General features: G+C 45.9%; 1 protein-coding gene across 1 annotated transcript; it reads right to left on the reverse strand.

The window, feature by feature from the left end:
• Positions 1-51976: 51976 nt before the first annotated feature.
• On the reverse strand, positions 51977-221310 carry st3gal5 (ST3 beta-galactoside alpha-2,3-sialyltransferase 5). Its single transcript, XM_085975488.1, has 7 exons — positions 220964-221310; positions 149014-149141; positions 122834-122951; positions 86745-87088; positions 85763-85949; positions 75276-75434; positions 51977-56601 (listed from the first exon to the last, which is right to left on the reverse strand). Exons 2-7 carry the CDS (start codon positions 149049-149051, stop codon positions 56335-56337), a joined length of 1113 nt encoding a protein of 370 aa, XP_085831614.1. The 5' UTR covers positions 149052-149141; positions 220964-221310; the 3' UTR covers positions 51977-56334.
• Positions 221311-288358: the final 67048 nt, after the last annotated feature.

Below are 288358 nucleotides of genomic sequence, written 5' to 3' on the forward strand. Positions count from 1 at the left end.
ACAAGCCCCCCTCCTCGTCCTTTGTCTTTCCTGTGCACTCCCACCATAACTCTTGGCAAAAGTGTGTTCCTTTATTCCATTCCCCCTCCCTGTCAACTGTCCCAGGCTGAGCCAGACCATTCATAAACCCAGCATCCTAGTTGACCCTGAGCTGAGGTTCCCACCCCACATTCTCTCCACTATAAAGACCGCCTACTTAGATCTGCATAAAATTGCTCGTCTCCGCCCCATCCCACCTCAGTTTGTCTGCTGCTGAATTCCTCACCCATGCTTTTGCTACCTCCGGACTTGACTATTCCGATGCTTCTCCTGGCCGACCTCCCATCTTCCACCCTCCACAAACTTGAGCTCCTCGATTTGGCCCTGAGCTGAGTTTCCGACCCCATGTGCTCTCCATTACAAAGACCGCTTGCTACCACCTCTGGAATATCGCCCGTCACCACCCCTGCCTCGGCCTAGCGGAGATTCGTATGAGAAATACACTGTAAACTGCCTGAGGATGCCCATAAAATATGGAGTTTAGCTGTTGAACTGAGTGCTGGAAAGTGAAAAGTTAATACAAGCTTCCAAAACATTGCATGCAGGTTTTTAAGCAATTAAATCATAAATTCATTATCTCTGGCTCAGGTCCAGGGAAGAAGCACTTAGTAAGTAATATTTGTGTTGGACCCTTTGTTAAATGTAAGGCTGTAAGGTGAAGGGAGGTTACAAAAGTGGAGCCGACCTGTCTGGAGACCCATGCTTCAGCACTGACTTGTTGGGGTGATTTGGCACATAAAGCAGTGAACCCTTCTGACACACGGGTCACTCAGAAGCAGAATTTTCCTTTTCTCTTCGGTAGAAGTAGCAGTCTTTCTTAGTCTGTCTGTATTAATCAGAAGGTTTTTAATCCCTCTATTCTTGTTCTGTAAGAACTTTTACCTAGCAGGTATCCTTAATAGTACAGGGTACCGAATGTCAGAGGTAAGAAGCTAAATTGTGGCTCCACTAGCCCGTTATAGGCAGAGCAAAGTGTGTCACTTAATTGCGAGTAGTCTGAGATTGATGAGAAAGGTGGGTGGGAAGTCATCTCGGATATGGTCACTTGTATGTAAGGTAGGTTCAATTAGAACTGAAGATCCAAGTGAAACGAATAACCCCGTCACAAAGTGGTTAATCAACTCAACACTCCAGAAGGTGGATGCGGTGAGGATGTTTCCACTGATGGGTGAGACTAGAACTAGGGGGCATAATCTAAGAATAAGGGGCTGCCCTTTCAAAACTGAGATGAGGAGAAGCTTCTTCACTCAGAGGGTAGTAAATCTATGGAATTTGCTACCCTAGAGAGCTGTGGAAGCTGCGACATTAAATACACTTAAAATGGAGATAGACAGTTTCCTAGCAGATAAGGGAATTAGGTGTTACGGGGAGCGGGCAGGGAAGTGGACGTGAGTCTAGATTCGGATCAGCCATGATCCTATTGAATGGCGGAGCAGGCCCGAGGGGCCGTATGGCCTACTCCTGCTCCTACTTATGTTCTTATTAAGGGAAGGAAGGAGCTTGATCCAACCAGGCCACTCATGAGGATGTGGTCACGTAAGTTCTAAACTTTGTTAATCACAGACTTAGACTTTGAGTTAGTTGATTTGCTGGCTATTCTAAGCTGTTAACATGTCAGCCATTTCAAGAATTATTCTGAAAGCAATTTTACAAATTTATAACCTCAGGACTCTGGTTATCACTGATTTACAGCGATAGGCTGAATTGCCTGTTTAACCTTTGCTACTCATTTTGTTAACACTGTCCATTAATGATTTGCCTCTCAACAACAACTTGTATTTATAATGTAGCGAAACGTCCCAAGGAGTTCAACGGCTAGATAACTCTTAGTCTAAGGATAAGGGGTAAGCCATTTAGAACTGAAATGAGGAGGAATTTCTTCACCCAGAGAGTGGTGAACCTGTGGAATTCTCTGCCACAGAGGGCGGTGGAGGCCAGTTCATTAAATATATTCAAGAAAGAATTGGATATATTTCTTGAGGCTAAAGGGATCAAGGGATATGGGGAGAAGGCAGGGACAGGGTACTGAGTTTGGATGATCAGCCATGATCGCATTGAATGGCGGAGCAGGCTCGAAGGGCCGAATGGCCTACTCCTGCTCCTATCTTCTATGTTTCTATGCATGTCTGTTAAGCATTGGTGTACCCAACTTTAACTAAGTTGTGATTTGCAATCTGTAAATAGAATAAATAAATAGTGTTTAGTGCATGACCTGTAGTGTGGCCTCTTTTTTGATGATTTGGCTCGAAAGATTCATTCACTCAACAGCTTCAGGGTTAGTAAATTTAATTAATTTTCATCCGAACTGGATAGTGTAATGTGAACTGAGTCAGGCATCATTCATCTGTGGAGCTAAACTGGGAGGTAAAATCCCAGGCGATTCTTTAGTAAAGAGTTAAAAGGAGAGAATTAAGGATTTGTGTGGTTCCAACCCAGCTTTCTTACAAAATGCAGTGGATGTTGTGATATGGATTTTCACAAAGCCTTTGCCAAGGTACCACACAACAACAACAACAACAACTTAATGGCACAGTTTTAAAGAGTGTGCAGGGACGGAGAGACCTGGGAGTTAATGTGCATAGGTCCCTGAAGGTGGCAGGACATATTGAGAGAGTGGTTAGCAAAGCATATGGGATCTTGGGTTTCATAAATAGAGATATTGAGTACAAAAGCAGTGAAGTTATGCTGAATCTTTATAAAGCGCTGGTTAGGCCACAACTGGAGTATTGCATCCAGTTCTGGTCACCACACTTTAGGAAGGATGTGAAGGCCCTCGAGAGGGTGCAGAGGAGAGTTACCAGAAGGGTTCTGGGGATGGGGTATATTAGATACATGGACAGGTTGGAGAAGCTGGATTTGTTTTCATTAGAGCAAAGGAGGTTGAGGCGTGATTTGATAGAGGTGTACAAGATTATGACAGGTTTGGATAGGCTAGACGGGGAAAGGCTGTTCCCACTAGTTGATGGTACAAGGACTAGGGGACACAGATTTAAGGTTTTGGGCAAGGATTAGGGGACACAGATTTAAGGTTTTGGGCAAGAGATACCGGGGTGTATGTGAGGAAAAACATTTTTACACAGCGAGTGGTGATGACCTGGAACTCGCTGCTGACGGAAGTGGTGGAAACGCAGACACTCAATGTTTTCAAGGGGAGACTGGATAGGCACTTGAGGGAAATAAACTTGCAGGGCTACGGGGATAGAGCGGGGGAGTGGGACTGACTCGATTGCTCTGCAGAGAGCCGGCACGGACTCGATTGGCCGAATGGCCTCCTTCTGTGCCGTTATGACTTTATGACTCTATGACAACAACTTGTATTTATATAACACCTTTAACATAGTAAAACGTCCCAGGGCGCTGCACAGGAGTGTTAGAAGACAAAAACTCTGACACAAGGACAATTAGGGCAGGTGACCAAAAGCTTGGTCAAAGAGGTAGGTTTTAAGGAGCGTCTTAAAGGAGAAAAAGAGGTTGAGAGGCGGAGAGGTTTAGGGAGGGAATTCCAGAGCTTAGGGCCTAGGCAGCTGAAGGCACGGCCACCAATGGTTGAGCGATTAAAATCAGAGATGCTCAAGAAGGCAGAATTAGAGGAGCGCAGATATCTTGGGGGATTGTGCAGCTGGAGGAGATTACAGAAACAAGGAGGGGCGAGGCCATGGAGGGATTTGAAAACAAGGATGAGAATTTTAAAATCGAGGCATTGCTTAACTGAGAGCCAATGGAGGTCAGCGAGCACAGGTTTGATGGGTGAACGGGATTTGGTGCGAGTTAGGACGGGGTGGACGAGTTTTGGATGACCTCAAGTTCACATAGAGTCTTCTTCTTAGGCAGTCCCTCGGAACCGAGGATGACTTGCTTCCACATTAAAAATGAGTCCTCAGGTGACTGATAAGTCCAATTCGGGACCTACAGTCTCTGTCGCAGGTGGGGCAGATGGTAGTTGAAGGGGCGGGTGGGTGGGGTGCTTGGGTTGATGTGCACTCCTTGCGCTGCCTGCGCTTGGCTTCTGCTTGCTCCCAGCGAAGAGACTCGAGGTGTTCAGCGCCTTCCCGGATGCTTCTCCTCCACTTTGTGCGGTCTTGGGCCAGAGATTCCCAGGTGTCGGTGGGGATGTTACAATTTTTCAAGGAGGCTTTGAGGGTGTCCTTGAAGTGTTTCCTCTGCCCACCTGGGGCTCTCTTGCTGTGCCGGAGCTCTGAGTAGAGCGCTTGTTTTGGGAGTCTCGTATTGGGCATGCGGACAATGTGACCCGTCCATCGGAGCTGATTGAGCATGGTCAAAGCTTCGATGCTGGGGATGTTGGCCTGAGCAAGAACATTGACGTTGGTGTGCCTATCCTGCCAATGGATTTGCAGGATCTTGTAGAGGCAGTGTTGGTGGTACCTCTCCAGTGCTTTGAGGTGCCTGCTGTACATGGTCCATGTCTCTGAGGCATACAGCAGGGCGGGTGTAACTACTGTTCTGTAGACCATGAGCTTAGTGCCGGGTTTGAGGTCCTGGTGTAGAGTAGAGTAGAACGTGGGAGGTCAGCTAGGAGTGCGTTGGAATAGTCAAGTCTAGAGGTAACAAAGGCATGGATGAGGATTTCAGCAGCAGATGAGCTGAGGGAGGGGTGGAGACAGGTGACGTTACGGAGGTGGCATTAGGCAGTCTTAGTTATGGTTTGGATATGTGGTCGGAAGCTCATTTCAGGGCCAAATATGACACCAAGGTTGCAAACAGTCTGGTTCAGCCTCAGACAGATGCTAGGGAGAGGGATGGAGTTGGTGGCTAGGGAATAGTATTTGTGGTGGGGACTGAAGACAGTGGCTTCAGTCTTCCCAATGTTTAATTGGAGAAAATTTCACTTATCCAATACTCGATGTCGGATAAGCAGTCTGACAATTTAGAGACCGACCGCGGAGAGGTCGAGAGAAGTCTTGGTGAGGTAGGGCTGGGTGTCGTCAGCAAACATGTGGAAACTGACGCTGTGTTTTCGGATGATGTCGCCGAAGGGCAACATATAGATGAGAAATAGGAGGGGGTCAAGGATAGATTCTTGGGGAGCACCAGAAGTTATGATGTGGGAGTGGGAAGAGAAGCCATTGCAGGAGACTATTGGAGAAGATTAAGGAGTATGGAATTAGGGGGAGGTAACACAGAGTAAGAATTAGAGGAAAATTTCTCAGAGTGATTCATAGTAGGTAGCAGTGTCCCACAGGGTTCAGTTTTCGGACTGCTTCCATTCACCATATACATCAATAATTTGGATAGGAACATAGGAATAGGAGTAGGCCATTTAGCCTCTTGAGCCTGTTCTGCCATTCAATGGGATCATGTCTGATCTGTGACCATTATCCTTTAATACCCTTGGATAACCAAAATCTATGGGGGTGAAATTGGGTGTCTTTGCGCCGACTGTTAGCGCCCCAAAATGGTCGATACTGAATGTTTCCCCCTATCAATCTTAGATTTACATAGATTACATGGAATATACGGCACAGAGCCAGGCCATTCGGCCCAACCAGTCCATGCCGGCATTTATTGTCCACTCAAACCTCCTCCCAACATTCCTCATCTAACTCTATCGGCATAACCCTCTATTCCCATCTCCCTCATGTGCTTATCTAGCTTCCCCTTAAATGAATCTATACAATTCGCCTCAACCACTCCCTGTGGCAGCGAGTTCCACATTCTCACCACTCTCTGGCTAAAGAAGTTTCTTCTGAATTCACTATTGGATTTCTTGGCGACCATCTTATATTGACGGCCTCTAGTTTTGCTCTTCCCCACAAGTGGAAACACTCTCTCTGTATCCACTCTATCAAAACCTTTCAGAATTTATAATTAACAATTGATCCAACATCAACTGCCATTTGCAGAAGAGAGTTCCAAACTTCTACCACTCTTTGTGTGTAGAAGTGTTTACTAACTTCACTCTTGAAAGGCCTGGCTCTAACTTTTAGACTATGTCCCCTAGTCCTAGAATCCCCAACCAGTGGAACTAGTTTCTCTCTAACCTATCAGTTTTCCTTAATATCTCGAAAACTTCAATCAAATCATTCCTTAACCTTTTAAATTCTAAGGAATACAATCTTGGTTTGTGTAATCTCTCCTCCTAATTTAACCTTTGGAGTCTAGGTATCATTCTGGTAAACCTAAGCTGCGCTCCCTCCAAGGCTGATATACCCTTCCTAAGGTGTGGTACCCAGAACTGAACATAGTACCCCGGGTGTGGTCTAACTAGATTTGTATAGCTGTAGCATAACTTCTACCCCCTTGTATTCTAGTCCTCTAGACATAAAGGCTAGCATCCCATTAGCCTTTTTGATTATTTTCTGTACCTGTCCATGACATTTTAACAATCTATGTACATGAACCCCTAAGTCTCTTTGGATCTCCACTGTTTCTAGCTTTTCACCAATTAGAAAGTACCCTGTTCTATCCTTTTTAGTTCCAAAGTGGAAGACCTCACATTTGCCTACATTGAAATCCATTTGCCACAGTTTTGCCCATTCACTTAATCTATTACTATCCCTTTGTAATTTTATGCTTCCATCTACACTGCTTACAATGCTTACAATGCTGCCTATCTTTGTGTCATTGGCAAACTTAGATATCTCTCTACCCCATCAGCTAAGTCATTAATACGGTGACTAGTTGAGGCCCCAAAACAAAAGCAGTGGTCCTAGAACCGACCCCTGTATACTTCCCTCCAGTCTGAAAAACAACCGTTCACCACTACTCTCTGTTTCCTGTTACTTAGCCAATTTCATATCCATGCTGCCACTGTCCTTTTTATTCCATGGGCTTCAACTTTGCTGGCAAGCCTATTATGTGGCACTTTTTCAAATGCCTTGTGGAAGTCCATGTACACCACGTAAACCACATCGTCCTCATCAACCCTCTCTGTTACCGCATCAAAAAACTCAATCAAGTTAGGGTCATTAACATCCAGAGACATTCCCCTGTCTACTACTTTAGTCACCTCTTCAAAAAATTCAACCAGGTTCGTGAGGTATGAACTACCCTTTACAAATCCATGTCGGCTCTCTCTGATCCACTGAAAATTTTCAAGGTGTTCAGTCACTCTATCCCTAATTATATGTCAGCACCCTTTGGTAGTTGGTAGCACCCTTGCCTCTGAGTCCAAAGGTTGTGGGTTCAAGTCCCACTCCAAAGACTTGAGCACAAAATTCTAGGCTGACACTCCAGTACAGTACTGAGGGAGTGCTGCACTGTCGGACGTGCCGTCTTTCAGATGAGACGTTAAACCGAGGCTCCGTCTGCCCACTCAGGTGGACGTAAAAGAGACCATGACACTATTTCAAAGAAGAGCAGGGGAGTTATCCCCGGTGTCCTGGCCAATATGTTTCCCTCAATCAACATCACTAAAACAGATTATCTGGTCATTATCACATTGATGTTTGTGAGAGTTTGCTGTGCGCAAATTGGCTGCCGCGTTTCCTACATTACAACAGTGAATACACTTCAAACGTACTTCATTGGCTGTAAAGCGCTTTGGGATGTCCTGAGGTTGTGAAAGGTGCTATATAAATGCAAGTCTTTCTTTCTTTTTTAATTATAGACTCTAGCAATTTTCTGACAACAGATGTTAGGCTAACTGATCTATAATTCCCTGGTTTCCCTCTCTCACCTTTCTTAAATAGCAGAGTGACATGTGTAATTTTCCAATCTAAAGGAACAGTTCCTGAATCTAGAGAACTTTGGAAGATTATAGTTAGGGCATCTGCAATGTTCTCACCAACTTCGTTTAAAACCCTGCGATGGAAATCATCTGGCCTTGGGGATTTGTCACTCTTTAGTGCCATTATTTTCTTCAGTACTGTTATTTTGCTTACGTTAATTTTGGTGAGTTCCCGTCCCAGATTCAATATTAGTTTCATTGGCATATCCGGCATGCTCACCTCTCAGTCTACTGTAAATACTGATGCAAAATAATTAGTTAACATGTCCGATATTTTCTTATCTTTATTTATAATATCACTGTTATCAGTGTTCATATTGCTCCTGACCACCCCCTTTTTTGTACTATAATTGTAAAAAAATGTGTTGATTTTGATATCCCTTGCAAGTTTCTTTCCATACTCCCTTTTTGTAGCTCTTACTATGTTTTGTTACCTTTTGTTGTTCTTGGTATCTCTCTCAGTCACCAGGATCTGTGCTTCTTTTTGCATTTTTGTATGCTTTTTCTTTTAGTTTTATGTTGCCTCTTACCTCTTTGGTCGTCCATGGCTATTTTCTTGGCAAGTAGAGGTCTTGCCCCTTAGAGGTATAAACTGGTTCTGTATCATGCTAAATTATTTTTTGAACACCTCCCAATGATCTTTTCATTTTATCCATTAATAGATTTGCCCAATTTACTGTGGACAGTCTCTGTCTCATCCCGTTGAAGTCGGCCTCACCTAAATCATAGAATCATAGAATGGTTACAGCATGGAAGAAGGCCATTCGGCCTGTCAAGCCCGTGCCAGCTCTCGGTAAGAGCACTTCAGCTAGTCCCACTCCTCCGCCCTTTCCCCGTAGACCTGCAAACTCCCTTTTGAAAGCCGTGATTGAATCTGCCTCCACCACCCTTTCAGGCATTGCATTCCAGATCTTAACCACTCAATGCGTAAAAAAGTTTTTTCTTACGTCGCCTTTGGTTCTTTTGCCAATCACCTTAAATCTGTGTCCTCTGGTTCTCGGCCCTTCTGCCAATGGGAACAGTTTCCCTCTATCTACTTTGTCCAGACGACCTCATGATTTTGAACACCTCTATCAAATCTCCTCTCAATCTTCTCTGCTTCAAGGAGAACATAAGTACATAAGAACATAAGAAATAGGAGCAGGAATAGGTCACTTGGCCCCTCAAGCCTGCTCCGCCATTCAATAAGATCATGGCTGATCTTGGGCTCAAAGCCACTTCCCTGCCTGCTCCCCATAACCCTTGGACTACAGACCTGTTAGCCTCACATCAGTAGTTGGGAAAATGCCAGAATCTGTTATAAAGGATGCAATAACTGGGCACTTAGAAACTAATAGTAAGATTGGGCAGAGTCAACATGGATTTATGAAAGGGAAATCCTGTTTGACAAACCTATTGGAGTTCTTTGAGGATGTAACTAGTGGAGTAGACAAAGGGGAACTGGTAGATGTGGTGTATCTGGATTTTCAGAAGGCCTTCGATAAGGTCCCACACAAGAGGTTGGTGAACAAAATTAGGGCATATGGAGTTGGGGGTAATATACTAGCATGGTTTGAGAATTGGTTAACAGACAGAAAAAAAAGAGTAGGGATAAACGGGTCTTTTTCAGGATGGCAGGCTGTGACTAGTGGGGTGCCGCAGTAATCGGTGCTTGGACCCCAGCTATTCACAATCTATATCAATGATTTGGATGAGGGGACTAAATGTAACATTTCCAAATTTGCTGATGATACAAAGCTAGGTGGCAGTGTGAGTTGTGAAGAGGATGTGAAGAGGCTTCAAGGGGATCTCGACAGGCTCAGTGAGTGGGTGAGAACATGGCAGATGGAATATAATGTGGTTAAATGTGAAGTTATCCACTTTGGTAGAAAAAACAGAAAGGCAGAGTATTTCTTAAATGGTGAAAGATTGGGGAATGCAGATGCTCAAAGGGACCTGGGTGCCCTTGTACATGAGTCACTGAAAGTGAATGTGCAGGTGCAGCAAGCCATTAGGAAGGCAAATGGTATGCTGGCCTTCATTACAAGAGGATTTGAGTACAGGAGTAAGGAAGTCTTACTCCAATTACATAGGGCCTTGGTGAGACCACACCTGGAGTACTGTGTACAATTTTGGTCTCCTTACCCATAGAGGGAGTGCAACGAAGGTTCACAAGATTCAATCCTGGGATGGCGGGACTGTTGTATGAGAAGAGATTGAGTAAACTAGGCCTGTATTCTCATGAATTCAGAAGAATGAGAGGGGATCTCATTGAAGCATACAAAATTATTACAGGGCTTGATAGGCTTGGGCAGCAGTCATTGTAGCCATGGCCCATTCAAACAGCAGCAGAAAGGAGAAATGAGAGGCTGAGGCTACATGGGCCCGTTAAAAACAACTGCAGCAATGACGTCATTAGTGGAGAGCAACAGACATGCTCCCACTCATTGGACCGGGCAGCACGCACGGCGCGACTAATTAGGGCACTAAACTAAAATCGGAAATTGGGAGCAGCTGAAACCAGAAGCGGGACTGGAACCCGCCCACCAGGCAACCCAACTCCAACCCACCTGCTCTATTAAATTCGTGGCCTTAGTAGCTGTTTTGCATTTCTCCCTTTCAGATACAATGTTGATCATATTGTGATTGCTATTAGATAAATGTTCATGCACCGTTAAGCTGTTAACTAAATCTGGCTCGTTACTTATTACATCTAATTTGGCCTGCAACCTTGTTGGTTAATAAGGTTGGTGAGCTGCAGATGCAAATAGCCACATATGATGTAGTGACCATAACTGAGACCTGGCTCAAAAAAGGGGTGAATTGAATGCTTAATATTCCTGGGTACAAGGTATTCAGGAAAAATAGGAAAGAAAAAAAGAAGATGGGGTAGAAGTTTTGATTAAGGAAAATATTACGGTGCTGGAAAGAGAGAATGTCCTTTAGGAGTGAAAGACAGAATCTATTTAGAGTTGACAACCAATAAAGGAGCTATTCCGTCACTTAGTGTATTTTATAGGTCACCAAATAGTGGGAAAGAGATAGAGAAGCAGATTTGCAAAGAAATTACAGAGAGCTGCAAGAACTATAGAGTAGTGATAATGGGAGACTTTAACTACCTATTTTAGATCTTGTATTGTGTAATGAGACAGGGTTAATTAGCAATCTCATAGTAAAGAATCCTCTGGGGCAGAGTGATCACAATATGATAGAATTTCACATTAATTTTGAGAGTGACTTGCCTAAGTCCAAAATTAGAGTCTTAAATAAAGCCAATTACATAGGTATGAGGGGCGAGTTGGTTAAGGTAGATTGGAAAAATAGATTAAAAAGTTGTGACAGTAGATAAGCAGTGGCTAGCATTTAAAAATATATTTCATAATTCTCAACAAAAATACATTCCATTGAGAAACAAAAACTCCACGGGAAAAGTGATCCAACCGTGGCTAACTAAAGAAGTTAAGGATAGCATTACAGGAAACTTTCTGATATCCGGCACTGACGGGACCGAGCTGGTGCCGTACCATCAAAACTGCCGTACAAACCAGCGCTAATGTTAAAACATACGAGCTTTTCAGCTCCGTATGAATCAACAAACCCCGTTGCTTAGCAACAGCTTCAAAACAGTCCGTGCAGCTTAAAAGCGTCTCTGTAGCTAAGCAACAGCTTCAGCCAGATGCTTGCAGAGCCTGACTGGGAAAAAAAAGCAACGAGAAATAAAAAAACTTATAGGAAACGGCTCCTGAATTTTGCCGGTAGATAGAGCTTTCTGGACATTTAACCTCCGGTTAAACAAAAGTTTCCTGTAGATTGAAAGAAGAAGCTTATAATGTTGCAAAGAATAATAGTAAGCCTGAGGATTGGGTGAGTTTCAGATACGTGCAAAGGTTGGCCAAAAAATTGATAAAAAGGGGAAAAATAGAATATGAGAGAAAACTAGCAAGAAATATAAAAGCAGATTGTAAGAGTTTCTACAAGTATGTAAAAAGGAAAAGTGCAGCAAAAGTAAACGTAGATCCCTTAGAGGCTGAGACAGGAGAAATTATTATGGGGAATAAGGAAATGGCAGAAATGTTAAACAAATATTTTGTATCTGTCTCCACAGTAGAAGAAATAAAAAGCATACAAAAAATGGTGGGGAACCAAGGGTCTAATGAGGGTGAGGAACTTAAAGGTAATTAATATAAGTAGAGAAAAAGTACTAGAGAGACTAAAGGGACTAAAAGCCGACAAATCCCCTGGACCTGACGGCCTACATCCTAGGGTTCGAAAAGAGGTGGCTGAAGAGATAGTGGATGCATTGGTTTTGTTTTTCCAAAATTCCCTAGATTCTGGAATGGTCCCAGCGGATTGGAAGGTCGCAAATGTAACACCGCTATTCAAGAAAGGAGGGAAAGAAAAAAACGGGAACTACAGGCCAGTTAGCCTGACATCATTCATTGGGAAAATGCTGGAATCCATTGTTAAGGAAGTGGTATCAGGGCACTTAGAAAGTCATAACATGATTAGGCAAAGTCAACATGGTTTTATGAAAGGGAGATCGTGTTTGACAAATTTATTTGAGTTTTTTGAGGATGTAACTAGCAGGGTAGATAAAGGGGAACCAGTGGATGTAGTATATTTGGATTTCCAAAAGGCATTCGATAAGGTGCCACAGAAAAGGTTATTACACCAGATTAGGGTTCATGGGGTCCGGGGGTAATATAGTAGCATGGATAGAGGATTGGTTAATGGACAGAAAACAGAGAGTAGGGATAAATGGATCTTTTTCAGGTTGGCAGGCTGTAACTAGTGAGGTGCCGCAAGGATCAGTGTTGGGGCCTCAGCTACTTACAATCTATATTAATGACCTAGATGAAGGGACCGAGTGTAATGTATCTAAGTTTGCTGATGATACAAAGCTAGGTGGGACAATAAGCTGTGAGGAGAACACAAGGGCTCGATTTTCCCAGGCCTGGGGAGGCGGGATTGGAGGTGTGTGAGGTGTTAAAATCACCAAAACTGGCGGGCGGGCCCGATCCCGCCTCCATCCCGCCTCTGAGCAATTTTTCCAAATGCGTGTTTTCTGACCCGCTTTCCATTCCGCCTCCAAGAGGCGGGATAGGCCCTTAAGACCCTTAACAACCACTTAATTGCCTCTATAATCCCATTTTGAGAGGCCATTCTGATTTTAACACATTTCCCCCATCCTACACGCCTCCTCTGGAACACGCCAGGTAATGCTGGCGACCTCACAAGTGGATTGCTTACGAACAGCTGCAGCTCCACCATAACAAAGGAGTTTTCACCAATGATCATTTGCAGGTGGCAGATCTTTGTTGTTTCAGGTCTGGGGGAACTTTTAGCAGGCCTACTCATTGTTGTGGAAGTTTAGAGCCTGACACCCATCTCCAGTGTGACCTCCTGGGAAACCCCTCTTCCCACCTTGACTGAGCGCGTTCTCAACTGAGGCATATACCAGAAGCATGGCGACCATTTAATTCCTTTCCTCCTGGACATCAGATTCGGATGAAGACCAGCCGCAGCAGCATCAGAACCATGAACAATAGCAGCACCAACAGCAGGAGGATCAACAGGAGCGCCAAGCTGCTGGTGAAGAGAAAAAGATTGGTGAAGTCAAGCGTAGGTCCCTTACAGTCAGAATCAGGGGAATTTATAATGGGGAACAAAGAAATGGCAGACCAATTAAATACATATTTTGGTTCTGTCTTCACAAATGAGGACACAAATAACCTCCCAGAGATGTCGGGGAACATAGGGACTAATGAGAGGGAGGAACTGAAAGAAATCAGTATTTGTAGGGAAATGGTGTTGGGGAAGTTGACGGGATTGAAGGCCGATTAATCCCCAGGGCCTGATAATCTACATCCTAGGGTACTTAAGGAAGTGGCCCTGGAGATAGTAGATGCATTGCTGGTCATCTTCCAGAACTCGATAGACTCTGGAACAGTATCCATGGATTGGAGGATAGCTTATTGTTTGCCACCAACATCCCTCTCATGGGTCAGCCCCACTTCAGAGCTAGCAAGTGGCTGGACAGCACCTTTCTGCACTTCAGGGGGGCCATGAGGACCTGTTTCTGCACTGGAAGTCCTACTCCAGAGGACTTCCATGAAGGTCTGGTTTCTCTGCTCAATAGCTGACCATCGCTCCTCCAGAGATGTCAGTCTATTCTGAACAATGACCATGTTTTCACGGCCCTCCTCCTGTCCTCGCTCTTTCCCTCTTATTGTGGGGTCTCTTTTCCTGCAATGAGGGATACAAGTGGAGTTTGAGTGAGAATGAAGGAGTGAGTGTAGAGATTCCATAGCATAGGTGCTTAGAAGGGGACAAAGGGCCCTCCCTGTGTGTTGTAAGTTGTCATTGCACCACAGTGATAGAGAGTGTGAGGGCTGCATGGTTGAATAGTTAAGTGAATGTGACCATAGAGAGAGAGGGAATGGGTAAGGGTGCAGGGATGTAAGTGTCAAGTGGGATGTGGAGGAAGAGGTTGGCAAAGCAGAGTGCTGGTGAGGAGAGGCGATGGGGATCAGATTGAGGGTGATGGGAAAGTCATACTCACTTTTCCTGTGCGGAGAAGGTCATGAACCCTCTTCCTGCACTGCAGCCAGGTTCTGCGGCACATAGAGATGGAGTTGAACTCCTGGGCCACTTGCAGCCACACAACTTTAGTCTGCTGGGGTGGCTTTTTTCTCCCTGAGGCAGGGAAGAGCACCTCCTTATTAGATCTTGCTCCCTGCACCAGAGCTTGGAGGGAGGGCTCATCAAAGCGAGGTGCACACTTTTGCTTGCTGGTGGACATGGTCGGTAAATGAAGTCCTTCATACAATGTGCAAAGCGTTTCCAGTCTCCAGAAGAAGCCAGGCTACTTGCAGGCCTTAAATCCAGCAGCACTGATGATGTCATCAGAGGCGACTTTCTGTATGAAAAGACTCATTGGGCCAGGGGTTCCCACACGCTGGAAATCAAGTCCCCAATTAGGGGAAAATCGCACTTTTTTCCCACTTCACATCAGAGTCGGAGTCCTGACACGATTTCCACCTGACACACCCCAGCCCGCCCACTCTGACAAAATCCAGCCCAAAGAGCCTGCAAAGGGATATAGATAGACTAAGTGAGTGGGCAGTAAGGTGGCAGATGGAGTATAACGTGGGGAAATGTGAGGTTATTCACTTTGGTAGGAAGAATAGAAAAACAGGATATTTTTTAAATGGTGAGAACCTTTCAAATGTTGGTGTTCAGAGAGATTTAGGTGTCCTCGTGCAAGAAACACAGAAAGCTAGTATGCAGGTACAGCAAGCAATGAGGAAGGCAAATGGCATGTTGGCCTTTATTGCAAGGGGGTTGGAGTATAAGAGTAAGGAAGTCTTGCTACAATTGTACAGGGCCTTGGTGAGACCACACCTGGAGTACTGTGCACAGTTTTGGTCTCCTTATCTAAGGAAGGATATACTTGCCTTGGAGGCGGTGCAACGAAGGTTCACTAGATTGATTCCTGGGATGAGAGGGCTGTCCTATGATGAGAGACTGTGTGGAATGGGCCTATACTCTCTGGATTTTAGAAGAATGAGAGGTGATCTCATTGAAACATACAAGATTCTGAAGGGGATTGACAGGGTAGATGCTGAGAGGTTGTTTCCCCTGGCTGGAGTGTCTAGAACTAGGGGGCATAGTCTCAGGATAAGGGGTCGGCCATTTAAGACTGAGATGAGGAGGAATTTCTTCACTCAGAGGGTTGTAAATCTTTGGAATTCTGTGCCCCAGAGGGCTGTGCATGCTGAGTCTTTGCGTATATTCAAGGCTGAGATAGATAGATTTTTGGACTCTAGGGGAATCAAGGGATATGGAGATCAGGCGGGAAAGTGGAGTTGAGGTCGATGATCAGCCATGATATTATTGAATGGCAGAGCAGGCTCGAGGGGCCGTGTAGCCTACTCCTGCTCGTATTTCTTATGTTCTTACCCCAATATTGAATGGGGCTGCGATTATGTTAAGGGCAGAGAAGGGGAGAATTTCAGTTGTGCCTTCAGGAGAATTTTCTTAATCAGTATGTTTCCTGCCCAATGAGGAAGGAGGCATTGCTGGATTTAGTCCTGCGGAATGAAGTGGGTCACGTGAAGAATGCCACAGTCAGGGAGCATCTCGCAAGTAAGGTTTAGATTACTTATGGAGAAGGAAAAGTAGCAGTCTAGAATAAAATTGCTTAACTGGAGGAGGGCTAATTTCAACGAATTGAGGAGGGGATCTGGCCCAGCTAAATTGGAGTCAAAGACTAGCAGGTAGAAATGTAATGAAGCAACGGGCGGTCTTTAAAGAGGAGATGGTTCGGTATAGTTTTAGTACATTCCCACAAGAGGGAAAGGGAGGGCAATCGAAGCCAGAACTCCCTGGATGACGAAAGAGTTAGGGAGTAGGATGAAGCAGAAAAAGGGGGCGCATGACAGATGTCAGCTTGATAGTACAAGGGAGAATCAGGCTGAATATAAAAAGTACAGAGGAGAAGTGAAAAAGGAAATAAGAGGGACAAAGAGACAGTGAAGATATTAAGTGGAACTGATAGGGTAGGTGGAGAGAAATTATTGGGGAGTCTAGGACTAGGAGACATAGTCTACAAATTAGAGCCAGATCTTTCAGGAGTGAAGTTAGGAAACACTTCTACACGCAAAGGGTGGTAGAAGTTTGGAACTCTCTTCCGCAAACGGCAGTTGATGCTGGGTCAATTGTCAATTTTAAATCTGAGACTGATAGATTTTTTATTAACCAGGAGTATCAAGGGATATGGGCAAAGGCCGGTATATGGAGTTAGGTCACAGATCAGCCATGGGATCAGGCTCGAGGGGCTAAATGGCCTGCACCTGTTCCTATGTGCCTAGTACGAGAATAGATTGGCAGCTAACATAAAAGGGAATCCAAAGGTCTTCTATAGGCATATTAACAGTAAAACGGTTTGTCAGAGGAGCTGTGTGGCTGATTAGAGACCAAAATGGATATCTATTGGTGGAGGCAGAAGGCATGGCTGAGGTACTAAATGAATACTTTGCATCGGTGTTTACCAATGAAGAGGACTTTGCCAAAGCTATGGTAAATGAGGAGGTTGCCGAGATACTGGATGAGGTAAAAATAGATAAAGAGGAGGTACTAAAAAGGCTGGCAGTAATTAAAGTGGATAAGTCACCCGGTCCAGATGGGATGCATCTTAGGTTGCTGAGAAGTAAGGGTAGAAATTGCGGAGGTGCTGGCCACAATCTTCCAATCCTCATTAGAGGGGTGGTGCCAAAGTACTGGAGGATTGCAAATGTTACACCTTTGTTTAAAAAAGGGGTGGAGGATACACCTGGCAATTACAGGCCAGTCAGCTTAACGTCGGTGGAAGCTTTTAGAAACAATAATCCGGGAGAAAATTAACAACCACTTGGGCAAGAATGGACTAATAAAGAAGAGCCAGCACGGATTTGTTAAGGGCAAATCGTGTTTGACTAACTAAGTTTTTTGATGAGGTAACAGAGGGCAGTGCAGTTGATGTTGTGTATGTGGACTTTCAAAGGGCGTTTGATAATGTACCACATATTAGGCTTGTTAGCAAAACTGAAGCCCATGGGATAAAAGGGGCAGTAGCAGCACGGATACAAAATTGGCTAAGGGACAGAAAACAGAGTTGTGGTGAAGGCTGTTTTTCGGACTGGAGGGAGGTACTAGAACCACTGCTGGTTTTAATATATTTTAATGACTTGTGACTTGGGGGTATAGGGCACAGTTTCAAAATTTACAGATGACATGAAACTTGAAAGTGCAGTAAACAGTGAGGAAGATGGTAATAGACTTCAAGATGACATAGACAGACTGGTGGAATGGGCGGACACATAGCAGATGAAATTCAACGCAGTAAAGTGGGAGGTGATATATTTTGGTAGGAAGAATGAGGAGAGACAGTACAAGCTAAATGGTACAATTTTAAACGGGGTGCAAGAAGTGAGAGACCTGAGGGTGTACGTACACAAGACTTTGAAGGTGGCAAGACAGGTTAACAAAGCAGTTAATAAAGCATGTGGGATCCTGGGCTTTATAAATAGAGGTATAGGCCAGGATTTCGCTCACCTCGGCGGGTCCGTGGCGGGCGACGTCGGTGGCAGGTCCCAACCCCGCTGCTGGCTCCAGCCCGCTGTATAAAATGAATTTCCCTTAATTGGGCTTGTTTGAAGGGATAATTACTAGTCCGAGCCCTTTTCGGGCTACCCCAGATCAGACGTATTCCCCAGACGTTCACCTTCAACTAAAGTTAGAGACAGCCGTATTCTATAAGACGCTTAATTGGGTCTAAAGGTCCAGGCTATCTCTCCCTAAAGGAAAGGAATGACTGAATATGTTACCATCCTCCAGATAGCACTTTTAATAAGTTTAGCTAGACTGTATCCTTCCGGATATTATGAGGGTCTGGAAAAAACCCTAGAATTCTACAACTCCTCACAAAAGAGTGTACAGAAATTCAGTTTGCGAGTTTGATACAGAAATACTCTATGAGGCAATTCTAAAAATATATAGATTTATTTAAAAACCAACATACAGTTAACAACTTGTGAGTCAATTGCAACTTTAACAGTTCAAAATACAATTAGCTTACACAATCTTATTCTCAGAGATCCTTATTCTCAAACCTTAACTTCGTTACATTTATACATTTCTTATTGGCCCAGAAATTCGGGTCGGAGGCTTCCCGCGGGTGCAAGCCTCTGACCTGCACTTACCTTGCGCGCCGGCCGTTGAGCTGTGGGCCCCCGTGGAATATCGATCCTGGGCCATCTCCAACTGCCGGCGCGCAATGCTTGTGTATCCCAGGGGCGCAGTTAGTTCGATGCGTCCCCTGGGATCACGTGGGCCATGGAGAACCAAAGGTAGCAAGGAATGCTTCATTCTGTCAAACCTATAAATACTATAAGCCCCAAAACATCACCAAAACCTCAAATAATTTTTTTTTTTTATCACATTTTTAAAATAAACTATAAATTACATGAAATAACTATTTTAAACAATAATTTAAATTTTTGAAAAAATTAATTACATTTTCTAACAGGGCTAAAAATAAACTTACCTTTCTTTAAAGTATTTAAAAATAATAAACCTGTGGAAAAAATGTTTTAATTTTAATTAATTCACCACTTACCTTGTAAAAAGCAGGCCTTGCGACTGCTTTTTACATGTCTAACTTCTGGAGACTTAACCTCCTGGGAAAACCTGCAAAAAAAATGTAAGTTCGATGCGCACGCGCTGCCTCTCCTGCACATGCGTTCGACTTCTGTACCCCTTCTTTCAGGGGAACGGAAGTGCCGGTTTCCTGCGCATGCGCAGTGCTTCCACGAAACCGGCACTTCCATTGGGCTTACGGGTGAGTACCCCATGCGTACTCACCCGTGGAGACCCGAATTTCTGGGCCAATATTTCTAATCCAGAATATCCACCAAAATCAAATTAAAAGTACCTTTTTGATCCCCGAGACTCAAAGAATTAAAAACTTACAGAGATGCCTCTGAAGAGTGAGAGAATCACTTTGCCCCTTTCCAGCGACTTCTGACTGTCGATCCGAAAAGCTCTATTATTATACCTTTTTCTTAGTGGTATATTCTTTGAAGTTTTCTGCTGATGTAAGCTAATTATCTCTAGTCATCTTCCTGTTGACTTTTTTCTATTCTTACTGTCAATTTAGCTGCTGCATGCATAATTATGTCTCTACCTTTAGGTGTTCCAAAAACTTATCATAGAAACATAGAGATAGGAACAGGAGTAGGCCATTCGGCCCTTCGAGCCTGCTCCGCCATTCAATGAGATCATGGCTGATCTTCGTCTGAGATCATAGCTGATCTTACCAGTTCAGTACCCCGTCCCCGCCTTTTCTCCATAACCCTTAATCCCCTTAGCCTTCAGAAATATATCCAATTCTCTCTTGAAAATATTTATTGAATTAGCCTTCACAGCCCTCTGTGGCAGGGAATTCCACAGGCTCACCACTCTTTGAGTGAAGAAATTCTTCCTCATCTCTGTTTTAAATGATTTGCCCGCTATTTTTAGACTGTGGCCCCTGGTTCTGTGCTCCCCTGCCATTGGAAACATTCTCTCTGAATTCAGCCTGTCCAGGCCTGCCATAATTTTATATGTTTCGATGAGATCCCCTCTCAATCTTCTAAACTCCAGTGAGTACAAGCCCAAACTATTCAATCTCTCCTCGTAGGTCATTCCCGCCATTCCAGGTATCAGCCTGGTGAATCGCCGCTGCACTCTTTCCATGGCAAGAACATCCTTCCGCAGATGGGGCGACCAAAACTGTACACAATACTCCAGATGCGGTCTCACCAGCACCTTGTACAGCTGTAGTAAGGTATCCCTATTCCTATACTCGAACCCCCTTGATATGAAGGCCAACATACCATTTGCCTTCTTAATTGCCTGTTGCACCTGCATGCTCTCCTTCAGTGACTGGTGCACAAGAACACCCAGGTCCCTCTGCACTTCCCCATCTCCCAATCTATTGCCATTTAGATAATAATCCACCCTCCTGTTTTTACCCCCAAAGTGGATAACCTCGCATTTATTCACATTATAGTGCATCTGCCACGTATCCGCCCATTCCCCCAACCTGTCCAAATCGCACTGTAGCCTCCTGACATCCTCATCAGAGCCCACCCCTCCTCCTAGTTTAGTGTCGTCAGCGAATTTGGAAATATTGCATCCAATTCCCTGATCCAGATCATTTATATATATTGTGAACAGCTGGGGTCCCAGGACAGATCCTTGCGGCACCCCGCTGGTCACTGCCTGCCACTCCGAAAACGAGCCGTTTATTCCAACTCTCTGTTTTCTATCCGCCAGCCAGTTCTCTATCCACGTTAATACTTTGCCCCCAATCCCATGAGCCTTAATTTTGCATGATAATCTTTTGTGTGGAACCTTATCGAAGGCTTTCTGGAAGTCAAGGTACACCACATCCACTGGCTCTCCCCCATCTATTTTACCAGTTACTTCCTCAAAAAATTCCAGCAGATTAGTCAAACACGATTTACCCTTTGTAAATCCATGTTGACTCTGTCCGATCCTTTCCCCATTTGTCAAGTGCTCCGCTATTTTATCCTTAATAATGGACTCTAGCATTTTGCCCACAACCGATGTAAGGCTTACTGGTCTATAATTCCCTGCTTTCTCTCTACCCCCCTTTTTGAATATTGGGGTAACATTAGCTACCCTCCAATCCACGGGTACTGTTCCCGAGTCAATGGAGTTCCGGAAGATGATCCTTAGAGCATCTGCTATCTCCAGGGCCACCTCCTTAAGTACCCTAGGATGTAGTTTATCAGGCCCCGGGGATTTGTCGGCCTTCAGTCCCCTCAACTTACCCAACACCATATCCCTAGAGATACTAATTTCTGTCAGCTCCTCCCTCTCATTAGTCCCTATGTTTGTCGATATTCCTGGGAGGTTATTTGTGTCCTCCTTTGTGAATACAGAACCAAAGTATGAGTTTAATTGGTCTGCCATTTCCTTATTCTCCATTATATATTCTCCCGAATCGGACTGCAAGGGACCGACTTGGGATTTTACCAGTCTTTTCCTCCTGATATACCGATAAAAGCTTTTGCAGTCTGTCTTTATGTTTGCTGCAAGTTTATTTTCGTATTCTATTTTCCCCTTCCTGATTAATCCCTTTGTCCTCTTTTGCTGTATCCTGTACTGCCCCCAATCTTCCGGTCTGGTGCTTTTTTTTGCCAGTTGATATGCCCTTTTTTTTGATTTTATGCTGTCCCTAATTTCCCTCGTTATCCACGGTTGAGTCACCTTTTTAGGTTTATTTTTATGCCAAACCGGTATAAACATGTTCTGGAATTCTTCCATTCTATCTTTGAATGCTTGCCATTGTCTATCCACTGTCAATCCCCCCAGAAACACCACCCAATCAATCTTACCCAATTCCCGTCTCATACCCTCGTAATTCCCTTTATTTAAGTTCTGGACCTTAGTCTCTGATTCAATTTCCTCACTCTCCATCTCGACTGAGAGCTCGATCATATTATGATCGCTCTGACCCAAGGGGCCTCGTACAAGAAGATTGCTGATAAGTCCCTTCTCATTGCACAATACCCAGTCTAAAATGGCCTGATCTCGAGTCGGCTCCTCGACATATTGGTCCAGATAACCATCCCGAAAACATTCCAGGAATTCCTCCTCCTCAGAATTTTTACTAATTTGGGTAGTCCAATCAATATGTAAATTAAAGTCACCCATGATGACAGCTGTGCTCTTATCGCACGCTTCTCTAATTTCCCTTTTTATGCCTTCCCTCACCTCCATATTACTATTTGGAGGCCTATATATCACACCCACTAACGTTTTCCTCCCCTTGCTATTTCTCATTTCTACCCATACAGATTCCGTTTCATCCGAGTTAATATCCTTCCTTTCCATTGCATTAATCCCCTCCTTTACCAGCAATGCTACCCCACCTCCCCTACCTTTTTGCCGATCCTTCCTAAATATTGTATATCCCTGGATGTTAAGTTCCCAGCCTTGCCCACCCTGCAGCCACGTTTCTGTAATCCCAATCAAATCATACTTGTTTACCTCTATTTCCACAACTAATTCATCCACCTTGTTCCTAATGCTTCTAGCATTAAGATACAAAGCCTTCAGGCTTGCTTTTTTCACACTCTCATTATGAATTAGTTTGGCTCTTTGTGTTTCTCTCCTTTGCTTATTGCTTCTCACCTTTCTACCATCTATTTCTAACTTCATATGACTTCCCTCTTTTCCACTACCTAGGTTCCCATCCCCCTGCCAAATTAGTTTAAATCCTCCCGAACCGCCCTAGAAAATATTACCCCGAGGACATCGGCTCCCTCACAGTTCAGGTGTAGACCGTCCCCTTGGTACAGGTCACTCCTCCACAAGAACTGGTTCCAATGCCTCAAGAATTTAAATCCCTCTCCCTTGCACCACTGCTCAAGCCACGTATTTAGCTTATCTATCTTACTCTCTCTAAACTTATTAGCTCGTGGCACTGGTAGCAATCCAGAGATTACTACCTTTGAGGTCCTACTTTTCAATTTAGCTCCTAACTCCCTAAATTCAGCTTGTAGGACCTCCTCCCTCTTTTTACCTACATCGTTGGTACCTACATGTACCACGACAACTGGCTGATCCCCCTCCCCCTTCAGAATGCTCTGCACCCGCTCCGAGACATCCTTGACCCTTGCACCAGGGAGGCAACATACCATCTTGGAGTCTCGGTCTCGGCCACAGAAACTCCTATCTATCCCCCTTACAATTGAATCCCCTATCACTATAGCCCTATCCCTCTTTTTCCCGCCCTTCTGTGCAGCAGAGCCAGTCATGGTGCCCTGAACCTGGCTGCTGGTGCCTTCCCCTGATAAGTCATCTCCCCCAACAGTACCCAAAACGGTAAACCTGTTTTGGAGGGAGATGACCGCAGGTGACTCCTGCACTACCTTCCTGCCTTTACCCTGCCTTTTGGTCACCCATTTACTGTCTGAGCTAGCCTTTACCTGCGGTGTGACCAACTCACTGAATGTGCTATCCACAACATCCTCAGCATCGCGTATGCTCCAGAGTGAGTCCATTCGCAGCTCCAGCGCCGCCATGCGGTCTGCTAGGAGCTGCAGCTGGACACACTTCCTGCACACATAGTTGTCAGGGACAGTGTCCCTGATTTCCCACATGGCACAGGAGAAGCATGACACGGGTCCGAGCTGCCCTTCCATGACTTAACCCTTACAATACCCTTTTATTTACTACGATTTAGCTTAATTATTGAATTCTACTTAGAATAAGTTTGTGAAAGTACTCACCAACCAGTCACCTACCTGTTTTCTGGTGTTGTATTTTCACTGCCGCCTCCTGTCCTGGAACCTTTTCCACCTAGGTTAGGCTCCTGAAATAAAATAAATTGAACCTACCTTTTCAACTTCCCCTAACCCCTAAAAGGTTAGAGGAGGTGGAAGGGTGGGAGACACTACACTGTAGTGTTTCGGGTTTAGCAACAGCTCCACCTATATAAGAGTTACTGGCCTCCTGCTCTCCCGACTGCACCAGCTGTGAAAGAAAAAGCCCGCGAAAGGTGAGCTTTTAAACTCACCAGTTACTGGCCTCCTGCTCTCCCGACTGCCCCAGCAGTTACTGGCCTCCTGCTCTCCCGACTGCCCCAGCTGTGGTCTCGGGCCTCGCCTCTCTCCGGTTTTTATACCGGGCTCCGACTCACTGCTCCCGACTGGTCTCGGGCCTCGCTGGTCGCCGGGTTTTCTCCCGAGCTCCTCCTCGCTGCTCCCGCTGGTCCCGACTCCGCCTCCACCCGCTGCCGATGCCGCACTGGGGCCTACCTGAGCCTCTGGGGCCTCTTGTAGTCGCTCTGCCGCTCAGCAGATTAATCTCTTTGATGTCATTCTTACACAGACTCCTGTCTCCGTGGTGTTCCAAGTTCAATACAAACACCATGTGATTGCTTGGTGCACCTATTGATGTCATATTTTCAAAGTCTTCTGTAGGTATATTTTACAACATGTAAATTGAAAACACTTCAACCGAGTATTTACTTGTTTTCTAGCTATCTCAATGGTTATGCCACAGATGTCATGTCTGCTTGTTTCATTTGATGTGATATTATGGAGGCATATGGTTGTTTAATGTTCTAAGTTTCTGTTTCCCAGAGTGTTCGTTTTTAACACTTTAAACTGGGCATTGCTATTGTGTTGGTTCCAAACTGTAGACATTCTGGAAGCACCAATGGTTTGCTTGAATAGAGCCATTGTCTCAGTATTCACAACCAATTCCCATTTCAAAAGCTTATGGTGTTTACAGCTTTTGTGTTAACACTTGATCTTATCTCAAAAGCCTGTGTTCTGTTTGCAGCGTGTGTCATTGAGGCTTTTAGATTTTAAACCCAGTTTATCATGTATTAATTAAATCAGAATTCTGTTCATAGGATGGTGTACTTTTCTGAAATATGGCTTATTCCTTCACACCCCCTTCTTGACCAAAAAATGAGCTGGAACATCTAGACAGAGTTTGGTCAATATTCCTCATGAGGTTACAATAGCATATTAAGTTCACGAGATGCACAATCATGTGCTGCATGAAAATTCCTTTTAAGTCATCCTAGCACAATGTTTTGTCTTATTTTAAATTGAACACATTTTAAATGGATGATAAGTATATAGTCATGCTATGAGCAAAACAACATGTACTTAGAATGTCCAATCGGCAGATGAACGTTCCGTAGAGGTGAGTTATTCATACGAGTCAAGGAGACGTCTGTTGAAACTAGTTGAAGCTTGACACGCCGTTCGTTCGATCCGGCGTGTGTACAGATGCGTGTTGTCATAAAGGCCTTGCCAGGCACTCAGTTGATTCCTTCTTTATCCGTGGTGTCTTCCTCCTTCGCTGAAGTAACTCGTTGATCTTTCCTTGTTTCGGTTGTTGCTTTTTGCAAATCCAATTCCTGATGCGTTGCCAAGCAACGTGTGGAAGAGCCGGCGACACCGTCTGACTGACCCGTCATCAGTAATTCTATCACATCCATTTCTTGTGTCATGCTCCAAGCTGGGTCTTGAAAGATAGTTTACGACTGCACCTTGTATTGTTCCTCCTTTTTGGTATCCTTCAGGACATATTTTGATATTGTCTATGGCGACAGTTTTAAGAATATGCTTACCATTCAGCTGGTTAATATGTATTTGAACTGTTCTTTCGTTAATAACAGAATGTATTTGAACAGGTTTTTTCCACTTCGGTCTTAAACCAGGTTTTTGCTCGAACTTCTTTTCCTGTACCCATTCTCCTTCTATGGGTTGCCATACTTATTTGTCAATTTTTTCTGCCTATTTGCTTCCCTTATCCTCTGATCAATTCGATGAATCTCCACTGTTATTTCTTTTTTTTTCTAAAATGTAACTGTCGCTGTCGGGTCAAGGACTCAGAGTGTGTAGAGGCAATAAAAGAACTATGGGTAAGGGGTGTATGCATCTCAACCCTTATCTGAGGAAGGATGTTCTTGCCATGGAGGGAGTGCAGCGAAGATTCACCAGGCTGATACCTGGGATGGCAGGAATGACGTATGAGGAGAGATTGGGTCAATTGGGCTTATACTCACTGGAGTTTAGAAGAATGAGAGGGGATCTCATTGAAACTTATAAAATTCTGACAGGACTGGACAGACTAGATGCAGGAAGGATGTTCCCGATGGTCAGGGAGTCCAGAACCAGGGGTCACAGTCTAAGGATAAGGGGTAAGCCATTTAGGACAGAAATGAGGAGGAATTTCTTCACCCAGAGAGTGGTGAACCTATGGAATTCTCAACCACAGAAGGCAGTAGAGGCCAATTCATTAAATATGTTCAAGAAGGAGTTGGATATATTTCTTAAGGCTAAAGGGATCCAGGGGTATGGGGAGAAAGTGGGGACAGGGTACTGAGTTTGAATGATCAGCCATGATCGCATTGAATGGTGGAGCAGGCTCGAGGGGCCAAATGGCCTACTCCTGCTCCTATCTTCTATGTAACCCCATACATCAGATAATATGGAGTTTTTTAGGGGACACTGTCCCTGATGCAGATGTGGGCACATTATTGAGTGATAGCTGTACCTCCGCAATGATGGTGGTCCACTTATTCCCCCTGATTCTCAACAGTTTGACGAACAGCTTTATTACTTCCCGATTTTTATATTCCACCAGCCCCGCTGATTGCAGATGATGTGGCGTGCTGTGCTCTAAGCCAATCCCCCTTTGTTCGCAGTAGTTTTTGAAGATCTTAGATACAAAGACTCCAACTTAATCGGAGTGTAAGATTTTGGGTGCACCAGCTACAGTAATTATATCAGAAATAGCCCTGGCAAGTGCATTTTCCGAAACAGTTTTTGTGGGGACCAGCCAGCAGAAGGAAGTGCATCCATCTACACAAACGAGAACATGTCTATATCCCAAAGATGGGGGAAGTGGTCAAATAAAGTCAATAAAGAATTTTCCCATTGACTCATCAACTTTCACAGGAGCCAATGGTGGTGGCTTAATTGGTGATGACTTACTGGTTAAATAGCATAGGTTGCCAAGGCATAGGGGAATTCAAAAGGCCCTGGCTAAGTGCCAGGCCTTCAATCCTGGGATTGTTCATCCTCAGGATCCTGAGCTTCATTTGCTGCTTTATCTTTAATTATTTTAACTGATTTTTGTTCCTCCCTCTTGGGAATTTCATGTTTTCCAGATCCCTGAAGGGGTTTGTTGGACCGTTTACTTTCTTGACAATCCTCCTGTTGAGGTGGACGTTGGTTCTGCCGGGAATCTTTTTGATCCCAATTTCGGTTTTCTCAAAGATTTTTCTCATTTATTTCATCATGAGCTTGCCACCTTAACTGGAATCCATGGCCCCCAGGAGCATAGGCTGCTCCCGGTCCTGCTATTCAGCCATGGTTGCCACCACCTTGTTGGGCACCGTTCATTAGGCCTCCCAATTGTGCAGGTGTGCACCTTATCATTAAGGAATTTAGTGGATTTGGCATATTTGTTTGATTATCCCACTGGATATTCTGTATCCCCTGGTTCTGGTGATCAACATTAATCATGCCATGAGTTCTAACAGCTCCTTCAGCATCAAAGCCTTCTATTTCAAAAATCATCACTTGGTTTTGTGGAGGTGCAGGGATAGGATTATTTCCCCTAATAAAGCAATCGTTTGAATTTTCTAACAAAAAGACTTGGCCAATTCTGATAGGGTTTGCCATTTCATCAAGACCTAACCTCAGTTAGGGTTTAATATGAACTTTATAGGAAGCTTCTAGACCTCAATGGTATTTTGAGGGAGTTCTGATTTAAGTTCTACAAGGCCTGATCAGGGTCTTGTCATCTCTAGAAACTTAAATCTGGGTCTTAGTACTACTGTCAGTAAAACACTCCTTCTATACTTAACAATCTACAACATGGATATAGATATAAATATAAGTATAGGTTCTGTATCAACTCATTAACACACACGTTGGGCAGCAACTGAAGGGATAATTACGAGTCCTAGCCCTTTTCGGGCTATCCCAGATCAGACGTATTTCCCAGACGTTCACCTTCAACTAAAGTTAGAGATAGCCAAATTCTATAAGACGCTTAATTGGGTCTAAAGGTCCAGGCTATCTCTCCCTAAAGGAAAGGAATGACTGAAGATGTTACTGTCCTCCAGATAGCACTTTTAATAAGTTTAACTAGACTGTAATCTTCAGGATATTATGAGGGTCCGGAAAACACCCCAGAATCCTGCAACTCCTCACAAAAGAGTGTACAGAAATTGAATTCGTGAGTTTGATACAGAAATACTCTGTGAGACAATTCTAAAAATATAGAGATTTATTTAAGAGCCGACATACAGTTAACAGCTTGCGAGTCAATCACAACTTTAACAGTTCAAAATACAATTAGCTTACACAATCTTGTTCTCAGAGAACCTTATTCTCAAATCTTAACTTCGTTACATTTATACATTTCTTATTATTTCTAATCCAGAATATCCACCAAAATCAAATTAAAAGTACCTTTTAGATCCCCGAGACTCAAAGAATTAAAAACTTACAGAGATGCCTCTGAAGAGTGAGAGAATCACTTTGCCCCTTTCCAGCGACTTCTGACTGTCGATCCGAAAAGCTCTATTTTTATACCTTTTTTTTAGTGGTATATTCTTTGAAGTTTTCTGCTGATGTAAGTTAATTATCTCTCGTCATCTTCCTGTTTACTTTTTTCTATTCTGTCAATTTAGCTGCTGCATTCATAATTATGTCTCTACCTTTAGGTGTTCCAAAAACTTATCATAAAATGGCTATAACAGATTAATCTCTTTGATGTCATTCTTATCGAAGGTTTTCCATTCAATTCTAAAACCACCTTAACTGGTTACAACCACAGACTCCTGTCTCCGTGGTATTCCAAGTTCAATACAAAAACCATGTGATTGCTTGGTGCACCTATTGATGTCATATTTTCAAAGTCTTCTGTAGGTATATTTTACAACATGTAAATTGAAAACACTTCAACCGAGTATTTACTTATTTTCTAGCTATCTCAATGGTTATGCCACAGATGTCATGTCTGCTTGTTTCATTTGATGTGATATTATGAAGGCATATGGTTGTTTAATGTTCTAAGTTTCTGTTCCCGGAGTGTTCGTTTTTAACACTTTAAACTGGGCATTGCTATTGTGTTGGTTCCAAACTGCAGACATTCTGGAAGCACCAATGGTTTGCTTGAATAGGGCCATTATCTCAGTATTTACAACCAATTCCCATTTCAAAAGCTTATGGTGTTTTCAACTTTTGTGTTAACACTTGATCTTATCTCAAAGGCCTGTGTTCTGTTTGCAGCCTGTGTCGTTGAGGCTTTTAGATTTTTAAACCCAGTTTATCATGTATTAATTAAATCAGAATTCTGTTCATAGGATGGTGTACTTTTCTGAAATATGGCTTATTCCTTCATATGTTAAGCTCGCCCAGCGCATTTCCCAGCCAATTAGAGGAAGCGGGTCTGGTGATGTCATTTGATGACGCATCATCAGCCGGTTTCCTTAAAGGGGCCATGGACAAATTTGCACTGAGGTGCTGCAAACACTGACAATGACAATGGTGCACCGCTTCACCCAGGCTCTCCCACAACTCCCTCCATATGCTTATGGAGGGAGTCACAGCACACAAAGAGGTCCTCTCCCCTTCCCATGTGTGGAAGAGACCTCCCCAGGAGATTAACGCAGCCTGGTTGCACATTGCACAGGAGGGCACAAGCAAGGATGTCGTCAGGAGGACCTGGGTGCAGTGCCGCAGATGTTTCAATGATCTCAGTAGATCATGAAACGTTAGTACAAAGCCACACTCAACCTCATTCTGCTGTGCCTCTCATCACATCCCCATCACTCTGCCTTCCCTACCCAACTCCTGCACATCCTTACTCACACCAACTTACCTTGGACCTCCACCCATCCCTCTCTATCTATATTATCGCATCCCCATCTCACTAGCCACCCCTCACACTCACCCTCACCCTAGTGCAATCATACCAACTAACACCATTCAAGGGTAGGCACTTGGTTGTTTTATGCAATGTTCATGTAAAGTTTCAGTTAATGTGGTGTCAAACATTGAAATCTTTATTTTCAACACTTTGCGTTCTTGGACAGATTTGTGTGCACCTTTGGAAGTGGTTTAGTGAGTTGCAGTGAATGGTGAGACATAACGGTACCCCCCACAATGGTGATGAGTGTGAAAGGAAAGGCTTGGGCATTGTAGGGATGCATTATGCTGTTGGTGTGAGGTGGTGCCAACCTGGCACATTATGTGGCAGCCAGGGTGTAAATCTGGCCATGGTGAGGCCATTCCTGAAACTGTGCCCCCTAGTTCTAGATTCCCCCACGAGGGGAAACATCCTCTCTGCATCTACCCTGTCGAACCCCCTCAGAATCTTGTATGTTTCAATAAGATCACCTCTCATTCTTCTAAATTCCAATGAGTATAGGCCCAACCTGCTCAACCTTTCTTCATAAGACAACCCCTTCATCTCAGGAATTAACCTAGTGAACCTTCTCTGAACTATCTCCAAGTATATCCCTCTTTAAATAAGGAGACCAAAACTGCACGCAGTACTCCAGGAGTGGTCTCACCAGCGCCCTGTACACTTGTAGCAAGACTTCCCTACTTTTATACTCCATCCCCCTTGCAATCAAGGCCAACATTCCATTTGCCTTCCTAATTTGCCTTTAATTTCCTCGGAGTCCACATCACGGAAGACCTCTCCTGGTCACTCAATACCTCCTCTTTGGTGAAGAAGGCCCAGCAGTGCCTATATTTCCTAAGGAGGCTGAAGGGATGTAACCTGTCACCCCTGATCCTCTCTAACTTTTACCGCTGCACAATAGAGAGCATCCTGACGAACTGTATCACAGTATGGTATGGCAGCTGTAGCTCCTATGACCGGAAAGCCCTGCAGCAGGTAGTCAAAACTGCCCAACGCATTACCGGCACCCGGCTACTGACCATAGAGAACATCTACCAGAAACGTTGTTTACGGAGGTCACTGACCATCATCAAAGACCCTACCCACCCCAGCCACAGTTTGTTCGCCCCCCTGCCATCTGGGAGGCGCTACAGATGCATTCGCACCCGAACGACCAGATTTAGGAACAGCTTCTTTCCCAGGGCTGTCATCCTACTGAACTCGACAAATAAATTCTAAAGCCTGCACATCTGCCAATGCACTTTATTATGTTTATGTTTATGTATTACAAGCCAAATGAATGTTGAATGTTTAAATGTCTTAATCTAAATGTACACTCTCGGGAGCCGCAAGCCTACATTTCGTTGTACTGCACTTGTGCACTAACAATGACAATAAAGTTGATTATGATTATGATTAATTACATGCTGTACCTGCATGGGGCCGCGATAGTGTTAAGGGCAGAGAATATAGATTGTAAATAGTTGATGACTTGGATGAAGGGACTGTGTGTACTGTAGCCAAATTTGCTGATGATACATATCCAACATTGGGAAGGCGTGTGGCGGCAGGTTCACAGCGGGATCCCGACCCACTGGGGGAAAAAATAACACTTTCCCACCTAACCCACCACCGATCCTGCCCACTGACCCCCTGGAAAATTCCAGCCATAGAGTACAAAAGCCAGGAAGTGATGCTAAACCTTTATAAAACACTAGTTCAGCCCCAGCTGGAGTATTGTGTCCAATTTTGGGCTCCACACTTTAGGAAGAACATGAAGGCTTTGGAGAGGGTACAGAAGAGATTTACTAAAATGCTTCCAGGGATGAGGGATTACAGTTACATGGATGGACTGGAGAAGCTGGGGTTGTTCTCTGTTTCCTACATTACAACAGTGACTACACTTCAAAAAGTTCTTCATTGGCTGTAAAGCGCTTTGGGACGTCCGGTGGTCATGAAAGGCGCTATATAAATGCAAGTCTTTCTTTCTTTTCAGAGCAGAGAAGGCTAAGAGAAGATTTGATAGAGGTGTTTAAAGTCATGAAGGGTTTAGGTAGAGTAAATAAAGAGAAACTATTTCCAATGGGTGAAGGGTCTACAACCAAAGGGAGTTAAGGTGATTGGCAAAAGAACCAGAGGCAACATGTGGAAAAACCTTTTTACACAACGAGTGGTTAGGATTTGGAATGCACTGCCTGATGAGTTGGTGGATACAAATTCAATAGTGGCCTTCAAAAGGGAATTGGATAAATACTTGAAGGAAAAAAATTGCAGCGATATGGGGAAAGAGCGGGGAAGTGGGACTAACTGGGTTGCTCCTTAAAAGAGCTGGTGCAGAGTCAATGGACCAATTGGCCTCCTTTTGTATTGTACTATTCTGTGATTCCATGACATATTGTTGCAGAAAAGTATCCTGAACACACTCAAGAAATTCACCATCTTTCTGACACGAGCTAGTCTGCTTATCCCAATCTATATGAAAGTTAAAACCATCTATTAAAGCCACTCTGCCTTTACTACATGCTTGTCTAATCTCTGCATTTATGTATCCTGCCACTCAGGGGCCTATACACAACTCCCACTACAGTCTTAAATCCTTTTGTATTTCTTAATTCTACCCATAGAGTCCCCACTGCCTGCCTACCTCTTGTTATATCCTCTCGTATCATTGAAGTAATTTCATCCTTAATCACCAAGGCTACTCTTCCCCCTCTACCAGTTTCCTGTAGACCTTATAACCTGGTATATTTAGTTCCCAGTACTGACCATCTTGCAGTCATGTATCAGTAATACCCTCCAAGTTGAATTTCTGCCTGCAATTCATTCACTCTGGGCTAGAAATTCATTATAGCCAAGGAATAGGCAGTGTCAGTAGAAAAGTTGGAGAAATTCATGCTCACTGCTTAAAAAAATGATTGGCATCCTAATTCAAGTCTTAAAGCCCAAGCTCATTGGCGTTACACTCAAAGGGTGGACCAACATCAGCTGCAGTCTAATCGCAAGTCATTATTTCCACAGGTTTTTTCAGTACTTAAAGGGGAGGTTCAGTGATGCTGCAGAACCTAATTCTCAGCATTGCTGGCTGTGCAGCTGCCTCAGCAAGCAGAAGCAGGACAGGGAGAATGAGCTGGAGGCCTGAACCAGCTTTACTCATGGCAGACCTAAGCGCCAGGGAGAGAGCCTGTAGATTCTGCGATGAAGCATTGGAGGCGTTGGTTTTTGCTGTGGAGAGACGGAGGCTGGTGCTCTACCCGACAAGTGGCAGGAGGCCCTCGCCGCAAGTCTTCCACACCATGTGGAGGGAGATAGCGCAGCACGTCTCGGGCAGCACTATGGTCCCCAGGACCCACACACAATGCAGGAAGAAACTTAATGACCTCACTCGGGTGATCAGGGTGAGTGAATGCTTCAACAAATGCTACATGCCACCAAATGAACCACAGTCTTCACATGCTGCCCAAAGCACCACACTCCCAGCACTCACCCACCAACAATCTCTACCTACTAACGCTCATTCCCACATCTCACACCTTGCACACAATGACAGCTATTCAACTATGGGAGGCACATCATCCAAATACATTGCTCCACACTCACTCACACACTTTCCTTTGTCCTGCAGGCCAAGGTGGCTCACAACAGGAGGGAGCAGGAGCGCACAGGCAGGGGACAAGCCAACACCCAACCACTGTCTGCGTTGGAGAATAGAGTGCTGCAGATTATTGGCCGCCAGGTGGTGGGCACCATGGCCACCTGTGATGTTGACTCCCTTGGGACAATAACGGTATGTTCATCCCTACTCCTTCTTCTCACATCCCACATCCCCCTCACCTCACCCCACAAGTGTTTCGCAGTTTCCAGCTAATCATGCTGTAGGCATGCATTTCTCCCTTCCTGCCCCCTCCCTTCACCTTAACCCGACTCTTGTGCCTTTATGCTTTCAGATAATGAGCAAGTAACTGCAGCCTGTCCCTGAGGGCACCGTAGAGAGCGAGGCAGGAGAAGAGGAGGAGGAAGAACACACCGCGTCACTGCATGTCTCACCCGCAGGCACCAGCTCAGATACTGGCACTACACGTTCTTTAGAGGCTAGTAATGTAGCGGGAACTGCACACGGTGAGGCACCGGGGACGAGTGGGCTGCAGCAAGGCCAGGGGGAAAGGGTAGCTCAGGGGCCAGCTCCCGGGAGGGCAAGTTCGCACGCGAGTTCTGCTGCACAGGCCTCAGAGGAGGACTTCGATGGGGAGGCCTTTAGAAGAAGGGTGATGGGCATGCACACGGAGATGATAGGTGCAATGGCAAGGGTGCCTGAGAGCCTCTCGGCAATGGTAAGGAGCGTGGAGGAGTCCACCTCCAAATTAGCACAAGCCTCTGTGCACACCATGGAGACCATCATTTTCAGCCTGCAAAGGATGGTAGACTCCCAGAGATACTGTGGTGACCCAGAACTGATGCCGCGTGTGATGGGCAATCTGGCAACTTCCATTGCAGCACAGGTGAAAGCAATGCAACGTCTTTGTGCTGTAATGCAGTCTATGTTTGGTGGCATCCAATCTCAGACTGCTCTCATGCAGTCTCAGCTTGATGCCACGCAAGCTCTGACTGCTGCCATCGTGGCTAGGTCTACCACCGTCGACCAGGGCTTTCATGGCGTTGCAGCAGGCCAGCAATCTGTGCTCCAACAGATTGCTAGGGATGCTGAGGTACTGCCCCAGGAGAGTGGCAGTGGGTCAGTGGAGCAGGAACCTGCTGTCCTCTCTCAGGATGATAGCATTCCTGCTCCCACCACTGCCACTCCGCCATTACCCTTGTCGCTGCCTGTCATCCAGCCAACCCAGTCTGCTGCCGCCCATGCTGAAGTGGTGCAGTCTACAGCCAGTCGAGGGCGTCCTGCAAGGCCATCTGAAGTCTCCCGCATGGACACTCAGCAGCCTTCCACCAGCCCTGCTGCAGCCACTGGGCCAACACTTCATAGGAGCACCAGAGTAGGCAAAGGCACAGTAACGAAAGTCACTAAGGGATTGCACAAGGGTGAATAGTTAATATGGATTCCTTATAGAGGACCCCACAGTACAACCTGAAGGATCAAACCTTCCTCGCAAACAGTGGACAACCTCAGAATCGGTCATGGTAGATGCTGTCAACTTCTCCATAGATGGGAGATTAAAGCATCCCCATCATGCAACTGTGGAGCTCCTAATCAGACCCTGGAGCAGATCATTGAGCACTGCCCTCAGAGGAAATTCACAGGCAGCCTACAAGATATCCATACTGTTACACCGGAAGCTTTGGCCTGGATATCTGACTTAGATATTGACATTTGATTTGTTTTGCTGCTACCATATGAAAGAATAGTTAATGTTTTTGTTGTAAATATGTGTTCACTAATTTTTGATAAATTTATTAATTCACTTACCATTCTTTTGTTGCATTTGTCATTTCAGCTTTGCGGAGTGTAACGGGATGATGGGGATGGGGATGTGGTGAGCAAAGGGGATGTGGGCTTTAAGTCATCCTGGTGTGAGGCTGGAGGTCATAAAACTCATAGGGGGAAAAATTCAGTTGTTTGCACCTCCCGTTAGCGCCTTAAGAGGGCACTAATGGGGCGCAAAGCAACTAGCGCCCGGGCGCGTCGATGTTTGTGCCGCTCGCGAAATTAACTAGACATTTTGCGGCGGCACTAAACACTACCGCCACGATCTCCTGCGCCGGCAGGTTGTGACGTCAGTCGAGTGCGCAACGCCCCGTTAGCGCCCCGGACCGGATATTGAGTGGCGCCCCCTGCCTTACCGCCTGCCGCTAGCAACGACAGGTTGAGGGGAGCGTGATGCTGTCAGAAAGGGACTAGGGGAGCGCTATTTAAAGGCGACCGCTTCCTGCCTTTTTTTGTCGGTGACATTTTTGCACGACGCAGTCTGAGAGAGAGAGAGAGAGACTTCTGGAGAGATTCAACGCTGTGTGAAGGACTTTTGAGTACTGAGCCGCATTTTGCAGGTTTATTTTGATTCGCCCTTCCTTGCTTCACCAGCGCTCTGAGGTAACGCCTCGCTCCTCGGTCTTTGCCACTTAAGACAGGTGTGAAGTCCTGATTTAGCGCTGCAATCACCTCCAGGGGCGATAAAAGCCAAGTTTGCTGTCAGAGGCGATAATTAGCGGCAGGCGCTAAACTTTGCGCACGGCCGATAATGGCGCCCCAAATGGGGCGATACTGAATTTTTCCCCCATAAGAGTCATAACGGCACAGAAGGAGGCCATTCGGCCCATCAAGTTTGTGCCTCTGTAGAGCAATCCAGTCAGTCCCATTCCCCCGCTCTATCCCCGTAGCCCTGCAAGTTTATTTCCCTCAAGTGCCTATCCAGTCTCCCCTTGAAAACATTGAGGCCTAGAAATTCAGTATCATCCCGTTTGGGGCGCCAGCCTCGCCAGGGCGCTAAAAGTACCACCCCGGAAGCATTCGCGGCCGCCCGCCGGAAATTCAGTGGTAGCGCCCCAAAGTGAAGCACGGCGCTCCTGGAGGCGTCCCGCATCCCTCTTGGGGCGCTGCGACTGAATATCGTGGCGCAACGTGCCGCAGCGCCACACGCTGTGGCACGTCGCGCTGCGGTACTGCAGGCCTTCCTCCCCTGCGTAAAGGGGAGGGGCCTTGTTCAGCACGATCGAGGATTGCGAGTGCCGGCAAAAGAGCCCGGCACCGAGGAGAAGTGCCGGGCTCTTGGAACGCAGCTGACAGTCCGCCGGGGGGGGGGGGGGGGGGGGTTCAGGAGGCCGGGGATGGCAGCGCAGAGAGGTGCTGGCAGGCGGCCAGCAACATAAATAGCCACCCCGCACCTCTCCTTTAATTAGCGCCTGGTGGTAAATCAGGGGGCGCTTCCAAATATCGCGGCTGGGGCGTCAGCGGGGCGCTGCGCACACCGATGACATCATCGGTAGCGGCGCAGCGCTAACGGCTAGTGCCACCACTAGCGTCCTGCTGAATTTAGTGGGAGGCGTGGCCAGTGGCTTGCGACCCACTTAGCGCCCTCTGAAGGCGCTAACGGGTGGCGCAGCCCACTGAATTTCTCCCCGAGTGTCTCCGCTTCCACCACTTCCGGCAGCAAGTTCCAGGTCCGCACCACTCATAGAAACATAGAAGATAGGAGCAGGAGTAGGTCATTCGGCCCCTCGAGCCTGCTCCGCCATTCAATGCGATCATGGCTGCTGATATACCTATCAATTCCTCCAATAAAAGGCGAAGAGTTACGAAGGTGACTAAAGGTTTTTATTGACTAAATAACAGAGCCCACTCTCGTGGGTGATCCGATCCAAGCAGGAGGAATACCAGTCAGTCGCTCACCTTTATACCTGGCCTGGTGGGTGGAGCCAAGGCGGAGTCGGCGGTGGTCATCCCAGGTATAGCAGTGTGGCAAGAGGCGACCTCGTACCGTGATACAATAGTGGTCAGTGATACAGTTATAACGAACAGTGGTGAACAGTGCTAACTACTAACAGTGATACGATAGTGAACGTGGTTTACCACATTCACCCCTTGTTTAGAATTAAGTCCGGCGGGGTGAAGTGTACTACCAATTCTGGTAGGTCAGTCTGTCCGGAGGCTTCGTAAGCCTCTCCGATCGCCGCAGCGGTGGTGTTGCCTTATCCGGTGCTGGTGCCTTATCCGGTGTTGATGCTGGTGTTTGCGTGGTCGGCGAGGGCTCGTGGGGTTCCGGCATGCCGTCTACCTGGGCTGGGGTTGGGGGGGGTGGTGGCGGTGTTTCCGGATCGGCTGAGGGTGCGAGGTCTCGTAGGGAGACAGTGTCCTCCCGCCCGTCTGGGTACGCCACGTAGGCGTACTGGGGGTTGGCGTGCAGGAGGTTCACCCTCTCGACCAGGGGGTCCGTTTTATGGGCCCTCACGTGTTTCCGCAGCCAGACCGGCCCCGGGGCGGTCAGCCAGGTTGGTAGAGTGGTTCCCGTAGTCGACTTCCTGGGGAAAACGAACATTCGTTCATGGGGGGTGGTGTTAGTGGCCGTGCAAAGTAATGACCGGATGGAGTGCAGCGCTGTCGGGAGGACTTCTTGCCAGCGGGAGGTTGGGAGGCCCTTAGACTTTAAGGCTAAGAGGACGGCCTTCCATACCGTCGCGTTCTCTCTTTCCACCTGACCGTTACCTCTGGGGTTGTAGCTGGTGGTCCTGCTTGCTGCAATACCTCTCTCTAGGAGGAATTGCCGGAGTTCCTCGCTCATGAAGGAGGAGCCCCGGTCGCTGTGTATATAGTTCGGGAACCCGAACAAGGCGAAGAGGGCATTCAGGCACTTGATGACCGTGCTACTGGTCATGTCGGGGCAGGGGAAGGCAAAGGGGAAACGGGAGTACTCATCAACGATGTTGAGGAAGTACACATTACGGTCAGAGGACGGGAGGGGCCCCTTAAAGTCGATGCTCAGGCGCTCGAAGGGGCGGGTGGCCTTGATCAGGCTTGCTCGGTCCGGCCTATAGAAGTGCGGTTTGCACTCCGCACAGGTCTGGCAGTTCCTGGTCATGGTCCTGACCTCCTCGATGGAGTAGGTCAGGTTGCGGGCCTTAATGAAATGGTAGAGTCTGGTGACTCCGGGGTGGCAGAGCTGGTCGTGGAGGGTCTGAAGCCTATCGATATGCGCGCTGGCGCATGTCATTCGTGAAAGGGCATCAGGGGATTCGTTCAGCTTGCCTGGCCGGTACAAGATCTCATAATCGTAGGTGGAGAGCTCGATTCTCCATCTCAAAATCTTGTCATTCTTGATTTTGCCCTTCAGCTTGTTATTAAACATGAAAGCCACCGAACGCTGGTCGGTGAGGAGGGTAAATCGTTTGCCTGCCAGGTAGTGCCTCCAGCGCCGTACTGCCTCCACGATCGCCTGGGCCTCTTTCTCGACCGACGAATGTCGGATCTCGGGGCCCTGTAGGGTCCTTGAGAAGAAGGCCACTGGCCTCCCCTCCTGGTTTAGGGTGGCGGCTAAGGCGAAGTCGGATGCGTCGCTCTCCACCTGGAAGGGGATGGACTCGTCCACTGCGTGCATCGTGGCCTTGGCTATGTCTCCCTTAATGAGGGAGAAGGCCGCGCACGCCTCCTCCGTGAGGGGGAAGGAAGTGGCTTTCAGGAGGGGTCTGGCTTTGTCCGCGTAATTGGGTACCCATTGGGCATAGTAGGCGAAAAGCCCCAGGGTTCTCCTAAGTGCTTTAGGGCAGTGGGGGAGGGGTAGCTCCATGAGGGGGCGCATTCTTTCTGGGTCGGGGCCGATGATTCCGTTCTCCACTACGCAGCCGAGGATGGCAAGGCGTGTGGTGTTAAACACGCATTTCTCCTTATTGTAGGTGAGGTTCAGCCGTTGGGCCGTACGGAGGAATTTCTCCAGATTCGCGTCATGTTCCTGCCGGTCGCGGCCGCAGATAGTGACGTTATCTAGGTAGGGGAATGTAGCCTGCAGTTCGTTCTGGTCAACCATCTGGTCCATCTCCCTTTGGAAGACCGAGACCCCATTAGTGACACCGAAGGGGACCCTAAGGAAGTGGTATAGGCGCCCATTCGCCTCGAAGGCGGTATACTGGCGGTCCTCAGGGTGGATAGGGAGTTGGTGGTAGGCCGACTTCAGGTCGATGGTCGAGAATACTTTATACTGTGCAATCTGATTGACCATGTCAGATATGCGGGGGAGGGGGTATGCGTCCAGCTGGGTATATCTGTTTATGGTCTGGCTGTAGTCGATGACCAGGCGGTTTTTATCGCCGGTCTTTACGACTACGACCTGGGCACGCCAGGGGCTGCTGCTCCCCTCGATAATGCCCTCTTTCAGGAGGCGCCGCACCTCAGAGCTAATGAAGGCTCTGTCCCCGGCGCTATACCGCCTGCTCTTGGTAGCGACGGGTTTGCAGTCAGGGGTAAGGTTAGCAAACAGAGAGGGTGGCGGGACCTTGAGGGTGGAGAGGCTGCAGGTGTTACGCGGTGGGCGGTTTAACGTTTGCTGGTTGTTGACTGTGAGTGGGGGGAGGGGTCCACCGTATGCTAGGGTTACGCTTTGGAGGTGGGATTGGAAGTCCAGCCCTAGTAGGACGGCAGCGCAGAGATGGGGGAGGACGAGGAGTTTAAAGTTTTTATACTCCGTGCCCTTAACCGACAGGGTCACGACACAGTAGCCGCTGATGTCCGTGGCGTGGGACCTCGATGCCATCGAGATTCGGCTGCGCGTTGGTAGGACAGAGAGGGAGTAGTGGCTCACCGTGTCTGGGTGGATGAAGCTCTCCGTGCTTCCGCTGTCGAACAGGCAGGTCGTGGCGTGGCCGTTCACTTTGATGTCCATCATTGACTTGGACAGATGGTGCGGGCGGGCTTGGTCCAGGGTGACGGAAGCTAGTGTGTAGCTGAGCGAGTCGTTGTCATCTGCGGGCGAGGCGGTCGGGCGTGGTGAGTAAAATGGCGTCTCCCACGAGGTAGGGCAAAATGACGGAGAAGATGGCTGCCCCCGTAGCTCACATGAGGCACTATTGGGGTCGGTTGCCTTAATCAAAGATGGCCGCCCCCATGACTCATGTGTGGGGATGCTGGCCTCAGTTGCCCTAAACGAAGATGGCCGCCCCCATAGTTCGCATGCGGCACTGCTGGCCTCTGAGGATCCGCTCCTGCAGGCCTTGGAGAAGTGGCCTTTCTTCAGGCAGGTTCTGCATGTGGAGTTCTTGGCTGGGCAGCGCGACCTCGGGTGCTTCTCCTGGCCACAAAAAAAAACAGCCGGCGGCCCGATCGCGGATGCCCGATGTCGGGGCCGGTGCCGGGGGTGGCGGGGCCGGTCGGGTCCGGGACGCCGACGCAGAGGTAGGTCCCGGGGGCGGCGCTGGGAAGGGTGCTGTGGTAGGGGTCGGGCCCGAGTCCCAGGGTCGCGAGCAGTACCTGGTGAATGCTTCCTGATCTTGGTGGGCCACTTCCAGGGAGATAGCGAGGGCTTCAGCTTTTTCCATGCTGAGGTCTTTAGCTTCCAGCAGTCTTTGCCGTGAGTACTCGGACCGTAGGCCTTTCAGGAATGCGTCGCGGATATTATCTTCAGTATTTTCGGCTGCCGACACCGATTTAAAGTCACAGTTCCTGGCGAGTGCATATAGCGCCTGTGAGAATTCGGCTACTGATTCTCCTGGCTGTTGCGGCCGTGATCTTAGGAGGTGCCTAGCGTACATGTAGTTTACCGGGGTCCGGTACTTCTGTTTCAGCAGGTTGATGGCGGTCTCGTAGGTAGTCATGTCCTCGATGAGAGTGTATACTCTCGGGCTCAGTTGCGCCTGCAGGACACTTAGTTTGGATGCCTGAGGGACGCTGGATTCTCTCAGGTATGATTCGAAGCAGACCAGCCAGTGTTTAAAGTCTGCGGCTGAGTTTGCTGCTCGTGGGTTCAGGTCCAGGTACGGCGGTCTGAGGGCTCGCAGCCAAGCTGGCTGGTGTGGCTGTGCTCCTGGGAGCTGCGCTGGTGGCTCCTCCGCCGGTTGTGACTCGTTGTCGGACATCATTAAATTTAGTCAATAAAATTGATATACCTATCAATTCCTCCAATAAAAGGCGAAGAGTTACGAAGGTGACTAAAGGTTTTTATTGACTAAATAACAGAGCCCACTCTCGTGGGTGATCCGATCCAAGCAGGAGGAATACCAGTCAGTCGCTCACCTTTATACCTGGCCTGGTGGGTGGAGCCAAGGCGGAGTCGGCGGTGGTCATCCCAGGTATAGCAGTGTGGCAAGAGGCGACCTCGTACCGTGATACAATAGTGGTCAGTGATACAGTTATAACGAACAGTGGTGAACAGTGCTAACTACTAACAGTGATACGATAGTGAACGTGGTTTACCACAGCTGCTCATCCAAATTCAGTACACTGTCCCTGCTTTCTCCCCATATCCCTTGATCCCTTTAGCCTTAAGAAATATATCCAACTCCTTCTTGAATATATTTAATGAATTGGCCTCTACTGCCTTCTGTGGTAGAGAATTCCACAGGTTCACCACTCTCTGGGTGAAGAAATTCCTCCTCATCTCTGTCCTAAATGGCTTACCCCTTATCCTTAGACTGTGACCCCTGCTTCTGGACTCCCCGACCATCGGGAACATCCTTCCTGCATCTTGTCTGTCCAGTCCTGTCAGAATTTTATAAGTTTCAATGAGATCCCCTCTCATTCTACTAAACTCCAGTGAGTATAAGCCCAATCAACCCAATCGCTCCTCATACGTCATTCCTGCCATCCCAGGTATCAGCCTGGTGAATCTTCGCTGAACTCCTTCCATGGCAAGAACATCCTTCCTCAGATAAGGCGACCAAAACTGCACACAATACTCAAGATGTGGTCTCACCAAGGCCCTGTACAACTGCAGCAAGACATCCTTGTTCCTGTACTCAAACCCTCTCGCTACAAAGGTCAACATACTATTTGCCTTCTTAACCGTCTGCTGCACCTGCATGCTTACCTTCAGCGACTGGTGCACAAGGACGCCCAGGTCTCGTTGCACTTCCCCTTTTCCCAATCTATTGCCATTCAGATAATAATCTGCCTTCCTGTTTTTGCCACCAAAGTGGATAACCTCACATTTATCCACATTATATTGCATCTGCCATGTTTCTGCCCAATCACCCAACCTGTCCAAATCATCTTGGAGTTTCTCGGCATCCTCCTCACAGCACACACACCCACCCAGCTTTGTGTCATCTGCAAAGTTGGAGATATTACATCTAGTTCCCTTGTCTAGATCATTAATATATATTGTGAGTAGCTGGGGTCCTAGGACCGATCCCTGTGGTACCCCACTAGTCACTGCCTGCCACTCGGAAAAAGAGCCGTTTATTCCAACTCTTTGCTTTCTGTCTGCCAACCAGTTCTCTATCCAAGTCAGTACCTTGCCCCCAATCCCATGTGCCTTAACTTTACATGCTAATCTCTTATGCGGGACCTTATCGAAAGGTCCTCGCTGCATAAAAATGTTTTTCCTCACATCCCCCCGTATCTCTTGCCCTCTGTTTGGAGGAGGTGGCAGAGTTCTGTGACCACCTCCTTGGTGAGGCAGAGCTGTCTAATACACTGCTCCTTGCTTCATTGAAGGTAGGAGAAGTGCTTTCGGAATACCCTCAGAGGGTAAGGCCTCCTGGTGAGAGCCCTGATGTCCCTCCTCATCTCTCTGTGCACGTGTTCCCGTCATTCTTGCTGCCTATGCTCCCTCCACCGTAGATCCTGGAGGGCGAGGTCGACTGCCAGTACAACCCCCATTAATGTTACCGAGTGTAGCAGTTTTATTTTTTAAAGAATAATTGTAGCTACTTTTTAATTGCCACAACACTCCTGATACAAGAGAACCTTGAAATTACTGAATGAAAATCTTGGGAGTATGTGAAACAGACAAGAAACCATTGAAACTGCACTAACCTGACAGCTGCGAGTCATTACTGATGATCCTTTTAAATAACATCACTGGAGTCGGCTTCCTGGTGCTTCACGCCAGCTCACCCTGTCGGTGTTTACTCCAGGAACTAAGGTAGGTGGCAACAATCAATTTTGCAGATCAGGCAGACAGTGAGCATTGCACACTCACTGACGTCACGATTCACCTGGCGTTGATGCTCCCGGCGATAACTCTTAAACCAACGGCACTACGGGGGGCAGGATTTGGTGTGCAGCGCTAGATTTGCCTTGACGATACTGCTCTAGCGCCCCATTAGCACCATCTGCTGGTGTTAACAGGAGGCACTGAGGGGACGAATTTCCCCCCCTCTGTTCCTTATACTCCGTATGTTTGTATAAAGAATGCTTATTTGGGCCTCACGTCTGAACCTCTCCTTCTGCTCTAACGTTTTTCTCACACATTTCTTTTTCTCTCCTGATTTAATTACTTTACATCTTTTAGTTTTCCGTTTACCTGTAGCGCCTAAAGCAAAATTTCTGACTATTACTCTACTCTCTTCCCTGTTGTTTGTTTTAGAATAATTATTTATACTACCATTTCCACCTGAGCCCTCCCCGCGAACCCCTCCTCCCATTTACTAGTTTAAAGTCCTTGTGACCGTCCTATTCATCCTTTCCACTAGGACCCTGGTCTCAGCCTGGTTCACGTGCAGTTTGTCCCAACGGTATAGTTCCTTCCTGTCCCAGTGTCCATGAAATGGCACCCCTCTTTCCCACACCACTCCTTCAGCCACGTGTTCACCTCCCTAATCTGCTTACCTCTATGCCAATTTGCACATGGCTCGGTTAATAATCCAGAAATTATAACCCTTAAGATTCTGTTTTTCTTAATTTAGCTCCTAGCTCCTGGTACTCTCTGAACAGGACCTCTTGTCTACTTTTTCCTATGTTGTTGGTCCCAACATGGACCACAATGACTGGATCCTCCCCCTGCCTCTCCACTACTGGTTTGCGATGTCCCTCACCCTGGCACCAGGTAGGCAACATGCTACGTGGGACTCTCAATCCTGCTTACAGAGGATGCCATCTGTCCCCCTAATTATTGAATCCCCTACAACTACCACATTATGCCTCCCCTCCTCCTCCTTTTAGACAGCCTCCTGCTCCAAGCTGCCATGGTCAGCATTCTGGTTGTCTTTCTGACAGTCTTCACCCTTATCCTCACAGGTAGCAAGTACATAGGACCTGTTGGATAGGATCAGTTTCTGTGGATCTCACCGGGTTCCCCTGTACACTATTGGTCACACCAACCCCGAGATATGATTAGAGGGACTGGTGTCCAAATTTGCAGATGATACTAAAATAGGAGGCATAATAAATAAGTCTGATGACTAAAAGAAGCTGCAAGGGGATATTGATAAGTGGCAAATGGAATTAAATGTCAGTAGAAGAATGAGATGGGATCTTGAAACATATAAGATTCTGAAGGGACTTGACAGGGTCGATGCAGAGAGGATGTTTCCCCTCGTGGGGGAATCTAGAACTAGGGGGCATAATTTCAGAATAAGGGGACACCCATTTAAAACAGAAATGAGGAGGAATTTCTTCTCTCAGAGGGTCGTGAATCTTTGGAACTCTCTTCCGCAGAGAGCTGTGGAGGCTGGGTCATTGAATATATTTAAGGTGAAGATAGACAGATTTTGAATGGTAAGGGGGTCAAGGGTTATGGGGAGCAGGCAGGGAAGTGGAGTTGAGGCCAAGATCAAATCAGCCATGATCTTATTGAATTGTGGAGCAGGCTGGAGGGGCCAAATGATAATGACCTACTTCTGCTCCTAGGTCTTATGTTCCTATGAAGATACAATGCAGATTCAACAGGATGTTGCCTGGTATGAGGAAATATAAATATTAAAAATTGGAACTGCTGCCATTAAAACAAAAACAATTTGATAGAGGTGTTTCAAATTATGAAGGGATAGGGCGGAGTAGATATAAACAAATCATTTGCAGTGGTTGATGTTTCACTCTCCACAGATGCTGCCAGACCTGCTGAGTATTTTCAGCATTTTCTGTTTTTACTTCCTTTCTCCTGGTGACTCCTATAAGGTGGCCAATAAGGTGGAGTAGCAGAACACTTACTTTTTTTAGGTGAAGTCCTGAGAATTTGCTGAATAAATATTGCTCGAGTGTTGGTGAAGTCTTGACAGTGTCCCAGAAAGTCTCTCGATGTGTTTTAGAGCTCCTCTTCACAGCTCCCGCAGCAAGTAACATGAAATGGTGAGTATCCCTTTAATTAGCACATGAAATCGACATTATTGCCGTGTTTACTCCCAAACAGCTGGTCACTATAAGGAGAGGGTGTTAGAACAAGCGCTAGCCACCAAAATGCTATGCAGCCTCTTTAACGAGTGCTAGTAGGCATTTTACGCGGCAATCAGTACCTTATCAAGCCTCCGGGCGGCCGTTCCTAGTGCAAGCTCCAACTCCTTTACCAAGATGGTGTCTTGCACTAAACTGGTATTTCAGCTCAAGACCCTATCTTAGCCACGTCGGAGGATCATTCGTACCTGATCACACGGCCGAAAATCGACCCCAAAAGATTTAGGAGAGGAGAAACTTTTTTTTTTTTTTTTTTAAAGAGGGTTGTAAGGTTCTACTAGAGTTGGTGATTGAAGCAGAGACTGTCAACATTTAATAATAGGTTAGATAGATGGTTGAATGAAAGGGATATGGAAACAGAGCACGCTACCAGTTCATATGGTGGACAAACATCAACATGGACTGGTTGGGCAAACTGCCTGTTGCCGTGTTGTAATTTCTGTGCCATTCTACATTAAATTCCTTTGTCTTCCTCCGCTCACTGTATTGAAGGCAAGACTAATTAATGGCACAATATTATACTTAACATTTTTTTCCCAGGACCTCAAAACTGTAAAAAATCATTACATCTCTGTCTTTCTCTTTAGGTTTCTTAATGTACCATACTGTCTCTTTTATTCTATTTAACCTTGGTGGTGTTCTGAATAGATAGTAATTAATAATCAATGTTATTAGCTAAGTAATGAAACTTAGAGACTTGTATTTTATTGTTCTGGTTACGTTCTGTCTAGTTCAACATTCCATTGGCCTTGTTGATTGCTGCTCTACACTGCTTAGATATGTTGAATACTAAAGTTCCTAAGCCTCTTTCAATGGCATCTTTAGCTATTTTAGTACCATTCAATTGTGTCAGTTAGGGAATTCCAGGATATTAACCTTGCAACGATGAAGGAATGTCAATATATGTCCAAGTCAGGATGGTGAATGACTTGCAGGGCAGGGATACTTCTGAAATAACCTTGGTGAGTTGCTGGAGTGCATCTGTAGATAACATATGGTAGCCACAGTGCCGGTGGTAGAGATTGAGTTTAGTGGCAGGGACATCGATCAAGTGAACTGCTTTATCCTGAATGGTGTTGAATTTCTTGTGTTGTACCCATCTAGGTTGTTGGTTTCAGATCTTTACACTCTTCCGTTAGGGGAATGGTGTGAAGTAGTGGAGGTGTTCGCTGATTACAAGTCTGACAGGCCGCAACGTCAACACTCCTTCCATGGCTGTAACCATCACGCTAATCAGGTGGGAGGGTTTTATGGGCTCCAACAACCCATCCAGTAACGGGGGGAGGGGTGGCACACGTACACTCACCCAGACTTTAGAGCTGGAGCTCTGGTCTCCACTTGCCAGAACTGCCTGGAGAATGGTTTGAACCTGCATCTTCTGACTCAAGAGCTGGAAATGCTCCCACTAAGCCAACGACTTGCTCCTACTCATCTAGGTGAGTGGTTATTATTTCATCACATTCCTGACTTGAGCCTTGTAGATGGTGGATAGGCTTTAGTGTTAAGAGGTGAGCCACTTATTGCAGAGCAACCAACTTCTGATCTACCCAACAATTGCAGGAGCACCATGACTACAAGGACTCCATTGGTTCAAGGAAAAGGGCTACCATCACCTTCTCAGGGCAACTAGGGAGGGCAATAAGGCCTTGACAATGTCACCTACATCCCGACAACAAATACAAAAAGATTAATGGGTCTGTAGTTGCCTGTTCTGCCTTCCTTTTGGAATATTGACAACTTATTAGACTGTATCCAATCTACTTGTACTTTCCCAGTGTTCATTGACTACCTCAATGATTCTCACAGCCTCAAAAACCACCTCCCTAGTCTCTCTCAGTACTGTGATTCAAACCACCTAGTCCTGAGGAATAATTTATTCCAAATCATTTAAATTCAGTTAGGACTTTCATTTCATTTACAATGTATTAAATGTTAACCTTTTGTTTGGAAGGGCATGTTGCTAGTGTCTTACCTTGTGAACACATGTGCTCTTTAGCTTTAAGCCAATTTCATCTTTTAATGTTCTCACCTAGTCTCAGACAGCTTGCTTGATATTGTACTTTGCATCTGCAGTTATGCTTTTTCAGATCTTTATTTGCCTCTATGATCACCCTTTAGATGAGTATCTACATGATCCTATATTAATCCAGTGAACCCCTTCCCTTTCTTTCTGTAGGATTTGTAAAGATCATTTAACCTCTAGTTCACTTTTAAATTTGCTTGCTAATCCAGTTAAAGTCGAGCTGTTTAATCTGAGCTTGTTGATTTAAGTATGGTGTTCTGCGCTGAGGCCATTTCTAGATGGAAAGAATCCAGAGATTGGACTTTTGCTGGTGTGTGATATAGGTTGTTTTCATTGTTCAATTAAAAAAATGTTAAAACCCATTAATATTGAGATGAAATTGCTTCAAGTGATATTTGCAAAGAACAAGTTATCACATTCATTGGAACAGGAGTAGGCCATTGAGCCCCACGAGCCTGTTCTGCCATTCAATGAGATCATGGCTGATCTGCGACCTAACTCCATATACAGGAAACTTTGGTTTATCCGGAGGTTGTAAGTCCGGAATACTCTATCTAACGGCAAAAATCAGGAGCCGTTTTCTATAAGTTTTTTTTAGTTCTTGTACTTTTTTTTCCCCAGTCAAGCACGGCAAGGTCTGTAGCTATAGCAACAGCTTCAGCTACAGACACTTGCAGCTGCAGCCGACTCTTTAGAAGCTGTTGCTAAGCAACAGTGTTTGTTGTCAGATACGGAGATGAAAACCTCCGTATGCTTCAACATTAACTTTGTATGTCCGGTAGTTTTGATAGATCGGCAACACGCCGGTCCCAGATATCACAAAGTTTCCTGTATCTGCCTTTGGCCCATATCCCTTAATACCTTTGGTTAACAAAAATCTTATCAATCACAAATTTAAAATTAACAATTCATCTACTATCAATTGCCGTTTGCGGAAGAGAGTTCCAAACTTCTACCACCCTTTGTGTGTAGAAGTGTTTCCTAATTTCACTCCTGAAAGGTCTGGCTCTAATTTTTAGACTATGCCCCCTAGTCCTAGATTCCCCAACCAGCTGAAATAGTTTCTATCTACCCTATCTGTTCCCCTTACTGTCCTGAAAACTTCGATCAAATCACCCCTTAACCTTCTAAATTCCAGGGAATACAACTGTATTTTGTGTAATTTCTCCTCGTAATTTAACCCTTGGAGTCAATCATTTTGGTAAACCTACGCTGCACTCCCTCCAGGGCCAATATATCCTTCCTAAGGTGTGGTGCCCAGAACTGCTCACAGTACTCCAGGTGTTGTCTAACCAGGGCTTTGTATAGCTGTAGCATAACTTCTACCTCCTTATATTCTAGTCCTCTAGATACAAAGGCCAGCATTCCATTAGCCTTTCTGATTATTTTCTGTACTTGTCCATGACATTTTAATGATCTATGTACCTGAACCCCCAAGTTTCTTTGGAGCTCTACCGTTTTTAGCTTTTCACCATTTAGAAAGCATTCATATGAAATTCCTCGGTGTGTTATTTTTACCCATTTAAAGTTATCAAATGCATTAAAATATCACAAAGGAATTTCATATAAATAACACTGGTTAAAAATACTGCTGAGAGCAACTTCACCATCCTGTTTCTCACTCTGTCCATCATGATTCACCTTGTTGTTGACTTGAGCAGTTTATTGTTACATGTAAGATATTTTCCCCACATGTTTCAAAGCAGAGAAAAAAGTTGCACAACCACATTTAAATTACTGTTTTTGAACCCATCATAAAAAGTCTGTATCAGGTATTAGTCCAAAACAAATGATTATTCTCAATACTGCCCTTCTACAAATGGTCTACTGTATTAAGCCACAGGCACTGACTGTTTGGTAATGTTCACAATTGGAGATAATGCTCTCATTGCACTGACTCCTGCTCAGGTCAACATCCCAATGAATCGAAAGGCATTCTCCATGACTATGTACTTTCTTCTGTATTATGGAAGAAAATGCCATATATGCTCTGCTTCATCAGTCAATTCACGTGAAACTGGCAGGAAGCCAACTGTGATCTCAAAACCCTACTCAAACAGCCAACTAATAATTTGTATCATGGAATCATGACAGAACATATGTTGAGCATTTAATTACAAAACAAATCTCATACCATGGCCAGCAGAACTCACAAGTGATATTACATAATCAATTTCCTTGTTCAATATCCTCTATTGAAAACAGGTACAGATCAGCCATGGCATTGAATGGCAGAACAGACTCAAGGAGCGGAATGGCTGACTCCTGTTCCTATGTTATTACCCATTGAAGAACAATTATGTTTTACATGCTCATGCAAAGAATAACTAGCTAGGGAAGACTTTATTAATGCACAAATTTAGAGAAATGCTAAGTTTAAAACAGTAACATTTTTGCACGTGTGCTGTAGGTTACTTTAAAATACTATTTTTAGTGTATTTTTTGCAAATTCTATTTTTAAAGGCATTTTTCACTTAATATCTTATTTGCCAAGCAGCATATGTGTCAACCGTGGTTCAGTGGTAGCACTCTTGCCTCTGAGTCAGAAGGATGTGGGTTCAAGTACCACTCCAGAGACTTGAACACAAAATTTAAGCTGACACTCCAGTACAGTGCCGTCTTGCAAGGTGAGACATTAAACCCTGTCTGCCCTCTCAGTGCCATGACACAACTTCAAAGAGCAGGGGAGTTCTGACCAAATCTATCCCTCAACCAACATCACAGATGAAACATTATTTGGTCATTATCACATTTGCTGTTTGTGGGACCTTGTTTGCAAATTGGCTGCCACATTTCCTTCATTACAACAGTGACTGCACTTCAAAAGTACTTCATTGAGTGTAAAGCGCTTCGGATGTCCTGAAGTTGTGAAATGCAAGTCTTTATTTTAACATGCATGAATTATGTATTCCTACATATCAATGGGGTAGAACTTTGAACTCTACATCTGAATTTTGCAATATGCATTGATGGAGTTTAATATAACCAAAGCTATCAATGTTGCTAAACAGTGCTGAAGAAACAAAATGTTAAGTTTTCTGATTTCATTACACATACATTTAAAAAGCAAGACTCGAGAACAATTCTTGTGTTCAAACTAGAAAAAACAAACTAAGTGAAAACCTAAATTACAAACAAAAATACAATATACATAAATAAATGTAGGAGGATCTAACAGTTACTTACTAAATCACATCACAAACACTTTTGAAATTTTATTCTAATATAAAAGCAAAATACTGCAGATGCTGGAAATCTGAAATAAAAATAGAAAATGCTGGAAATACTCAGCAGGTCAGGCAGCATCTATGAAGAGAGAAACAGAGTTAACATTAACATTGACGCTGCCTGACCTGCTGAGTATTTCCAGCATTTTCTGTTTTTATATTTGAAATTTCATTGTTCAATTCCTGATTGCATGTACATTTTAACTAAGAGTGCAGCCAAAGTGATTAGCAGCATTTAATTCATCAGAAATCAAGACTCCTAGAAAAAGGACAATTGCACGCCTTAATCTTAATTGCATGTTACAATATCCTGTCTGGTCACCATGAGTCATTCTACAAGAAGGCATGAAGTCAATTAGTCCCTTGTAATAATCATCTGTGAATTTGGACAGTTGATATTTGTGCACAACTTTTGGGTTTTTCTTTATTAAATGCATTCATTTCAGGAAGGTATAATTGGAAAACAAAACTTTTAGGCAGTCTATGATTACAACAGAAGGATGAAAGTTTGGACAACTTGAAACATAGCAGGAAATAGTTATTTTCATTCAACTGCTGCAAATTAAAAAAAAAAAATCAGTGCTTTTTGGAATTTTGCCAGTCAATAAGGAGCATACCAAACTTTACAAATATTATTGTTACAAAATTTGAAGAAAAAATGATGCAACTCAGGCCTCAAAATTAACAAATAGATTAGTAATTTTACACTACGTTCTGATCTAGGGTTGCCACTTTATACCAAGTTGAAAACCAGACAGGGTCCAGTTGGGATTACAGCCTGCCTGAGTCCAGATATTTACCTGTTACTACTGAGAATCTATTGAAACTTGAGTAACTAATGCTTCCACATTGTAAGACACAAAAAGAAATGGAAAATTAACTATTTTAAAAATCAGACTTTTGGCGTTAGTTACACTTCAGAGATTTCTGGATAATCCATTTGAAAACTGGATGGTCCAGTCCAGAATTGGAGTGGGAATTCTAGTACATAATTAGAAATTTTTTTAGTACATAACATAATCCTAAAACTAGACATGAAAGTACAGCAGAAAGGTACATTACAACCTCAGTACTGTAAGTACACATACTCAGTAAATATAATATACACCATCCAACGGATACTTATTTATGTTTAAACATAATGAATGCACAAATATTCATTAGTCTAAGTTCAGTTTACTATCTAGAACAAATTCACATTTCATTGTAACATTAAATCTGTTTTATGTGAAAATCAAAAACGAGTTGAGAGTCAAAACAAATTTAGTTTCTGTAACCCATTTATTGCTATATACAGTCAAAACCTGATAAGCTCACATCACAAATTTTAAGTAATATTTTACTGCCTCCCCCAAACCATACAGGAGTAGATTTTACAAATTAGCTTCGCATAACAGGGGCACTTACCAGAAATCCTTACGTGGATTTCCATTGTAATAGGAGCTCCCATTGCAAGAAGCTCTGTGCCAGGAGCATTCATTTGTAAAATCTACCCCACATAGAAATAAAAGATTAAAAAGTCACTAAGAAGTTGGTTTCTTAAGTCTCCCTGAACAGCAATCTTAACTTGATTTGATTCTTCAGGTAACTCAGATGGTTTGCTCGTTGATGCAACCCTTACAGAGAAGTACTGCTTGTGATAGGTTATAAATGCACAGGCATGATGGGCCAAATGGCGGCCTCCTGTGCTGTAAGATTCTATGAAAAAATGCCTCATTAATCCTCCACAGCAGGTGATGTCAGATGTGAAATATAAATTTAAAAGTTGGCCATATTCTGATTAAAACCGCCTTTCAGAGTAAAAAGAAATTGCACTAATTCTAGTAGGAAGTATTATGAAGATGGAGGGGCTTTTAAAATTCTCCGTTATCATATACAAGTTAGCAATCTAATTTGTTCAGAGGCAGCTGGCCATCATCTAAAAAAACCTGCAAAAGGACATAGACAGGTTAAGTGAGTGGGCAGAGATTTGGCAGATGCAATATAATGTTGGAAAGTGTGAGGTTATGCACTTTGGCAGAAAAAATCAAAGAGCAAGTTATTATCTAAATGGAGAGAAACTGCAAAGTGCTACAGTACAAAGGGATCTGGGGGTCCTGGTGCATGAAACACAAAAAGTTAGTATGCAGGTGCAGCAGGTGATCAGGAAGGCCAATGGAATCTTGGCTTTTATTGCAAGGGGGGTGGAGTATAAAAACAGGGAAGTCTTGCTGCAGTTATACAGGGTATTGGTGAGGCCACACCTGGAATACTGCGTGCAGTTTTGGTTTCCATATTTAAGAAAAGATATACTTGCTCTCGAGGCAGTTCAGAGAAGGTTCACTCGGTTGATTCCGGAGATGAGGGGGTTGACGTATGAGGAAAGGTTGAGTAGGTTGGGACTCTACTCATTGGAATTCAGAAGAATGAGAGGCGATCTTATCGAAACATATAAGATTGTGAGGGGGCTTGATCGGGTGGATGCGGGGAGGATGTTTCCACTGATGGGTGAGACTAGAACTAGGGGGCATAATCTAAGAATAAGGGGCTGCCCTTTCAAAACTGAGATGAGGAGAAACTTCTTCACTCAGAGGGTAGTAAATCTATGGAATTTGCTACCCCAGAGAGCTGCGGAAGCTGCAACATTAAATAAATTTAAAATGGAGATAGACAGTTTCCCAGCAGATAAGGGAATTAGGGGTTACAGGGAGAGGGCAGGGAAGTGGACGTGAGTCTGGATTCGGATCAGCCATGATCCTATTGAATGGCGGAGCAGGCCCGAGGGGCCGTATGGCCTACTCCTGCTCCTACTTCTTATGTTAATATCCAAATGAGATCAAAATTAAGAGCCTTAAATATTTTTTTTTTTTTTTTACAAAGCTTGTTCAAAATTGTAGTCTTGCAACTTGGTTGCAAGGGGAGATATTTGTAAAATTTACCTAATGCTGGATGGTTTTAACCCCTTGGTTCATATTCAACAAGTGAGAGAAGCCTTCCCAGACTAAGTTTGTGGGCAGCATATTTAGAATAGTGGCAGTCTGAAAGTTAAGGAGATATATGGTATTGTGGGGACAAGGTAAAGGAAAGAGTTTCATTTTCAGAAAGTGTTAGTTGGATACATCATGGAAATATAAAAACCTTTCCAAGAATTTGGGGTAATTACTTGTTTTGTGATACAAGTATAGTATATGACACGATCAACATGAATTTAAAAATATGAAGTTGACCAGACAACTCACAAGCAATAAGGCAATTTAGAATTTATTCATCAATAACCAGCTTTTGTGCTGTATTACAATCAATAAGAACTGGCGTGCAAGTTGATTTCTCCATCTCAGCCTTACTGTCAGAGAGATATGCTAAGCAGGACCAGGCATTTCCAGTTATAAAGTAGTATTGGCAGACAACTGGGAGCAGTTTTCACTAGACTGGATAATACATGGTCTATGGAGGTATAAAGATGGACAACTGTGAGGTGGTAATGCTCTATAAACTATTAAAAAAGTAAAATGAACAGTGCAATATACAAGATTTATTTTAAATAGGAAGCACAGTGCAACACTGGGACAAAACTAGCAAGATCACACAGCTTTTGATCATTAGTTGTAAAGATGTAATCAATTCAGATTTTGCCTACATTGATTTTTTTCTTTAAATACACTTCTTCCAGTGGATGGACCCTATTTGTTTCTGCCCAAATTATAATCACCAAAGACCAATTATTTGCTGCTTTACAAAATATTTTGGTACAAAATTCATGACCGTTAGCTTTCCCATGTGTATTGATTACAGTTCCAGTAATAGCATCTCCAATAAAGTAGAAATTTGTAGATGTCATTGACAGTGCGCTCTTATTATAAACACATTGCGGTACATTTCCTTCATTTACTTGCATAAGCAAAAAAAGTGAATACAATAATGTTGCCTTTTTCGCTAACTTCAGGGAAAAGAGGAACATGTGCTCCACTGAGTGAAGCAGTATTCTTTTAGGGTCATACAGTGCCCAAATATTAGGTAAAGTTTCTCAAACTGACCAGAATTTCATTGTCCTAATGCTGATAAGTCATTTACAAAAAGCAGAACTGAAAAAAAGAAAAAGGAGTTTTGACAGTCGCCCGAAAGATTACATATTTTTCTCTGTAAACTAGAATATTTAAAATTTAATCACTAGCACCTTCCACCCAAAGTGCTACCATCAATTATCATCTCCGGGATAAAAACGTAAAAGAAAATGTCAAAAACAGTAAAACTCCATGCATTTAACATTAGCCAAGAAGCACATTCAACTGGCTACATATAAAATATACAAACACAGACAAGAATTATTTGATTTTACAGTGATAAATATACACTAACATAAAGTTAGAAAACATTTCTGCAACTAACTCCACACAAGATTCAATTGTCCGAGACTTCTGCAGGAAGCAGAATTTACCAAAAATTTAAAGTCACCTTATCTTCTACAGATGGAGTACCCACTGGCTTCCACTAGATGTCTTTAGTAAACTTTTAAAATTTCTCAGCAATATAACATTTTTAGGGGCCCTGGGTGAAATTGACTTCAGCGGTAGTGCAAAATGGGTGATAGTGAATCTGCAACCCGTTTTACATCTGATTTTCTTTAAAAGAAAATCAAACAGGGTGTAAAACGAGCTGCTGGTTTGCTATCGGCTGTTTTGCATTACCACCGAAGTCCACTCTCATCCCCATAGTATTCACATAACGAAATCAGCATCATTCCGGGGGACAAACATTTTATATTTCTGTGCATCAGCTTGTATGGTACTACAGGTATTAGCAAATAGTAAATTTAATTTTGATACCTCTAGACCACTAGAGTTGCCATCTGAAAAGCAGCAGGGAGTGGCTGCCAGACAAGCACAGTTAAGTCTAAAAACTTCTCTTTGGGCATTTTCGATATGACAAGATTGTGTCAGCTTACTTCCAGGCCTGACCTTGGTGCACTTTTTTTCAATACTAATTACGAGCTGATGTAGCTGCCAGATTATACCATCAGAATCAGATGGACATGTGCTGTTCCATAACATCACTAATAAAGAACATGTCTGCGGTGTAACAGCACAGAATTTAAATTGTCCTCTCCAAAGCATCGAGATGCCTTTCTCTAGATCCATTTACCTCTAAAATACCACGTTTTGCAAAATGCCAAACTTCATTTAGTGCCATTTAAATAAGGCATATATGCAAATTAATATTAAATTGGGCTTAAAGTCCACTAGTGACATCCAGGGACACAGAAAATAGTTTTAAAAATTCAGATGAATGATATGCAGTGGACATTGCAATCTCAATCTAGCACATCAGAAATGCTCTTGTCGAGTTGACAATATTATTATCTATCTCCAGTTTTAAGACATTGCAGCGAAAGCTGCAATAACATTACTGACTCCAATTTAGCTCAATACCTAAATTAACTCAGCTAGTGGCATACTTTCTTTCAAAGTTACAATTCCTGCATTTGATGAATGATTGAGAAAAATGAAAGTCCTCAGTAGGAACATGCAAGACTGCAATATTTCCTTAATGGCAGCACTGAAAGGGCCTTAGCTAATAGGCCTCAAATGATGCCTTCTCCTGGAAGAGCATTTCTTATTCTTAATATATATAAACTTTCAGAAGGTCATGCTTTCCTCTCATTGCAAAATTTGCAGTGAATCCCTCCACTGAGGTCTGTCACAACACCTGCTTTAATTAAATCTTCCAGGAAATTCCTCTCAGTTTCCACATTGTGCATAGTTTGGGCCTTCATAGCATCCATCGGGACATTTTCATAATAGTGCAATGGTGTTTGTGGTTGGCTAAGGTTGTATCCAAATCCTGCCAAGCTGACTTCATCGCATAAATGCGTAGCCAGAACAACAGCGCTGACTCCCAATGTAGGAATATTCTAAAATATAAATAGACAATATTCATGTTACTAATGCAAGGTTTATTTATTTTTATAAACAAAGTACAAGTCTAGCGTCGCATTAGGACATTAATAAAAATCTGAAATCATTGTTAGTTGCTTCAACTAACACAAGAAAGTGTAACAAACAAAACTGACAGACAGGAAAAGATCAACCGGTCCATCAGGCCTGTCCCATAGTCATGTCGCAAATAAGCATCATGACCCCCCAATGCTCCCCACCCACCAACAGCCATGTAATCTCCTTGGAGAGGCAAAAAAACCAGAGCAAGAAAAGGCCAGTAACCAAATAAGGATATAGTACAACAGCTGCTGCTTACCATATTGGAAAAAACAAGAGAGACACAGCACAAACATAATGGCCCGGAATTTGCAGTCGGAGGTGTACCTCTGGAGTACGCCTCTGACCCGATTTAAAAAAAAATCCACACCTACCTTCAGTCTCCCAGGCTTTGGAGACTTCAGGTCCTGGGCCTGTAGGCTTACGCCTGCATAAAGGCCCACCGAACCCAGGGACGCAGGTGGTTCGGAAGTGTCCCTGGGATCACGTGTGCCCAGTCCTCCAATCAGAAAGGAGGATTCCTAATATGCTTATGGGGATTCCATTTACGAGCAGAATCCCCATAAGCATTATCAGGAATCCCCAAATAATTAAATAATTTATACAACTGGAATAAAAATAAATGTTCCCATTTTCAAATTTAATTAAAAGTCCCTTCAATAAAGCAAAGACAATAAAAAGTTAATTTTTTGAAAAATAATTTTAAACATTTTAATCCAGGCCAATCTTTAGAAAAACTAATTTTAAATGTTTGTACATGATTTTTAATTTTTAATTTAAGATTTGTATTAACCTTTACGCTGGTGAAAACAGGCTCTATGCCTGCTTTTACCAGACATAAGGGTTTTGTGGGCATTTGCTGGGCAGTTAGCCCAACTCTGCGCCAGCAAAAGTGATTTTTGGGTCGATGTGGATGAGCCGTCAAGGCAAACCTTGTCAGGTTGCAAGTTCCAGGTTTTCGTGCATGCGCAGCGCATGTGCACACCCGGAACTTGCGGGGCCTTTCTGATGGCTTACAACACACATCGGGTGTGCAAAATCCAGGCCAATGCTTTCACTTTCTGCTCGTTTAAGTTCACACTGCTACTTCACTATTTTCTACAATTAAAATTTCACATATAGTATTTATGATCATTTAAGAACACCAAATAGATCTAGTTTAATAAAACTTCCAAGATTTTATACTTTTGAAAAATATAAACTAACATAAAATATGCAAATAAGAAACTGGTGATAACTCAGTATTAAGAATGTTTTCAGTAAATGCATAATGCTACTGAGGAGCTAGGAAAAAGCATGGAATACAAGAAAAATTATCTCAATAGCAAAAACACAGAAATAACCTACATTTGAGACATTAATGTCTCAATTGTCTGCTATAATATAAAGTAGTGGCTAATCAAGACTTTCCCTCCCCCCATTTGCCTGCTTCAGTCCTTTCTAGCAATATTCACTTGCTTTAGTTTACCAATAAGATCAGCTGATGCTGCACACAGTTCACCTCACATCTGCACACAACCCAAGCTGTCAGAGACCAGAGACGGCCAGCACAGGAACACATTTAAACAGGCCGGGTTCATATTGATTTTAAAGCCAATTTACAGAGACACTGTGGAGACTGTCAACGGAATTACTTAGAGGTAGCATATATTGCTTTCAGTGGATCTCCTCTGTAAGCTGGAAGTCTGTAGTTGGTTCAAGTGCTCATTTTTTAGCCAGTTCCCTCAGGTCATCTTGCTGGAATTGAGAGCAGGTGCATAGACCAGTGAGCCAGCCAGCAGATCGGTGAACTGATCAACTGGACAGTGTCAGATGACCTTACAGCAGGAGGCCCTTGTTCAAAAACAAAAAAGCTGCTAACAGCCATGGCTCTTGCTGGTCTCCCAGATGTTCTAGGTATCCACGCGGCAAGCAATATATTGGTGCTCAATATATTTTAAACTAAGAACATTCTTCTTAGATTTATGATTTGCTCAGAAACTTCTTTTTGAAACACACTGATTTCTATCTCCGGCAGACTTTTTGTTCTAGCTATGTAGGTGTCAAGAAAATTGGGCATAAAACCGTAATAAACTTCAGATTTCTGAAGAAGTTCAAAGCTATCATCTTGCAGTTATTTTCCAGTACTAGCAATGAAACTAACTTATCATTCATTTAATTTTGCTGGTGGTGGATCTTGCTGTGTACAATTAGCTGTTGCGTTTTCCTGCACAAGTGATTCAAAAGCAATCCATTAGTTGTTAAGCACCTTGTGACATCCCAAGGAAGTAATAAGTGCTATACAATTGCAAAATCTTTCTTTCTTTACCGAGTTCCAATTTGCATTGTCATACAGCTTGGACACTGATTTTGAAACTCTAGTTTTTTGTGAGGTAGATTCTCGTGAATTAAAAACAAGTTTTCAACATGTTTTAGGACATAAGAAAATATGACTCAGAAAAGGACATTTAGCCCATCAAGCTCACTCCATCTAGTCTATGTATGAATATGCATGAACTTCCTCCTATACCACATGCAAGAAACATCAAGGGCTTGATTTTAATGGGGGAGGCGGGATGGAGTCGGGTTCCGGTCCCGCTGCCGGTTTAATCTGCTCCAGCTTTGCAATTTTAATTCAATTGGCCTATTAAACCCCGGCAGGCGCGCTGGCTGCTGCAATGAGGTCATTGCTGCAGTGGTTCTTCAGGGGCCCAGTTAGCCCCATCCTCTCATTTCTCCTTTAGGCTGCAGTTTGGATGGTCCCTGGCTGCAGTAAGTGCTGGCAAATCAAAGGCTGCTTCCAGATTCGATGAGGACTCCCTCCAAGCTCTTGTGGAGGGAGTAAGAGGGCGCAGGGACATCCTGTTCCCTTGGGATGGCCGGAGGAAGCCTCCTCAGCAAACGAAGACAGCCTGTCTGCACATTGCTGAGGAGGTCAGCGCATGGTCCATATGTTCACGCACCTGGCTCCAGTGCCGGAAACGGTTTAATGATCTTCTGCGATCATCAAAAGTGAGTATCACATCACACTTACCTTCACTCTGCTTCCCTCCTCTTCTCATCACCAGCTCTCTGCTTTGTAAGCCTGCTCCTCCACATCCCAACTTACCCTTACTTCCCTTGCACCCTTACCTATCCATCGCTCTCTCTGTACTGAATCACTTCACCATCCTACTATGCAGCCCTCACACTCGCTCTCACTGTTATGCAATCACAACAACTAACAACGCACAGGGAGGCTCCTTTCTCTTGCCACTTCACTCCATCTTGGTCTCCCTCTAAGCTTCTATCTTCTGGATTCTTCGCACTCACTCCGTCACTCTCGCTGAAACTCCACTTGTGTCCCTCCTTGCAGGAAATGATAGCCCACAATGGGAAGTGTCGCCAGCTACAGCAACTCGAGCTCCGGGTTTCGGAGCTTGAGCAACGGCTGGAGTCACTGCGGTGCATCCACGAGGCTGAGAGTTACATGGATAGCACGTTTCTAGAGGTGGTCACCCCGTAGCTTAAGAGTATGCAGGTAGAGAGGGAATGGGTGACCGCCAGACAGAAGAGGAGGACCAGGCAGGTAGTGCAGGAGTCCCCGGAGTGCATCTCACTCTCCAACCAGTATTCTGTTCTGAGTACTGGTGAGGGTGATGGTTCCTCTAGGGAGTGCAGCCAGAGTCAAGTCCACGGCGCCACAGGTGGCTCAGCTGCACAGGGGGGGAGGAAAAAGAGTGGAAGAGCAAAAGTGGTAGGGGATTCGATCGTTAGGGGAGGAGACAGGCGTTTCTGCGGCCGTAGACGTGACTCCAGGATGGTATGTTGCCTCCCTGGCGTCAGGGTCAAGGGTATCACTGAGCGGCTGCAGGACACTCTGAGAGGGGAGGGTGAACAGCCAGAGGTCGTTGTCCATATCGGTACCAATGACATGGGCAGAAAGAGGGATGAGGTCCTGCAGGCAGAGTTTACGGAGCTAGGAGAGAGATTAAAAAACAGGAGCTCAAAGGTAGTAGGGGGAGAAATTCGGTGTTGCCCCGTTTGGGGTGCAATTATCGGCCGGGCGCAAAGTTTAGCGCCTGGCGCTAATTATCGCCTCCGACTGCAAACTTGGCTTTTATCGCCACTAGAGGTGATTGGAGCGCTAAATCAGGCACTACACACCTGTCTTAAGGCGCAAAGGGAGCGAGCTCAGCGCTTCAGCGACCGGGCCTTGGAGGCTCTGGTTGGCGCATTGGAGCGCAGAAGAGCTATACTGTACCCGGAGAGTGGCAGGAGGCCATTACCGCGTGACTACAGAAGAGTGTGGAGGGAGGTGGCGCAGCACGTCTCCTCCAGGAGCATGGTACTCAGGACCTGTGGTAAACCACTTTTATTGTTCACTATGGACAGTGGGGGGGGGGTAAAAGGTGGTGTCTCCGGAATGCCCGACGGTGCGAGGTCTCGCAAGGAGACTGTGTCCTCCCGCCCGTCCGGGTAAGCCACATAGGCGTACTGGGGGATGGCGTGCAGGAGGTTCACCTTCTCGACCAGGGGGTCCGTTTTATGGGCCCTCACGTGCTTTCGCAGCAGGACGGGCCCCGGGGAGGTCAGCCAGGTTGGTAGTGTGGTTCCCGTAGCCGACTTCCTGGGGAAAACAAACATTCGTTCATGGGGGGGTGGCGTTAATGGCAGTGCAAAGTAGTGACCGGATGGAGTGCAGGGCTGCCGGGAGGACTTCCTGCCAGCGGGAGGTTGGGAGGCCCTTAGACTTTAAGGCTAAGAGGACGGCCTTCCATACCGTCGCGTTCTCTCTTTCTACCTGGCCGTTCCCTCGGGGGTTGTAGCTGGTGGTCCTGCTTGCAGCAATACCTCTCGCTAGTAGGAACTGACGGAGTTCCTCGCTCATGAAGGAGGAGCCCCGGTCACTATGTATATAGTTTGGGAACCCGAACAAGGCAAAGAGGTCGTTCAGGCATTTGATGACCGTGGTACTGGTCATGTCTGGGCAGGGGAAGGCAAAGGGGAAACGGGAGTACTCATCAACGATGTTGAGGAAGTACACATTACGGTCAGAGGACGGGAGGGGCCCCTTAAAGTCGATGCTCAGGCGCTCGAAGGGGCGGGTGGCCTTGATCAGGCTTGCTCTGTCCGGCCTAAAGAAGTGCGGTTTGCACTCGGCACAGGTCTGGCAGTTCCTGGTCATGGTCCTGACCTCCTCGATGGAGTATGGCAGGTTGCGGGCCTTAATGAAGTGGTAAAGTCTGGTGACCCCGGGGTGGCAGAGGTCGTTGTGGAGGGTCTGAAGTCTATCACTTTGCGCGCTGGCGCATGTAATTCGTGACAGAGCATCAGGGGGATCGTTCAGCTTACCTGGCCGGTACAAGATATCATAATCATAGGTGGATAGTTCGATTCTCCACCTCAAGATCTTGTCATTCTTGATTTTGCCCCTCAGCTTGTTATTAAACATAAAAGCGACCGAACGCTGGTCGGTGAGGAGGGTAAATCGTTTGCCTGCCAGGTAATGCCTCCAGCGTCGTACCGCCTCCACAATCGCTTGGGCCTCCTTCTCGACCGACGAGTGTCGGATCTCAGGGCCCTGTAGGGTCCTTGAGAAGAAGGCCACTGGTCTCCCCTCCTGGTTAAGGGTAGCGGCTAGGGCGAAGTCGGATGCATCGCTCTCCACTTGGAAGGGGATGGACTCGTCCACTGCGTGCATTGTGGCCTTGGCGATGTCTCCCTTAATGAGGGAGAAGGCTGCGCACGCTTCCTCCGTAAGGGGGAAGGATGTGGACTTCATGAGGGGTCTGGCTTTGTCTGCATAATTGGGCACCCATTGGGCATAGTAGGCGAAGAGCCCCAGGGTTCTCTTCAGAGCCTTTGGACAGTGGGGGAGGGGTAGCTCCATGAGGGGACGCATTCTTTCGGGGTCGGGGCCGATGACTCCGTTCTCTACTACACAGCCGAGGATGGCAAGGCGCGAGGTGTTAAACACACATTTCTCCTTATTGTAGGTGAGGTTCAGCCGTTGGGCCGTACGGAGGAATCTCTCCAGATTAACGTCATGGTCCTGCCGGTCGCGGCCGCAGATGGTGACGTTATATAGGTAGGGGAACGTGGTGTGCAGCCCGTTCTGGTCAACCATCCGGTCCATCTCCCTTTGGAAGACCGAAACCCCGTTGGTGACGCCGAAGGGAACCCTAAGGAAGTGGTAGAGGCGGCCGTTCGCCTCGAAGGCTGTATACTGGCGGTCCTCAGGGCGGATAGGGAGTTGGTGATAGGCCGACTTAAGGTCGATGGTGGAGAATACCCGGTACTGCGCAATCTGATTGACCATATCAGATATGCGGGGAAGGGGGTATGCGTCCAGCTGGGTGTACCTGTTTATGGTCTGGCTGTAGTCGATGACCAGGCGGTTTTTATTGCCGGTCTTAACGACCATGACCTGGGCACGCCAGGGGCTGGTGCTCCCCTCGATGATGCCCTCCTTCAGGAGACGCTGCACCTCAGAGCTAATGAAAGCTCTGTCCCCGGCGCTGTACCGCCTGCTCTTGGTCGCGACGGGTTTGCAGTCGGGGGTGAGGTTAGCGAACAGGAAAGTGGCGGGACCTTGAGGGTGGATAGGCCGCAGGTGTTACGCGGTGGGCGGTTTAAAATCTGTTGGTTGTCGACTGTGAGTGGGGGGAGGGGTCCGCCGTATGCTAGCGTGACGCTTTGGAGGTGGGATTGGAAGTCTAGCCCTAGTAGGACGGCGGCGCATAGCTGGGGAAGGACGAGGAGTTTAACATTTTTATACTCCGTACCCTTAACCGATAGGGTCACAACACAGTAGCCGCTGATGTCTGTGGCGTGGGATCTCGATGCCATCGAGATCCGGTTGCGCGTTGGCAGGACGTAGTGGCTCACCGTGTCTGGGTGGATGAAACTCTCCGTGCTTCCGCTGTCGAACAGGCAGGTCGTGGCGTGGCCGTTTACTCTGATGTCCATCATTGACTTGGACAGGTGATGCGGGCGGGCTTGGTCCAGTGTGACGGAGGCTAGTGTATGGCTGAGCGAGTCGTTGTAGTCTGCGGGTGAGGCGGTAGTCGGGTCTAGAGGCACGGTGGCGGTCGAGCGTGGTGGGTAAAATGGCGTCTCCCATGAGGTTGGACAAAATGGCGGAGAAGATGGCTGCCCCCGTAACTCACATGAGGCACTGCTGGTGTCGGTTGCCTGTATCAAAGATGGCCGCCCCATGACTCACATGTGGGGATGCTGGCCTCTGTTGCCTTGAAGGAAGATGGCCGCCCCCACAGCTCGCATGAGGCACTGCTGGCCTCTGATGATCCACCTCTGCAGGCCTTAGCGAAGTGGCCTTTCTTCATACAGTTTGAGCAGGTAGAGTTCCTGGCTGGGCAGCGCGACCTCGGGTGTTTCGCCTGGTCGCAGAAGAAGCAGCCGGCGGCCCGATCGCGGGGGTCCGATGTCGGAGCCGGTACCGGGGGTGGCGGTCTCGATCGGGTCCGGGACGCCGACGCTGAGGTAGGTCCCGGGGGGGGTGCTGCGGGGGGTATCGCGGTCGGGGTCGGTCCCAAGTCCCAGGGTCGCGAGTTACAGTACCTTGAGTATGCCTTGAGGTCCCGATGGGCCACTTCTAGAGAGAGAGCGAGGGCTGCAGCTTTGTCCAGGTCGAGGTCCCTTGCTTCCAGTAGTCTTTGCCGTGAGTAGTCGGACCGCAGGCCTTTCACGAAGGCATCGCGGACATTGTCTTCAGTATTTTCTGCCGCCGTTACCGCTTTAAAGTTACAGTCTCTGCCGAGTGCTTGTAGCACCCGTAAAAATTCCTCCACGGGCTCTCCTGGCTGTTGCGGGCGGGATCTTAGGAGGTGTCTGGCATACATGGAATTTACCGGGGTTTGGTACTGTCTTTTCAGCCGGTTGATGGCGTCCTCGTATGTTTTGAGGTCCCGGATGAGTGCGAATACTTTAGGGCTCACTTGGGCGTTCAGAACTCTTAGCATGGATTTCTGAGGCACGCCGGATTCTCCCAGGTACGCTTCGAAGCAGCTCAGCCAGTGTTCAAAGTCGAGGGCTGAGTTTGCTGCCTGTGGATTTAGATCCAGGTACGGTGGTCTGAGGGCTCGCAGCCAGGCAGGCTGCTGTGGCTGTAGTAGCTGGGCGTCTGGCTGGTCGCTTGGCTGGTCGTTTGACTGTCCAGGTGTCGACATTTTATAATTTAGCCAATAAAATTGATATACCTATCAATTCATCCAATGAAAAGCGACGAGTTAAGAAAGTAACTATAGGTTTTTATTGGCTAAATAACAGAGCCCACCCTCGTGGGTGATCGGATCCAACAAGGAGGAATACCAGCCAGTCGACCACCTTTATACCTGGGCAGGTAGGTGGAGCCATGGGCGGAGTCAGCAGTGGTCAGCCCAGGTATAACAGCGTGACAAGAGGCGACCTCGTACAGTGATACAACAGTGTGAACAGTGATAACGATATAACAGTGATAACTATAGTGTAACGATAGTGAACGATAAAAGTGGTTTACCACAGGACCCATATACAGTACAATGTTGCAAAAAGTTGAACGACCTCACTCGGGTCGTCAGGGTGAGTGGCTGTTTTTCAATACCTCTCCATCCCTCCAACTCAACCTCACTCTATGGCCAGAGGGTCTTAAAACCCCAATGCCCAACACTCATCCAAGACCTATGGCCATTTCATAAAACACACACGCACATTCCACACCTTGCATACATTAAGGGCTATTCAACTATGGGAGGCACATCAGGCAAGACCATGGCTGCATACATTAAGGGCTATTCAAATATGGGAGGCACATCAGGCAAGACCATAGCTGCATACTGCGCTGGACGCAGAGGAGGAGTGGCTCATCGCTGAAATGAACACCCAGGCGGTGGACATGCACACTCAGGTGGAAAGCATTGATGCACTGGAAAGGAGTGTGGAGCACTCCGCTGCAGCACAGGCAGACGCCACGCAAATGCTTAGTGCTGCAATTCAGTCACTGGCTGCCGTGATCCAATCTCAGACTGCTCTCATGCAGTCTCAGATTGAGGCCACGCAAGCACTGGCTGCTGCCATCGTTGCTGGTTCGAACACATTTCCCTGGGGCTCTCACTGCGCCGCAGCAGGCCAGCAATCTGTGCTCCAGCAGATTGCTCTAGATGCTGAGGTGCTGCCCCGTGGGAGTGCCAGTGCGTCGGTCGAGCAGAGAGGTGCTGTCCTCTCTCAAGAGGACAGCATTCCTGCTGCCACCACTGTCACTTCCCCATTGCACTTGCCACCGCCTGCAGCTCAGACTGCTGCCGCCCATGCAGAGTTGGTGCAGTCTGCAGCCAGGCCCTCCAGGCCCAGAGCTGGTCGAGGGCATCCTTCATGGGTATCTGTAGTCTCAGGATCTGACATTCAACAGCCTTGCTGCAGCCACTGGGGCCCCATTATGGAGGAGCAGTAGGGTGGGAAGGGGGCAAGTAGGCAAGGGAAGGAGATCACCCTCGAAGGGCAAAAAGTAGGAGGTCTGACGAAATGTTGGGAATGTTTTTATTAAAGGCCGAGGTTCGTGTAATTACTTTTGTTTAGTGTTTTGGCCATTATCTCCAGGTTGTGAGAACCAGTTATGTTAATTAATGATTTTTTGTGTTTGTTTCTATTAGTTTGTCATGAATAAGTGACACACACACAGTTTGCAAAATAAAGAAGTTGTTGTACTCAAAATGTTTGGCCTTTGGAATCATTGCTGCCTTGGCTGGCTATAGGGGTTGCAGGTTGCTTTCCATCATGTTGTTCTCCATGCCAGAAGCCATTTCCTGAGTTAACAAGCTGCTAACTGCCTTAACTGCCTGTCCCGCCGTTTGCTGTCGGGTTAGCTTGGGAGCGGGTGACCCGACACTTGCGAAAATCGCGTGGAGGCGGGTTCGCATCCCACCGGTAGTTTTTCAGATTTTCGCGCCCAACCCGCCTCCAAACCCGCCCGTTCAGCTGAATTAAAATCAAGCCCCAAGTTTCCTTCCTCTACCTCCTGTGAGGAAAAAAAGTCAAGTAATCCTCAATACCGCTTCTCAACAGATATTGATCCAGCTTCTGTTTAAAAGGTGAAGACTGACCTCTCCTTGACTGACAAAACCATCAAGATATTCCACATATCTTCAAGCGGATCTTTTCAGAATAGCCACACTCGTAAGTCTCATGAACAATTGTGGTACAGTATATTTTGGACAGCAACTTATCAAATCTCAGAACACTCCACATACAGCTAATTACTTTAAAGGGCAGTTGTGTAGGCAAATTAAATGGCCATTTTGCAAACAGCAAGATCCCACAAAGAGATAAATGATGAATCTATTTCAGTGGTATTGGTTGAGGGAAGAATGTTGGTGAGGACACCAGGAGAACACACTGCTCTTCAAGTAGTATCACCTGAACAGACAGATGGGGCTTCACCTTGCCAATACAGCATAATGCTGCTGTTAAGCATCAACCTAGTTTGTGTTCAAGTCCTAAAAGACGCTCCTATTGCCCAGTTACAAAACACAGCACTGGCAACAGGCCACTTGCTAGTCCTCTCGGTCAGGGATCATTGTGCTCTCTAAGGAACTACTGAGCACAGGCTGGGGAGTAGGCCATTTGCCTGTCCTTTCAGTCAGGAAATGTTGTGCAATACCTGGAAACCTAGAGAACAAAAAAAAAATGGCAGGGGCAGAATGCTTATTATTAGAATTGTGACTATAATCAGCGTTTTAAAAAAACGGAGTGACTGCTGCCAACGAACCAGAAGCTGCGCAGGCGTGTACTGCGATAGCAAAATACTGCGGATACTGGAAATCCGAAACAACAACAGAAAACACTGGAAAAACTCAGCAGGCCAGGCAACATCCGTACAGAGAAAGAGAGTCAACGTTCATCTCAATGTCTCTTCTTTCATCCCCTCCTCCATTTCCCAGCCCCCAATCTGCCTTTTAATCTGTTTCATTTCCTGCCTTTTTTTCTCAGTTCTGAAGAAGGGTTTCGACCTGAAACGTTAACTCTATTTTCTCTCTACAGATGTTGCCTGGCCTGCTGAGTTTTTCCAGTGTTTTCTGTTGTTGTTTCAGACGTGTACTGCGCACTCCAACAACCGGAAGCATGATGTTTTGGCTTTTTTTTAAAAACGATCACGCTAAGGAGCCCGCTCCCTTTGTAGTCCTGTATTGCAGCTTCCCCAAGTTGGCACTGCATCTTTAGGTACGCCTGGTGTTGCTCCTGGCATGCTCTTCTACACTCCTTACTGAACCAGGGTTGGTCCCCTGGCTTGATGATAATGGTAGAGTGAGGGATATGCTAGGCCATGAGGTTACAGATTGTGGTGGAATACAATTCTGCTGCTGATGGCCCACAGCATCTCATGGATGCCCAGTTTTGAGCTCCCAGATCTGTTCTGAATCTATCCCATTTAGCACGGTGGTAGTGCCACACAACACGATGGCGGGTGTCCTCAGTGTGAAGACGGGACTTTGTCTCCACAACGACTGGTCACTGTTACCAATGCTGTCATGGACAGATGCATCTGCGACAGGTAGATTGGTAAGGATGAGGTCAAGTAGGTTTTTCCCTCGTGTTGGTTCTCTCACCACCTGTCACAGGTCCAGACTGGCAGCTATGTCCTTCAGGACTCGGCCAGCTCGATCAGTAGTGGTGCTACCGAGCCACTTTTAGTGATGGACATTTCTGTGCCCTTGCTACTCTCAGTGCTTCTTCCAAGTGGTGTTCAACATGGAGGAGTACTGATTCATCAGCTGAGGGAGGGCGGTAGGTGGTAATCAGCAGGAGGTTTCCTTGCCCATATGCTTGACCTGAAGCCATGAGACTTGAAAAAGCATGAAAAAATATTGGCAAGTAAAATCAAGGAAAACCCAAAGATGTTTTATAAATACATTAAGAGCAAGAGGATAACTAAAGTAAGAGTTGGGCCTATTAGGGACCATAAAGGTAACCTTTGTGTAGAAGCAGAAGACACGGGTATGGTTCTTAATGAATACTTTGCGTCTGTTTTCACAAAAGAGAGGGATGATGCAGACATTGCAATCAGGCAGGAGGAGTGTGAAATATTAGATGAAGTAAACAGTGAAAGAGGAAGTATTAAGGGGATTAGAATCTTTGAAAGTGGATAAATCTCCAGGCCCGGATGAAATGTATCCCAGACTGTTAAAAGAAGTAAGAGAGGAAATAGCAGAGGCTCTGACCATCATTTTCCAATCCTCTTTAGCTACAGGTTTGGTGCCAGAGGACTGGAGGACTGCTAACATGGTACCATTATTTAAAAAGGGAGAAAGGGATAGACCAAGTAATTACAGGCCAGTCAGCCTAACCTCGGTGGTGGGAAAATTATTGGAAAAAATTCTGAGGGACGGGATAAATCTTCATTTAGAAAGACACGGATTAATCAGGGACAGTCAACATGGATTTGTTAACGGAAGGTCATGTCTGACTAACTTGATTGAATTTTTTGAGGAGGTAACAAGGAGGGTCGATGAGGGTAGTGCGTTTGATGTAGGCTATATGGATTTTAGCAAGGCTTTTGATAAGGTCCCGCATTGCAGACTGGTCACGAAAGTAAAAGCCCATGGGATCCAAGGCAAAGTGGCAAGTTGGATCCAAAATTAGCTCAGAGGCAGGAAACAAAGGGTAATGGTCAAAGGGTGTTTTGTGACTGGATGGCTGTTTCCAGTGGGGTTCCACAGGACTCAGTACTGGGTCCTATGCTTTTTGTGGTATATATCAATGAGTCATAGAGTCAAAGTCATAGAAAGAATCACTGAAAGTTACAGCATGGAAGGAGGCCAATTGTGTCCGCGCCGGCCAACAAAGAGCTATCCAGCCTAATCCCACTTCCCAGCTCTTGGTCCGTAGCCCCACAGGTTAGAGCATCCCAAATGCACATCCAAGTACTTTTTAAATGTGGTTAGGGTTCCTGCCTCTACCACCCTTTCAGGCAGTGAGTTCCAGACCCCCACAACCCTCTGGGTGAAGAAATTTCCCCTCAAATCCCCTCTAAACCTTCCACCAATTATTTTAAATCTGTGCCCCTTGGTTTTTGACCCCTCTGCTAAGGGACAGCACAGAAGGAGGACATTCGGCCCATCGAGTCCATGCCGGCTCTCTGGGAAGCAATCCAGTCAGTCCCATTCCCCCGCTCTATCCCCGTAACCCTGCAAGTTTATTTCCCTCAAGTGCCTATCCAGTCTCCCCTTGAAAACATTGAGTGTCTGCGTTTCCACCACTTCTGTCAGCAGCGAGTTCCAGGTCCTCACCACTCACTGCATAATAAAGTTTTTCCTCACATCCCCCCTGTATCTCTTGCCCAAAACCTTAAATCTGTGTCCCCTAGTCCTTGTACCATCAACTAGTGGGAACAGCCTTTCCCCGTCTAGCCTACCCAAACCCGTCATAATCTTGTACACCTCTATCAAATCACCCCACAACCTCCTTTGCTCTAATGAAAACAAATCCAGCTTCTCCAACCTGTCCTTGTAGCTAAAATTCCCCCATCCCTGGAACCATTCTGGTAAATCTCCTCTGCACCCTCTCAAGGACCTTCACATCCTTCCTAAAGTGTGGTGACCAGAACTGGACGCAATACTCCAGTTGTGGCCTAAACCAGCGCTTTATAAAGGTTCAGCATAACTTCTCTACTTTTGTACTCAATGATTTGGACTTGAATGTAGGAAATATGATTATGAAGTTTGCAGATGATACAAAAATTGGCCAAGCGGTTGATAATGAAGAAGAAAGCTGCAGACTGCAGGAAGCTATCAATGGACTGGTCAGGTGGGCAGAACAGTGGCAAATGGAATTCAATCTGGTGAAGTATGAGGTAATGCATTTGGGGAGGGCTAACAAGACAAGGAAATACACTATAAATGGTAGGACACTGAGAAGTGCAGAAGATCAGAGGGATCAGAGTGTATGGCCACAGATCCCTGAAGGTAGCAGGACTGGTAGATAAGGTGGTTAAGAAGGCATACGGGTTACTTGCCTTTATTAGCAGAGGCATAGAATATAAGAGCAGAGAGGGTATGCTCGAACTGTATAAAACACTAGTTAGGCCGCAGCTAGAGTACTGCATGCAGTTCTGGTTACATTACAGGAAGGATGTGATTGCACTAGAGGGGGTGCAGAGGAGATTTACAAGGATGTTGCCTGGGCTGGGGAATTTTAGCTATGAGGATCGATTGGGTAGGCTGGGGTTATTTTCTTTGGAACAGAGGAGGCTGAGGGGAGACCTAATTGAGGTGTATAAAATTATGAAGGGCCTAGATAGAGTAGATAGGAAGGACCTATTTCCCTAAGCAGAGGGGTCAATAACCAGGGGGCATACATTTAAAGTAATTGGTCAGAGGTTTAGAGAGGATTTGAGGAGAAATGTTTTCACCCAGAGGATGGTGGGGGTCTAGAACTCACTGCTTGAAAGGGTGGTAGAGGCAGAGACCCTCATCACATTTAAAAAGTACTTGGATATGCACTTGAAGTGCCGTAACCTATGGCTACGGACCAAGTGCTAACAAGTGGGATTAGGGTGGATAGCTCTTTGTCGGCCGGCACGGACAAGATGGGCCAAATGGCCTCCTTCTGTGCTGCAAATTTCTATGATTCTATGACTTCATGGGGTCCAGAGTCAATGTTGAGGACTCCCAGGACCACTCCTTCCCGACTGTATACCACCCCTGGTGGGTCTGTCCTGCTGGTGGGACAGAACATACCCAGGGATGGTGATGGAGGAGTTTGGGACATTGGCTGAAAGGTATGATTCTGTGAGTATGACTATGTCAGGCTGTTGCTTGACTAGTCTGTGGGACAGCTCTCCCAATTTTGGCACAAGTCCCCAGATGTTGGTGAGGAGGACTTTGCAGGGTCGACTGGGTTGGGTGCCGAGGTTGCTGCCAGGTGGTCCACCCCAGTTTTATTCTTATTGTTTTTCATAGCGGTTTTTTTACAACTGAGTGGCTTGCTAGGCCATTTCAGAGGGCAGTTAAGAGTCACATACAAGTCAGACGAGGTAACAGCGGCAGATTTCCTTCCTTAGAGGGCATTAGTGAACCAGATGGGTTTTTACGACAATCCAGTAGTTTCATGGTCACCATTACTGATATTTTTTATTCCAGATTCATTTAATTAACTGAATTTAAATTCCCCAGCTGCTGTGGTGGGATTTGAATTCACGTCTCATTAGTCCAGGTCTCTGGATTACTAGCCCAGTAACAGAACCACTATGCTACCATTACACTAGCATCAGACACTGATTAGTGTATACAAAGACTCTCTGTGGCCACAGCATTGCAGAGCCAAGCTGCCGTTCTACTTGATGTAGAAGAATATTCCACAGAAAATCCTGCAGGAGCTCTCAGACTGAAAGGGAATTGAATTATTTGCGCAAGCCTCTATAAAAACATCACAATTGCAGAATACTCCTTCCATTTCCCAATCAGATTGGCCAGTTTCAGTCTCAATGACTGAGGTGTGTGCGCCTTTCTTTATCAGCGTGCCTTGCAGCAACCAGAAATCTACCATATATCAAGGAAATTCGGCAACGCTGCAGTTTTGAATGGGGCGGAGCTATTTTATTAACTTTCACCTGTTTCGGCAAGGCTGTCTGTGAAGCACCGCAAATGACCCAGGAAATTCTGATGTGGCATAAAAACTAATATAACTCACTTGCGTCACAATTTCCTGGAACTTCTGCACTAGAATAATGGTGTACGTGCAAATTTTCAAGAAATTCCAGACCATTATGATGTCTCTATAATAAAACTGCAATTCAATAAATGACCACTGAGTGGTGCCAAACATCCATTTAAAGTTTTCATACATACACAGTGCAAGTTATATTTTCCAAAGTAGTGGTTGCTAAATTTATTTTTGCAAACAAAAAAGGGATAAAAGGCTTATGAATGTGGTTTGGAAAGTGCACAAAGTGGTAATGAGTTATAACTGCTTTAATGAAATAGTCTAATAAGCTTTACTATTGCAAGGAATATTACTTGCGTGTAAGTGTTTATGATCTCGGAGACTGTAAAGTTGACTGATGTGGGAAATGTTCTATGCCTGACTTGAGAGTGCACAATGCTGAATACAGGTGCCAATGAAATTGGAGGAGGACTGTGTCCGAGGACTAGAGAAAAGAGAACATAATGCATTCTATTAAAAAGGCAAAGAGATAACCCAGGGAACTACAGAGTGGTTAGCCTGACATTGTAGGAAAGGTACTGGAGGGCATCCTGAAGAAACAAATAATGAAGCACCTGGAGAAATGCAGAACTATAGGAGAGGCTGCATAGCTCTACGGGAGGGCGATCATGCCCAACAAATCTCTACGGAGTTCTTTGAAGAGATAATAAACCTTGTGGCCAGGGGAAATCAAAAAATAACTTGGATTTATATAATTCCTTTCATGTCCCAAATCATTTCACAGCCAATGCAGCATTTTTGAAGTGTGATCACTGTTGTTACTTGGACAAATGTGGCAGCCAATTTGCACACAGCAAGGACCCAACGGAAAATAATTGTATCTGTTTACAGCGGCGTTGGTAGAGTAATAAATGTTGGTCAGCACACTGAAAAAACTAGCTGGTTCTTCTTTGAATAGTGCAATGGAATCTTTTGCATCTTCCTGAACATGCCGACTTGGCCTCACTTTAAAGGGCATGAATTTGCCGTCAAAATAACAGTGAGGCTAATGGTGTTCGCCGTTATGTATGTGTAAATAAATGGTACAGCAACTTCAGGCGAGGGGCAGATGTGCAGTTAAATGCGGTTCGCGCCACTCCCCCGTTAGCTTTGTGAAAACGGCATTTCGCTGTCTGCCTCACCTGCACTGAATGGCATGAAGTTGCTGTATTTGTGCAGTAGATATGAACTAAATCCACCTCAGATATTTAGGGCTAGTAATTAGTAGCGCAAGTACCCTTTTAACAACGTGATAATTGTTAATTACTGCCAATGAACTTCTCTGCCGCTGAAAATGTCAAATAGTAAATTTTATGTTTCTTTTTTCTTACATTTCATCTGTCTATTTTTTCTCTCTTTTAATGCAATTTTTTTCCCTTCTCTTTATTTCTCTTTCTGTACCTGATTTAACATTGAATTCACCCCCTTTAATTCTCAGTCCTCCAGCTGTTTATTTTCCAATCCTTAAATTTCATTGGTTAAGGAGATAGCCTGTTGGTTGCCCTGTTGGCTCAGGTCCCAGATGCCGTTTCCCTTACCAGCACCATTACCAGCTTGCACTTGCAGCAACTTTGTGGGCAAAATCTTTTGAGCTGAAAGGTGGAGAGTCAAGTCTAACTAATGGCAGATGCCATTAGATCTCCTACTCCCTCAGTACTGCACTGGATTATGTGGTCAAGCCCCTAGAGTGGGGCTTGAACCCAAGACCCTCTGACTCAGATGCAGGAGTGCTACCACTGAGCTGACACTCAGTAGATGCTGGTTATTTGGATTTCAGCAAAGCTTTTGAGAACGTGCCTAACGGATCAAAAACTGACTGAAGTAAAGAAAGCAAAGGGTGGTGAAGCTGGATCAACACGGAAAGTGGTATGCCACAAGGATCAGTGTTGGGGCCAACGCTGTTTACAATATAGGTAAAAGACTTGGAAATGAAGAGAGAAACAAAACTCTGACTTTAATGTGATCCCAAACTGGGAGGGACAGCAGATAAGTTACAAGAATGGCCTGTATAGTTTGGGGAGCCAGATGTCATTTAATGTGGAAATAAAGTAATGTCAAGAGATTCTGAAAGGGTAAAAAGCAATGGCACTACAAGCTGAATGGTACTGCTTTGCAGGACAACACAGCAGATCGATTTGGGGGTACTGTTGGATATATCGCACAGTGTGTGGCAGCAGTAAAAAGATCAAATAGGATCTTCAGCCAGAGGAATAGAGCACAAATTGCTGAGAGTGATTCTGAGTTTGTACAGAGTACAGGTCTGAACCTACCTGGAGTACTGCGCACAATTCTGGTCACACTACGAGAAAGACAACCAGACATTGGAAAGGATGCAATGAAGGGCAGCTAGATTGATGGATGGAATTAGACGCCTAATTTATGAGGAGAGGCTGTAGAAGCAGAGAATTGTTACACTGAAGAGAAGATTGGGGGATGAAAACTATGTTCTAGTCATTCAAGATCTTAAAGGGTATAGACAAGATACACAGAAATGGCGAATAGAGTAACACTGAAAAGGGACAGAAAAGTGGCCAGCTTGGAAATAATGCAGCGAGAACCAGGCACAAAAAGGGCATAAAACATACCTCTTTTCTTAGTCAATATTTAATTCTATCCATTTTTAAATTTTCATGAAGGTACCATCTAAAACAAGATTCCCCTATGTATCAAGCGCTCTGTTTATACAACATTCACCACAATGGATACAAAAGCGGACCACTAGTCCATATTGGATGCACAAAATAGGTTTCCAAAAATATTATAATATTCTGCAGTCAGAACTGCATTTTTGTTTCCAAACATTAAAAGGATATAGCTTACATACTCACAGCAGGGCAACCCTTTACCAAATATACATAATCATGTCACAAGGCCTTAAAACCATGTTTCTCCAAACTGTAATTTGCCCATAACCAAATAGCCCAAATTCAGCCCATACCTGGTCCCATCCCCACCATTTTGATCGAGGTTCAGGTAACTGCAGCAGATCAATAGCCGTCTCTCTTATAATCTCTGGGTTCAGAATTCGAAACTGTGCTGGTTCAATTGGTACTTCCTTTGCAACTTCCTGCCAGAACCAGAATTTTTCCCAAAATGACTAGAGTAGGTAATGGTAAAAAAAAGTTAATACTGGAAATTAACAAATGCCTTACGTACAGCTATGTCATTGTTACAGAATGTTTATGCTTATTAAGTTAATTCACCAACTTCTACACATCACTTCGGCCTAACTTCATTAAAACCAATACTGGGCTACAATTTTCCATTACAATGCAAGGCGTCAGTATTTGTGTGTCTTTTAAAAAAAATCAATTTACTACTAAATATATTTTCTATTTGAAAGTTTAGCACAAATACTTCAATAAAGAAATTTTACCCTTTTATTTGGCAGTGTGCTGTTCATATTGTGGTCATTTTTAGGCAAAGGCCTATCAAACCTACACGTACCATGCTGTGGCAACTGAAATAGCTGTTTTTACAATGAAAACCCCTCATTAGGATATTCATCGTGATGCTTTCATACACAACTATGTTTGTCATATTGAGTTTGCAGGACTAATACCGACTTCTAGCTGGTGCAAGTATGGAGTTATTTCATCCTCTCCCATCACTATGTGCAGGATAAAGGAGAGCACCTTAAAACTCAGCATGAATGCTGCAACCCATCCTCTGACAGTGATGTAGGTCACCTCTTATCGTGCCACTCTATGAGTGAAAGAGCAAACTGGATACGGAGTTCTTTACAATTAGAAGAAAACAAATTGCAGCACGGGAGTTTGTGCTTGTTTATATAACAGAGAAGTAAAGATTGGGTAAAGTTCTGGCTACAGTTACATTGTGCCTAGTACAGTACAAAGAAAAATCAGTTCCAGACCATGTCTTAGAGCTAACCTTCTTTACACTGGCAGTTAGGGTTTGGAGGAAGCTGCAGGTACTACTGCAGTAGGGAAGTGCTAAGAGAAGGTCAGGTACTTCCTACAAGGGAGGGAAGATCAGAGAGCGATCACCAGGTTGTTTTTGTACACCTCCTAGTGATCAGTTTAGAGTGGTAATGTTGTATACCTGCCCATAGGCAGGTTGCCATTTGTATCCTCAGCTAACTTTCACATGTTTCTCCGGAAGAAAATAACTTGAGAAATGAGTTCATCCTCTGACAAAGAAAAAACAAATGAAGGTACCTCTTAGGGCCATTTCCATCTTCAGGTCTATATAAAGACTGAAGAACCCAGTAAGTGATTTCCTCCTGATGATTCAATATGGTCTGAAATGAATGAATACCCCACCAGTAAGGCACCATTTGCCAAAGTGACAGAAGAACAGAATGAAACACAGGTTAGGTCATAATTATGATAGCAAAATACTGCGGATGCTGGAAATCTGAAATAACAACAGAAAATGCTGGAAATACTCAGCAGGCCAGGCAGCATCCATGGAGAGAGAAACAGAGTTAACGTTTCAGGTCTGGGACCCTTCATCAGAACTGGAAAAAGCTGGAGATGTAGCAGATATTAAGCAGGTGCAGAGACGGGGGGGGGGGGGGGGGGGAGGAATTGAAAGAACATACTGTGCTTATGTAAGAGGCAGGAAAGGTAAAATGTTGCAAATGGGAATGGCAAAATAATACAGCATGAAAAATGGGGGCAGGGGTTATTGTCTGAAATTGTTAAACTCAATGTTGAGCCCGGAAGACTGTAAAGTGCCTAATCGAAAGATGAGGTGCTGTTCCTCGAGCTTATGTTGAGCTTCATTGGAACAATGTAATAGCCCGAGGACAGAGAGATCAGAGTGGGAGTGAAGCGGTGAATTAAAGTGACAGGCGACCGGAAGCTCAGGGTCACCCTTACGGACGGAACGGAGGTGTTCTGCAAAGCGGTCGCCCAATCTGCGTTTGGTCTCCCCAATGTAGAGGAGAGCGCATCGTGAGCAGCGAATACAGTATATTAAATTGCAAGAAGTACAAGTAAATCGCTGTTTCACCTGGAAGGGGTGTTTGGGACCCTGGACGGTGGGAAGGGAGGAGGTAAAAGGGCATGTGTTGCATCTCCTGCGTTTGCACGGGAAGGTGCCAGGCGAAGGAGAAGGGCTGTTAGGGGCGATTGAGGAGTGGACCAGGGTGTCGCGGAGAGAGCGGTCTCTTCGGAATGCTGAAAGGGGAGGTGAGGGGAAGATGTGTTTGGTGGTGGGATCACGTTGGAGGTGGCGGAGGATGATCCGTTGAATGCGGAGGCTGGTGGGGTGAAAGGTGAGGACAAGGGGAACCCTATCGTGGTTCTGGGAGGGAGGGGAAGGGGTGAGAGCAGAAGTGCGGGAAATGGAACGGACACAGTCAAGGGCCGTGTCAGCCACAGTAGAGGGGAATCATTATATGGTCATAATTATGGTTTGTACATCAAAAGAGCAACTATTGATGAACCACAGAGGTTATGTTACTGTGAAGAAGTAATGAATGATCTTGGGCATCTAAAGACTCATCTTAACAAGTCCCTTTTAACTAAATATTTAGTGTATATGGGAAAATAAAGTAAAATACTGAATAGATTCACTGACCGTGCTTTGTAGCTGATACTCTTATCAAATATATATCTGGGCAAAGGAGGACACAATTAAACTTCCAGAGATGTCGGGGAACACAGTGTCTAATGAGAGGGAGGAATTGAATTAAATCAGTATTTGTAGGGAAATGGGGTTAGGGAAATTTATGTAATTGAAGGCCGATAAATCCCCAGGGCCTGATAATCTACATCCTAGGGTACTTAAGGAAGTGGCCCTAGAAATAGTAGATGCGTTGCTGGTCATCTTCCAAAATTCTATAGACTCTGGAACAGTTCCCATGGATTGGAGGGTAGCTAATGTAACCCCACTATTTAAAAAAGGTGGTAGAGAGAAAACGTGGAATTATAGACCGGTAAGCCTGACATCGGTAGTGGGGGAAATGCTAGAGTTCATTATAAAAGATGTAATAGCAGAGCACTTGGAAAACAGTGACAGGATCGGACAAAGTCAACATGGATTTACAAAAGGTAAATCATGCTTGACTAATCTACTGGAATTTTTTGAGGATGTAACTGGTAGAATAGATAAGGAAGAACCAGTGGATGTGATGTATTTGGACTTTCAGAAGGCTTTCGATAAGGTCCCGCATAAGAGATTGGCGTGCAAAGTTAAAGCACATGGGATTGGGAGTAAGGTACTGACTTGGATAGAGAACTGGTTGGCAGACAGGAAGCAAAGAGTTGGAATAAACGGGTCTTTTTCCAAGTGGCAGGAAGTGACTAGTGGGGTACCGCAGGGATCGGTGCTAGGACCCCAGCTATTCACAATATATATTAATGATCTAGACGAGGGAACTAGATGTAATATCTCCAAGTTTGCAGACGACACAAAGCTGGGTGGGCGTGTGTGCTGTGGAGGATGCAGAGAAACTCCAGTATGATTGGGACAGGTTGGGTGATTGGGCAGATGCATTATAATGTGGCTAAATGCGAGGTTATCCACCTTGGTGGCAAAAACAGGAAGATAATTATCCGAATGGCAATAGATTGGAAAAAGGGGAAGTGCAACGAGACCTGGGTGTCCTTGTGCACCAGTCGCTGAAGGTAAGCATGCAGGTGCAGCAGGCGGTTAAGAAGGCAAATGGTATGTTGGCCTTCATAGCGACAGGATTCAAGTACAGGAGCAAGGATGTCTTGCTGCAGTTCTACAGGGCCTTGGTGAGACCACACCTTGAGTAGTGTGTGCAGTTTTGGTCGCCTTATCTGAGGAAGGATGTTCTTGCTGTGGAGGGAGTGCAGCGAAGATTCAACAGACTGAAATCTGGGATGGCAGGAATGACGTATGAAGAGAGATTGGGTCGATTAAGCTTATATTCGCTAGAGTTTAGAAGAATGAGAGGGGATCTCATTGAAACTTATAAAATTCTAACAGGACTAGACAGACTAGATGCAGGAAGGATGTTCCCGATGGCCGGGGAGTCCAGAACCAGGGGTCACAGTCTAAGGATAAGGGGTAAGCCATTTCGGACTGAGATGAGGAGGAATTTCTTCACCCAGAGAGTGGTGAACCTGTGGAATTCTCTACCACAGAAAGCAGTTGAGGCCAACTTATTAAATAATATTCAAGAAGGAGTTAGATATATTTCTTAAGGCTAAAGGGATCAAGGGATATGGGGAGAAAGCAAGGACAGGGTACTGAATTTGGATGATCAGCCATGATCTCATTAAATGGCGGAACAGGCTCGAGGGGCCGAATGTTTCTATGTTTCTACATAATTTTTACTTACAAGGTTTTTTAAAAATTCATTCCTGGGATGTGAGCGTCGCCGGCAAGGCCAGCATTTATTGCCCATCCTGAATTGCCCTTGAGGTGATGGTGAGCCGCCTTCTTCAACTGCTGCAGTCCGTGTGATGAAGGTACTCCCACAGTGCTGTTAGGGAGGGAGTTCCAGGGTTTTGACCCAGCGACGATGAAGAAACGGCGATATACTTCCAAGTCAGGATGGTGTGTCACTTGAAGGGGAACTTGGAGGTGATGGTGTTCCCATGTGCCTGTTGCCCTTATCCTTCTAGGTGGTAGAGACCGCAGGTTTGGGAGGTGCTGTTGAAGAAGCCGTGGCGCGTTGCTGCAATGCATCCTGTAGATGGTACAGTGCAGCTACGGTGGTGAAGGGGGTGAGTGAATATTTAAGGTGGTAGATGGGGTGCCAATCAAGCGGGCTGTTTTGTCTTGGATGGTGTCAGTATTTATGTGGCTAGTCCAGTTAAGATTCTCGTCAATGGTAACCCCCCCCCCAAGATGTTGATGGTGAAGGTTTCGACGATGGTAAAGCCGTTGAATGTCAAGGGTGGTGGTTAAGACTCTCTCTTGTTGGAGATAGTCATTGCCTGGCACTTATGTGGCGCAAAAGTTACTTGCCACTTATCAGCCCAAGCCTGAATGTCGTCCAGGTCATACTGCATGCGGGCACGGACTGCTTCATTATCCGAGGAGTTGCGAATGGAACTGAATACTGTGCAATCAATAGCGAACGTACCAACATGTGAACTTATGATGGAGGGAAGGTCATTGATGAAGCAGCTGGAGATGGCTGGGCCTAGGACACTGCCCTGAGGAACTCTTGCAGCGATTTCCTGGGGGGGGGGTTAAATGATTGGCCTCCAACAATCATCTTCCTTTCTGCTAGGTATGACTCTAGCCAGTGGAGAGTTTACCCGATTTCCATTGACTCCAATTTTACTAGGGCTCCTTGATGCCACAATCAATCAGTCAAATACTGCCTTGATGTCAAGGACAGTCATTCTCACCTCACCTCTGGAATTCAGCTCTTTTTTCCCATGTTTGGACCAAGGCTGTAATGAGGTCTGGAGCCGAATGGTCCTGGCAGAACCCAGGCTGAGCATTGGTGAGCAGGTTTTTGGTGAGTAAATGCCGCTTGATAGCACTTTCAACGACACCTTCCATCACTTTGCTAATGATTGAGAGTGGACTGATGGGGCGGTAATTGGCCGGATTGGATTTGTCCTGCTTTTTGTAGACAGGACATACCTAGGCAGTCTTCCACATTGTCGGGTAGTGTCAGTGTTGTAGCTGTACTGGAACAGCTTGGCTAGATGCGCAGCTAGTTCTGGAGCACAAGTCTTCAGCACGACAGCCAGGATGTTGTCGGGGCCCACAGCCATTGCTGTATCCAGTGCGCTCAGCTGTTTCTTGATATCACGTGGAGTGAATCAAATTGGCTGAAGACTGGCTTCTGTGATGGTGGGGACTGCAGGAGAAGGCCGTGATGGATCATCCACTCGGCACTTCTGGCTGAAAATGGTTGCAAATGCTTCAGCCTTAGATTTTGCTTGGTTATCATCTTCCAAAATTCTATAGATTCTGGAACGGTTCCTGCAGATTGGAGGATAGCAAATGTAACCCCGCTATTTAAGAAAGGAGGGAGAGAGAAAAAAGGGAACTACAGATCTGTTAGCCTCACATCAGTAGTTGGGAAAATGCCGGAATCTATTATAAAGGATGCAATAACTGGGCACTTAGAAACTAATAGTAAGATTGGGCAGAGTCAACATGGATTTACGAAAGGGAAATCCTGTTTTACAAACCTATTGGAGTTCTTTGAGGATGTAACTAGTGGAGTAGACAAAGGTGAACTGGTAGATGTGAATTTTCAGAAGGCCTTCGATAAGGTCCCAAACAAGAGGTTGGTGAACGAAATTAGGGCACATGGAATTGGGGGTAATATACTAGCATGGATTGAGAATTGGTTAACAGACAGAAAACAAAGAGTAGGGACAAACGGGTCTTTTTCAGGATGGCAGGCTGTGACTAGTGGGGTACATAGAAACATAGAAGATAGGAGCAGGAGTAGGCCATTTGGCCCCTCGAGCCTTCTCCGCCATTCAATGAGATCATGGCTAATCATCCAAATTCAGTACCCTGTCCCTGCCTTCTCTCCATATCCCTTGATCCCTTTAGCCTTAATATATCCAACTCCTTCTTGAATATATTTAATGAATTGGCCTCCACTGCCTTCTGTGGTAGAGAATTCCACAGGTTCACCATTCCTCCTCATCTCTATCCTAAATGGCTTACCCCTTATCCTTAGACTGTGACCCCTGGTTCTGGACTCCCCGGCCATCGGGAACATCCTTCCTGCATCCAGTCTGTCCAGTCCTGATAGAATTTTATAAGTTTCAATGAGATCCCCTCTCATTCTTCTAAACTCTAGCGAGTATAAGCCCAATCGACCCAATCTCTCCTCATACGTCATTCCTGCCATCCCAGGTATCAGTCTGGTGAATCTTCGCTGCACTCCCTCCATGGCAAGAACATCCTTCCTCAGATAAGGTGACCAAAACTGCACACAATACTCAAGGTGTGGTCTCACCAAGGCCCTGTACAACTGCAGCAAGACATCCTTGCTCCTGTACTCGAATCCTCTCGCTATGAAGGCCAACATACCATTTGCCTTCTTAACCGCCTGCTGCACCTGCATGCTTACCTTCAGCGACTGGTGCACAAGGACACCCAGGTATCGTTGCACTTCCCTTTTTCCCCAATCTATTGCCGTTCAGATAATAATCTGTCTTCCTGTTTTTGCCACCAACCTCACATTTATCCACATTATACTGCATCTGCCCAGCATCTGCCCAATCACCCAACCTGTTCAAATCATACTGGAGTTTCTCTGCATCCTCCTCACAGCACACACGCCCACCCAGCTTTGTGTTGTCTGCAAACTTGAAGGTATTACATCTAGTTCCCTCGTCTAGATCATTAATATATATTGTGAATAGCTGCCTGAAAGGCATGATTCTGTGTGTATGACTATGTCACGCTGTTCCTTGACTCGTCTGTGGAACGGCTCTCCCAACTGTGGCACAAGTCCCCAGATGTTAGTGAGCAGGACTTTGCATGGTCGATTGGGCTGGGTGTGCCTTTGTCGTGTCCGTAGCCGGTGCCTCAGTTGATGCCGTGTGGTCCGTCCGGTTTTATTCTTATTATTGTTTTTCGTAGCGATTTGGTACAACTGAGTGGCTTGCTAGGCCATTTCAAAGGGCAGTTAAGAGTTAACCACATTGCTGTGGGTCTGGAGTGACATATAGGCCAGACCAGGTAAGGAAGGCAGATTTCCTTCCCTAAAGGCCATTAGTGAACCAGGTGGGTTTTTCCGACAATCCGGCAGTTTCGTGGTCACTATTACGGATACTAGATTTTTATTCCAGGTTTATTTAATTAATTGAATTTAAATTCCCCAGCTGCCGTGGTGGGATTTGAATTCACGTCTCCGGATCATTCTAGGCCAGTAACAAAATCACTATGCTACTGTACCCTTATACTGTTAGTTACACAGTTATACTGAGTAAATACTGCTTCAGCACTCACAAGAATGCTTTATTCACTTACAAGTCTTAACAGTTGTCACACATGTTGCCGATTATGATGTGCTCTCATTTGGCTATATATCAACAAATAATTCCCATCACATTTGAAAGAGTATCAGTCACATTTTTGGGGGTTTTAGGTCACCAAGTCAATCCTGCAAGCGTACCATGTGCCCTCTATGATCCAGAATGCACGATACTACCCACTATATAGCTGAAGGGCAGCATGATGAGGAGAAATAACAGAGAACCCTTATTACATACACATCAGCTACTAGAATGAATCACGTGCTGCCATGTGAATTCTCCTCTCTTATCCAGCCAACTGGATAAACACGATTACCAATTCGAGACACAGGGTTGGACCAATAAGTGGTGTTTATTTACAGAAGGCAGGTGAATGAAGAAAACAGTTTCACAGCGAGATATATTTTACCTACAATTCTCAATGAATAAAACAATAAAGACCCAACTCAGTTTTTCTCTATAGTCACTAACCATATGTTTACTTACTATTACCTTAGACTAGCCTGATCTTGCTTGTCAGGCTGGTAGAAAACTTTAAACCACTCTGTATTACAACCGTTGGCTGTGAAAATTACAAACACACCGATTCATTGCTGTAATGTAGGGAAGCACAGCCGCCAATGTGTGCACAGCAAGGTACAGTTGGATATTGACTATTGATTACTTGTTGAAACTGCTGGAATTGTATAACTAATTACTGCTGTTAACAAAATGCAAAATAATGTTCATAGGTACAGAATGGTGGATTACACCCCAGAGTATTAAAAGAAATAGTTGAGGAAACTACAAATGTATTCGCCATAATTTCCTAAAGCTCTCTAAATTCAGGAATTGTCGCTGTGGATTGGAAAATTACAAATGGCGCTCCATTATTTGGCCAAAACAAACTTGTACCTCAAGGAAAATCTAATAGACAAACAGATGAGTATGATGGTGTTCCCATGTGTAGCATTGGGAGTTAACCCCTTACAACTGTTTAAAAATTCAAGACAGGCAAAAGTCCATTTTACCACTGTCCCATTCCCCATACCACTTAAAAGTTTTCTTTTCAAATATTGAAAAGCAGTTAATGATACCTAGACTCACCAAACTGTCTTACATCAACCAGTTCAGAATATATTAGCGTTTACACTACTAATCTCCCCATCAGGATCCGTACCAACTACTGAGTGAATGAATTAACACTTTCTTGCCAATTATCAAAGAAGTCAGACAACAGAGTCATATAATCTTGCAGCAGCAGGCCATTCAGCCCATCATGTTTGTGCTGACTTGAACACCTCAATTAAATCTCCCCTAACCTTCTCTGCTCCAAGGAGAACAATCCCTTCTCTGACGAAAGGTCGTCGACCTGAAACGTTAACTCTTTTTCTCTCTCCACAGATGCTGCCTGGCCTGCTGAGTATTTCCAGCATTTTCTGTTTTTAATCCCTTCTCTAGTCTCTCCACATAGCTGAAGACCCTCATCCCTGGTATTATTCTAGTAAATCTCTACACCCTAAATCTCTACTTTGCTCTCTGGTTCACCCTTGCTTCTTGTTCCATCTACTTTCTGCTGGGACAAAGGTTAATTAAATCCCTATCCTTCCTGCCCCTTCAAAGATTTAACTGTCTCAGAATGCAAAGTTTGCCCTAGCAAGTGTACATGACATGTTTCTGATGGGAGGCACATACCACTGAAGCGAAAAGTATAGATACTTTTAAGGGGAGACTAGACAAGCATATGAGGGAGAAGGGAATAGAGGGTTATGCTGATAGATTTAGATGAGGAAAGATGGGAGGAGGCTCGAGTGGAGCATAAACACCGGCATGGGCTGGTTGGGCCGAATGGCCTGTTTCTGTGCCATATATCCTATGTAATGTAATTTCATGTTGGTGGAATAATCACCCTTCCTGTTTAAGTATGACTTAGGATTATTGGTTGGTGCACAATGGCTAAGTGCATACAAACAGCAATGTCCTGTACCTTGGAAATGCCTTGATATTGGAAAATATATCAGCTGTTTATGCTGCTAATGATCATCACTGCTGGGTGAATGGTGGAGCAGTGGATAGCACAACTGATTTCTGTGATGACCTCTGTGGGCAGTGGATGGAGCTTGTGGCATAAAGATTGGGTGGCAGCAGTGAGCATCACTGCCACTGTTAATGGCTGTCCATGCAGATCTTATGGACCATTGAAAAACCTCAGTCACAGCCTCTCTACTGAGCCCATGCCTCAAGAGACCCAGATAGTTGGTTCTTTTGCTGTAGATTTTTTCTGTATGCATTTCCTGTATCCTCTGCATTCTCAGGCCGTTCCCTCCTGTTCCACAACAGATACCCAGCAAAGGCAACTGCACCCATAGTCTAGGCTTAAAACTCCTCTGTACTGTTCACTTTTGCCAATACTGGAGTGATAGTTTAACATCTTGAGGTTACTGAAGCAATAAGGATGCAATATATTCAAGGAGATCTGCTGTTTCAAATAATAAAGTGCATCAGTAGGAAATGTTGACATTTTAGTAAATCTACTCACCACTTGTTCTTTTTTGATCATGGCCTTCAGCCAGCTGAAATCTACTCCCTTGTACATGACAGCAACAAACAGCATGTAAGGATCATAGTCAAGTAGAGATTTTGGTGCTCCCTCTGGATAGCTCATTCTTATAGTGGTTTTGTTACCAACATCTTGAGTGAATCCTTGGATTGGTGCATTGTTCAGCCTAAGTGAGAAGAATATAAATTTCTTGATAGGCAAAATTAGAACAATTTGAATGACATTAGTGAGTTTCTAACACTGAATATTTCAATTGGGATGGCTTGTCAGAACTACAGCTTCATACAATCAGATATAGTGAAGTTATCAACTGCACAGAAGATAAAGCTTTTCAAAATGATCGCAATTTAACAGTTTTGTGCAAGTCTTAGAGCAAGTCATGAGACACAGATCTGTTCCGGTGATATCACATGATCTCAAGATATGCTAAATCTCATTTGTCAAAGCATCCTGATATGTAATTTGCCATTAGACCTTCTTACCTGTATTGTATGCATTCAAATCAAAAACATTTCAATCATCCTGAAGCTGAAATTGTAAATACCTTCCTCGATGATCTGAAATACACATCTCTAGCTGGTACTTGAAGCTGAAAGGCAACCTCACGTAGCCTACCTAGTTGATAGCTATATCGTAAACTCATTAGATGCTTAATTTTACCTGCAGAGAACTCCCTAGTACCATCAGCGGGAACTCCCTAGTACCATCTTGGGGTGACAGTGCTTATATTTTAGAATCACATGATCGCACAGGAACAGATCTGTGCTGCATTTAGTTATCTTTATTAAAGATCTTTGAATTACACTTTTTAATCTTCATTACATTGAGAAAAGCTAGTGATGTTACAGTTAAACAGACATTAAAACAAAAGCAAAAATGTTTTTAAAGCATCACAAGTCATTTGAGCAATGCTCTCTTGTGGAAATGTGACTGGTATACACAAATATGTAATATTCTGTACCTGATGACAACATCAAATTTATCCAAATATGGTCCAAGACCCAACCCCCGTAGTATTCCACCACTTCCTAAGACAATACAGCGTTTGCAGGGCTTTCCTTCTAGTTCTTCTGGCAATGATACCATGGGCATGAGATCAATGAGTTGGTTAAAACTATTCTGGTGCGTGTTAAAACCAAATGGGGTGTTATACTTGAATACAGTGTCACGTAAAATGGAATTTCTCTCCAGGAAAGGACGCATTTTGAGATCATATTTGTGAGGAAACAAAATAGCCATTTGTTGCTGAACAAAAGACGGTCGACATTTTTGCCCTAACACTTTTTCAGCATATCTCTGGGCATTCTGTAAAAGAACAAAAACACATAATTAATATATCTATACAAGTGTCCACAGTAGCTTTTAAATGACAAAAATTATTTTCAAGACTGGTTTTCTTTATGACATTTCCATTATTTTCTCTAGACAAATAAAGACACATTTAATTTACGATAAGAGATTTAAATTTATGATAAATTGGTCTTAAAGCATCTGTGTAACCGAGTTTTGTGCTGCCAATACAAGTTTGATTCAATAAAGGAACACAATCACTGGGCTTCTCCTGCTCTGCCGCCGTAACTTGGCGGAAACCTTGTTAACACGTCCAGCTCCAGGGAACTATCCCATCATACTTCAATCCTTACCTTGCCGAACATTTACAGCATTGGCATTGATTCCCTCCCTGGCATCATCACCTCAGAGTCCAAGAATCTATCCCTGTCCCCCACCTCTTCCTTATTTGTACACTGCCACAGTCAATATCACAGCAGACGCAGGGTCAGCTTTCACATGTACACTGACGATACCTAGCTCTACCTCTCTTAACCCCTACACTGCCTCTGATCTGTCAGACTTCTCTGACAAAATCTTGGAATAGTCACAATTTTCTTGTAGTAAAAGCGCCCTAAAAATTGAGTTTTCAGCAGAAAGAGTTCATGTTAAGAATCATGAGTATTTCAAGACAACAAAGGACCTTCACACCCCAGGTTGCCAAGGCAACAAAAGTAGAGACAAAGCATGCTGGGAGTGACTTAGAAAAATGCCACATTTATCTGGCGCTAGCCTTCAATAACAATAAAACGAAACAAGAAATTATGGCAAGTCATCAGTCAGCTAACAAGTCTGGTTTTTGTTTTGACATTACATTTGGCTCATTATAACTCAACAGGTATCTTGTTTATGGCTTTTTTTTTAAATTCGTTCACAGGATGTGGGCATCTCTGTCAAGTCCAGTATGTATTGCCCATCCCTAATTGCCCTTGAGAAGATGGTGGTGAGCCGCCTTCTTGAAACGTTGCAGTCCGTGTGGTGAAGGTACTCCCACAGTGCCGTTAGGGAGGGGGTTCTAGGATTTTGACCCAGCGACGATGAAGGAACAGCAATATATTGCCAAGTCAAGATGGTGCGTGACTTGGAGGGGAACTTGGAGGTGATGGTGTTACCATGCGCCTGCCGCCCTTGTCCTTCTAGGTGGTAGAGGCTGCAGAATACCCAGCCTCTGATCTGCTCTTGTAGCCACAGTATTTATGTGGCTGGTCCAGTTAAGTTTCTGGTCAACAGTCCAGGATGTTGATGGCGGTGGATTCGACATTGGTAATGCCAGTGAATGACATGGGGAGGTGGTTAGACTTTCTCTTGTTGGAGATGGTCATTGTCTGGCACTTGTGTGATGCAAAAGTTACTTGCCACTTATCAGCCCAAGCATGAATGTTGTCCAGGTCTTACAGCATGCAGGCACGGACTGCTTCATTATCTGAGGAGTCACAACTGAACACTGCAATCATCAGCGAACATCCCCACTTCTGATCTTATGATGGAGGGACAGTCATTGATGAAGCAGCTGGAGATGGTTGTGCCTAGGCACTGCCCTGAGGAACACCTGCAGCGATGTCCTTGGGCTGAGATGATTGGCTTCCAATAACCACAACCATCTTCCTTTGTGCTAGGTATGATTCGAGCCAGTGGATTTACGCCCCCCGATTCCCATTGGCTTCAATTTTACTAGAGCTGCTTGATGCCACACTCGGTCAAATGCCGCATTGATGTCAATGGCAGTCACGCTCACCTCACCTTAGGGTGATTGACAGGAGGCATTTGCTTAAGATCCAAGAATAATTACTGAAGCTGTGAGCTCGTCAGCAATAAGCTGAACTAGAGTTTCAACATCAGGTACATATGTTTTTTCAAATCCTGTTAATGTGTCAACTATAGAAGATATTTAATTGTAAACCAAGTCAATTTTATGACAATTTTGGACATTGACTCAAGATGGCTCCTGGGCTGGCAGCTCCCTACAGAGCTCCTCTGTCCTCAGCTAACAATTGCCATCCTTTGCCCTTTTCTCACAATCTCCTTTCCTCCAATGCTTACGATCCCCTTCCTGCTCAGCATGCCCGTCGGTGGATAATCTTGCCAACCACATTCCTTTTCCACTCACCGTTACCCCTTTTGAAAGAAGACTGTGACAAAAGATCAACAATCACAGCGCTCTCCACATTTCCTACCAGAACATCTATTTATTCGCGAACAAGGCCCTTGCCATTATCGTGGATGGCTGCATTATCATGGCTTTGACAGAAACTTGGTTCACAGGTAACAACACCTGCCCCTTACTAAAGCTTCCCCGCTTGGCTGTACGTTCCACTTGCCCTACCAAACCATTGTGGTGGCAGTGTGGCCCTCATCACTAAATCACACCTTGGTCTCTCCCCTACTCCTCTGGCACCAACTCCTCTTTGACTAAAATGGCAGGGGGTTGGGAACCTGTGCAGGGAGACAGAGGAAAGGGAAGCAAGGATAGAAACAAAAGACAGGAAGGAGAAAAGCAAAAGTGGAAGGCAGAGAAATCAAGGGTGTAAAAAACACAAGCCTGAAGGCTTTGTGTCTTAATGCGAGGAGCATTCGTAATAAGGTGGATGAATTAGCTGCGCAAATAGATGTAAACGGATATGATGTAATTGGAATTACGGAGACATAGCTCCAGGGTGACCAAGGCTGGGAATTCAACATCCAGGAGTATTCAATATTCAGGAAGGCCAGGCAAAAAGGAAAAGGAGGTGGGGTAGCATTGCTGGTTAAAGAGATTAACACAATAGTAAGGAAGGATATTAGTTCTGATGATGTGGAATCTGTATGTGTGTAGCTGAGAAATACCAAGGGGCAGAAAACGTTAGTGGGAGTTGTATACAGACCCCCAAACAGTGGATGGCAGTAATCGGGAAATTAGAGACGCGCGCAATAAGGGCACAGCAGTTATCATGGGTGACTTTAATCTACATATAGATTGGGCTAACCAAATTAGTAACAATACTGTGGAGGAGGAATTCCTAGAGTGTATACGGGATGGCTTCCTGGACCAATATGTCGAGGAACCAACTAGAGATCAGGCCATCTTAGACTGGGTATTATGTAATGAGAAAGGATTAATTAGCAATCTTGTTGTGCGAGGCCCCTTGGGGAGCAGCGATCACAATATGATAGAATTCTTCATTAAGATGGAGAGTGAAGTGGTTGACTCAGAGACTAGGGTCCTGAATTTAAATAAAGGAAACTACGATGGTATGAGGTGCGAGTTGGCTAGGATGGATTGGGGAATGTTATTTAAAGGGTTGACGGTGGATTGGCAATGGCAAACATTTAAAGATCGCATGGATGAACCATAGAATTTGTTCATCCCTGTTTGGCATAAAAATAAAACAAAAAAGGTGACTCAACTGTGGCTAACAAGGGAAATTAGGGATAGCATAAGATCCAAGGATAGGACATATAAATTGGCCAGAAAAAGCAGCAAACCTGAGGATTGGGAGCAGATTAGGATTCAGCAAAGGAGGACAAAGGGATTAATTAAGAGGGGGGAAATAGAATATGAGAGTAAGCTTGCAGGGAACATAAAAACTGACTGTAAAAGCTTCTATAGATACGTGAAGAGAAAAGGATTGGTGAAGTCAAGCGTAGGTCCATTGCAGTCAGAATCAGGGGAATTTAGATTGGGGAACAAAGAAATGGCTAACCAATTAAATACATACTTTGGTTCTGTCTTCACAAAGGAGGACACAAATAACCTTCCAGAGATGTCGGGCAACATAGGGTCTAATGAGAGGGAGGAATTGAATGAAATCAGTATTTGTAGGGAAATGGTGTTAGGGAAATTGACGGCATTGAAGGCCGATAAATCCCCAGGGCCTGATAATCTACATCCTAGGGTACTTAAGGAAGTGGCCCTAGAAATAGTAGATGCATTGCTGGTCATCTTCCAAAATTCTACAGACTCTGGAATAGTTCCCATGGATTGGAGGGTAGCTAATGTAACCCCACTATTCAAAAAAGGTGGTAGAGAGAAAACGGGGAATTATAGACCGGTAAGCCTGACATCCGTAGTGGGGAAAATGCTAGAGTCCATTATAAAAGATGTAATAGCAGAGCACTTGGAAAAGTGTGACAGGATCGGACATGTATCCCAGGCTGCTGTGTGAGGCAAAGGAGGAGATTGCGGGGGCTCTAACACATATATTCAGGACCTCTCTGGCCACAGGGGATGTGCCAGAGGACTGGAGAACCGCTAATGTAGTACCATTATTCAAGAAGGGTAGTAGGGAAAAACCGGGGAACTACAGGCCAGTGAGCCTAACATCAGTGGTAGGAAAATTATTGGAAAAAATCCTGAGGGACAAAATTTGTCTCCACTTGGAGAGGCAAGGATTAATCAGGGATAGTCAACATGGCTTTGTCAAGGGAAGATCATGTCTGACTAATTTGATTGAATTTTTTGAGGGGGTGACTAGGTGTGTGGATGAGGGTAACGCAGTGGATGTGGTATACATGGATTTCAGTAAGGCCTTCGATAAAGTCCCGCACAGGAGACTGGTCAAGAAGGTAAGAGCCCATGGAATCCAGGGTGCCTTGGCACATTGGATACAAAACTGGCTTAGTGGCAGAAGGCAGAGGGTGATGGTCGAAGGTTGTTTTTGTGACTGGAAGCCTGTGGCCAGTGGGGTACCACAGGGATCGGTGCTGGGTCCCTTGCTGTTTGTGGTCTACATTAATGACTTGGATATGAATGTAAAAGGTATGATCAGTAAGTTCGCGGATGATACAAAAATTGGTAGGGTGGTAAATAGCGAGGAGGGTAGCCTCAGTCTGCAGGACGATATAGATGGGTTGGTCAGATGGGCGGAACAGTGGCAAATGGAATTTAACCCGGAAAAGTGCGAGGTGATGCACTTTGGGGGGACTAACAAGGCAAAGGAATACACAATGAATGGAAAGACCCTAGGCAAGACGGAGGGTCAGAGGGATCCGGGTGTGCAAGTACACAGATCCCTGAAGGCGGCGGAACAGGTGGATAAGGTGGTTAAAAAGGCATATGGGATACTTGCCTTCATTAGCCGAGGCATTGAATATAAGAGCAAGGAGGTTATGATGGAGCTGTATAAAACACTGGTTAGGCCACAGCTGGAATACTGTGTGCAGTTCTGGTCGCCACACTACAGGAAGGATGTGATCGCGTTAGAGAGGGTGCAGAGGAGGTTCACCAGGATGTTACCAGGGCTGGAGCGCTTCAGCTATGAAGAGAGACTGGGCAGATTGGGTTTGTTTTCCTTGGAGCAGAGGAGGCTGAGGGGGGACATGATTGAGGTGTACAAAATTATGAGGGGCATAGATAGGATGGGTGCTGAGGAGCTTTTTCCCTTAGTAGAGGGGTCAATAACTAGGGGGCATAGATTCAAGGTAAAGGGCGGGAGGTTTAGAGGGGATTTGAGAAATAACTTTTTCACCCAGAGGGTGGTTGGAGTCTGGAACTCACTGCCTGAAAGGGTTGTGGAGGCAGAAACCCTCACAACATTTAAGAAGCATTTGGATGTGCACTTGAAATGCCATAGCATACAAGGCTACGGGCCAAATGCTGGAATATGGGATTAGATTAGACAGGGCTTGATGGCCGGCGCGGACACGATGGGCCGAAGGGCCTCTATCCGTGCTGTATTACTCTATGACTCTAAAGTTAACATGGATTTACAAAAAGTAAATCATGCTTGACGAATCTACTGGAATTTTTTGAAGATGTAACTGGTAGAATAGATGAGGGAGAACCAGTGGATGTGGTGTATATGGACTTTCAGAAGGCTTTCGATAAGGTCCCGCATAAGAGATTGGTGCGCAAAGTTAAAGCACATGGGATTGGGGGTAAGGTACTGACTTGGATAGAGAACTGGTTGGCAGACAGGAAGCAAAGAGTTGGAATAAATGGGTCTTTTTCCGAGTGGCAGGCAGTGACTAGTGGGGTACCGCAGGGATCGGTGCTAGGACCCCAGCTATTCACAATATATATTAATGATCTAGATGAGGGAGCTAGATGTAATATCTCTAAATTTGCAGACGACACAAAGCTGGGTGGGTGTGTGTGCTGTGAGGAGGATGCAGAGAAACTCCAGTATGATTTGGACAAGTTGGGTGATTGGGCAGATGCATGGGAGATGCAGTATAATGTGGATAAATGCGAGGTTATCCACTTTGGTGGCAAAAACAGGAAGACAGATTATTATCTGAACGGCAATAGATTGGGAAAAGGGGAAGTGCAACGAGACCTGGGTGTCCTTGTGCACCAGTAGCTGAAGGTAAGCACACAGGTGCAGCAGGCAGTTAAGGCGGCAAATGGTATGTTGGCCTTCATAGTGAGAGGATTCGAGTACAGGAGCAAGGATGTCTTGCTGCAGTTGTACAGGGCCTTGGTGAGACCACACCTTGAGTATTGTGTGCAGTTTTGGTCACCTTATCTGAGGAAGGTTGTTCTTGCCATGGAGGGAGTGCAGCGAAGATTCACCAGACTGATACCTGGGATGGCAGGAATGACATATGAAGAGAGATTGGGTCGATTAGGCTTATATTCGCTAGAGTTTAGAAGAATGAAAGGGATCCCATTGAAACTTATAAAATTCTAACAGGACCAGACAGGCTAGATGCAAGAAGGATGTTACCGATGGTGGGGAATCCAGAACCAGGGGTCACAGTCTAAGGATAAGGGGTAAGCCATTTAGGACTGAGATGAGGAGGAACTTCTTCACCCAGAGAGTGGTGAACCTGTGGAATTCTCTACCACAGAAGGCAGTTGAGGCCAATTCATTAAATATATTCAAGAAGGAGTTGGATATATTTCTTAAGGCTAAAGGGATCAAGCGATATGGGGAGAAAGCAGGGACAGGGTACTGAATTTGGATGATCAGCCATGATCTCATTAAATGGCAGAACAGGCTCGAGGGGCCGAATGGCCTACTCCTGCTCCTTTCTTCTATGTTTCTATGATCCACCCATCTTGCTTCTCCTTTAAAATCTCCTTTGATGCTCCTCCAAACCCCAGATTATCTCACCAAGATATCCTTGCGTCTTTCCTCTCTCAGCCCCTGTACTGAGCTACTCCTCATCCTTGATGCTTCTAATTAAAACAACTGGTCTGTCTCCTGATTTCACTGCCCTCCTGTTCTCCCTTAACCTCTCCCTCCATATAAACTCTATCTATATTCAATGGCCACACACTCCACCTTACCATCTCACATGGCCACTCTATTCCCCACCGTCTCATTTATAGACAATGTCATCCATGACCACATTCTTGTATCATTCACCACCAAAATCCTCCTACCCACTTCCTTCTACACCCGCCCCTGTTAAAAACTTCTCCAAGTCACTTATGTGGTAAACCACTTTTGTCGTTCACTATCGTTACACTATAGTTATCACTGTTATATCGTTACTCTATGGTTATCACTGTTCACGCTGTTGTATCACTATACGAGGTCGCCTCTTGTCACGCTGTTATACCTGGGCTGACCACTGCTGACTCCGCCCATGGCTCCACCTACCTGCCCAGGTATAAAGGTGGTCGACTGGCTGGTATTCCTCCTTGTTGGATCCGATCACCCACGAGGGTGGGCTCTGTTATTTAGCCAATAAAAACCTATAGTTACTTTCTTAACTCGTCGCTTTTCATTGGATGAATTGATAGGTATATCAATTTTATTGGCTAAATTTTAAAATGTCGACACCTGGACAGTCAAACGACCAGCCAGACGCCCAGCTACAACAGCCACAGCAGCCTGCCTGGCTGCGAGCCCTCAGACCACCGTACCTGGACCTAAATCCACAGGCAGCAAACTCAGCCCTCGACTTTGAACACTGGCTGAGCTGCTTCGAAGCCTACCTGGGAGAATCCGGCGTGCCTCAGAAATCCATGCTAAGAGTTCTGAACGCCCAAGTGAGCCCTAAAGTATTCGCGCTCATCCGGGACCTCAAAACATACGAGGACGCCATCAACCGGCTGAAAAGACAGTACCAAACCCCGGTAAATTCCATGTATGCCAGACACCTCCTAAGATCCCGCCCGCAACAGCCAGGAGAGCCCGTGGAGGAATTTTTACGGGTGCTACAAGCACTCGGCAGAGACTGTAACTTTAAAGCGGTAACGGCGGCAGAAAATACTGAAGACAATGTCCGCGATGCCTTCGTGAGAGGCCTGCGGTCCGACTACTCACGGCAAAGACTACTGGAAGCAAGGGACCTCGACCTGGACAAAGCTGCAGCCCTCGCTCTCTCTCTAGAAGTGGCCCATCGGGACCTCGAGGCATACTCAAGGTACTGTAACTCGCGACCCTGGGACTTGGGACCGACCCCGACCTCGATACCCTCCGCAGCACCCCCCCTGGGACCTACCTCAGCGTCGGCGTCCCGGACCCGATCGAGACCGCCACCCCCGGTACCGGCTCCGACATCGGACCCCCGCGATCGGGCCGCCGGCTGCTTCTTCTGCGGCCAGGCGAAACACCCGAGGTCGCGCTGCCCAGCCAGGAACTCTACCTGTTCAAACTGTATGAAGAAAGGCCACTTCGCTAAGGCCTGCAGAGGTGGATCATCAGAGGCCAGCAGTGCCTCATGCGAGCTGTGGGGGTGGCCATCTTCCTTCAAGGCAACAGAGGCCAGCATCCCCACATGTGAGTCATGGGGGCGGCCATCTTTGATACAGGCAACAGACACCAGCAGTGCCTCATGTGAGTTACGGGGGCAGCCATCTTCTCCGCCATTTTGTCCAACCTCGTGGGAGACGCCATTTTACCCACCACGCTCGACCGCCACCGTGCCTCTAGACCCGACTACCGCCTCACCCGCAGACTACAACGACTCGCTCAGCCATACACTAGCCTCCGTCACACTGGACCAAGCCCGCCCGCATCACCTGTCCAAGTCAATGATGGACATCAGAGTAAACGGCCACGCCACGACCTGCCTGTTCGACAGCGGAAGCACGGAGAGTTTCATCCACCCAGACACGGTGAGCCACTACTCCCTCCCTGTCCTGCCAACGCGCAACCGGATCTCGATGGCATCGAGATCCCACGCCACAGACATCAGCGGCTACTGTGTTGTGACCCTATCGGTTAAGGGTACGGAGTATAAAAATTTTAAACTCCTCGTCCTTCCCCAGCTATGCGCCGCCGTCCTACTAGGGCTAGACTTCCAATCCCACCTCCAAAGCGTCACGCTAGCATACGGCGGACCCCTCCCCCCACTCACAGTCGACAACCAACAGATTTTAAACCGCCCACCGCGTAACACCTGCGGCCTATCCACCCTCAAGGTCCCGCCACCTTCCCTGTTCGCTAACCTCACCCCCGACTGCAAACCCGTCGCGACCAAGAGCAGGCAGTACAGCGCCGGGGACAGAGCTTTCATTAGCTCTGAGGTGCAGCGTCTCCTGAAGGAGGGCATCATCGAGGGGAGCACCAGCCCCTGGCATGCCCAGGTCGTGGTTGTTAAGACCGGCAATAAAAACCGCCTGGTCATCGACTACAGCCAGACCATAAACAGGTACACCCAGCTGGACGCATACCCCCTTCCCCGCATATCTGATATGGTCAATCAGATTGCGCAGTACCGGGTATTCTCCACCATCGACCTTAAGTCGGCCTATCACCAACTCCCTATCCGCCCTGAGGACCGCCAGTATACAGCCTTCGAGGCGAACGGCCGCCTCTACCACTTCCTTAGGGTTCCCTTCGGCGTCACCAACGGGGTTTCGGTCTTCCAAAGGGAGATGGACCGGATGGTTGACCAGAACGGGCTGCACACCACGTTCCCCTACCTATATAACGTCACCATCTGCGGCCGCGACCAGCAGGACCATGACGTTAATCTGGAGAGATTCCTCCGTACGGCCCAACGGCTGAACCTCACCTACAATAAGGAGAAATGTGTGTTTAACACCTCGCGCCTTGCCATCCTCGGCTGTGTAGTAGAGAACGGAGTCATCGGCCCCGACCCCGAAAGAATGCGTCCCCTCATGGAGCTACCCCTCCCCCACTGTCCAAAGGCTCTGAAGAGAACCCTGGGGCTCTTCGCCTACTATGCCCAATGGGTGCCCAATTATGCAGACAAAGCCAGACCCCTCATGAAGTCCACATCCTTCCCCCTTACGGAGGAAGCGTGCGCAGCCTTCTCCCTCATTAAGGGAGACATCGCCAAGGCCACAATGCACGCAGTGGACGAGTCCATCCCCTTCCAAGTGGAGAGCGATGCATCCGACTTCGCCCTAGCCGCTACCCTTAACCAGGAGGGGAGACCAGTGGCCTTCTTCTCAAGGACCCTACAGGGCCCTGAGATCCGACACTCGTCGGTCGAGAAGGAGGCCCAAGCGATTGTGGAGGCGGTACGACGCTGGAGGCATTACCTGGCAGGCAAACGATTTACCCTCCTCACCGACCAGTGTTCGGTCGCTTTTATGTTTAATAACAAGCTGAGGGGCAAAATCAAGAATGACAAGATATTGAGGTGGAGAATCGAACTATCCACCTATGATTATGATATCTTGTACCGGCCAGGTAAGCTGAACGATCCCCCTGATGCTCTGTCACGAATTACATGCGCCAGCGCGCAAAGTGATAGACTTCAGACCCTCCACGACGACCTCTGCCACCCCGGGGTCACCAGACTTTACCACTTCATTAAGGCCCGCAACCTGCCATACTCCATCGAGGAGGTCAGGACCATGACCAGGAACTGCCAGACCTGTGCCGAGTGCAAACCGCACTTCTTTAGGCCGGACAGAGCAAGCCTGATCAAGGCCACCCGCCCCTTCGAGCGCCTGAGCATCGACTTTAAGGGGCCCCTCCCGTCCTCTGACCGTAATGTGTACTTCCTCAACATCGTTGATGAGTACTCCCGTTTCCCCTTTGCCTTCCCCTGCCCAGACATGACCAGTACCACGGTCATCAAATGCCTGAACGACCTCTTCGCCTTGTTCGGGTTCCCAAACTATATACATAGTGACCGGGGCTCCTCCTTCATGAGCGAGGAACTCCGTCAGTTCCTACTAGCAAGAGGTATTGCTGCAAGCAGGAGGGAACGGCCAGGTAGAAAGAGAGAACGCGACGGTATGGAAGGCCGTCCTCTTAGCCTTAAAGTCTAAGGGCCTCCCAACCTCCCGCTGGCAGGAAGTCCTCCCGGCAGCTCTGCACTCCATCCGGTCACTACTTTGCACTGCCATTAACGCCACCCCCCATGAACGAATGTTTGTTTTCCCCAGGAAGTCGACTACGGGAACCACACTACCAACCTGGCTGACCTCTCCGGGGCCCGTCCTGCTGCGAAAGCACGTGAGGACCCATAAAACGGACCCCCTGGTCGAGAAGGTGAACCTCCTGCACGCCAACCCCCAGTACGCCTATGTGGCTTACCCGGACGGGCAGGAGGACACAGTCTCCTTACGAGACCTCGCACCCTCGGGCATTCCGGAGACACCACCTTTACCCCCCCCCCCCCACCCCCCCCCCAATTCCAGCTCAGGTAGACGGCATGCCGGAACCCCACGAGCCTTCGCCGACCACGCAGACACCAGCATCAACACCGGAGAATGCAACACCGCCGCTGCGACGATCAGAAAGGCTTACGAGGCCTCCGGACAGACTGACTTACCAGAACTGGTAGTACACTTCACCCCGCCGGACTCAAATCTAAACAAGGGGTGAATGTGGTAAACCACTTTTGTCGTTCACTATCGTTACACTATAGTTATCACTGTTATATCGTTATCACTGTTCACACTGTTGTATCACTATACGAGGTCGCCTCTTGTCACGCTGTTATACCTGGGCTGACCACTGCTGACTCCGCCCATGGCTCCACCTACCTGCCCAGGTATAAAGGTGGTCGACTGGCTGGTATTCCTCCTTGTTGGATCCGATCACCCACGAGGGTGGGCTCTGTTATTTAGCCAATAAAAACCTATAGTTACTTTCTTAACTCGTCGCTTTTCATTGGATGAATTGATAGGTATATCAACTTACAACAGCACTTTCAAACTTTTAATTACCTAGCTTTGGCCCTCCATTTGTCATACTTCTTCAGCTATTGATCTGCACAACCACTCCCTCACCTCAATTTCCGATGCCCGTCCCAGTAAAACCCGTACTCTCTTCCAGCCTGGTTGTTTTCTCAGATAAGGGAGCAAAGATGGGGGCAATATGCCAAGGAAGGGTATACTTGCCTTAGAAGGAGTGCAATGAAGGTTCACCAGACTGATTCCTGGGATGGGGGGGTTGTCCTATGAGGAGAGATTGAGGAGACTAGGCCTATATTCCCTAGAATTTAGAAGAATGAGAAGTGATCTGATTGAAACATATTAAATTCTTACAGGGTAGATGCTGGGAGGATGCTTCCCCTGGCTGGGGAGTCTAGAGCTAGGGATCACAGTCTCAGAATAAGGGGTCGGACATTTAGGACTGAGATGAGGAGAAATTTCTTCACTCAAAGTGAATCTTTGGAATTCTCTACCGCAGAGGGCTGTGGATGCTGAGTCGTTGAGTGTATTCAAGACAGAGATCGATAATTTTTTGGATATCAAGGGATAGTGTGGGAAAGTGGAGTTGAGGTAGATGATCAGCCATGATCTTACTAAATGGCGGAGCAGGCTCAGAGGGCTAAATGGCCTACTCCTGCTCCTATTTCTTATGTTCTTATCTGGTGCACAACTGGTTATCTTTCTTATATACACACTGTCCATTAGCAACATTTTCAAAGATTATGGGGTCAGGCTTCAGATGACAAAATCCAGCTCTATCTCTCCAGTACCTTAACAGATTGAAGCTGACTGTTTGCAACCTTGACATCCTTTTTGACTCTGAGCTGTGCTACCAACCTCTTATTCCCTCCTTCACAAAGACCGTCTACTGTCCACCTCCATAAAATCACCCACCTCTACCCCTGCCTCATGTCATCTGCTGCTGAAACTCTAATCAATGCCTTTGTCACCTCCAGACTCAACTATAAACTTTCCATAAACTCCAGCTCATTCAGAACTCTGCTGCCTGTATCCTAACGCATACCAAGTTCCATTCACCCATATATTGGCTCCCGGAGCTACACCACCCCAGCAATTTAAAATTCGGTCTTCAAATCCATTCATGGCCTCGCTCACCCCTATCTCTGCTGCTTCTCCAGCCCTACAACTCTCAAAGAATTCTGCGTTCTTCCAACTGTGGTCTTGTGCCGTCCCCACTTCCTTCACCCAAGCACTGGTAGGCCTGCCTTCAGCCAGCAAGGCCCAAAGCCCTCGTTAAACCTCTCCACCTCATTTAAGACCCTCCTTAAAATTGACTTCCGACCAAGCTTTTAGTCACCTTCTTTGGCTACATGTAGACTTTAATCACTCTGTGAAGCAGTTTGGGATGTATCTGTAGGTTAAAGGTGCTTTATCAATGCAATTTCTTTTATATTAGTTCCTCGGATGTGGACCTCGCTGGCAAGGCCAGTATTTATTGCCCATCTCTAATTACCCTCAAGAAAGTTGTGGTGAGCCGCCTACTTGAACCGCTGCAGTCCACGTGTTGAAGGTACTCCCACAGTGCTGTTAGGGAGGGAGCGCCAGGATTTTGACCCAGCAACGATGAAGGAATGGCGATATATTTCCAAGTCAGGATGGTGTGTAACTTGGGAGGGGAACCTCTCGAGGTGATGGTGTTCCCTTGCACCTGCTGCTCTTGTTCTTCTAGGTGGTAGAGGTCGTGCGTTTGGGAGGCACTGTCGAAGCCTTGGTGAGTTGCTGCAGTGCATCTTGTAGATGGTACACACTGCAGCCACGGTTCGGGAGGTGGTGGATGGGGTGCCAATGAAGCGGGCTGCTTTGTCCTGGATGGTGTCGAGCTTCTTGAGTGTTGTTGGAGCTGCACTCACCCAGGCAAGTGGAGAGTAATCCATCACATTCCTGATTGTAGATGTTGGAAAGTCTTTGGGGAGTCAAGAGGTGAGATATTCGCTGCAGAATACCCAGCCTCTGATCTGTTCTTGTAGCCACAGTATTTATGTGGCTGGTCCAGTTAAGTTTTGGGTCAATGGTGGGGGATTCGCCAATGGTAATGCCTTTGAATGTCATGGGGTAGTGGTTAGACTCTCTCTTGTTGGAGATAGTCCTTACCTGACACTTGTGTGGTGCAAATGTTACTTGCCACTTATTTGATGTTGATAATTTGTAGAGTCCAGCTAATACTAAGTTAAGGTGATACACTTGAACTGCCTTTCATAGAATCATAGAATGGCTACAGCACAGAAGGCTGCTATTCGGCCCGTCGCGGCCTCTCTGCAAGAGCACTTCAGCTAGTCCCACTCCCCCATCCTTCCCCCGTAGCACTGTAAAAAGTTTTTCCTTCAGGTACTTATCCAATTCCCTTTTGAAAGCCACAATTGAATCTGCCTGCACCACCCGATCAGGCAGTACATTCCAGATCCTAACCACTCGCTGCGCAAAAAAGTTTTGCCTCATGTCGCCTTTGGCTCTTTTGCCAATCACCTTAAATCTGTGTGCTCTGGTTCTCGACCCTTACGGCAAAAGGAAGTTTTTCTCCATCTACTCTGTCTAGACCCCTCATGATTTTGAACACCTCCATCAAATCTCCTCTCACCCTTCACTGCTCTAAGGAGAACAACCCCAGCTGCTCTAGTCTATTCACGTAACTGAAGTCCCGCATCCCCAGAATCATTCTTGTAAATCTTTTCTACACCCTCTCTAAGGCCTTCATATCCATCCTAAATTGCAATGCCCAGAATTGGACACACTGCTCCAGTTGAGGCCGAACCAGTGTTTTATAAAGGCTCATCATAACTTCCTTGCTTTTGTACTCTATGCCTCTAATGATGAAGCCCAGGATCCTGTAAGCTTTTCTAACCACTTTCTGAACCTGCCCTGCCCCCTTCAACGATTTGTGCACATATACCCCCAGGTCTCTCGGTTCATGCACCCACTTTAGGATTGTACCCTTTAGTTTAATTACCTCTCCTCGTTCTTCCTACCAAAATGTATCACTTCACACTTTTCTGCATTAAATTTCATCTGTCAAGTATCCTTTGTAGTCTTAAGTAGATGTGATTAACTGACAATGAATACACTTAAGTATCTTGCATACTTTTAATGTTTAATATTAAAATTAGGTTAATTGTGTTAGAATTGTCATGACCATGGAAAGAGCAATGTAGAGAACTCTTCTCCCTCCTATCTACCTCCAGCACTTACCTGCGGAGATCCCCAGTCTTGGTCGAGGATTCAGTGGGATATCTATTCCGATCTTCATGGTGCTTCTGCTCATTTAGCGCAGCTCCTAGCTTTAGCACCAACAGAATTTTCTGCTTCTGCGGTGGGCTCCCTTTTGGGGGCAGCAGTCATACCAAGAGACCATCTTGCATAGATGATGAAACTGGCTTGTTTACAGCAGTGTCAGAAGGGTGGCGTTAAGTCCCACCTTGCTGAATAGGGATGCCAAGGAGAATTATGGCCCCAACTTCAACTTTGTACTTCACAATGAGTCATTTTTCATATGGATCAATCTTCCATTTAGAAACAAAAATCATCATGTGCCATGATAAAAAGGTTTTCACATTTGTTTTTGGTGAATATTCCATCATCCTCATGCGAACAAGTAGAACAGGTAAAGACCAATTGGTCCATCAAACCAGTCCTATACTAGCGTGGTAAAACTGCTCTGCACTAGCCCCCTAATCTTTTCCCACACCACCCACACAATCATCTGGGAGCTACAACAAAAAAACACTGCTGACTGGAGCCTCACTGATAGAGGAGAGGCTTTGAGAGGTCAGATGCAATGTTCCCTCTGAATTTTCTTTGTACTGGGCAGGCTACAAAATCCTCTGAGCACAACTTTTTTACCCATGGGCAATTTACATTTTAAAAGTTACTGAACAGCTGGGTTGCTACAATTGTATAAATTAATTGGAAATACTTTACAGTATAGCACACTAAAAAAGGTGACTTACTTAAGTGAAAATGTTACACATATGCTGCTAAAGAAAAAACAGAAGGGCTCATTTATCAGTTCTGCATAATCTCCATTACAACAATAATCAGCGTATGAACTCGGGAATGACGCACAGCTGCCATTACTTTGTTTTGGATTACAGCGTTAATAGACTGTACAAATTCAAGGGCATAGTTCTTACTTCTCCAGCTGGTAGGAAGATTAACATATTTCTCTACGTGGTCATTAATTTGCTGCACCGACAACATGGATGCGTTTATTTTTATAGCAAGAAGCACATGGTCATCAGAATTTTTACTTTGTCTGGATTTGCTCGCCGACTTTCCCCTATTTCAATGCGCTTCTGTCGGTTTTCAGCAGGCTCTGCAAATAAACGCTGAATTCCAATGCCATGTTTCCGGTTGTGTAAAGTTTTAACTGCATCAACATGAGCTTTATGAACTAAGTGGCATTTCAGGTAGTCCAGTTTCCATTCAATCCATTTTAAACCACTTGTAAATTCTCCATTAAATGCGGCTTTAAAACATAATTTACACACAAAACTGACTCTCACTGAATACTGAAAACTGTCTCCCAGTTTCAAAAGGCCCCCAAGACACTGTTGGTGCCTGGGCTCCTGCCTTTCACTTGACATTGTATTAGGCGACAACGCTAACAGAGTTATCAACTGACGAAGCTGTGAGCGGCCTGTTTATTTCAATGCGCGGTACATTCCAGGTTGCTGCGTGGCCGTGGAGGGAACATTGGTCAGGTGGTGAGCCACTTTTTGGTGAGTATCCAGCTTCTACCCTGCTCTTGGTGATCTTGCTGGTCCAGTTAAGCTACTGGTCACTTGTAACCTTCAAGAAGTTGATGATGGGGAACTCAATGCCGCTGAACGATCAGAGAAGCTAACTAGGCTTTCTCTTGCACAAGATGGCCACCACGCACTAATGTTGCCTGTCACTTGTCAGCCCAAGTCTGGTTGTTATTTAAGTCCTGCTGTAGGCTGGCATCACTATTGGAGGAGTTGGGAATGGAGCTGAACACTCTGGTCAGACCTTGACAGAGGCAAGTTCATCGATGAAGCAGCTGAAGATGGTTGGATCAGGTCGCTTTCCTGAGGTACTCCAGAAGAAATGTCCTAGGGACTGCAACGATTGGCCTCTGACAACCACAATCATCTTCCTTTGCATCAGGTAGGACGCCAGCCACTACAACAACAACTTGCATTTATATAGGGCCTTTAATGTAGAAAACGTCCCAAGTTGCTTCAGAGGTGTAATCAGACAAGTTGACACCGAGCCAAAGGAACAGAATGGGTGACTATAAACTTGGTCAGAGGTAAAATTAAGGAGCATCGTAAAGGCTGAGCAGTGGGGAGGCAGACAGGTAATTCCAGAGCTTAAGACCTTGACGGCTGGAGACACGGTCATCATGGTGGGGCGAAAGCAGCGAGAGACACACAAGACGCTAGAGGTGGAGGAAACATAGAAGATAGGAGCAGGAGTAGGCCATTCAACCCCTCGAGGCTGCTCCGCCATTCAATGCGATCGTGGCTGATCATCCAAATTCAGTACCCTGGCCCTGCTTTCTCCCCATATCCCGTGATCCCTTTAGCCTCAAGAAATATATCTAATTCTTGAATATATTTAATGAATTGGCCTCTACTGCCTTCTGTGGTAGAGAATTCCACAGGTTCACCACTCTCTGGGTGAAGAAATTCCTCCTCATCTCTGTCCTAAATGGCTTACCCCTTATCCTTAAGACTGTGACCCCTGGTTCTGGACTCCCCGACCATCGGGAACATCCTTCCTGCATCTAGTCTGCCCAGTCCTGTCAGAATTTTATAAGTTTCAATGAGATCCCCTCTCATTCTTCTAAACTCCAGCGAGTACAAGCCCAATCGACCGAATGTCTCCTCATATGTCATTCCTGCCATCCCAGGTATCAGCCTGGTAAATCTTCACTGCACTCCTTCCATGGCAAGTACATCCTTCCCCAGATAAGGTGACCAAAACTGCACATAATACTCAAGGTGTGGTCTCACCAAGGCCCTGTACAACTGCAGCAAGACATCCTTGTTCCTGTACTCAAGCCCTCTCGCTACGAAGACCAACATTAGGGATAGCATAAGATCCAAGGAGAGGACATATAAATTGGCCAGAAAAAGCAGTAAACCTGAGGATTGGAAGCAGTTTAGGATTCAACAAAGGAGGACAAAGGGATTCATTAAGAAAGGGAAAATAGAATATGAGAGTAAGCTTTCAGGGAAACATAGAAGATAGGAGCAGGAGTAGGCCATTCGACCCCTCGAGCCTGCTCCGCCATTCAATGCGATCATGGCTGATCATCCAAACTCAGTACCCCGTACCTGCCTTCTCCCCATATCCCTTGATACCTTTAGCTCTAAGAAATATATCTAACTCCTTCTTGAATATATTTAAAGACTTGGCCTCAACCGCCTTCTGAGGTAGAGAATTCCCCTGGTTCGCCACTCTCTGGGTGAAGAAATTCTTCCTCATCTCTGTCCTTAATGGCTTACCCCTTATCCTTAGACTATGACCCCTGGTTCTGGACTCTCCGACCCTCGGGAACATTCTACCTTCATCTAGTTTGTCCAGACCTGTCAGAATTTTATAAGTTTCAATGAGATCCCCTCTCATTCTTCTAAACTTCAGCGAGTATAAGCCCAATCGACCCAATCTCTCCTCATACGTCATTCCTGCCATCCCAGGGATCAGCCTTGTGAATCTTCACTGAACTCCTTCCATGGCAAGAACATCCTTCCTCAGATAAGGCGACCAAAACTGCACACAGTACTCAAGGTGTGGTCTCACCAAGGCCCTGTCCAACTGCAGCAGGACATCCTTACTCCTGTACTCAAACCCTTTCGCTATGAAGGCCAACATACCATTGACTGTAAAAGCTTTTATAGATATATGTGAAGAGAAAAAGATCAGTGAAGTCAAGCGTAGGTCCCTTGCAGTCAGAATCAGGGGAATTTATAATGGGGAACAAAGAAATGGCAGACCAATTTTAAATACATATTTTGGTTCCGTCTTCACAAAGGAGGACACAAATAACCTCCCAGAGATGTCGGGGAACATAGGGTCTGATGAAAGGGAAGAACTGAAAGAAATCAGTATTTATAGGGAAATGGTGTTAGGGAAATTGACCGGATTGAAGGCCAATAAATCCCCAGGGCCTGATAATCTACATCCTAGGGTACTTAAGGAAGTGGCCCTAGAAATAGTAGATGCATTGCTGATCATCTTCCAACATTCGATGGAATCTGGAACAGTACCCATGGATTGGAGGGTAGCTAATGTTACCCCACTATTCAAAAAAGGTGGGAGAGAGAAAACAGGGAATTACAGACCGGTAAGCCTGATATCGGTAGTGGGGAAAATGCTAGAGTCCATTATAAAAGATGTAATAGCAGAGCACTTGGAAAACAGTGACAGGGTCGGACAAAGTCAACATGGATTTACAAAAGGAAAATCGTGCTTGACTAATCTACTGGAATTTTTTGAGGATGTAACTGGTAAAATAGAGAAGGGAGAACCAGTGGATGTGGTGTATTTGGACTTTCAGAAGTACCCCACTAGTCACTGCCTGCCACTCAGAAAAAGAGCCGTTATTCCAACTCTTTGCTTTCTGTCTGCCAACCAGTTCTCTATCCAAGTCAATACCTTGCCCCCAATCCCATGTGCCTTACTTTACACGCTAATCTCTTATGCGGGACCTCATCGAAAGCCTTTTGAAAGTCACCGTTTTCCAAGTGCTCTGCTATTACATCTTTTATAATGGACTCTAGCATTTTCCCCACTACCGATATCAGGCTTACCGGTCTGTAATTCCCCATTTTTAATCTACCACCTTTTATGAACAGTGGGGTAACATTAGCTACCTGCCAATCCATGGATACTGTTCCAGAGTCTATCAAATTTTGGAAGATGACCAGCAATGCATCTACTATTTCTAGGGCCACTTCCTTAAGTACCCTAGGATGTAGATTATCAGGCCCTGGGGATTTATCGGCCTTTAATCCCGTCAATTTCTCTAACACCATTTCCCTACAAATACTGATTTCTATCCAGTTCCTCCATTTCATTAGACCCTATGTTCCCCGACATCTCTGGGAAGTTATTTGTGTCCTCCTTTGTGAAGACAGAACCAAATTATGTATTTAATTGGTCTGCCATTTCTCTGTTCCCCATTATAAATTCCCCTGATTCTGACTGCAAGGGACCTACGCTTGACTTCACCAATCTTTTTCTCTTCACATATCTATAAAAGCTTTGAGTCAGTTTTTAATGTTCCCTGAAAGCTTACTCTCATACTCTTATTTTCCCCCTCTTAATTAATCCCTTTGTCCTCCTTTGTTGAATCCTAAACTGCTCCCAAACCTCAGGTTTACTGCTTTTTCTGGCCAATTTATATGTCCTCTCCTTGGGTCTTATGCGATCTCTAATTTCCCTCGTTAGCCACGGTTGAGTCACTTTTTTGTTTTATTTTTATGGCAAACTGGGATGAACAAATTCTGTAGTTCTTCCATGCAATCTTTGCATGCTTGCCATTGCCTATCCACCGTCAACCCTTTGAGTGACATTCCCCAATCAATCCTACCCAACTCACGCCTCATACCATCGTAGTTTCCATTATTTAAATTCAGGACCCTAGTCTCGGAGTCAACTACTTCACTCTCCATCTTAATGAAGAATTCTATCATATTATGATCGCTCCGACCCAAGGGGCCTCGCACAACAAGATTGCTAATTAATCCTCTCTCATTACATAATACCCAGTCTAAGATGGCCTGATCTCTAGTTGGTTCCTCGACATATTGGTCCAGGAAACCATCCCGTATACACTCCAGGAATTCCTCCTCCACGGTATTGTTACTAATTTGGTTAGCCTAATCTATATGTAGATTAAAGTCACCCATGATAATGCAGGCAGCGAGAGGCGGGACCTGCGGGAGACTCGGCGGCGAGGTACAAAAGGCGGCAGCGGGGCCAGAAGAGGCCTCAGAGCAGCAGCGGCAGGCAGCGAGAGAGGCGGGACCTGCGGGAGACTCTGCGGCGGCGGGGTACAAAAGGCGGCAGCGGGGCCAGGAGAGGCATACCAAACTCCAGTCTGCGAGCTCAGAAGTTGCAGAGAGGTAAAAAGTAATCAGGGTGTGACGTCACCAGGGAGCAGGTAAGTGATTGGTTGGTGAGTATTTCTCTCTTTTCATTACAAGCTTGAATTCTGTGGTGTTAAATTTCTAGGGACTCTGTGTTGTAGTGAGGACAGTTGGTAAATAAAGCGCCCTAGAGTATACCTGTAACTGGGGTATTGAATAAATTTTTAGATTAATTAAAGGAGTAAGTCATGGCAGGAGAGCTCAGACCCGTGTTCTGCTCCTCTTGCTCCATGTGGGAAGTCAGGGACGCTGCCAGTGTCCCTGGCGACCATGTGTGCAGGAAATGCATCCAGCTGCAGCTACTTGTAGACCGCATTGCGGCGCTCGAGCTGCGAGTGGATGAGTTTTGGAGCATGCGCGATGCTGAGAGGGTCGTGGATAGCACGTTTAGCAAGTTGTTCACGCCGCAGGGTAGGGCTGCACAGGCAGAAAGAAACTGGGTGACCATCAGGCGGAGCAACAGAGGGAGGCAGGAAGTGCAGGGGCCCCCTGCGGACATCCCCCTTTCAAACAGGTATACCAAGTTGGATACTGTTGAGGGGGATGACTCACCAGGGGAAGGCAGCAGCAGCCAGCTTCCTGGCACCAGGGACGCTTCTGCTGCTCAGAAAGGGAGGAAAAAGAGTGGGAGAGCAATAGTGGTAGGGGATTCTATCGTAAGGGGAACAGATAGGCGTTTCTGTGGCCGCAAACGTGACTCCAGGATGGTTTGTTGCCTCCCTGGGGCCAGGGTCATGGATGTCACTGAGCGGCTACAGGGCATTCTTAAGGGGGAGGGGGAGCAGGCAGAGGTCGTGGTCCACATTGGGACCAACGACATAGGTAGGAAGGGGGATGAGGTCCTGCATCAAGAATTTAGGGAGCTAGGTAACAGATTAAAGAGCAGGACCTCAAAGGTTGTAATCTCTGGATTACTCCCAGTGCCACGTGCTAGTGAGTATAGGAATAGGAGGATAGAGCAGATGAATGCGTGGCTAAAGAGTTGGTGTAGGGGGGAGGGTTTTACTTTCCTGGATCACTGGGCCTGCTTCTGGGAAAGGTGGGACTTGTACAAGTCGGACGGGTTGCACCTGAACCAGAGCGGGACAAATATCCTTGCGGGGAGGTTTGCTAGCACTGTTTGGGGGGGGGGGGGGGGGGGGGGGGGTGGTTTAAACTAACTTGGCAGGGGGATGGGATACAGAGGGGAGCTGAAATAGGGGGTGATGTGCTGCCAATTATAGAGAAAAAAAACAAGTCAGCTTGGTAGACAGGGCAAATATACAAGGGCAAGGCTGGATGGCATCTATTTTAATGCAAGGAGTCTTGCAAATAAGGTGGATGAACTGAAGGTGTTGATAAACACATGGGAGTATGATATTGTTGCTATCACGGAGACATGGTTGAGGGAGGGGCAAGACTGGCAGCTCAATATTCCGGGGTACAGAATCTTCAGGCGAGACAGAGGGGGGGGGGGGGGGGGTATAAGAGGAGGGGGTGTCACAATATTAATTAAGGAGTCAATTACTGCAGTAAGGAGGCCACTATCGACACCACAAACTGCCGGCTCAAAGAGGAGAGGATCTCCAAGAAGATCGCGCATATCGACACAGACATCAAGTTTCTACAGAGATGCAAGAAAGCAGACAAGATCCCGAAAGGGCTACAGATCACTAACCCACTCAAGTCGACCTACAACACAGACTACGCTGAGAGACTCTGCCGTCGTACCTCTCGCACACTCCTCAACCATCTCGTACACCAGCTCTACAGCAGACGCCGCAACCTCGAAACCGAGATGGAGTCCATGTTCTCAGCCTGTGCTCAGGACGCAGACCAGCTACGAGACACCGCCAAACAAACAAGGCAACGGAACTACGCTACCTACATGCACACCAAGAACAGGAAGCTTGAGAAACTTGGCATCACCAGCAGCAGCAACCAAGCCTCCCCCGGTACCACGGTTGAAACCACAGGGAAATCCATCGTCAACCTGTCCGACCACACCCTTCAACCAGACGAAATTGAAGTTCTCAGCCGAGGGCTCAATTTCTGCCCCACCACCAAAATGGACCCCATCGTTCTCGCGGCAGACACAGAGGAATTCATCAGGAGAATGAGGCTCCGGGAATTCTTCCACAAATCCCAAGATGTCAGCAGCGAACCCAATGAGACAATCAATGATCCTGAACAGCAGACAGAGGGATCCGCAGTGCAGCAACCGAAGAAGAAAGAGTCAAATTGGACCCCTCCGGAGGGTCGCTGCCCTAAGCTTGACATGTATGCTCAAGCTGTCAGGAGATGCATCAACGCCAGATTCATCAGCCGCACTCACAAGACAGTCCAGAATGTCACCCGAGCACAACGCAATGCCATCCACGCTCTCAAGACCAACCGCAACATCGTCATCAAACCAGCAGACAAAGGAGGTGCCATCGTCATACAGAACAGAACGGACTATTGCAAAGAAGTATACCGACAACTGGACAACCAGGAACACTACAGACAGTTACCCGCAGATCCGACCAAAGAACACACCCGCCAACTCAACAGACTGATCAAAACCTTCGATCCAGACCTTCAAAGCATCCTACATGCTCTCATCCCACGTACTCCCCGCGTGGGAGACTTCTACTGCCTCCCAAAGACACACAAAGCCAACACACCTGGACGTCCTATCGCATCAGGCAACGGAACCCTGTGTGAGAACCTCTCTGGATATGTCGAGGGCATCCTGAAACCCATCGTACAGGGAACCCCCAGCTTCTGTCACGACACTACAGACTTCTTACAGAAGCTCAGCACCCACGGACCAGTTGAACCAGGAACACTCCTCGCCACGATGGACGTCTCGGCACTCTACACCAGTATCCCCCACGATGACGGCATCGCTGCAACAGCCTCAGTACTCAACACCAACAACAGCCAATCTCCAGACGCCATCCTACAACTCATCCGCTTCATCCTTGACCACAATGTCTTCAACTTCGACAACCAGTTCTTTACCCAAACACACGGAACAGCCATGGGGACCAAATTCGCACCCCAATACGCAAACATCTTCATGCACAAGTTCGAGCAAGACTTCTTCGCTGCACAGGATCTCCAACCAACGCTATACACCAGATACATCGACGACATTTTCTTCCTATGGACCCACGGCGAAGAATCACTGAAAAGACTACACGATAACATCAACAAGTTCCATCCCACCATCAAACTCACCATGGACTACTCCTCAGAATCAGTCTCATTCCTGGACACACGAATCTCCATCAAAGACGGACACCTCAGCACTTCACTCTACCGCAAGCCCACGGACAACCTCACGATGCTTTACTTCTCCAGCTTCCACCCTAACCACGTTAAAGAAGCCATCCCCTATGGACAAGCCCTGCGAATACACAGGATCTGCTCAGACGAGGAGGAACGCGATGGACACCTACAGACACTGAAAGACGCCCTTGTAAGAACGGGATATGACGCTCGACTCGTCGATCGACAGTTCCGACGGGCCACAGCGAAAAATCGCATAGACCTCCTCAGAAGACAAACACGGGACACAACCAACAGAGTACCCTTCGTCGTCCAGTACTTCCCCGGAGTGGAGAAACTACGCCATGTTCTTCGCAGCCTTCAACATGTCATCGATGACGACGAACACCTCGCTAAGGCCATCCCCACGCCTCCACTACTCGCTTTCAAACAGCCGCCTAACCTCAAACAGACCATCGTTCGCAGCAAATTACCCAGCTTTCAGGAGAACAGCGACCACGACACCACACAACCCTGCCACAGCAACCTCTGCAAGACATGCCAGATCATCAACACAGATACCATCATCACACGTGAGGACACCACCCACCAGGTACATGGTACATACTCATGTGACTCGGCCAACGTTGTCTACCTCATACGTTGCAGGAAAGGATGCCCCGGAGCATGGTACATCGGCGAGACCATGCAGACACTGCGACAACGGATGAACGGACACCGCGCAACAATCACCAGGCAGGAGTGTTCCCTCCCAGTCGGGGAACACTTCAGCAGTCAAGGACATTCAGCCTCCGATCTTCGGGTAAGCATTCTCCAAGGTGGCCTTCGAGACACACGACAACGCAAAATCGTCGAGCAGAAACTGATAGCCAAGTTCCGCACCCATGAGGACGGCCTCAACTGAGATCTTGGGTTCATGTCACGCTACATGTAACCCCACCTGATGCAGGGTCATCCAGACTCGAGTCGACATTGGCTTGTTCTCTCTACACAGATGCTGCCGGACCTGCTGTGATTTCCAGCCAAAAGAAATGTTTTTTGTCTGTTTTTTTGTTTTTCATACAGACCCCAGCATCTGCAATATTTGACCCCTTGTGACCCCACCTCATTGTTCTTTGATGTAATGTTTCCCTGACTGACCTGTTTGGACACCATTCACACCTTTGACTGTTGTGATTATCTCTCTGCCGAGGTGTGATAAATGGCAGTTGGAAAGGTTACCTGTAAACATCTGACATGATTCTCTGACTATATAAGCTGTGTCTTTATGCATTTCTCCACTTCACCTGAAGAAGGAGCAGCGCTCCGAAAGCTTGTGATTTCAAATAAAGCTGTTGGACTATAACCTGGTGTTGTGTGACTTCTTACATTTGCAGTAAGGAGGGATGACATATTAGCAGGTTCCTCTAATGAGGCCATATGGGTGGAGCTTAAAAACAAGAAGGGGGCAAGCACTTTGCTGGGAGTGTACTATAGGCCTCCAAACAGTCAGGGGGAGATAGAGGAACAGATATGTAGGCAAATCTCAGAGAAACGGTGGCATAGTGGTTAGCACTGTTGCATCACAGCACCAGAGACCCGGGTTCAAATCCGGCCTCAGGCGACTGTCTGTGTGGAGTTTGCACATTCTCCCCGTGTTTGCGTGGGTTTCCTCCGGGTGCTCCGGTTTCCTCCCACAGTCCAAAGATGTGCGAGTTAGGTTGATTGGCTATGATAAATTGACCCTTAGTGTTAGGGGATTAAATATGTGGGGTTATGGGTTGGTGTAGGGGTTACGGGGATCGGGTGGGATATGTGTCGGTGCAGGCTCGATGGGCCGAAATGGCCTCTATCTGCACTGTGGGGTTTCTGTGATTCTGTGATTTCTGTGAAATGTGCAAATAATAGGGTAATAGTAATGGGGGATTTCAACTTCCCCAATATTAACTGGGATAGTCAGTGTGAAAGACACAGAGGGTGTAGAATTCTTAAAGTGCATCCAGGAGAGCTTTTTGAGCCAGCATGTAGAAGGTCCTACAAGAGAGGGGGCGGTACTGGACCTAATTCTAGGGAATGTGGCCGGCCAAGTGGAAGAAGTGCTAGTAGGTGAGCACTTTGGTGACAGTGACCATAATATGGTGAGATTTAAGGTGGTCATGGAAAAGAACAGGGATGGGCCGGAAATAAAGGTTCTAAATTGGGGGAAGGCCGATTTTAATAGGACAAGGCAGGATCTGGTCAAAATGGACTGGGATCAGCTACTTGTAGGAAAATCCGCATCGGAGCAATAGGAGGCTTTCAGAAGGGAGATTGAGATCATACAATGGCAACATGTTCCCGTAAAGGTCAAGAGTGGTTCCAAAAACCACAGGGAACCTTGGATGTCAGGGGATATACGAGAATGGATTAGGAAAAAAAGGAGGGCTTTTGGTAGATACAAAAGGCTAAAGACGGGGGAAGCCCTAGAGGAGTACAAAAAGTGCAGGGGGATACTTAAAAAAGAAATTAGGAGATCAAGGAGGGGCCATGAAATAACACTGGCGAGCAAAATAAAGGAAAATCCTAAGATGTTTTATAAGTATATTAAGGGTAAGAGGATAACTAGGGAAAAAATAGGGCCCATTAGGGACAAAAGTGGCAATCTGTGTGTGGAGATGTAGGAGGGGTTCTAAATGAATTTTTTGCATCTGTTTTCACTATGGAGGAGGACGATGTAGACATAGAAATAGGGCGGGGGGACTGTGATATGCTCGAACATATTAACATCGAGAGGGAGGAGGTATTGGCGGTTTTAGCAGGCCTAAAAATGGATAAATCCCCAGGCCCGGACGAAATGTATCCCAGGCTGCTGTGTGAGGCAAAGGAAGAGATTGCGGGGGCTCTAACACACATATTCAGAACCTCTCTGGCCACAGGGGATGTGCCAGAGGACTGGAGAACCGCTAATGTAGTTCCATTATTCAAGAAGGGGAGTAGGGAAAAACCGGGGAACTACAGGCAAGTGAGCCTAACATCAGTGGTGGGAAAATTATTGGAAAAAATTCTGAGGGACAAAATTAGTCTCCACTTGGAGAGGCAAGGATTAATCAGGGGTAGTCAACATGGCTTTGTCAAGGGAAGATCATGTCTGACTAATTTGATTGAATTTTTTGAGGGGGTGACTAGGTGTGTGGATGAGGGTAACGCAGTGGATGTGGTATACATGGATTTCAGTAAGGCCTTCGATAAAGTCCCGCACAGGAGACTGGTCAAGAAGGTAAGAGCCCATGGAATCCAGGGTGCCTTGGCACATTGGATACAAAACTGGCTTAGTGGCAGAAGGCAGAGGGTGATGGTCGAAGGTTGTTTTTGTGACTGGAAGCCTGTGGCCAGTGGGGTACCACAGGGATCGGTGCTGGATCCCTTGCTGTTTGTGGTCTACATTAATGACTTGGATATGAATGTAAAAGGTATGATCAGTAAGTTCGCGGATGATACAAAAATCGGTAGGGTGGTAAATAGCGAGGAGGGTAGTCTCAGTCTGCAGGACGATATAGATGGGTTGGTCAGATGGGCGGAACAGTGGCAAATGGAATTTAACCCGGAAAAGTGCGAGGTGGTGCACTTTGGGGGGACTAACAAGGCAAGGGAATACACAATGAATGGTAAGACCCTAGGCAAGACGGAGGGTCAGAGGGATCTGGGTGTGCAAGTACACAGGTCCCTGAAGGCGGCGGAACAGGTGGATAAGGTGGTTAAAAAGGCATATGGGATACTTGCCTTCATTAGCCGAGGCATAGAATATAAGAGCAAGGAGGTTATGATGGAGCTGTATAAAACACTGGTTAGGCCACAGCTGGAATACTGTGTGCAGTTCTGGTCGCCACACTACAGGAAGGATGTGATAGCTTTGGAGAGGGTGCAGAGGAGATTCACCAGGATGCTACCAGGGCTGGAACGCTTCAGCTATGAAGAGAGACTGGGCAGATTGGGTTTGTTTTCCTTGGAGCAGAGGAGGCTGAGGGGGGACATGATTGAGGTGTACAAAATTATGAGGGGCATAGATAGGATGGATACTAAGGAGCTTTTTCCCTTAGTAGAAGGGTCAATAACTAGGGGGCATAGATTCAAGGTAAAGGGCGGGAGGTTTAGAGGGGATTTGAGAAAGAACTTTTTCACCCAGAGGGTGGTTGGAGTCTGGAACTCACTGCCTGAAAGGGTTGTGGAGGCTGGAACCCTCACAACATTCAAGAAGCATTTGGATGAGCACTTGAAATGCCATAGCATACAAGGCTACGGACCAAATGCTGGAATATGGGATTAGATTAGACAGGGCGTGATGGCCGGCGCGGACACGATGGGCCGAAGGGCCTCTATCCGTGCTGTATAACTCTATGACTTCTCTAATTTCGCTTTCAATGCCATCCCCGACCTCCGCATTACTGTTTGGAGGTCTATATACCACTCCCACTATCATTTTCTGCCCCTTGGTATTTCTCCGTTCTACCCATACAGATTCCACATCATCAGAGCTAATATCCTTCCTTACAATTGTGTTAATCCCCTCTTTAACCAGCAATGCTACCCCACCTCCTTTTACTTTTTGCCTATCTTGCCCGAATATTGAATACCCCTGGATGTTGAGTTCCCAGCCTTGGCCACCCTGGAGCCATGTTTCCGTAATCCCAATCATATCATATTCGTTTACCTCTATTTGCGCAGCTAATTCATCCACCTTATTACGAATGCTCCTCGCATTAAAACACAAAGCCTTCAGGGTTGTTTTTTTAACGTTCTTAGATCTTTTAGAATTATTTACTGTGGCCATGTTTGATTTAAACCCTCGATTTCTCTGCCTGCCACTTCTGTTTTTCTCCTTCCTGTCTTTTACTTTTATCCTTGTTTCCCTTTCCTGTCTCCCCACTCAGGTTCCCAACCCCCTGTCATTTTAGTTTAAACCCTCCCCCAGAGCACTAGCAAACACTCCCCCTAGGACATCGGTCATGGCCCTGCCCAGGTGCAAACCGTCCGTTTTGTACTGGTCCCACCTCCCCCAGAACTGGTTCCAATGTCCCAGGATGGGTTGTAGGGCTGGAAAAGGAGAGAGATATAGGGAGGAGTGGGGCCTTTGAACACGAGGCGAGGGAAATGAGTTTGTGATGGGGCAGAGGACAATGGCTTCGGTCTTTCTGATAGCTTGTGTCAGCCGTCGCTCAGTTGGTAGCGCCCTTGCCTCAGAGTCAGGAAGGTTGTCGGTTCAAGTCTCACTCCAGAGACTTGAGCACAAAAATCTAAGCTGACACACCAGTAAAGTACTAAGGGAGTGCTGCACTGTCAGAGGTACCATCTTTCAGATGAGACGTTAAACCGAGGCCCCATCTGCTCTCTCAAGTGAACGTAAAAGATACCATGGCACTATTTCGAAGAGCATGGGAATTATCCCTGATGTCCTGGCCAATATTTATCCCTTAAATCAACATCAGAAAACAGGTGAATTGGTCATCATCACATTGCAGTTTGTGGGAGCTTGGTGTGCACAAATTGGCTGCCGCGTTTCCTACATTACAACAATGACTACACTTCAAAAGTACTTCATTGGCTGTACAACGCTTTGGGATGTCCTGTGGTTGTGAAAGGCACTATATAAATGCAAGTCTTTCTTTTTCCCAATGCTTAATTGGAGGAAATTGTGTCTCATCCAGACATTGGACCAGCATTCTAACCACAGGTAGTGGAGGGGTCGAGGGGGGCGGAGATAGAGCTTGGAGTAGTCAGCGTACATGTAGAAACTGATGTCATAGATTCGGATATGTCCATTTGACTCCCACCCCCACTGACCTCACTTTTGCTAGGGCTCCTTGGTGCCATATTTGGTCGAATGCTGCCTTGATGTCGAGGGCAGCTACTCTCGTCTCTTCTTTGGCTTTCAGCGCTCAAGTCCATGTCTGGATCAAGGCTGTGATGAGGTCTGGAGCCAAGTGTTTCTGATGGAATCTGAACTGAGCATCAGTGAGCAAGTTATTGGTGAGCAGGTGTCGCCCGATGGCACTGTTGATAGCTCTTATTTTACCGATGATTGGGAGGAGGCTGATGGGGCAGCAATTGTCCAGGTTAGTTTTATCCTTTTTTCCCCCCTGATGATAGGACCTACCTAGACAATCTTCCATAATACTGGGTAGATGGCAATCATAGTTGTACTTGAGTCACTTAGTCAGGGCTGTAACTTGCTTTGGTGCACATGTCAGCACCACTACAGCCAGGATGTTGTCAGAACATGCCTTTGCTGTATAGAGTATACTCAGTCACTTCTTAATGTCATATGAAGTGAACCGAATTGGCTAGATGCTCGCATCCATCACAGTGGGGACCTTGGGAAGAAGCAAAGTAGGATTGTTCACATGGTTCTTTTGGCTGAAGACTCTTGGCCAGTCTTTTACACTCAGGTGCTGGGCTCCAGCATGTTCACAAAGCCTCCTCCTCCCATCAGTTGCCTGGCTGTCTGCCAACATTCATGACTTCCTCTGAACTAGAAGTTGTAGGACCACTTAGTTCTGTCTATAACCTGTTGCTTTTTGGTGTTTAGCATACAAGTAGCCCTGTCTAGTAGCTTCACTAGGTTGCTACTCATTCAAAAGTATATCAGCTGCAGTCCGCATTGAATCAGGGTTGGTCTCCTGTGGAAATGGAAGAAGTAGTGTCTAAGTAAGAAAACTGAAATAAAATGAAGGAGTCACCATGTGTCAGAGATAGTGGGCAAATAATGCAGAAGTTCAGAATCAGCCATGGAATGTTCTGAACAGAGGGCTCATAGGTAACCTCGTCAGACACGGGTGAGGTCACTACAGACGCCAGTTAAATGAAGTAAGACATAAACTAATCAAGGAGATGGGACAGGTTGTAGAATAGGATAAACTAATCATCAGGGCACAGGAAAAAAGGAACAAATGTGTAACCAAAGAGATGGGACAGATTTTAGAATAGTATAAACCAGGAGGGAAAACCCCAGATAGAAAGCGAGAAACCTAGGAGCTACACTCGACAGCAGGGACCTGGGGACAGAAACCCTACAGGGAGGTTTGGACAGAGATTGATCACCTCGGACCAAATCGGGGTAATATCTAGACAAGTTGCGAGTCTTGTATTTTGGAATTGTACTTTAATAAATGCTTAACCAACACCGTTCGTTATTTAAAGATAAATCTTTGTACGTGAAATCTGTTGCCTGTGTGTTTGTTCAGACCAAACTTACATTTGAACCCTAAAAGGAAAAATTGCAAACCTATTTGTTCGATCTTTCAAACATCTAGCAAATTCGGAGCAACAATTCTCCCAACCAGGCATGAGATTAGAGATTGTGTTGGTATAAAATTCTGCAGTTACACCTCATGAATTCTCAGTTTTGGGCAGATAGGTCTGTCCTTAGTCTGTCTCACTTACCACAGATACACAATGGAGGATGCCCCCAACTGTAGAGATGAGACTTTTTCTTTATAAGGATTGTGTAGTGGTCACTCCTAACAATGCTATTGCGGACAAACATGCTTGCAACAGGTAGGCTGATGAGGACCAAGTCAAGTAGGTTACTTCCTCATGTTGGCTCCCTCCCTAACTTATATAGACCTTGTCTGGCAGCCATGTCTTTTAAGACATGGCCAGCTTAGGCAATGGTGGTCCTACTGAGCCATTCTTGGTGGTGGACATTAAATCACTGCCAGTATCAGCAATCAATCCAGAAACGTTTCTAATTTATCTTTAGATATGGCTCAGCCTTATACCAGTTCACATCTATAGAGTAACTTAAGAAAAAACACACCAACAATTTACAATGAGTATAACACAGAGGAAAACATATAGTAGTGATTTGCAGCCAATTACAAATTCACTTAAAGACACACTTTGTGTCAGATGGAAAAATGGTCCAAAGGTATTTGGTATGAAGTTGTGTATAACAAAACTAAAGCCAGCGATAGGGAGATAATTGTGGTGAAAACAAAAATGACCAGGACCTTATTTTTGCACTTGACCTGGTAACCGAGAGTGGTAAGCAAGATTGATTATATGCGCGTATCCATAATCATTCCACTGCAGGTACATGAGAGAGATGGAAGCATTGTAACTAGGTGAATGACATGAGATGGGGGATGCATCTTTGTATTTTGATACCCATATTTTCCCTCATTGATATTTTAGAAGGAATATTTTGTGATCACACAACTTCCCTCAGCAATTGGAAATAAAAACTTGCATTTATATAGAGCTTGAACATGTTCTCAGGACTTCCAAAAGCACTTTACAACTAATGGAATATTTCTGACGTGCAGTCCAAGTTCCCTCTCATCTACACAGCTCTATGCTGGTCCTGCACAGCCTGGGACCGGCTTTTCTAATTATAATTTCGCGCATGTGCAAAACTGTGAATGGGCAGAGTAGCCCTTAAAGAGGCCACACACACCGAAAAAATAAATTGTAGGAACATTGGTGCAGTTATGTCAATATATTAGCAAACACAGCAGCCAATTTATGCACATCCAGGTCCCACAAACAGCAAATGAATGAACAATCACTTAATCTACTTTTGGTGATGTTGATTGTTAGCCAGGACACGGAGAAAAACCATGATCTTCAAATAGCATCACAGGATCTTTTATTTTCACTCAGCAGGCAGATGTGGCCTCAATTTAATGTTTCATCCAAAAGATGCCATCGCCAACAATGGAGCACTCCCAAAGTACTGCACTGGTGTCAGCCTAGATTAAGTGCTCAAGTCTGTAACGGGACTTGAACCCATGATTTTGTGACTCACAGGAATGCTACCAACTCAGTTTAGTTGGCTCTTAGCTTAATAACACAAGTCTATCCTGTTTCTATTATTTAATGACTACTGAAATTTCTTAAAGGTCAATGACACTTCTCATTATTCAGAACAAGCAATTTGCGTCATGCCTAGATTAGATACGTACAACAGTAAAACCAAGCACAATGGTCCTCTTGATGTTTCAGCTGAACTCAGTCACTGGCCAAACCAACTGATTTCTTCCTCGACACTGAGCATGCAATGGCTTAATTGATCGTGACATGGATTAAATTTTCTGGCTCCAAACTGGGTAGTTGAAAAATATATTATTACCCTGTGATCTCTGTGATATCACCTTGAAACCTTAGAGACAGGTGACTGCAGAAAACTTAATTTTCCCCTACCTTGATACATGCTTAACAAATCAACATAGGAACATTAGAAATTTTAGGAACAGCAATAAAAATGGCTATTAACTTCAAAAAATTGGCTTCTCAACATACCCTCAATCCTTTCTCCACAAATGTATTCTATTTACCTCTATAACTTCCGCATGTAACTTAATGCACAAGTCTATCAATTTTTGGGTGAAAAAGGGTTACGTAACTTCCTAATTTATTTTTTAACTTGAGTTCTCCAATACGGTAATCCATACTTGAACCTTTTTCATATTGAACTATTTGCTTCCACTGACTAATTCTTCACAATCTTAAAAATTTGCAATTTTAAAATCTCTTTTGCAAAGAAAACAAACCCACTTTCCTTAACCTTTCCATATAAATTAAATTCTTAATAACCAGAATTACCTTGTTTGCTTGCCTCCATACCTAAATCAAGGACAATAGTTGCTATGATTTGGTGAGCAGAACTGTACCAAGTACTCCAAATGGACTTTGACTAATATCTTGTATACCAATAATACATTTCTCTCTGTTCATACAACTAGAAATTTATGGGGCTTTTATAAACTTTGGGTTGGGTCAAGCATTGGGTTGAAGGCTTTGTAGGTTGAATTACTATAGGAGCAAGACAGAGTTAGAGATATCGGCCCTTTATAAGTAGCATTGTAAAGTGGTGTCTGAGGACATGGAAGTGACAGAATTACTAAATCATTATTTAATGACTTTTTTTTAAAACCACCCCAAAAGGAGTAGATTGGGAAATCCCTAGTATCACAAGGGACAGTATCGTAGAAAGGTTTAGGAAGCTGAAGGTAAACAAGGCTCCAGGCTCTGATAATTTCCATCCATGGGTGCAGATGGATTTAGCTGAAGTGACGGCAAATCCCCACACAAATATCTTTCAAAGATCATTGGTATCAGGAAACATTCCAAGGGATTTAAAGTGGCAAATAAGACCACCATCTTTAAAAACTGAATTGTCAAGTTACAGAAATGTGAACCTTATTTCAATTTTAAAGTATGAGAATTTGATGAAGGATAACACAAGGGATCATCTGCGAGGAAACAGTCTCGTGAGAGGGAGCCAGGATAAGTTCTGACGGTACAGGTCATATCCGACCAATTTACTGGATTTCTTTGAGGCATTGGATGTTATCTATTTGGATTTCAAAAAGGCAGCTGACACTATTCCACATAGCAGACTGATTGCCATCTATTCCATGAGCATCCACCTTGTCAAAGTATTAGGTTGGATTGATGTATGGCTGAAAGGTAGACATCAAACAGTGGTGGTGCATAGGTAGGTGTCAGAATAGAAACTGGCTGCCAGCAGTGTCCCAGATGTCAGTGTTCGAACCACTCTGGTTTATAAGTTTTAACATTTGAATTTGTGGTCGAAGCCAACTGGGTGCCATTGAATTAATCTACTGAACAGAAGTCAGCACGTCTTCAAAAGGGGAAGACCCTGCTGGTCCAACCTCCTTGACTTTGTTGATTGTGGACAGCTGGATTTCAAAAAAGTTTTTGACAAAGTTCCACACAAAAGTCTAGTAGTTAAGCTCAAAACTGTGGGGATTCAGGTAAAATCTTGGGAATGGATAAGACATTGAAAGGTAGAAAGCAACAGACACTTAAAGGCGTTACGTTGGGACAGGAGAAAGCACCGAGTGGCATGCCCAGAACTGTGTGCTGGGGCCACTACTGTTTCTAATTATCAATGACTTGACTTGGATTCAAAGACTCAATGGAAATTAGTCAAATTTGCAGAGGATACCAAATTAGAATCGAGGAGGAATACCCATATCGATCCTGGGTTACCTTACATGAAACCATCTTCCAGTCTGCAAAAATAAGATAAGTAAGAGTTTAACTATAGAAAGACAGCAGCTGTGGGAGAACCAATGGTTTTAAACAAATTTCTGTTAGTTAAAATAATCGTAGGGTTTAGAGCCTTGCTTTCTTAATCTCCATCCCACAAAATGTTTTGGCACAGTACATCTATTTCCTGGTAATGTTTATTTAACATGGTATATTGATATAAATGTACTGTAGAATTTTTTGGGGGATAGTTTTGAAATGTAATACTCTCAAAAGCCCACACAAATGATTATAGAAGTTTTAAACATAGTTGTGTATACATTCCTAAAAGTGAACAAAAGCTCACACCTCAATTTTTTCACGATTCACGTTTCCACGCCAGATGTCATCTTTCAGAGTGTCCTGGTGCAGAAATGGGTTGAGAGTTCCAAGACCGAACAAACACAACACAATCAAGGTAGTGAACCTATGAAGATAAACCACAACCAATTAAACGTATATCCGTATCAACAAAGGCTGTATGAACATTTTTCAATATGCCACTAATGGTGCTCTAGGTACAGTGAGTCAAAGTATTTTCAAATATGCAAGGTACAAGTCATACTTCATCAAGTAACATCATGAAATTGCATGGCTCTTACAGCCAATAAGGGAACTCGTCTCATATGAGATCTAATTAAGGGGGGAGGGGAATACAAATATTCTTCCTCATACAAATAGATCTGGCCTGTCAAAGGGGAGGTGTCAGCCTTGGTTCAGTGGTAGTTTGAGTCAGAGGTGCGTCAGTTCAAGCCTGAGACCAGAGTACTATAATCTAGGATTACACCTCTGCAGTACCAAGGGAGTGCTGCACTGTTGGAGGTGCTGTCTTTCAGTTAGGCATAAAAGATCCCATGACACTACTTGAAGAGCAGGGGAGCTTTCCTGTTGTCTTGGTCAACATTTATCCCTCAATCAACATAATTAAAACTGATTATCTGATCATTTATCTCATTGTTATCCGCGAGATGTTGCGCTGTACAAATTGGCTGCCGTATTTGTGTACATTACATAACATAAGAAATAGGAGCAGGAGTGGGCCAATCGGCCCCTCGAGCCTGCTCCGCCATTCAATAAGATCATGGCTGATCTGATCCTAACCGACAATCCACTATCACAGAACCATCTCCTGAATCTAACAGAATTAGACACATGAAATAGGAGCAGGATCAGGCTACATGGCCCCTGGGCCCGCTCCGCTACCCACAGGGCCATGACCGATCCGAACCTAGACTCATGTCCAAATTCCTGCCCACTCCCCATAACCCTTTACTTCTAGGAAACGGTCTATTTCTGTTTTAAATTTATGTAATGATGTAGCTTCTACAGCTTTTTGGGGCAGCATATTCCATGGACCTACCACCCTCTGAGTGAAGTAGTTCCTCCTCATCTCAGTTTTGAAAGAGCAGCCCCTTATTCTAAGACTATGCCCCCTAGTTCTAGTTTCACCCATCATCGGGAACATCTTCCCCGCATCCACCAGATTACAACAGTGATTATACTTCAGAAGTCCTTTATTGGCTGTGAAGTGCTTCGGTACATCTGGAGTTTATGAAAGGCGCTATATAAATGCAAGTTCTTTCTCCTTTAAGAAATTTAGTGCATAGACAGGTCAGACGGCCTCCTTCTCCACTGCTGATAATTCTCAATCTGAGCAAGCTGCAGGTTTTTTTCTCTGTTTATTCTGAAACAAGTTGTTTTGTAAATAATTTCAAAGTTTTATTTGACTTCCATGGAAATAACAGATTCTCTAGTCTTAAGGCTTGGAGGAAAGTTTACAGTAACTGAAAACATTTTTCACAAGAGTCACCTCATCTCTACTTTAGTTGACAAACAATTCAGAAAATAATTATTTCTTATGGCTCATTCCCACTTTTATTTATTTTTGTGGGAACTTGTGGTTTCACTGCTTAAAAAAAAATGTGCATTTCATCCAAAATCCAGCAAAGCAGCAGACATGAACGTTTAATTCATAGGTTAGCTCAGCTGTGAGATTGCGAAGCCTGATTTCAGCCGAAATTTATTCTCCATCTCCAAATAAACACTGATGCAGAGAACAATTTTCAAATGAGATGAAAAAAAAAAGCACTGTTAGCTGACTCCAACCAGGGAGGCAATTGTCACCCAGAAAACAACCTCGACACCTCTGGGTTAAGGAAAGAAAAACCAGCTGGGTTCCCGATTCTGATCTCTATCCATTGATCTCTGCTAGAAAATGCATATGTATGAACGTCAGGCGAGGACAGGATCAGCCTTTGACAATGGCCAATACAGCGGTCTAGATCTCCAAGGCGAGTCTGCCAGCAACGCATCATCATCTGCAAAAAGGATTGCTGCAATATTTTCAAAAATGTCTGCAACAGACACCATGGGAGGAATTTTTCGCGGGGGGGGGGGGGGGGGGGGGGGGGACCCAGCGGTCGCATTTGGTGGCGGATCGGGTGGGGGGGAAAAAAGACAGCGGGTAGGGAACCCGCTGCCATGCTAGTTTCCCAGATGTCTAGTCAGTCATCGCTGAACAGACCGGACACCAAGCTGCGGGGGAGGCAATTTAGATCATTAAGAGCTTGTTAACAGGCACCTAAAATTTAACGGTGAGCTTAAAATAGTTTTTATGAGTTCGCCCACGGGTTCACCGCTGCTTGGGGATCATGTCAGGTAAGCAGGTCGGGAGTTGTGTTGGCATGATATAATTTCTTTACTTGACAACTGCAAAATGTGCTATAAAAGCTCCCATCTCATAGCTGTTCACTTTCCAAGATCAGAAGCTGTTGCTTACTGCATTTGGAAGACAGATTGAGCTTTATGCAGGTTGCAAGTGTTTGGAGCAAACTGTGTATCCAGTGTCACCTCATTGGAACAACCTCTCTCACCATTGACTGATCGCTTCTGTCATCTCAACTTCACCTGCCATCTATTACATCAGCATCGGTACCCCTGAAACTATCTCACCTTGGTCCTCAGAATCTCACCACGATCAACCCTAACACCAGTAGCACCAATAACACCACCAACCTTCTCCACAATCAACTGATGCTGCACAGGACATCAGCACCTGACCACATTGCTGCCTGGGCCTCACCATGGCCAGATTTACTTCATTTGATGCTATGCACCCTGGCTGCCACATGATGCACCAGGTTGGCATCATCCCACACCAACACCATAAAGCATCCCTACAATGCCCAAGCCATTCCTTCCACACTCTTTGCCATTGCAGGGGGTACCATTATATCTCATCATTCACTGCAACTCTCTAAGCCACTTCCAAAAGGTGCACACAAATCCGTCCAAGAACGCAAAGTGTTGAAAATAAAGATTTCAATGTTTGACAGCACATTAACAGAAACTTTACATGAACATTGGCTAAAACACCTACCCTAGTGTGTTAGTTGGTATGATTGGACTAGGATGATGAGGGTGAGTGTGAGGGGTGGCTAGTGAGATGGGGAACTGATAATGTAGATAGAGAGGGATGGGTGGAGGTGCAAGGTAAGTTGGTGTGAGTAAGGATGTGCAGGAATAGGGTAGGGAAGGCAGAGTGATGGGGATGTGATGAGTGGCACAGCAGGATGAGGTTGAGTGTGGCTTTGAAGTAACGTTTCGTGATCTACTGAGATCATTGAAAGGTTTGCGCCACTGCAGCCTGGTGCTCCTGACAACGTCCCTGCTTGTGTCCTTCTGTGCAATGTTCAACCAGATTGCGTTGATCTCCTGGGGAGATCTCTTCCGCTCATTGGAAGGGAAGAGAACCTCCCTGCGAGCTATGACTTCCCTCCATAAGCATATGGAGGGAGTCATGCGAGAGCCTGGGTGCTGCCGTGTACCTCTGTGCTGGTCAGTGTTTGCAGCATCTCAATGTTATAGAACACTGAAAGCACAACTGTCGAAATAAATTTCCGCATGATCCCTTTAAGGAAACCAGCTGATTACACGTCATAAGCGACGTCATCAGACCTGCTTCCTTCAATTGGCCAGCAAACACGCTGGGTGGGCTTAACAAGCCGAATCAACACAAGATCACTTTGGACAGCGGAATGGAGCTAGCAGTGGAGTTGCAACCTGCCACCGACCCCGGCCGCACCGGACCAGCCAAGGTAGGGGAAATCGTGGCCCATGACCAGGGTTTTCCACTTGTGCATGCACCAGCTAACAATTTCTCTCCCATTCATTTTAATCAACAGGAAAATTGTAGCCTCGTGAAGTTACATACGATAACATAAGATATAACATAAGATAAGACGTAGAAGCAGTAGGACGGTCATTTGGCCTGCTCCGCCATTCAAGAAGATCATGGCTGATCTGATCTTGGCTTCAACTCCACTTCCCTGCCCACTCCCCATAACCCTCGACTCCCTTATCGTTCAAAAATCTGTCTATCTCCACCTTAAATATATTCAATGACCCAGCCTCCACAGCTCTCTGGGGAAGAGAATTCCAAAGATTCACGACCCTCAGAAGAAATTCCTCCTCATTTCCGATTTAAAAGGGTGCCCCTTATTCTGAAATTATGCCCCCTAGTTCTAGATTCCCCCACGAGGGGAAACATCCTCTCTGCATCTACCCTGTCAAGCCCCTTCAGAATCTTGTATGTTTCAATAAGATCCCCTCTCATTCTTCTAAACTCCAATGAGTATAGGCCCAACCTGCTCAACCTCTCCTCATAAGACAACCCCTTCATCTCCGGAATCAACCTCATGAACCTTCTCTGAACTGCCTCCAATGCAAGTATATCCTTCCTTAAATAAGGAGACCAAAACTGTACGCAGTACTCCAGGTGTGGTCTCACCAATGCCCTGTACAGTTGTAACAGGACTTCCCTACTTTTATACTCCATCCCCTTTGCAATAAAGGCCAACACTCCATTTGCCTTCCTAATTACTTGCTGTACCTGCATGCTAACTTTGTGATTCATGTACAAGGACCCCCCGATCCCACTGTACCTCAGCATTTTGTAATGTCTCATTTAAATAATAATTTGCTTTTTTATTTTTCCTACCAGAGGATAACCCTGCATTTTCCCACATTAAACTCCATCTGCCAGATGTTTGCCCACTCACTTAGCCTATCAATATCCCTTTGGAGATTCTTTGCATCCTCCACACAATTTGCTTTCCCACCTATCTTTGTATCAGCAGCAAATTTGGCTACATTACACTCAGTCCCTTCATCCAAGTCATTAATATAGATTGTAAATAGTTGAGGCCCCAGCACTGATCCCTGCGGCACCCCACTAGTTACAGTTTGCCAACCTGAAAATGACCCATTTATCCCAACTCTCTGTTTTCTGTTAGTTAGCCAATCCTCTATCCATGCTAATATATTTCACCCGTGAGCTCTTATCTTGTGCAGTAACCTTTTATGTGGCACCTTATCGAATGCCTTCTGGAAATCCAAATACACGACATCTACTGGTTCCCCTTTATCCACCCTGCTCGTTACATCCTCAAAGAACTCTAGCAAATTTGTCAAACATGATTTCCCTTTCATAAAACCAAGCTGACTCTGCTTGACTATATTATGATTTTCTAAATGTCCTGCTATCACTTCCTCAATGATGGACTCCAGCATTTTCCCAACGACAGATGTTAGGCTAACTGGTCGATAGTTGCCTGCTTTCTGTCTCCCTCCTTTCTTAAATAGGGGCGTTACATTTGCGCTTTTCCAGTCCGCTGGGAAATCTCCAGAATCCAGGGATTCACTGATTTATGAAAGGGAAATAATGTTTGACAAATTGGTTAGCACGTTTTGAGGTTGTAACTAGCAGGGTGGATGTAGTCTATTTGTTTTTTCAGAAAGCAGTTAGGTGCCACACAAGGTTATTATACAAAATTAGGGCTCATGGGATTGGGGGTAATATATTAGCATGGATGGATTGAGGATTGGTTAACAGACAGAAAACAGAAGAGTGGGAATAAACAAGTCATTGTCGAGTTGGCAGGCTGTAACTAGTGAGGTACCACAAGGATCAGTGCTTGGGCCTCAGCTATTTACAATCTACAGGAAACTCTCGATTTACCGGCACCTAAATAACCAGAAATCTCTGTTAACCGGCAAAATTCAGGAGTAGGTTCAGCTAAGTTTTACTTCATATTAGTGGCCGTTCCTGGATCTGTGGCTGTGTAACCGGGGTTCCTGCACTTGTTAAGCAACAGGGATGCTTGGTCTGTGGCCAGGGTTCCTGCACGTTGCTAAGCAACGGAGAAGCCTGGATTTGTTGCTATGTACGGAGCTCTCATATCTTTTACTATACCTCTCTGTAATCCGGACTTTGATAAACTGGCACCACGCCGGTGCCGGATAAAAAAAGTTTCCTGTATATTAAATGACTTAGATGAGGGGACCGAGCGTAAGGTATCCAAGTTTGCTGACAATACAAAGCTAGGTGGGAAAGTAAGCTGCAAAGGGGTATAGAAAGGTTAAGTGAGTGGGCAAGAACATGGCAGATGGACTATAATGTGGAGAAATGTGAAGCTACCCACTTTGGTAAGAAAAATAGAAAAGCAGAATATTTTTTAAATGGCGAGAGATTGGGAAATATTGGTATGCAGGGGGGACCTGGGTGACATGATGCCTGTGCCAGCTCTTTGAAAGCACTAATTAGTCCACTCCCCTGCTCTTTCCCCATAATGATGCAAATTTTTCCTTTTCAAGTATTTATCCAATTCCCTTTTGAAAGTTATTATTAAATCTGCTTCCATCATCCTTTCAGGCAGTGCATGCCAGATCACAACAATTCGCTGCGAAAAAAATGTTTCTGCATGTCGCCTCTGGTTCTTTTGCCAGTTACCTTAAATCTGTGTCCTCTGGTTACCGGCCTTCCTTCCTTATTTACTCTTATCAAATCCATTCATGATTTTGAACACCTCTATCAAATCTCCCCTGAACCTTCTCTGCTTTAAGGAGAACAATCCCAGCTTTTCCAATCTGTTCCCAATACTGTCGCGGCTTCATTACCAGAAGCATAAAAAGTACCATGAACAACTTTTCAGCAATTGCACGTGCACTAGGTCAAGCAAGCAGTTAAGGACCTTAAACATGTTTGAAAGCTGCCCACGTGTAGCTCCTCAAAAGTCAAAGTATTGTCACTGGTAGACCAAGCTGTCCATCGCATAAATAGAACAGCACCACCACCACATTGCTGCTGGCAGTGGTGCCAAAGTATTAGTGGAGAATAATATTTCCTATTGTAACTATTCTATAACTTTATCTGGAATATTTTTACATACCTATGCCTCTCGAGATGGGTACACCTTAAAAATGGTCTCAGCAGTCTGAAATCCAACACAACAGGCCATTTTTTCTCTTAATTAGGCTCCCTATTACATCAAATGATGCCAATAGCTGGTGCACTGAGGCCACCTAACATTTCCTGCACAGCTGCTGGATGTAGCCTCAATTCTGCAATTAAAGCTCTGATATCAGATTGCAAAACTTCTATATGTAATCCTGACACTTGGTCACAAACATTCCAGGAACACATATTTCCAAAGACTCCACAAGATAACTGGCAGCTGGAGAACAAGTGTGAAACTTCCTCAACTCTGAAGGACCAGGGCCGATTGGATAAATGTTCCTCCTTTAGGGCCTCAGGAACAAACTTGCTATTTTTTTGTCAAAAATAAAAGATGGCAGACCAACTAAATTCATACTTTGGTTCTGTCTTCACAGAGGAGGACACAAATAACCTCCCAGAGATGCCAGGGCACATAGGGTCTGATGAAAGGGTGGAACTGAAAGAAATCAGTATTTGTAGGGAAATGGTGTTAGGGAAATTGATGGGACTGAAGGCCGATAAATCCCCAGGGCCTGATAATCTACATCCCAGGGTACTTAAGGAAGTGGCCCTAGAAATAGTAGATGCATTGCTGGTCATCTTCCAGAACTCGATAGACTCTGGAACAGTACCCATGGATTGGAGGGTAGCTAATGTTACCCCACTATTCAAAAAAGGTGGTAGAGAAAAAGCGGGGAATTATAGACCGGTAAGCCCGACATCGGTAGTGGGGAAAATGCTAGAGTCTATTATAAAAGATGTAATAGCAGAGCACTTGGAAAGCAGTGACAGGATCGGACAAAGTCAACATGGATTTACAGAAGGTAAATCATGCTTGACTAATCTACTGGAATTTTTTGAGGCTGTAACTGGTAAAATAGATAAGGGAGAACCAGTGGATGTGGTGTATTTGGACTTTCAGAAGGCTTTCGATAAGGTCCCACATAAGAGATTAGCGTGCAAAATTAAGGCACATGGGATTGGGGGCAAGGTATTGACTTGGATAGAGAACTGGTTGGCGGACAGAAAGCAGAGAGTTGGAATAAATGGGTCGTTTTCCGAGTGGCAGGCAGTGACTAGTGGGGTACCGCGGTCCTAGGACCCCAGCTGTTCACAAAATATATGAATGATCTGGACGAGGGAATTGGATGTAGTATCTCCAAATTTGCAGACGACACAAAGCTGGGTGGGAGGGTAAGCTGTGAGGAGGATGTCGTGAAACTCCAGTACGATTTGGACAGGTTGGGTGATTGGGCAGAAACATGGCAAATGCACTATAATGTGGATAAATGTGAGGTTATCCACTTTGGTGGCAAAAACAAGAAGGCAGATTATTATTTGAATGGCAATAGATTGGGAGAAGGGGAAGTGCAAAGAGACCTGGGTGTCCTTGTGCACCAGTCGCTGAAGGTAAGCATGCAGGTGCAGCAGGCAGTTAAGAAGGCAAATGGTATGTTGGCCTTCGTAGCAAGAGGGTTTGAGTACAGGAACAAGGATGTCTTGCTACAGTTGTACAGGGCCTTGGTGAGACCGCACCTTGAGTATTGTGTGCAGTTTTGGTCACCTTACCTGAGGAAGGACGTTCTTGCCATGGAGGGAGTGCAGCGAAGATTCACCAGGCTGATACCTGGGATGGCAGGAATGACGTATGAGGAGAGATTGTGTCGATTGGGCTTATACTCACTGGAGTTTAGAAGATTGAGAGGGGATCTCATCGAAACCTATAAAATTCTGTCAGGTCTGGACAGACTAGATGCAGGAAGGATGTTTCTGATGGCCGGGGAGTCCAGAACCAGGGGTCATAGTCTAAGGATAAGGGGTAAGCCATTTAGGACTGAAATGAGGAGGAATTTCTTCACCCAGAGAGTGGTGAACCTGTGGAATTCTCTGCCACAGAGGGCGGTGGAGGCCAGTTCATTAAATATATTCAAGAAAGAGTTGGATATATTTCTTAAGGCTAAAGGGATCAAGGGATATGGGGAGAAGGCTGGGACAGGGTACTGAATTTGGATGATCAGCCATGATCTCATTGAATGGCCTACTCCTGCTCCTATCTTCTATGTCTATGTTTCTATATTTGCTCATTCAATTCCTTATATTCTCTCAGTTCCCTCCACACACCAGACTTTTATGTAGCACTAGAGGAACAGTCCTGGGGTCAATCATCCATCAAGTTGTTGCTCACAGAACATGCTATTATAATAAGTCCAGATTATCAAGAGTATGTGGAGGATGAGAAATAGAATACCTTTTATAACTGTAGCAAAATGTTATTAAAGGATTCCATCACAAAAAAAGGAATTGTTCACTAATTGATTTGAGGAAACAGATAACTGGCTAGAATATAGTGAGTTCAGATTTTTTTTTAAACTTATTTTTGGTGTTTTATTATAGAGAAGCTTAATAGGAGCTTTTGAGAGCGCACATTTAATTTTAGATCTCTTAGCCAATAAATCCCACAAATACAAGGTGAAGTTTCTACATATTGTACAGTGAGCTGCACAGAGTGATCCTAAATGGAGTGCTTCCAGATAGAGTGCTAAATTGGGAATTGAGAGAGAGTGGGAGTCTCTGGTAAGTACTGGGTAAGTATTAGCTGTAAAAAGTGGAATTTAGTTGAACATTTTGAATTTAACCTAGAATTTTTAAAACTGTAGTTAACAGAAAGTGCCTGCCAGTGGCAGTTAACTGTCAGTCAGCTGTAAGTCTTTGTCTTGAATGGGTGCTAATTACTGTGAGCAGGGAGCCGAGACAGCACTTGTAACTTTGGTGTGGCTCCAAGTGTATAAAAGTAAACAATATCTGCTAACGCACAGAGTGACCTTAAACGGAGTGCTTCTAGACTGTGTTAAATTGGGAATTTGGAGAGTTGGAATTCAGAGCAGAGGGGGAAGCAGCAGAGAACGAAAGGAGCGGCTGGAAATAAAGATATGCCCAAGAGTCCGGAGGGAGTGCGAGCGTCAGGGAGTGAGGTAAGTGACGTCAGCACAAGAGAAGGAGCGGAGGAGAAAAAAACCAAATTGGCGAGTAGCTGGTGATTGTTCTTTAAGTCTTCAGTTTATTTCTGTTAAGTTAGTTAATAAATAATCTATTAAGTAGAGGCATGGCAGGGTAGCTCAGTCCCGTGGAATACACTTCTTGGGCCATGTGGGAACTGCAGAACGCTTCCAGTGTCCTGGACAACCACGTGGCTAACAAGGGAAATTAGGGATAGCATAAGATCCAAGGAGAGGGCATATAAATTGGCCAGAAAAAGCAGCAAACTTGATGATTGGGAGCAGTTTAGGATTCAGCAAAGGAGGACAAAAGGATTAATTAAGAGGGGAAAAATAGAATGAGAGTAAGCTTGCAGGGAACATAAAAACTGACTGTAAAAGCTTCTATAGATATGTGAAGAGAAAAAGATTGGTGAAATCAAGCGTAGGTCCCTTGCAGTCAGAATCAGGGGATTTATAATGGGTGCACAGCTACCTGGACTACACTTCCTCCCACCCCACCTCCTGTAAGGACTCTATTCCATTCTCCCAGTTTCTCCGTCTCCACCGATGCCACCTTCCACACCAGTGCTTCCGACATGTCTTCCTTTTTCCTCAACCGAGGATTCCCCTCTACCGTGGTTGACACGGCCCTCGACCGGGTCCGTTCTATCTCCCGTACTTCTGCCTTCACCCCTGCCCCTCCCTCCCGGAACCATGATAGGGTTCACCTTGTCCTCACCTTTCGCCCCACCAGCCTCTGCATTCAACGGATCATCCTCCGCCATTTCCAACGTGATCCCACCACCAAACGCATCTTTCCCTCCCCTTTCAGCATTCCGTAGGGACCACTTCCTCCGAGACACCCTAGTCCACTCCTCTATCACCCCCAGCACCCCTTCCCCTGGCACCTTCCCGTGCAAGCGCAGGAGATGCAACACCTGCCCATTTACCTCCCCCCTTCCCACTGTCCAGGGCCCCAAACACCCCTTCCAGGTGAAACAGCGATTTACTTGTACTTCTTGCAATCTAGTATACTTTATCCGCTGCTCACGATGTGGTCTCCTCTACATTGGGGAGACCAAACGCAGATTGGGTGACCGCTTTGCGAAACACCTCCGTTCAGTCCGTACAGGTGACCCCGAACTTCCGGTTGCCTGTCATTTCAATTCACCGCTCCATTCCCACTCAGACCTCGCCGTCCTCGGCCTCTTACATTGTTCTACGGAAGCTCAGCGTAAGCTCGAGGAACAGCACCTCATCTTCCGATTAGGCACTTTACATCCTTCCGGACTCAATATCGAGTTCAACAATTTCAGATCATAACCTCAGACCCTATTATATTTTGTATCCACACTTTTGGTTTGTGCCTTTTCCTTTTTTCCCTCTCTCCCACATGGCAGCTGTCTTTCACTCTGCCAGCGCATTTCACACTTCATCTAGAGCCATCCTTTGTCTCTTTACTTGTCCTGTTACCATCTCGTCTCACCTTGAATATCTCTCAATGTCTCTTCTTTCATCCCCTCCCCCATTTCCCAGCCCCCAAACTGCCTTTTAATCTGTTTCATTTCCTGCCTTTATTTCTCAGTTCTGTAGAAGGGTTTCAACCCGAAACATTGACCATTTCTCTCTCCACGGATGTTGCCTGGCCTGCTGAATTTTTCCAGCGTTTTCTGTTGTTATTTCCTTTCTATCTACCCTATCTATGCCCCTCATAATTTTGTACACCTCAATCAGGTCCCCCCTCAGCCTTCTCTGCTCTAAAGAAAACAACCCCAACCTGTCCAGTCTCTCTTCATAGCGGAAGCGCTCCTGGTGAATCTCCTCTGCACCTTCTCCAATGCAATCACATCCTTCCTATAGTGTGGTGACCAGAACTGCACACAGTATTCCAGCTGTGGCCTAGCTAACGTTTTGTACAGCCCCATCATAACCTCCCTGGTCTTATATTCTATGCCTCGGCTAATGAAGGCAAGTATCCCATATGCCTTTTTAACCACCTTATCTAACTGTCCTGTTGCCTTCGGGGATCTATGTACATGCACACCAAGGTCCCTCTGATCCGCTGTCCTTCCTAGGATCCTACAATTCATTGTGTATTCCCAAAATGCATCACCTCACACTTTTCAGGGTTAAATTCCATTTGCCACTGTTCTCCCCATCCGACCAACCCGTCTATATCGTCCTGTAGCCTGAGGCTTCCCTTCTCGCTATTTACCACTCCACCAATTTTTGTGTCAGGACACTGGGAGAACGCCCCTGCTCTACTTCAAATACAGCTGTGGGATCGTTTACATCTACCAGAGAGGACAGACAGGACCTTGGTTTAACGTCACATCCGAAAGACAGCACCTCCAACAGTGCAGCACTGCCTTAGTACTGCACTCAGGTGTCAGCCTGCAGTACGTGCCCAAGTTTCTGGAGTGGGTCTGTGAACTCTTGACTCAGAGGCGAGAGTGCTACCCACTGAGCCTCAACTGACACCTATTTAATCCAACCCTGCTCATCTCCACTGTGTGTGGGGGGGGGGGGGGGGGGGGGGGGGGGGGGGCGGGGGGAGCTACAGGGAGTAGGCTTAAAGCAGGGACCTAGAAGCAAGGCACATTATATCAGTGTATATCTGGAAGTATTACTCTCTAGGTTAATAGCAGAGGAAAAGTTACAAATCAGATGAGAATACAAACTCTACGGGTCTTCTAAGAATGGAAAGCAACATTGAGTAATTCACCTCAGGCCACAGAATGGTCGGCTCATGATAATCTTTCCCAGTGAAGAGCATTTCCATGAAGGAAGCCGTTTTGAACTCCAATTCTTAGCAATAAATGTAACTGACTGTCCCACTGAGCTTGCACTGAAGGATCGCTATAAATGGTGAGTTCTGATGTAAATGTTAGACAAACCAGCCAAAACACAGTAAGGACAACCATTTCTGCCACTCTGCAATAAAGAAATACTTGCATTTTATAGTGCCTTTAACAACATCATGACGTCCCAAAGCGCTTTACAGCCAATGAAATACTTTCGAAGTGTAGTCACTGTTGTAACTGAGGATAGCAAATGTAACCCCGCTATTTAAGAAAGGAGGGAGAGAGAAAACGGGGAACTACAGACGTTAGCCTCACATCAGTAGTTGGGAAAATGCTGGAATCTATTATAAAGGATGCAATAACTGGGCACTTAGAAACTAATAGTAAGATTGGGCAGAGTCAACATCGATTTATGAAAGGGAAATCCTGTTTTACAAACCTATTGGAGTTCTTTGAGGATGTAACTAGTGGAGTAGACAAAGGGGAACCGGTAGATGTGGTGTATTTGGAATATCAGAAGGCCTTCGATAAGGTCCCACACAAGAGGTTGGTGAACAAAATTAGGGCACATGGAATTGGGGGTAATATACTAGCATGGATTGAGAATTGGTTAACAGACAGAAAAGAGAGTAGGGATAAACGGATCTTTTTCAAGATGGCAGGCTGTGACTAGTGGGGTACCGCAAGGATCGGTGCTTGGGTCCCAGCTATTCACAATCTGTATCAATGATGAGGGGACTAAATGTAACATTTCCAAATTTGCTGATGATACAAAGCTAGGTGGCAGTGTCAGTTGCGAAGAGGATGTGAAGAGGCTTCAAGGGGGTCTCGACAGGCTCAGTGAGTGGCCCAGAACATGGCAGATGGAATATAATGTGGATAAATGTGAAGTTATCCACTTTGGTAGAAAAAAACAGAAAGGCAGAGTATTTCCTAAATGGTGAAAGATTGGGGAATGCAGATGCTCAAAGGGACCTGGGTGTCCTTGTACATGCGTCACTGAAAGTGAATGTGCAGGTGCAGCAAGCCATTAGGAAGGCAAATGGTATGCTGGCCTTCATTACAAGAGGATTTGAGTACAGGAGCATAGTCTTACTCCAATTATATAGGGCCTTGGTGAGACCACACCTGGAGTACGGTGTACAATTTTGGTCTCCTTACCCAAGGAAGGATATACTTGCCATAGAGGGAGTGCAACGAAGGTTCACGAGATTGATTCCTGGGATGGCAGAACTGTCGTATGAGAAGAGATTGAGTAAACTAGGTCTGAATTCAGAAGAATGAGAGGGGATCTCATTGAAGCATACAGAATTATTACAGGGCTTGATAGGGTGGATGCTGGGAGAATGTTTCCCTTGGCTGGGGAGTCTAGACCCAGGGGCCACAGCCTCAGGATAAAGGGTAGGTAGGCCATTCAGGACTGAGATAAGAAGAAACTTCTTCAGAGGGTGGTGAAAATTTGGAATTCTCTACCCGAGGGCTGTGGAGGCTCAGTCATTGGGTATATTCAAAACAGAAGTCGATAGATTTCTGACTAGTAAGGGCATCAAGGGATATGGCGATAGGGCCGGTGAATGGAGTTGAGGCAGAAGATCAGCCATGATCTCATTGAATGGCAGAGCAGGCTCGAAGGGCCGAATGGCCTACTCCTGCTCCTATTTCTTATGTTCTTATGTTCTCCTTATCCTGTACTCACTAGGACGTGGTACCGGGAGTAATGAGATTACTACCATTGAGGTCCTGCTTTTTAATATCGATGGCAATGGTTCCTCTGGGGAGTACAGCCAGAGCCAAGTCCACAGCACCACGGATGGCTCAGCTGTAGGCAGGGGGGCGGGAGATCAGGAAAGCAATAGTGGTAGGGGATTCGATTGTTAAGGGAACAGACAGGCATTTCTGCAACCGCAGACGTGATTCCAGGAATGGTATGTTGCCTCCCTGGTGCCAGGGTCAAGGATGTCACCGAGTGTCAGGGTCAAGGATGTCAAAGTTAGTAATCTCTGGATTACTTCCAGTGCCACGAGCTAGTGAGTAGCACCGGGAGAAATAGGATAGAGCAGATGAATGCCTGGCTGGAGAGATGTTGTAGGAGGGAGGGCTTCAGATTCCTGGGACATTGGGAGCAGTTCTGGGGGAGGTGGGACCTGTAAAGGCCGGACGGGTTGCACCTCAACAGGGCTGGAACCAATGTCCTCGTGAGGGGGTTTGCTAGTGCTGTTGTTTAAACTAATTTGGCAGGGGGAAGGCACCAGGGTGTAGCATTACAAATGAGAAACAAACTGCACAAAGGATTGGGAGAGACAGACGTCACTAGAGTAAGAAATATTAAGTTATTAGATGGAGTCAGACTAAGAATACAAGAAGGTCCAAGATGCGTTTACACAGATGCACTGTAAACCTATGAAGCATGGTAAATAAGGTTGGTGAGCTGCAGGCGCAAATAGCCATATGGGAATACGATGTCGTGACGATAAGAGACCTGGCTCAAAAAAGGGCAGGATTGAGTCTTAAATATTCCTGGATATAAAAGATGTTCAGAAAAGATAGGGAAGGAAAGAGAGGAGGTGGGGTAGCAGTATTGGTTAAGGAGAATGTTACAGTGCTAGAGATAGAGGATGTCCTGGCGAGGGTCAAGGACAAAATCTATTTGGTTAGAGTTTAGAAATAATAAAAGGTGCCGTTACACTACTAGATGTATTCTATAGGCCACCAACTAGTGGGAAAGATAGTGGGGCAAATTTGCAGGGAAATTATAGAGAGGTGCAAGAACTATAGAGTAATAACAATGGTAGACTTCAATTATCCGAATATAGACTGGGATAGTAATAGTGTAAAGGGCAGAGAGGGGGAAGAATTTCTGAAGTGTGTTCAGGAGAACTTTCTTGACCAGTACATTTCCAGCCAAACGAGGAAGGAGGCATTGCTGGATCTAGTTCTGGGGAATGAGGTGGGTCAAGTAGAGCAAGTATCAGTAGGGAAACATTTAGGGAACAGTGATCACAGTATCATAAGGTTTAGATTAGCTATGGAAAAGGACAGGGAGCAATCTAGAGTAAAATTACTTAATTGGAGGAAGGCAAATTTCAGTGGGTTGAGAACAGATCTGGCCCGGGTAAACAGGAATCAAAGATTGGCAGGCAAAACTGTAATCGAACAATGGGCTGCCTTTAAAGAGGAGACGGTTCGGGTACAGTCGAGGTACATTCCCACGAGGGGGAAAAGGTAGGGCAACTAAAGCCAGAGCTCTCTGGATAACAACAGAGATAGAGAGTAACATGAAGCAGAAAAAAAGAGTGCGTATGACAGGTTGAGAATACCAGTGAGAATCAGGCCGAAGAGAGTTCAGAGGGGAAGTGAAAAAGAAAATAAGAGGGGCAAAGAGAATATGCGAATACATTGGCAGCTAATATAAAAAGGGAATTCAAATGTCTTCTATAGGCATATAAATAGTAAAATGGTAGTAATAGGAGGGGTGGGGCTGATTGGGGACCAAAAAGGAGACCTATAAATGGAGGCAGAGGGCATGGCCGAGGTATCAATGAGTACTTTGCATCTGTCTTCACCAAGGGAGAAGATGCTGCCAAAGTCAGTGAAAGAGGTAGTGGAGATACTGGATGAGATAAAAAAGTACTAGAAAGGCTGTCTGTACTTAAAGTAGATAAGTCACCAGGACCGGATGGGATGCATTCTAGGATGCTGAGGAAAGTTAAGGAGGAAATCTGGTGGTACTGGCCATAATCTTCCAATCCTCGATAGATACAGAGGTGGTGCCAGAGGACTGGAGAATTGCAAATGTTACACCCTTGTTCAAAAAAGAGTGTAAGGAGCAGCAGCAGCGGCGGCACAGCGGACCTGGGAGGAGCGGCGAAGCGGCAGTACTGATGCGCTATCAATTACTCATAAAAGACAGAGTTAGAAGAGTAACTAAAGGCTTTTATTAACAACAGAATGGAGGTCTGCTTCGCGTGGTCGACCGGTCCAGGATACAAAGGGCTGGGGAGCAGTCACCTTTATACTAGGACCTGTGGGAGGAGTCAGCCGAGGCATGTACACAGTGGAATACAAACAGGACAAACAGGAATACAAACAGTGGTTTACCCCATTCACCCCTTGTTTAAAATTGAGTCCGGCGGGGTGAAGTGTATTAAAAGTTAGTGTATTGGAGTCTCTCCGGAGGTCTTGTCTGCCGCTGTGATCGGCATGGCGACGGCAGGGGTAGTGAAGCTTCCGGCGTCGAGTCCAGCGTAGGCTGTGGCACAGGCGTGTCGTCCTCGTAGATGTCGAGCGGGTCGCGGGGCCCAGGCCCGCCGTCTGCTGGGGCTGGATATCGGATCGTGGGGGGGGGGGGGGGGGGGGGTGGTAGTGAGTAGTGGGTAGTGGGTTACTGCGGCCCCCGAGGGTGCAAGGTCTCTTATGGAGACTGTGTCCTCCCGCCCGTCCGGGTATGCGATGTAAGCATACTGGGGGTTGGCGTGGAGGAGGTCGACCCTCTCGACCAGGGGGTCCGTTTTATGGGTCCTCACGTGTCTTCTCAGTAGGACCGGCCCTGGGGACGTCAGCCATGGCGGGTAGCGATGTCCCCGATGTGGACTTCCTTGGGAAGACAAACATTTTCTCATGAGGGGTGGCGTTAGTGGCAGTGCAGAGCAGTGACCGAATAGAGTGGAGCGCATCGGGGAGCACATCCTGCCAGCGGGAGGTTGGAAGGCCCCTAGACTTTAAGGCTAGCAGGACGGCCTTCCAAACTGTCGCATTTTCTCTTTCCACCTGTCCGTTCCCCCGGGGGTTGTAACTGGTGGTCCTGCTTGTGGCAATAGCCCTAGTTAGCAGGTACTGACGGAGTTCGTCGCTCATAAACGATGAGCCCCGGTCGCTATGGATATAGCTGGGGAAGCCGAACAGGGTGAAGAGGTTGTTCAGACATTTAATGACCGTGGCACTGGTCATGTCCGGGCAGGGGAAGGCGAACGGGAAACGGGAGTACTCATCAATAATATTGAGGAAGTACACATTGCGGTCGGAGGAGGGGAGAGGCCCTTTAAAATCAACGCTCAGGCGCTCGAAGGGGCGAGTGGCTTTTATCAGGTGGGCCCTGTCTGGTCTATAAAAGTGCGGTTTGCACTCAGCGCAGACTTGGCAGTTCCTGGTCATGGTCCTGACCTCCTCAATAGAGTAAGGCAGGTTGCGGGCCTTGATGAAGTGGAAGAACCTGGTGACCCCCGGGTGGCAGAGGTCATTGTGGAGGGTCCGCAGTCTATCGATCTGCACGCTGGCGCAGGTGCCACGCGATAGCGCATCCGGGGGTTCATTTAGCTTCCCGGGCCGGTACAAGATCTCGTAGTTGTAGGTGGAAAGTTCGATTCTCCACCTCAAGATCTTGTCATTTTTGATTTTGCCCCTCTGCTTGTTGTTAAACATAAAAGCAACTGAACGCTGGTCAGTGAGCAGGGTAAATCGTTTTCTGGCCAGGTAGTGCCTCCAATGACGCACAGCCTCCACAATCGCCTGGGCCTCCTTCTCAACAGCGGAGTGTCTGGTCTCCGGGCCTTGGAGGGTTCGTGAAAAGAAGGCCACGGGTCTCCCCGCCTGATTGAGGGTAGCGGCCAGGGCAAAGTCGGACGCGTCGCTTTCCACCTGGAAGGGGATGGATTCGTCCACTGCGTGCATGGTGGCTTTGGCAATGTCCTCCTTGATACGGTGGAAGGCTAAGCGGGCCTCTGCCGTCAAGGGAAAAGAGGTGGACTTGATCAGCGGACGGGCCTTGTCCGCATAGTAGGGGACCCACTGGGCGTAATAGGAGAAAAACCCTAGGCACCTCTTCAGGGCCTTGAGGCAGTGGGAGTTCCATAAGGGGACGCATCCGGTCGGGGCCGATGACTCCGTGTTCCACAACACAGCCAAGGATGGCGAGGCGGTTTGTGCGGAATATGCACTTCTCCTGGTTACATGTCAGGTTTAGGAGTTGGGCAGTGCGGAGGAATTTTTCGAGGTTTGCGTCATGGTCCTGCAAGTCACGGCCGCAGATGGTCACATTGTCCAGATATGGGAAAGTGGCCTGCAACGCATTTTGATCTACCATCCGGTCCATCTCCCTTTGGTGACGCCAAAGGGAACCCTAAGGAAGTGATAGAGGCGGCCGTTTGCCTCAAAGGCAGTGTACTGGCGGTCCTCAGGGCGGATGGGGAGCTGGTGGTACGCTGATTTCAGGTCAATGGTCGAGAAGACGCGGTACTGCGCGATCTGGTTGACCATATCAGCTATACGGGGGAGTGGGTAGGCATCCAGCAGGGTGTAGCGATTTATTGTCTGGCTGTAGTCGATGACCAGGCGCTGCTTCTCGCCGGTCTTAACGACCACAACCTGGGCTCGCCAGGGGCTGGTGCTGCCCTCAATAATCCCTTCTTTCAGGAGCCGCTCCACTTCGGTTTTAATGAAAACCCTGTCCCCGGCACTGTATCGCCTGCTCTTTGTGGCGATGGGCTTACAGTCGGGGGTGAGGTTAGCAAACAGTTGGGGGGGGGTGACTCTGAGTGTGGAGAGGTTGCACCTGGTGCGCGGCGGGCAGTTTGGAAGCTGCTGGCTGCGGACTGTGAGTGGGGGTAGGGGTCCACCGTACGCCATCGTAACACTTTTAAGGTGGCACTGAAAATCTAACCCCAGCAGGACAGCAGCGCAGAGGTCAGGCAGGACCAGAAGTTTAAAATGATCGTACACGGTCCCGTCTACTAAGAGTGTCACCATGCAGTAGCTGCCAATGTCCGCCGACTGGGACTCGGAGGCCATAGAAATCCGCTGTTGCGCAGGCAGGACTGGGAGAGAGCAACGCCGCACCGTGTCGGGGTGGATGAAGCTCTCCGTGCTCCCAGAGTCAAAAAGGCAGATTGTATCGTGGCCATTTACCTTAATGTCCATTGTGGAACTGGCCAGTTGGTGCGGTCTCGCTTGGTCCAGTGTAACGGATGCCAGCGTAGGGGTCGGTGTGTCGCTGCGGGTATCAGATGAGGCGGTGTCGGGGGCCTGCTGCGTCCCGGCTGTCGTCCAAGATGGCGGCGTCCATGATCCCCATGTGGCTGGAGGCGTCCAAAATGGCTGCTGTACCGGTGATTCGCACATGGCCGGGGAGGTCCAAGATGGCGGCCCACATGGCCCACACGCGGCGCTGCTGGGGTTCGGGGTGGCTTTGGCCCTGCAGACGCTAGCGTAGTGTCCCTTCTTCCCGCAGCCTGAGCAGATCGCGTTTTTCGCCGGGCAGCGCGCTCTGGGGTGTTTTGCCTGGCCACAGAAGTAGCATTTCTGGCCTTGGGACACTGCTGCGGTAGTTGGGCCGTTGTTGGGGTGTGGCTGGGGTGGCACGGCGCTATGAGGCGGTCCTACCGTGTCCCAGGCTGTCATTCCCCGCGGCGTCCACGGCGCAGAGGAGTAGGCATCCATGCCCTGGTAGGCTGCATCCAACGATAGTGCGAGTTCAGAGGCCTTGTTGAGGTCGAGGTTACTCTGCTCCAACAGTCACTGTCGGGTGTAATTGGATCTGTGGCCCACTACAAAAGCGTCCCGGATAAGTTCCTCTGTGTACACGGCGGCCTTTACATCCTTACAACCACAGGCCCGGCCAAGCACAGACAGTGCCTGAAGGTATTCCACGGTCGATTCCCCAGGTTGTTGTTTACGACTCCCCAGGAGGTGCCTGGCGTACACTTCGTTCACTGGGCGCGTGTACTGGTCCTTGAGGAGCTTGATAGCGTCCGCGTACGAGGTCGCGTCTTGGATGACCGAGTACACTCGGTGGTTCACTTTGGAGGTCAGGACATCCAGTTTGTCCTCGTCCGATTTGATTGCTTTGGAGGCGGTCAGGAATTTTTCGAAACACTTAAGCCAGTGAGTAAACTTGGTGGATGAGTCCACCTCCCGATGATCTAAGTCCAGGCATGCTGGTGTGAGGATCTTCTCCATTATAAAAATGTTGTTAATAAAATTGATGCGCTATCAATTACTCATAAAAGACTGAGAGTTAGAAGAGTAACTAAAGGCTTTTATTAACAACAGAATGGGGGTCTGCTTCGCGTGGTCGACCGGTCCAGGATACAAAGGGCTGGGGAGCAGTCACCTTTATACTAGGACCTGTGGGAGGAGTCAGCCGAGGCATGTCCAGGCATGTACACAGTGGAATACAAACAGGACAAACAGGAATACAAACAGTGGTTTACCACAAGTATAAAGAGCCTGAGGCGCAGGTAGGCCCCACAGCACCAGTGGCGGCAGAGCGGATCTGGGAGGAGCGGCATGGTGGTACCAACTCAGCACAGGCAGAATTTTCAAAGAGTGACGTCAGAAGTCAAAAGTAACGTCGGCACAAGGAGAGGGAGCTGATTGGTGAGTATCTGGTAAGTCTTTTTACTTGGCTTTCTTAAAGTTTTTAAGTTTATTCCAGCTAGGTTAGTAAATTAGAGGTATGGCAGGGCAGCTCACATGCGTGGAATGCACATCTCGTGCCATGTGGGAAGTCCTGGACACCTCCCGTGGTCAGGACAACCACATGTGCGGGAAGTGTCACCAACTACAGCAGCTCAAGCACCGGGTTACGGAGCTTGAGCGGTGACTGCAGTCACTGCTGTGCATCTGCGAGGCTGAGAGCTATGTGGATAGCACGTTTCGGGAGGTGGTCACTCTGCAGCTTAAGAGTGTGCAAGCAGAGAGGGAATGGGTGACCGTCAGACCGAAGAGGAGGACCAGATAGGTAGTACAGGAGTCCCGAACCCATCTTGCCCACCAACCAGTGTTCGGTGCGGAATACTGGTGAGGGCGATGGTTCCTCTGGGGAGTGCAGCCAGAGCCAAGTCCACAGCACCATGGAAGGCTCAGCTGCACAGGCCGGGGGGGGGGTGAAAGGAGGGAAGAGCAATAGTGATAGGGGATTCAATAGTTAGGGGAGCAGACAGGCGTCCAGGATGGTATGTTGCCTCCCTGGTTCCAGGGTCAAGGATGTCACTGAATGGCTGCAGGGCATTCTGAGGGGGGGGGGGCGGGGGAGGGTGAACAGCCAGAGGTCGTGGTCCATATCAGTACCAACGACAGAGGTAGGAAGAGGGATGAGGTCCTGCAGGCAGAGTTTAGGGAGCTAGGAAAGTGGTTAAAAGCAGGACCTCAAACAGGTGGTAATCTCCGGATTACTACCAGTGCCACGTGCTAGTGAGTTCAGAAATAGGAAGAGAGAGCAGATGAATGCGTGGCTGGAGAGATAGTGTAGGAGGGAGGGCTTTAGATTCCTGAAGAATTGGAATCATTTCTGGGGGAGGTGGGACCTCTACAATCCAGACGGGTTGCACCTCAACGGGAACGGGACCAATATCCTCGTGGGAGGGTTTGCTACTGCTGTTGGGGAGGGTTTAAACTAGCTTGACAGGGGGATGAGAGCCTAAGTATAGAGTCAATAGGGAGGGAAGAAAAACTGGAATTGGAAAACAAAAACATAGAAAGTAAATTGGAAGGACAGAGGAATAAAGGGCTAGATAGTAGTCAACAAGGAGGTTTGCCTGTACGAAATGGTATATACCTCAATGCAAGGAGTATAGCGAACAAGGCAGATGAGCTGAGGGCACAGGTAGATACTTGAGACTATGATATTATAGCTATTATACAGACATGGCTGAAAGAGGGGCAGGTATGGCAGCTCAACATTCCCGGTTACAGGATTTTCAGACGGGATAGAGAAGGAGGTAAAAAGGGAGGGGGAGTCTCGGTATTGATTAAAGAAACTATTACAGCTGTGAGGAGGGATGATATGTTGGAGGGATCATCAAACGATGGGTCAGATTGAAAAACAAAGAGGGGCGATCACACTGCTGGGAGTGTACTACAGACACCCAAACAGTGAGAGGGAGATAGAAGAACAAATATGTCGACAAATTTCTGAGAAGTGCAAAAACTATAGGGCAGTAATAGTAGGGGATTTCAACTACCCCAATATTAACTGGGATAAAATTAGTGTGAAGGGTATAGAAGATGCAGAATTCCTAATATACATCCAGGAGAACTTTTTTCGCCAGTATATAGCAAGCCCAACAAGAGGCCCCGGCCATCATTTTTCAATCCTCTCTGGCTTGAGGTGTGGTGCCGGAGGACTGCTAATGTGGTACCCTTGTTTAAAAAGGGAGAAAAGGATAGACCGAGTAATTACAGGCCAATCAGCCTAACCTCGGTGGTGGGAAAATTATTGGTAAGAATTCTGAAGGACAGGATAAATCTTCATTTAGAAAGACACGGATTAATCAAGGATAATCAGCACGGATTTGTTAAGGAAAGGTTGTGTCTGACAAACTTGATTGAACTTTATTGAGGAGGTAACAAGGAGGGTAGTGCGTTTGATGTAGTGTATATGGACTTTAGCAAGGCTTTTGATAAAGTTCCACATGGCAGACTGGTCATGATGTTAAAAGCCCATGGGATCCAGGGCAAAGTGTCAAATTGGATTCAAAACTGGCTCAGAGACAGGAAGCAGAGGGTAATGGTTGATGGGTGTTTTTGTGATTGGAAGGCCGTTTCCAGTGGGGTTCCGCAGGGCTCAGTACTAGGTCCCTTGCTTTTTGTGGCATATATCAATGATCTAGACTTGAATATAGGGGGTATGATTAAGAAGTTTGCAGATGATACTAAAATCGGCTGTGTGGTTGATACTGAAGAAGGAAGCTGTAGACTGCAGGAAGATATCAATAAATTGGTCAGGTGGGCAGAACAGTGGCAAATGGAATTCAATCCGGAGGAGCGTGAGGTAATGCATTTGAGGAGGGCTAACAAGGAAAAGGAATACACATTAAATGGTAGGACACTCAGTAGTGTAGAGGAACAATGGGACCTTGGAGTGCATGTCCACAGATCCCTGAAGGTAGCAGGCCAAGTAGATAAGGCATACGGAATGTTCGCCTTTGATTAGCCGTGGCATAGAATACAAGAGCAGGGGGCTTATGCTTCAACTGCATGAAACACTAGTTAGGCCTCAGCTAGGGTACTGCGTGCAGTTCTGGTCACCAGATTACAGGAAAGATGTGACTGCACTAGAGAGGGTACAGAGGAGATTTACAAGGATGTTGCCAGGAGTAGAGAATCTTAGCTATGAGGAAAGACTGTTTTCCTTGGAACAGAGGAGGCCGAGGGGAGACCTTATTGAGGTGTATAAAATTATGAGGGGCATAGATAAAGTGGATAGAAAGGACCTATTTCCGTTAGCAGAGGGGTCAAAAACAAGGGGGCACAGATTTAAAGTAATTGGGGGAAGTTTCTTCACCCAGAGGATTGTGGGGGGTCTGGAACTCTCTGCCTGAAAGGGTCGTAGAGGCAAGAACCTAACCACACTTAAAAAGTACTTGGATGTGCACTTGGAATGCTCTAACCTGCAGAGCTACGGACCAAGAGCTGGGAAGTGGGATTAGGCTGGATAGCTCTTTGTTGGCCAGCATGGACACGATGGGCCGAATTGGCCTCCTTCAGTGCTGTAACTTTCTATGATTCTATGAACCCAGCAACTACAGGCCAATCGGTTTAACCTCGGTAGTGTGGAAACTTTTAGAAACGATAGTCAGTTGGACAAGTGTGAATTAATTAAGGAAAGCCAGCACAGATTTGTCAAAGGCAAATCGTTTTTAACTAACTTGGAGTTTTCTGAAGAGGTAACAGAGAGGGTTGATGAGGGCAATGCGGTTGACATGGTGTGCATGGACTTCCAAAAGGCTTTGATAAAGTGCCACATAATAGGCTTGCCAGCAAAGTTGAAGGACAGTGGCAGCATGGATACGAAATTGGCTAAGCGACAGGAAACAGTAATGGTGAACGGCTGTTTTCCAGACTGGAGGAAGATACACAATGGTGTTCCCCAGGGGTCGGTATTCGGACCACTGCTTTTCTTGATATATATTAATACTTGGACTTGCGTGTACAGGGCACAATTTCAAAATTTGCAAATGACACAAAATAGTGAACAGTGAGGAGGATAGTGATAGACTTCAAGAAGACATAGCCAGGCTAGTGGAATGGGCGTACACGTGGCAGATGAAATTTAACGCAGAAAAGTGCGAAGTGATATATTTTGGGAGGAAGAACGAGGAGATACAATATAAACTAAAGGGTACAATCCTAAAGGGGGTGCGTGAACAGAGAGTATGGCCTAGAAATTCAGTGGGCTGCGCCACCAGTTAGCGCCCAAAGAGGGCACTTAGTGGTTTTAGCGCCACTGGCCACGCCTCCCGCGAAATGTAGTGGGGCACTAATGACGGCATTAGCCTGTAGCGCGGCGCCGCCACCGAGGACGTCATCGGTGTGCGCAGCGCCCCGCTACCGCCCCGATCGCGATATTTGGTCGCGTCCCCCGCTGTAGCACCGGTCGCAATTTGCGACCGGTTCAGGGGGGGGCCTACCTGTGGCAGTAGAGGCGCTAATTAAAGGGGAGGTGCGGGGCAGCCATTTTTTTTTGCTGGCCGCCTGCCAGCACCTCCTCGTGCCGCCGTCCCCAGCCTCCTGAGCTCCCCCCCCCCCCCCCACCCCACCGGGCAGTGCCGGCTGTGTCCCAAGGGCCCGGCACTTCCTCGGTGCTGGGCTCTTTTGCCGGCACTCGCGATCTCTGATCGCGCTGGTGCAGGCCCCTCCACTTTAAGAAGTGGCATGTTGCGCTGCGATATTCAGTTGCAGCGCCCAAAGACGGATGCGGGGCGCTGCTTCCGTTTGGGGCGCCGAAACTGAATTTCCGGCTGGCGCAAGCGGCTCCGTCCAGAGCGGTAATTCCGGTGCCCAGGCGAGCTTGGGGCGCCACCGAATTTCTCGGCCTATATGTGCACAGATTTAAGGTGATTGGCAAAAGAACCAAAGGTGACATGAGGAAAAACTATTTTACGCAGCAAGTGGTTAGAATCTGGAATGTAATGCCTGAAAGGGTGGTAAGGCAGACTCAATCGTGGCTTTCAAAAGGGAATTAGAGAAGTTCCTGAAGGGAATTTTCTTTGCAGGGCTACGGGGAAAGGGCGGGGGAGTGGGACTAGCTGAAGTGCTCTTGCAGAGAGCCGGCACGGGCTCGACAGGCCAAATGGCCTCCTTCTGTGCTATAACCATTCTATGATTTTACTAGATTGTGGCTTTATCTCAACCTTTTTGATTTGTTACAATTTGCAACACACTCTGGAGACTGTAATCTATCCTACACACTGCGATTTCATATTGGGGTACAGATTTGTGTATTGAGAACGAGCCCTGGTTCTTTTAAGGATATGAATTCAAGATTACTGATTTGTAATTGCATGGAGGTATCTTGTTATTCTTTACAAGCCAACCTCAATTAGTTATAAAATTAGTAGCTTTTATGTAAAACAAAGCAATGATCAAAAATTCCTGCTTACAATTCTAGTTTTTAGAAGAGGAGTTAAATTTTATTACCAAATAGACCCATCTTACATTAGAGCTCCTTTGAAGACAAATCTAGTTTTCCTCATTTTTCCCCAGTCACTGCCAGTTCCGTTATTACAGGAAATTATAGGGACAGCAATTTCTCAGTGGTTCGGGAAGATTTCGAACAAGCACAGCTGCAAAGGAAACAAAATGGATTACTTATGAGACACAGGAAGAGTGTTTTGTTGTTTCCTACAACTTGCTCATTGTAACAAATTTCAAGATCTGGAATAAATTTCAACATCTGGAATCCAGCTTGGCAAAATTTCCGATAGTATCAATTAACTTAAATGTTTGTAGTCAGTCAATCTGACTAAAAACATTATTCAATCTATATAATAATTAGAGCTCTGTCATATTTGTCAGAATAAAAAGTAAAAAGTATTGCAGCTAATCAAACATATTGGAGCTAATCTGAATATAAATCATTTAAATTAATTTTCAATTGAAATAGTAATATATTACAATTCCAATAAACATAAAACTCTCTTATTGAATAGAAGTCAATGCATATTCATCTGCAACAAAATAGCACATTTTCAATAAACTTCGTGTTTTCTGAGAACGTGATCTTCTACTGTTACTGTTGTGGCTTTGCAATAGCACTTTTTCCCCACACTGAGGAAAGCCTCAGTTCAAAAAAGTTGCATGAAGCTAATCTAAAAGACCAGGCACCAAAATGTTAAAGTTCAGCAAAACAGAGTACTGTACAATGTAGTCGATTCATCACGAAAGTTACAATTGACATGCAAAATGCATCTGGTAATGAAGAATTTCTGCTGTTTAGGCCTCACTCATTTCTCAAATGATGTGGAATTCTGTGGGCTGAAAGTTCTGAAGTCAAACATTAGTCATTAACACTGCTACCACCGCAAAAAAAGCAAGAGTAAAGCACACCATATTCAGTCAGGCTCCTTCCAGTCTAGCTCTCGGGACATCTGCAGCATTGGCTATTTCTCTGGCCACAGATGAATCAAGGAGGTCACAGATGCCAGAGCCAACAGCCACCACTTTCACGGTCGACCAGCAGTAGCACGAGAGGGCAACACAATTTACATATCGGCTTGTTTTCCTAGTCCAGGGAGTCACAGGGATTTTATTCTCTCAATGTCCAACTGACATTAAAGCAACAGCACCAGATCATGCGGAGGAACACTTGCTTCCCTAGAGTTCTCTCAGTCTCCAGTTGAAGGCACTTATGTATACCAATCTTATTATTTGAAGAGGAAAGAGCAGAAGCATGGTTATTTTCACATCTATGGCTCGACACTCTTGCAGCAACCACAGAGTGGAGGAACATCAAAAGTTCTTGCTATCGGAATTAATTGAACATACTAGTGGGACGCTAGATGTCTCAACCACTTGGGGGGTGCCTCCTCCTGCTCTTTCGTACTGAATTTTTCAAATGTCATGTACTGGCATCTTAAGCTGGGGTCTTGCTCTTTTTAAAAAAAAAAAAAAATCACAAATAAATACTCATTTAAATCACATACAGTGCATTCATTGTATAGTACAAAGAACATCATCAGCTTGATTTGGCACATGGCTGCCTTTTGTGCTTAGTTTCAGATATGCAATATCTGACCAACTACTTTTAAGTGATTCCGCTGCGGAAGGAGAATGTTGGCTGGCTGCAGGATTTCAACGTCCATTTGATGGGATTCTGATGGCCTTAGACCTCCTTGGGCAGTGAATTGCAAGAGCCTGCATAGAGTCAGCCACATCTGGTACCGCCTGCTATAAGAACATAAGAAATAGGAGCAGGAGTAGGCCAATTGGCCCTTCGAGCCTGCTCCGCCATTCAATATCATAGCTGATCTTCTACCTCATCTCAACTTTCCTGCACCATCTCCATGTCCCTTGATTCCCTTATTATTTAAAACTATCGATCTCGGTCTTGAATATACTCATCGACTGAGCCGCCACAGCCCTCTGGGGTAGAGAATTCCAAAGATTCACCACCCTCTGAGTGAAGAAATTTCTCCTCATCTCAGTCCTAAATGGCCGATCCCTTATTCTGAGACTGTAACCCCTGGTTCTGGACTCCCCAGCCAGGTGAAACATCCTCCCTGCATCTACCCGGTCAAGCCCTGTAAGAATTTTGTATGTTTCAATGAGATCACCTCTCATCCTTCTAAACTCGAGAGAATATAGGCCCATTCTACACAATCTCTCCTCGTACGACAATCCCCCCCATCCCAGGAACCAGTCTGCTGAACCTTCGTTGCACTCCCTCTATGGCAAGTATATCCTTCCTTAGGCAAGGAGACCAAGACTGTACACAAGGGAACGGTAGCGTAGTGGTAATGTCACTGGGCTAGTAATCCAGAGGCCTGGACTAATGATCCCACCATGGCAGCTGGGGAATTTAAATTCAGTTAATTAAATAAATCTGGAATAAAAAACTAGTATCAGTAATGGTAACCGTGGAACTATCGGATTGTCGTAAAAACCCATCTGGTTCACTATTGTCCTTTAGGAAAGGAAATCTGCCGTCCTTACCTCGTCTGGCCTATATGTGACTCCAGACTCTCAGCAATGTAGTTGACTCTTAACTGCCCTCTGAAATGGCCTAGCAAGCCACTCAGTTGTAACAAACCGCTACGAAACAAACTAATAAGAACAAAACCGGACAGACCACCTGGCACTGACCCCGGCTATGAACACAGCAACAACACATCCAGCCCAATCAACCCTGCAAAGTCCTCCTCACCAACATCTGGGGACTTGTGCCAAAATTGGGAGAGCTGTCCCACAGACTAGTCAAGCAACAGCCTGACATAGTCAGTCATGCTCACAGAACCATACCTTTCAGCCAATGTCCCAATCACCATCCCTGGGTATGTCCTGTTCCACAGACAGGACAGACCCACCAGGGGTGGCGGCACAGTGGTATACAGTCGGGAAGTAGTGGCCCTGGACTCCGGACCCCATGAAGGCTCATGGCTTCAGGTCAAGCATGGGCAAGGAAACCTCACGCTGATTACCACCTACCGCCTTCCCTCAGCTGATGAATCAGTACTCCATTTTGAACATCCCTAGCAAGGGCACAGAATGTAATCTGGGTGGGGGGCTTCAATGTCCATCACCAAGAGTGGCTCGGTAGCACCACTACTGACTGAGCTGGCCGAGTCCTGATGGACATAGCTGCCAGTCTTGGGCTGCGACAGGTGGCGAGAGAACCAACACGAGGGGAAAAAACTACTTGACCTCACCCATCTACCTGTCGCAGGTGCATCTGTCCATGACAGTATTGGTAGCAGTGATCACCGCACAGTGTCATTGTGGAGACGAAGTCCCGTCCTCACACCGAGGACACCCTCCATCGTGTTGTGTGGCAATACCACCGTGCTAAATGGGATAGGTTCAGAACAGATCTAGCAGCTCAAAACTGGGCATCCATGAGGCGCTGTGGGCCATCAGCAGCAGAATTGTATTACACCACAATCTGTAACCTCATGGCCCAGCAGATCACTCACTCTACCATTACCATCAAGCCAGGGGACCAACCCTGGTTCAATAAGGAGTGTAGAGGAGCATGCCAGGAGCAGCACCAGACATACCTAAAAATGAGGTGCCAACTTGGGGAAGCTGCGACACAGGACTACATGCATGCTAAAAAGTGGAAGCAGCATACTATAAACAGGGCTAAGCAATCCTACAATCAACGGATCAGATCAAAGCTCTGCAGTCCTGCCACATCCAGTCGTGAATGGTGGAGGACCATTAAACAACTGACGGGAGGAAGAGGCTCCATGAATGTCCCCATCCTCAAATGATGGTGGAGTGCAAATGACAAGGCTGAAGTGTTTGCAACCATCTTCAGCCAGAAATGCCAAGTGGATGATCCATATCAGCCTCCTCCTGAGGTTCCCACCACCACAGAAGCCAGTCTTCAGCCAATTCGATTCACTCCACATGATATCAAGAAACAGCTCAGCGCACTGAATACAGCAAAGGCCATGGGCCCTGACAACATCCCGGCAATCGTGCTGAAGACTTGTGCTCCAGAATTAGCCGCGCCTCTAGCCAAGCTGTTCCAGTACAGCTACAACACTGGCATCTATCCGACAATGTGGAAGACTGCCCAGGTATGTCCTGTCCACAAAAAGCAGGACTAATCCAATCCGGCCAATTACCGCAAATCACTCTCAAGCATCAGCAAAGTGAGGCAAGGTGTCATCAAAAGTGCTATCAAGCGGCACTTATTCACCAATAACCTACTCACTGATGCCCAGTTTGGGTTCCGTCAAGACCACTCTGCTCCAGACCTCATTACAGCCTTGGTCCAAACATAGACAAAGGAGCTGAATTCCAGAGGTGAGGGGAGAGTGACTGCCCTTAACATCAAGGCAGCATTTGACCGAGTGTGGCATCAAGGAGCCCTAGTAAAACTGAAGTCAATGAGAGTCGGGTGGAAAACTCTTCCCTGGCTGGAGTCATACCTAGCACAAAGGAAGGTGATTGTGGTGATTGCAGGTCAATCATCACAGCCCCAGGAGTCCCTCAGGTCAACGACCTCGGCCCAACCATCTTCAGCTGCTTCATCAATGACCTTCCTTCCAACATAAGGTCAGAAATGGGGATGTTCGCTGATGATTGCACAGTGTTCAGTGTCATTCACAACTCCTCAGATAATGAAGCAGTCCATGCCCGCATGCAACAAGACCTGGACGATGTTCAGGCTTGGGCTGATAAGTGGCAGGTAACATTCACGCCACAGAAGTGCCGGGCAATGGCTATCTCCAACAAGCGAGAGTCTAACCACCGCCGCTTGACATTCAATGGCATTACCATCGCCGAATCCCCCACCATTAACATCCTGGGGGGTCACCATTGACCAGAAACTTAACTGCACCAGCCACATAAATACTGTGGCAACAAGAGCAGGTCAGAGGCTAGGTGTTCTGCGGCGAGTGTCTCACCTCCTGACTCCCCAAAGCCTTTCTACCATCTACAAAGCACAAGTAAGGAGCGTGATGGAATACTCTCCACTTGCCTGGATGAGTGCAGCCCCAACACTAGAAGCTCGACACCATCCAGGACAAAGCAGCCCGCTTGATTGGCACCGCATCCACCACCTTAAACATTCACTCCCTCCACCACCAGCGTACCGTGGCTACAATGTGCACTGCAGCAACTCGCCAAAGCTTCTTCGGCAGCACCTCCCAAACCCGTGACCTCTTCCACCTAGAAGGACAAGGGCAGCAGGTGCATGGGAACACCACCACCTCCAAGTTCCCCTCCAAGTCACACACCATCCTGATTTAGAAGTATATCGCTGATCCTTCATCGTCCCTGGGTCAAAATCCTGGAACTTCCTAACAGCACTGTGGGAGTACCTTCACCACATTGACTGCAGCGGTTCAAGGCGGCGGCTCACCACCAACTTCTGAAGGGCAATTAGGGATGGGCAATAAATGCTGGCCTTGCCAGCAACGCCCTCATCCTATAAACAAAGGGGAAAAAAACAATACTCCAGGTGTGGTCTCACCAAGGCCCTATATAATTGCAGTAAGGCGTCTTTACTCTTATACTCAAATCCTCTTGTAATAAAGGCCAACATACCATTTGCTTTCCTAATTGTTTGCTGCACCTGCATGTTAACTTTCAGTGATTCATGTACAAGGACACCCAGGTCCCTCTGAACACCAACATTTCCCAATCTCTCACCATTTAAAAAATTCTCTGCTTTTCTATTTTTCCCCACCAAAGTGGATAACTTCACATTTCTCCACAGTATATTCCATTTGCCATGTTCTTGCCCACTCACTTAGCCTGTCGAGATCCCCTTGAAGCCTCCTTGCATCCTCCTCACAACTCACATTCCCACCCAGCTTTGTACCATCAGCAAATTTGGATATATTACATTTGGTCCCCTCATCCAAATCATTGATATAGATTGTGAATAGCTGAGGCCCAAGCACTGATCCTTGCGGTACCCCACTAGTTACAGCCTACCAACCCGAAAATTACCCATTTATTCCTGCTCTGTTTTCTCTGTTAACCAATCCTCAATCCATGGTAGTATATTACCTCCAATCCCATGAGCCCTAATGTTGTTTAATAACCTCTTGTGTGGCACCTTATCGAAAGCCTTCTGAAAATCCAAATACACGACATCCACTGGTACCCCCCTCATCTATTCCGCTATTTACAACCTTAAAAAACTTTAACAGATTTGTCAAACACGATTTCCCTTCAATAAATCCATGTTGGCTCTGCCCAATCCCATTATTATTTTCTAAGTGCCCTGTTACCACGTCCTTAATAATAAATGCTAGCATTTTCCCTACTATTGATGTCAGGCTAACTGGTCTGTAATTCCCCAATTTCTCTCTCCCTCCTTTCTTAAATAGTGGGGTTGCATTTGCCAGCTTCCAATCCACAGGAACCGTTCTAGAATCTAGGAAAATGACAACCAATGCATCCACTATCTCTATAACCACCACTTTTAAAACCCTAGGATGTAGGCCATCAGGTCCGGGGATTTATTGGCTTTCAGTCCTATTAATTTCTCCAGTACTATATTTTTACTAATACTAATTTCATTCAGTTCCTCATTCTCACTAGAGCCTTAGTTCTCCACTATTTCCAGGAAGTTTTTTGCGTCGTCTTCCATGAAGACAGACACAAAGTATTAGTTTAATTTCTCTGCCATTTCCTTATTCCCCATTATAATTTCTCATGTCTTAACCTGCAAGGGACCCACATTTACTTCTGCTCATCTTTTCCTTTTTACATACCTATAGAAGCTTTTATAATCTGTTTTTATTTTATGTCTCTTGCTGGTTTATACTCGTATTCAATTTCCCTTTCTTTATCAATTTCTTGGTCCTCCTTTGCTGAATTCTAAATCCTCCCAATCCTCAGGCTTACTACTCTTTTTGGCAGCATTATAAGCCTCTTCCATTGATCTAATACTATCTTTAACTTTTGTTAGCTACGGTTGGACCACTTTTCTTGTAGGGTTTTTGTGCCTTAAAGGAACGTATATTTGTTGTAAATGATGCATTAATTCTTTAAATGATAGCCATTGCTATACCTTTTAATTAGCAATCTTGTTGTGCGAGGCCCCTTGGGGAGGAGCGATCATAATATGATAAAATTCTTCATTAAGATGGAGAGTGAAGTAGTTGACTCAGAGACTAGGGTCCTGAATTTAAATAAAGGAAACTATGATGGTATGAGGTGCGAGTTGGCTAGGATGGATTGGGAAATGTTACTTAAAGGGTTGACGGTGGATAGGCAATGGCACACATTTAAAGATTGCATGGATGAACTACAGAATTTGTTCATCCCTGTTTGGCAGTAAAATAAAACAAAAAAAGGTGACTCAACCGTGGCTAACAAGGGAAATTAGGGATAGCATAAGATCCAAGGAGAGGACATATAATTTGGCCAGAAAAAGCAGCAAACTTGAGGATTGGGAGCAGTTTAGGATTCAGCAAAGGAGGACAAAGGGATTAATTAGGAGGGGGGAAATAGATTATGAGAGTAAGCTTGCCGGGAACATAACAACTGACTGTAAAAGCTTCTATAGATATGTGAAGAGAAAAAGATTGGTGAAGTGAAGCATAGGTCTCTTGCAGTCAGAATCAGGGGAATTTATAATGGGGAACAAAGAAATGGCAGACCAACTAAATACATACTTTGGTTCTGTCTTCACAAAGGAGGAGACAAATAACCTCCCAGAGATGTCAGGGAATATAGGGTCTAATGAGGAGGAGGAATTGAATGAAATCAGTATTTGTAGGGAAATGGTGTTAGGGAAATTGACGGGATTGAAGGCCGATAAATCCCCAGGGCCTGATAATCTATATCATAGGGTACTTAAGGAAGTGGCCCTAGAAATAGTAGATGCATTGCTGGTCATCTTCCAAAATTCTATAGACTCTGGAACAGTTCCCATGGATTGGCTAATGTAAAGTCACTATTTAAAAAAGGTGGTAGAGAAAATGGGGAATGGGGAATTATAGACCGGTAAGTCTGACATCGGTAGTGGGGAAAATGCTAGAGTCCATTATAAAAGATATAATAGCAGAGCACTTGGAAAACAGTGACAAGATCAGACAAAGTCAACATGGATTTACAAAAGGTAAACCATGCTTGACTAATCTACTGGAATTTTTTGAGGATGTAACTGGTAGATTAGATAAGGGAGAACCAGTGGATGTGGTGTATTTGGACTTTCAGACGGCTTTCGATACATTCCCGCATACGCGCTGAGTGTGCACAGTTACAGCATACGGTATTGCCGGTCCGGTCCGTCCGTCTGTCTATATATATATGACGAGGGAACTAGATGTAATATCTCCAAGTTTGCAGACGACACAAAGCTGGCTGGGCGTGTGTGCTGCGAGGAAGATGCAGAGAAACTCCAGTATGATTTGGGTAATTGGGCAGATGCATGGCAAATGCAGTATAATGTGGATAAATGCGAGGTTATCCACTTCGGTGGCAAAAACAGGAAGGCAGATTATCATCTGAACGGCAATAGATTGGGAAAAGGGGAAGTGCAACGAGACTTGGGTGTCCTTGTGCACCAGTCGCTGAAGGTAAGCATGCAGGTGCAGCAGGCAGTTAAGGCGGCAAATGGTATGTTGGCCTTCATAGCAAGAGGATTCGGTCACCTTATCTGAGGAAGGATGTTCTTGCTATGGAGAAAGTGCAGCGAAGATTCACCAGGCTGATACCTGGGATGGCAGGAATGACGTACGAGGAGATTGGGTCGATTAGGCTTAAATCGCTAGAGTTTAGAAGAAGAATGAGAGGGGATCTCATTGAAACTTATAAAATTCTAACAGGACTAGACAGACTAGATGCAGGAAGGATGTTCCCGATGGCAGGGGGAGTCCAGAACCAGGGGTCACAGTCTAAGGATAAGGGATAAGCCATTTAGGACTGAGATGAGGAGGAATTTCTTCACCCAGAGAGTGGTGAACCTGTGGAATTCTCTACCACACAAGGCAGTTGAGGCCAATTCATTAAATATATTCAAGAAGGAGTTAGATATATTTCTTAAGGCTAAAGGGATCAAGGGATATGGGGAGAAAGCAGGGGCAGGGTACTGAATTTGGATGATCAGCCATGATCTCATTAAATGGCGGAACAGGCTCGAGGGGCCGAATAGTCTACTCCTGCTCCTATCTTTTATGTTTCTATGTTTAATGTAGTTTCCCAATCTACCTTAGCCAACTCGCCCCTCAAATCTACGTAGTTTGCTTTGTTTAGATTTAAGACCCTAGTTTCAGATTTAACTAAATCACTTTCAAACTCAATATATAAAATTATATCATATTATGGTCATTCTTCCCTCAAGGCCCCTTTACTACAAGGTTATTAAGTAAACCTCTCGCGTTGCACAATACTAGATCTAAAATAGCCCGTTCCCAGTTGGTTCCTCAACATACTGATCTAGAAAATTATCTTGCATACATTCCATGAATTTGTCCTCCACACTATTACTGCAAATTTGATTTGCCCAGTCTATATGTAGATTAAAGTCCCCCATGATTACTGTATTACCCTTGTTACAAGCTCTTCCAATTTCCTGATTTATACTCTGCCCTACATTACAACTACTGTTTGGGGGCCTATAAACAATTCCCACCAATGTTTTCTGCCCCTTGCGGTTTCTTAGCTCCACCCAAACTGATTCGACTTCTTGATTTTCGGGCCAAGATCCTTTCTCTCTACTGTCTTTATCCCATCCTTTATTATCAGGGCTAGCCCTCCTCCTTATCCATTTTGCCTATCTCTTCTAAAAGTTAAGTATCCTGTAATATTTAGTTCCCAACCTTGGCCACTTTGCAACCACATCTCCATAATGGCTATATCAAACCTGCTCATTTCTATCTGCGCTATTAATTCATCTATTTTGTTGCGAATGTTTCGCGCACTCAGATATAGTGCCGTTAGCTTTGACATTTCTATTTTTCCCTAATGTCAACTTAGTCATTGATGCCTTATTACCTTTGTCACTCTGTCCCTTCCTGACCCACTCTGCTTATTTTTACCCAATACTCTACTCTGGAGCCTTGAAATTTCTCTCGCTGCTTTTAAATTTACTCTTTCCTGAATCCTTCCCCCCACATCAGCTTCTTGTTGAACTAGGTGCAGACTTAGTCAGCACAATTTGCAATTTTTACTAATAAAACGTTGTTCACACCCTTCTAAACTGGCTCTCTCAACATTCCCCTCCCATTTTGCAAGAAATTTGAAACTGTTCAGTATCCTCAGTCAATTTTACAAGCTTTAAAATGAAAAATGCCAGTGCTATTGAATGAGTATTCCACATTGTTCTGCCAGTACTGATTCACTGCTCATCACAGAATCACAACAGTGCAGATAGAGGCCATTTCGGCCCATCAAGCCTGCACCAACACATATCCCACCCGATCCCCGTAACCCCTACACCAACACATATCCCACCCTATCCCCGTAACCCCACGTATTTAATCCCCCTAACACTAAGGGTCAATTTATCATAGCCAATCAACCTAAGCCACACATCTTTGGACTGTGGGAGGAAACCGGAGCACCCGGAGAAAACCCACACAAACACGGGGAGAATGTGCAAACTCCACACAGACAGTCACCCGAGGCCGGATTTGAACCCGGGTCCGAACCCGGGTCCCTGGCGCTGTGAGGCAACAGTGCTAACCACTATGCCACCGTGCTGCCCTATCTTTTAGGTAAGGTCCCACAGATCGACAGCTTGGCTGGTGGGAGGGGAGTAAAAATTTAGTGGCAGGAGGCTGCAGCCGGGGACCCGTAGGAGCGGTCCCTGGCAGTCAGAGGGGAAGGAGGAAGGCTCCAGGCACGATCACAATTGGGAGACGGAGTTCTGGGCACAATCGGGATCGAGAGTGGCAAGGTCTGGGCACAATCACCTGAAGGCCAAGGTTGGGGAGGCTGAAAGCTTCCTTGCGAGGCCTGGGGGAACACTCCTGATGGTCCTGGCCCACAAATATCTTAAAAATTAGACAGTTGTAACATTTATCTGGGCCCCACTGTCCAGTCAGCTCCTCCTGCCACATTTCTGCTGCTGGGCAACAGACAACGCTGGACTCCGTGGCGAGTTTAAAAGTATGTTGTGGCGCCAATGGCATCATCGGGCCATGGCTTTTGAATCTTAAGTAGGCCCCCACCTGCTTTAGTGGGAGCCTCATCCAGGGCCTGAATCGCTGCCATAAATATTATGGCAACCAGGAATACAAAGGGTTGGGATTGGGTTGAGATATTCTATTATAACCGTGCCACATTTCTCTCCCCCCCCCACCCCCCGTCTAAAATCGGGGTTAAAAATCAAGGCTCATGTCGCAATTCATCATTTCTGACACCACACAAAGAAAGTGCAGTACAGAATTGACTTAAAACTGATGTAATTAAATGTAAAAAGTTGGTATGTTTTACAAGAACCAGTCATCTGATTTTGTTTCTTCAGAGATTTCATATTAAACAGAGCAAGATTCAACTAGCCTTGGTAGAATTTCCTTAAGGTTGTCATTGAATGTGTAATAATGCCCAACTCAATAAAAAAGGACTGCCCCCCCAAATCTCCTTTTGTTTGCCCCGGTCCTCTGAAGGCTGACTTCTCGGTTTCACGGATACTGTGCATCCTCCAACATGATAGCCAAAGTCGCCATTCTCATGTGTAAACCTAAACAGCGAGTTTCAGTGGGCAGTTTTGCTACATTAGGCATCACAGCAAACCCAACGTACATATACTGCAGCAACATCTGCTAGAACTTTCCCCTCCCTAACTCAAGCGCAGCAAGGATAATTGTAATGTGCCAACCACTGGTGGTGGCTGAGATCAACCAATTCATCATGTACCAGGGATCAAACCAGGGACATTCCTTGTCTGTGGTTTAGCTACTCACTGCCTTGGTAAGTTGAGCTATAGCAGGAGCCAGCTAGCACAGAAATTTTATCTGGTAATTAAAATATCAGAATAATTGGGAGCAAATTTGGCACCAAACTCCCCAACCCAATATCTACAAGATATACTGCTTCCAAAACAGCTTTTACTTGCATCACCAAAAGCCAGTACAATAGGAACAATATCCCAATGCATTGATGCCCAAATATACAGATGCCTGATATAACTGTCCACAAGATAATGGGCCAGAAATTCCAGGCCAGAAGCGTGAGTACGGTCGGCTTACTCACGCTTCTGGCCGTTGGAAATGCCGGCGTTCAGCATGAACAGCGCATGCGGGGAACGCCGGCATTTCCAGACCTCGAGCGCGTGCGACTGCACAGGCAGCGCTTGCGCAGTGAACTTCGTGGATTTCATTCATGAAATCCGTGAGGTTAAGTCCTTAGAAGTTACACTGGAAAAAAAGCAAGTGTAAAGTGGTTCATTGGCTGCAGAGGAAGATATATTTTATCGTGGAGCTTTTGAAATGCAATATTTTTGTTTGGGAAAGGGAGGGAAGTTATTTTAAGAAATTTTAAGTAAGTTTTAAAGTTAAAATTTTTTTTTTTTTTTTTTTTAAAAGGGTTTTCAGAACGGTAGGTAGAAGGAGCAATTGTGGCTGTGTGAATGGAATGTGAGAATGAGTTATGTATGTAGGTCCACATATATTCCTTTACGTATATGTATGTATGTTTTATATTCCTTTACTATGAATGTATGTTTTTAATTATGATTTTCCAATAAGTTACTTTCTCTGAAAGTCATAATTAAATAATATTCATACACATAAGTAAAGGAATATATACAGACATACATACTTTCAGAAGCTCCACGATAAGAAATATCTTCCTCCGCAGCCTCTGTACCCATGCTTTTTTCATGTGTAAGTTGTAATGACTGGACCTCACTGAAAGCATTAATGAAAGCGGCGAATTATACTGCGCACGCGCTGCATGTGCAGTCGCACGCGTTCTGCCTCTGAACCCCTTCGTTCAGAAGACAGGAAATGCCGGTTTTCCCCACATGCACTGTGCATGCTGAAAACCGGCATTTCATCCGGCCAGATGCGTAAGTACCCCGACCGTACTAGCGCATTTGGAAGGGAATTATTGGGCCAACATTTTACATGTCAATAAAATAAAAAATTTAACACTTGCACGACTTGCCGCCTCGCATTTGCGACTGAGGGTCCAAGGAGGTGCATTGCGCAAGAGGTCATCATCGGACGTATCCTCACACTGTTCCCTTTGGGGAACTGTATGAAGTGGTGGAAGGATTTATGGCCGTGATTAACGCTCATTCCGTGACCGTAACCATCTTTGAACCAGCCATTAGGGTGGTTAGTCCTATGGCGGGAGGGTTTTACGGGCTCCCACAACCCATCTGAGGGGGGGGGGGGGGGGCCACCAACACCCACGGACGCAAGTATCCCGCTGGATGTCCACCCAGAATTTAAAGTTGGAGCTCCGACTCCACTTGCCGGGACTGTCTGGAGTGGGGTTCAAAACCCTACTCCTTCTGGCCCAGCGGCGGGGATGCTTACTGCTACGCAAAAGGCCCACTCCGCACAAAAGGTGACACCCATACGTTTCCTGCGCCTTTTCCCTCTCCGTGACTGGAGCCCTATGCTGCCATTTCACGTTGCTAATCGGATTGGGCGTTTGTCATAGCGGTAGGATCCCCGCCGCTGGGCCAGATCAGGGTAGGGTTTCGAATCCCGCTCCAGACAGTCCCGGCAAGTGTAGTCGGAGCTCCGGCTCTAAATTCTGGGTTGACATCCAGTGGGATATTTGCGTCCGTGGGTGTGGGTGGCCCCCCCTCCTTGTACAGCTTGTGGGAGCCCGTAAAACCCTCCCGCCATAGGACTAACCGCCCTAATGGCTGGTTCAAAGATGGTTACGGTCACGGAATGAGCGTTAATCACGGCCATAAATCCTTCCACCACTTCATACAGTTCCCCAAAGGGAACAGTGTGAAGACACGTATGACGACGACATTGCTAAATAAATAAATGGAATTAAAAAAATTCTTTTAGGGCTTTTAAAAGTCTTTAAATTGCTTTAATTCTCTTTAAAACTACTTCAGATTACTCAAAATAATGTAAACATTTTAAAAAGTTTATAAAAGTTACCAAAATCTTGAAAAAACTTCCAAAAACCTATTTAAACTGCTGCTTTGCATGTAAAAAAGCAAAGCAGCTTGACAGAAACATTGGGGGCGTGTCCAGTGAAACTGAGACCTCAAGGGGCGTGTCTCACTTACACTGCACGCTCCTGGGTCCGCGCTGGCTGCACTCCTGGGCGGCGTGACGTCATACGCTGCCCGGGAATGTGCTTTCTATTTCTCCAAGTTCAGGCGTCCCAGAAGCTGATCGGCAGGAGCGCGGGGTAAGTGCAAATACGGGGCTTGCACGCGCTGCAAGCCCCGTTCTGGAATTTCTGGCCCATTGTTTCAATTGAAGTCATACAATTGGAGGTTTGACAATTCAGTGTAGCACACCATCAGCTAATGTGAAGGTAGGAATTGAACATCCAGAATATCAGTCAAAATAATTAGTCCTACAACAACTAGCATTTATATATTTAAAAAAGGAGATAGACAGATTTCTAGACACAAAAGGCATCAAGGGGTATGGGGAGAGAGCAGGAATATGGTATTGAGATAGAGGATCAGCCATAATCATATTGAATGGCCGAATGGCCTACTCCTGCTCCTATGTTTCTATATAGCGCCTTTAACGTAGAAAAACATCCCAAGGAGCATTATCAAACAAAGTTTGACACGAGCCATACAAGGGGATATTAGGGCAGATGACCAAAAGCTTGGTCAAAGAGGTAGATTATAAAGGAGTGTCTTAAAGGAGGAAAGAGAGGTAGAGAGGTTTAGGGAGGGAATTCCAGAGCTTAGTGCCTTGGCAGCTGAAGGCACAGCCACCAATGGTGGAGCAATTAAAATTGGGGATGCTCAAGAGGCCAGAATTGGCGGTGCGGAGAGATTTCCGGGGGGTTGTAGGGCTGGAGGAAATTAGAGATAGGGAGGGGCGAGACCATGGAGGAGCAATTTGAAAACAAGGATGAGAACTTATTTTTTTTTTAATATAAAGTGGCTTTGCTTAACCAGGAGCCAATGTAGGTCAGCGAGCAAAGGGGAGATGGGTTGCAAGGTAGGACACAGGCAGCAGAGTTTTGGATGACCTACAGAAGGTAGAACTAGGGAGGCTGGCCAGGAGTGCGTTGGAATAGTCAAATCTAGAGGTAACAAAGGCATGGATGAGGGTTTCAGCAGCAGATAAGCTGAGGCAAGGGTGGAGTTGGGCAATGTTAGAGGTGGAAATAGGCAGTCTTAGTGATGGTGCGGGTATTTGATAAGAAGCGCATCTGGGGTCAAATATAACACCAAGGTTGCGAACAGTCTGGATCAGCCTCAGTTGCCAGGAAGGGGGATGGAGTCGGTGGCAAGTGGACGAAGTTTGTGGCAGGGACAAAAGACAATGGTTTCAGTATTCCTAATATTTAATTGGAGGAAATTTCTGCTCATCCAGTACTGGATGTTGGACAAGCAGTCTGACATAGAAACAAGATAGAAGATAGGAGCAGGAGTAGGCCATTCGGCCCTTCGAGCCTGCGCCGCCATTCAATGAGATCATGGCTGATCATCCAAATTCAGTACCCTGTCCCTGCCTTCTCCCAATATCCCTTGACCCCTTTAGCCTTAAGAAATATATCCAACTCCTTCTTGAATATATTTAATGAACTGGCCTCCACCGCCCTCTGTGGCAGAGAATTCCACAGGTTCACCACTCTCTGGGTGAAGAAATTCCTCCTCATTTCAGTCCTAAATGGCTTACCCCTTATCCTTAGACTATGACCCCTGCTTCTGGACTCCCCGGCCATCAGAAACATCCTTCCTGCATCTAGTCTGTCCAGTCCTGACAGAATTTTATAGGTTTCGATGAGATTCCCTCTCAATCTTCTAAACTCCAGGAGTATAAGCCCAATCGACACAATCTCTCCTCATACGTCATTCCTGCCATCCCAGGTATCAGCCTGGTGAATCTTCGCTGCACTCCTTCCATGGCAAGAACGTCCTTCCTCAGATAAGGTGACCAAAACTGCACACAATACTCAAGGTGCGGTCTCACCAAGGCCCTGTACAACTGTAGCAAGACATCCTTGTTCCTGTACTCGAACCCTCTTGCTACGAAGGCCAACATACCATTTGCCGTCTCAACCACCTGCTGCACCTGCATGCTTACCTTCAGCGACTGGTGTACAAGAACACCCAGGTCTCTTTGCACTTTCCCTTCTCCCAATCTATTGCCATTCAAATAATAATCTGCCTTCCTGTTTTTGCCACCAAAGTGGATAACCTCACATTTATCCACATTATAGTGCATTTGCCATGTTTCTGCCCAATCACCCAACCTGTCCAAATTGTACTGGAGTTTCACGACATCCTCTTCACAGCATACCCTCCCACCCAGCTTTCTGTCGTCTGCAAATTTGAAGATATTACATCCAATTCCCTCGTCCAGATCATTAATATATAGTGAACAGCTGGGGTCCTAGGACCGATCCTTGCGGTATCCCACTAGTCACTGCCTGCCACTCGGAAAATGACCCGTTTATTCCAACTCTTTGCTTTCTGTCCGCCAACCAGTTCTCTATCCAAGTCAATACCTTGCCCCCAATCCCATGTGCCTTAATTTTGCACGCTAATCTCTTATGCGGGACCTTATCGAAAGCCTTCTGAAAGTCCAAATACACCACAGCCACTGATTCTCCCTTATCTATTTTCCCAGTTACATCCTCAAAAAATTCCAGTAGATTAGTCAAGCATGATTTACCTTTTGTAAATCCATGTTGACTTTGTCCGATCCTGTCACTGCTTTCCGAGTGCTCTATTACATCTTTTATAATGGACTCTAGCATTTTCCCCACTACCGATGTCAGGCTTACCGGTCTATAATTCCCCGCTTTTTCTCTACCACCTTTTTTGAATAGTGGGGTAACATTAGCTACCCTCCAATCCATGGGTACTGTTCCAGAGTCTATCAAGTTCTGAAGATGACCAGCAATGTATCTACTATTTCTAGGGCCACTTCCTTAAGTACCCTGGGATGTAGATTATCAGGCCCTGGGGATTTATCGGCCTTCAGTCCCATCAATTTTCCTAACACCATTTCCCTACAAATACTGATTTCTTTCAGTTTCACCCTTTCATCAGGCCCTTTGTTCCCTGGCATCTCTGGGAGGTTATTTGTGTCCTCCTTTGTGGAGACAGAACCAAAATATGTATTTAGTTGGTCTGCCATTTCTTTGTTCCCCATTATAAATTCCCCTGATTCTGACTGCAAGGGACCTACGCTTGACTTGACCAATCTTTTTCTCTTCACATATCTATAAAAGCTTTTACAGTCAGTTTTTATGTTCCCTGCAAGCTTACTCTCATATTCTATTTTCCCTTTCTTAATGAATCCCTTTGTCGAATCCTAAACTGCTCCCAATCCTCAGGATAATTGCTTTTTCTGGCCAATTTAAATGTCCTCTCCTTGGATCTTATGCTATCCCTAATTTCCCTTGTTAGCCACGGTTGAGTCACCTTTTTTGTTTTATTTTTATGCCAAACTGACAATTTAGAGACAGTGGAGGGGTCGAGAGAGGTGGTGGTGAGGTAGTGTTGGGTATCGTCAGCATACATGTGGAAACAGACGTCGTGTTTTCAGATGATGTCACCGAGGGGCAACATGTAGATAAGAAATAGGAAGGGGCCAAGGATATATCCTTGGGGGGCCACCACAGGTAAGTGCGGGAGCGGGAAGGGAAGGCATTGCAGGCGATTCTGGCTATGACTGGATAGGTAAGACTGGAACCAGTGCAGTCCCACCCAGCTGAACGACGGTGGAGAAGCATTGGAGCAGAATTGTGTGGTTAACAATGTTCCCTTTAAGCTGTGCGGCCATGCAGTGCCTCAGGGAACCCGCGCAGCCAGCTCAACGTACATACTGCGTATGCATGGTATTTTGAATGGCACGCCCAGCACCTTAAAAAAAAATTACAGGAAACATTGGTGGTCAACCATGTCAAAGGCTGCAGACAGGTTGAGAAGGATGAAGAGGGATAGTTTACTTTTGTCACAGTCAACTAGGATGTCATTTGTGACTTTGGCAAGAGCCCTTTCGGTACAGTGGCGGGGCGGAAATCTGATTTAGATGGATTCAAACATCATCAGGAACAACTAGAGTGAGAGACTGTAATGGTTTTAATAGAGACAAGGGCATCAAAGGTAGTGGAGAGGGTGTTATTTAGCCTATCAGTAGCTGCAGAAATGTCATGATGAATTATGGGCCAAAGGCTAGGTAGTTCGGAATTTGAAAGTGCAGCGGTAAGAGACTTGAGGGAGAGTTTTTGTTTCCAGGGTCGGACACAGAAAGAAGTGGGGTCGAGAGGGGAAAAGGAGAATATGCGTAGAGAGCGATAAGAAAATAATCTTCGTCAGCTGTGGCTCAGTTGGTAGCACCCTCGCCTCAGAGTCAAAAGGTTGATCTGATCTTGGCTTCAACTCCACTTTTCTGCCTGTTCCCCCAATCACTCAAAAATCTGTCTCGCTCAGTCTTGAATACATTTAATGACTCAGCCTCCACAGCTCTCTGGGGTAGAGAATTCCAAAGATTCACGACCATCTGAGAGAAGAAATTCCTCCTCATCTCCGTCTTAAAACCCATGACCTCTAGCACCTAGATGGACAAGGGCAGCAGGCGCATGGGAACACCACCACCTACCAGGTTCCCCTCCAAGTCACACACCATCCTGACTTGGAAGTATATCGCCGATCCTTCATCGTCGCTGGGTCGAAATCCTGGAACTCCCTCCCTAACAGCACTGTGGGAGTACCTTCACCACACGGGACTGCAGCGGTTCAAGAATGCGGCTCACCACCACCTTCGAGGGCAATAAATGCTGGCCATATCAGCGTCGTCCAGATCCATCAACGAATTTTTTTTTTTTTTTTTAAATATTGGCCTAGGAGGGGGTGCCGTGCAGATTTACCAGAATGATACCATGTCTGAAGGGATTAAACTGAGGACAGCTTGCATAGACAAGGCTTGTATTCCCATGAATCTAGAAGATTAAAGGGTAATCTAATTGAGGTGTTTAAGATGATCAAAGGATTTGATAGGGTAGATAGAAACTATTTCCTCTGATGGGAGTGTCCAGAACAAGAAGGCATAACCTTAAAATTGGAGCTAGGCTGTTCAGGGGTGACAGCAGAAGGCAGTTCTTCACACAAAGGGTAGTGGAAATCTGGAACACTCCCCCAAAAGCTGTTGAGACTAGGTCAATTGAAAATTTCAAAACTGAGATTGATGGGGTTTTTTTAGGCAAGGATATGAAGGGTTTCGGAGCCAATGGGTAGGTGGAGTTAAGGTATAGATCAGCCATGATCTAATGGAATGGTAAGACAGGCTCGAGGGGCTGAACAGCCGACTCCTGTTCCTGCATTTATATTCTATACCCCTCATCATAAAACTCAGCATTCCATTAGATTTTTTTATGTCCTTATCCACTTGGTGCTGCTTTTAAGATGTTCTGAACCGCCACATTATCTAGCTATCCTCCATTCAAAAGTATAATCAATACTTTTTTCGCTTGAGTGTACCACTACGCATTTACTGACATCTACCGACCATAGAGCATATATATCAGAAACGCTGCCTACGGAGGGCACGGTCCATCATCAAAGACCCTACCCACCCCAGCCACAGTCTGTTCGTCCTCCTACCATCTGGAAGACGCTACTGATGCATTCGCACCCGTACGACCAGATTTAGGAACAGCTTCTTTCCCAGGGCTGTCATCCTACTGAACTCCACAAATAAACACTAAAGCCTGCACATCTGCCAATGCACTTTATTATGGTCATATTTATGCTAATATACTGCAAGCCAAATGTATAAATGTATGTTGAATGTTTAAGTGTCCTAATCCAAATTGTACACTCTCGGGAGCCACAAGCCTACATTTTGTTGTACTGCACTTGTGCACTAACAATGACAATAAAAGTTGATTTGATTTGATTTGATTGAATTCCATATGCCACTTTTTGCCCATTCCACCACCTCATTGCAGCTTACTTTGGTCCTCCATAATTATTTATATGCGACATCTCCCAATAGGGGAGATGACCACACTTGGGTAGCCTTTGGTACCTCCTCGCAGCCAGCTCAAGGGATAATTTGCTCTTTAAACTAGTCAAGATCTATTGGGGAGTGAAAGAAATCAACGTGTCAATGAATGTAAAAACCAGTAACTAAGGAACTGTCAGATATTGTTGTTGCAGGCATTGCTCATTAGCTTTCTGGTTTCACCTATACACCAACACCAAGTATTGGGAAATACAAGAAAGAGTCAATATTTTGAAATTTGTTGTCTAACCGATTGTCAGCACAGACTGCAACAACTTGCATTTATATCAAAGAATCTTACAGCACAGAAGGGACCCGTCATGCCCGAGCCAGCTCTTTGAAAGATCGGTACAATTTAGTCGCACACCTCAGCTTTTCCCCCATAACCCTGCAAATTAGTTCTCTTCAAGTACCTGTCCAGTTGCCTTTTGAAAGTTCCTATGGAATCTGATTCCACCACCCTTTCAGAAACTTGTCCGAATATCCAGCTGGACAGTTTGAAACAATTTAATTATTCTGGGCAGATGGGTACTAGTTAAAGTTGAGGCCTTGAACCACAATTGCTGCTGATAATTCTTTTTTTAGGACAGCTGTTTTAAATAATACATGACATTCTGCATTAATAATTGAAGTAAATGTACCATGCCTGTGTTTGCAGCAAGTCGTCCCAGAATGATTTGAGGAAGTTACATGATTCAATGGGTTGTGTTGGTTGAAGGATATCATTTCAATTCAGAATTCGATGACTTACTCTTTAGGTAAAATGCCTTTCTGTAATTTAAATGTCTTTCAATAATTAGCTCGTTCATCTCATTTAAAAAAAAATCAGAGTACAGGTTAGTGTTCATCTCAAAGACCATACTTATTGTGTCAGCTTTGTAGCGCTCTCATCTGATTAAAATGGTTTGGGTTTCAAGCCCCACTCCAGAATACAAGGACAGTGTACTGAACTGGAGCATTAGATTGTGGGTATTTATTCATTCATGGGACGTGGGCGTCGCTGGCAAGGCCAGCATTTATTGCCCTTCCCTAGTTGCCCTTGAAGGCGGTGGCGAGCCGCCGCCTTGAACCACTGCAGAAGTTCCTCAGGGCAATGTCCTGGGGCTGTGATGATTCCTGAGGTGCTGTACTCCAGATGGAGTCCAACGAGAGCTCTGTACAGCTGTAACATAACTTCCAGCCCTTTGTACTCCAGCCTCCTTGAGATAAAGGCCAACATTCCATTAACTTTTGAAAATTATTTTTGTACCTGTCCACTAGCTCTTAGGTGATTTGTGTACTGGGATCCCTAAATCTCTCTGCTCATCCAGTTCCAAGCTTCTCACCATTTAGAAAATACTTTGATCTCTCTTCCTTGGGTCCAAAGTGGACGACCTTACACTTTCCCACATTGAATGCCATCTGCCACAGTTTTGCCCTCTCACTTAATCGATCAATGTCCCTTTGCAACTTTCTGCTCCCATCTACAATATTTACTGTATCACCAACTTAGATATTTAGCAAACTTAGATATACAGCTCTCTATTCCAACAACATAGATAGGACAAGGAAGGAGGTTCTGCTGAGGGAGTTTGAGCAGCTAGGGGCCAAATTAAAAAGCAGAACCACAAGGGTAATAATCTCTGGATTATTACCTGAGCCACGAACAAATTTGGCTAGGACAAATAAAATTAGAGAGTTAAATGCGTGGCTCAAAAACTGGTGTGGGAGAAATGGGTTTTGCTTCCTGGGACACTGGCACCAGTACTGGGGCAGGAGGGAGCTGTTCCGTTGGGACGGGCTTCACTTGGCCAGTGCTGGGACTAGAGTCCTGGCGGATCATATAACTAGGGCTGTAGAGAGGGCTTTAAACTAACTAGTGGGGGGGGAGGTTCCTAGAGAGCAAATGACAACAGAGAAGGTCATAGACTTAGGTAGCAGTGGGGAAATTAAAAACCAGAGCATGTCAGGAAGGGGCAGAAGGTATGGAGTAAAAGGTAAAGTAATAAAAAGGGCAAAAGCAGGAACTAAGTGTCACAAAACATCTTTGAAAGTTCTCTATCTGAATGCACGTAGCATTCGTAACAAAATAGATGAGTTAATGGCACAAATAACTACATATGGGTATGATCTTGTGGCCATTACAGAAACATGGCTGCAGGGTGACAATGCCTGGGAATTAAACATACCAGGTTATTTAACGATCAGGAAGGACAGGCAGGAAGGAAGGGGAGGTGGAGTGGCTATGTTAATAAAGGAAGGAATCACTAATACAGAGAAATGATATTGGGTCAAAAGATCAGGACAATGAAACAGTTTGGGTGGAGGTAAGGAATAATAAGTGGAAAAAAACTAGTGGGCGTAGTCTATAAGCCTCCGAACCGTGGCAACTCTGTTGGACGGAGTATCAATCAGGAAATAGTTGAGGCTTGTAATAAGGGAACATCTATAATTATGGGGGATTTTAACTATCATATTAATTGGACAAATCAAATTGGGCAGGGCTGCCTTGAGGATGAGTTCATTAAGTGTATTAGGGATGGGTTTCTTGAGCAGTATGTAACTGAACCGACCAGGGGGCAGGCAACCTTAGATCTGGTCCTGTGTAACGAGACAGGATTAATTAAAAATGTCCTAGTAAAGGATCCCCTTGGAATGAGTGACCATAACATGGTTGAATTCCATATTCAATTAGAGGGTGAGAAGGTTGGATCTCGAACAAGCGTGCTAAGCTTGAATAAAGGAGACTATGAAGGTATGAGAGCGGAATTGAGTAGAGTGGATTGGGAAAATAGATTAAAGGGTAAGACGATACATGATCAGTGGAGTACATTTAAGGAGTTATTTTACAACTTCCAAAAAATATATATTCCACTGAGAAGAAAAGGGTGTAAAAGAAAAGACAGCCATCCGTGGCTAAGTAAAGAAATTAAGGATAGTATTCGACTAAAAGCAAGGGCATATAAGGTAGCCAAATCTAGTGGGAGGATAGAGGATTGGGAAAACTTTAAAAGACAGCAAAAAATAACAAAAAGATTGATTAAGAAAGGGAAGATAGATTATGAAAGTAAATTAGCAAAAAATATAAAAACAGATAGTAAGAGTTTTTATAGTTATATAAAAAGAAAAAGGGTGGCTAAAGTAAATGTTGGTCCCTTAGAGGATGAGACCGGGAAATTAATGGTGGGAAATATGGAGATGGCAAAAACACAATGAATATTTTACATCAGTCTTTACAGTAGAAGACACTAAGAATATCCCAACACTGGACAAACAGGGGGCTATAGGTGGGGGGGGGAAGGAGCTAAACACGATCAAAATCACTAAGGAAGTGGTACTCGGTAAAATAATGGGACTCAAGGCGGATAAATCACCTGGACCTGGTGGCTTACATCCTAGGGTCTTGAGGGAAGTGGCAGTAGGGATTGTGGATGCATTGGTAATAATTTTCCAAAACTCCCTGGACTCGGCAATGGTCCCGGCAGACTGGAAAACTGCTAATGTAACACCCTTATTTAAAAAAGGGCAGTAGACAGAAGGCTGGAAACTATAGACCGGTTAGCCTAACATCTGTGGTAGGTAAAATTTTGGAGTCCATTATTAAGGAGACAGTAACAGGACATTTGGATAATCATAATTTAATAGGACAAAGTCAGCATGGTTTTATGAAGGGGAAGTCATGTTTGACAAATTTGCTGGAGTTCTTTAAGGAAGTAACGTATAGGGTGGATAAAGGGGAACCAGTGGACGTAGTGTATTTAGACTTCCAAAAGGCATTTGACAAGGTGCCACACAAAAGATTATTGCTTAAGATAAAAAATCACAGGATTGGGGGTAATATTCTGGCATGGATAGAGGATTGGCTATCTAACAGAAGGCAGAGAGTTGGGATAAATGGTTCATTCTCAGACTGGCAATCAGTAACTAGTGGTGTTCCGCAGGGGTCAGTGCTGGGTCCCCAACTCTTTACAATCTATATTAACGATTTGGAGGAGGGGACCGAGTGTAACATATCAAAGTTTGCAGACGATACTAAGATGGGAGGGAAAGTAGTCAGTGAGGAGGACATAAAAAACCTGCAAGGGGACATAGACAGGCTAAGTAAGTGGGCAGAGATTTGGCAGATGGAATACAATACTGGAAAGTGTGAGGTTATGCACTTTGGCAGGAAAAATCATAGAGCAAGTTATTATCTTAATGGCAAGAAACTGGAAAGTACTGAAGTACAAAGGGATCTGGGGGTCCTGGTGCACGAAACTCAAAAGGTTAGTATGCAGGTGCAGCAAGTGATTAAGAAGGCCAATGGAATGTTGGCTTTCATTGCTAGGGGGATAGAATATAAAAATAGGGAGGTACTGCTTCAGTTGTACAAGGTATTGGTGAGACCGCACCTGGAATACTGCGTACAGTTTTAGTGTCCATACTTAAGAAAGGACATACTTGCTCTCGAGTCAGTACAAAGAAGGTTCACTCGGTTAATCCCGGGGATGAGGGGATGGACATATGAGGAGAGGTTGAGTAGATTGGGACTCTACTCATTGGAGTTCAGAAGAATGAGAGGCGATCTTACTGAAACATATAAGATTGTGAAGGGGTTGGATCGGGTGGATGCAGGGAAGATGTTCCCGATGATGGGTGAAACTAGAACTAGGGGGCAGAGTCTTAGAATAAGGGGCTGCTCTTTCAAAACTGAGATGAGGAGGAACTACTTCACTCAGAGGGTGGTAGGTCCATGGAATATGCTGCCCCAAAAAACTGTAGAAGCTACATCATTACATAAATTTAAAACAGAAATAGACAGTTTCCTAGAAGTAAAAGGGAATTAAGGGTTACGGGGAGCGGGCAGGAATTTGGACATGAGTCTAGGTTCGGATCGGTCATGGCCCTGTGGGTAGCGGAGCGGGCCCAGGGGCTGTGTAGCCTGATCCTGCTCCTATTTCGGGTGTCTAATTCTGTTAGATGCAGGAGATGGTTCTGTGATAGTGGATTGGCAGTTAGGATCAGATCAGCCATGATCTTATTGAATGGCGGAGCAGGCTCGAGGGGCCGATTGGCCTACTCCTGCTCCTATTTCTTATGTTCATCCAAGTCATTTATTAATATGGTGAAAAACTGAAACATCAGTATGATCCTTGAGGAACAGCACTAGTCACATCCTACAAAATTGAGTACATACCCTTTGGGGGAGAAATTCAGTATAGCCCCCTTTGGGGCGCTTACTTCGCCGGGGTGGAAAAATTAGCGCCCCCGCGCCGGAAATTGGTCGGTTGCGCCCAAAAGGGAAGCGGGGCGCTACTGGAGGCGCCCTGCCTCCCTCTTGGGCCGCTGCGAGTGAATATCATGGCGCTACGTGCCACAGCGCCACACGCTGCGGCACGTTGCGCTGCGGTATTGCAGGCCTTCCTCCCCTTCTTAAAAGGGGAGGAGCCTAGTGCAGCGCGTGCTGGGGCCCAGCTCGGCCCCCAGGGATCGGGAGTGCAGGCAAAAGACCCCGGCACCCAAGAGAAGTGCCGGGCTCTTGGAGTGCAGCCGGCACTCCACCGGGGGGTGGGGGGGTTCCGGAGGCCGGGGCCGGGAGCGCAGGCAGGTAGACAACAACAAAAATGGCCGCCCCGCAACTCGCCTTTAATTTGCGCCTCCCCGGCCGCAGGTACGCCACCCTGACCCTGTCAGACATAGCGTCCAGCGGTAAATCAGGGGGCGCTCCCGAAGATCGCGGCCAGGGCATGAGCGGGGCGCCGCGCACACCGATGACGTCATCACCAGCGGCGCAACACTAACGGTTAGCGCCACCACTAACCTCCCGCTGAATTTGGCGGGAGGCGTGGGCAGTGCCGCGCCCGGGCGCTAGTGGTTTGTGCCCCACTTAGCGCCCTCAAGGCACCAACGGGTGGCACAACCAACTGAATTTTTCCCCCTTTGTCCCTACTGTCTCCTATCTCCTAACCAATTCCTTATCCAAGCCAATAGTTTGTCTCCAATTCCATGCACTCTCATTTTTGTTAACAGTCTCTTATATGGAATATTTTCGAATGCCTTCTAGAAGTCCATATAAATAACATCCGTAGACGCTTCCTGAACTACCATGCAAGGTATTGCCTCCAAAAGCCCAATTAATCCAAGCTGGCTCTCTCTGATCAGCTCATATTTGTTCAAAATGCTCAGTCACCCTGTCCCCAATAACAGATTCAAACAACTACACACAACTGACGTTAGACTAATAGGCTTAATTAATCTCTCTCCCTCTTAAATAATGGAGTGGCATTGGCAGTTTTCCCAATCCAAGGGGAACAAGTCCTGAATTAAGTGTGTTTTGGAAAAACATGACTAACGCATCAACAATTTCTTCACCTACTTCTAATACCCTGGGGTGGAAACCATTGGGTCCCGGAGATTTGTCTATCTTTAATCTCCTAGTTTCGCCATCATCATTTTTTTTTAAACTTTGAAAGTCTAGTTAGTTCCTCCCCTTGATTTATTTGTAGTTTTCCTTGCATCTCTGGTACTTTATCCTCATCCTCTACTGTAAAGACCGATACAAAGTAGCTATTTAGTAAGTTTGCCATTTCCTAATTTCCATTTATCTCATGTCTGTCTTTAAGAGGCCCACATTACTCTTAGTCATCTTCTTTCACTTAATATACTTGTAAAAGCCTTTACTGTTATCCACGATAACCCTCGCAAGCTTTTTCTTTTATTCCCTTTTTGCTGCTCTTGCCACTTTCTATGTATCCCTTTGCTTTTCTTTATATCTCGCCCAGTCCGCGGGGATCTCTACTGTTCTTTGCATTCGTATAAGCCCTTTCTTGTAGTTTTATACCATCTCTCACTTTTCTTATTGACCAAAATTGCTTAATTACACATGTACAGCTCTTGCCCTTTAGGAATAACAACAGAAAATGCTGGAAATGCTCAGCAGGCCAGGCAGCATCCGTGGAGAGAGAAACAGAGTTAATGTTTCAGGTCTGGGACCCTTCATCAGAACTGGAAAAAGCTCTTGCCCTTTAGGTATGTGCAGCTCTTGTATTTCATCAAATACTTTTTTTTTTTTTTTTTTAAAAACACCTCCCACCATTCATCTGTAGTTTTATGCATTTACAGTTCTGTCCAGTCTATTGTGGTCAATTTCGGCCTCATCCCTCTAAAGTCAGCCTTATCTAAATTTGAAATTTTAGTGACTCGCCTTTCTCCCTCTCAAACCTAATATCGAATTTTATCATATTATGGTCACATGTCTACTTGGGTGTTCCCTTACCATTAGAATATTGACTAATTCAGGCTCATTCCTCAATACTAAATCGAAGATGACCTGTTCTGTTTTGTTAATTTATTCACGGTGTGGAGATGCCGGAGTTGGACTGGGGTGGACAAATGTAAGAAGTCACACAACACCAGGTTATAGTCCAACAGCTTTATTTGAAATCACAAGCTTCACAGTATGTGGACGTCACTGGCAAGGCCAACATTTATTGCCCATTATTAATTGCCTTTGAGAAGGTAAGGTGAGCCACCTCCTTGAACCGCTGCAGTCTGTGTGGTGAATGTACTCAGTGTCGTTAGGTAGTGAGTTCCAGGATTTGACCCTGCAACAATGATGGAAATATAGCGCCGTTCCAAGTCAGAATGGTGTGACTTCGAGGGGAACTTGGAGGTGATGTTCCCATGTGTCAGCTGCCCTTGTCCCAAGTGGTAGAGGTCACGGGTTTGAGAGGTGCTGTCGAAGAAGCTTCGGCGAGTTACTGCAGTGCATCTTGTAGATTGTGTGCACTGCAGCCATGTCCCGCTGGTGGTGGATGGAGTAAATGTTTAAGATGGTGGAGAGGGTGCTGATCAGGCGAGCAGCTTTGTCCTGGTTGAGGAAAGTGGAGAGTATTCCATCACACACCTGACTTGTGCCTTGTAGGTGGTGGAAAGGCTTTGGGGAGTCAGGTGTTGAGTCACTCACCACAGAATACCCAGCCTCTAACCTGCTCTTGTAGCCACAGTATGTGTGTGGCTGGTTGTGATGAAATAACTGTGTTCTGGATTGTCTGTTGTTGCACTTGTTAATGTCTGGAATGTTTTACAGGTGTAACCATTAATGTTCCTCCCTAGCTCCGCCTTTATGGATCCTCCTGATTGGTGAGAGTCTTATTTATAAGAGCTGGGTTTTACTCATAAGGGCTGGGTCAGTGATGAATGATGGTTGCCCTGTGTTAACTTGATGCCATGATTCTTACTTAATAAAAGCCTTTAGTTTTAAGTTTTAACCTCATGGATTCAGGCAGTTATTTGGCACATCACTGGTCCAGTTAAGTTTCTGATCAATGGTGATTCCCCCAGGATGTTGATGGTGGGGGAATTCAACGATGGTGATGCCACCGAATATCATGGGGAGGTTTTGACTCTCTCTTGTTGGATTTGGTCATTGCCTGGCACTTGTGTGGCATGAATGTTACTTCCCAAGCCTAGCAGTTATCCAGGTCTTGCTGCATGCATGCATGGACTGCTTCATTATATGTGCAATCATCAGCAAACATCCCCCCTTCTGACCTTGTGATGAGGGAAAGTCATTAATGAAGCAGCTGAAGATGGTTGGGCCTAGGACACTACCCTTAGACATTCCTGCTGCAATGTCCTGGGGCCGAGATGATTGGCCTCCAACAACCACAACTGTCTTCGTTTGTGCGAGGTATGACTCCGGCCAGTGGAGGGTTTTCCCCCGATCCTCAATTGACTTGAAATTTACTAGGGTTTCTTGGTGCCACACTCGGTCAAATGCTGCCTTGATGTCAAGGGCAGACGCTCACCTCACTTCTAGAATTCAGCTCTTCTGTTCATGTGTGGACCAAAGCTTTAATGAGGCCTGGAGCCAAGTGATCCTGGCGGAACTCAAACTGGGTATCGGTTATCAGTAAGTGCCGCTTGATAGCACGGCCGACGACACCTTCCAGCACTTTGCTGATCGAGTGTGGGCTGATGGGGTGGTAATTGGCCAGATTGGATTTATCCTGCGTTTTGTGGACAGGACATACCTGGGCAATATTCCACTTTGCCGGGTAGATGCCAGTGTTGCAGCTATACTGGAACAGCTTGGCTAGAAGTGCAGCTAGTTCTGTAGCAAGTCTTCAGCACGACAGCCAGGATGTTGTCAGGGCCCATAGCCTTTGCTGTATCCAATGCATGCAGCTGTTTTGAATATCACGTGGAGTGAATCAAATTGGCTGGCATCTGTGATGGTGGGAACCTCAGGAGGAGGCCAAGATGGATTATCCACTCAGCACTTCTGGTTGAAGATGGCTGCGAATGATTCAACCTCGTCTTTTGCACTCACGTACTATTATTGAGGATGGGGATGTTCATGGAGCCTCCTCCTCCCCTGTTAGTGTTTTAACTGTCCACCACTATTCACAACTGCATGTGGCAGGACTGCAGAGCTCTGATCTTTGATATATACTTAGATCTCCAGTACATCATTTTATTGTAAAATTGATTTAAAAAAACTTGATCAATGCATTTATTTACAGCAGCCCAGGTCTCCTTAACTTGCACAAGCCTTGGAACTCCGACTGCCACAAGAATAAGTAACAGATTCCTAGAACTCTACCAGACCAGCTCTTTACTGCTGGGAAGTATGTGCTAATACAGATTGTGTTCCCTTCAATACAACCAAGAACTGCAAGGTAATCTAAGATTCAGAGACAACTTGGTGGTCCACAATTTGGATATGATGTGATAAGCAGCAACATTAGTTTTAGTTAACTGAAAAATGCAGATGAATATTAGTACCATAACTTATATATATTGTATAACCCAATCCTTTCCAACAGTGGCACTGTAACAAAAACATAACCCAGATTCTCATTCAATTGCAGAACAATCCATGCCAGTTAGTGGCACTGTAGAAATATGAACTGGTGCCTTTAAAAAATGGTCGAGGACTGTGAAAACTGCAGCCAGTGAGATCTCAAATAAACAAAAACTTGAAGCTGGGGGCCTAGGGCTGCTCAAATAACAGTTAACAGGCCTGCAGGATGATCGAGTCTGCAACAATAATTAACTCAAGATAAGGGTGACAACCTAGTCTAATGGTTGAGCAGTCGCAAATCACAAAAGACCTCTAGAATTCCCTAAACGACCAAGGATACTGATTGGCTAAGGGTGAACACATCTCAGACAAAATGGCTGAATCTGCACACGGCACACCTTGACCATTCTGTTGTGATGATCACAGAAGCTGTGAGCTAACTGTCAAGAGGTCTCGACTCATTAGAGCAACCTTGTGCAAACAGTCTTATCGTGGGAGGGGGGGGGGGCAGCACATAGGTAGTAAAATATAGGTATGAAAAAGGGAGCCAAGAGCTAGTTGAGCAGAAAGAACCTGGCAGCGAGAACCTAGGAATCACACTCGAGAAGGGACACCAGCGCGAAGGCTGATCAATTTTCAAACGGATAATATTGTTTTAAGCTAGCACACAAGGAAGGTGAGTCCCGTGTCATTTTCCTTGTAAGTTATTCAAACAACTTGTTAACCAATAAAGTACTGAATGTATGCAACTTACTGAGGCCAACTGACATTTGACACTGAACTAAGAACCATAATTGTTGGAACTGTTGTTGAGCTGACTACTTATTACTAGCTCAATAGATACAGCGAATTTGGGACAACAAACTGGCGGCCGCAGGCAGGACTTTTGACTTGAGAAGTGGGACTTTTCAAGAAGGATAAATTAAGAGAGTGTCAAATGGAACGAGTTGGAATCTTAAAAATAAGACCCTACGTTACGGGATAACAATGGCGAGTAATAAAGGGGAGACCTCCCAGAGTTGGGAAGAACAGTATAATAAATGAATGGTAGGAAATTATAAAAACTGGGCACTCACCGCAGCTAGAGTATGGCCCACCCAGAATACGGGACAAAGGTTTATGGAAACCTCTGTAATCAGTACAGGAAAGAAAATTAAAAAAAGGGAATATAAATACTTCCTAATGGCAGCCTGTTATCTTGAATTAGTAAACAAATGAAATTTGGCCCAAGAAGCAAGAGATGAGCTGCAAAGGGTAAAAAGCCAGCTGACCGAGGAATCTGAAACCTATAGGAAAAATATTGAGGAGTTAAAAAAGGGAGGTGAGTGAGCTCCGAGATGAGAAGCGATTACATACCCTCCACATGGCTGCCAGCATGACAACTGTAAATTTGAGCAACTCCCGAGTTCAAAAATATAAAACCCAGGGAGAGCAATTACAGACGGAGCGACATGCCTTAGAAGGTAAATGTCAGGATTTAAAAATCAGCCTTTAGGGTAATACAACAATCCTACCAACGTGAGAAATATGTGCATGCCAACCATACCCGTTGTAATAAAGACATTGAGGGATTAAGATCACAGTTGTCCTCACTAAAAAGGGGTAATTTGCACCTTTTCAGATGAAGGGGATGCCGATATAGACTACTCAAGTCTAGCTGAGGCTGCTCACGCATATGATCAATGGGAAAGGGAGGACTTGCCTGAGCCAGAGGAGAAAGGGAGACCACCGCCCTCGAGCCGCCTGATAAAACTCCAACTCCGGAGCTACCCATGAACCCCATGGCAACAACTGTAACCCCAGGGCAAAATGCCAAGGACCCCATCGCTATTCAACCCCGTTTAATCTTTCCCAACTAAACGACATTGCTAAGAATGTCCCGAAATACGATGGGAAAACTAGTTTTGAGTTATGGAAAGCCGCCATCAAGCAAGCCTCTGAAACCCAGGGTTTAGATGACTGGGAACTAAGGAAATTGATAACCCGGCGTCTAGGACCGATTATTTATAGGGGCTTGACACGAACAAAAAAAAAGGGAGGTACCACAGCAGAACTCTGGGCTGCGGTACACGAGGTAGCAAGGATAAATAGTAAGGACCCCGTGATGGAATTAGCAAGTTTTAAACAGGCCACTGGGGAACACACCTTTGGATAGTTTTCTGCAATGTCTTTGGAACACTGGAGCGTGACGACTTGGATGATACCCAAAAACCATTGTGGCTAAAGTCCATCATCTCGCACGCTTCTGACCATGGCCAAGAGGCCTGTAGAATGTTTGACCCTAATGAGGCAACTCACAATGAAGCTCGAGTCTTAAGACGAATGATTATGGCTTGGCAAAACGAGCAAAATAAACCCCCCTCCCAGCAAAAAGGGAAGGTGCATGGTTTCAGCAGAATCAAGGGAGGAATAGTCCTCCAACATGGAAGACTGCGGGACCACCGGGATACACAGGAGGGAACCAAGAGTACAGGGGAATTCGAGTACCGAAGGGAGCGTGCTTTAACTGGGGGGAACAGGGACATTGGTCCCGATAATGTAGAGCCCCGAAAAGAAGTACTAGGACAGGATACTAGGAGAAAAGAATATTGGACGGGCGGCGGTTCAGGTCGGGGGTGGGGGGGGGGAGGGAAGGAAAAGAATATCGGACGGGCCGCTGCAGCTATCGGACCGGCCGCTGTATTGTTGGGTTCACTCTCCCGGTACCTCCTTCACACTGCCCGGCTCAGCCTGCAATCTCCTACCCAGGAGGGAACTCTGTGACCCTCTGCCCTGCTCAGCGTAAGTCATGCGCCACTCTGGTCATGTCGTGCGCACGACTTACGTTGAACGAAAAAACTTTCGGTTTTTAGAGGTTTTCGGAAGTTCGGATAAAGGATAGTCTACCTGTATTAAATAAAGTCACGCCTTCAGCAGCGCCCGCGGTCGTCACCGCACCAGAGGCTGCTCTCAATTTTTCCCCAACCACAAAATTCTTCACAGTATTGGATATTAGTAATGGATTTTGGTCCATACTGTTGGCCAAGGAATGTCAGTATAAATTTGCATTCACTCAAAAGGACAATACACTTGGACTTAACAGAAAATGCTGGAAAAACTCAGCAGGCCAGGCAACATCCGTGGAGAGAAATTAGAGTTGACGTTTCGGGTCGAAACACTTTCAAAACTGGAAAGGAAATAAAATAGATCGAAGGCAGGGCTGCGGTAGAACAAAAGAAGTAACAGAGACATTAAGAGGTATTCAAAACCAGACGAGATGGTAATAGGAGAGTGGAGACAAAAGACGGCTGAGATTAGGTGTGAAGTGTACTGGCAGGATGAGAAAGCTGCCATGTGGGAGAGAGAAAAAAAAAGGGGGGGTGGGCAGGGAGAAAGGGAAGACCCAAAACAAAGGGGTGGGAAAAAAATATAGTAGGGGCCGAGGTTATAATCTGAAATTGTTGAACTCGATATTGAGTCTGGAAGGCTGCAAAGTGCCTAATCGGAAGATGAGGTGCTGTTCTTGGGTCCATGAAGATGAGGCACTTTGCAGCCTTCCGGACTCAATATCGAGTTCAACAATTTCAGATCATAACCTCGGCCCCTACTACATTTTTACTTATATTTTTTTCCCACCCTCACCCCTGCCCCTCCCTCCCAGAACCATGATAGGGTTCACCTTGTCCTCACCTTTCACCCCACCAGCCTCCACATTCAACGGATCATCCTCCGCCATTTCCGCTACCTCCAAAGTGATCCCACCACCAAACGTATCTTCCCCTCCCCTCCCCTTTCAGCATTCCGTAGGGACCGCTCCCTCCGAGACACCCTAGTCCACTCCTCTATCACCCCCAACAGCCCTTCCCCTTTGCCTGGCACCTTCCCGTGCAAGCGCAGGAGATGTAACACCTGCCCCTATACCTCCCCCTTCCCACTGTCCAGGGCCCCAAACACCCCTTCCAGGTGAAACAGCGATTTACTTGTACTACTTGCAATCTAGTATACTGTATTTGCTGCTCATGATGCGGTCGCCTCTACATTGGGGAGACCAAACGCAGATTGGGTGACCGCTTTGCGGAACACCTCCGTTCAGTCCGTAAGGGTGACCCCGAGCTTCCGGCCGCCTGTCATTTTAATTCACCGCTCCATTCCCACTCGGACCTCACCGTCCTTGGCCTCTTGCATTGTTCCACAGAAGCTCAACGTAAACTCGAGGAACAGCACCTCATCTTCCGATTAGGCACTTTGCAGCCTTCCGGACTCAATATCGAGTTCAACAATTTCAGATCATAACCTCGGCCCCTATTACATTTTTAGTCCACCCCTTTGTTTTGGGTTTTACCTTCCCTTTCCCCCCCCCCCCCCCGCCTTTTTTTTTTCTCTCTCCCACATGGCAGCTGTCTCTTATCCTGCCAGTACACTTCACACCTAATCTGAGCCGTCTTTTGTCTCCACTGTCCTATTACCATCTCGTCTGGTTTTGAATACCTCTTAATGTCTCTCTACTTCTTTTGTTCTATCGCAGCCCTGCCTGCGATCTATTTCATTTCCTTTCCAGTTTTGAAAAAGGGTTCACCCGAAACGTCGACTATAATTTCTCTCCACAGATGTTGCCTGGCCTGCTGAGTTTTTCCAGTATTTTCTGTTATTTCGGATTTCCAGCATCTGCAGTATTTTGCTATAGCCTAGCACAAAACAGGTTATACCCTCGGGACCAACAGGAGTGTAAAATTGTCATCAAGTGCCCTGACCAGTCCCTTTCAGACAAAATTAAAGGGAGGGTGATAACAATAAGAATTAAAACTCATGTTTACGTAGATGGTTCATCATCAATACAGGAAGGACAACAGTGTACAGGATTTATGGCCGAGGATGGGAAAAAGGTTCTTGAAACAACCCCAATTAAACTAGAAGGATCAAAAGGAGTACAAATAGCTGAATTAAGTACCATATAGGATTGCGAAGGGGTGGAAAATTTCCGCTAAATTTCAGCCAGTGTGTACTGGAAGAGATTTTTCAATGTTATTCGCCCTGCATACTGTCCTCCCACCAGACATGCTTTGTCTACTTATTTGCTGGAGGCTGAGTATAACAGAGTCCAAGGAAAGCTCAAAGAAACAACAGAAATGGCAGACTGTGTTGCAGTTATCTCAGATGGGTGGTCAAATGTACGAGAGGAGGGCATCATAAACTACATCGTCTCCACTCCTCTCCCAGTGTTCTTCAAGAGCACAGACACGAAGGACAACAGACACACAGGCACATACATTGCTGATGAGCTGAAAGGGGTCATCAACAATCTTGGATCACAAAAGGTCTTTGCAGTAGTTACTGACAATGCTGCGAATATGAAGGCTGCTTGGGCTCAAGTGGAGGAGGCCTACCCTCATATTACGTCTATTGGGTGCGCAGCTCATGGGCTCAACCTGCTCCTCAAGGACATCATGGGTTTGAGAACCATGGAAACACTGTACAAGAGAGCCAAGCAAGTTGTTAAGTATGTCAGGGGAAAACAGGTAGTTGCTGCAACCTACAACTCCAAGCAAACGACAAAGAACAAGAAACACCACACTGAAGCTGCCCAACAACACTAGATGGGGCGGCGTCATAATGTACAACAGCCTTCTGGAGGGTAAGGAGTCGCTGCAAGAAATGGCAATATCCCAGTCTGGGGATATGGAAACCACCATCAAGAAAATACTGCTGGATGATGTGTTTTGGGAGAGAGTGGTTAGCAGCCTTAAACTACTCTCACCAGTAGCATCTGCAATTGCTCAGATTGAAGGAGATGACGCTGTCTTGTCAGATGTTCTCAGGCTTTTTACTGATTTAAAAGAACAAATCAGCATTGCCCTACGCACATCCCTGCTGCTCAAAGCAGAGGAGAAGGCAATTGTTCAATTCATACAGACACGTCAAGAATTTTGTGTCAAGCTGATTCATGCATGCTGGACCCAAAGCATGTTGGGAGACCAATGCTTTCTGGAGAACAGATCAACAGCGCTTAGTGTGATTTCTACCCTCTCACGCCACCTCAATCTGAACTTGGGCAAAGTTCTGGGAAGTCTGGCAAAGTTCTCTACCAAGCAAGGTCTTTGGAATGGGGACAGGATATGGGAATCATGCAAGCATATCAGTGCACATAGCTGGTGGAAGGGGACTTTGTGCATCTGAGGCCCTGTCACCCATTGCATCGGTGATACTCCAAATCCCACCTTCATCAGCGGCCTCTGAACGAAACTGGTCACTTTTTGGGAATACGCATACAAAGGTGCACAACAGGCTGACTAACGAGAGTGGAGAAACTGGTGGCTATCCGGGCGAACCTACAACTTATTGAGCCAGATACAGAAGTGTCCACCACACAGCTAGACAGTGACACAGAGGAGGAAATGGACACGTCAGAGCCAGAGTCAGAGAATCAGGAGGAGCAATGGTGAGTAGAAGACTCAGAAGTAGAAGACTTAAAAAGGGACAAAATAAGGACAAATTTCAGGCTAAATAAGCTGACGCTCTTTATTTTATTTTAGATGGGTCTTTTTTATAGGGGTTCAATAAAGTTCAAAATTATAACCTAAATAAACTTTTGAAAGCCTGTTTTTATTTGTATGGAACAGTATGTCTATTTTGATGACAAAGATAATAAGGGTCAGAGACAAAAACCATCAGTGTGCAAAAAAACTCAAAATTCCTAAAAATTTCCATGGAAAGTTTCCTCTTTTAAAAATTCCCAGAATTTTGCAACCCTAGTGCCATAGCATATGTAGTATTGCACCCAGAATCATTTCCCCTCACCGGTGGAAATTCATGCAGACAGCAGTTACACCTGCAACAGCCTAACAAACTTTTTACCCATTTGGCAAGCGAGAGGTTTTACGTCGGCAGACAGGAACCCATTAACAACGGGCCCACTTCTTAAAGTTATCTTTGACGTTGCCATGGCAAATCAGGGACAATATATAATGAAAAAGGTTAAAGCCCATGTAAAAACCACACCATTAGGAAATCAATTAGCAGATGAAGCAGCAAAACAAGGAGCCATTGATGGTTACCTGCAGGGAAAGGAAGGGACACTAACAGAAACCCCCTCGGTTGTCAAGGTATCCTCCAAGACAGTAATAGATCTAAGGGAGAGCCAAAGCTCTGACCCGGATCTGAACAATATCCAATTAGGAAAGCCTTATCCCGAACCATATAGTCAATATAGAACCGGGTTAACTTTAAATCAAGGAGTGGTGCTAAAGAACAGAAAATATGTGGTATCGGAGGTGGATAGACCCCAAATAATTTACCAGTTCCATGATATGGGAGGAAACCAGGGGATAGATAGAACTACTGCCAAGATTAGGGATATTATGTTGATGGCCAGAAATACAATCAGATGTAGAGAAATACGTCAAGAACTGTTTGATTTGTGCTCAAAACCCTGGGAAATACAAGAATCAGGCTTTAATGGGATGCACGCGACAGGGCAAGGGCCCCTGGGCCCAACTTCAGATAGATTATATAGGGCCACTGCCCATGAGGAAAGAAGTACATATTGGTAATAGTAGATGTATTTTCTAAATGGATTGAGGCCTTCCCAACCAATAACAATTCAGCTGCCACTACCGCCAAAATCCTAATGGAAGAAGTGTTCTCCCAATGGGGATTACCCGAAAGCATCGACTCAGATCAAGGGATCCATTTTACTGGGCAGGTCATGAGATCGGTCATGCAGTTGGCTGGGGTAAAACAGGATTTTCACATTTCATACCATCCAGAGTCCAGTGGGATAATAGAAAGAATGAGCAGGACCCTAAAAACTATGAGGAGGAAATTGGTCCAACAAAATCATACCTCCTGGCATAGGGTGCTCCCTTAAGCATTAATTGCCATCCGGAATGCAGTGGTAGCATCCACCGGCTACTCACCACGAGTTAATGACAGGAAGGATTATGAAAGGTATCGAGGCATTTATGGGTATGGACCCAAGTGAAATCCAGAAGACATTTTAAGATATTTAAATTAGGATCCAGCACCTGTTTCAGGACCCAAATGCCATTTTTAACTGCTGCAGCGTGCTATTTATCAGTTCTACAACAGACCCACAAATCAAGGGCAGAAACAGCCATTTTAAAAGGAGTCCTCGGCTGCTCTCCGATAAGTCATTGGTTTGTTGCTTTTGCTATTTTGGCTGTCGTCTTGTGAAGGAATAGCCATGATTCAGAGAAATACACGATACTATGAACAGATTTCGAATATTAATAAAAGACATACTGGGTTTAAAAGACACAAGTCTCAGCAGACAGGCTGTAAACAGGAATACAGGCTTCTGAGAAAAGATCAGTTGATAACAAAGCTGTAAACAAGCTTTGAAATGGGAATTAGTTAAATATTCTAAAACAATGAAAAACCATTGGTGCTTCCGAAGAGTCAAGAGTTTGGGTGTAACACGATGGAAGACCCAAGTGAAGTGTGAAGAGCTGACATGATAAAACAGAAATACAAATATTAAAAAGAGGCATGTGCCTTTGAAACATGACATCAAGAAAAATCTGGTCAAATAGTTTTATGTTAAACTTGGAAAACAGGAACCATAAGATTAAATATGCAACCAATTGAGATAGCTAGAAAACAAGTAAACACACAGTTAAAGTGGTTTTGTTTACATATAGTAAAAACCATACCAACAAGACTTTGAAGATATAACTTCAATAGAGACGCCAAGCAATTGCATTGTGTTTGTATTGAACATGGAGAATAAAGAAAGACACAATGTCTGCAAAAAAGCAGTTAAATCAAAATTAAGAATTGAATGAAGAATCTTTGGTAAGAATGACATCAAATAGAAACCATAGCTGTCATTGTTTTTATGATGGTTTTTGGAACACCTAAAAGTAGAGAAATAATTATGCATGCAATAGTTGAATTGATAGCAACATAGAAAGCATTCAAACAAACAGAGGGATCAATAAAGACAATTAGCTGACATCAGCAGAGAACATCAAAGAAGAAACCAAAGCCAAAAGGGTATAAAAATAAGACCTTTAACAGAACGTCAGAACACGCTGAACGGGCAGGGCGTTTCTCAACCTTCCAGAGGCATCTCTAAGTTTTTAAACTATGAGTCTCGGGAAGTTAAAGTATTGATTTTTGGTGGATGTTCTGGATTTAGAAATAAGAAATATAACGAAGTAAAGATTTGCGAATAAGGATCTCTGAGAAATAAGAAATGTAAGCTAATTGTACTTTGAATTGTTAATGCTGCGACTGATTCAACAGATGTTAACTGAATGCCGGCTCTTAAATAAAACTATATATTTCTAGAATTGTCTCAGAGTGAATCTGTATAGACTCGCAAACCCACAAATTCTGTACACTCTTGTAAGGAGTTGCAGAAATCTGGGGGGTATTCCGGACCCTCAAAATCCGGAAGGTTACAGTCTAGTTCAACTTATTAAAAGTACTATCCGGAGGACGGTAACATCTTTAGTCGTTCCTTTCCTTTAGGGAGAAATAGCCTGAACCTTAAGACCCATTTAAGCATCTTATGGAATTTGGCTATCTCTAACTTAAGTTGAAGGTGAACGTCTGGGGAATACGCCTAATCTGGAATAGCCCAAAAGGGCTAGACTGTAATTATCCCTTCAGTCTGTTGTAGCTGGCATTAAACTTTGAAAAAGGTTATTTTGCCAAGTGGAATTTTGACCAGGATCTTCTGCCAAAACCTCTTGCTAGCATTATGGATGAGATAATCTATAGACCTGGTGAAGAGGCAGAAGGAGAGAAGCTTGCAGAAAGCCTTATCCCAAGCGTACATGCCAAGAACCTCATACCTGAAGTTCAGTGAGGAGGCTCTGCTTTACAAGGGAGACCATCAGAGTGAAGTCATCTGCTGCAGCAGCAACTGCAGCACAGCACCAGATCACACGTCCTTGCCTGTGGCTTTGAATTAACTGGCCCTGAATTTTTATGCCTTACTGTCATTCTAGACAGCAGCAGGTGGCATTAGTAACATTAATCAATCTGCAATGCAACCAGCATCAAACAGTTGACGGATTCACTGTTTGCCAAAGTCAACAACTTCATCTCCAGGTTTTGCCAGAATTGCAGGCTTTTGTGCAACAGCTGAAAATCACGAACATACGAATTAGGAGCAGGAGTAGGCCACTCGGCCCCTCGAGCCTGCTCCGCCATTCAATAAGATCATGGCTGATCTGATGACGCCACATTCCCGCCTACCCCCGATAACCTTTCACCTCCTTGCTTTTCAAGAATCTATCTACCTCTGCCTTAAAAATATTCAAAGACTCCGCTTCCACCGCCCTCTGAGGAAGAGAGTTCCAAAGACTCACGAGCCTCAGAAAAAATTTCTCCTCATTTCTGTTTTAAATGGGCGACCCCTTATTTTTAAGCAGTGACCCCTAGTTCTAGATTCTCCCACAAGAGGAAACATCCTCTCCACATCCACCCGGTCACGACCCCTCAGGATCTTATATGTTTCAATCAAGTCACCCCTTACTCTTCTGAACTCCAGCGGATACAAGCCTAGCCTGTCCAACCTTTCCTCATAAGACAACCCGCCCATTCCAGGTATTAGTCTAGTAAACCTTCTCTGAACTGCTTCCAATGCATTTACATCCTTCCTTAAATAAGGAGACCAATACTGTACACAGTACTCCAGATGTGGTCTCGCCAATGCCCTATATAACTGAAGAATAATCTCCCTACTTTTGTATTCAATTCCCCTCGCAATAAACGGTAACATTCTATTAGCTTTCCTAATTACTTGCTGTACCTGCATAGTAACCTTTTGCGATTCATGCACTAGGACACCCAGATCCCTCTGCATTCAGAGCTCTGCAATCTCACCATTTAGATAATATGCTTCTTTTTTATTCTTCCTGCCATAATGGACAACTTCGTATTTTCCCACATTATACTCGATTTGCCAGATCTTTGCCCACTCACTTAACCGATCTATATCCCTTTGTAGCCTCCTTATGTCCTCTTCACAATTTACTTTCCTACCTATCTTTGTCATCAGCAAATTTAGCAACCATATCTTCGGTCCCTTCATCCAAGTCATTTATATAAATTGTAAAAAGTTGAGGCCCCAGCACTGATCCCTGTAGTACACCACTCGTTACATCTTGCCAATCAGAAAATGACCCATTTATGCCTACTCTCTTTTCCGGTTAGCGAGCCAGTCTTCTATCCATGCCAATATGTTACCCCTACACCATGAGCTTTTGTTTTCCACAATAACCTTTGATGTGCCACCTTATCAAATGCCTTCTGGAAATCCAAGTACAGTACATCCACCGGTTCACCTTTACCCACAGCACATGTTACTTCCTCAAAGAACTCCAATAAATTAGTTAAACATGATTTCCCTTGCACAAAACCTTGTTGACTCTGCCTGATTACTTTGAACTTTTCTAAATGCCCTGCTATAACATCTTTAATAATAGCTTCTAACAACTTTCCTATGACAGATGTTAAGCTAACTGGCCTGTAGTTTCCTGCTTTGTCTCCCTCCCTTTTTGAATAAAGGAGTGACATTCACTATTTTCCAATCTAATAAATCTTCCCCGAATCTAGGGAATTTTGGAAAATTAAAACCAACGCATCAACTATCTCACTAGCCATCATTAAGTGATGCCAGCCTTAGGCTTGAAAAAGCTGAAGAATTATAGAAAATTAGAGTATTTTACAGCTTTTGAGTTTTGATTTCAATATAGTGGGGAATGGCAGAAGAGTAAGTATATTTAGGGTGGCCTATTTAGAGCTTAGAAGGAACAAAGCAATGAAGATAAACAGTGATTATATTATTAAACAAATACAAGAATGGTTGTAGGCTACAAGCCATCAAACAGAAGCTTTTTCTTCTCTGCTGTCCAAAGGTGCTAGGAGAGTCCGCAAGTCGTGAATGGGCGTGCACTTTATAGAATGAAGATTTATTTAATTTGACAAACCGGACACCTTTCAAGTGGTTAACCTTAATATCTGCTACATTAGTATACTGGTTATAGTACTGGCTTAATAACCCAGAGGTTGGGAGTTTAAATCCCATGGCAAATTATGAAAATGAATTTAACTGATCATTTGTGGGTTAGTTCAGGAAAAGGTGGCTGCCACGCTGATGCGCTATCAATTACTCATAAAAGACAGAGTTAGGAGAGTAACTAAAGGCTTTTATTAGCAAAGAACAGAGCATGTCTCTCGTGGTTGACTGGGTTCCAAGAAGGCAGGGGGCTGCCGAGCGGTCACCTTTACACCTGGGCCTGTGGGTGGAGCCAGGGGCGGAGCCAGCAGAGGCATGCATAGGTACAACAGTGTGCAACAACAATAAAACAGTGGTTTACCACACACTCCAACCTGGTCTGGCTACACATGACTCCAGTCTACTCGAGAAGAGCCCCACTATTTTCTCAGGGCAACTAAGTATGGGCTATAAATGTGACCCTGCTAGTATTGCCCACATCCAGAAACAACTTTATTTTTAATGACATTTTCTCAAACTAAAAGTAGTTCTGTGAAGAAATATATAGGTACCTAGAGATATGTCTGCAGTTGTCATTCTTCCATCCAGTGTCCAATAGCAATCAAACTATTCAGCATTAACAGCTCATTCCTAGTACACCACCATTATGCTAGAAGCATCTGATGGCATTTACATGGTATATCATTTGTCTTTCAATTCTGGTCACTCTCATATATACAGATGAATTGAGCCCTGTAACCAAGTGCATCAATGGGATTATGAAAAATGTGACTCCCTCGTGCAGCTCGTCAAACAGACTCTTATGAAGCTCTTTTTCTCCAATCTCTTCCGGTGCAGCTGAAAACTCATGCATCACTACGAGAGGTTTTTACAAGTATATTCCACCCTGCTGTTAAGAAACACTCCAGGGAAGTTTTTTTTTTGCAAACCTATCTGATCTCTAAACTAGAGTAGAAATTAAATTTAATCCCATCTGCATTTCATATTATTCTCCAATTTTTTTCTTCTTCCGAAGGCACGATGTTATGCTGGGTTCTGGTTCTACAGGTGCCCGCAGCTCTACAGTACCTCACACAAGTGGTCATTCTACATGCGATAGTCCAGCAAATGTCAGTAGACTATTTGACTGTGGGGGCAATACCACCTAACCTGCTCCTTTCCTTACCAGGGTAACCAATATTATCAACACCAAAGAACAGTCAGAGCATTTAACAAAAAACTGTGCGTGTGAAACAGATGCGACTGCATACTCACACATCAACGTGGTCACAACCGCAAGCAAAAAATAGCCCAACTTTGTATACATTCACACAAGATAAGGGAACGGTAGCATAGTGGTTATGTTACTGGACTAATAATCCAGAGACACGAGTTCAAGTCCCACCACAGCAGCTGGAGAATTTAAATTCAATTAAATAAATCTGGGATAAAAAGCTGCAAATTTCCTCTGAGGGCAGTGATCGATGATGTGCTCTAGGGCCTGACTAGGAGCTCCACAGTCACATGATGGGGATGCTTTAATCTTCCATCTATGGAGAAGATGGCAGCATCTACCATGACCAGTTCAGAGGCAGTTGACAGTTGTCCGCTGTTTGCCAGGAAGGTTTGATCCTTCAGGTGGGGTCCTCTATAAGGAATCCATTCCGTATGTCACAGTTCTTCTGAGCATTTCGCCATCGGTCATCAAGGCCGAGGGGAGATCGCTGAAGGGCTTTGAGGACAGTCCAAAATGGCCTTCCAGATTTTAGACGGGTTGGTGGAAGGTTGTTCAAGTCGGCCTGGATCGGCATGTCTTTGCTGGTGTAGCAGTTGTGTTCTCTGGAGACCATATTCAAGGCATAGGTGTGGTGGTGCGATGTTTGCAAGCACGGGCAGCCAAGGTGTTGATGCGATAAAAGCAAAAGCAAACCGGTAGTAATTCTCATTAGAATTCAGCTGGACATCAACAGATTTGACATGCTGACTTGATAGCCATGCCGGAGAGCAGTACTCCGCTGTAGAGTACACCAGGGCGTGTGCTGCCGTACCATGTGGATCCAGCAAGTTTCTGGATCAAGTTGACCCTACTCTAGTTTCTTCCCATGGTTCTGGAGATGCTGTCTATATGACAGGGTGCGATCGAGCGTGACTCCTAAATAGGAGGGTTTTTTGGTGTGGCCACGGCGGCAGTGGACGACAACAACTTGTATTTATATAGTGCCTTTAACGTAGTAAAACGTCCCAAGGCGCTTCACAGGAGTATGGAGAGAGAAAATTTGACACCGAGCCACATAAGGAGAAATTAGGGCAGGTGACCAAAAGCTTGGTCAAAGAGGTAGGTTTTAAGGAGCGTCTTAAAAAGGAAAGAGAGGTAGCAAGGCAGAGAGGTTTAAGGCAGGGACTTCCAGAGCTTAGGGCCTAGGCAACAGAAGGCATGGCCACCAACGGTTGAGCGATTATAATCAGGGATGCTCAAGAGGGCAGAATTAGAGGAGTGCAGATATCTCAGGGGACCTCTCTGTAAATCACTGGTCGGGGCCTCCTCGGTGATGGACAGATTCATGTTTTGCAAGGCCAAGACAATGTCATCAGTGTATACGAACTTGCAGGACTCTGTTTCAGGCAGGTCACTGGTGTAAATGTTGGTGCCAGGACAGAACCCCGTGGGAGTCCGTTGTTCAATGTCCTATATATACTCTTCTGGGTGCCAGTGTACACACGGAAGTGTCGGCTGCTAAGCATGGAGTTGAGAAGATTGATCGTTGTTCTGCAGGGTAAAATGGTGGAGAGCTTGAAAAGCAGTCCATGCTGCCATACTGGGTCATACGCCGCTGACAGGTCCACGAGTGCTACGGCGGTATTGAGCTGGCGCTGGAAGCCTGCTTCGATGTGCGTCGGTAAAGCTACCACTTGGTCGCAGCAGTTACAGCCGCTACGGAAGCCCGCTTGCTCCTTAGGGGTGGTTGGCTCGATGATGGGGGCTAGTCTGTGGAGTAGTAGCCTCTCCGGCACTTCAAGTGCAAGGTAAGGAGATTGGGCAGTGGTAGCTAGAGGCTTCACAAGCATTCTTCCCCTGCTTCAGGAGGGCAATCATTTTAGTCTCCCTCCAAATAGATGGAATTTTACTGGTTGCCAGTACCTCGGAGAAGGAGGTCAACCATCTCTTCGCTTTGGGTCCCAGTGCTCAAGAATTCTGGGTAAACACCATGTGGACCAGCAGCTTTTCCAGATTTGGTTGTCAACAGGGCTGCATTTAGTTCATCCAAGGTGAATGGATCAGACATAGTTGACGATCTTGGTGCCACCATCAAGTTGGTCAAAATCCGCTCTTCCCCGGCATTGAAATTCTTTGTCCACTGGAGCCTTTGATGTTTGTATCAAGTGGGATGCAATGGCGTCTGCTCTGATGGTCGTCCTGTGTTTATAGGTGGGGTTTGCCCTGCCAAGTTGACGAAGCAGGGCCCAAGCTTTCCTGCTCCTCCGCCTTTCACGTCTCGCTGAGTTCAAGGACTCCAGCATTGCGGTGGCTGTGGGTGGGTTCTTGTTCACCGAATACTCCTGGTAGAGAGACTCGCTTTCTTCCATCCAACAAGGAATATATGCCTTTCTAAACACCCCCCCCACCACCCCCCCCAAGTAAACTGCGTTTTGTGGCAGCTTTAATAATTCTTATCAATCTGTTGATGGCATTGGTGGTTGGCGGAATCCACCTGGCGTTTGTGTCAGCTGACCTTTGGAAGGTTTCCCAGTCTGCTTTTTTGAAGTTCCATCGTGGTTCCAGTGTTGATGTAATGACAGGAATTTCGATGCCACGTTGATGATTGAGGGCCTGCATTAACTGTTGGGGGGGGGAAGTAGTCAAGAACGGTTCTGGAGGTGATGATTGGGTTTCTTTGCTGTCTTTAGAGAGGAATCATAGGTCTGGGTTATATTCTCTCTGCCACCTTGGCGAATGAAATCTACCTCGATCTTTGGCATCAAAACATAGAAGATAGGAGCAGGTCATTCGGCCCCTCGAGCCTGCTCCGCCATTCAATGAGATCATGGCTGATCATCCAAATTCAGTACCCGGCACCGGCTTTCTCCCCATACCCCATGATCCCTTTAGCCTTAAGAAATATATCCAACTCCTTCTGGAATATAGTTAATGTATTGGCCTCTACTGCCTTCTGTGGTAGAGAATTCCACAGGTTCACCACTCTCTGGGTGAAAAAATTCCTCCTCATTTCTGTCCTAAATGGCCTACCCCTTATCCTTAGACTGTGACCCCTGGTTCTGGACTCCCTGACCATCAGGAACATCCTTCCTGCATCTAGTCTGCCCAGTCCTGTCAGAATTTTATAAGTTTCAATGAGATCCCCTCTCATTCTTCTAAACTCGAGCGAGTACAAGCCCAATCGACCCAAATTTCTCCTCATAAGTCATTCCTGTCTTCCCAGGTATCAGCCTGGTGAATCTTCACTGAACTCCTTCCATGGCAAGAACATCCTTCCTCAGATAAGGCGACCAAAACTGCACACAATACTCAAGATGTGGTCTCACCAAGGCCCTGTACAACTGCAGCAAGACATCCTTGTTCCTGTACTCAAACCCTCTCGCTACGAAGGCCAACATACCATTTGCCTTCTTAACCGCCTGCTGCACCTGCATGCTTACCTTCAGCGACTGGTGCACAAGGACACCCAGGTCTCGTTGCACTTCCCCTTTTCCCAATCTATTGCCATTCAGATAATAATCTGCCTTCCTGTTTTTGCCACCAAAGTGGATAACCTCATATTTATTCACGTTATATTGCATCTGCCATGCTTCTGCCCAATCACCCAACCTGTCCAAATCATACTGGAGTTTCTCAGCATCCTCCTCACAGCACACACGCCCACCCAGCTTTGTGTCATCTGCAAATTTGGAGATATTACATCCAGTTCCCTTGTCTCGATCATTAATATATATTGTGAATAGCTGGGGTCTAAGGACCGATCCCTGCGGTACCCCACTAGTCACTGCCTGCCATTCGGAAAAAGACCCGTTTATTCCAACTCTTTGCTTTCTGTCTGCCAACCAGTTCTCTATCCAAGTCAATACCTTGCCCCCAATCCCATGCGCCTTAACTTTACACGCTAATCTCTTATGCGGGACCTTATCGAAAGCCTTCTGAAAGTCCAAATACACCACATCCACTGGTTCTCCCTTATCTATTTAACTAGTTGCATCCTCAAAAAATTCCAGTAGATTAGTCAAGCATGATTTACCTTTTGTAAATCCATGTTGACTTTGTCCGATCCTGTCACTGTTTTCCAAGTGCTCTGCTATTACATCTTTTATAATGGACTCTAGCATTTTCCCCACTACCGATGTCAGGCTTACCGGTCTATAATTCCCCGTTTTCTCTCTACCACCTTTTTTGAATAGTGGGGTAATATTAGCTACCCTCCAATCCATGGGTACTGTTCCAGAGTCTATCGAATGTTGGAAGATGATCAGCAATGCATCTACTATTTCTAGGGCCACTTCCTTAAGCACCTTAGTATGTAGATTATCAGGCCCTGGGGATTTATCAGCCTTCAATCCCATCAATTTTCCTAACACCATTTCCCTACAAATACTGATTTCTTTCAGTTCCTCCCTTTCATCAGACCCTATGTTCCCCGATATCTCTGGGAGGTTATTTGTGTCCTCCTTTGTGAAGACAGAACCAAAATATGTATTTAATTGGTCTGCCATTTCTTTGTTCCCCATTATAAATTCCCCTGATTCTGACTGCAAGGAACCTACGCTTGACTTCACCTATCTATAAAAGCTTTGAGTCAGTTTTTATGTTCCCTGCAAGCTTACTCTCATTCTATTTTTCCTTTCTTAATCCCTTTGTTGAATCCTAAACTGCTCCCAATCCTCAGGTTTACTGCTTTTTCTGGCCAATTTATATGTCCTCTCCTTGGATCTTATGCTATCCCTAATTTCCCTTGTTAGCCACAGTTGAGTCACCTTTTTTGTTTTATTTTTATGCCAAACCGGGATGAACAAATTCTGTAGTTCATCCATGCTATCTTTGAATGTTTGCCATTGCCTATCCACCGTCAACCCTTTGAGTGACATTCCCCAATCAATCCTACCCAACTCGCGCCTCAGACCATCGTAGTTTCCTTTATTTAAATTTAGGACCCTAGTCTCTGAGTCAACTACTTTATTCTCCATCTTAAATGAAGAATTTAATCATATTATGAGGAGGAGGAATTTATTCTCTAGGTGAAGGCCACTGTACAATTGCTTCTCCATTATAGTTGACGTCTGCAGAGCCCCACATTGTGTGGTGGCTATTAAAGTCTCCAAGATGGATGGATGGATGTTGACTAGGAGAGAGCAGTGGGTCAGGCTACTGTACGAGTGGTGGTTTGTAGGCATTGGAGATAGTTAGCTCTCCTACGCATACTGCTGTAGCGAAAACTTCAGCAAGACTGGTATGCTTGAGTTTGGTGGAGCCTTCGATGCCTCAAAAGGAGATGGTCTTGTGGAGCTAGAGGGCATGACTGAGGTACTAAATGAGTACTTAGCATCTGTCTTCACTAAAGAGGAGTCTGCCAATGCCACAATAAAGCAGGAGGTAGTAGAGAAATTGGATCAGATAAAAATAGATAAAGAGGAGGTACTTAAAAAGTAGGCAGCGCTCAAAGTAGAAAAGTCACCTGGTCCGGATGGGTTGCATTAGAAGTTGCTGAGGGTGGAAATTGCTGAGGCTGGAAATTGCTGAGGCTCTGACCACAATCTTCCAATCCTCCTTAGATTATAAGAGTAGTGTCAGAGGAAGAGGATTTCAAATGTTACACCCATGTTTTAAAAAAGGGAAGGGAGATAAACCCAGCAATTACAGGCCAATCAGCCCAGTATCAGTGGTGGGAAAATGTTTAGCGATATTAATTCAGGACAAAATTCATTGGCATTTGGAAAAATATGGGTTAATAAATGAAAGCCAGATTTGTTAAAGGCAAATTATGTTTGACTAACTTGATTGAGTTCTTTGTTGAAGTAATGGAGAGGGTTGATGAGTAGTGTGGTTGATGTAGTGCATATGGACTTTCAAAAGGTGTTTGATAAAGTACCACATAATAGACTTGTTAGCAAAATTGAAGCCCATGGGATTACAGCGGCAGTGGCTGCTTGGTACGAAATTGGCTAAGGGACAGAAAGCAGAGAGTAGTGGCGAACGGTTGTTTTTCCAGACTGGTAGGAAGTATGCAGTGGAGTCTCCCAGGGGTCAGTGATGGGACCACTGCTCTTTTTGATATATATTAATAACGTGGACTTAAATATACAAAGCATAATTTCAAAGTTTGCCGATGACACGAAACTCGGATGTAGTAAACAGTGAGGAGGATAGTAACAGGCAGACTGGTGAAATGGGGAGACACATGGCAGATGAAATTTAACGCAGAGAAGTGTGAAGTGATTCATTTTGAAAAGAATGAGGAGAGGCAATATAAACTAAATGGTACAATTTAAAAGGGTGTGCAGGAACAGAGAGACCTGTCGGTGTATATACGCAAGGTGGTAGGAAAAATTGAGACGGCTGTTAAAAAGGCATATGGGATCCTTGGCTTTATAAATAGGAGCAGAGAGTACAAAAGCAAGGAAGTTATGCTAAACCTTTATAAAACACTGGATTAGGCCCCAGCTGGAGTATTGTAGCCAATTCTGGACACCAGACTTTAGGAAGGATGTCTCAAGACCTTAGAGAGGGTGCAGAAGAGATTTACTAGAATGGTACCAGGGATGAAAGACTTCAGTTATGTGGAGAGACTGGAGAAGCTGGGGCTGTTCTTCTTGGAGCAGATATTTAATAGGTGTTCAAAATCTTTAAGGGTTTTGATAGTGGAAACGGTTTCTCCTTATTTACTCTAACAGAAAGGTCACTAACCAAATGAGACAGATTTAAGGAAATTGGCAAAAGAACCAGAGGCGACATGAGGGGAAAAAAATTATGCAGCGAATTGCTATGATCTGGAATGCAATGCCTGAAAGGGTGGTGTAAGCAGATGCAATAACAACTTTCAAAAGGGAATTGGATAAATATTTATGGAAAGATTTGCTGGACTCTGCTCTTTCAAAGAACTGGCACAGGCAAGATGGCCTCCTTCTGTGCTGTATTATTCTATGAAATCCTAATGTGTTATAGCTTTCTTGTGTCTGATATTCCATAAAAATTAGAAATAGGTGTGTGAATTTATGCGTGTGTAACTGATACTGTAATGATATTTATATAACAGGTAGGCATCGGTCACATATGTATTACGATACTTAATTATTCACTTTATTTAATGAAGTGGCAATATTGGAGGTTGATTATATGCATAATTTTAAAACAAATTTAACACCCAGTCAGCTAGCAAAAAAACACAAATTCGCCAAAGCACAATTGTCACAAGAACCAATGTGAATGGGTAACATATACACATTACTTAATACGCCTAAATCTGATTTCAGGAATCTGAACACTATATTTGGCAGTTACAAAGGCACAACAGTTGATATGTGGATCACCAGTCAAATTAACTTTGGTAATTCCGCATATTCCATTAAGTTAGATACCACTAACTAGGGAAACTAGAAGTAGGGGGCATAGTTTCAAAATAAGGGGTCGCCCATTTAAAATGGAGATGAGGAGAAATTTCCTCTGAGGGTCGTGGATCTTTGGAATTCTCTACCCCAGAGAACTGTGGAGGCGGAGTCACTGAATATATTAAAGGTGGAGATAGACGGAAATTGGAGTCAAGGGTTATGGGGAGCGGGCGGAAAAGTGGAGTTGAGGCCAAGATCAGATCAGCCATGATCTTATTGAATGGCAGGGCAGGCTCAAGGGGCCAAATGGCCGACTCCTGCTCCTATTTCTTATGTTCGTATGTTCACAAGAGTGAAGTTGCACTAATTTCAGCAACACATCTTTCATTTCAGAATTAGTTACAAACCCATGCTTGTTCCATTATCCATTTAAAAAGTTGCTAATATGTAAACTAAACAATGATATTTACAGTAAGCAGAATAAAAGAACACAATCATCCCCTCGATTTCCTTTCTCTCCATAAAATGTATTCAATTATGTCTGGAACTCATTCATACCCAATTCATCGGCCTTCTCCATTAATTTATTCTGCTACTCTTTGCATTAAAATAAATTCCACCTCACTTCTCTGAATTGTATGCATGCCCTCTGGTAGTTGAGCCCTCTGCCACATTGAGCATTTTGCCTGATCAACTTTGCCCCCTTCATAATGATATAAATTACATCATAGTGATTAGCATTTTTCAAATCAATGACTATTGCAATTTATGAATCAAAATGCAGTGATAAATAGAAACGGAGGATAGCTAATATTGTATTGTATAATCTGGACTTTAAACCTGTACTACTTTAGCACATGAAATAACAGCGCTAATTTTACAAGTGCATTGCTCCTGTTGAGGCACAGGGGCGCCAGCATTTCCTACACCGAGTCATTGCCATGGTTCATGAGCACCCTCAGCAAAAGGCCTGCCCCAAACAGGGTCCAATGTTAGCAGAAGGGGGAAAAAAATTGAGAGTGGCTATAGGTCTCTGATGAAGACCAACAGCCAGAAGGCCCCAAATGCCCCTAAAAATCTTGGGTGTGCGGTGACATTCCGAATCCAACTTACTTTCCTGCCTTCAGTCTACCCCTACAGATCTTCCAGTCAGCAGGGATCTGGCGACACACCACAGAACCACATTTCATTAGGTGCCTGTGCACTGGTGCTCCTAAGTTAGTGTTGCAACAAGAAAATGAGGCAGGAGGCCAGGAATATCCCCTCCTAACTCATTTACATGGCTGCAATGGATCTGTGTGTACTGCAGCCATATGCTCAACTAGGAAGCTCTTGATATCCCAGAGTAACTTAGAGGAGGAGGAAACCCACTGAAATCGGATACCATCCCTTTTTCCTACCTGGGGAAATAGCCATTCCACAGCAGCAAAGGTCAGGAAAATCAGCTATTTATTTCAAAGTATTCAATAAACATGAGCGTATCTTAATCACATGCAATTATTTTATAGGACAATCTGGACTTAACAGCACTGATAAAACCCTGACTGCAAACTGGACAAGAATTGAAAATAAATATATTGGAGGGATAGAAATGATGGAAAAGATAGAATAGAAAGCAGATTAGAAATATTGGTAAAAGAAATACATGCTATAAAAGAGAGGGTTGATGTAGACAAGGAAGCAGTACAGAGTCAATAAGGTTGAAGCTCAAACATAAAAGTTTTTTTTTTTTTTTAAAACATTAGTAGGGCTATATTCAGGCCTCCAAATTGTGTAGGAAGCAAATGGAAGAAGAAATCTGTAGTCAGAGTAAAGACACGAGTAGGATTAAATCATTATTATTCTGAGAGATTTTAATTCTCCATTTATCGATTGGGAGAGATTAAATGTAGAAATGGGAATGGAATTCCTTAAATGTGGACAGGACTCCATTCTCAAGTATGTAGTATGTTAGTACGCCTACAAGGGCACAGGCATTGCTAGATCTGGTTATGAGTAATGAACTAAATCAAAAAAGGTATCTCCAAGATATTCAGCGTTCCTCAAACCACTGGTCTCGCCGTATCCTGAGGAAACGGAATCAAATAGCATCACCAAGAAAACCATGGCATAAACTAACAAAACTTTATTATAGCTGGACTCCTTGAATATTAGAAAGATACGAAGAATATACCCTGCCCCAGGCTCACGTCTTAGAGACGTAAACTATTCTGCCTAAACTTACGCAAACATATTACAGGTAAAAAACATTTTAATATAGCACTTTTTTGTAATATAAAAAAAGACATTTTATACAATGAACCACTTGCCAAAGAACCCAGGATTTTGTAGAAAGTGTTTTTATCCCAATTGACACTGCAGGGATTTGGGAAAAGAGCAGGGGAGTGGGATTAACTGGATTGCTCTTCGAAACATCCGGCACAAACTCAATGGGCTGCCAAATGGCCTCCTTCTGTGCTGTACTATTCTAATGATTCTACGAAATCCTAACTCATTGCGCAGGCTTGGACCCTACCGAATCAACTTAGTTCACCTTGGAGATCCCTGGTCCCAAAACTGCTCAGCCGACACCCGTGGTGGTGAAGGCACCATGTTCCCCCGGTTCCGGGGGTCTGTTTTACAGAAACTCTGCGCTTACCGCAGGGCAAATCAGAGCAGTCCAGGCGCTCAGTGCAGCTTCTTATTAAACCTCAACAGGTGAGCGAGGTGCCGCGTTTTACCTGCAACAGGTGAGTAAGAAAGTACTTTGTTGCTGTCAGGTGGCAGTGACATGTTTTAGGAGAAGAAATGAGAAACGAGTTTGTGAGAATTTTGAGCTGTACGTGAATCCGCTTTTTAAAATAAAATGATCACACTGCAGATGGGTTTGTAAGATCAGGCTTTCAATCATTAGGTGAAGCAAGGAAGCATCTTAGCAGAGGGATTAACACAAGTTTAACTTGCGTGCATGGGGGGGGGGGGGGGGGTTCAAATTCCTGGGACAGTGGAACTGGTTCTGGGGGAGGCGGGACCAGTACAAACTGGACGGTTTACACCTGGGCAGGACCGGGGCCGATGTCCTAGGGCGAGTGTTTGCTGATGCTGTTGGGGTGGGTTTAAACTAAAATGGCAGGGGGTTAGGAACCTGCACAGGAAGACAGAGAAAAGGGAAACATGAATAGAAGCAAAAGATAGGAAGGAGAAAAGCAAAAAGTGGAAGGCAGACAAATCAAGGGTGTAAATCAAACAGGGCCACAGTTAAAAATAATTCTAAAAGGACTAAGTGTTTAAAAAAAACAACCTGAAAGCTTTGTGTCTTAATGCAAGGAGCATTCGTAATAAGGTGGATGAATTAGCTGCGCAAATAGATGTAACCGAATACGATATAATTGGGATTACGGAGACATGGCTCCAGGGTGACCAAAGCTGGGAACTCAACATCCAGGGGTATTCAATATTCAGGAAGGACAGGCGAAAAGGAGGTGGGGTAGCGTTGCTGGTTAAAGAGGGGATTAACACAATAGTAAGGAAGGATATTAGCTCGGATGATGTGGAATCTGTATGGGTGGAGCTGAGAAGTACCAAGGGGCAGAAAACATTAGTGGGAGTTGTATACAGACCCCCAAACAGTAGTGGTGAGGTTGGGGATGGCATTAAACATGAAATTAGAGATGCGTGCAATAAGGGCACAGCAGTCATCATGGGTGACCTTAATCTACATATAGATTCGGCTAACCAAATTAGTAACAATACTGTTGAGGAGGAATTCCTAGAGTGTATACGGGATGGTTTCCTGGCCAATATGTCGAGGAATCAACTGGAGATCAGGCCATCTTAGACTGGGTAGTATGTAATGAGAAAGGATTAATTAGCAATCTTGTTGTGCAAGGTCCCTTGGGGAAGAGCGATCATATATGATCGAATTTTATATCAAGATGGAGAGTGACGTCATTGACTCAGAGACTAGGGTCCTGAATTTAAATAAAAGGAAACTGCGATGGTATGAGGTGCGAGTTGGCTAGGATGGATTGGGGAACATTACTTAAAGGGTTGACGGTGGATAGGCAATGGCAAACATTCAAAGATTGCATGGATGAACTACAGAATTTGTTCATCCCTGTCTGGCATAAAAATAAAACAGAAAAGGTGGCTCAACCGTGGCTAACAAGGGAAATTAGGGATAGCATAAGATCCAAGGAGAGGACATCTAAATTGGCCAGAAAAAGCAGCAAACCTGAGGATTGGGAGCAGTTTAGGATTCAGCAAAGGAGGACAAAAGGGATTAATTAAGAGGGGGAAAATAGAGTATGAGAGCAAGCTTGCATGGAACATAAAAACTGACTGTAAAAGCTTCTATAGATATGTGAAGAGAAAAAGATTAGTGAAGTCAAGCGTATGCCCCTTGCAGTCAGAATCAGGGGAATTTATAATGGGGAACAAAGAAATGGCTGACCAATTAAATACATACTTTGGTTCTGTCTTCAAAAAGGAGGACACAAATAAACTCCCAGAGGGGTCGGGAACACAGGGTCTAATGAGAGGGAGGAACTGAATGAAATCAGTATTTGTAGGGAAATGGTGTTAGGGGGATTGAAGGCCGATAAATCCCCAGGGCCTGATGATCTACATCCCAGGGTACTTAAGGAAGTGGCCCTAGAAATAGATGCATTGCTGGTCATCTTGCAAAATTTGATAGACTCTGGAACAGTTCCCATGGATTGGAGGGTAGCTAATGTTACCCCACTATTCAGAAAAGGTGGTAGAGAGAGGAAATGGGGAATTATAGGCTGGCTAGCCTGACATCGGTAGTGGGGAAAATGCTAGAGTCTATTATAAAAGATGCAATAGCAGAACACTTGGAAAACAGTGACAGGATCAGACAAAGTCAACATGGATTTACAAAAGGTAAATCATGCTTGACTAATCTACTGGAATTTTTTGAGGATGTAACTGGTAGAATTAATAAAGGGAGAACCAGTGGATGTGGTGTATTTGGATTTTCAGAAGGCTTTCGACAAGGTCCCGCGTAAGAGATTAGCATGCAAAGTTAAAGCACATGGGATTGGGGGTAAGGTAGTGACTTGGATAGCGAACTGGTCGACAGACAGGAAAGCGTTGGAATAAACGGGTCTTTTTCCAAGTGGCAGGCAGTGACTAGTGGGGTACCGCAGGGATTGGTGCTAGGACCCCAGCTATTCACAATATATATTAATGATTTAGACGAGGGAACTAGATGTAATATCTCCAAGTTTGCAGACTTCACAAAGCTGGGTGGGCGAGTGTGCTGTGAGGAGGATGCAGAGAAACTCCAGTATGATTTGGACAAGTTGGGTGAGTGGGCAAATGCATGGCAGATGCAGTATAATGTGGATAAATGTGGATATCCACTTTGGTGGCAAAAACAGGAAGGCAGATTATCTGAATGACAATAGATTGGGAAAAGGGGAGGTGCAACGAGACCTGGGTGTCCTTGTGCACCAGTCGCTGAAGGTAAGCATGCAGGTGCAGCAGGCGGTTAAAGAAGGCAAATGGTATGTTGGCCTTCATAGCGAGAGGATTCGAGTACAGGAGCAGGGATGTCTTGCTGCAGTTGTATAGGACCTTGGTGAGTCCACACCTTGAGTGCAGTTTTGGTCGCCTTATCTGAGGAAGGATGTTCTTGCCATGGAGGGAGTGCAGCGAAGATTCACCAGACTGATACCTGGGATAGCAGGAATGACGTATGAAGAGAGATTGGGTCGATTAGGTTTATATTCGCTAGAGTTTAGAAGAATGAAACTTATAAAATTCTAACAGGACTAGACAGACTAGATACAGGAAGGGTGTTCCCGATGGCAGGGGAGTCCAGAACCAGGGGTCACAGTCTAAGGATAAGGGGTAAGCCATTTAGGACTAAGAGGAGGAATTTCTTCACCCAGAGAGTGGTGAACCTGTGGAATTCTCTACCACAGAAGGCAGTTGAGGCCAAATCATTAAATATATTCAAGAAGAAGGAGTTAGATATAGTTCTTAAGGCTAAAGGGATCAAGGGATATGGGGAGAAAGCAGGGACAGGGTACTGAATTTGAATGATCAGCCATGATCTCATTAAATGGCGGAGCAGGCTTGAAGGGCCAAATGGCCTACTCCTGCTCCTATCTTCTATGTTTCTATGTTTCCCTTCATTAGCTACTTTTTACTAAATCCAATTTTGCACCGGAGTGCATTTATGGGTTTAGTCTTGTTGCTGATGAAAGTTAATAAAAACCTTAACATAAAAGTGGGGAAATTTGGAGCTTACTTTTGAAAATCTGAATTCTGGCGTCAGGTTTATATTTTGAGAAATGTTGAGGCACCTCACTTTCTACAGGCCAACCCAATTAGCACATCTGCCTGCTGAAGAATTCAGACCGTCTGGGGGCAACAACGCTTGCCTCTTGTATTGGATGGTAGAGCGAGTGTGGCTAGCTGAAGGCACAGCCGTCAATGGTGGGGCAATTAAAATCAAGAATGAGCAAGAGGCCCGAATTGGAGGAGCAGTGATCTCAGAGGGTTGCAGGCACAGTTCACTGTAAGGTGTGCGGCTGCGCAACGATCTGCAAGGTCCCGCACTCTGAGCTTAAAAGCTGGAGCGGCCCAATACACAATGACCTGGGAATACTCAGTCTCGTTTGTGACCTGAGCCGATCCGAATTGGAACCGCATTTGCGAAGATACGAAGATCTGGAACCTGGCGAGCGTTGTCTCGGAACTCTTGTCAGTACTTTTTTCCTTTGGAGACGCATGTAGTCTGTTCCCGGGGACTGAGCAGCAGCCACTTTGGAACAACACAGGTGGAGGTGCAGCACATGTACAATGGCTGCTAGAAGGAGGCTAAAGCAAATCATTTTTAGGCCCCCGATGAAACAAATGAGAATTTTTTTTTTTTTTTTTTTATATTGGAAAATTGTTTAAAGCTGGAAAAAATTCGGGCAAGTAATGTTGAATGTCCCATGGTACGTTCCAGTTAAATTTTGCCAGGTGTTGTCCCCTTTTTGAAAGAATTGATCAGGGTTATTTAAGTCATGCAAGAGGGGGGGAAATAGTTTGTGCCCCTGTTTGTACCAGTCTGAAAGACACAGAGGGAACAGCAGCAGAAAAAGAGGAAACAACTTCTCCAAAACGGATCCCAACTCATTGCCAAGGCTGGGATAGATAACTTCACCGCCTTCTTAGGATTGAGAAGTTTAATCACTTTATTCACTTTCTTATTTGAACTCTGTTTGAAATTAGAGTTTATTTTATTATTTTTGTTGTTGTATGTTTAACAACAACATTGAAGAGGGAAAGAGAAACTTGGAGCAACTTCTGTCAAAGCTGCAGCAAGACTTGAAAGAATTTGAAGTTTTCAATGAACTTTTCACGAGTGTTAAAACACTTCTCTCTCTCCCTCCCCCACTTCCAAGTTTCAAATATGATTTTGGACAAAACAGAAGCAAAAAATCAATTTTCCCCTCATCTAAATAAGTTTCAACCAGGCCTTGAAGTCCAAACACTTTTAAAGAGGCTCTGAAATGCTTAAAACATTTTAAAATTGAAATTTCTCAACATCTGATTTTCAGCGATCAAGTGAAGCGAGTAGCTTTACACACACACAGCCATGCCATTGAGGGGGGGGGGGGTAGGATTTGTAGGAAAAGAAAGACTTGCATTTATATAGCGCTTTTCATGACCACCGGACATCTCAAAGCGCTTTACAGCCAATGAAGTACTTTTGAAGTGTAGTCACTGCTGTAATGTGGGAAACGCGGCAGCCAATTTGCGCACAGCAAGCTCCCATAAACAGCAATGTGATAATGACCAGATAATCTGTTTTTGTTACGTTGGTGGAGGGATAAATATTGGCCAGGGCACCAGGGATAACTCCCCTATTCTTCTTCGAAATAGTGCCATAGGATCTTTTATGTCCACCCGAGAGTGATTAATGTCTCATCCGAAAGACGGCACCTCAGACGGGGGGGGGGGGGGGGGGGGGGGGGGGGAGGGAGGGTTTTTTTTAAAACTAACTTGGCAGGGGGATGGGATACAGATTGGAGCTATATTAGGGGGTGATGCACAGCCAAATATAGAGGAAAAAACAAGTCAGCCTGGAAGGCAGAGCAAATATGTAACTGCACAAGGGAGTATGGCAAGGCTGGATGGCATTTATTTTAATGCAAGGAGTCTTGCGAGTAAGGCAGATGAATTGAAGGTGTTGATGAACACATGGGAGTATGATACTGTTGCTATCACAGACATGGTTGAGGAAGGGGCAGGACTGGCAAATCAATATTCTGGGGTATGGAATCTTCAGGCGAGACGGGGGGGGTGTCGCAATATTAATCAAGGAGTCAATTACTGCTGTAAGGAGTGATGCTATCTGCGCAGGTTCCTCTGATGGGTAGAACTTAAAAACAAAAAGGGGGCAAGCACTTTGCTGGGAGTGTACTATAGGCCCCCAAACAGTCAGGGGGAGATAGAGGAACAGATATGTAGGCAAATCTCAGAAGTGCGAAAATAATAGCAGGGGATTTCAACTTCCCCAATATAAATTGGGATAGTCAGAGTGTGAAAGGCTTAGAGGGTGCAGAATTCTTAAAGTGCATCCAGGAGAGCTTTTTGAGCCAGTATGTAGAAAGTCCTACAATAGAGGGGGGGGGGCGGTACGGGACCTAATTCTAGGGAATGTAGTCAGGTAAGTGGTAGAAGTGTCAGTAGGAGAGCATTTTGGTGACAGTGGCCATAATTCAGTGAGATTTAAGGTAGTCATGGAAAAGGACAAAGATGGACCGGAAATAAAGGTTCTAAATTGGGAGAAGGCCGATTTTAATATGACACGGCAGGATCTGGCCAAAATGGACTGGGATCAGCTACTTGTAGGAAAATCCACATCAGAGCAATGGGAGTCTTTCAGAAAGGAAAGAGAAAGTACAACGCCAACATGTTCCCATAAAGGTCAAGGGTGGGGCCAAAAAGCCCAGGGAACCCTGGATGTCAAGGGATATACAAGAATGGATTAGGGAAAAAAAAAAAGGGAGGCTTTTGGCAGATACAAAGGACTAAAAACAGTGGAAGCCCTAGGAGTATAGAAAGTGCAGGGGGTTACTTAAAAAATTAGGAGAGCGAAGAGGGGACATGAAAAAACACTGGCGGGCAAAATAAAGGAAAATCCCAAGGTGTTTTATAAGTATACTAGCTGAAGTGCCCGGCGGCGCCGAGGCTTTTTCGAGGGCATGTTGTTGCTGGGGGGGGGGGGGGGGGGGGGGAAGAAAAAAGAGAGAGAGAGAGAGAGAGAGAGAAAAAGAGAGAGAGAGAGAGAGAGGGGAGGGGGAGAAGAGAGAGCGCGACTGGGGGGTAGAGAGGGCGGGGAGAGGAGAGGAAGAGTCCCCGAGCCCCCTGATCCCCGTCCCCCCAAACTCCCGAGCCCCCTGGTTGGCCCCCCAGAGACTCGCCCCCCCCCCCCCCCTCCGGTTGGCCCCCCAGAGACTCGCCCCCCCCCCCCCCCCCGGTTGGCCCCCCAGAGACTCGCCCCCCCCCCCCCGGTTGGCCCCCCAGAGACTCGCCCCCCCCCCCACCCGGTTGGCCCCCCAGAGACTCGCCCCCCCCCCCACCCCCCCCCGGTTGGCCCCCCAGAGACTCGCGCCCCCCCCCCCGGTTGGCCCCCCAGAGACTCGCGTCCCCCCCCCCCCCCCGGTTGGCCCCCCAGAGACTCGCGCCCCCCCCCCCCCCCGGTTGGCCCCCCCAGAGACTCGCGCCCCCCCCCCCCGGTTGGCCCCCCAGAGACTCGCCCCCCCCCCCCCCCCGGTTGGCCCCCCAGAGACTCGCCCCCCCCCCCCACCCCAGAGGCTCGCCCCCCCCACCAACCAAGCACCGAACTCCGGAGGCGCGATCTTCCGAGCACCGGCCTCCCGAGCTGGCTTCAAGATTGCGGCTGTGCGAGACGGCCGGCGGGCCCGGTTGCCAGGGTAACGCTTGACGCTCACCAAGCCCTGCCCCCCGGCCGAGCCAGAGAGAGAGAGACGCCGCGTCTCAGCTGCTCCTGCTGCGCGCGCACCCTTTAGTAAGGTAGCGGCGCTGGGCTGAGGCCCGCCTCTCCAGCCTTCGAGTGGGGCCGGGAGGTGCCTAGCTCGGGCGTGGGTGCGGAGGAGAGGCCGAGGCTTCGAGGCCTACCTGGAAAAACGGGGAAAGGTAGGAAAATTAATGAGATTAGATAAGTTAATTACTTTCTAAATCATTTTTTTTTTAAAAACAATGTGTTTTAAAAGCAACGTTTTTTTTAAAGACGCAGAAAGCGGGAAAAAGGAAAAGTTTGGAATCAAGATGGCGGTGACTCACCTCTGTTCAGAACGATAAGGCCCGCCCACACACGCACCGATTGGCCTGGCGGCACACGCCAGCAACCCGGCGTACGATTGGTCGAGCTCGAGGTCACTGTCGCTAATGAGCAGATAATGAAATGCTAATGAGCGGAATGTTGAAGGTTTTTGGGATACCACGGGCGCGATTTTAGCCCGGCCGAAACGTAAATACGCTTAAAACCGTCTCGGAAGCGTAAGCTTTCTTTGGAGGTAACGCGCGCGTAGGTACGCCCTGTAACTTTCGAGCGCATACCCCCCAGACGCACACGCGATAACGGACAGACGGACAGATTTATTTATATATATAGATTAAGGGCAAGAGGATAACCAGGGAAAGAGTAGGGCCCATTAGGGACCAAAGTGGCAATCTGTGTGTAGAGCCGGAAGATGTAGGTGAGGTTTTAAATGAGTATTTTGCATCTGTGTTCACTATGGAGGACGATGTAGGCATAGAAATCAGCCAGGGGGATTGTGATAAAATACTTGACCAAATTAGTATTGAGGGAGGAGGTACTAGCGCTTTTAGTGGGCGTAAAAGTGGATAAATCCCCAGGCCCAGACGAGATGTATCCCAAGCTGCTGTGTAAGGCAAGGGAGGAGATTGCAGGGGCTCTGGCACAAATTTTCAGAACCTCTCTGGCCACAGGGGATGTGCCAGAGGACTGGAGGACAGCTAACGTAGTACCATTATTCAAGGGTAGTAGGGATAAACCAGGGAATTACAGGCCAGTAAGCCTAACTTCAGTGGTAGGGAAATTATTGGAAAAAATTCTGAGGGACAGAATTAGTCTCCACTTGGAGAGGCAAGGATTAATCAAGGATAGTCAGCATGGCTATGGCAGGAGGCAGAGGGCGATAGTCGAAGGTTGTTTTTGTGACTGGAAGCCTGTGTCCAGTAGTGTACCACAGGGGTCGGTGCTAGGTCCTTTGCTGTTTGTAGTGTACATTAATGATTTAGATATGAATGTAAAAGGTATGATCAGTAAGTTTGCAGATGACATGAAAATTGGTGGAGTGGTAAATAGCGAGAAGGGAAGCCTCAGGCTACAGGACGATATAGACGGGTTGGTTAGATGGGCAAAACAGTGGCAAATGGAATTTAACCCTGGAAAGTGAGGTGATGAGTTTTGGGAGGACTAACAAGGCAAGGGAATACACAATGAATGGTAAGACCCTAGGAAGGACAGAGGATCAGAGGGACCTTGGTCTGCATGTACATAGATCCCTGAAGGCAGCAGGACAGGTAGATGTGGTGGTCAAAAAGGCATATGGGATACTTGCCTTCATTAGCCGAGGCATAGCATAAGAACAGGGAGGTTATGATGGAGCTGTACAAAACGCTAGTTAGGCCATTGCTGGAATACTATGTGCAGTTCTGGGCACCATACTATAGGAAGGATGTGATTGCATTGGAGAGGGTGCAGAGGAGATTCACCAGGATGTTACCTTTGCTGGAGCGCTTCAACTACGAAGAGAGACTGGACAGGCTGGGGTTGTTTTCCTTAGAGCAGAGAAGGCTGAGGTGGGACTTGATTGAGGTGTACAAAATTGTGAGGGGCATAGATAGGGTAGATAGAAAGGAACTTTTCCCCTTTAATAGAGGGGTCAATAACCAGGGGGCATAGTTTCAAGGTAAGGGGCAGAAGGTTTAGAGGGGATTTGAGGAAAAACTTTTTCACCCAGAGGGTGGTTGGAATCTGGAACTCACTGCCTGAAAGGGTGGTAGAGGCAGGAACCCTCAACATTCAAGCAGCATTTAGATGAGCACTTGAAATGCCATAGCATACAAGGCTACGGACCAAGTGCTGGAAAATGGGATTAGAATAGACAGGGCTTGATGGCTGTCATGGACACGATGGGCCAAAGGGCCTCTTTCTGTGCTGTATAATTATGACTATTAAGTTCCTCATTCTTGTCACACCCTTGGTTCTCATTTCTGAGGGGTTTTACGTGACTTCCTCCATGAAAGCAGAAACAAAGTATTTAATTTCTCTGCCATTTTAAATTCTCCCGTCTCTTACTGTAAAGGACCTACATTTACCTTCGCCAGTCTTTTCCTTTTCACATACCTATAGAAGCTTTTACAATCCGTTTTTATATTTTTCGCTAGTTTGTGCTCATATTCCATTTTCCCTTTCTTTATCAATTTCTTGGTCCCCCGTTGCTGATTTCTAAAAAATCCCAATCCTCAGGCTGACTGCTTTTCTGGCAACTTTATAAGCTTCCTCCTTTGACTTAATACCAGCTTTAATTTATTTTGTTAGCCATGGTTGGATCACTTTTCCTTTTGGGTTTTTATGCCCTAGAGGAATATATGTTTGTTACAAATTATGCATTATTTCCTTGAATGTTAGCCATTGTATGTCCACCTTCATACCTTTTATAGTGTAGTCTCCCAATCTACCTGGCCAACTTGTCCTTCATACCCTTGTAGTTTCCTGTTTAGATTGAAGACCTTAGTTTCAGATTGGACTACATCACTCTCAAACTTAATATAAAATTCAATCATATTATGATCACTTGTTCCTAAAGGCCCCTTTACCACAAGATTATTGATTAGCCCTTTCTCATTACCAGATCCAGAATAGCCTGTCCCCTGGTTGGTTCCTCCACATACTGATCCAGGAAACCATCTCGCATGCATTCCAAGAATTCGTCCTCCACACCATTAGTGGCAATTTGATTTGCCCGTCAATATGTAGATTAAAGTCCCTCATGATTACCATATTGCCCTTGTTACATGCACTTCTAATCTCTTGATTGATACTGTGCCCTATATTACCAATTGCTGGCCTATACACAACTCCCACCAATGTTTTCCGCCCTTTGCTGTAAATGACAAATGAATTTCAATATAGGATAAGTGTGAGGTGGTGCATTTTGGTAGGAGGAATAAGGAGGCTACCTACTCCTTGGAAAATAAGGATCTAAATGGAGTAGAGGTGCAAAGGGATCTGGGGGTATAGGTTCATTAAAATCATTAAAAGTAGCAACGCAGGTTAAAAATGCCATAAAAAAGTGCAAATAAAGCACTGGGGTTCATTTCTAGAGGAATAGAATTCAAAAGCAGAGAAGTTATGTTAAACTTGTATAGAACCATAATTCAACATAGAGTTCAACAATTTCAGATCATAACCTCGGCCCCTATTTTATTTTTTATCCACACTTTTGTTTTGGCCCTTCCCCACCCCCCACCACCTTTTTCTCTCTCCCACATGGCAGCTGTCTCCCATTCTGCCAGCGCATTTCACACCTAATCTAGAGCCGTCTTTTGTCTCCACTAGTCCTATCACCATCTCATCTCGTTTTGAATACCTCTTGATGTCTCTTCACTTCTCTTTTGTTCTCTCCCAGCCTGGCCTCTTAATCTATTTCATTTCCTGTGCTTTTTCAGTCTTGACAAAGGGTTTGACCCGAAATGTTGACTATTTTCTCTCCATGGGTGTTGCCTGGCCTGCTGAGTTTTTCCAGCATTTTCTGTTGTTATTTGGTATAGAACCTTGTCTGATTGTCTCATGATTTGAGACAGTAGGGTGGCAATGCATTTGTGTACATATGCTTTTAAGTGGTTGTTGTTGAAGTTGCTGTTGTAGTAAAAGTTGCCCACGGACAAAAAGGTCACCCTCAAAAGGATTTTGTGGCCCACTCAATACAAAAAAAATTAGAGGGAACATTGGTCTGGAGGTCCCACGCAGGCCGCTTACCGGCTTTTGAATGGGCCCTGCAGCCTGTTAAAGGGACTGTGCACCCAAAGAAAAAGTTAGGGGGAACATTGCTGCCACTTACCATTATTCTCCACCAAAGCTAGAAACCAAGGGCGTAGAAAATGAGGTGAGTAAAATCTATTAATGGGCTAAACAGTGGCACATGAAATTCAACACAGACTAAGGCTATAAGAAAACTGAGGCAGCCTGGACACTGCAGACATTCTAAGAAAGCTACACAGGCTCATCCCTGCATTCTGGGAATCCATTGTAACAAAAGCACATCCAAATCCTAGTATCACCAAGTGTTTCCAAATAAAGCCTCATGTCAGACAAAAACAAAGACTGAGCAAAACTGTAGACCAATAGACTAATCAACTTGTTACAGTCCTTGAAGAACCTTTAATAGCTCAGATATTGGAAATGGCGTGTGTCACTGTTAGAATTTAGGCACTGGGAAATGAATTGAAGCACAACACATAATTGAGTAATGCCTTCAAATTAATTCAAATCTGCCAATTATAATTTCTGATACATGGCTGAATGACCTTTAAAAAAGGTTGTACATGACTGAATTGATCTTAATTGGTCACGAAGTAAAATTCCCTTTGGTATTATTTTAAATATTTAATCTCATACCATGCCCATTCAAAATCAAAGTTTTGAGGTTTTCAGAAATGGTAGAAGGTAATCGGTATATGGGGAACAGCCAGAAAAGTGGAGTTGAGGCCAAGATCAGATCAGCCATGATCTTATTGAACGGCAAAGCAGGCGCGAGGGACTGAATGGCCTACTCCTGCTTCTATTTCTTATGTTGGCGGAAGATGTAGGTATGGATTTTAATGAATATTTTACGTCTGTCTTCACAAAAGAGAGAGAGGGACGATGCAGACATTGTGGTTAAGTAGGAGGAGGAGTGTGAAATATTAGATGAGATAAACATAGTGAGGGGAGAAATATTATGGGGTTTAGCATCCTTGAAAGTACATAAATCTCCAAGCCCAGATGAAATGTTTCCCAGGCTATTGAGAGAGGGAGAAAAGAGCAGAGGCTCTGGCCATCATTTTCCAATCCTCTCTGTTTACAGGTGTGGTGCCAGAGGAACATAAGAACATAAGTAGTAGGAGCAGGAGTAGGCCATACGGCCCCTCGGGCCTGCTCCGACATTCAATAGGATCATGGCTGATCCGAACCTAGACTCACGTCCACTTCCCTGCCCGCTCCCCGTAACCCCCAATTCCCTTATCAGCTAGGAAACTGTCTATCTCCGTTTTAAATTTATTTAATGTCGCAGCTTCCACAGCTCTCTGAGGTAGCAAATTCCATAGATTTACTACCCTCTGAGTGAAGAAGTTTCTCATCTCAGTTTTGAAACGGCAGCCCCTTATTCTAAGATTATGCCCCCTAGTTCTAGTCTCACCCATCAGTGGAAACATCCTCCCCGCATCCACCCGATCAAGCCCCCTCACAACCTTATATGTTTCGATAAGATCGCCTCTCATTCTTCTGAATTCCAATGAGTAGAGGCCCAACCTACTCAACCTTTCCTCATACGTCAACCCCCTCATCTCCGGAATCAACCGAGTGAACCTTCTCTGAACTGCCTCGAAAGCAAGTATATCTTTTCTTAAATATGGAAACAAAAACTGCACGCAATATTCCAGGTGTGGCCTCACCAGTACCCTGTATAACTGAAGCAAGACTTCCCTGCTTTTATACTCCATCCCCCTTGCAATAAAAGCCAAGATTCCATTGGCCTTCCTGATCACCTGCATACTAACTTTTTGTGTTTCATGCACCAGGACCCCCAGATCCCTTTGTACTGTAGCACTTTGCAGTTTCTCTCCATTTAGATAATAACTTGCTCTTTGATTTTTTCTGCCAAAGTGCATAACCTCACACTTTCCAACATTATATTCCATCTGCCAAATTTCTGCCCACTCACTTAGCCTGTCTATGTCCTTTTGCAGGTTTTTTTATGTCCTCCTCACTCACTGCTTTCCCTCCCATCTTTTTATCGTCGGCAAACTTGGATATGTTGCACTCGGTCCCCTCCTCCAAGTCGTTAATATAGATTGTAAAGAGTTAGGGTCCCAGCACTGACCCCTGCGGAACACCACTAGTTACTGATTGCCAACCCGAGAATGAACCATTTATCCCAACTCTCTGTTTTCTGTTAGATAGCCAATCTTCCACCCATGCCAGTATATTACCCCCAATCCCGTGATTTTTTATCTTGTGCAATAATCTTTTGTGTGGCACCTTGTCAAATGCCTTTTGGAAGTCCAAATACACCACATCCACTGGTTCCCCTTTATCGACCCTATTTGTTACATCTTCAAAGAATTCGAACAAATTTGTCAAACATGACTTCCCCTTCATAAAGCCATGCTGACTCTGTCCAATTAAATTATGCTTATCCAAATGTCCTGTTACTGCTTCCTTAATAATGGACTCCCAACATTTTACCAACCACAGATGTTAGGCTAACTGGTCTATAGTTTCCAGCCTTTTGTCTACCTCCCTTTTTAAATAAAGGGCATTACATTAGCAGTTTTCCAATCTGCTGGGACCTTTCCTGAATCCAGGGAGTTTTGGAAAATTACCACCAATGCATCCGCAATCCCTACCGCTACTTCTCTCAAGACCCTAGGATGTAAGCCATCGGGTCCAGGGGATTTATCTGCCTTAAGTCCCATTATCTTACCGAGTACCACCTCCTTAGTGATTTTAATCGTGTTTAGCTCCTCCCCCCCATAGCCCCGTTTGTCCAGTGTTGGGATATTTTTAGTGTCCTCTACTGTAAAGACTGATACAAAATATTTGTTCAGCATTTCTGCCATCTCCATGTTCCCCACCACTAATTTCCCGGTCTCGTCCTCTAAGGGACCAACATTCACTTTAGCCACCCTTTTTCTTTTTATATAACTGTAGAAACTCTTGCTATCTGTTTTTATATTTTTTGCTAGTTTACTTTCATAATCTATCGTCCCTTTCTTAATTAATCTTTTAGTTATTCTTTGCTGCCTTTTAAATACTTCCCAATCTTCTATCCTCCCACTAGATTTGGCTACTTTATATGCCCTTGTTTTCAGTCAGATACTATCCTTTATTACTTTACTTAGCCACGGATGGCTGTCTTTTCTTTTATGCCCCTTTTTCCCCCTCAGTGGAATATATTTTTCTTGAAAGTTGTGAAATATCTCCTTGAATGTACACCACTGCTCATGTACCGTCTTACACCTTAAATCTATTTTCCCAGTCCACTTTAGTCAACTCTGCTCTCATACCTTTATAGTCTCTTTTATTTAAGCTTAGTACGCTGGTTTGAGATCCAACTCTCTCACCCTCCAACTGAATTTGGAATTCAACCATGTTATGGTCACTCATTCCAAGGGGATCCTTTACTAGGTCATTTTTTATTAATCCTGTCTCATTACACAGGACCAGATCTAAGATTGCCTGCCCCCTGGACTGGAGGACTGGCAACATTGTACCGTTGTTTAAAAAGGAAGAAAGGGATAAATCGAGTAATTACAGGCCAGTCAGCCTAACCTCAGCGGTGGGATAATTATTTGAAAAAATTCTGAGGGACAGTATTAATCGTCATTTCGAAAGGCACGGATTAATCAGACAGTCAGCATGTATTTGTTAAGAGAATGACGTGTCTGACCAACTAATTTTTTTGAGGAGATAACAAGGCGGGTCGATGAGGTTCCACTTGGCAGACTGGTCAGAAATGGGATCCAAGGAAAAGTGGCAAGTTGGATCCAAAATTGACTCACGGGCAGGAAGCAAAGGGTTATGGTCGACAGGTATTTTTGTGACTGGAAGACCATTTCCAGTGGCGTTCCGCAGGCCTCAGTACAGGAAACTCTTTCGTATCCGGCACCGGGATGGTGCCGGTTCATTAAAAATTCCAGATAACGGGCGAGGTATATCTACCGAGGCTATTTTTAACAAACAATAATAAAAAAAATCAAGAAATGTGCAGTATAATTGGGTACTCACCTATGGAATGAAAGATGGGGAAGATAATCCACGATAAAGATGGAGAGACACACAGAAAAATGGCGGATCGGAAGAGACTACCGGCAGCGCTGGAGAGTCAAACTCCTGTTAGAGGTGTTCGGATCATAAGAGACTTCCAACAGCGCCAAGAAGCCGAGTAGTGGCAGTTTGGAGAACTACCCCCACTGACCTACTTGGCCACCGCGGGAGACTCGGACACATTTCCGGTTATTGAGGTGTTGTTTTCGGAGTATGAATTTTGCCGGTTATTAGAGCATTCCGGATATTTAGGTGCCGTTTAACAGAGAGTTTCCTGTACTAGGTCCCTTGCTTTTTGTGGTATATATCAATGATTTAGACTTCAAAAGTAGGGGGCATGATTAAGAAGTTTGCAGATGATACTATCAACCACACGGCCAATTTTTGTGAGGAAGAAAGCAGAGAACTGCAGAAAGATATCAATGAACTGGTCAGGTGGGCAGAAAAGTGGGAAATGGAATTCAATCTGGATAACTGTGGTAATGCATTTGGGAGGGCCCCTTGAGCTGGGGCGGGAAATCAGCCAAGCTTCCCACTTCTGTTTGCTAAACCGTGTCTCTTGCTGGGAATACCATGCGCGTGACTGTTGGTGACACTCACTGTCTAGACTCAAGAATGAAGTGGGTGAGCCTGGGTGACATTCCAGAGGGTTGTCAGCACCTGTGGAACCACTGTCCAGCACCAGTCTCCAGGAGAAGAAGGTAACAGTGCAGGAAAATACAAATGCTGCAGCTAAGCGCAATGGTCAGTTTCAAAAGGTAATTCATTGTGTGAAACGATGTATTTTGACACAAGGTTCTACATAAATACAAGTATTACCTCCCCTCTGCCTACTCTTTGTATTTGCCCTCCTTTTTGCTTTTAAAATGGCTCCAATTTAAAACCAAATTTGTGACCCTAACCTGTCAATCACTTTAAATGACAACATTGCGGGACACACTCACTGGAAGGAGACACCGCTGGACACACTCACTAGGAGACACACTATAAAAGGAGGTAGAGGCCCAGGAGCAAGGACGGGGCCCAGGAGAGGCGTGGCGTGGACCAGCAGCAGAGTCAGGAGGACCGCACTGCAGCCTATGAAACCCAGGCAGAGCGGACCTGCGGGTAGGAGGGAGGAGGACAGTAGGTGTGTCTGTGAGTGTGTGTGTGTGTGTGTGTCTCTGTGTCTGTGTCTGTGTGTGCACGCGCACGCACTGGGACATTGTAGCAGAGCCTGGTCTCCAGTTGTCTTGGATCCCCTTGCCATTGGACCAAGACCTTGCTCTGTCAAGCCCGTGTGGTAACTGGTGTGCAACGGCCACCCTACGTTAAAAGAATTCACGCACAGGCATCTTCCACCCTTTAAAATGAAGTTCAGGACCTGGAACATCAGGCTGCCCCACCGGTGACAGAGACTGTAGGTCCCGCATTGGACTCATTAGTCACCTGAGAACTCTTTCAGTGTGGGAGCAAGTCATCCTCGGTTCCGAGGGACTGCCCAAGAAGAAGAATTTGGGAGGGCTAACAAATACAAATAAAATAACTGAGAAGTGTAGAGGAACCTTGGAGTGCATGGCCACAGATCCCTGAAGGTTGCAGAACAGGTAGATCTGGTGATTAAGGCGGCATACGTGATATATTCTATGCTTTGGCTAACAAAGGAAAGTAAGAGCAAGGAGGTTACACTTGAACTGTATAAAACACTAAATAACAGAAAACGTTGGAAAAACTCAGCAGGCCAGGCAGCATCCGTGGAGAGAGAAACAGAGTTAACTTTTCAGGTCGAAGACCTTTTGCTAGAATGTATAAAACACTAGTTTAGCCACAGTTAGAGTGCTGCATACAGTTCTGGTCACATTACAGGAAAGATGTGATTGCATGAGAGAGCATGTACAGGGGATGCTGAGGGGAGATTTCATTGATGTGTATATAAAAAAGGGAGAACTACATCCCCTGTCCTTGATCTATACCAAAATGTCTAGATTTCAAAAAGTTCCAACCTGCAGATCTCAGACTAACAACCAATATCTTTTATGTTTGTAGTCCCTGTTAAATACAATGCCCCGAGCAAAACTTCCGAGTGAAATTTCATCAGTCCCACACACAATGCCCCTGTAAATAAGGAAGTGGACATCCTCAACTCCATGTACATCAGTCAACAAGAATGCATTCGAAATCAAAGTGCTTGAGGAAGCAGCACACATTCATTTGTCATTGTAAGTGGTGGAAATGCTTATACTGCAATTTTACCAACAACAATTGGTCAAATTAAAACATGCAGCATTTTTGACCAAGTATAAAAGCACATCAACTCTGCTGCTACCTTGCCTAGACTGCTACTTGGAAATAAGAAAAAAACAATGCTAAAAAAATTTGCAGCAAAAACATGCAATAAAAAGGCATGTAATAAGGCCAGTAGGCATCCGGAGAGAAAAAGACAGGTTAGCGTTTCAAGTAGAACCCTTCGTTAAGAAGTCAATTAAGAGAGAGTATCAAGCCGAAAGGTTAGCTTTTTTTTAAACTCTACGGCTGTGCGCATTTCCTACTGGTATTTCTGCTATTTTGCAGACGAGATTACGCACATCAGGCACACACACCACACACTTTCAGCCCACTTAGCCGGTTAACACAAGCACATTTCTACTGTGAACTCGGGTTGAGTGAAAAGCAATTGGACCCTCTGGAAAAGCGAGCGCGTATTCTCAACAACAACATTCCAGCAAAGCATGGCCAGGCTGCGTATGCCCGTCGCGGGTGTTGGAAATGAACCGGCAACCCCTCATTCATTTTACGCAGAAATAAAAAGCTGGAAGAATTGAAAAAGCTCATTGAGCTTCTGCTCGCGAACCGGTCTTAGGATGCTGGTGTTTTATTTTTAAAGCGCAAACAATCCTTGGACTAAAAAAAATCTCGTCTATTAAATCGGAAACCGCATCGATTTTCATGCAGTATTTTTTTTTTAATTACACATAATTTGAACAGGTAGACTTTTTTTAAAGAGACAAAATACACCATTAATTTTTTTTTTTTTTTAAATAGATGCTGAAATCTTGTTTGGATTTTAAAGTGATGGTGGTGAAAACTAAATGGGAAATTTGATGAACAGTCTCGTTTTTAAGACAGTCGGAAAGGAAGTAATTTGAACCCATCTGTACGATAGCAAAATACTGCAGATGTTGGAAATCCGAAATAACAACAGAAAATGCTGGAAAAACTCAGCAAGTCAGGCAACATCCGTGGAGAGAAATTTGAGTTGACGTTTCGGGTTTGACCCTTCTTCAAAACTGGAGAGAAAAGGAACTAGATCGAAGGCAGGGTGGGGGGATAAAAAAAGAGAAATTAAAATAATTTCAACCCGTTGGTTGGGGGGGGGGGGGGGGGGTGGGAAGGGAAGAAGAGAATTTAAAATAATTTGATCCCGTTGCGTGGGAGGAGGGAGAAAAAGAATTTAAAATAATGTGAACCCATTTTACGGAACACAAAAGCCGCGGCTGCACATCTCTCCCACCTACCTTCTGGAGTAAATGCCGTTTTCTCTTCATAATAACATCCAGCAACACCGTGGCCATTCATCGCCCAGCAAGCGTCGCTTTCACTCTATTTTATTATTATTTTTGGAGGCGAGGAGGAGGTTTACCAAAAAAAACGTGGGGTTTATTTTTTTTTTAACCTCCCTTTCTCACACAGTTTAAATGAAAAAAAAATACATCTGCATCATGCTCCACCATAAGGTGACCACCTTCATCCTCAATAAATAATTTTAATAAAAAACACAAATTAAACAATAAATTCTAACCCATCTCGCACTCCCGTCCCGAGCCACTTGCGTGAGGAGAAGGGGGGGAGGATTTAACCGTCGAAGGTCGGGCGGACGGGGCTTTGGGGGGAGATTGTGACGTCTTTGCCGATTGGCATATGCAAGCTCCAATGGGAGCGCGGGTTGCGCTGTCCATCTTGGGTGAGGGACAAGAGGGCGGGGCCAAGGGGGGGCTGGGAAGAGGGGGGGGGGGGGGGAAAAGGTTCTTTGAGACGGTTAAAGGGGGCGGGTCTCTCAGTGCGCGTTGGGGAGGTGAGACCGGCAGAATGCAGGTGGCGGTCAATCGAGCCAACCCGACCCGACGGATAGTTAAAAAAAAATAATGGCAAATTCTTTTCAGGAGTCATCCTCACAACAAACAAAAAAAACACCTTTTTTTAAGACGGACGGATAACTAAATAAAAACCCAAATCATATTTTTTTTAAATAAAAGACCAAAGGCGAGTAAAGAAATGATAATGCGGCGACCGCACACTGCGCTTCGATGGTTCTTGTTTCGTTGCTGCAGGATCTTTCCCGTGACTGATGGAGCGCCAGGCTTTGAATAGAGCCAGTCAACCTTCAGCAAAGGAGCGCATTTGCCACGGCGATGCCATGCGCGCACCAGCTCCTTTTTCTGGGACTGAACACTTTTTTAATTTTCAGATTATTTACGATTCAGGGTTGCAGCCAATGCATCCAGTTCTGTCTTTGTTCCCCATCCAAAAAATAATTATTTTTACAATTAATTGACGTTCAAATGTCGCGTGACTGTGATTGTAAATAATCGACTAAATATATCTCTCGGAAGCTGGTTCGGCGGGTTGCATTGATCACGTTTTGCGGGTTTGGCTGCGTCACTGCTGCCCATTATTTTAGCTACCGATTTTTCTATCCCGACATTCAAGCTACCCAGTCAATGCCGAGATTTCAACTACCCCGAAATAAGCTGGCCGGAAGAAGTTGCAAAAGGAGAAAAGGGAATCGAGTTTCAGTAAGAAGTAGCAAAAGGATAAAAGGGAATTAAGTTTTTACACTTCGCAGCCTTGGTGCCATATTTGGCCCGGAGATGAGCTTCCGACCATATATCCGTGACATAACAAAGACCACCTATTTCCACCTCGTGACATCGCCCGTCTCCGCGCTTGCCTCAGCTGATCTGCTGCTGAAACCCTCATCCATGCCTTTGTTGCCTCTGGACTTGATTATTCCAACACACTCCTGGCTGGCCTCCCACATTCTACCCTGCGTAGACTTGAGGTCATCCAGAACACGGCTGCCCATGTCCTAACTCGCACCGGGTCCCATTCGCCCGTCTCCCCTGTGCTCGCTGACCTACATTTGCTCCCGGTTAAGCAGCGCCTTGATTTAAAAATTCTCACCCTTGTTTTCAGATCCCTCCGTGGTTCGCCTCTCCCTGTCTCTGTGGTCTCCTTCAGCCCCGCAACCCCCGAGATATCTGCGCTCCTCTAATTCTGCCCTCTTGAGCATCCTTGATTATAATCGCTTGGCCATTGATGGCCGTGCCTTCTGTTGCCTGGGCTCTGGAGTATTCTGCCTAAACCTCTCCGCCTTGCTACCTCTCTTTCCTCCTTTAAGACGCTCCTTAAAACCTACCTCTTTGACCAAGCTTTTGGTCACCTGCCCTAATTTATCCTTATGTGGCTCAGTGTCAATTTTTTTGTCTTAAAATAATCCTGTGCAGCACCCTGGGACATTTTACTACGTTAAAGGCGTTATATAAATACAAGTTGTTGTTGTATACAGGACTCCTTTCTCACTCAAGTACGTAAGACATCCAACAAGAATAGACTCATTGCTGTATCTTGTAATGGGTAATGAACCAGAGCAGATAGGAGAAGCAAGAATAGATGAGCATCTTAGTAGTAGTGATCACAACATAGTAAGTTTCAAGATTAGGATCGAGAGTGACATAAGTAGGATGAAGACTAAGGAAGGCAAAGAGAAATTACGAAATCGAATTATCAAGGAATATAAAAAGAAATAAAAAATATTCTATAAACACATACAGGAAACTTTTTTTTTTATCCGGCACCGACGGGACTGACGTGGTGCCGGTTCATCAAAAATTCTGGATAACCGAAAGCTATAGTAAAAGATACGGAGCTGAGAGCTCCGTATAAAGCAACAAACCCTGTTGGGTTCAGAACAATGGCCACAAGTTCCAAGCGTCTCTGTAGCTTAGCAACAGCTGCAGCCACACCCTTGCACAGCAACAGATCGAGGAAGGCAAGTAATAAAACTTACCTGAACCTACTCCTGAATTTTGCCGGTTAACCGAGATTTCCGGTTATTTAGATGCCAGTAAATTGAAAGTTTCCTGTAAATAACAAAAGGAAAATTAAAGTAGGGACCGGGCTACTAAAGGAGGAGCAAGATAAACTCACAAGTAATGACAAAGAAACAGCAGATGTATTGAATAACTACTTTGACTCAGTGTTTTCTAAAGAAGATAACGAAATAGACACTTCTCTAGAGGATGAGATTACAAAGCATATTAACACAGGACAGAAAAGGGAGAAAATAATTGACAAACTAGGAAAAACTAAAAGCGGATAAAACTCCAGGTCCAAATGGTATGCACCCACACGTACTTTAGGGAAGAGATAGTAAAGGCACAATTTTATATATATATGATCGAGGTTTAAAAGATGATGAAGGGAATAGATTGTGTTTCAGTTGAGAGTTTGTTCCTATTAAATAGGTTAGGGAGGACCAGGGGTCACCATTTTAAGTTGTGTAAGGCCAGATCTGGGTTGGATGTGAGGAGGTGGTTGTTTCCCCAGAGACTAGTGGACAGCTCGAACAGGCTGCCATCTCATGCAGTGGATGGCCATTCACTGAATTCCTTCAAGTGAGAGCTGGCCCTGTTTCTGGTTGGGGCAGACATTACCTCTTACAAAAGGTAGATACTTCAGGCAATTCAGGGCTAGAGTGATCTCTTTGACTAGTTTCAATCGCCGAGATGGTCGGAGAGGAATTTCCCAGATTTCTTTCCCCCAAATTGTCCTAGTTTTTTGCCTCTCCCAGGAGATTACATGGTTTCTGGGCGGGTTGGAGTGTATAAAATGTGAGGCACAAGAAAAAAAAAGACTTGCATTTATATAGTGCCTTTCACGACCACCAGACGTCCCAAATCATTTTACAGCCAATGAAGTACGTTTTGAAGTGGAGTCACTGTTGTAATGTGGGAAACGCGGCAGCCAATTTGCTCACAGCAAGCTCCCACAAACAGCAATGTGATAATGACCAGATAATCTGTTTTTTTGATGTTGACTGAGGGTTAAATATTGGCCAGGACACCAGGGATAACTCCCCTGCCCTTCTTTGAAATAGTGCTATAGGATCTTTTACATCCACCTGAAAGGGTAGACGGGGCCTCGGTTTAACGTCTCATCCGAAAGACAGCACCTCCGACAGTGCAGCACTCCCTCAGTACTGCACTGGAGTGTCAGCCTAGATTTTTGTGCTCAAGTCTCTGGAGTGGGTCTTGAACACACAGCAGGCTAAGATGTGCTGCTGATTATCATTACAGACCAAATAGTTCCAATCAACTTTTGAAAACCCTGTGAATGAGTTCTATTCAGGTTGACTCTCAAACCATTTATTGAAGTAGTGTTATCTGCCAACTTGGAAGCCACCAATAGCCTTAGAACCTCCTCCTGCCTTGTTGCTGCAAAAATCTCCTAGACTGTTATGCTCTCCAGGGTGTTCTGAATGTCATGAGAAACTTACTTGCAATGTACTACAGAAGCATGTAGTGGAATCTACCCACTTCTCCATCGTCTCATCCATATGCATGGGACCATCTCCACTGCCTGCACAAGAGATCTACTGCTGAATAATTGTTCTTTTGATGACTGGGTCCTTGAGATCTGGATCCTTAGGCTCCTTAGTCAAGATCAGCTGTTTCACCACCCTTTGTGTAGGAATGGCACTCTCCCACTCTTTCATTCCCAGGGCTTCATACTCACTAATACAATGCTTCACCTAGTAAATACTCTTCTGACTCAGTAACTACTCCCTCTGGGCTGGTTATAGGCAGGTAAGATACCAAGATGGAGCTGGTGAGGATGGGCAAGAGTTGTGGATCTCGATGAACCTGACTATTCCTCTGAGTAGCTGACCTTTTCTTCCATTTCACTCCCCTGGATTTCAAAAACATAAATCTGTTTAGCTGTGTTAACACGAACTGGACTCTTTGAAGAAATAGCAGCTGAGTGCATGGTCATTACTATACTTTAACAAGCCACATAAAGCTGAAATGATCTGAGCTCCCCCTTGCCCTGCTATTTATCAACCTGATCTTGACACTTCGATTTCTACTTCTCCATTTCCTACAACCTCTGCTGTTTGCCTTCCTACAAGTTGCAAAGCTTCCTCTTTGTGCAGACTTAAGTTTTCAATATTGGTGTTCCATCAGTTGCAGTTCGTTGGTGCGAGCTGTGCGCTACCTTTTTTTGCAATGAAAGAACACAGTTAAAAGAATGTGACTGGCAGAAACACTTCTCATCAACCATATGTCTGCATGCATACCATTATTATCAGACTTTCAGGTGCATGATCCCTTTAAACTCCCTTTAAGGATCAGAGGAGAGTTGAAACATAGAAACATAGAAGATAGGAGCAGGAGTAGGCCATTCGGCCCCTCGAGCCTGCTCCGCCATTCAACAAGATCATAGCTGATCATCCAAACTCAGTACCCTGTCCCTGCTTTCTCCCCACATCCCTTGATCCCTTTAGCCTTAAGAAATATATCTAACTCCTTCTTGAATATATTTAATGAATTGGCCTCAACTGCCTTCTGTGGTAGAGAATTCCATAGGTTCACCACTCTCTGGGTGAAGAAATTCCTCCTCATCGCGGTCCTAAATGGCTTACCCCTTATGCTTAGACTGTGACCCCTGGTTCTGGACTATATCTGTTTGAGAGGGGGATGGCCACAGGGGACCCCTGCACTACCTGCCTGCACCTACTAATCTGCCTGGTGGTCATCCATTCCCTTCCTGCCTGTGCAGCCTTTACCTGCGGTGTGACCAACTGATTAAACGTGATATCCACGACATCCTCAGCATCGCGAATGCTCCAGTATGTATCCATTCACAGCTCCAGTGCTGCAATGTGGTCTGCCAATAGCTACAGCTGGATACACTTCCCGCACACATGGTCATCAGGGACACAGGAAGTATCCCTGATTTTCCACATAGTGCAGGAGGAGCATGCCAAGGGACCGAGCTGTGCTGTCATGACTTACCCTTCAATTAATTTAAATTAACTTAAATCAAATCAATACCACCAATTACACTACAATTAAATGATATACTCAAGGGCCCTTGGTTACTAGCACTCCCCAATATACAACAGAGACCTTAGAAACTATAACCACAAAAATTAAGACCTTCTAAACTTTATAAACTATTTGTCTTAACTGTCAAACTATAGAGTAGTATAAATACTCACCTGGCCGTACTCACCCAATCAGCTGCTTCCTCTTGCCTGTGTCATTTTTAGAATCGTGGCTTGGTGCTGGAATGCCACCGCCGGTCTGTGAGATTGCCCGGCCTTTGAGAAAAAGCCCGCGAAAGTGAGTTTAAAAACTCACTACTCTCCTGCTGCTCCTGACACCCTCTTTTTAAGTCAGCCTCTCCCGCTCTTTGCTCTTTTAAAATCAGCCGCTCTCACTCTCATCTCTGTTTAAATCAGTCTCTCCCGCTCTCGGAGCTCTGTTTAAATCATCCTCTCCCGTTCTCGGCTCTGTTTAAATCAGCCTCTCCCTTGAGGAGAATTTCTTTCACCAAGAGGATGGTGGGGGTCTGAAACTCATTACCTGAAAGGGTGGTGGAGGCAGAGACCCTCATCACATTTAAAAAGTACTTGGATATGCACTTGAAGTGCCGTAACCTACAAGGCTACGGACCAAGAGCTGGAAAGTGGGATTAGGCTGGATAGCTCTTTTTTGGCTAGCACAGGCATGATGGGCCGAATGGCCACCTTCTGTGCCGTAAACATCTATGATTCTATGATAAACACCTGTCGTGTAAGAATAGCAAAACCCATTGTGGCAGGCGATGAATTATTGTTCTAACAATAGTTTGGAGTTAACATAGTCCGTGGTGCATTACTGCTCCAAACCTGCCCTGAATATATGATCACAGCCAGTCCAGGAAACTTTAAGGGATTAGCAGCAGTGACACGTTGGCAGCTAGTAAGCCTGCCCTGCCATTAACTCACTAATTGTAGGAGAATTGAAGCCCTAATGACTAGTGACTGAATTAGAGAAGCTACAAAGCTGAAACAAGGCACAACTGCTTCATTTTTGTTAAACTTCATTAGTACTGTAGAAAGACCCTTAGGCCTAGAAATTCAGTAAGGCCCCGCCAGCTCGCTTGCGCCCAAAAGTTAGCGCTGCGCGCGGAGCCAGTTGCGACCGTCAGAAATTCAGTTTTTGCGCCCCAAGTCGGAACCGGGCGCTATTCCAGGGTGTGCCCGCCCCCGCTTGGGGCGCTGAAACTGAATTTCAGCGCTGTAGGTGCCGCTGCGCCACCCGCTGCGGAGCGGCAGGCTGCGGTACTGCAGGCCTCCTCCTTCTCTTAAGGGGGAGGTGCCTGCAACGGGGAGATCGCCGCTTGATAGTGCCGGCAAATGAGCCCGGCACCACGGAGAAGTGCCGGGCTCGCGGAAAGCAGCCGGCAATGCCGCGGCGGGGGGGGGGGGTGGAGGAGGCCAGGGAAGGAGGTGCGGGCAGGCAGCCGCCGAAAAAGCGGCCGGCCGCACCTCCGCCTTAACTAGCGCCACTAAGGCTGCAGGACGGCCACGGTTGCAGAACGTTGTTTGCAGCCGCTGCGGAAGAGGCGGCCGCAACTAAATATGGGGGTCGGGCCGGTATCGGGGCGGAACCGGGGCACTGCGCACACCGATGACATCATCGGTGCCGGCGCAGCGCTACCGGCTACCGCTGCCATTACCGCTGCGCTGAATATCAGCGCAAACTCCTCTATTGGCGCAGAAGCCCTCTTTGGGCGGTAACTGGGCGCAAAGCTGGCGGGGCCTTACTGAATTTCTAGCCCAATTTTTAATATTTCTTGAAAGGCTTTGCCAGGCAAAAAGGTTTTACAAAGTGAAATAAAATTGGTGAATGTAACAAGCAGTCTTTCACTGATATGGCAGGAAGCATGGTTGTGACTGCAGCGGGTAGTGATAGTCAGCAGAGAGAAACAAACCCCCTTAGTTTTGCAGACATGGTGACTTTTCTGAGGTGAAAGGGGAGAAGTCAAACCTTTGAAGTTTTGAAATGCAGAAAACGACGTAACTCATGAACCTAATCAAGTGGTTTTCTGCCACCTTTGTAAACTTTAGGAGTGAATGAACAATTTTGGGCTGTGACAAAGATAAGCTACACAGGATGAGTTAATGTAAACGTTTGACAGCTCAAACAGCTCAGACCAACATTAAAAGGAACATTTCACTATCTCTGAATGATTGATTTAATGCAAAACGCAAGGAAAGCTGTATAAAACACAGTGGCTAAAGAATATCAGTACTGCAGTCAGAAGAAGGTGACTTGGCCAGTCATCTCACCTACGAGGATCGAGCTGCAGTCGGAGGAAGGAGGGGCCTAATCTTTTCGCTTACGAGGACCTACAATCAGCGCTGGACCGATCATCGAGGGGCTGGTTGTATGTATGATTTCTTGTAATATTATTGGTGAACTGCTCAAATAGTGGTTGGGGTTTTCAATCTGTCTTAGGAACAATAAAAGATTAAAGACAGAACCCGTGTGTCTGGTGTAATTTCTCATAAGTCTCAAATCCGAACTCTATAACCTGTTGGATGGGGCAAGGGGTAATTCTGCACGCCTTACGGCACTCATAACAGTTCAGAAATCTTATGGGGAAGAAATAACTTTGCTGTGGCGCTACTTTTAGCGCTCCGAAAAAGTTAGCGCCCCGTGCCGTAAATTCAGTGGAAGCATCCCAAGCAGGAGGCGGGGCGGTACTGGAAGCGCTCCCCCTCCTTCTTGGGGCGCTACCAGTGAATTTAGCAGCGCTATGTGCAGCAGCGCCACGCGCGTCGGCACTTAGCGCCATGTCATTGCAGGCCTCCCTCCCCTGATTAAAGGGGAGGGGCCCTGCTGGACTACCGAGGAGCAGGGTGCCAGGAAGGCAGCCCAGCACTCAAGAGGAGTGCCGGGCTCAGCAATCGCGGCTGGCACCCTGAAGAAAAAAGGGGAAGGGGGCAGGTGCTGGCAGGCGGCCCAAAAAAAAATGGCTGCCCGAACCCTGCCCTCCGAGTAGTGGCGCCGCGGTTGCAAAAACGCCACCCTGACCCTGTCGGACATATCGTCTGGCGATAGGTCAGGGGGCGCAACTGATGTTTGCGGCCGGGGCACTGCGCATGGCGATGAAGTATTTGCCGTAGGTGTGGGGCGCTACCGGCTTCCACTGCTAACCTCCCGCTGAGTATCGCAGGAGCCATTAGCGGCACTGCGTCCGGGCGCTAGGAGCTAGGAGGCACAAAGCAACCGAATTTCGCCCCCAATATCTCTTAGTACTTGAGATAAATATCAAATATCCTTGAGGAATTGTTTGTTTTGAGCACCTTCAACCTATCTGGGAACTCTATGTCATTGATATTGAAGTCATTAAAGTCAATGAAATCATTACAGCATTGTTAGCACCCTTTAGGGTTGTCAACTTCTCTTACAGCTCTTTTACTGTAATTGAAATATCCATTTCATGATGAATATTTACAGTTATAGAATAGCTATGCTATAGTGAATTGGTAATTGGTCAGTCGTGGCTCAGTTGGTAGCACTCTGAATCAGAAGGTTGTGGGTTCAGAGGCTTGAGCACAAAAATCTAGGCTGACACTCCAGTGCAGTGCTGAGGGAGTGCTGCACTGTCGGAGCTGCCATCTTTTGGATGAGACGTTAAACCGAGGCCCCATCAGCTCTCTCAGTTGGATGTAAAAGATCCCATGGCACTATTTTAAAGAATAGCAGGGGGGCATTATCCCGGTACCCTGGCCAATATTTATCTCGCAATCATCATCACTAAACAAAACAAATTATCTGGTCATTATTACATTACTGTTTGTGGGAGCTTGTTGTGCGCAAATTAGCTGCCGCGTTTCCTACAACAGTGACTACACTTCAATGCGTTATTGACTGTAAAGTGCTTTGGGACGTCCTGAGGTTGTGAATGGTGCTAAAGAAATGCAAGTCTTTCTTTTTCTTTTGGATTTCAAACATAAATCTGCTTATCTGAAACGAAAATTCACTTTCAGATGTAAATCTGAACATAAATCTGAATGTATATCTGCTCCCTGCCATCATTGAAGAGGCTTATGATGGGGCAAGGCTGCCAACAAGCATTTAGAATCGCTGATACTGTGCTCTCACGCTGATTGGGCTCTGTTGTTGCAGTTTTCAAAGCAGTATTAGTAACATAGAATGATACAGCACAGAAGGAGGCCATCTGGTCCATCTTGCTTGTGCTGGCTCTTTGAAAGAGCTATTCAGTCTTAGTGGTGGTGCGGTCTATAATTCCCCGCTTTTTCTCTACCACCTTTTTTGAATAGTGGGGTAACATTAGCTACCCTCCAATCCATGGGTACTGTTCCAGAGTCTATCGAGTTCTGAAGATGACCAGCAATGTATCTACTATTTCTAGGGCCACTTCCTTAAGTACCCTGGGATGTAGATTATCAGGCCCTGGGGATTTATCGGCCTTCAGTCCCATCAATTTTCCTAACACCATTTCCCTACAAATACTGATTTCTTTCAGTTCCTCCCTTTCATCAGACCCTATGTTCCCTGGCATCTCTGGGAGGTTATTTGTGTCCTCCTTTGTGGAGACAGAAACAAAATATGTATTTAGTTGGTCTGCCATTTCTTTGTTCCCCATTATAAATTCCCCTGATTCTGACTGCAAGGGACCTACGCTTGACTTGACCAATCTTTTTCTCTTCACATATCTATAAAAGCTTTTACAGTCAGTTTTTATGTTCCCTGCAAGCTTACTCTCATATTCTATTTTCCCTTTCTTAATGAATCCCTTTGTCGAATCCTAAACTGCTCCCAATCCTCAGGATAATTGCTTTTTCTGGCCAATTTAAATGTCCTCTCCTTGGATCTTATGCTATCCCTAATTTCCCTTGTTAGCCACGGTTGAGTCACCTTTTTTGTTTTATTTTTATGCCAAACTGACAATTTAGAGACAGTGGAGGGGTCGAGAGAGGTGGTGGTGAGGTAGTGTTGGGTATCGTCAGCATACATGTGGAAACAGACGTCGTGTTTTCAGATGATGTCACCGAGGGGCAACATGTAGATAAGAAATAGGAAGGGGCCAAGGATATATCCTTGGGGGGCCACCACAGGTAAGTGCGGGAGCGGGAAGGGAAGGCATTGCAGGCGATTCTGGCTATGACTGGATAGGTAAGACTGGAACCAGTGCAGTCCCACCCAGCTGAACGACGGTGGAGAAGCATTGGAGCAGAATTGTGTGGTTAACAATGTTCCCTTTAAGCTGTGCGGCCATGCAGTGCCTCAGGGAACCCGCGCAGCCAGCTCAACGTACATACTGCGCATGCATGGTATTTTGAATGGCACGCCCAGCACCTTAAAAAAAAATTACAGGAAACATTGGTGGTCAACCATGTCAAAGGCTGCAGACAGGTTGAGAAGGATGAAGAGGGATAGTTTACTTTTGTCACAGTCAACTAGGATGTCATTTGTGACTTTGGCAAGAGCCCTTTCGGTACAGTGGCGGGGCGGAAATCTGATTTAGATGGATTCAAACATCATCAGGAACAACTAGAGTGAGAGACTGTAATGGTTTTAATAGAGACAAGGGCATCAAAGGTAGTGGAGAGGGTGTTATTTAGCCTATCAGTAGCTGCAGAAATGTCATGATGAATTATGGGCCAAAGGCTAGGTAGTTCGGAATTTGAAAGTGCAGCGGTAAGAGACTTGAGGGAGAGTTTTTGTTTCCAGGGTCGGACACAGAAAGAAGTGGGGTCGAGAGGGGAAAAGGAGAATATGCGTAGAGAGCGATAAGAAAATAATCTTCGTCAGCTGTGGCTCAGTTGGTAGCACCCTCGCCTCAGAGTCAAAAGGTTGATCTGATCTTGGCTTCAACTCCACTTTTCTGCCTGTTCCCCCAAATCACTCAAAAATCTGTCTCCACAGCTCTCTCGGGTAGAGAATTCCAAAGATTCACGACCATCTGAGAGAAGAAATTCCTCCTCATCTCAGTCTTAAAACCCATGACCTCTAGCACCTAGATGGACAAGGGCAGCAGGCGCATGGGAACACCACCACCTACCAGGTTCCCCTCCAAGTCACACACCATCTTGACTTGGAAGTATATCGCCGATCCTTCATCGTCGCTGGGTCGAAATCCTGGAACTCCCTCCCTAACAGCACTGTGGGAGTACCTTCACCACACGGGACTGCAGCGGTTCAAGAATGCGGCTCACCACCACCTTCGAGGGCAATAAATGCTGGCCATATCAGCGTCACCCAGATCCCATCAACGAATTTTTAAAAAAAATATTGGCCTAGGAGGGGGTGCCGTGCAGATTTACCAGAATGATACCATGTCTGAAGGGATTAAACTGAGGACAGCTTGCATAGACAAGGCTTGTATTCCCATGAATCTAGAAGATTAAAAGGGTAATCTAATTGAGGTGTTTAAGATGATCAAAGGATTTGATAGGGTAGATAGAAACTATTTCCTCTGATGGGAGTGTCCAGAACAAGAAGGCATAACCTTAAAATTGGAGCTAGGCTGTTCAGGGGTGACAGCAGAAGGCAGTTCTTCACACAAAGGGTAGTGGAAATCTGGAACACTCCCCCAAAAAGCTGTTGAGACTAGGTCAATTGAAAATTTCAAAACTGAGATTGATGGGTTTTATTTAGGCAAGGATATGAAGGGTTTCGGAGCCAATGGGTAGGTGGAGTTAAGGTATAGATCAGCATGATCTAATGGAATGGTAAGACAGGCTCGAGGGGCTGAACAGCCGACTCCTGTTCCTGCATTTATATTCTATACCCCTCATCATAAAACTCAGCATTCCATTAGATTTTTTTATGTCCTTATCCACTTGGTGCTGCTTTTAAGATGTTCTGAACCGCCACATTATCTAGCTATCCTCCATTCAAAAGTATAATCAATACTTTTTTCACTTGAGTGTACCACTACGCATTTACTGACATTGAATTCCATATGCCACTTTTTGCCCATTCCACCACCTCATTGCAGCTTACTTTGGCCCTCCATAATTATTTATATGCGACATCTCCCAATAGGGGAGATGACCACACTTGGGTAGCCTTTGGTACCTCCTCGCAGCCAGCTCAAGGGATAATTTGCTCTTTAAACTAGTCAAGATCTATTGGGGAGTGAAAGAAATCAACGTGTCAATGAATGTAAAAACCAGTAGCTAAAGAACTGTCAGATATTGTTGCAGGCATTGCTCATTAGCTTTCTGGTTTCACCTATACACCAACACCAAGTATTGGGAAATACAAGAAATAGTCAATATTTTGAAATTTGTTGTCTAACCGATTGTCAGCACAGACTGCAACAACTTGCATTTATATCAAAGAATCTTACAGCACAGAAGGGACCCATCATGCCCGAGCCAGCTCTTTGAAAGATCGGTACAATTTAGTCGCACACCTCAGCTTTTTCCCCATAACCCTGCAAATTAGTTCTCTTCAAGTACCTGTCCAGTTGCCTTTTGAACGTTCCTATGGAATCTGATTCCACCACCCTTTCAGGTAGTGTGTTCCAGATCATCATAGCTCTCTGGGGGGAATTCTCCTAGTTTCCCCTCTAGTTCTTTTGCCAATTATATCGAGCCTTTAAAAAGGCAGGAAAAAAAACATCCAGGAGGTGCTTCACAATTCACAATTCACAATTCAAATCGCTTTATTGGCATGATAAGTTACATCTTATGTTGCCAAAGCATCAAAATACATTTATGGTTGAGCACATAAACGCAGTTCTATTCATACAGTGTATAAACAGGTATATCCCTGAGTGTATAAATATACATTCTCATTGTTTATATATATTCTTTTCTTAGTTTACTGGTTGTCCCTCTGTTCATGGCAAGCTGTAACACAGTGTGCCGCCAGTGTTACACAGCTTCTCTCCTCTCCCAGTAGGAATGGGAGTTTTTGGTTGTCATTCAGATTTCTGAATTCAGGGCATATTTGTGAGAATTTTTGGTAGAAATTCTCCCTGATGTCCTGATATTTTCCACAGGCTGTGAGGAAGTGCATCTCTGTCTCCACTACTCCCTGACTGCAGTGAGAGCATATCCTGTCTTCTCTTGGCAGCCTGGTCTGCCTGTGTCTGCCTTTTTCGATCGCTAGGCTATGTTCGCTAAGTCTGTACCTTGTCAAGGTTCTTCTCAGTTTGCTGTCCTTTACCATAGTCAGGTAATCAGCTATGTTGTATTGTCTGTTTAGGGCCAAGTAGCAATTGAGTTTGCTTTGGGTTTTTGTTGTTTCTGCCCAATATGTCAGATATTTTTCCTTTTGCTTAGCGACGATTGTGTTGGGTCGAATTCTTTGTGTTACCCTGTCACTGTCCTGGGGCTGGTTATTGTTAGTATTGTTAGTAGTTACTTCACTGAGTCCCAGGACTAGTTGACTGAGGGTATTCTTCTTTATGGTCAGCTCTTGGCATTTCAGGGCGTCGTAGTGATAGCATTGGGGGTTGCTCATTTGTAGGTGATTCCAAAATTTGGTGGCTCTTTTTTGGATAGTGATTATTAATGGATATTGGCCTAGTTCCGCCCTGCATGCATTGTTTACTGTTTTCCTTTGAGTCCGGAGGATACTTTTACAGAATTCTGCATGTAGGATCTCAATTGGGTGTTTGTCCCATTTTGCGAATTCTTGTTGAGTTAGCGGTCCCCATACCTCACTGCCATAGAGTGCAATTGGTTCAATTACTGATTTGAAAATTTTTAGCCAAATGCTAATTGGGATTTCTATTTGGATTGATTTTTTGATGGCATAGAAAGCCCTTCTTGCTTTCTCTTTCAGTTCATTCACAGCCAGTTTGAAGTTTCCCGTAGAACTGATTTTTAAGCCCAAGTATGTGTAGTTAGTGATTTGTTCAATTTTGGTTGTTCCTACTGTGAAATTTATTTTGGGTCCCTGATGTTTGGATCTTTGCTGGAACACAAGGACTTTGGTTTTTTGGGGATTTATTGTCAGGGCCCAAGTCTGGCAGTACGACTCCAGCAGGTCCAGGTTCTGCTGTAGACCCTCTTTAGTTGGTGACAGCAGAACCAGGTCGTCTGCATAGAGGAGGAATTTAACCTTGGATTCATATAGGGTGAGGCCGGGTGCTGTAGATTGTTCAAGTAGTTTTGCCAATCCATTTATGTAAATATTAAAGAGTGTCGGTGAGATTGGCGAACCCTGCGTCACCCCCCGCCCCTGTGGGAAGTATTTTGTTTGTTTGTCTCCAATTTTAACAGCACATTTGTTGTTTGTATACATTGATTTAATTACATCATTTAATTACATCCCTCCTACCCCGCTTTCGATAAGTTTCAGGAATAAACCGTCATGCCAGATGGAGTCGAAAGCCTTCTGGAAATCTACAAAGCATGCGTAGATTTTGCTTTTGTTATGGTGAACGTGTTTGTCAATTAGGGTCTGTAGGGTGAAGATATGATCGGATGTTCTATAGTTTGGCAGGAATCCAATTTGGCTTTTACTCAAGACATTGTGCTCCTCAAGGAAGTTTATAAGTCTTTTGTTTATGATGCTACAGAATACCTTCCCCAGGTTACTGTTTACACAGATGCCTCGATAGTTGTTTGGGTCGATTTTGTCCCCACTTTTGTATATGGGCGTTATGAGTCCTTTGTTCCAGATATCAGGGAAATAACCGACACTCAGAACCAAGTTGAAGAGTTTTAGGATAGCCAGTTTCATTTTGTTGTCTGTGTGTTTAATCATCTCGTTTAGTATGCCGTCTGTCCCGCAGGCTTTTCCTGGTCGCAGGTCCTTGAGTTTTTCAAGAAGTTCTTTTTCTGTTATTATGGCGTCTAGCGGGTTTTGGTTATCTTTTATGGCCATTTCTAGCTTTTCCAGTTTTTTGCATATTTGGTGTTGCTCTGGTCTTAGTGTGCTTTTCTGGTATAATTTTTCAAAGTGGTTTACCCATGTGTCCCCATTTTGAATGGCCAAATCGTCGTGTTGTTTTTTGTGTAGTGTTTTCAAGTTTTCCCAGAAACAATTGGAATCAATGGATTCCTCCATGGAGCTGAGTGTATTCTTAATATATTGCTCTTTTTTGGTTCTGAGTGTGTTTCTGTATTGTGTTAGTGTCTGACAATAAGTAAGGCATAGTTCCTCGTTTTCTGGATGTCTGTGTTTTTGGTTTGATATTTTTCTAAGTTTTTTCCTCATGTTATGGCAATCTTGGTCAAACCATTTTTCATAGTTTTTTGTTTTGGGTTTGTTCTTGCGAGCTTTCAAGTTTGCATTTGTTGCCAAATTATCAAAAATATTGTTTAGTTTAATAACTGCCCGGTTTACGCCTTCTTTATTGTGAGTGTATATGTTATCCAGAAAGGTGTCTAAGAGAGCTTGAGTTGATGCATTGCTAATTGTTTTCTGGTATTTTTCTGTGTCGTTTTTGGCCCATCTGTACGATTTTTTGGTGTTGTACAGTTTACTGGGTTGTGTTTCTATGTTTCACAGAAGTGTAATCAATCAAAATTCTATACCAGGCCAAAGAGTATAATAGGAGGGGTGACTAAAAGCTTGGTCAAACAAATGGGTTTTCAGGAGGGTCTTAAAAGAGGGAGGTTAGGGAAGGTTGAAGGCATGGCCACCAATGGTGGGACAAAGGGGAAATGGGCTGGGGAAAGTTAGAGACAGGGAGGAGTGAGGCCATGAAGGGATTTAGACACAAGGAGGAGAATTAAAAATTTTGCATTAGGGTAGTGAATAAAACATCAATTATGTATAGATTTAATCAAATTTCAATTTAATTATTGTTGTCTGAGTATGGCCAGTGAGTCTTTTACATTTTATACTGTATATTTAACTCGGCAAATCAGTGTCATTTGAAAGTCAATTGCTAATGTATTAACAGAAACTTGTCCGAATATCCAGCTGGACAGTTTGAAACAATTTAATTATTCTGGGCAGATGGGTACTAGTTAAAGTTGAGGCCTTGAACCACAATTGCTGCTGATAATTCTTTTTTAGGACAGCTGTTTTAAATAATACATGACATTCTGCATTAATAATTGAAGTAAATGTACCATGCCTGTGTTTGCAGCAAGTCGTCCCAGAATGATTTTCGAGGAAGTTATATGATTCAATGGGTTGTGTTGGTTGAAGGATATCATTTCAATTCAGAATTCGATGACTTACTCTTTAGGTAAAATGCCTTTCTGCAATTTAAATGTCTTTCAATAATTAGCTCGTTCATCTCATTTAAAAAAAAAATCAGAGTACAGGTTAGTGTTCATCTCATAAAGACCATATTTATTGTGTCAGCTTTGCAGCGCTCTCATCTGATTAAAATGGTTTGAGTTTCAAGCCCCACTCCAGAATTTAAGGACAGTGTACTGAACTGGAGCATTAGATTGTGGGTATTTATTCATTCATGGGACATGGGCGTCGCTGGCAAGGCCAGCATTTATTGCCCTTCCTTAGTTGCCCTTGAAGGTGGTGGCGAGCCGCCGCCTTGAACCACTGCAGAAGTTCCTCAGGGCAATGTCCTGGGGCTGTGATGATTCCTGAGGTGCTGTACTCCAGATGGAGTCCAACGAGAGCTCTGTACAGCTGTAACATAACTTCCAGCCCTTTGTACTCCAGCCTCCTTGAGATAAAGGCCAACATTCCATTAACTTTTGAAAATTATTTTTGTACCTGTCCACTAGCTCTTAGGTGATTTGTGTACTGGGATCCCTAAATCTCTGCTCATCCAGTTCCAAGCTTCTCACCATTTAGAAAATACTTTGATCTCTCTTCCTTGGGTCCAAAGTGGACGACCTTACACTTTCCCACATTGAATGCCATCTGCCACAGTTTTGCCCTCTCACTTAATCGATCAATGTCCCTTTGCAACTTTCTGCTCCCATCTACAATATTTACTGTATCACCAACTTAGATATTTAGCAAACTTAGATATACAGCTCTCTATTCCTTCATCCAAGTCATTTATTAATATGGTGAAAAACTGAAACGTCAGTATGATCCTTGAGGAACAGCACTAGTCACAACCTACAAAATTGAGTACATACCCTTTGGGGGAGAAATTCAGTATAGCCCCGTTTGGGGCGCTTACTTCGCCGGGGTGGAAAAATTAGCGCCCCCGCGCCGGAAATTGGTCGGTTGCGCCCCAAAGGGAAGCGGGGCACTACTGGAGGCGCCCTGCCTCCCTCTTGGGCCGCTGCGAGTGAATATCGTGGCGCTACGTGCCACAGCGCCACACGCTGCGGCACGTTGCGCTGCGGTATTGCAGGCCTTCCTCCCCTTCTTAAAAGGGGAGGAGCCTTGTGCAGCGCGTGCTGGGGCCCAGCTGGGCCCCCAGGGATCGGGAGTGCAGGCAAAAGAGCCCGGCACCCAAGAGAAGTGCCGGGCTCTTGGAGCGCAGCCGGCACTCCACCAGGGGGTGGGGGGGTTCCGGAGGCCGGGGCCGGGAGCGCAGGCAGGTGGCCAACAACAAAAATGGCCGCCCCGCAACTCGCCTTTAATTTGCGCCTCCCCGGCCGCAGGTACGCCACCCTGACCCTGTCAGACATAGCGTCTGGTGGTAAATCAGGGGGCGCTCCCGAAGATCGCGGCCAGGGCGTGAGCGGGGCGCTGCGCACACCGATGATGTCATCACCAGTGGCGCAACACTAACGGTTAGCGCCACCACTAACCTCCCGCTGAATTTGGCGGGAGGCGTGGGCAGTGCCGCGCCCGGGCGCTAGTGGTTTGTGCCCCACTTAGCGCCCTCTTAAGGCGCCAACGGGTGGCACAACCAACTGAATTTTTCCCCCCCTTTGTCCCTACTGTCTCCTATCTCCTAACCAATTCCTTATCCAAGCCAATAGTTTGTCTCCAATTCCATGCACTCTCATTTTTGTTAACAGTCTCTTATATGGAATATTTTCAAATGCCTTCTAGAAGTCCATATAAATAACAGCCATAGACGCTTCCTGAACTACCATGCAAGGTATTGCCTCCAAAAGCCCAATTAATCCAAGCTGGCTCTCTCTGATCAGCTCATATTTGTTCAAAATGCTCGGTCACCCTGTCCCTAATAACAGATTCAAACAACTACACACAACTGACGTTAGACTAATAGGCTTAATTCATCTCTCTCCCTCTTAAATAATGGAGTGGCATTGGCAGTTTTCCCAATCCAAGGGGAACAAGTCCTGAATCAAGTGTGTTTTGGAAAAACATGACTAACGCATCAACAATTTCTTCACCTACTTCTAATACCCTGGGGTGGAAACCATTGGGTCCCGGAGATTTGTCTATCTTTAATCTCCTAGTTTTGCCATCATCATTTTTTTTAAACTTTGAAAGTCTAGTTAGTTCCTCCCCTTGATTTATTTGTAGTTTTCCTTGCATCTCTGGTACTTTATCCTCATCCTCTACTGTAAAGACCGATACAAAGTAGCTATTTAGTAAGTTTGCCATTTCCTAATTTCCATTTATCTCATGTCTGTCAGCCCGCGGGGATCTCTACTGTTCTTTGCATTCGTATAAGCCCTTTCTTTTAGTTTTATACCATCTCTCACTTTTCTTATTGACCAAAATTGCTTAATTACACATGTACAGCTCTTGCCCTTTAGGAATAATAACAGAAAATGCTGGAAATACTCAGCAGGCCAGGCAGCATCCGTGGAGAGAGAAACAGAGTTAACGTTTCAGGTCTGGGACCCTTCATCAGAACTGGAAAAAGCTCTTGCCCTTTAGGTATGTGCAGCTCTTGTATTTTACCAAATACTTTTTTTTTTTAAAACACCTCCCACCATTCATCTGTAGTTTTATGCATTTACAGTTCTGTCCAGTCTATTGTGGTCAATTTCGGCCTCATCCCTCCAAAGTCAGCCTTATCTAAATTTGAAATTTTAGTGACTCGCCTTTCTCCCTCTCAAACCTAATATCGAATTTTATCATATTATGGTCACATGTCTACTTGGGTGTTCCCTTACCGTTAGAATATTGACTAATTCAGGCTCATTCCTCAATACTAAATCGAAGATGACCTGTTAGAAACATAGAAGATAGGAGCAGGAGTAGGCCATTCGGCCCTTCGAGCCTGCTCCGCCATTCAACGAGATCATGGCTGATCATCCAAACCCTAGCGCCCGGTCCCTACACCGACAGCCATCCCACCCAAGCCCTATCCCCGTAACCCCACGTATTTAATCCCCCCTAACACTAAGGGCCAATTTTTATCATGGCCAATCAACCTAACCAGCACATCTTTGGACTGTGGGAGGAAACCGGAGCAAACCCACGCAAACACGGGGAGAATGTGCAAACTCCACACAGTCACCCGAGGCCGGATTTGAACCCGGGTCCCTGGCGCTGTGAGGCAACAGTGCTAACCACTATGCCACCGTGCTGTTCTGTTTTGTTAATTCATTCTCGGTGTGGAGATGCCGGAGTTGGACTGGGGTGGACAAATGTAAGAAGTCACACAACACCAGGTTATAGCCCAACAGCTTTATTTGAAATCACAAGCTTTACAGTATGTGGACGTCACTGGCAAAGCCATCATTTATTGCCCATTCTTAATTGCCTTTGAGAAGGTAAGGTGAGCCGCCTCCTTGAACTGCTGCAGTCTGTGTGGTGAATGTACTCAGCGTCATTAGGTAGTGAGTTCCAGGATTTGACCCTGCGACAATGAAGGAAATATAGCGCCGTTCCAAGTCAGAATGGTGTGACTTCGAGGGGAACTTGGAGGTGGTGATGTTCCCATGTGTCAGCTGCCCTTGTCCCAAGTGGTAAAGGTCACGGGTTTGAGAGGTGCTGTCGAAGAAGCTTCGGCGAGTTACTGCAGTGCATCTTGTAGATTGTGTGCACTGCAGCCATGTCCCGCTGGTGGTGGATGGAGTAAATGTTTAAGATGGTGGAGAGGGTGCTAATCAGGCGAGCAGCTTTGTCCTGGTTGAGGAAAGTGGAGAGTATTCCATCACACACCTGACTTGTGCCTTGTAGGTGGTGGAAAGGCTTTGGGGAGTCAGGTGTTGAGTCACTCACCACAGAATACCCAGCCTCTAACCTGCTCTTGTAGCCACAGTATGTGTGTGGCTGGTTGTGATGAAATAACTGTGTTCTGGATTGTCTGTTGTTGTACTTGTTAATGTCTGGAATGTTTTACAGGTGTAACCATTAATGTTCCTCCCTAGCTCCGCCTTTATGGATCCTCCTGATTGGTGTGAGTTTTATTTATAAGAGCTGGGTTTTACTCATAAGGGCTGGGTCAGTGATGAATGATGGTTGCCCTGTGTTAACTTGATGCCATGATTCTTACTTAATAAAAGCCTTTAGTTTTAAGTTTTAACCTCATGGATTCAGGCAGTTATTTGGCACATCACTGGTCCAGTTAAGTTTCTGATCAATGGTGATTCCCCTAGGATGTTGATGGTGGGGGAATTCAACGATGGTGATGCCACCGAATATCATGGGGAGGTTTTTAGACTCTCTCTTGTTGGATTTGGTCATTGCCTGGCACTTGTGTGGCATGAATGTTACTTCCCAAGCCTAGCAGTTATCCAGGTCTTGCTGCATGCATGCATGGACTGCTTCATTATATGTGCAATCATCAGCAAACATCCCCCCTTCTGACCTTATGATGAGGAAAATCATTAATGAAGCAGCTGAAGATGGTTGGGCCTAGGCCACTACCCTTAGACATTCCTGCAGCAATGTCCTGGGGCCGAGATGATTGGCCTCCAACAATCACAACTGTCTTCGTTTGTGCGAGGTATGACTCCGGCCAGTGAAGGGTTTTCCCCCGATCCTCAATTGACTTGAAATTTACTAGGGTTTCTTGGTGCCACACTCGGCCAAATGCTGCCTTGATGTCAAGGGCAGACGCTCACCTCACTTCTAGAATTCAGCTCTTCTGTTCATGTGTGGACCAAAGCTTTAATGAGGCCTGGAGCCAAGTGATCCTGGCGGAACTCAAACTGGGTATCGGTTATCAGTAAGTGCCGCTTGATAGCACGGCCGACGACACCTTCCAGCACTTTGCTGATCGAGTGTGGGCTGATGGGGTGGTAATTGGCCAGATTGGATTTATCCTGCGTTTTGTGGACAGGACATACCTGGGCAATATTCCACTTTGTCAGGTAGATGCCAGTGTTGCAGCTATACTGGAACAGCTTGGCTAGAAGTGCAGCTAGTTCTGTAGCAAGTCTTCAGCACGACAGCCAGGATGTTGTCAGGGCCCATAGCCTTTGCTGTATCCAATGCATTCAGCTGTTTTTTGATATCACGTGGAGTGAATCGAATTGGCTGGCACCTGTGATGGTGGGAACCTCAGGAGGAGGCCAAGATGGATTATCCACTCAGCACTTCTGGTTGAAGATGGCTGCGAATGATTCAACCTCGTCTTTTGCACTCACGTGCTATTATTGAGGATGGGGATGTTCATGGAGCCTCCGCCTCCCCTGTTAATTGTTTTAACTGTCCACCACTATTCACAACTGGATGTGGCAGGACTGCAGAGCTCTGATCTTTGATATATACTTAGATCTCCAGTACATAATTTTATTGTGAAATTGATTTTAAAAAACTTGATCAATGCATTTATTTACAGCAGCCCGGGTCTCCTTAACCTGCACAAGCCTTGGAACTCCAACTGCCACAAGAATAAGTAACAGATTCCTAGAACTCTACCAGACCAGCTCTTTACTGCTGGGAAGTATGTGCTAATACAGATTGTGTTCCCTTCAATACAACCAAGAACTGCAAGGTAATCTAAGATTCAGACGCAAACACGGGGAGAATGTGCAAACTCCACACAGACAGTCACTCGAGGCTGGATTTGAACCCGGGTCCCTGGCGCTGTGAGGCAACAGTGCTAACCACTATGCTGCCTATCTACTGTAACTTGTTCTCTGCTTCAATCATTAACTCTGGTCAAACATTTCACAGCCTCACAACCCTCTATACCAATAAAGTCCCACAGATTTAAATCTCTTACGTTTCATCTTATATCTATACCCTTAAATCCCAGGAAACAGTCTGTTTCCAGTTATTCTGTACCATCCTTTCCTAATTTTAAACACCTCTATCATATCACCCTGAAATCTGTTGTAACAAAAACAGCCCCATGAATGAGTCTTGTTAACGCTAACTTTATGATATGCCTCTTCAAGGTTCATTTCAGTTTTTATCTTCCTATTTATCCATGGAGCTCTAAACTGTGCACCCTCTTTTTACCTTATAGTATTTTGTAGCAGTGGTATATTTATTTTGTACTCGATGCATCACATATTTCCCACTGCTAAGCATTTGTCCTGTTTGCTAACATTTCTACCCAATTAATTTGGGTACCTTTTTATCTTACTGAACATTGCCTTTTTTGCTATTTCTCAATTGTTTGCCTACTTTTGCACCATTTAATTGCCACATTCATGTTCCAGAACTAAATCAAGCAATGCTTCTTTCCTTGCAGAACTAGAAATATACTGATCTAGGAAGCAATGCTGGATGCATTCGAAAAAGTGTTTTCATTTGACTATGTGCATTACATTTATTCCAATCTATCTTGGGATTGTTAAAATCACCCAATCTTATTGTCCTACTGTTACATATTTCTCAGAATTGACTAAAGTGGACTGGGAAAACAGATTAAAGTGTAAGACGGTACAAGAGCAGTGGTCTACATTCAAGGAGATATTTCACATCTTTCAAGATAAATATATTCCACTGAGGAAAAAGGGGAGTAAAAGAAAAAGACAGCCATCCGTGGCTAAGTAAAGTAATAAAGGATAGTATCTGACTGAAAACAAGGGCATATAAAGTAGCCAAATCTAGTGGGAGGATAGAAGATTGGGAAGCATTTAAAAGCCAGCAAACAATAACTAAAAGATTAATTAAGAAAGGGAAGATAGATTATGAAAGTAAACTAGCAAAAAATATAAAAACAGATAGCAAGAGTTTCTACGGTTATATAAAAAGAAAAAGGGTGGCTAAAGTGAACATTGGTCCCTTAGAGGATGAGACCGGGAAACTAGTGGTGGGGAACATGGAGATGGCAAAGACGCTGAACAAATATTTTGTATCAGTCTTTACAGTAGAGGACACTAAAAATATCCCAACACTGGACAAACAGGGGGCAATGGGGGGGGGGGGAGCGGGGGAGGAGCTAAACACGATTAAAATCACTAAGGAGATGGTACTCAGTAAAATAATGGGAGTTAGGGCGGATAAATCCCCCGGACCTGATGGCCTACATCCTAGGGTCTTGAGAGAAGTGGCGGTAGGGATTGTGGATGCATTGGTGATTATTTTCCAAAACTCCCTGGACTCAGGAAAGATCCCGGCAGATTGGAAAACTGCTAATGTAACACCCTTATTTAAGAAGGGAAGTAGACAAAAAGCTGGAAACTATAAACTAGTTAGCCTAACATCTGTGGTTGGCAAAATGTTGGAGTCCATTATTAAGGAAACAGTAACAGAGCATTTGGATAAACATAATTTAATAGGACAGAGTCAGCATGGTTTTATGAAGGGGAAGTCATGTTTGACAAATTTGCTCGAATTCTTTGAGGACGTAACATACAGGGTGGATAAAGGGGAACCAGTGGATGTAGTGTATTTGGACTTCCAAAAGGCATTTGACAAGGTTCCACACAAAAGATTACTGATCAAGATAAAAAATCACGGGATTGGGGGTAATATACTGGCATGGGTGGATGATTGGCTATCTAACAGAAAACAGAGAGTTGGGATAAATGGTTCGTTCTCGGGCTGGCAATCAGTAACTAGTGATGTTCCGCAGGGGTCAGTGCTGGGACCCCAACTCATTACAATCTATATTAACGATTTGGAGGAAGGGACCGAGTGCAACATATCCAAGTTTGCCGACAATACAAAGATGGGAGGGAAAGCAGTGAGTGAGGAGGACATAAAAAACCTGCAAAAGGACATAGACAGGCTAAGTGAGTGGGCAGAGATTTGGCAGATGGAATATAATATTGGAAAGTGTGAGGTTATGCACTTTGGCAGAAAAAATCAAAGAGCAAGTTATTATCTAAATGGAGAGAAACTGCAAAGTGCTACAGTACAAAGGGATCTGGGGGTCCTGGTGCACGAAACACAAAAAGTTAGTATGCAGGTGCAGCAGGTGATCAGGAAGGCCAATGGAATCTTGGCTTTTATTGCAAGGGGGATGGAGTATAAAAACAGGGAAGTCTTGCTGCAGTTATATAGGGTATTGGTGAGGCCACACCTGGAATACTGCGTGCAGTTTTGGTTTCCATATTTAAGAAAAGTTATACTTGCTCTCGAGGCGGTTCAGAGAAGGTTCACTCGGTTAATTCCGGAGATGAGGGGGTTGATGTATGAGGAAAGGTTGAGTAGGTTGGGCCTCTACTCATTGGAGTTCAGAAGAATGAGAGGCGATCTTATCGAAACATATAATATTGTGAGGGGGCTTGATCGGGTGGATGCGGTGAGGATGTTTCCACTGATGGGTGAGACTAGAACTAGGGGGCATAATCTTAGAATAACGGGCTGCCCTTTCAAAACTGAGATGAGGAGAAACTTCTTCACTCAGAGGGTAGTAAATCTATGGAATTTGCTACCCCAGAGAGCTGTGGAAGCTGCAACATTAAATAAATTTAAAATGGAGATAGACAGTTTCCTAGCAGATAAGGGAATTAGGGGTTACGGGGAGAGGGCAGGGAAGTGGACGTAAGTCTAGATTTGGATCAGCCATGATCCTATTGAATGGCGGAGCAGGCCCGAGGGGCCGTATGGCCTACTCCTGCTCCTACTTCTTATGTTCTTATGTCTGCAGAACTCCACCTCTACCACACCTCAACTGTATGCCGACTTGTAAATTTTACTATTTCAACTCCTATTTCTTAACTCTATCTATAGGGATATCCTTACATTCTAGCACTGTGATCGAATCCTTCGTTAACACTGCCATCCCAACATCCCCCCCCCCTTTTTCCCTCCCTATTTCTCCTGAAAATATTATAACCAGGAATATTAAGTTCCTAATCGTGTCCAAACTTAAGTTATATTATAACCATCCATTCTTAATAATGCTTCCAATTCTCACATTTTGTTTTAAATGCATTCACATATTTACCACTGGCTCCACTTTTTTGGAATATTGACCCTGGTTATTATTCCTGGTTTTTTCATTTATTTTTCAATCCAACAAAGCATAAGCACGGACCTGGTGGAAGAGAGGATACCTGTACTCAATCAGGACTAGAGGACCATACGGCAGGATCTCATTGTGAGACCTTCACCTAAATGCCCCATCCACCCAATTCGTTAACATTCCTCCACATTTGCACAGTGAAGTGGTCAACATTGGCGTCTGCATTAATTCATTCCCCATGGATCCCATTCTTATCATATCCTTTAATCTGCGCCAGCATAAGAAAACTCTCTGAACACAGTTGACATGAAGTTAACCAAATGTAATACTTTATTAGTGATTTGTGTATGCGTCTATGCCCTGGTCCTTCCCCTAAGCAAGACAAAGCTGGGAGAACAGCAGACATGTTAAGAGCATAGTTATGTGTCTAGGTTTTCCGCTCACAATGTCAATAGTAACATTCATTTTAAAATAAATGGGTTACCGGTTTTCTTAAAGTAAAGACTAACAACTCGTTAAAATAGCGCACACAGAACTTTTATGCAAGTCCATTATTGGTGCACTAAATTCATGTCATTCATTTCAATGCTATTTTCACAAAGTAGTAGCTAATGGGTTGGAGAGTCTATAAATACATTTTGAAATGCTAGACAAAGCTTTATACCGAATGATACAAGTTCATATTTGAAAAAAAATCAATGTAAGAGGAGCAAGACGTCTACTTCAAATGATAAATCATTTATTCATTGATTGATACGGTTAGAGATTCTGGGTTGGCAGTACCATTCTCCTTTCTACAGTCTTACAGCAGTTCCTGTCTTCTATGATCCAGAAGCTGTTTTTTTCCCCCAATAACCTGCCCTTACAGCGCAGTGCACTTGAGGAACTACTGTAGGAATCGGCAGATCCCTAACTGAAGCACTGAGGTCGAGTCAGTCCGATAATAAAACAAAGTTTAATAGAAACTAGAGAACAAACAATTGCATGCAGGAGAAATAATCAACAGGTCTTTTCTGGTGCTGGTTTCATGAGGTCTGAGTTGGGAACCTCCCACTCTCTGACGTCATCACGTTTCCCGCCGTTCGGGGCGTCACGTGACCAACGTGATGACGTCATCGCGCTGATTCTGGGGCTTATCCAGAACGGCTATACACATACAGTAAACAAACATAGGTGCTGTAGCACTCTGTTAAAGGCAGTTATACATTTATACAGGAGTCCGTTGGTGGCTTTGCCACATGCGCCCCCCCGAAGTGTCTTTAACCTCAAAAGTAAATCACAGAGGAGGTCGGACAAGCCTGTCTGAATGACTCCGATATTCCCGGAGAGGAATGGGCTGGTCAGATGATGAGCTGGTCTGCGGAACAGTCGGGTCAGGCGAGGTGGTCACGGGCGGCCGCCCACGACACGGCGGCTGCGCTGCCTCGACCGGTTGCTCAAGGTCCAGGTGTGCGGCCTTGAGGCGGTCCACGGAAATGTGGTCAGGCTTGCCCCCGACGTCCACTAAAAAACTCTTGGCGCCCGCCTGCAGTACCTGGAAAGGGCCTGTATATGGAGGCGTGAGAGGACTACGGTGGGCGTCATGCCGGACGAAAACTAATTTAGCCCGCATAAGCTCCAGCGGAACGTGGGACGCGGGCAACCCGTGATGCGACGTCGGAATGGGCCGGAAAGATTGCGCTGCGGCCCGGTGAGCCTCCAGTTGTTCGGCCGCCGACCAAGGATGCGTTGGTGATGGAAGAAACTCGCCGGGCACCCGGAGCGGCTGGCCATAAACCAGTTCGGCGGCCGATGCCTGCAGGTCCTCTTTAGGCGCTGTGCGTAACCCAAGCATCACCCACAGCAGCTTGTCCATCCACGCGGTCCCCTGGAGGGTGGCCCTCAGCGACACCTTCAAGGACCGATGAAAACGTTCGCATAATCCATTGGCCTGCGGATGGTAAGCCGTGGTCCGATGGAGCTTGGTGCCCAAACCCAAGGCTACGGCATTCCACAAAGCAGGCGAGAATTGCGGCCCACGATCCGACGAAATATCAGAAGGAACGCCGAAACGTGCAACCCAGGATGAAAGAAAAACCCGGGCGACATCCGCGGAGGTGGTGGGCGTCAAAGGAATGCCCTCCGGCCACCAGGTGGTACGGTCGACTATGGTCAGAAGATGTGTGAAACCTTGTGACGGCGGTAGTGGGCCCACGAGGTCAACATGGACGTGATCAAAACGCCTCTCCAGTACCTCGAATACGGCAACGGGAGCTTTGACGTGGTGCTGCACCTTAGCCCTCTGGCACACGACGCAGGTGTTGGCCCAGTCATGGACATCTTTTCACATGCACGGTGGCATAGTGGTTAGTACTGTTGCCTCACAGCACCAGAGACCCGGGTTCGAATCCGGCCTCGGGCGACTGTCTGTGTGGAGTTTGCACATTCTCCCCGTGTTTGCGTGGGTTTTCTCCGGGTGCTCCGGTTTCCTCCCACAGTCCAAAAATGTGCGGGTTAGGTTGATTGGCTATGATAAATTGACCCTTAGTGTTAGGGGGATTAAATACGTGGGGTTACAGGGATAGGGTGGGATATGTGTTGGTGTAGGGGTTACGGGGATCGGGTGGGATATGTGTCGGTGCAGGCTCGATGGGCTGAAATGGCCTCTATCTGCACTGTGGGGTTTCTGTGATTCTGTGATTCTGTGATTCCAGACGAACTTGGACACCAGCAATTTTTGTGAAGCCCGCACGCCCGGGTGCGCAAGCCCATGAATGGCATCGAAAACGTTCCTACGCCAGGACAGCGGAACGATCAGGCGGGGGTCTCCCAAGGAGGCATCGCAGAGCAAGGAGGTGCCAGCCGAGTGGAAAAGCACATCCGCTGGCTGCAGACAGGACGAGTCAGTGCGGAAAGCCTGTGTTTCCGGATCAGCCGCTTGGTCAGCAGCCATGAGTGAATAATCGAGTCCCAGCTGGATGGCCTGGACAGTCGCACGCGAGAGGCAATCGGCGACCACGTTGTCCTTGCCAGCCACATGCCGGATGTCGGTGGTGAACTCGGAAATAAAGGTGAGCTGTTGTTGCTGTCGAGCTGACCACGGCTCAGCCATCTTGGCCATGGCAAACGTCAGGGGCTTGTGATCCACAAACGCGGTGAATTGGCGTCCTTCCAATAGAAAATGAAAATGACAGATGGCCAGAAACAACGCCAACAGCTCCCTGTCGAACGTGCTGTAGCTACACTCATTACGACGCAATTGGCGACTAAAAAGCGCCAGCGGTTGCCACGTCCCATCGACCCATTGCTCCTGCACGGCGCCTACAGCGTAGTCTGAAGCGTCTGTCGTGAGCGCGATGGTGGCGCCAGGCAGGGGGTGCGCCAACATCGTTGCGTTTGCGAGAGCGTCCTTCGTGTCCACAAAAGCGCAATCCATCTCCAGCGTCCAAACCACGGGTTCCTTCCCCGGCTTCCCTCTGAGTGCCTTGTAGAGCGGCCGCATCAGCTGCGCGGCCCGGGGGACAAACCTATGTTTACCATACCAAGGAACTCCTGGAGCGCTTTAACGGATTGCGTGCGCGGGAAAGCAGCGATGGCCGCCACCTTCGACCGAAGCGGCAGTGCCCCTGCCACAGTGATGCGGTGGCCCAAAAAGTCTATCTGCCACAGTCCGAATTGACATTTGTTCGGGCTGATTATAAGGCCATGCTGATGGAGGCGTCGAAAAAGGAGGCGCAGGTGTTGTAGATGTTCCTCTTTCGAAGCACTGGCGACCAGGATGTCATCTGTAGTGTATGTACTTGAAGAAGGAACTATATTCTGCAGCCCCTGTATACTGCAGTACCAGTAGTGACCACCCCTGTATATAAGCCTGTGTAGTAACTTTGTATAGTAGTTCCAGTTTTGTCTCCATTCAGTAAACACCTGTTATAACCAACTCCTGCAGTCCATGTCTCAATTACACACGGACATTACACTGGCAACGAACAGATCCGAATTTACCTACAGTTCTGCACCACCTCACGGGGATCCATCCCTGAAGCGAAGTTGTTAGAGGGCGAGGCCAGAAGGAAGAAATCCTAAAAGAAAAAAAAACAAACAGAAGAAACGGGCGTCGACCGTGGGCAACTGCCCTCTGATTCATCGAATTCGAAGATTTGCAGGAGAGGCTGTCGAGAGCTGGGCTTGGTTATCCAGTCTATGTTGTTCCAGCTAATCGGGCTGGTGGCAGGTAGTACACTGATCCTTCCTAGGCTGCGGTGGGCTAGAGCTCGATCGGGTGGCTTTTCAACGGGGCCGAGCAGCGTTGTCGGGAAGAGGAGAGAGAGAGAGAGGGTGGAGCACACAGGGCGCGGCTGGTGCTATGAAGCCGGGCAGCATACATACCCGAGAAGAGGGAGGAAAGTGTCCCATAGGGTCTGCTCTGACGACGGGAACAGTAATTAAAATCAAATAAATTAGAAGCGCAGAAAGCCGCGAGGAGCTGCAGTTTGCCACGGGGACCATGGAGCAGCGTTGGCAGCAGTGCGGGGGGGAAATGCGCGAAGACCATAGGGCGTCGCCATCAAGGCATAAAAACGCCAGCAACAGCGCTAGCAGCAGCGGAAAAGACAGAAAGCGTGGGAGGCGCCATCTTAATCCAGCGGGGAAAAAGGCAAAGCGCGGGAGGTGCCATTTTGTTCAATCGGGGAAGAAGGCAAAGCGCGGGAGGCGCCATCTTAGATCTCCAAGATGCCGAAGACTGGCAATATCACTGCCTTCGATAATGCAATAGAAGACTGGACCACGTATGTGGAAAGAGTCGAAGTATATTGCAAGGCAAATGAAGTACCGATGAGAAAAAGGCATCGGTACTACTAAACTTAATGGGCGCAAGAATGTATGGCCTATTGCGGAACCTGATCACTCCAGTCAAACCGATGGCGAAGAGTTTTAACTAAATTGTTGATATCCTACAGGAACACCTAAATCCTACGCCGCTGCTGATAGCAGAAAGATTTAAATTCCACAAGAGAAATCAGCATAAAGATGAGAGCAATGCCGATTACCTTACGGAACTACGCAAGCTATCAAAGCACTGCCAGTTCGGAGCAGGACCGGCAGATACCCTACGGGACAAATTTGTCTGTGGACTCCTGAGTGAAGGAACCCAGAAGAGGTTACTCTCAGAGAAAGAGCTGACGCTAGATAAGGCTTTCAGCGTGGCAGTATCGTACGAAGCAGCAGCAAGGGGAGCTGCAGAAATACAGCAAAAGCCACAGGAATACGGCACCCATGAAATGACACGGGGATTTGAAAAATGTTATCGCTGCGGCAGAACAACCCATGACCAGAAGGACTGCTGGTCCGAGGACAAAACATGCAGGCAATGCGGAAAGATGGGACACATTGCACGAGTTTGCAGGTCCGGGAAGAAGACTAACGACAACAAAAAGGTTACTAAGGAAAAGTACAGGAAAGCACAAAAGATGACCGACAGTCGTTCCGAAGACCAGAAGAGTGATAGTGAATCCGGGAACAAGAGACTAAGCTGTCTCAAACTACACAACGTAATCGCAAAAGAGGATCACCGAACCATTTGGGTCACCCTCACGATAGCAGGGTCCCAAGTCAAAATGGAATTGGATACAGGATCAGCCCTGACCGTCATGAATCGACGAGACTACGAGCGGCTATTCTCACACATACCCTTGAAAGACACATCCATTGTCTTGAAGATGTATACGGGGCAGAAAGTATACCCCAGGGGAAAATAAGGGTGCCTGTCGAATACAACGGCAATGAAATACAGAAATTGTATCTGTACATACTGCAAGATGGTGGACCACCGTTATTGGGACGTGAATGGATCAGAAAGATAAGTTTAGACTGGCACTCCATTCAGGCACTGACTGTGGCTGGTAAAAAGGATGACGACGTCACACCTGGACGATTGTCAAAAATCTTAGCTAACGCTAAAGAGGTATTTCAACAAGAACTGGGAACTCTTAAAGGCGTAACCGCCTCGATAAAAATAGAAGAGAATGCAATTCCCAAGTTTTTCAAAGCAAGACCGGTACCGTATGCAATTCACCCAGCCGTCGAGGCAGAGCTGGAGAATCTGGAGAATGCAGGCGTATTATCTAAGGTAGACTGGAGCGAGTGGGCGACACCCATCGTTCCTGTCATGAAGAAAACGTTAAACAATAAGTCTGAGGAGCCAAGGAAGGTTCGCATCTGTGGGGACTTCAAGGTGACTGTGAACCCAGTCCTTCACACAGTACAGTATCCTCTCCCGAGGATAGAAGATATTTTCGCCTCACTATCTGGAGGGAAGCGTTTTACAAAATTTGACCTAGCACAAGCATATTTGCAGATGGAGGTTGAAGAATCCTCTAGGAAATATCTCACGATAAACACTCACAAAGGTCTTTACCAGTATAATCGACTGGTATTCGGAGTAGCATCAGCTCCGGCGATATGGCAAAGAGCGATGGAACAAGTCCTGCAAGGGATTCCGGGGACTCAGTGTTACTTGGACGACATCCTAGTGACAGGTGAAAATGACAGTGAACACCTTGCCAACCTAGAGCAGGTGCTCACTAGACTAAGAGAACATGGGCTACGAGCCAATCGCCCCAAGTGCGAGTTTTTTAAGAAACAGATATCGTATTGTGGCCACGTGATTGATGAAGAGGGGTTACATAAGTCCCCTGACAAAATCGAAGTGGTAGTTAAGGCTCCAGCACCTGAAAATGTGTCGCAACTGAGGTCATTCCTTGGATTGGTGAATTACTACCATAAGTTTTTGCTGAATTTGTCCACAATTCTGCACCCACTGAACGCCCTACTACAAACTGGAGTAGCATGGAAATGGAGCGGTGAATGTAAGCGGGCCTTTCAGAAGTGTAAAGACCTGATCACTTCAAGAGAAGTATTGGCTCACTACAACCCATCACTACCGATAAGACTGGCGTGTGATGCGTCTCCCTACGGCATTGGAGCGGTACTGTCACATAAATTCCTTCATGGTTCAGAGAGGCCGATAGCTTTTGCGTCACGCTCGTTAACTTCAGCCAAGCGTAACTATGCCCAGATTGACAGAGAGGCCCTCAGCCTGGTGTGGGGGGTGAAGAAGTTCAATCACTACCTGCACGGACAGAAATTTACTCTACTAACTGATCATCAACCTCTTGTCTCCATTTTCAACCCTCAGAAGGTCGTCCCGATAATGACAGCACAACGGCTACAGAGGTGGTCCCTTTTCCTAGGGGCACACCAATATGACATCGAGTACAAAGGAACTAAACAGCATGGGAATGCTGATGGATTGTCGCGCCTACCGTTGCCGACGGTGGAAGAAGCACCTGCAGTGGATCCTGTGGAGATATTCCACTCGACCATAGTCGAATGTCTACCTGTGACGAATGCAAACATAGAAAAGGAAACACGAAATGACCCGACACTCTCCGGGGTCTGTGATTTAACGGTGAAGGGATGGCCAGCACATGGCGAACCACTGTTGCCAGCATTCTCGCCGAGAAGAGAACAGCTGTCAGTGTGCCGAGGAACCTTGATGTGCGGATCCAGAGTAGTAATTCCACCCAAATTGAAGGATAGAGTGCTCAATGAGCTTCATGAGGGTCATCTGGGAGGGGTAAAAATGAAGAACTTAGCCAGAGCGTTTGTGTGGTGGCCGGGAATCGATAGAGAAATCGAAGAGATGACCAAGAGCTGTACAGGATGCCAGAAGGTCCAAAACGTCCCACCACAAGCCCCTCTACATCCATGGGAGTGGCCCTCATCTCCATGGCAAAGGGTGCACATTGATTTTGCTGGTCCATTTATGGACTCGATGTTTTTAATTGCGGTGGATGCACATTCAAAGTGGCCAGAGGTAATAAAAATGTCCTCAACCACCACAGACAAAACTATCACAGTCTTATGAACCATATTCGCCAGAAATGGGCTGCCTGAACAGATTTGCTCCGACAATGGACCACAGTTTGTGTCTGAAGAGTTCCGGAGGTTCTTAAAGAACAATGGTGTTAAGCATTACACATCCGCCCCATATCATCCAGCCACCAATGGATTGGCTGAGAGGTTTGTTCAAACATTCAAGAAGGCTATCAAGGCAATGTGTAATGAAGACATACCCCTACAACACAAGGTGGATAACTTCTTGTTTGCCTACCGGAATGCGACACATGCGGTTACCAACCAAACTCCAGCCATGATGTTCTTCAATCGAAGACTAAGATGCCGCTTGGATTTGGTTAAGCCAAACATCAGAAGAGATGTGGTGAACAGGCAGTTTCAGAATATGAATGAAAGGCCAACCAGGAGTTTTAAGATAGGTCAACCAGTTTTGGCCCGGGACTACCGCACAGAGAAATGGCAGCCAGGAACGATCTGCACACGGCAAGGACCTCTAATGTACACCGTGGACTTTGGAGAGAGCATTGTAAGACGCCATGCTGACCAGATTCTAGAGTCACTGGAAAACGTCAAATCCACACCACGATCCGATACACCTTGTGATGAAACCGAAGTACCAATTGCATCTACCTCAGAATCGGTGATGTTGGAAGCAGACGAACCAAACAACGACGTTGATCCCGAATCAACTTTGCCAGAAGAACCTGATACCCCAAAGAGGCGTTATCCGGACAGAATCAGGAAGCCTCCTCAAAGACTGTATTTATAATTGCTTAACTTCAGCTAATGTATATAGCAACTGTAATTGTAAATATGTTATTTAATTATTAATCGAATGTTATGTACTGTTTAGCTAAAAGGGGAGGAATTGTAGTGTATGTACTTGAAGAAGGAACTAATTCTGTTAGATTCAGGAGATGGTTCTGTGATAGTAGATTGGCGGTTAGGATCAGATCAGCCATGATCTTATTGAATGGCGGAGCAGGCTCGAGGGGCCGATTGGCCTACTCCTGATCCTATTTCTTATGTTATGTTCTAAGGAACTATATTCTGCAGCCCCTGTATACTGCAGTACCAGTAGTGACCACCCCTGTATATAAGCCTGTGTAGTAACTTTGTATAGCAGTTCCAGTTTTGTCTCCATTCAGTAAACACCTGTTATAACCAACTCCTGCAGTCCGTGTCTCAATTACACACGGACGTTACATCATCGAGATACACAAAGAGAAACTTAAGATCCCGCAGCACTGAATCCATAAGGCGCTGGAACGCCTGCGCTGCATTTTTGAGTCCGAACGGCATTCGGAGGAATTCAAACAGTCCAAAAGGGGTAATGACCGCCGTCTTCTGGACGTCCTGCGGGTGGACGGGCACTTGATGGTACCCCCGGACGAGGTCGATTTTGGAAAAAAACGAATTGCCTGCCAAATGAGTGGAGAAATCTTGGATGTACGGTATTGGGTACCGGTCGGGAATCGTGACCTCATTGAGGCGCCAATAATCGCCACAGGGCCACCAACCACCGCCGGGCTTAGGGATGATATGAAGCAGCGACGACCAGGGACTATCCGAGCAGCGAATGATTCCCAGTCGCTCCATGGTGGCGAACTCCGCCTTCCCGGCCTCGAGTTTACTGGGCTCCAGCCATCGAGCCCGGGCATAAACCGGGGGGCCGGTCGTCGCGATGTGGTGTTCTACACCATGTTTAGCGATCGTCGCCGAGAAGGTGGGTCGAGTGAGATCCGGAAATTCCCCAAGCAGGCGGGTGAAATCGTTGGGCGCCGGCACGGTGCAGGAACCCGCGTGGGGCGTGCCTGAGCCCCGAAAACAGGGGATGGAGGCAAACGTGGCGGCGTGAATCAGACGGCGATTACGTAAATCAATCAATAGACCATTGGTACAGAAGAAATCAGCACCGAGGATTGCCTGTGCGATTTTGGCGGTTATAAACTCCCAGTGGAAAAGTTGCCCGCCGAAACACACCTGGATCCGTCGCTTCCCGAATGTACGAATAGCGCTGCCGTTGGCGGCCTGGAGTGGAGAACCGCGCCTCCTTGGCCTGACGTCGAGGAGCGAAGCGGGAAGGATGCTGCACTGAGCGCCCATGTCACACAAAAACCGTCGGCCCGAAATGGAGTCAGTGATATACAATAATTTCCCGGAATTGCCTCGGGGTCGTTCTTCCGTTCACGCAATCGGTGTTGCTGCTTCCTCGGTGCAGTTGGCGCGAAACTGCATGGGTGTTGGCAACATCTGGCTTTTGGACCGAAATGGGCGTGGTAGTAGCAGAGGCCGGTCGGTGGAGGCGCCGAGGTGGGATTCTTCGGGGCGGGACGCTTCGAGGTGGCACAGTACTGCTGCATCACCGCATAAATGGCATCGGCTTCGGCTGTGAGCGCTACACCGTCCGTAGCCTCCGACCTGGCGAGGGCTGCTTGCACCTGCTCGGGGAGCTGGCTCAGGAACAGTTCCCGAAACAGAAAACACTGCGGCTCAGACCCAAGGAGCGTGAGCATCTGGCTCATCAACTCAGACGGTTTAGTGTCGCCTAACCCGGGCAGTGTGAGTTAACGTCGCACGCGCTCCGCTTTCGTGAGGCCGAAAACCTGCATAAGTCACGCCTTAAGCGTATCATACTTGTTATCCACGGGCGGGGTCTCCAGCAGACTGATGATCCGTGCAGCCGTCGAGCTGTCCAGTGCAGAGACCACGTAAAGATAACGGGTCTGATCCAGCACGATGTTCTGAAGCTGGAACTGAGCCTCCGCTTAGACGACCCAGGAGGCCGCCTGTTGTTCACAAAATTGAGGGAGCTTCAAGGTCGCTGCATTAACATCCATCGTTTTGTTCTGCGCGTCCTCCGCGAAAATTGTCCGCGAAGTCTCGGGGTCACCAATGTAGGAATCGTCAGATTCCCAACTGAAGCACTGAGGTCGAGTCAGTCCGATAATAAAACGAAGTTTAATAGAAACTAGAGAACAAATAATTGCATGCAGGAGAAATAATCAACAGGTCTTTTCTGGTGCTGGTTTCACGAGGTCTGAGTTGGGAACCTCCCACTCTCTGATGTCATCACGTTTCCCGCCATTCGGGGCGTCACGTGACCAACGTGATGACGTCATCGCGCTGATTCTGGGGCTTATCCAGAACGGCTATTTACATACAGTAAACAAACATAGGTGCTGTAGCACTCTGTTAAAGGCAGTTATACATTTATACAGGAGTCCGTTGGTGGCTTTGCCACACTACCAATTATCCCACTTAACAATAAACTGCAGACTGAATTTAAAGGGTGGGGGGCTATAGTAGGTGAAAAATAAAACGTTTATTCCTCCCACCCATTTACTGTTGCTTTTACAATTGGTCTGAGTTTCCATGGGCACATTATTCTCAGCAGCCAGAGTTCCAGTCCGAAACATACTGGAGCCTCGTGCATGTGTTCCAATCGGGGTCAAGTGACATCATTATGATAGCAATGCCATTTTCCGATCTTACCACCTGACTAATGCCACTTCATGTTCCTGCCCACCAATTATGAGTGGTGTAAGACTTGAGGCAGTCATTTCAAACACTGTTCTCAGGTAAAGCTAGCTAGAGCTCTTCAGAGAAAAGTTTCTAGCAGCAGCTTATGGGTTTTTGACCATCAAAGGATTCAAAAATATTTGCAGGTTCTATTGTAGGTTCTGAACTGTTAAGGGGCTTCTGAGATAGCAGTTGTTTCCTGATGGGGGTCCTTCTAGGCATCCCACCCTGGGAGGAAGAAGAGGAGCAGGAGGAAGGAGCAAACAGACCTGCAGCTGAAGGGAGATCAACTAGATGGAGGCATGCTTGGAGGAATCCTTACCCTCGTAACAGAGGATATAGGTCCAAAACAACACACCTGCAGTTATCTAAAGAGCACTGTAAGAAGGCTTTGATTCTCAAAAGGAGGAAGGGACGGAGTTGTGTCATATCCTGCAAGAAGACCTGCAGCCAATTATTGCAGCGAGCACAGTGTTGCCTGTTACAGTGAAGGTCACCAGAGCCCTGAACTTTTTCACTTGTGGCTCCTTCAAGGTTGCCGTGGTGAAATAGGAAGAGGAGTCGGTCATTCAGCCCCTCAAGCCTGTTCCACCATTCAATGGCTGATCTTTATCTTAACTCCATTACCCACCTTAGGTTAAAGGCATTAAGGGATATGGAACTAACAAAAATCTATCAAGCTCAATTTTGAAATTTTCAGTTGACCCAGCTGCAACAAGTTTTTATGGGAAAAGCAACATCAATGAGTCTGCAGTCTGTGCTTGTACCAAACAGGCAACTGAGCCACATCATTTTCTCCAGGGTCATTGGGAAGCAATGATTCCCAGGGTGTCAGTAACTGTATCCATGTCGCTCTACAAGTTCCTTCACACAACACAACAGCCTTCAAGAATCACAAGGGCTTCCGCTGTACTAATGCACAACCTGGGGTGTGATGACTAGTTGTGCATCATGCAGATCTCTGCCAGCTTTGCTGGTAGCTGCCATGATGTTTTTATATTATGTCAATCATTTATTCCCCCCCCCCCACCTCAACTGTTTGCCCCTGCAAAGCAAATTAAAGGCTGGCTGCTTGGATTCATGAACAATCCCCTGCATACTTGGCTTATGACTTACATGTTCAGCTGCGGAACTCCGCTACAATTACATCCATAAGTCAACTGCAGCGTAAGAACCCCACACAAGGTGGTTGCGGTCGCCACCATACTATACAAAATGTTTAGGAAGCTCCCTGGCAGGAAGTTCAATGCATTCAGCAACAGCCAGTTAGGGTATAGTTGTGTAGGTAAGCACCAGCAAATCAGTGGCAGCGCAACTCACTACCAGGTTGTCACACGCTGTGTGTGTGTGACTGAAAGAATTAATTAGAAAGAGACTAGGAAGGGAAGGTGCAAACCCTCCCTGCTGTGCTAGGCCTCCAATCGCGCCATCTCTGATGCTGACTGCTGTGTGCTCTCCTATGATGTCAATGGTAGCCTATTCCATAGGGTTCAGGGTTTGCAGTAGGTAGCAGCGATCATAATATGATTGAATTTTACATTCAGTTTGAGAGAGAGAAGAGTGGGTCCAAGACTAGTATTTTAAACTTAAATAAGGGCAATTATGAGGGCATGAAAGCAGAGCTAGCTAAAGTGAACTGGCAAATTAGGTTAAGGGATAGGTCAATAGAGTTGCAGAAGCAGACATTTAAGGGGATATTTCAAAATACCCAGAATATATACATTCCAACAAGAAAGAAAAATTCCAAGGGGAGGACCCACCATCCGTGTTTAACTAAAAAAGTTAAAGATAGTATTAAACTGAAAGAAAAAGCATATAATTGTGCAAAGATGGGTGGCAGGTCAGAAGATTGGACAGAGTATAAAAAACAGCAAAGAATGACTAAAAGATTAATAAGGAGAGGAAAATTAGAGTACGAGAGAAAGCTAGCTAGAAATATAAAAACAGATAGTAAGAGTTTCTATAGATACTTTAAAAAGAAAAAAAAGAGTTAACAAAGTGAACGTTGGTCCTATAAAAAGTGAGTCTGGGGAATTAATAATGGAAAATAAGGAGATGGCAGTTGAATTGAACAAGTATTTTGCATTGGTCTTCACTATAGAGGATACAAGTAACATCCCAGAAATAGCTGTAAATCAGGAAACGGAAGGGAGGGAGGAACTCAAGAAAATTATAATCACCAGGGAAGTGGTACTGAGCAAATTGTTGGAGTTGCGGGCTGACAAGTCCCCGGGTCCTGATGGACTTCATCCTAGGGTCTTAAAAGAAGTGGCTAGTGAGATAGTTGATGCATTGGTTTTAATTTTCCAAGATTCCCTAGGTTCGGGGAAGGTTCCATCAGATTGGAAAATAGCAAATGTAACTCCTTTATTCAAAAAGGGAGGGAGACAGAAAGCAAGAAACTACAGGCCAGTTAGCGTAACATCTGTCATAGGTGTTGAATCCGTGATTCTTTAAGTATGATATTTTCCAATAACTAGACGGAGGCTGTAACTTAACAATCAACAGGTGTTTACTGGAGGAGGGTAGTCTAAAGACTAACAGTACAGAGGCATGCTCAAAGCTTATATACAGGTGTGGTCACTGCTGGTACTACAGTATACAGGAGCTGTAAAAGTAGTTCTCTCTTAAAGGTACATACACTACAATTCCTCCCCTTTTAGATTAACAGTACCCATAACATTCAAATAACAGTTAACACTTTAACATGCACATTAAACAGAAATAGTCCATTTATAGATTCAGTCTTTGGGGCGGCTTCCTGATCCTTTCTGGATAGCGCCTTTCCTGAGGTTCTTGTTCTTGGTGCGGAGGCGATTCTGGCCCCCTTTCGTCGGTTAGTTCATCAGTTTCCGCTGCTACTGTTTCTGAGGTAGATGCTACCGGTATGTCGGGTCCATCCCCAGGTACGCGAGACATGGGGTTGACTCGTTCCTGTGATGCTAGGATCTGGTCGACGTGGCGTCTCACAATGTTCTCCCCGACATCCACTGTGTACATTAATGGCCCCTGCCGTGTGCATATCGTTGCGGGTTGCCATTTCTCTGTTCGGTAGTCGTGGGCCAAGACTGGTTGTCCTACATTGAAGTTCCTTGTCGGCTTCTCATTGATGTGCTGGAATTGCTTATCCTCAACATTTCTTCGCACATTTGGTCTGAGCAAATCCAGACGAGATCTCAACCTTCGGTTAAAGAACATCATGGCCGGTGTCTGGTTGGTAACTGCATGTGTCGCATTTCTGTAGGCTAACAGGAAATTGTCCACCTTATGCTGTAGTGGAATTTCATCATCGCACATGGCCCTTATCGCCTTTTTAAAGGTTTGTACGAATCTCTCAGCCAATCCATTTGTGGCTGGGTGATACGGGGCGGACGTGTAATGCCTTACCCCATTCCTTCTCATAAATTTCCGAAACTCTTCGGACACAAACTGTGGTCCGTTATCAGAGCAAATCTGCTCTGGCAAGCCGTTCCTGGCAAATATGGTCCATAGGACTGCAATCGTTTTCTCTGTAGTGGTTGAGGACATTTTGATCACCTCAGGCCATTTCGCGTGTGCATCCACTGCTATTAAGAACATTGAGTCCATGAATGGACCAGCAAAATCAATATGCACCCGTTGCCATGGAGAGGAGGGCCACTCCCATGGGTGTAGAGGGGCATGTGGTTGTGCATTTTGGACCTTCTGGCATCCTGAGCAGCTCTTAGTTAGGTCCTCGATTTGTTGATCGATCCCCGGCCACCACACATAAGCCCTAGCAAGGCTTTTCATTTTCACCCCTCCCAGATGACCTTCATGAAGCTCATTGAGCACTCTCTCCTTTAACTTGGGCGGAATTACCACTCGGGATCCACACATCACTGTCCCCTGGCATACTGACAGCTGTTCTCTTCTGGATGAGAATGCTGGCAACAGTGAGTCGCCATGTGTTGGCCATCCCTTCACCGTCAAATCATATACCCGAGACAGTGTCGGATCATTGCAGGTCTCCTTCTCTATATCCGCGTTAGTTACTGGCAATCGTTCAATTATCGACGAATAAAATATTTCGATAGGGTCCACTGCTGGTGCTTCCTCCACCGAAGGCAGTGGCAGGGGTGATAGCCCATCAGCGTTTCCATGCTGTTTCGTGCCCTTATACTCTATTTCATATTGGTTCGCCCCTAGAAAAGTGACCATCTTTGTAGCCGTTGTGCAGTCATCACCGGAACACCCTTCTTTGGATTAAAGATGGAGACAAGTGGTTGGCGGTCAGTCAGCAAGGTGAACTTCTGCCCATGCAGATAGTGGTTGAATTTTTTTACTCCCCATACTAGGCTGAGGGCCTCCCTGTCGATCTGGGTGTAGTTGCGCTCGGCTGAGGTTAGTGACCGAGACGTAAAGGCTACTGGCCTCTCCAACCCGTCTGGGAATTTGTGTGACAGCACCGCTCCAATACCATAGGGTGATGCATCACATGCCAACCGAATTGGTAGTGCTGGGTTGAAATGGGCCAACACCTCTTTTGATGTGATCAATTCTTTGCACTTCTGGAAAGCTTGTTTACATTCGTCATTCCACTTCCATGGTACCCCCGTTTGCAGTAGGGTGTTCAGTGGGTGTAATACTGTAGACAAATTTGGTAAGAATTTATGGTAGTAGTTCACCAGCCCGAGGAACGACCTCAGTTGTGACACATTTTCCGGTGCTGGAGCCTTGACTACTGCCTCAATCTTTTCAGGGGACTTATGTAACCCCTCTTCATCAATAATGTGGCCACAATACAAGATCTGCTTCTGGAAAAACTCGCACTTGTGGCGATTAGCTCGTAGCCCATATTCCTTTAATCTAGTGAGCACCTTCTCCAGGTTGGCGAGGTGATCACTGTCATTTTCGCCCATGACCAGGATGTCGTCCAAATAACACTGGGTCCCTGGAATCCCTTGCAGGACTTGATCCATTGCCCTTTGCCAAATAGCCGGAGTCGATGCTACCCCGAACACCAGCCGGTTGTATTTGTAGAGACGGACGGTTTACACCTGAACCAGAGGGGAACCAATATCCTTGCGGGGAGGTTTGCTAGCACTGCTGGGGGGTGTTTAAACTAACTTGGCAGGGGGATGGGGTACAGAGTGGAGCTATAGTAGGGGGTGATTTACAGCCAAATACAGAGGAAAAAACAAGTCAGCTGGGAAGGCAGAGCAAATATGTGAAGGCAAAAGGGAATATGGCAGGGCTGGAAGGCATATATTTTAATGCAAGGAGCCTTAGAAATAAGGTGGATGAACTGAAGTTGTTGTTGAACACATGGGAGTACGATATTGTTGCTATCACGGAGACATGGCTGAGGGAGGGTCAGGACTGGCAGCTCAATATTCCGGGGTATAGAATCTTCAGGCGAGACAGAGGGGGGTGTAAAAGGGGAGGGGGTGTTGCAATATTAATTAAGGAGTCAATTACTGCTGTAAGGAGGGACGATATATTAGCGGGTTCCTCTAATGAGGCCATATGGGTAGAACTTAAAAACAAAAAGGGGGCAAGCACTTTGCTGGGAGTGTACTATAGGCCCCCAAACAGTCAGGGGGAGATAGAGGAACAGATATGTAGGCAAATCTCAGAGAAGTGCGAAAATAATAGGGTAATAATAGTGGGGGATTTCAACTTCCCCAATATAAATTGGGATAGTCAGAGTGTGAAAGGCTTAGAGGGTGCAGAATTCTTAAAGTGCATCCAGGAGAGCTTTTTGAGCCAACATGTAGAAAGTCCTACAAGAGGGGGGGCGGTACTGGACCTAATTCTGGGGAATGTAGCCGGGCAAGTGGTGGAAGTATCAGTAGGAGAGCATTTTGGCGACAGTGACCATAATTCGGTGAGATTTAAGGTGGTCATGGAAAAAGACAAAGACGGCCCGGAAATAAGAGTTCTAAATTGGGGGAAGGCCGATTTTAATATGATAAGGCAGGATCTGGCCAAAGTGGACTGGGAGCAGCTACTTATAGGAAAATCCACATCAAAACAGTGGGAGACTTTCAGAAGGGAAATAGAGAGAGTACAACGCCAACATGTTCCTGTAAAGGCCAAGGGTGGGACCAACAAGCAAAGGGAACCTTGGATGACAAGGGATATACAAAAATGCATTAGAAATAAAAGGGGGGCTTTTGGCAGTTACAAAAGACTAAAGACGGAAGAAGCCCTAGAGGAGTATAAAAAGTGCAGGGGCATACTTAAAAAAGAAATTAGGAGGGCGAGGAGGGGCCATGAAATAACACTGGCGAGCAAAATAAAGGAAAATCCTAAGATGTTTTATAAGTATATTAAGGGCAAGAGGATAACCAGGGAAAGGGTAGGGCCCATTAGGGACCAAAGTGGCAATCTGTGTGTAGAGCCAGATGATGTAGGCGGGGTTTTAAATGAATTTTTTGCATCTGTGTTCACTATGGAGAAAGACGATGCAGACATAGAAATCGGGCAAGGGGACTGTGACATACTTGAACATATTAGCATCGAGAGGGAGGAGGTGCTAGCGGTTTTAGCAGGCCAAAAAGTGGATAAATCCCCAGGCCCGGACGAGATGTATCCCAGGCTGCTGTGGGAGGCAAAGGAGGAGATTGCAGGGGCTCTGACACAAATTTTCAGAACCTCTCTGGCCACAGGGGATGTACCAGAGGACTGGAGAACAGCTAATGTAGTACCGTTATACAAGAAGGGTAGCAGGGATAAACCAGGGAATTACAGGCCAGTGAGCATAACACCTGTGGTAGGGAAATTATTGGAAAAAATTCTGAGGGACAAAATTAGTCTACACTTGGAGAGGCAAGGATTAATCGGGGATAGTCAGCATGGCTTTGTCAAGGGTAAATCATGTCTGACAAATCTGATTGAATTTTTCGAGGGGGTGACTAGGGGGGTGGATGAGGGAAATGCTGTGGATGTGGTTTACATGGACTTCAGTAAAGCTTTTGACAAAGTCCCGCATAGGAGACTGGTCAAGAAGGTAAGAGCCCATGGGATCCAGGGTGCCTTGGCGCGTTGGATCCTAAACTGGCTGAGTGGCAGGAGACAGAGGGTGATGGTCGAAGGTTGCTTTTGTGACTGGAAGCCTGTGTCCAGTGGGGTACCTCAGGGATCGGTGCTGGGTCCCTTGTTGTTTGTGATCTACATAAATGATTTGGATGAGAGTGTGAAAGGTATGATCAGTAAGTTCGCAGATGACACGAAAATTGGTGGGGTGGTAAATTGCGAGGAGGAAAGCCTCAGGCTACAGGACGATATAAACGGGTTGGTCAGATGGGCGGAAAAGTGGCAAATGGAATTTAACCCTGAAAAGTGCGAGGTGATGCATTTTGGACGGACAAATAAGGCAAGGGAATACACAATGAGTGGTAGGACCCTAGGAAGTACAGAGGGTCAGAGGGACCTTGGTGTACATGTACATAGATCCCTGAAGGCAGCGGAACAGGTAGATAAGGTGGTTAAAAAGGCATATGGGATACTTGCCTTCATTAGCCGAGGCATAGAATATAAGAGCAGGGAGGTTATGATGGAGCTGTACAAAACGCTGGTGAGGCTACAGCTGGAGTACTGTGTGCAGTTCTGGTCGCCTCACTATAGGAAGGATGTGATTGCCTTGGAGAGGGTGCAGAGAAGTTTCACCAGGATGTTACCTGGGATGGAGCGCCTCAGCTATGAAGAAAGACTAAACAGGCTGGGGTTGTTTTCCTTGGAGCAAAGAAGGCTGAGGGGGGACCTGATTGAGGTGTACAAAATGATGAGGGGCATAGATAGGGTAGACAAAGAGGAACTTTTCCCCTTAGTAGGGGGGTCAATAACAAGGGGGCATAGATTCAGGGTAAGGGGCAGGAGATTTAGAGGGGATTTGAGGAGGAACTTTTTCACCCAGAGGGTGGTTGGAATGTGGAACTCAATGCCTAAAAGGGTGGTAGAGGCAGGAACCCTCACAACATTCAAGAAGCATTTGGATGAGCACTTGAAATGCCATTGCATACAAGGCTATGGACCAAATGCTGGAAAATGGGATTAGACTGGACAGGGATGGATGGGCGGCGCAGACACGATGGGCCGAAGGGCCTCTTTCTGTGCTGTAAAACTCTATGGCCTAGAAATTCAGTTGCCTTAGCGCCGTTTTTGAGGCGCTAGAGGGACTAGCGCCAGAGTTATGGCCAGTTTAAAAATTCCCTGGGGCCCTAAATCGGCGTTGCACCGGTAGCGCTGCGCCGGCACCGATGACGTCATCGGTGTGCGCAGCGTCCCGGTTGCCATGCCGACGGGCCCTAGCGCCGAAATTCAGTTGCGGCCGCCTCGCCCGTGGCAGCCGCAACTAAGACTCTGGCAACAGAGTCTTGCATGAGTTTGCGCCGGCGCATTAAAGGCCCCGCGGCGGCCGGCCGCTTTCCCGCCGGCCGCCTGCCCGCAGCTCCCTCCCCGGACTTCTCCCCCCCACCCCCCGGAACAGGTGCAAGCCCGGCACTTGTCCGAGGTGCCGGGCTCATTTTTAGACAGATTTGCGCGGGCCGCGGCCGGGTGCAGGCAGCTCCTCCTTAACGGAAGGAGGAGGCCTGCACTTCCCGAGCCTGCCGCACCGCATCGGGTGCCGCAGCGCCGGAATTGCGGCGCGAAACGGCAGTTAGCGCCGATTTACCGCCGCAAAGACCCTTCAGTAGCGCGGGCAGCCGTTTGGGCGCGGCCCTGCTGAATTTTTGGCGCGCGCAGGGGGACTTAGCGCCGGCACTAACTTCCGGCGCTAAAGCCCTGGCTAAGCCAAAACCCAATTTCTAGGCCTATGACTCTGTGACTCTATGAGACCTTTATGAGTGTTGATCATGAGGTATTGTTTCGAGGCTTCTTCTACCTCCATTTGCAAGTACGCCTGGGCCAGATCAATTTTGGTGAAGCGTTTACCTCCAGATAGCGAGGCGAAAATATCCTCAATCCGTGGAAGCGGATATTGTACCGTGTGAAGGACTGGGTTCACTGTCACCTTAAAATCCCCACAAATGCGGACCTTCTTTGGTTCCCCAGGCGTATTACTCAACGACCTCTTCATTACAGGAACGATGGGTGTAGCCCACTCGCTCCAGTCTACTTTGGACAGTACTCCTGAACGTTCCAACCCTTCCAGCTCTGCTTCGACGGCTGGTCGGATCGCATAAGGCACCGGTCTGGCCTTAAAAAACTTTGGGCTTGCATTTTCCTCTATTTTAATCATCGCTGTTATGCCTTTTAGTGTTCCGAGTCCCTCCTGGAACACTTCTTGTGCGTCAGTTAGCATTTTTGACAGTCGTCCAGGTGTGACGTCGTCATCCTTTTTGGCCTCAACCTTCAGTGCCTGTATGGAATGCCAATCTAATTGTATCTTCCGGATCCATTCACGTCCTAGTAGTGGTGGTCCTCCATCTGCCAATACATATAGGTCCATTTTAGGTATTTCCTGGCCTTTGTATATCACATTCACCCTTATTTTTCCCTTGGGGTAGACATTTTGCCCTGTGTACATCTTCAAGACAATCTCCGTAGCTTTCAAGGGTATATATGAAAATAGCCGCTTGTAGTCCCTTTTGTTTATGACTGTTAGGGCTGATCCTGTGTCCAATTCCATTTTCACTTGGACTCCATCTATCTTGAGCGTGACCCAGATAGTCTGGTGATCCTCCATTTTGATTACCTTATGTAGTTTCAGACACCCCAGCTCCTTGCTTCCGGGGTCTGTATCACTTTTCTGTTCGTCTGAACTACTGTCCATCACCTTGTGTACCTTTTTGTACTTCTCCTGTGGAGATTTCTTGCTACTGGTTTTCTTCCCTGACCTGCAGACTCTTGCTATGTGTCCTGCTTTTCCACACTGTCTGCACACTTGGTCCTTGAACCAACAATCCTTCTGGTCGTGTGTTGTTCTGCCGCAGCGATAACACTTCCCTGCTCCATATGACATTTCATTTGTGCCATATTCTTGTGGTCTCCGTTGTATCTCTGCAGCGCCCCGTGCGGCTGCTTCGTGTGATACTGCCATGCTGAAAGCCTTGTCCAGCGTAAGATCCTTTTCTGATAGAAGCCGTTTCTGGGTTCCTTCACTTTGAAGCCCACACACAAACTTGTCCCTTAACGTATCTGCTAGTCCCAATCCAAACTGGCAGTGTTTCGATAGCTTGCGCAGTTCCGTTAAGTACTCAGCATTACTTTCGCCTTTATGCTAGTTCCTTTTGTGGAACTTAAATCTTTCTGCTATCAGCAGCGGTGTGGGGTTTAAGTGGTCCTGTAGGATTTCCACTATGCTTTCGAAATTCTTATCCACTGGCTTCTCTGGGGTTATTAGGTTTCTCAGTAAGCCATAAGTTTTTGCACCCATGGAATTTAACAAACCCAGTGCTTTCCTAGCATCTGGCACTTCATTCGCCCTGCAGTACACCTCAATGCGTTCCACATATGTCGCCCAATCTTCGACTTCATTGTCGAACGCAGTGATACTGCCACTCTTCAGCATCCCTGGGTGTGATTAAACTGTTTAAAATGGCGTCTCCCGCGCTCTCCCTTCTTCTCCGCTGGCACAAAATGGCATCTCCCGCGCTTTCCTTTCTTCCCGCGCTCGCCCTTCTTCTCCGCTGCAGCTTCTAAAATGGCGTCTCCCGCGCTCTCCCTTCTTCTCCGCGGCTCAATGGCGTCTCCCGCACTCTCCCTTCTTCTCCCCGCGGACACTGTTCTGCCCTTGAGCCCTGGCTGTGCTCTGCGTGTTCTCCTGTGCGCCTCTCCCGTTGCCGCCGCTCGGTCCTGAACCCGGCTGCTGCTTTACCCTCTCTCTCTCTTTTTCGTTTTTCCTCGACGCTGCTCGGTTTTCAATCCCCGGCTGCGCCCTGTGTGCTTCACCCTCTCTCTTACCCCGTCGACGCTGCTCGGCCTTTTCTGTGCCGTCGGTCGGCTCCAGCCGCCGCTGTCTGGGAAGGGTCTGCGCTGTACCTGTTGCCAGTCTGTTGCTGGATCGTCGTGGCTGGAGAACCAAGCCCGGCTCTCAACAGCCTCCCCTGCGATGTTCACTCTCTGCCGGATGACTGGGCGGTTGCTCGTGGTTGACGCCCGTGCTTCTGGCCTCGACTTTCTTCCACCACCCTCCCGGAGCGAATCCTTGAAAGGAAATGCAGAGTTGCAGGTAGATTCGAATCGACCTCGTCGCCACTGTTGAATCCGTGATTCTTTAAGAATGATGTTTTCCAATAATTAGACGGAGGCTGTAACTTAACAATCAACAGGTGTTTACTGGAGGAGGGTAGTCTAAAGACTAACAGTACAGAGGCATGCTCAAAGCTTATATACAGCTGTGGTCACTGCCGGTACTACAGTATACAGGAGCTGTAAATGTAGTTCTCTCAAAGGTACATACACTACAATAGGGAAGATGTTAGAAGCTATTATTAAAGACATTATAGCAGGGCATTTAGAAATGTCCAAAATAATCAGGCAGAGTCAACATGGTTTTGTGCAAGGGAATAATGTTTAACCAATTTATTGGAGTTCTTTGAGGAAGTAACATATGCTGTGGATAAAGGGGAACTGGTGGATGTACTGTACTTAGATTGCCAGAAGGCATTTGATAAGGTGCCACATCAAAGGTTATTGCGGAAAATAAAAGCTCATAGTGTAGGGGATAACATATTGGCATGGATAGAAGATTGGCTAGCTGGCAGGAAACAGAGTAGGCATAAATGGGTCATTTTCTGATTGGCAAGATGTAACGAATGGTGTGCCACAGGGATCAGTGCTGGGGCCTCAACTTTTTACAATTTATATAAATGACTTGGATGAAGGGACCGAAGGTATGGTTGCTAAATTTGCTGATGACACAAAGATAGGTAGGAAAGTAAATTGTGAAGAGGACATAAGGAGGCTACAAAGGGATATAGATAAGTTAAGTGAGTGGGCAAAGGTCTGGCAAATGGAGTATAATACTGGAAAGTGTGAGGTTATGCACTTTGGCAGGAAAAATCATAGAGCAAGTTATTATCTTAATGGCAAGAAACTGGAAAGTACTGTAGTACAAAGGGATCTGGGGGTCCTGGTGCACGAAACTCAAAAAGTTAGTATGCAGATACAGCAAGTGATCAAGAAGGCCAATGGAATGTTGGCTTTTATTGCTAGGGGGATAGAATATAAAAACAGGGAGGTATTACTGCAGTTGTATAAGGTATTGGTGAGACTGCACCTGGAATACTGCATACAGTTTTGGTGCCAATACTTAAGAAAAGACATACTTGCGCTCGAGTCAGTGCAAAGAAGGTTTGTTAGATCCGTGTGTTAATGGAGACACGGAATGCAGGAGTTGATTTAACAAGTGTTTACTGAACAAAGTCTGGAGGTGAACTAACTACACAAGACGCTACACAGGCTTATATACCTGAGTGGTCACTACTGGTACAACAGTATACAGGGGCTTCAAAAACATAGTTCCTCTTAAAGGTTACATACACTGCAATTCCTCCCCTTTTAGATAAATAGTACAAAACATTTTAAGTAATCATTAAATAACATTTTTACAAGAACAATAATATACACATTTGCTGAAGTTAATCAATTACAAATTCAGTCTCTCTGGAGGCTTCCTGACTCGGTCCGGATAACGCCTCGGTGGTGTAGTAGGTTTCAGTGGTGTAGTAGGTTCTTTTGGCAAGGTCGATTCGGCTTCAATGCCAGTGTCGGGTTCATCTGGTTCCAGTATCACCGGATCGGAGGTAGATACTATGGGTATCTCTGCTTCATCACTAGGCGTATAGAGTTGTGGTGTAGGTTGTCCTTTTTCGGATGACTCTATGATCTGGTCAGCATGGTGCCTTATTATGCTTTCTCCAATGTTCACGGCATACATCAGCGGTCCTAGTCGTGTGCAAATAGTTCCAGGCTGCCATTTCTCGGTACGGTAGTCCCGGGCCAAAACTGGTTGACCTATCTGGAAGGTTCTAGTTGGCCTTTCATTCATGCTTTGAAATTGCTGGTTCTCTACGTCCCTTCTGATGTTTGGCTTGACCAAATCCAGCCGGCATCTTAGTCTTCTATTGAAAAACATCATGGCGGGGGTTTGGTTTGTAACCACGTGTTGCATTCCTGTACGCAAACAAGAAGTTATCTACCTTATGTTGTAGATTTATGTCTTCGTTACCCATGGCCTTCTTGAAGGTCTGGACAAATCTTTCAGCCAATCCATTGGTGGCGGGATGGTATGGGGTGGACGTGTAGTGCTTAACCCCATTGTTTTTTAAGAACTTCCTGAATTCTTTGGACACAAATTGCGGTCCATTATCAGAACAGATCTGTTCAGGCAGCCCATTCCTGGCGAATATGGTCCTTAATACTGTGATGGTTTTTTCCGTGGTGGTGGAGGGCATCTTTATTACCCCCGGCCACTTGGAGTGTGCATCCACCGCGATTAAGAACATTAAGTCCATAAATGGACCAGCAAAGTCGATATGTACCCTTTGCCATGGAGATGAGGGCCACTCCCATGGATGTAGAGGGGCTTGTGGTGGGGCGTTTTGGACCTTCTGGCATCCTAGACAGCTCTTTGTCATTTCTTCGATGTCTCCATCGATACCTGGCCACCACACAAACGCTCTGGCTAAGTTCTTCATTTTCACTCCACCCAGATGCCCCTCGTGAAGCTCCTTTAGCACTCTATCCTTGAGTTTGGGTGGAATCACCACTCTGGATCCACACATCAAGGTTCCTCGGCACACTGACAGCTGTTCTCTTCTTTGCGAGAATGCTGGCAACAGTGGTTCGCCATGTGCTGGCCATCCCTTCACCGTTAAATCATAGACTCATGAGAGAGTCGGGTCATTCCGCGTTTCCTTTTCAATGGTAGAATTTGTCACCGGTAGACATTCCACTATGGCCGAATGGAACATCTCCACTGGGTCCACTGTAGGCGCCTCTTCCACCGTTGGCAACGGTAGGCGCGATAACCCATCAGCATTTCCATGCTGTTTTGTTCCTTTGTATTCTATGTCATATTGGTGTGCCCCTTGGAAAAGGGACCACCTCTGAAGCCTTTGCGCTGTCATAATGGGAACGCCCTTTTTAGGGTTGAATATGGAGACGAGGGGTTGATGGTCAGTCAACAAGGTAAATTTTTGTCCGTGTAGGTAATGGTTGAATTTTTTCACCCCCCACACCAGGCTGAGTGCCTCCCTGTCGATCTGGGCATAGTTACGCTCAGCTGAGTTCAATGAGCATGACGCAAAAGCTATCGGCCGCTCCGAGCCATCAGGGAATCTATGCGATAATACCGCTCCCACGCCGTAAGGGGATGCATCGCACGCCAGTCTGATTGGCAGTGATGGGTTGTAATGAGCCAACACTTCCCTGGACGTGATCAAGCCTTTGCATTTATGGAAGGCACGTTTACAGTCTTCGCTCCATTTCCAAACTACTCCCGTTTGTAGCAGTGCGTTAAGCGGGTGCAGAACCGTCGACAAGTTTGGTAAAAATTTATGATAGTAATTTACTAATCCCAGGAACGACCTTAATTGTGAGACATTTTCAGGCGCTGGGGCCTTTACGACCGCTTCAATTTTTTCAGGTGACTTATGCAACCCTTCTTCGTTAATGACATGGCCACAATATGATATTTGTTTCTGGAAAAATTCGCACTTGGGGCGATTTGCTTGTAGGCCCCGTTCTCTCAGCCTCGTGAGCACCTGCTCCAAGTTGGCAAGGTGCTCGTTGTCGTTTTCTCCTGTTACAAGGATGTCGTCTAGGTAGCATTGAGTCCCCGGAATCCCTTGCAGGACTTGCTCCATAGCTCTTTGCCAGATAGCCGGAGCTGATGCCACTCCGAAAACCAGTCGATTGTACTGGTACAGGCCTTTGTGTGTGTTTATCGTGAGATACTTTTTAGAGGCCTCTTCAACCTCCATCTGTAGATATGCCTGTGCTAAGTCAATTTTGGTGAAACGTTTCCCTCCGGATAGTGAGGCGAAAATATCTTCTATCCTCGGAAGAGGATACTGTACTGATATGCCTATCAATTAGTCCAATAAAAGGCGACGAGTTAAGAACGTAACTGAAGGTTTTTATTGGCTAAATAACAGAGCCCACCCTCGTGGGTGATCCGATCCAACAGGGAGGAATACTAGCCAGTCAGCTACCTTTATACCTGGGCAGGTAATGGGCGGAGTCGGAGGTGGTCAGCCCAGGTATAACAGTGCGACAAGAGGCGACCTCGTGTAGTGATGTGACAGTGAGAACAGTGAGAACAATATACAGTGATAACTATAACAGTGGTTTACCACATTCACCCCTTGTTTAGATTAGAGTCCGGCGGGGTGAAGTGTATTACCAGCTCTGGTATGTCAGTCTGTCCGGAGGCTTCGTTAGCCTCTCCGATCGTCGCAGCGGCGGTGTTACATTATCCGGTGTTAAAGCTGGTGTCTGCGTAGTCGGCAAAGGCTCGTGGGGTTCCGGCATGCCGTCTACCTCGGCTGGACTCGGGGGGTTGGGAGGGGGGGGTGAGGGTGCGAGGTCTCGTAAGGAGACAGTGTCCTCCCGTCCGTCTGGGTAAGCCACATAGGCGTACTGGGGGTTGGCGTGCAGGAGGTTCACCTTCTCGACCAGGGGGTCCGTTTTATGGGCCCTCACGTGCTTTCGCAGCAAGACGGGTCCCGGAGAGGTCAGCCAGGTTGGTAGGGTGGTTCCCGTAGTCGACTTCCTGGGGAAGACAAACATTCGAGCATGGGGGGTGGTGTTAATGGCAGTGCAAAGTAGTGACCGGATGGAGTGCAGCGCAATCGGGAGGACCTCTTGCCAGCGGGAGGTTGGGAGGCCCTTAGACTTTAAGGCTAAGAGGGTGGCCTTCCATACCGTCGCGTTCTCTCTTTCCACCTGGCCGTTCCCTCGGGGGTTGTAGCTGGTGGTCCTGCTTGCTGCAATACCCCTCTCCAATAGGAACTGACGGAGTTCCTCGCTCATGAAGGAGGCGCCCCGGTCACTATGTATATAGTTCGGGAACCCGAACAAGGCGAAGAGTTTGTTCAGGCATTTAATGACCGTGTTACTGGTCATGTCTGGGCAGGGGAAGGCAAAGGGGAAACGGGAGTACTCATCAACGATGTTGAGGAAGTACACATTACGGTCGGATGACGGTAGGGGCCCCTTGAAGTCGATGCTCAGACGCTCGAAGGGGCGGGTGGCCTTGATCAGGCTTGCTCTGTCCGGCTTATAGAAGTGCGGTTTGCACTCAGCACAGATCTGGCAGTTCCTGGTCATGGTCCTGACCTCCTCGATGGAGTATGGCAGGTTGCGGGCCTTAATGAAATGGTAGAGTCTGGTGACTCCGGGGTGGCAGAGGTCATTGTGGAGGGTCTGAAGTCTATCACTTTGCGCGCTGGCGCATGTAATGCGTGAAAGAGCATCAGGGGGGTCGTTCAGTTTACCGGGCCGGTACAAGATCTCATAATCATAGGTGGAAAGCTCGATTCTCCACCTCAAGATTTTGTCGTTCTTGATCTTGCCCCTCAGCTTGTTATTAAACATGAAGGCAACCGAGCGTTGGTCGGTGAGGAGGGTAAATCGTTTGCCTGCCAAGTAGTGCCTCCAGCGCCGTACTGCCTCCACAATTGCCTGGGCTTCCTTCTCGACCGACGAGTGTCGGGTCTCGGGGCCCTGTAGGGTCCTTGAGAAGAAGGCTACCGGCCTACCCTCCTGGTTAAGGGTAGCGGCTAGGGCGAAGTCGGATGCATCGCTCTCCACTTGGAAGGGGATTGACTCATCCACTGCGTGCATTGTGGCCTTGGCTATGTCTCCCTTAATGAGGGAGAAGGCCGCGCACGCCTCTTCCGTGAGGGGGAAGGATGTGGTTTTCAGGAGGGGTCTGGCTTTGTCCGCATAATTGGGTACCCATTGGGCATAGTAGGCGAAAAGCCCCAGGGTTCTCCTAAGTGCTTTTGGACAGTGGGGGAGGGGTAGCTCCATGAGGGGGCGCATTCTTTCGGGGTCGGGGCCGATGACTCCGTTCTCTACTACACAGCCAAGGATGGCAAGGCGCGCTGTGTTAAACACGCATTTCTCCTTATTGTAGGTGAGGTTCAGCCGTTGGGCCGTACGGAGGAATTTCTCCAGATTCACGTCATGGTCCTGCCGGTTGCGGCCGCAGATGGTGACGTTATCGAGATAGGGGAAAGTGGCCTGTAGTCCGTTCTGGTCAACCATCCGGTCCATCTCCCGTTGGAAAACCGAGACCCCGTTGGTGACACCAAAGGGGACCCTAAGGAATTGGTAGAGGCGGCCATTCGCCTCGAAGGCGGTGTACTGGCTGTCCTCCGGGCTGATGGGGAGTTGGTGGTAGGCTGACTTGAGGTCGATGGTCGAGAATACGCGGTATTGTGCAATCTCATTGACCATGTCCGATATGCGGGGGAGGGGGTATGCGTCCAGCTGGGTGTATCTGTTTATGGTCTGGCTGTAGTCGATAACCAGGCGATTTTTGTCGCCGGTCTTGACTACCACCACCTGGGCACGCCAGGGGCTGCTGCTCCCCTCAATAATGCCCTCTTTCAGGAGTCGCTGCACCTCAGAGCTAATGAAGGCTCTGTCCCCAGCGCTGTACCGCCTGCTCTTAGTAGCGACAGGTTTGCAGTCGGGGGTGAGGTTAGCGAACAGGGAAGGTGGCGGTACCTTGAGGGTGGATAGGCTGCAGGTGTTACGCGGTGGGCGGTTTAACTTTCGCTGGTTGTCGACTGTGAGTGGGGGGAGGGGTCCACCGTATGCTAGGGTTACACTTTGGAGGTGGGATTGGAAGTCCAGCCCTAGTATGACGGCAGCGCACAGCTGGGGGAGTACGAGGAGTTTAAAATTTTTATACTCTGTCCCTTTAACCGACAATGTCACGACACAGTAGCCGCTGATGTCTGTGGCGTGCGACCTCGATGCCATCGAGATGCGGCTGCGCGTTGGCAGGACGGGGAGGGAGTAGTGGCTCACCGTGTCTGGGTGGATGAAGCTCTCCGTGCTTCCGCTGTCGAACAGGCAGGTCGTGGCGTGGCCGTTGACTTTGATGTCCATCATTGAGCTGGCCAGGTGGTGCGGGCGGGCTTGATCCAGGGTCACGGAAGCTAGGGTGTAGATGAGCGCGTCGTTGTCATGACAAGATGGCGGCGAAGATGGCGGCCCCCGTAGTTCACATGAGGCTCTGTTTAAATCGTTTGCCCCGCACAAAGATGGCCGCCCCTGCTGTTCCCATGAGGCTCTGCAGGCTTCGGCTGCCCCGCACAAAGATGGCCGCCCCTGGTTTTCCCATGAGGCTCTGCAGGCTTCGGCTGCCCCGCACAAAGATGGCCGCCCCTGGTTTTCCCATGAGGCTCTGCAGGCTTCGGCTGCCCCGCACAAAGATGGCCGCCCCCAGGGTTCGCATGAGGCACTGCTGGCTTCTGAGGATTTGCTTCTGCAGGCCTTGGAGAAGTGGCCTTTCTTGAGGCAGGTTTTGCAGGTCGAGTTTTTGGCTGGGCAGCGCGACCTCGGATGCTTCTCCTGGCCGCAAAAGAAGCAGCCAGCGGCCCGATCGGGGTTGCCTGATGTCGGGGCCGGTACCGGGGCTAGCGGGCCCGGTCGGATCCGTGATGCAGACGCTGAGGTAGGTCCCGGGGGCAGCGCTGTGAAGGGTGGTGGGGTGGGGGTCGGGCCCGAGTCCCAGGGTCGCGAATAGTACCTGGCAAACGCTTCCTGGTCTTGCTGGGTGGCCTCTAGGGTGAGGGCGAGGGCTTCGGCCTTGTCCAGGTCTATGTCCTTAGCTTCAAGCAGTCTTTGCCGTGTGTAGTCGGAACGTAGGCCTCTCACCAAGGCGTCGCGGACATTGTCTTCCATGTTCGCAGTAGCCGTCACCGCTTTAAAGTCACAGTTCCTGCCGAGTTGTCTCAGCGCTCGTGAAAATTCAGCTATCGATTCTCCTGGCTGTTGCTGGCGAGATCTTAAGAGATGCCTAGTGTACATGTAGTTTACCGGGCTCCGGTACTGCTGTTTCAGTAGGTTGATGGCGACGTCGTACGTAGTCATGTCCTGGATGAGTGTATATACTCTCGGGCTCGCTTGGGCTTTCAGGACTCTTAGTTTGGATCTCTGAGGGACGATGGCTTCCTCCAGGTACGATTCGAAGCAGTCCAGCCAGTGTTTGAAGTCGTTGGCTGAGTTTGGTGCCTGTGGGTTTAGATCCAGGTATGGTGGTTTCAAGGCTTGCAGCCAAGCCGGCTGGTGTGGCCCGTTGTCTGGAGGCTGCTGTTGCTGTGCTGCTGGGTGAGCTCCTTGCTGTTGCTGTTCATTATCAGACATCTTTAAAATTTAGTCAATAAAATTGATATGCCTATCAATTAGTCCAATAAAAGGCGACGAGTTAAGAACGTAACTGAAGGTTTTTATTGGCTAAATAACAGAGCCCACCCTCGTGGGTGATCCGATCCAACAGGGAGGAATACTAGCCAGTCAGCTACCTTTATACCTGGGCAGGTAATGGGCGGAGTCGGAGGTGGTCAGCCCAGGTATAACAGTGCGACAAGAGGCGACCTCGTGTAGTGATGTGACAGTGAGAACAGTGAGAACAATATACAGTGATAACTATAACAGTGGTTTACCACATGTACCATGTGAAGAACCGGGTTTACAGTCACCTTGAAGTCCCCACAGATGCGAACTTTTCTCTGTTCTTCAGATTTATCGTTATTCAATGTTTTCTTCATGACCGGGACGATGGGTGTTGCCCATTCGCTCCAATCTACCTTGGATAACACGCCTGCTTTTTCCAAATTCTCCAGCTCTGCCTCGACGGCTGGACGAATTGCGTATGGCACCGGCCTTGCCTTAAAAAACTTGAGAATTGCCGCATCTTCCACTTTTATTGAGGCGGTGGCGCCTTTCAGGGTTCCTAGTTCCTGTTGAAACACTTCTTTGGCGTTAGCCAAGATTTCTTTTAATCGTCCAGGTATGACGTCATCATCGTTTTTTTTCTTACTGGTCACCGTCAGTGCCTGAATGGAGTGCCAGTCTAAACGTATCTTTCTGATCCATTCACGTCCCAACAACGGTGGACCACCATCTTGCAGAACTTATAAATACAACTTCTGTATTTCCTTGCCGTTGTATACAACAGGCACCCTTATTTTCCTTCTGGGGTATACTTTCTGCCCCGTATATGTCTTCAAGATAATGGAGGTGTCTTTCAAAGGTATATGCGGAAATAGCCGCTCGTAATCCCGTCGACGTGGTATACATGGATTTCAGTAAGGCCTTCGATAAAGTCCCGCACAGGAGACTGGTCAAGAAGGTAAGAGCCCATGGAATCCAGGGTGCCTTGGCACATTGGATACAAAACTGGCTTAGTGGCAGAAGGCAGAGGGTGATGGTCGAAGGTTGTTTTTGTGACTGGAAGCCTGTGGCCAGTGGGGTACCACAGGGATCGGTGCTGGGTCCCTTGCTGTTTGTGGTCTACATTAATGACTTGGATATGAATGTAAAGGGTATGATCAGTAAGTTTGCGGATGATACAAAAATTGGTAGGGTGGTAAATAGCGAGGAGGGTAGCCTCAGTCTGCAGGACGATATAGATGGGTTGGTCAGATGGGCGGAACAGTGGCAAATGGAATTTAACCTGGAAAAGTGCGAGGTGATGCACTTTGGGGGGACTAACAAGGCAAAGGAATACACAATGAATGGAAAGACCCTAGGCAAGACGGAGGGTCAGAGGGATCTGGGTGTGCAAGTACACAGATCCCTGAAGGCGGCGGAACAGGTGGATAAGGTGGTAAAAAAGGCATATGGGATACTTGCCTTCATTAGCCGAGGCATTGAATATAAGAGCAAGGAGGTTATGATGGAGCTGTATAAAACACTGGTTAGGCCACAGCTGGAATACTGTGTGCAGTTCTGGTCGCCACACTACAGGAAGGATGTGATCGCGTTAGAGAGGGTGCAGAGGAGGTTCACCAGGATGTTACCAGGGCTGGAGCGCTTCAGCTATGAAGAGAGACTGGGCAGATTGGGTTTGTTTTCCTTGGAGCAGAGGAGGCTGAGGGGGGACATGATTGAGGTGTACAAAATTATGAGGGGCATAGATAGGATGGATGCTGAGGAGCTTTTTCCCTTAGTAGAGGGGTCAATAACTAGGGGGCATAGATTCAAGGTAAAGGGCGGGAGGTTTAGAGGGGATTTGAGAAAGAACTTTTTCACCCAGAGGGTGGTTGGAGTCTGGAACTCACTGCCTGAAAGGGTTGTGGAGGCAGAAACCCTCACAACATTTAAGAAGCATTTGGATGTGCACTTGAAATGCCATAGCATACAAGGCTACGGGCCAAATGCTGGAATATGGGATTAGATTAGACAGGGCTTGATGGCCGGCGCGGACACGATGGGCCGAAGGGCCTCTATCCGTGCTGTATTACTCTATGACTCTATGACTCTATGACTCATGACGGTCAGAGCTGATCCTGTATCTAGCTCCATTTTGACTGGGGACCCCGCTATCGTGAGGGTAACCCAAATGGCCTGGTAATCTTCATTACATTATGTAATTTGAGACAGCTTAGTCTCTTGTTTCCGGAGTCGCTATCGCTCTTCTGGTCTTCGGAGCTACTGTCCGTCATCATTTGTACCTTTCTGTACTTTTCCTTATTGACCTTTTTACTGTCAGCGGATTTCTTTCCAGATCTGCATACACGTGCAATGTGTCCCATCTTTCCGCATTGCCTGCATGCTTTGTCCTTGAACCAGCAGTCCTTCTGGTCATGGGTGGATCTGCCGCAGCGATAACATCTCTCGAAACCCCGTGTCATTTCATGGGTGCCGAAGTCTTGTGGCTTTTGCTGTATCTCTGCAGCTCCTCTTGCTGCTGCTTCGTATGATACAGCCACACTTAAAGCCTTGTCCAGTGTCAAATCTTTCTCAGAAAGTAGTCTTTTCTGTGTTCCTTCGCTTAGGAGACCGCAGACGAATTTGTCTCGTAGAGAATCTGCCAGTCCTGCCCCGAATTGGCAGTGCTTTGACAGCTTTCGTAATTCGGTGAGGTAATCAGCGTTACTTTCATTCTTGTGCTGATTCCTCCTGAAGAATTTGAATCGTTCTGCTATCAGCAGCGGTGTTGGGTTTAAGTGCTCTTGTAAGGTATCAACAATCTCCTTAAAATTCTTGTCCATCGGTTTGGCTGGAGTGATCAAGTTTCGTAACAGCCCGTATGTCCTTGCGCCCATCAGACTTAGAAGTACCGATGCCTTTTTATCATCCGCTACTTCATTCGCCTTGCAATATACCTCCACTCGTTCCACATATGTGGTCCAACCTTCTATATCACTATCGAAAGCAGTATTATTGCCAGTCTTCGGCATCTTGAAAATCTAAAATGGCACTTCCCGCGCTTTTCTTTCTTCCTCGCCGAGTTGAGATGGTGCCTCCCGCGCTTTCCCGCCGCTGCCGCTGCTGCCAACGCTGTTCTCCGCGGTTCCCGTTGCGACCTGCAGTTTTTCGCGGTATTTCTATTTTAAATTTTTTTTTAAATATATCGCTTCAATAGTTTCTCCGTTACTTGGAAAACCGTTCCCGTCGTGGAGCGGACCCTCTGGGACTTTCCCCTCCCTCTGCTCGGTCCGAACACCGACCTGCTTTGCAGCACCGGACGCGCCCTGAGTGCTCCACCCTCTCTCTCTCTTTGCTTCTGCTTCCCGACTCGCTGCCCGGCCCCGTTGCAGAGCCACCCGATCGAGCTCTAGCCCGCCGCAGCCCAGGAAGGATCAGTGCACTACCTGCCACCAGCCCGTTTAGCTGGGGAAACCACAGACTGGAGACCAAGCCTGGCCCTCGTTTTCGAGTTTCTTCGAGTTATTTATTTATTTATTTATTTATTTGCTTCTGGCTTCGACCTTCGTCTGAGGAATCGATCCCCTTGAGGTGCTGCCGAATTGCAGGTAAGTTCATTTCTAACTCGTCGCCACTGTTAGATCCGTGTGTTAATGGAGACACGGAATGCAGGAGTTGATTTAACAAGTGTTTACTGAACAAAGTCTGGAGGTGAACTAACTACACAAGACGCTACACAGGCTTATATGCCCGAGTGGTCACTACTGGTACTACAGTATACAGGGGCTTCAAAAACATAGTTCCTCTTAAAGGTACATACACTACAAGGTTCACTCGGTTAATTCCGGGGATGAGGGGGTGGACATATGATGAGAGGTTGAGTTGATTGGGACTCTCCTCATTGGAGTTCAGAAGAATGAGAGGCGATCTTATTGAAACATATAAGATTGTGAAGGGGCTTGATCGGATGGATGCGATGAGGATGTTCCCAATGATGGGTGAAACTAGAACTAGGGGGCATAATCTTAGAATAAGGGGCTGCTCCTTCAAAACTGAGATGAGGAGAAACTTCTTCACTCAGAGGGTGGTAGGTTTGTGGAATTTGCTGCCCCAGAAAGCTGTGGAAGCTACATCATTAAATAAATTTAAAACAGAAATAGATAGTTTCCTAGAAGTAAAGGGAATTAAGGGTTACGGGGAGCGGGCAGGAAATTGGACATGAGTCTAGGTTCGGAATGGTCGTGGCCCTGTGGGTAGTGGAGCGGGCCCAGGGGCCGTGTAGCCTGGTTCTGCTCCTACTTCTTGTGTTCTAATTCTGTTAGATTTCAGGAGATGGTTTTATTCCTGTTCCTGGCTGGGGTGGAGATCGCCTTTACAGAAGGTAAGTACTGTAGAAAATATAGGGACAGAGTGATCTCCTGGACGAGTTTCGATCGCCTAGATGGGTCGGAGAGGAATTTCCCAGATTTTTTCTCCCAAATTGGCCATTGGGTTTTTTATCTGGTTTTTCGCCTCTCCCGGGAGATCACATGGGTTCGGGTGGGATGGAGAGTGATAGTAGATTTGAGGTTAGGATCAGATCAGCCATGATCTTATTGAATGGTGGAGCGGGCTCGAGGGGCCGATTGGCCTACTCCTGCTCCTATTTCTTATGTTCTTATGTTCTTAATGTGGGAAAATGTGAAGTTGTCCATTTTGGCAGGAAGAATAAAAAAGAAGCATATTATCTAAATGGTGAGAGATTGCAGAGATCTGAGATGCAGAGGGATCTGGGTGTCCTAGTGCATGAATCACAAAAGGTTACTATGCAGGTACAGCAAGTAATTAGGAAAGCTAATAGAATGTTATCGTTTATTGCAAGCGGAATTGAATACAAAAGTAGGGAGGTTATGCTTCAGTTATATAGGGCATTGGTGAGACCACATCTGGAGTACTGTGTACAGTATTGGTCTCCTTATTTAAGGAAGGATGTAAATGCGTTGGAAGCAGTTCAGAGAAGGTTTACTAGACTAATACCTGGAATGGGCAGGTTGTCTTATGAGGAAAGGTTGGACAGGCTAGGCTTGTATCCACTGGAGTTCAGAAGAGTAAGAGGTGACTTGATTGAAACATATAAGATCCTGAGGGGTCTGGACAGGGTGGATGTGGAGAGGATGTTTCTTCTTGTGGTAGAATCTAGAACTAGGGGTCACTGTTTAAAAATAAGGGGTCGCCCATTTAAGACAGAGATGAGGAGAATTTTTTTCTCAGAGAGGGTCGTGAGTCTTTGGAACTCTCTTCTTCAGAGGGCAGTGTAAGCAGAGTCTTTGAATATTTTTAAGGCAGAGGTAGATAGATTCTTGGTAAGCAAGGGGGTGAAAAGTTATCGGGGGTAGGCGGGAATGTGGAGTAATCAGATCAGCCATGATCTTATTGAATGGTGGCGCAGGCTTGAAGGGCTGAGTGGCCTACTCCTGCTCCTAATTCGTATGTATGTATGTATCTCTTCCATGTTGGTTATCTCTCTCCTGCTGTGTACCAGCTTCTTTTGCAAGAAGAGTGGAAGTGGGTTAATACATTATAGACATTACAACATGGAAACAGTCCATTTGGCCCAACCAGTCCACGTCAGTGTTTACCCTCCAAATGACCATAGTCCTAATGACATTTACCCACCCTATTCCCGTATCTCTTCAACTCCTTACCCTTCATCCACCTATCCAATCTAATATTGAATGTCGACATTGTTTCTGCCTCAACTGTTAACCCTGAAAATGAATTCCACAGCCTCATAACTCTTGTGTAAAGAAGCTTCTCTTGCTCCCTGTTCTAAACCTCTTACATTCAAAATCATGAACGGTTTTGATAGAGTAAATAAGGAGAAACTGTTTCCAGTGGTCAAAGGTTCGGTAACCAGAGAACACAGATTTAAGCTGACTGACAAAAGAGCCAGAGGCGACACGAAGGGTGGTGGAAGCAGATTCAATAATAATTTTCAAAAGGGAATTGGATAAACACTTGAAGTGGAAAAAAATTGCAGGGCTATTGTTAAGTCTGTGTGTTCCAGTTGTATTAAGATTAATTACTGACACAGACTACAAGAATAAAGTTCAACAGGTCTTTACTAGTTGGAGGTCAGGACTATACTAAATACAATATCACTACACAGTACTTATATACCGGTGGTCACCACCGGTATTACGTATACAGCAGCCAGAGAAAGTAGTACCTCTCTTAAGGTGGAACAGGCTTAAGTTCTCTTAAGGTGGAACAGGTTACATACACCACAATCCTCCCTTTTTAGCTTAACAGTCATATCCCCATTTAACATAACATCATAACATATATACATATATAACTTCAGGTATAAACAGTTCAAAGGTTCAGTCTCTCAGGAGGCCTTCTGATTCGGTTTGGATAACGCCTTTCAGTGGTCTCTGATTCTTGTTGCTGAGGTGACTCTTCTTGTTGGTTTCCTATGTATTGGACGTCATCATCAGGTACAGTCCCTGCCGAGGTAGATGCTTCAGGTTCATTAACGTCTTCCACAGTTGTCTCTGTCGCAACCATGGGTTCGACCCTTGCTCGTGATTCTACCAGTTGATCCGCATGACGCCTTATCACATTGTTACCAATATCTACTGTGTACATCAGAGGTCCTTGTCTGGCCCGAATTGTTCCGGACTGCCATTTTTCGTTTCCATAGCCCCTTGCCAACACTGGTTGTCTTACGTCGAAACTTCGAGTGGACTTGTTATTAATATGCTGGAACTGTTTGTTTTCCACTTCCCTCCGCACATTTGGTTTTAACAAGTCCAACCTGGACCGCAACCTCCTGTTATAAAACATCACGGCAGGACTTTGGTTAGTCACTGCATGAGCGGCGTTTCGATATGCCATTAGGAAATTGTCCACCTTGTGTTGTAACGGAATCTGATCATCGCTCATGGCCTTTATTGCCTTTTTGAATGTTTGGACAAATCTCTCGGCCAACCCGTTTGTCACCGGATGATATGGGGCAGAGGTATAATGTTTCACCCCATTCTTCTTTAAGAATTTTTGGAATTCTTCCGACACGAACTGTGGTCCGTTGTCCGAACATATCTGTTCTGGCAATCCGTTCCTTGCGAATATTGTTCTTAACACCGCAATTGTCTTTTCTGAAGTAGTGGTATTCATCTTGATCACTTCTGGCCATTTGGAATGTGCGTCCACCGCAATTAGGAACATGGAGTCCATGAATGGACCAGCAAAGTCAATATGTACGCGTTGCCATGGGGCTGAAGGCCATTCCCATGGGTGTAGCGGTGCGATCGGAGGTGCATTTTGCACTTTTTGGCACCCAGCGCAGCTTTTTGTCAACTCCTCTATCTGTTGGTCAATGCTCGGCCACCATACAGAAGCCCTAGCAAGACTTTTCATCTTAACTCCCCCCAGATGACCTTCATGCAGTTCCTTTAGAACTCTTTCCCGTAACTTGGGAGGAATAATCACTCTTGTCCCGTACATCAAAGTACCATGGCAGACGGACAGCTGGTCTCGCCTTGCCGAGAATGCCGGTAACAGAGGATCACCATGTGTTGGCCATCCCTTCACTGTCACCTCGTAAACTCGGGACAGTGTCGGGTCGTTCCTGGTTTCTCTTTCAATACTTGCATTGGTGACTGGTAAACACTCGATGATGGTCGAATGAAATAACTCAACAGGGTCAACTTTCGTCGTCTCTTCTGCTTCAGGTAGTGGCAGGCGCGACAGCCCATCAGCATTGCCATGCTGCTTTGTACCTTTGAATTCTATTTGATATTGATGTGCCCCTAGGAAAAGGGACCATCTCTGGAGTCGCTGTGCTGTCATCACCGAAACACCCTTCTTAGGGTTAAAAATGGATACCAATGGCTGATGGTCTGTCAGAAGTGTGAATTTTTGGCCCTGCAGGTAATGATTAAACTTCTTCACTCCCCATACAAGGCTGAGAGCCTCCCTATCGATCTGCGCATAGTTGCGCTCAGCGGAGGTCAATGATCTGGATGCAAACGCGACTGGCCTTTCCGTGCCATTTGGCAACTTGTGTGAGAGTACTGCCCCAATACCATATGGAGAAGCATCACAAGCCAACCGAATAGGCAGTGTCGGGTTGAAGTGAGCCAACACTTCCTCTGAGGTGATCAATTCTTTGCTTTTGCGAAATGCCTTCTTACAGTTTTCGCTCCATTCCCATGGTACCCCCTTCTGTAAAAGAGCGTTCAGCGGGTGCAGTACCGTGGATGGATTCGGTAGAAACTTATGGTAATAGTTAATCGATCCCAGAAACGACCTCAACTGAGAGACATTATCCGGAGCGGGAGCCTTTACAACTGCCTCTATCTTGTCAGGAGACTTATGAAGCCCCTCCCGGTCAATGACATGACCACAGTACGAGATCCGCTTCTGAAAGAACTCACATTTCTGCCAATTAACTCTAAGTCCATACTCTTTCAGTCTGTTGAGCACCAGTTCCAAGTTTGCGAGGTGTTCTTCATCACCATCACCTGTAATCAGAATATCGTCCAGGTAACATTGTGTGCCTGGAATTCCCTGTAATACCTGCTCCATGGCCCTCTGCCAAATTGCCGGAGCCGATGCCACTCCAAGAACCAGCCTATTATACCGGTACAAACCTCTATGCGTGTTGATCGTGAGGTACTGGCGTGACTCTTCTTCAACCGCCATCTGCAAGTACGCCTGCGCCAGGTCTATCTTGGTGAAGTGTTTCCCGCCAGACAACGAAGCAAAAATATCCTCAATCCGCAGAAGCGGATACTGCACCGTGTGAAGCACCGGATTAACGGTGATCTTGAAATCTCCACAGATGCGAACCTTCCTTGGTTCTCCTGGCTTGTTGCTCGAAGGACGTTTCATAACGGGAACAATGGGCGTAGCCCACTCACTCCAATCTACCTTAGACAGTACACCTGAACGTTCTAGCGCTTCCAGTTCCGCTTCTACAGTAGGTCGTATTGCATAGGGTACCGGTCTGGCTTTGAAAAATTTTGGTTGTGCATGTTCATCAATCTTGATGTTTGCCGTAATTCCTTTCAGTGTTCCCAGTCCTTGCTGGAACACCTCTTTAGCATCATCCAATATTTTGGACAATCGTTTAGGTTTGACATCTGTTTCCCCGGAATCTACCATTAGTGCTTTTAAGGAGTGCCAGTCCATATTCATTTTTCTAATCCACTCCCATCCCAGTAGTGGTGGACCTCCTTCAGGTAGCACATATAAGTCCATTACTTGGCTTTCTTCGCCCTTGTGGACCACTTTTACCTCTATCTTTCCGATGGGGTACACTCTTTGCCCCGTGTATGTTTTCAATATAATCTCCGTATCCCGTAGGGGAATATGTTGCAATAACCTTTTGTAATCTTTCTTATTCATGACCGTCAATGCCGATCCAGTGTCCAATTCCATCTTTACTTGGACTCCTGCTATTTGAAGAGTGACCCAAATTGTCTGGAGATCTGCATCCTTACCAACGTTGTGTACTCTTAAGCTACCCAGTTCATTACTGCTAGCGTCTGAATCTGACTTCTGTTCGTTCGAACTGGTCTTTGTCACCTTGTGCACCTTTATGTATTTTCCTTGCGGTGACTTTTTGTTGCTGGTCTTCTTTCCTGACCGGCATACTTTAGCTATGTGGCCAAGCCTGCCACACGTTCTGCATTCTTGGTTTTTAAACCAACACTGGTTCTGATCGTGTGTTGTCTTTCCACAACGATAACATTTTACAGTACTCAAACCCAATTTATTTGTACTGAGTTCCGGTGACCGTAGCTGCATTACTGCCGTGCCTCTCGCTGCGGCCTCGTGCGCTGCTGCCATAGTGACCGCTTTCTCAAGCGTCAGCTCATTCTCCTCGAGCAGTCGCTTTTGTGTATCTTCTTTTAATAATCCACACACAAATCTATCCCTTAGCGCGTCTGTCAGTCCCGTTCCAAACTGACAGTACTTTGCCAGCTTACGCAATACCATTAAATATTCAGCATTGCTTTCATCCTTCAGCTGCCTTCTGCTGTAAAATTTAAATCGTTCCGCTAGCATCAGCGGCGTGGGGTTTAGATGATTTTTCAGGACAGTAACAATCTCCTCGAACGTCTTATCCGCCGGATCATCTGGTGATAAAAGGTGTTTCAATTGCCCGTATGTCTTCGCACCCATTAAGTTCAATAAAGTAAGTGCTTTCTCTGCATCTGGGATTTTATTTGCTTTACAATAATTTTGTATGCGTTCTACATACATGGCCCAATCTTCGATGTCGCCATCAAAGGTATCAATGTTCCCATGTTTAGGCATCGTTGCAATTTATTTTATCCCAAGATGGCGGCTTCCCGCTCTTGTCTTCGTCCTCCGCCTACAAAATGGCGGTTTTCCCACGCTTGGCGGTCTTCACCCACTGGCTGCAATGGCGTTTGGCGTGCCGCTGCTGCTCCCCTTTCCCAGCGGTTAGTAACTCCCCCGACGCTGTCTCCGCTTCACCGCAGCTCCCTCGGGCATTCGCGCTTCCCCGATGTCGCGCCTCGCAGCCCTTCTTGCAGCCCGGTTATTAGCACCGGCTGCGTTCGCCTTCACCGCGGCTCTCGCGCCTTCAGTCGCCCCAGACGCTGCGCCTTTTTGGCCCGAAAGCGGCCCGGCCCTTATCACCAGCCGCGATCGATGTCCCCGCGCTGCGCCTTTCGGCCCGAATGCGGCCCGGCCCTTATCTCCGGTCTCGATCGATCTCACCGCCCTTATTCCTCCGTCTTCCTCCCCCCGTCTGTACAGCCAACACGGCCGACTTTCTGCTCACGTCGCTGACCGGCTTACCCACAAACGAGGTAGAAAGAAGATAGCTGACTGCCGCTGATGGAGGCTTCGAGTTCAGGATGTCTTCTGCACTCCGGGTTCTCGATGCCTGCCGCGCGACGTGTCTTCCAGCAGGGTGATGAGGGTGGATGCCTCTCTTCGACGCCCGTTCTGTGGACGAAGCCGCCGTGGATATAAACTGCCGCAGGGTAAAAATCGGA

The sequence above is a fragment of the Somniosus microcephalus genome, chromosome 2 (genome assembly GCF_052327205.1).
Source record: "Somniosus microcephalus isolate GS21.2 chromosome 2, FLI_Smic_1.0, whole genome shotgun sequence".
Classification (NCBI taxonomy): Eukaryota; Metazoa; Chordata; class Chondrichthyes; order Squaliformes; family Somniosidae; genus Somniosus; species Somniosus microcephalus.

Excerpts from the sequence above, each read along its gene's own strand:
- st3gal5 (XM_085975488.1), bottom strand. The coding sequence starts at position 149,051 with ATGAGGAAAACTAGATTTGTCTTCAAAGGAGCTCTAAT. Across the intron at positions 122,952-149,013 it reads GTCTTCAAAGGAGCTCTAAT|GTTCACTACCTTGATTGTGT; the intron begins GTAAGATGGGTC and ends TTATCTTCATAG. Across the intron at positions 85,950-86,744 it reads AAATTTGATGTTGTCATCAG|GCTGAACAATGCACCAATCC; the intron begins GTACAGAATATT and ends CTTCTCACTTAG.